Source organism: Agelaius tricolor, unplaced genomic scaffold, assembly GCF_023055355.1.
Source record: "Agelaius tricolor isolate 1412-34295 unplaced genomic scaffold, bAgeTri1.0.p SCAF_1, whole genome shotgun sequence".
Classification (NCBI taxonomy): domain Eukaryota; kingdom Metazoa; phylum Chordata; class Aves; order Passeriformes; family Icteridae; genus Agelaius; species Agelaius tricolor.
The window spans coordinates 71,540,466-71,828,823 of record NW_027269261.1 but is presented as its reverse complement, the minus strand read 5'-3'; the positions used below and the strand labels follow the sequence as shown (position 1 = coordinate 71,828,823).

The 288,358-nt window shown below is 40.6% G+C and overlaps 3 protein-coding genes across 5 annotated transcripts; 1 reads left to right on the top strand and 2 right to left on the bottom strand.

Moving 5' to 3' along the window:
• The first annotated feature begins 96,854 nt into the window (after positions 1-96,854).
• PTCHD4 (patched domain containing 4) lies at positions 96,855-201,552 on the top strand. Of its 2 annotated transcripts, none has more exons than XM_071439590.1 (3): positions 96,855-97,545; positions 121,839-122,319; positions 178,240-201,552. In XM_071439590.1, exons 1-3 carry the CDS (start codon positions 97,120-97,122, stop codon positions 179,871-179,873), a joined length of 2,541 nt encoding a protein of 846 aa, XP_071295691.1. In that variant the 5' UTR covers positions 96,855-97,119; the 3' UTR covers positions 179,874-201,552. The 2 variants fall into 2 exon arrangements, with proteins under 2 accessions (XP_071295691.1, XP_071295682.1); XM_071439581.1 differs by having other exon boundaries at positions 96,855-97,719.
• A 24,771-nt stretch (positions 201,553-226,323) lies between these two features.
• On the bottom strand, positions 226,324-243,842 carry OPN5 (opsin 5). Its single transcript, XM_071430273.1, is given in 7 exon segments — positions 226,324-226,705; positions 227,955-228,190; positions 230,339-230,673; positions 233,090-233,260; positions 237,284-237,403; positions 243,532-243,698; positions 243,700-243,842. Coding segments are annotated over 7 exon segments (1,236 nt in total). The 3' UTR covers positions 226,324-226,641.
• Positions 243,843-267,991: 24,149 nt separating this feature from the next.
• Positions 267,992-288,157, bottom strand: ADGRF4 (adhesion G protein-coupled receptor F4). 2 transcript variants are annotated; one of them, XM_071439568.1, is made up of 8 exons: positions 284,232-288,157; positions 283,816-283,852; positions 283,527-283,687; positions 282,292-282,549; positions 279,854-281,218; positions 278,938-278,979; positions 278,799-278,858; positions 267,992-276,610 (listed from the first exon to the last, which is right to left on the bottom strand). In XM_071439568.1, the coding sequence occupies exons 1-8, from the start codon at positions 284,307-284,309 to the stop codon at positions 276,605-276,607; spliced, it is 2,007 nt and encodes a 668-aa protein (XP_071295669.1). In that variant the 5' UTR covers positions 284,310-288,157; the 3' UTR covers positions 267,992-276,604. The 2 variants fall into 2 exon arrangements, with proteins under 2 accessions (XP_071295669.1, XP_071295660.1); XM_071439559.1 differs by having other exon boundaries at positions 267,992-278,858.
• Positions 288,158-288,358: the final 201 nt, after the last annotated feature.

Here is a 288,358-nt window from a genome sequence, read left to right as displayed (position 1 = left end):
CACATGGGAGACACTCTGGACTGTGAATTTTGGCTCCTTGTTTTCACTTCTGAGAGATAATGAGGAAGAAAAGATGCAACAAGGTTTTGTAACAAAAGGCAAGATGGCCTGATTCATATTTTCAATACAAGGCATGCATGCTGTTGCAGAACTCCTGATTAAGTACATGTTTTCATCTAACTAGTAACAAAAGCTTCATGCTGGGGTGAAAAATAGGATGAAAAATCTCATTGGTAAAACCGTGGACAAATACAGCACTTGAAGTTAAAGTCAAATCTGCATTCCATCAAGCCCAGAGAAAGAAAAAATAACCTTTGAAGAAAACTCTTAAAGACTTTAGTAGGCCTAAGTCTTTCCACCCTCTGTTAATGTTGCCCTCTGCCTAATTATGCCCTAGAAGTGTTATAATGCTTAGAAACTTCTTCGGACTTCAAAATGAGCCTGCCCATATTGAATTCTGCTTTTTCTATTTCTTTCTCAGATATAATTCTTAATCAAGGCATAAAAGCTGCAGCCACAGATTCTTCTGGAGGATTTTACAGAACATTGTGAAAGAACACTTGGTTTTGTCTTTATTGCACCACACATGAGTGCCTCCATCTCGTTAATGCAGGAAATGTGTTATCTGAGGGAGACGAGCTCGGAAGCTTGGAACATCAGTGCTGTGCTTTAGAGCCCCCTTTTTTTTTCATTTTATCTATTAGATGGCAAGGCAAATTAAATGTCTCATCATGATGAAATAACAGATTCCCCAAATGTGTCCATTTGGCAAGAAAACAGTGTATTTTTGTCAGTGCACTAGCCTCAGTCCCACAAGGGGACCGACTGGCTTCCAAGCTGCAATAAAGGAAGTGACAAGCTGGGTTAGTTGCTGCTGGGCTCTTCTTTTTGTGCTGAAAGCATTTATTTGCTTGCTTTTGCAGGAGATCTTTCCCTGAAAACTTTTTCATCTAGAAGCCTGCTCCATCCACAGCAATGTTAGCTGCGGAAGGAGGCAAAGGAGCATCTGTGCTTTTTCCTGCCCCTTCTGCAAAACTGCTCTTATTTGAGTCACTGCTTTTCCCTCCCCATGGCCTTGTTCTGTTTGCAGACTCCCTCACAGCTGAGCATTTTGCAACATCTAATCAGTGATTTTCCAACACTGCTACTAATTGCTTGTGCCCATGCCAATACTTTAGTGCCTGGTAAACTCTTGAATCTGAAAACTTGTGAAATCCCAGAGCAAGCTCCTAATTCCACATCCACACACTCCCTTCTTCCCTTTCTTTCCTCTGAGATCACATTTTCCACTCCTGTGTTTTAGGTTGCCTCTTAAAGCAGAAGTACCAAGCCTGCTAGAATTCAAGATGACACTCTCAGGCACATGTGGGGACTCTTGGGGCTGTGAAGAGACAGGAGCTGGAATTTGATTATCCTAATGGGTCCCTTCCAACTCAGGATATTCTATGTTTCTGTGTTTCAATGTTTCTATATTTACAAGGCCCATCAACTGAAGAAATGGGATGTGAAACTGCTACAAGGTTCCTGGTGAGTTTTTCTTCCAGTTGGTGACATCTATTTTTCTGAGAGTTCTAAGCTGAGGGACTGACATAAAATGCATTATTTTGTCCTTTACTCTCTCTTCCACATTCTAGACATTATTTTTTAACAGCAGCCATGTCATGTCTTGGCTGGAAAAGAGCATCAGCCTGTGCCTCAAGGCCTGTGGCCCCACTAAACCCCATCTCCACCAGGATCCTGCAGCACCAGTGAGTACAACCAGGGGTTCAACAGACTGATTTCAACCAGCTGCTGTGTCCTGCAGGGACTGGAGTATCACATCTGAACATCCTGCTCTTTATCACTGAGGTAATTAGGGCAGCCCTGCCCCATGGGTGTGCAGAAACCTGAGCAGCTCTGCAGATGGAAATGCTGTGTACTGGCTGAATGCTCTTTAACAGCTTTGGCACCTCTGCACCTTGTTCCAAAGCATGGTGTACCTCAGCCCTTAACGAGAGGGAGGAAACATATTTGAAGGACTAAAGAGGGATCTTAACAAAGTTTTTAAACCCTGCTTCTCTGACACAGGGTCTCCATGGTATCTGGAAGTTCTCAAGAATAAATATCACACTGTGGACATCAGAAGGACCATGTGCAGTTAGCTCTGACTGGGCTAAGAGAGAGATGCCGGTTTGTTTTGAAGTTCAAAAAAGCAAAATATACCTGTTCTGGAACAAGGACACAGGCTCCCATTTCCCCCACCCTGGGAGAGGACAGCAGTGCATTCAGGCTCTCTGTGATCAGACCTGTCACAGGAGAATGGAAATCTCTAATTGTAGAGACAGCCATGGGCTTGAACAAGGCACCACTCACAAAGGCACCATGAAAAGTCTGGGAGATGAGGTCAAGGTGAGGTTTGAGCTTTGGTTAAAAAGAAAATATTCTATTGTGCCCCTTTTCTTCTCCAAGTGTACTTTTCTCTCTCTTAAGTGCATCTGAAGATTATGCAGTAGAAAAACAGATCCTGGAATAACTGACATCCTTATCCTTAGCACCCTTGTACTATGTCAAATTCATCTGCACATTTTTTTTTTTTCCTGTGGAATGTAATAAATTATTTAAATCTAAAATGTTAAAAAAGCTGGAGGGGTTTTCCACCTTTAGGAAGAACCCAGAAAATCTGCAAAGAACAATGAGCAGTTTTATTTTTTTCCATTGGACTTTTTATGTTCTCTTGGGTAGAGCCACCCCTGGCTTCCCTCAAAAACTTCAATACAGTCTCACAATCATGTTTTAAAATGAAAACATTTTTTGTACATTTATTTTCAATTCCAGTGTGCCTCATTATATAGAAGGTAACAAAGAAATAGAGGGGAGAAGGATGGGTGATGGCGATAGGTTCAAAGTATCATTTGGTGAAAACTTAGCTGCATCCAGAGATACTTAGATAGGCAATGATATACCTAGAAAAGGTATTTATATACTGACTCCTTTTTGCATTATAAAGTGCTGAATTCTGCTTTCTGGCTAATCAATTTACAATCAATATGTTGGATGGATATAATTTAGAGCATAGATTAGACTGCTCCTGCTATTTATATGAAATACACATTGTGTCTCTGTCCTGAAAACTGAAGTTATTAGACCTGATTTCACTTGGATTAACTTATTAAAGCAACTTTGTTGTTCACTTTTCCTTAGATAACATCCAGTTTCATTTGATATGTATCTAATTAATGTCTATAGAGTTAGCTGAGTTCTGTTCTTTAAAAGATTTTAATTTAGATTAATTTGTTTCAATAGAATTGCTAATTAATAGCTTGTGTGGAAGATGGTACTTTGTTTTGTCCATAGGCAAGGAGAATTTCCATCTCATGGAAATTCTTTTAAGAAATATGAAAAAAACTCACTGTAAAACATTTAGAATATGGTATTTCACTAAGAAATATTACTAAGTGTTTGGCTACTTAAACCAGGCCATCCCTGTTTAATATAACCCATTAGATTCTATAATGTCTTTATTAGATCAGTCTTATGATATTTATACAAAATCTCGTTTTTTAGAAAAGGACATAAACCTTCAGAGGCTGCAGAAACTTGCTGAAGGGACTTCAATTTCATTTGATTAAAGCAACTTGAATGTTTAAGTCCTTGCTTTTCTGTCCTCTAAAAGGGTAGTAAAGTGGTTGGGAGCATTGGTGCATGTGAAATTTTTACTAGTTTATAATGTACTTCTTTATTTATTGTGATGCCAACTTTTTAATTTTGGGAGAACTATCATCTTTTATGATCCTATTGACCATCATTTTTTCAAAACTTGGCCTTATAAATCCTGGTGAAGCTTTTATATAAATCTATTTAGAAATTTTAATGACATATAAAGCTTCAATGATGAAAAGAGCATTCCCTGCATTTAATATTCCAGAACACAAGGGTGCAACCATTAATCCATTCTCTTGAGCTGTCTTCTGCAATGCTTTTTTGAAAGAGGGGGAATAAAGTTATTTCTTTAACAAGATACTGTTGACAGCCAGAATAAATCACAGTTACAGTCATGTATGATGACTCCAGAACCCTCCTCTTCCTCCCAATGTTTTTGTCTTCCAGTTTACCTTGACTCACAGGCCATTTGCCATGGGCTTATCTGCATTTTAGGGTTAAATAACATAAATCAATTTAAAAACAATCCAAACCTGGGTTATGGAGGTGGCAGTACTAAAGCTCCAATTGTGCAATTGTGTGTCTATATATATATATCTAATATATCTGAACTTCATTCTTTCCCATCTGTACAGGGCACTGACTTTACTCAAATGTTGGCCCAATGGAGTATTAAACACTCTAATTGTTATGACTTCAGCTTGTTAAGGTTCTTAATTACTGACAACTATTTTTACTCATAAAGAAGTGAAATACTTTTTGTTATGACATTGACTCAAACTGGAAAAAAAGTGTTTAAAAATATTTAGTTAGTTAAAAAGGGGATATTTTAGAATGATATAAAAATAATATTTTGAGAAGATGAGGGTGGGTTTTGGTTGTATTTGGGGGGAGGAGGCAGCTTTTTTCATTTGGTTGGGGGATTTTTGTTTTGTTTTGTTTTGTTTTTTTTTAAAGAGAAAACAATGGCAAAGCAATGGCTCCCTTGGTCACTACTTTTCTCATTCCAAGAGCCAAGCATGTACTCTCCATCTGCAGAATTTTCATTCCATACTCAACACCATAAGATAAATTGGAATAAAACATAAAATCAGTTTATTCCCCATGGACAAGATTCTGATCCTTTACTTCTGCAGAGTCCTCCATCATATTCTACTCAAAACTACTGAATTTTCATTGCCACACAATTTTATTGTTCAAAAGTATGTTTATAAACACACAGAGAAGATGTTAGATACCAGTGAATGTAGCATTTTTCTTACAGAGATTTTTTTTTTTTAATGTATCTAAGAAATTTGGAATTGCAAGTCTCAGTTGTCATTGTTAGAACTTGTTTTTCCTGTTCATGGAGGCTGGTTCCCCCCTGTGTAGCTTTACAAGAGATTTCCATAAGTCTAAGTATACTTCAGGAAATGACAGATCCAGCATAAAGTATCCTGTGATGACAGGGGAAATTTAATTTTGCTGCACCAGTGATGTCAAGTGATCTTGTTTCTTAATTTCTTCTATAGATAAAGTGACTTGGAATTTAACAATAGCTACAAGGAAAGGCAGTGGAGGGAACATTTTGGAGAGGTGAGGTAGGAGGATGAGTGAGGTCTGCGTCATGTGGAGGAGATAAGATGGAAGAGAAAGACTGTGTCTTTCTCTTGTCTAGATTTCTGATGGTGGCTAAACCTTATAGTTCAGGAGTCATTCAGCAAGATTTTTTGTGCTAAAGGAACCATAGTCCAACTAAGTGGGTACTTTTTTCTTGAGCATCATTCCAGCACAGATCATTGTGAGCTCTAATTAATTAGTAAACAGTATGCTCCTCCTATTCCCCCCAGCTTATGGCAAAAGGAGCACAGCAGAAGACATTTCTCCTAATCTAAAACTTATGTTGCCATGTTAACTATGTTTAAGCATTGAAATATTGATTGAAGAGAGTTTGGAGTTAAGAACAAGAAGTATGTAATGGTGTGTTTAAAGAAAAGGCAGGTTTCATAAGCACTTTTCAAGTCTGACTTTCTACTGTGAAAACGTTGCAAAGTATTTAAATAATGAAACTGGAGCAAGAATTGCAAGTTTATTTTCTCACATTCTCCCCATATCCCAAGGCAATGCAGATGACACATCTTCACTGCTTCCCTGCTCCCTAAAAATTACATCAGCATTAAAAGGCAAATGTCTACTTAATATTTATACAAAGAAAGACACTGATGGGTAACATTTCATCTGAAATGCTTTCTCGTTAGAGAAATTGCATTAGGAGCGTAACGCCTTGCAAGTCTATCTAGGCCAGAAGTCTGATCAAATTAACACCACTTCAGTGCTAATGACTGGTAGTCATTCACCTTAATTAGCCATTCTGAATAAATATATTTTTAGCAACATGCCATTTAGGTAGCTCAGCTCTACGATCCTGTCCAACTTCTCGTGACCTCAGTGGAGTTACAGAGGCAGAAGGAGCATCAGCTGAGAAGTAGTTTTGATGGCCCCCTTTCACTCCTGACAAAAACCAGGTCATGTCCTTAGTGAGTGTGTTCCCAATATTAAATGCAGATGATCACAGTTATAAGCTGCTATATTTGAAGCACTGAATGGGACTTGCAGATTGGGGTCTGCACATTCCCAGTGGGATCTGGAGCTGCTGGGAGCTGCAAATCCAATTGTACAACAGCAAGAGAGATGAGAGAGATAGCTGGGGACTGTGCGCAGGGATTGACTCACCTGCCAGTCTCTTACTCATTTTGAATTTTCCTTTGGAAATGGGATGTTTGCTGTATGCCATAAAACTGTAAATGGACACCTTCTATAAAAATAAATATTGTACATATACATGTGGGTATTTGTTTTACAGCAAGCATGCCCCAGGGGGCTCCAGACCATGGTTGTTATGAAAATGTTTGAAATTTCATAGTATTTTAATTTTTGTGGCATTTAGCTTTTGTTTTATTATATTAATTATATTCAGATTTTTTCCCTCACAGATTCACAGAGTGGTTTGGGTTGAAAGGGACCTCAAAGACCATCTAGTTCCAACCACTCTGCCATGGGCAGGGAAGCTTCCAGTAGAAGACAAGACATACTACCAGTTCTTTTTGAATAAAGCACAAACCATGCAGGTTCATTGCAATCAATTACAGGAGCATTTCAGTTTACTTAACAACTGTGAGGCCCATTTTAGCTGCAGAATTCAATCCATACAATTAAGATGAAATGAGGTGTTCAGTACTTGCTCAGATTCAAATTCAAATAAATCCCTTTAGCTTTACTAAGAACTTGACAGGCATTACATGGAGAAAATAGGCTTGGAACAGTTGGGGAAAGGTTTGTTTCACTTCCACGTTTTTCTTGATCTGCTCACAATTTCTGAGACAGGAAGAAGACAGGCTGGGGATCTTCCTGTTTACATGTTCCAGAGGGAAACCCTTTCAAGCTGTCATTTAAAGCAAATGCTCTGCTGAATATGGATTTTTATTTTCAGATAGGGATTTGGCATTATTATGAATTAATGTCACAAACCCAGTCTCTCATTCCTGCTTTATTAATTCTTTTGGAAGAAAAATCTTTGAGCATTTGTAACTCAAATTATGATTCTATAAATCCTTTTTCACTGTCCTGTATGTATTCTGTTCAGATGCAGTGATAATCCTTAATGCATGCATATCTTCAGATATATGGACAAGATTTGCTAAAATAAAAGAAAAAATATCATTATTTAATGATCTGGGTTCAGAAAAGGAGAAAACTCCTTTATAAATTTTCTCTGGCAGTAAAGCAAATTATGGTTTTCCTTACCGCAAACAAATCTTCCCATGGCAGTCTTTGGCAGCGATTGCAAGATATATGGATTCAGATTGCAGGTCCAACATGAATTTAGACACTAAAAATGACTCTTAAGGAAAAAGAAATGCCTGAGGAATGGGATAGAGATGGTAGAGGTGCTGCCATTCCTGTGCAGAACCTCAGAGATTTTGACAATAATATCTTTGTTCTTTCCTCCCCCAGTGATGAAGCAGCAGAGCAAATGGAGGAAACTCTCCTGTCAGACTGGCTTTCAAATTCAGAAGAGAAGGAAATCAGTGTTTCATGACATTGAACTGGGTGCTGGTGACTGCTCAGGCAATTGTCCTGATTTGTCCCTACTCTGATGCTGACTCATTCTTGCCCCTTGAGTCCATCATTGCAGATATCTCAAGATTATTCAATTCCTTCAGACACCTCCATGACTGAAATTTGGCCAAAGTTTGCAGATAACTCACTGTCAGAGGTTTTTATGATGGTCCAGAAAATAAGTAGTTTTAAGCAATATCTTGTGCCTCTAAAAATTGGCATCCTCAGGTATCTTATTGCATTTGTCCCATGGCTTTTGTTCCCACACATTTGGGAATTGTCACACCAAAACCTGCCTGGCCTCCACTATGTGTAAGTGCAAAAACTTAGAAGATGCCAGGTAAAATGCATATCTTTATCCACAAATAATTTTCTGTGTCATTCCTAACATGCTGTATGATTTATTTATCTTTGCAATTATATTATTTTGAGGAGGAAAGGAAGGTTAATATATATATTTTAGTTCCTACAAAGAGCACAAAGCTGAGAATCAGACAATATCTGATCAAAAAGACTGGAGGTTTTTTATATAGCTGTAGTTTTTGGGTAAAAAGTGAGTCAAAACTTGCAGAGAAAGGAAATACCATTTCTTAGACATTCTTATTGGCAGCTAGAAAAATAGACAAGCTTTTGCTTTCACTGGGACTTTGGTTCTAAAGCAGAACCAGAGAGCCTCAAGCTAAGCAGAGTTTGGAAACTGCTCTGGATATAACTTCATTATGTTAGCTGATTAGACAATTTCAAAGAAAAAACGGCAGTTGGTATCTGAGCAGAGCAGGGTACTTAATCAGAACAGAAGTAATAACATTTGTAGCCCCTGTGGTTAGTAGAGATAGAAAGGCAGGTAATTATAGCACAAAAGCTGGTGACTAGCTGGAATGAGATTTGAGGGAAATTACTACATGTCAGATCACTGTGTCTCTATTGATACAATTATTTTTGACATCCAGTAGAGTTATGATTGTGTTTCCAGGCTTAGTTTTGAAGATCATTTCTAAATCTTTTATAAACAGAATGGAGAAATTATACACATAGAAAATACCTGGAGGTAACATGGTGTTCTTCACTGGATCATTTGCCTTGATCAATTCCATGATGGTGCACAGGCCCAGCTTGGATTGACCCTTGTCATCTCCATGAGTACCATGATGCCATGAATTATTTATTTCTCATTTGGGAATAATCACTGCTTGGTCATATGTGGTATTCAAGGCTTTACTTCATTGTCTCAATGCCCCAACCAACCTAGTCAATTCAGTGATTCTGGGATAAACAGTTTTTATTGCATTGCTTTTTTAGAAACCAGTTCTCCAGGAAATGTGTCCACATTTGTCACAAGCAACAAAAACATTTGATAGATAAAAAAAATCCTTCCAGCTGGGAGTTCATAGCACAGCCACTTTAAAATAGAACTTTCCTGTCATTTTAGTGTGTTCTGATTATATCTATATTTTTATATATATAAATAAATATTACATATATATAAAATTTTTATATTATATATTATATATATAAATATCTATAAAATATATAATTGTTATATATTATGATATATTTTATATATTCCCTATACTTATGGATAGCACAGACAGAATCTGCAATTTTACAAGCTTTCTGTGACTAGCAAAACTTATGAAGCCTAATTTCCTAAAATTTTGTGCATTGAGCAACTCTGCTGTTTAATAAGATTCAAGCATGTCCTCAGTCTTTACCACTGTCCAAGGTCTTTGCATCTAAACTGCATGAAAAATTTGTCTTGTACTCTAATCTTCCATATGAAGGGACACTGACAGAGTCATTCCCTTAGTGTTTTTTTTCATGAGAATTCCAGAAGATTGATGTACCTGAAGCTTTTGCTCCTCTGTCAAATTTGTGTGAAACTGGTCCTGAAGATTGATTAAGGTAAAAAGGATGGGAGAAGCAGCCACACAAACACTGACAGCAAGGCTGCCTTTACTTCTTCCCTCTAAGAAAGCAAACAATCAAACTGCAAGATTTTATCTCTGCTTCATATCCAACTACAGGGGAGAATGGGACCTTAGCTGGCAGTGAAGGCAACTGAAGGAAAACTTGCTCCAGTTGCCACTGAAACAGCATGATGGATTGTAAAACAGGGATGTCAACGACGTAAAATGCTTGCATGGATTTGCTTTAGAACCTGCTGAGTGGCAGAACATGGATCTTAATTGAGTGCTCCTTGAGCAAAGGCGCAGAAATTGTTGGGACAGGGCAATGATGCCCTCCAAGTTTGAAGGGCAGGTGAGTGGTTTAACTTGCACAAGGGAAGGTTTAGATTTGATATCAGGAAAAACACATTCACCAAAACATTGGAACAGTCTTCCCAGGGAAGTGATGGAGTCACCATCCCTGGAGGGTTGTAAAAGATGTGTAGATGTGGCACGGTTTAGTGTTGGCCTTGGCAGTGCTGGGTTAACAGTTGGAATTTATTATTTTCCAGCCTTACTGATTCTACTCTATAGAAAGGCTGGGTCCTAGAAGTGATAAAAGAAACCAAACTCTTGGTATTTCACGAGTCTGTGTAATTCAGAAGTCTGTGCAATTCAGGAAGTGGAAGGCTCATCAGTGCTTCCAGGGACTGATTGAAGCTGAGGATGCAAAGAGAAAGGACTGTTATGAGCTCCCTGGAAAGAGGAACCAGCTTCACCCTGAAGCACCAAACTAAAATCTCAGATCAATCAGGACCAAGCTGTGTTTGGTAGAGCAGAACTAGAAAACAACACTGAGAACATTCTAGTTATGCTCCTAGTTATGCATCTGCTTTTGCAGAGGTAGAAAATAGAATTCAGCCAAGCACCGGGTATTTTTTACACTGCTCTATCACAAAGGAGCCCCGTTTGGTGCCTTTCATTGTGCTGTGTTATAACATGCTGGAAAAAAACACACAGAAATCCCCTTTTCTTACCCAGAGAATTTGCAGATGAAGAAGAAGGTGGCCAATAGCTCAGGCACAGATATCTGGGGAAGGTAGATATAAGAGTATCAGTCTGCAGACAGAAATAAAGTATACAGAGATATGGGTGTCTGGATGTGGGAAATTTTATGGGTCTTATGGTGAAAGAAATTAAAGAGATCAATGAAGCAAAGTGAATACTTACAGATAAATCCCTCTGAAAGGTACTATCATGACCTAGGACATAAGAATTCCCAAAGATATTTTTTAAAATGTATGGCACAGCTTTATTTTGCTCCCTATCAGAGAACAGTTAGGTGGAATGTGTTAGTTATAGAGATATTAAGTTCTTTGTTTATAATTTGTTTATAAGACAAGCTCCAGGGAGTCTGACAGATACTCAGATTTATGTATTTATATAGATACAAAAATACAGCAACATGATTTAGAAATCCTACAGAAAAACAAGCACAAAGAGCAAAACCACCAACAGATGTAGAAAGAGCACCAAAAAATGCATTGTCTCATACTGTTTAAATTCTTCTTGGCACTCTGCGTGCCACTAAAATCTCTTCTCAAATTTTTCAGACATTGACACTCTTCAGGCAGAGAAACAACTCACATTTCATAGGAGGAGGTAATTTCCTTTAAGTTATTTTCCAGAAAAACTGGATAATGCATGGATATGTACAGCATTCTGCAGGGTTTTCCTCATAGCCCAAGCAGCTTCCTGCTCCTTTAGTACAAAAAGTGAAGGATTCAAAATACTGCAGGAAGGAGAAGAGGCTGCAAGGAACACACAGACCATGTCAGAATTTGGCAAAGACCTTTTCTATAAGGTTGCTTCCAATCTAACACTTTTGTGAAAGGGAAGGCAGCATATACTTCAAAGAATTGCTCTTTCATGGCTACCATTATCAGAAAACTTTGAGCAGCCACCCAAAAAATTCCTGTGAGGATTATGAGTTAGTTCTTCCACTGAGCAGCAAAGCTATTCTGTGATGGGATAAGGAACCAAGAGCATATTATTTAGACTGAAAGTTTGAAACAGCAGTTGCATCAGCCAATTTTCAAGTGGTCCCTGGGGGTGAAGAATGTTGTCAAAGGCAGTCACAGAATAACAAAATATGAAAATCAGTCTTCATAAGTTATGAAGAAGAAAAGGACCCAGTTCATTAAGGGGTTTAATGGCAATGACCTGCTCACCCCTGCTCCTTCATGAGCTGCTCACTCAATAACTGCAGTTCTGCAGAGATGGGTCATGAAGGGAGGGGGTCACCAGGGGAAGCACCTTTGCACTCTGCACACCTCTCTCAATCCAAACCCCATTACTCCTGTCCTGTTTCATCAACTGCTGGCTCTTGTGTGATGTCAGAGCCCTGAGTACATCCCTTCCCCTCTGGGGATCTGGGTGCTCAGGGCCCTGAGGTCACAGGAGGGATGTGGAGATCCCCTTCAGAGAACTTTGTTGGGGGACACCACCAGGGCTAAGCCCAGCTGGGGGTTTCTGCTGGTTTTCTTCAGTAAGGTTCCACCTTACTGAACTTGGTTTCTGGTGGGCAGGATAAGAGGGAAGGGATTTGCCCCTTTTTGGGAGCAGCTAAAACCTAATCAGAGCATTCAGCATTTACAGAAGGAGGAATGCAAAAGCCATTCCACAAAAATCATCTACCTGTAGTAGTGCCTGCAGGCACATCAATTTAAAATCCTCCTGCCTCAGATGGAAGCCCAGCACAGCCACTGCTTTAGACTAACTTCAGCATTTCTGAAATTGGTTGGCTATAAAATAATTGTATTTCATGGTACAGAGCAAAGTTGTGATTAAACCACCTTTGGGACTGCAGCATCTTGGAAAGCTCACCTGTCATCCTGCAGTGTGAGATAGTGGTCTCATTTTGAATTCCCTCTGCAAAATCATCTTTGCACATGTATGGAATGGAGTCGGAGGGGGAGAATATGTTGTGAATTTGTGACTGACCTGACAGCTGCCCAGTCAGTTGTGACAAGCAGCTACAGGGGCAGTTATTGCAACAGGCAATGCCAATATTCACTTTGGAAAAACAGTAGAAAAAGAAAACCCAAAGAGATAATTACTTCAGTAGGTAAAATCAAATTATTAAGTAGAGACAAGGGACAGAAGCTGGATTTAAATGTAAAAAAACAGTGAACTTCTTTGGGGCTTGAGTCTCACAGCTGAATCAATTGCTATCTTCATATGCTACGCAATATTAAAGTTACTTGAAAGACAAGATAGATTAAAAACCCCCCAAAAACACAACCAACCCCAAATCACCAATTTGATCCTGTGTGGGGAAAAAAGAGCATAACTAATTAATTCATCATGAGTCACATAGCCTGTATTTCCTCTCTAGAATCTCTAGGTGCTGTTTCACCACTGGCAGAAAGGTTTGCAATAAACTCTGAGCAGCCCAACACCCACAGCAGGCACAGGTACAGGGCAGCCCATTTATCTCAGTGTGTGACCTGATGGGTTCTCATCCTTTTCTCAGTTTTTGGGAAAGATCTGGGGGAAAAACTCTAATTAGAGCAATCCAAGTATCTAATTGAAGTGTATAGAGGCATAAGAGTTAAAGAAGTGGATTCTGCCTGTCCTGGTATTTTGAGCAGGGCAAGGGCAAGGGCAAAGGCTCCACAGCTCACTGGGGCATGAAGTGGTCAGAGCAGCCCATGCCAGTGTCCTCACTGAACAAACCAGAATTAGTTTAGGCAATTCCCAGACAGTTCCTGAGACTTAGGCTCCTTCCAGAAAGACCACTGATGTTTTGGATGTTAACAAAAAGTTTAGCTCTATGGATGAGGCCAGGGCATATCAGATAGGATCAGAGGATATTCCCAACATTGTTTATTTTAAAAGTGCACCTTATGTGGGTTTGGAAACAATGATTTTCTAGTTCCATTCTGCCAACCACACTGGCATAAGGCAGCTTTTTGGCCAAGCTTCCCAGCTCCTCCTTGCATGTATGGAATGTACTGAATTTGTATGGAGTATTTTTTAAAATATGCAAAGACATTATATTAATATATAATTATATAGAATATTAATATATACTATATGGACTATTATATTATAGTCTATCTTAATGACTATCAATATTCATTGACCTCAGTGGTAATATCACCTGAGGAAAAGCCAAGGCCATTATTTATTTAGTAGCACAATCACTCTTCATATTTTTGGATGGGAGTGAGTCAGTGAATCCTGTGTCATCTACACTTGCTCAGCTAATCCAACCAATCACACAGGTTGCTAGTAAAATTTTAATTCTTGAATTAGTTCTTGAAAAGAAATATTACATTAGTGGCCCGAGGGGTAGCAAGGATGTGAAAACTTGGAGGTGAAATAACACTTATTCACCAAACTAAAATCAGGATATGCTTATTTGCCTATGTGCCTCCCTGATTACCAGATTTCAAAACACCAGTTTTGCTGATTTCCAGGAACAGAAACCCACTGGGTAAAAAACCAGGCTTAATTTAAAGCATAAATTAAGTATATATAAATTTTATCTCTATGTATGAATTTGTGTGCTGAATTTTATAATGCACTCTTATGCTGTAAAGAATTAGTTTGAAGTTGCAGGGAAAGAGCCAAGGAGGTGGGCTGAAATGGGATGGGTTTGAGGTCTACTTCTAGCCAGGCAATGTTTATCTGTATATCTTTTCATGAATGTCTTCATTTTCTCTTTTCTTCTATCATTGCCCATCATGTCTGACTGGTAAGTTAATTTGGGATTCATCTCACCTATCTTGCTGCCTATAATGCTGACATTTATATCTGATCTAACCCCTCAGGCTTCCTCTTTAATCAATGGAGAAAGATGGGTTCTTCTAGTCTGCATTTCATTTGAGCTATTTTAGACATCAGCAAAAGCTGATGAGATATATTCCCTCCTAAATATGCCTATTTCTCTCATTTGAATATGAAGGAATCCTGGCGTAACTGCTGTGGGTGGAAGTGTCCACATTTAATAGAATAAAATGAATGCCTTTGGAGCCAGCACTGTGCAGTAGCAGCATGTAGAAAAGGATGATGGAGCACCTTCCCTATAAAGAAAAGCTCAGAGAGTTGGGATTGTTCAGCCTGGAGAAGAGATTGCTCCAGGGAGAACTTAGGGCACCTTCCAGTGCCTGATGGGAGACTACAAGACAAGAGAGAGACTTTATAAAGGCCTGAAGTGACAGGGCAAGGGGTAATGGATCCAAAGAGTGAAATTCTGTTTCTTTGTGTTTATTTTTTAAGTCAGTCACTGATGAGAGGCCACCCTCAGCAAGACATTGGATGTGATGCCCACCAGTCCCTGCCTAAAGAGGCAGCTATAGAGGGAGATTGCTCTGAGCACAAGCATCTGAAACCTGCTGGAAAACCCCTCCCCTTAGCAGTGGTTTGGAGCACAGGTTCTGTGTTCTGCCATCAGCCTCAGCCCCAGGGGTCTCCTTTCTGAGGCAGTGTTTCTAGAGATGCTGGGGATGAGGGAACAACTGAGTGTGAGTGGCATAAATTTGAACAGTTGTATTTTTCAGTAGTGACTTCCCAAAAAGCTGTGCACCGCAGCCCATGAAATGGAGGAAAGGACTGGACCACGAGGTGCTGCAGGCTGTGTGGCTCAGCCTGGGCTTCAGCTCTCCTCCCCCACGTCCCTTGCTTCCTCCCAAGCACACTTTAGAGGGTGGATGGATGGCACAGATACCTGTGGGATTTGATTCCAGACACATGAAAGGCTTTAGGTGTCTGAATGTGGTGATAGAGTCTGTGTCTGCAGGCTACATGTTCCACCTGTGCTCTACAAGCAGAAAGAAGCATTTGTTCATAAACTCAGGATTTTAATGCACTAATTTCCCTGCTGGGATTTGTAATAATGCATTGTTCTGATTTTGGCTTGTCCAGTAACCAGAAAGGCTTTGGAAAAGAGGTGAGAGAAAGGCTGAAGATGGATTCCTTTTATTTATGTGAGAGGCTTCCTTTTGTTTGTGGGGAGTACTGCACTTGCATGGTGTTTGTTATGAGGAAAAGGAAGATGTTTCTGTTGTACCGAAGAAGGAAGGGGAGATATAATTTTAGAAATACGAGGTAAAAAAATCATATTATAAGTAATATTGAAGATAGATGCAATCTATTAAAATACAAGGTTTGGGAGACTCCAAAGCTCTATTTCTAATTTCTCTATTAGCTAGTAATAAGCAACTATACTTTCATTGCTCTAGTTTTCTCATTTTAAAATTAATATTATGAAACTTTCTTCATGGAGGCTGCTTAATTAATTGACATTTGTTGAGCATTTTCAGATCTTTGGAGAAAAAGGTCTGGAGAAGAACTAAGCCTTATGGTAACAAATAGCTTGTAAAACTCAGGATTGTTCCCAAAAAACTCTATGCTAATGGAATTTAAAAAAAAGGCCACAGTAAATTTGTGTGATCATTGCAACACATTCTCCTCCTGTCCTTTAGCACTACCTATGGTAAAATAGAGAAACAATGCAAACAAAACTGGGTAGGCTGTGGAGTCTTGGGTGAGGGAGAGAACAAAAAAGCTCTTTTTGCAAGGGACTAGGTTCATAAGAAGGAAAAAAAAATCAATTAATGAAGGCAGAAGAGGAAATGAAGAGGTTGTGAACTGAATTCAAGGTGACCTTGCAGTGGGCCTGTGCTTCCTTGTCTTCACCAAAGAGCCAATGAATGCTACCAGCCAAAGTATTGATTCCTAATCATGGGGAACAGAACAGGGGCAGGGAGGCTCAGACTGACTCACTATTTCCCCAGGATCATGTGCCTTTCTATTTTATCACAAGGGGAAGCTTCTGAAAAGAGGGAGATGAAAACAAATTGAGCTGTTACTCCCGATTTGTAAATCATTGCTTCACTCTTTCACATAACAGGGATGTTTCAGATGTTTTAGGTAACAGCAAGAGGAAGAGGCTGCAGTGATGATGAAGATGGAGAATGTGCCATGTTGATAGTGTCTGGTTTGCTTGGCTTGATGAGCCAGATGTTCTCTCTTTGACTGAGCTGCAACAGCACAGTTTCTTTTTTACCAAATGAGCTGTGATGCCAGATGCAGCTGGTCAGCATGACATGAAATTTGCTAAATGACTGATTTGATGGGTAATCAAGGAAGCTGCTGGATTGTGCTGGAGAGCAGGTGGGAGATGGTTTTCTGTAGTACCACATGTAGTGGGCTCAAATTCTGGAAAACTCTCTCACCATTCATGAGTTGCTAAAACTCATCCCAGAGCAGTAAAGAATAGCGCTCTGCTACTAACAGGGCAATAGGAGCCCCTTTCCTTCCTAGACCTTGAGGAAGTCTGCACTGCCAGTGGACAAGATGTTTTTTCCTGGAGCTTTTGGATTTACATCACACAGTCCGTGACATGATGGCATTCAGAAAATTAAGTGTGGACACCCTTCCATCCTCCAAATCTGTTCATCTGATGAACTGCTATTTTTTAAAAGCTTTATCCAACCCTGTTGTGGGGAAAAATAGGCAGAACTGGACTAGAAGAAACTTTGAAATTTGCTGGGAAGATGTGAACCATGGCTTCCTCCTGCTGCAGGGACAGCTGTTGTTGCCCAGTGCTGCAGAGTAATCCTTTTCCTCCCACTCTCCAGGAAGGCAGGATCAGGAACAGTGAACACACTTTGCATCTCTGCCAGGGATGAGGAAACAAAGGGGAATAACAATAAATCCCTCCAGCACTGCAGCTTCTTGTCTCTGTTTATCATTGCTGTGGTATCAGATGAGATGTCACTTACCTGCCTTTGAGAATAAATGCAATCTTGGGGACACACATTCCTTGTCCCTCTAAGCTTCAGCTGCCCCACTGCTTTAAGGGTTAATAATGCAACTCTTTCTGGGCTCCATGGCATTACAGACTATTTTGATATACTTTTCATAGCTCCCAACACTATTTTCCCCTGCAGCTGTGAAATCCAGAACCCTTGATGCCAGTCTCTCAGAGTTTCTTTGTATTTTGGTATTCCATCTTCTCTCCATTGCCATCTTTAAGCTCAGGTTGTTCTTCTGGCAGAACTCCAGCTGTTTTCTGTTTTCAGAACACAAAATCACAGAATATGCTGAGTTGGAAGGGACCCACAAGGATCATTGAGTCCAACTCCTGGCCCTGCACAGGACCATCCCCAGGGTCAGGTCACACCCTGTGCCTGAGAGAGATGTCCAAACACTTCTTGAACTCTGTCAGGCTGGTGCTGTGAACACTTCCCTGGGGAGCTGTTCCAGTGCCCAGCCATCCTCTAGGGGCAGAACCTTTTCCTAACAGCCAACAGAAACCTGTCCTGGCACATCAATCCATTCTTTTGGGTCTCATCACTGTCACCACAGAGCAGAGAACAGTGCCTGCCCCTCTGCTTCTCCTCAACAGGATTCTGTAACTGCAGTGAGGTCTTCCCTCAGCCTCCTCTTCTCCAGGCTCAGCAGACCAAATGACCTCAGCTGCTCCTCACATGGCTTCCCCTCAAGGTCCTTCACCATCTCCATTGCCCTCCTTTGGACACTCTCTAATAGCTCAATATCTATTTTGTATTGTGGTGCCCATATTATGGCATTGATTTGTTTGTGCTGCTGTTGTTCCTGTTCCCATCTTTCTGTTTCTTTCTATATTACTTAGATCAGAAGTTCCTTGCAGTAAGGAGTTTCTTTTCATCTGTGCTTAGCTTGGCAGGCATGGATCTCCTTTCATCTCTTCTCACTTTTGTAGTAAAACTCCTTCATGTTTAGGTGAGAAGTTTGGGCAAGGCAGGATTGGAGTCTGCAGTAGCAAGAACTGTCTTCTTGCAAACGTGGGTGCTTTCAGGTCCAGCTCCCAGAGTCAGAGCAAAATTTTGTTTCTTTAAATTGCCTTCACCTAGTTTAAATGCAGCACATTCACATGACACTCTTCATTCCAAATGCATTTATAGCATTTCTTCAGAGGCCTGTCTGTTATGCCAGTATATCTCTGAAATTGTCCTACTAATATCAGCTGAGCTAAAATTCAACAAAAGTAGATCAGGGACAGTACATGCAAAAATAGTTTGCCACAACTTTGCAGTTGGATATTTACAGTTCTCTGGAAACCTCATCCTAATTCTTGGCAGCAGTCAAAAAAGCAAATAAAATGTTAGGATGCATTAGAAAAGTAATGAAGAAAGAATCAGAACAGATCATTATGTCAGTGTATAAATCTATGCCTTGCCCACATCCAGAATAGCAATGAGCCCATCCTGAAAAGGAGCTGTTTAGACCTGGAAATAGTAGAAGGATGGGGCATGAAGATGCCTAGAAACAAACAAAAAATGTTATGCAAGGAGAATGAAAAAGAGTGAAAATGTATGAACAAGAAATGGCTGAAAGGAAAATATGATGGAGGAATCTGCAATAATGAGTGCTGTGAAAAAGCTGAATTGAAGAAGAAAAACCAAATTAGTTTTATTTCAGAACAGTTATAAAAAACTTAATAAAGTAACAGTGTTTTTTCACCTAATGCCTAAAAAACCCATGGGCCTTACTGTTGGAAAATAATTGGGATGCCAAAAAATGGCCTTACACAGGTTAAAAATGATTGGGTGAGGAGGAAAATCTAGCAAGGAGAAAGGGCCACTAAAAACTATTAAATGTGATAATAGGAGTGCTGTTACTACTTCAGAAATTCCCTAAATTAATCAGAGTTTGTAGCAGGATTAACTAATATGCCTATTCCATTTCACATGTTCACTAAGCATCTGTTATTGAGCATTATGAGAAACACTGGATTGTTCTAGAGGCAGTTTACTGTTGCCTGCTATTGCTGTGCTTATGTTACTACAGCCTCATTCTGCAGGTATGAAGAGAAAGCTGTGTTCCAAGAAGCAAAACCAGAGACTGACAGTTTCCCAGCCAAAGTAGAGGTAAAATTAAGACAATTAGTTTCAGCTGAAAAAATAGGTCCCAAGACTAGACTTTCACTTTATTAAAATTTCAAGCTACAGCCAAGTAAATGTGTTTATGGGGGAGTACAGCTAAGGTACACACTATTTCATTATTAATGCAAAATTTTTTCATGCTAGGAGGAAAGAAGCCCAGAATACTTCTGAAATTTTTAATACATAATGGATGTGGATCTTACATATTCATCTTCCTATACATCCATGCATAGGTAGATTTATCTTGTCTTTCTCCTCCTCCTCCATTCCCCAGCCTGAAAGGATCCTCTTGAAAGGCTCAGTCAGGTGTTACCCTCAAACTCCTCTATGTGAAGAGGCAGAGAATCCCCTTGAGCTGAGCAGCAGGGAAGGATTAAATTACTCTGTGGATGAATGCAAGCAGAGTGGGTTTGATTGCAGTGGAACATATTTTGTTTCAGCACTAAAGCTCTTCCAGAGCCACTGGAAATCTCATCCAACCCTCAGCACTGTCCATGTCTGAGGGATTTCCAGCAGCTCATTGAGACCAGCATCTGTCTCATGAGGTTTGCTCCCTCAGGCATCCTCCATCAGGCTTTTTCTTGTGAGTGCCATGTTGTGTTTTGTTAGGCAGAAATTGTCTTGGGGCTAGTGTAGATGGTATTTTCTCAGGTGACCTTCCATGGCACCTAAGATGAAGTCAGGCATTTATGATGTCATATGTATTCAAAAGAGCAAGGAACAACCCAGACCTTCTACTCATCTGTGCTGTCAGATTCAGCATCAAATAGATAAAGATCTTTTGGAACCTTTCAAATCCTTCCTTCATCCCCCCCTTAGTTCCCTCTGGGAATCCAATACATATTTAGGAGGAATAGTTGAAAAAACAATGCAAATCTCTATGCAAAGAGAGATTGCAAATCTCTATGCAAAGCACTTGAATCAAAGAGGGGAGCCAGGTGCCACATCCTGGCCCTGCACAGAGATGAGCTTAAGGTGCTCAGTTTAGGCCTTATATCTCACTTCAGGATGTAATATGCAGGTGGTAATGGGAAAATCCCTCTCCTCTAATCAGGAAATAGAGAAGCTTGGAGCCAAGGGGAAGGGAGATTAGTGGGAGTTCTGACACAGATGTAGTAAAGGGAGTGGGTGGTGTTTGATTTTCTGTTCTTAGAGTCTTTCTTTTTGAGATAAGACTAGCTAAGACACTAAAATTAAATTCTGAGGGGGACTCTGTGTTTCAGCATCTTCATTAGTTCATTGCTGTGGATCTAAAACAGGCTGTGGGTGTGGGTGTTTCTTTTCTATTTTAAGTTAGCAAATTCCTCAGGGCCTTCCCTGTTTTGTTTTAAAAATAGCTGATTATTTCTTAGCCGTGCAAAACCCCCTGGAATTTACCAACTTCAGAGCCTTGCAGACCCCCAGGAAGTTTTGGGTGTTATCTTTGGTCTGGGGCTGCTGTGTGGTAAAGGCCATGTTTGTGATGATGCTCTTTGGGACACACTGAACCTGCTGGTAGCAGCTGTCAGTAGGAGACCTGTGATTTCTTGTGCCCACTGACAGCAGAGTCAGAAAGGGACTCTGGATAGCACTGTCTGAACCAGGGTCTTGAAGCAGAACATCCTAACACCCTGATGGACAAAGGTTTAACAGTTCCAGGTGGGGTGAGAATGGACTTAGCCAGGGTCAGGTCAATATATATAAGAGCCTTTGTGATTAATTTTGGTGTCTGGGCTGGTACTTAAGTGGGAAAATGAGCATTAGCCCATGACTCTGTTTTTTCTGTAGTGCCCAACAGCTCATGCTTTCCCAGTGCAGAGAAGGTGGGATGCTCCTAGAGGGAGCCTGATGGTGCTGTCTGCTTTCCCTGCAGCATCTGTCTCTGAATTACTTGAGTAGCCACACACAGAGTGTGTGAGACAAGAGATTTTTTTTTATGCACACTGGGTAGTGAAGGGGAAATGAGACTGGTCAGCCTGCTTGGTTTCACTGATGAAAACAAGTCCTGGAGTCTCTTCTCTGAAATAAACAACATGGTACAGTGACACTGGCCATACTTCTGTTCCCATTCTTTGAGGAGCTGCCTCACCCCAAAGCATGGCTGAGAAATTATCATTACAGCAGCATATGCAAATCTGGGCACAGATGATCAGATGCCTTCTGATTTCTCTCTTCCAAGGAGAATGACTTTTATTATCAATCCATTAAAATAGGACAGGCACATAGAGGGCTCTTGCTGGAGCATGTTGCTGGAATCCTGCATGGTTTATGGATCACTAACAGGACCATCTATTGTGGAGACAGAGCTGCTGTTTGTGCTCATTAAGTCCATAGACTGAGCACCTTCATGAATGAATAGGAGCAGCTATTGTTCCCATGCTGTGGTCTCTATACAGAAGCGAATGGCTCAATTAGGTTACATCTTTTATTTCTCTGATCAAAAGCAATGGTCCTCAAAACACAATAATGGCCTTAAGCCTTTCAGCTTGAAAATTTATCCACATTTGAATAATAGGAGTGAGAAAACAATATTTTTTTTTAACTTTTGTTTTATATTCAGTGGCTGAAAAATTAAAGAAATTCTCACACACCTGCAGCTGAGCTGGGTGCCTTGTGATATTAGTCTAGCATTTGGGAAGATGGATGCACCACAGGATCTGCACCTACTCTGGCATTAGCCCTTGGAGTCTTTTGAGATGAACAACTTGAGCACTTTGCCAGGTGCTCTGATACCTGAATGCTGGAGGAAGCTTGTGCACACAAATTCATTTTTGCTTCTGGTCCTGCAAGCCCAGCCTGCCATCTGGTTTCAGTGTAGTTGTTTGCTGCATAACTAGTCAGAGAACGCTGCTACTCAAACAATTACCATGTGAAAGCAAACACAGCCTTGGCTTTGTTTCACAATCCACAGATACAGGATATGCAGATCTACAGTGCACAAAGCCCTCCCTCTTTAAGGGGGAACACTGCTCCCCTCACATAGCTTTGGTCTTTTCCCAGCTGTTAATATGAGTTCCTGCTCTTTTGATCCTACTGCTGTCACCCAAGTGATGACAGGACCACTCTCTGCACTCAGAAATTCCCTGAATTTCTAAGTGCACTGCACTGTAGGGTTTTGCCCCTCCTTGGACCCTATTGTGGCGGGGGGATGCCTTTTCTCTGACTGCCCTTGCCGTGTTAATTTTTCCCTTTCCATGACCCTGACCTGTTTTTAGGATGGGTTGTAGCTATCTCCGTTTGAGAAAACCTCTCAGGACTGACATGCTTTGAGAGCAGAGCCCTTCTAATTACATTCCTCACAGGATAACCATCCTGGAGGAGTTGCATAATCCTCCCTTGCACTGTCCTGATGATGAGCTGCAAATTGACACTATGTAAAAATAGAGGAAGCTTGGCCTCTTTTTCGTCTTTTGAAACTGTTTTAGAGAGCTTCTCTCTCTTCAGAGCATCACTTACAGATTTGGTTATTTGCATGTGGTGTGATTTCCTTTAAATTCTGGTTTATTCATATCTCTCTTTTTCCTTTGCATGCCTGTAGTGTTTTGTCTGGGGTTGGCTGTTTTTAATGTAGAGAAAAACCTGTCTGGCTGCAAGTAAAAGATTCTTCATTTGTGTAAGATTCCTTCATTCAAAATCAGCTCCTATTTACTGCAGTTTTATGTTATCAATAAAAAACTAAGAGCCTTGTAGATGACCAGGTCAGGAAAGGAGGACTTGGCTTAATCACATCCTTAAATGTATGTGCAAGATTGTGATGAAGTCAAAGCACAAGGACTGTTTTCCTCTCTGGAATCTTAGCCTAAATTAAAGTCTGTGATCCTCAGTGCACTAAAGAGGAAGAAAAAAGCTAAATAGCAGGGCTAAAATTTTGAGAAAGAGTTGAAGGAGCAGAGATAGTATTTGACTGATACCATGATGAAAATCTTTTCTCTGGGCCAGACTTCTTGGAGTGAGTGTTCAGAATGAAGACTGAAAATACTATGCAAAGTGATGAGTTTCTGTCTAGAAATCCGACTGGTTATGACTGATAATAATGAAAATGTGAATCACTTTATAATTTCATATCACAGATTTCATTCATAGAGTCTGAGTAAGCTGAATCTGTCTTTTTTTCATTCCTTTTGCATGCTCACACTTTATAGAATAACAAAGACCATAGAAGTGTCTGGATAAGTAGACACTAAGCTAATTAAATCTGTGAATGAGATCAGAAATGCATTTGTGAAATATTTAGTGTAAGCATAGAAGATGAAAACGTTTTTGCCCTGACATGAAATCAACCTCCAATTAAATGGATAAGATAAAGCAATAAGTGGAGAAGAGGTAAATTGTAACTTTCACTTCTCACAAATTATGAATTAGAAGATTTATCTGAATGACTCAGATAAACAGTTGAGTCAGATTAGTTTAATAAATCCCCTTACATCAACTGAGTCTCAGTAATTTATTCTTCTGCTCATTAAAGACAATACTAAGCAGGCAGGTTTGCCATTGTTTTGCCTTGTGCATGGGGACACACTTAATGCACCTCAACAAAAATGTCCTGATACCACCTGGGAGCAATGCTGGGATCATGCCTGGTGACCATGATCAGAAGGGAATGAACAAAAGCTGATCAACTGAAACAAGTAAAGAAAAGAATGAGAATATCCTTGTCTTTTTTTTTTTTCTTAGAGGACTTACTGTGACATTGAGATCAGGTGAACGAAACAGAAATGGAAAAGCTCTTTATTTCCTGAGATACCAGAATGGACTATGGTACCCTGAGGCTTGTGTTATTCTGGGAGACATTCTTGCTGGACAGAATGAGGAAGAATGATCTGCTTTCTATCACATCTCCCAAGCCTGAGAGACATCACAGTCCTTGCTTGCAATGTGAAACTTGTTTTCTTCTTTTCCTATTAGCTCTTATTTGCCTTTTCCCTCTCTTCCTTTATTATTTAATAATTTTGTTTATTTATTATTTTGTTTTTCTTTCCCATTACTGACTGAGTTTTGTAGAAAACCACATCCCAAAAGCAAGCAATGTGCAATGACATACCCAAACAAGTATGATTCTGAATTTGATTATTCACAAAGATAATCAGATATAACCTCATGGTCAATGCTGAGCTGAAATAATCACTAAAATGTGAGATTCTCTTTATGCCATGGAGATGATGTGGTGTGGTTGTTCTCTGCAGTGGAGTAGTATGGAAACAAAATATTGCATCCTCTTCTTACTTCTTTTTTTATTCTCTGTGACTATGTCATATCATGCTTTCAGGAAACTAGGGTGACTGACCTCCAGTAAACATGAAAGCCCCAGTCTGTCTTAACAAACTTTTTTTTTGTTTCTCCCCAAAGGGCATCTTGAGTGCTGTTGTGTCAGAGGGGGAAAACAGCATTTGTTTAAGAAGAATTTTTAATGATTACATTTCTGCTTCTGTGTCAGTAAATGATGAGTAGTTTTTAATGGTAATTTTTGATGTTATTTATTGATGGACTCAAAAGCTTCTATGACTAGAACTCCAGGGTAATTATTTGATCAAGTTTCATGTAGCAAGAATGGAAACTCTAATTTTGGAGGGATGTTTTAATAGTGCACATTTTCAGATTCCTTCCACTGCCATTTTGTGCTTCTGTTGAGTATATGGGAATACAAAAACACTGATGTATTTGAGTTAATGCTCATTTTCATGGGTCATAATCTATGTTTCATACACTTCTGAAGCACTGTATATGTAGATAAGGGCATACTGTCCATGCAGAAGTAACATCCATGTCTGCTGGTGTTTGTCTTTAATTTTAACCTTCCTGAAGATTGCATTTAATATTTAAATTTTCACCCATCTTTTCTGTATCATGCAGGGGGAGGCATTTCTTCTCTAATCAACCATATGATCCTTCAAGTTGTTTCTTTGATGTTGAGAATAGAAACTGAGGGATTCATTTCTTTACTAAAGTGAAATTTTGAGTTCTGTGTCTCTCTATGCTCCTGAAAGGAGAAGCCACAGGCGTGTAAAGCACACCCATCCTCTGTCTTCTGTGATGATCTGAAGAATAGGGGAGGTTTATTGATGGGAAAGCAGTTTGGAGGCAGAGATAGGATAAAATTGATCAGATATGAATGATGCTGCAGGAGCTTTAGCAAATGAGCAGGAACAGAAAGAATACAGAAATGAAAGAGAGAGCGAACTTCTTAAAGATCATATTTCACAGTTCTTTATAGCTGGCTGTTCCCTGTTCTATATGTATTGGGGAAGGAAAAATATAAAAACTGCAAGTACAGCGATAAATACTTCTCTGTGCTGCAAATGACTTCATAAATACTGAACTTGCACTTGTGTTTTATCATCCTTTCACCAGGCACCCATGGTGTGCTATTTATAGCTGTGTAATTCACAGTAGACTGTCAATTATCCTATAGGGAATTTCCTGACTGTTGGTTGGAGGGCAGTGGAATTCCCAGCTGAATGGCAGCATTTGCTGTAACATTATGGCACGCTAGAAAATGTGATTTCATTGCATGCTGCCTACGGCTGGGATGGAAATGTTCAGATAAGAGGGCACCAACAGCTTTTTAGCTTTCCTCCTTGGTGCCAAAACACAGCTATAATGAGTGCAGGAAAAAATCTCCATTCTTCAGCAACATTTGCTTCAGTCACATTTTTGCTGTCCCTTATTGCTGGAAGTACGAAAATGTGAGACACAGACAAGGAACAATGCTGAGGAAATATGAAGTTTTTCAGCTTGCAGAAAATTACTGGCTCTGTTCTAGCCAGTTCAGAATATAAATAGATGAAGGCAAGATTTCTTCTGCCCCTCTCAGTCTACATATATCATTTTTAAGACCACAGAATAATAGAAGAGCTTGGGTTGGAAGGGACCTTACAGATAATCTAATTCCAACCCCTCTGCCTAAATCAGGTTGCTCAGGGCCCCATCCTGCCTGGCCTTGAACACTTCCAGGGCATCCACAACTTCTCTGGGCAACTAGTGATAGTCCCTTACCATCCTCACAGTAATGAATTTCTTCCTAATGTCAAATCCAACATGTTCTCTATCACTTTAAAGCCAGACCCCCATGTCCTGTCCCTCCATGCCCTTGTCAAAAGTCCCACCAGCTCTCCTGTAGCACCTTTAGGTACTGGAAGGTTTCAACCTTCAGGGCTGAGCAACCCCAGCTCTCTCAGCCTGTGTCCACAGGAGAGATGCTCCAGCAAGTGCACATTGATGGGTCCTGCTGAGCCTCTCATCAGCCAGCACCCCCAAATCCTTCCCCTCAGGACTGCTTCAATCCACTTCCACCCAGCCTTTATTTGTGCTCAGGACTGCCCTGACAAAGATGTGTCTTTTTAAAATCTGCCAGCATAATGATTACAAACTGCCCATGACATCCATGCAACAAGATCTCTCCTTTACCTGGTTCAATGTCTCTAGTTGGCCATTGATTTTTATTCTGCCCGTGTTGAGCTTCAAATATAATCTTAATTTTACTTTTTGCTGCACAGAACGTTGAAGAAAGATATTTCTTCATCTGGAGAGATGGAATCTGGAATTCCACCATCAGCTGAGAGCACAGTCCCTGGCTAAATACTCATTGCTGAATATTCACATCTGTTGTTTTTTTTTCCTGCTTGTCTTCTGGTATTGTATCAGATAGCTTTCTCACATATTTTGGAAGCCACAGTATAGTTTGTATCCACAGTACATGAATTCCCATCAACACATTCCTCTGCATTTCACTGTTCCTTATAAAATGTGAAAATCAAAACTATACAGTACCATTCTGGTCTCAGTTTTGTCAAGGACATATGAACAATTAACTTTTCCTTCCCAGCTTTCCTTTTTGCTCCATGAACACCCATTCAGAACTCCTAAATGTTTTTGTGGCTCCACAGAACCTGGTCTGTATACCTGCATTGCAGCCCTTGCTCGTGGAGATAGATTGTGACAGTTCAAAAAAAAAAAAAAGGAAATGTTAAAAAATAGTAATCAAGGTTTTTGCCTGCTCTGCAATGGAGATTTACAAATTTGCCTATTCTTATTGAATTTACTAGCAGATATTTTTACTGGCTCAATGAATGTGTCATCCCAATCTCATAAAAAAGGACAGCTAATCTCTCCATTTAATGATTTCACATTAGCAGCTACTTTTTGAGATTGGGTTGTTGTCTAATCTGTTTAAACTGAAATTTATTATTGATGTAATATTCTAATATTTTCATCAGATTGTTCTGTGCTCAGTCAAATATATTGTAAAAATCTAAGCACATTATATCTCTACTGTCTCCTTTATCAACTGAACTTGTAGTGTCCTGAAGGATGTAATCAGGATTATGTGGTGTGATTTCTTTTTCAAAAGACACTGTTGAGAGGCAGTACTTATATCCATGTTCCTTACTACTCTCTTAGATAAATGAATGCTCAATCATGTGTTCCATTAATTTCTTGGGGGTTATTTTTTTTTTATTTGGGTTATCCCTGCTCACTTTCTTAAAATTAGGATGTTTTAGTTTCTCCATAATTTCAGAATGTGCCTGTACCAGGTATACTGAAAATAGACAGCAGGTCTGCACAATGCTCTGAGACAACCTTTTTTTTTTTTTTTACCTCAAGTGCAAGATATTTTGTTTTGCTAGAGAATTTTCTTTCTTATAGTCATGGTATAATACACTCCTGAGTAACTTATGGACTGGATAATACTTTGTCATGCTAAAGTGATAAGTATTCTGCTTCTTTCAAAATACAGACTAGAATAGAATAAGTTTTTGAATACATTTGACTTCTCTGCATCACTGCATATCTGACTGCTTACCTACATTTTTTAGTGGGTTTTTTTTTCTTCCTGATACATTTGAGTATTTTTAGCCCTGCAAGCCATTCTTTCAACCCAAATACAACCTTTTTTCAATTTTCAGCATTTGAGAAACAACACAAATTAAGTATTGCCCTTTCCTTTATACGTGTACATGTCAAGTAGACAGATTGTAGCACCAGTACTTCTATTTCTGTCTCTATTTCCATCTAACTCACTTGCAGGAATAAATATAACAAGCTCCCTTTGTTGTGCTCTAAAATCAGTGTTGGCCAAAGGTATTTTTCAGAATTGTAGCATCAATCTTTTTGGCCTTTTTGTCACCTATTTGCAGTGCTTTTTTCCTGACTTTCATGCTAATTTTCTTCTAAAACATGTACATTCCAGCTGGTAACAGTATTCCTTATTTTCTAGTCGTGATTTGAGGAAGGCTCCTAGTTGTGTTACTGGTTTCTTGCTGCTTTTTGTCCATCTGGAATGCTGATTTTTCAAACCTCAGGTCTATGGCAGCATGAGGGAAACTGAATTTGCATAAACTTCTATCAAATGTGATGCTCCTTCTCAGACCCAGAATCCTGGCTCTGGAAAGGAATACTGCTGAAATTTTTCCTTAACAGCCTTTGATGCTTTTTGTTCCATTCACTTCTGAATGGGGTCTGGCTGTTTAAAATCTTTTTCTCTAACTGGCTGCTGCCTCCCTGTGTGCTCCAAGCAATGGTCTGTGACTGTGTTCACAGGGGTTCTTGGGTGAGGGAAGAGACGAGAATGTGGACTCCATGTTCAGAAGGCTTGATTTATTATTTTATGATATATATATATTACATTATAACTATACTAAAAAGAAAAAGAAGGACAGGTTTCCTCAGAAGCTAGCTAGGCTAAGAATAGAAAAGAAAAGAATGAATAACAAAGGCAGCTGTCTCAGAGACAGCTGAGTGAGACTTAGCTCTGCCATGACTGGTCACTGCATTTAAACATCCACAGGAGACCAATCACAGATGAGCCTGTTGCATTCTACAGCAGCAGATAACCATTGTTTACATTTTGTTGCTGAAACTTCTCAGCTTCAGCAGGAAAAATCTTAAAGAAAAGATTTTTCACAAAAGATGTCTGTGACAACGGTCAGCCAACCATCAGCCCTTCCTGCTCTGACATTGTCATTCTTGGTTGTCCCTCCCACTTTTTGTGCACGTGATAAAGCATTTCACAGAAATAATGCCTTGCCATGTATTAAAGTTCAGTGCTATGCCTACAGTATTTCCACCTGTCATTAGTTTTCAAAAGAAGGAAAGTTTCAAAGCCGTCATGTGAATTTTCCCTGCTCCATGACAAGGTCCTAGAAGTCTTCTGTAACCCTGGAGTTCCCCAAGATGCTATGACCCTATTTTGCATGAGTTCCAGCTTTTCCCCTCCACCTTAAAATTCAATGTCTCAGTTGAGTCAAATAAAAGCTTATACAGAATATTTTAGATATTATCTAATATATAATGCATGCATCAAATTATATGATTTAGATGTTATTATTGGACACTTGGAACTGTCCACTTCCCATCTTTAACACACTTGGCCGTACATCTCAAAGGAATATATTCACTGTTGGCTGCTATGAGGCTTTGCTACTCCAAAGTTAAATGTATAAAAAGGCAACTAGAAGTAATTGCCAGTAACTATAACCGGTGGTCAAGAAGTAAATTAAAAAAAAAAAAAAAAAGAAAGAAAAAAAGAAAGAAAAAAACCCAAACAACTAAGAAACAAAGAGAGAAATTCACTTCAAACAGGAAAAAAACCAGCAGCAAATATATGTCCAGGACACAGTAGAAATGTGGCTGTTGGTCTATTCACTAATTTCACTTTAAAATTTGTATTTGTGGATAAATTATCCACTTCCAATTTTTTTTTCTGCTTCTTCCTGGTTTCATTTTTATTTATTTCTGTCTTGTTCACAACTTTTTTTTTTTCCCTGTAAAACTTTACCTTAGTAAATTTCTTCAGCTCCCAAGCAGGCAAGTTTTATTAGTTCTTCTTGGTGTTCACTGTTCGGGCACGTTAGCATCCCAAATTCTCCATTATTTTGTCGCATTTAGTCTTTCAGGATTGCCTCCATATCTGGTTGTATACAGCACACAGAGCACTGCAAATATTTTCCAGACGGAGGACAGTAGATACTACAACTTCTTTAAGTTAAAAAACTCTCAGTCAGGCTGTAGACAGAGTTTAGTTTCCATATCCACACCTTGGGGGCAGATATTTACCTTCTCTGGGTTTCCATGCCAAGATTTCTGTATAAATGAAAGAACGCTGATTATATTTTTAATTATTACAACAACCTTAGTGGCAAGGTGGTTCTGGAAGTAGGCTGTGAAAGCTTTTTTCTGTCACTAAAAGAAACTCCCTCTAAAAAGGGAAGAATTAAATACAAATTTATTATAATGAAGAAAATTTTCACTCACAAAATGCAGGAAGCACCAATCCAATCACCTGAAAAGTAGAAAACAGTTTGTAAAGTGTAGTCAATTAAAAATTCTCTTAGGTTTCAGTGTGATAAATATCTGATATTGTCCTTAAATGTGAAGCTTGGTATTTGCAGGGAAGATTTCCTATGACCACTATGTTTAAAATTATTCATAAGGATATGCTGAATCTTTAGGATTTGATTAAGATCACAATCAAATATTGGTTTCAGAATTTCATTATTTCACTCTGTGATGCCTGAGCTGTCTTTTATCCACTTCTTTTCTGATTCAGCTGAAATACACAGATCTGGTGTCATTCTGTCTTCCTTTGAGCTTCATAAATATAGCTAGAGGTGCCCCTTTTACTCTGAGGACACGTGTCCTATGAATTTAAATCACAAACACGATGGGCAGATTGTCCAAAGGCACATTCACCTTGGACCACTCCCATCCCACAGAGGACTGGGCAACTGCTGTGGCTGAAATTGGATGGAAGTGATCCAGAACTTGAGGTTACCCAACCCAAAGATGTAGAGAATTAGAGAGAAATTTCTGTTCCTCTTGTTGCATCGATGTGTTCCAAGGCAATTCCAGCAGAGGAATCTCATGGTGGGACCTTTCTGGCTTTGCACTGCCCTGGAATTTGGTTTGATGGTGGTGGCTATCCAGCTCCTTAAGCTTTATGAGTGTTTGTTTGGAGAGGTTGCCTCAGCTCTCCTTCATGGCAAGGCAAGACTTTTCATATTTACACAGCAGTCAAGCAGGTCTGATTGCTGAAGCAACAATAAATCTATCTATGAAAAACCTGCAGAGGAAGGGATTTGCTCTGCTAATGAACATATCAATTATTTTCTGTCCAGCACAATAGAACCCCTGATGCAACCAGAGTTGAAATCTCCCTGTAAAAACCCATTCTATGGACATGCGGAGAAACGTGGTCATGGTATTTTAGGGGTCCCCCATCATGGGGAGGAAAGATGAATCTGAAGTACTTAGAAGGCTAATTTTTTACTTTATGATGCTATATTAAAGAATGCTATACTAAAACGATACTAAAGAATATGGAAAGGATACAGACAGAAGGCTACAAAGAATGATAATAAAAACTCGTGACTCCTTCCAGAGCCTCAACCTAGCTGGACCGTGATTGGTCATTAAGTTAAAACAATTCACATGAAACCAATAAAACAATGACCAGTTGGTAAACAATGTCCAAACCACATTCCAAAGCAGCAAAACACAGGAGAAGTGAATCAGATAATTATTGTTTTCATTTTTCTCTGAGGCTTCTCAATTTCCCAGGAGAAGAAATCCTGGCAAAGGGATTTTCAGAAAATATGACGGTGACACATGGTCTGTGTTCTGAGGGATGGAGGGCATGGAAGGCACATGCACATGTGGGGAGGAGGGAGAGTGGAAGGGGGATTGGAAAGAACAGATGCAAAACATGGGAAAAGCACTCTGGAAGTAACTGAGCACCTGATGTTTGTCCTTGGCTTGCATTTTGAGGTCAGCAGTGAGAGAAGGGTATCTGAGGGGCCAGCTAAGGCAAGTGAAGGAGCCAGTGAAGAGGCACAGATGATAAGAGGAAATGCAGATAAAAGAGAGCATTTTGGTGATGTTATGCAAGCAACTGAGTGGCAAGAGGAAGGCTCACCACATACGTGCTCTGGAGAAGTTTGTGCAGTGAAGCTATTTGTGAGGAGAGAGTAGAATCTAATTTGTTTGAACTCTACCATCTGTGGTGTAATTGCCTTATTACCAGTGGGATTTATATGAGTAAATGAACACTAGAAGGATGAAGAATACTAATAGTAGGGTTTAATTTTATATAGGACTGTCTCTGTTCATCTGTGTAAGGAATATGAAAATAAGTCAATTCAGAACTAATTTATATAGGGTTATCTCATTCAGCTATGAGAATTATATAGAAAATAGGTCAATTACTACAAAACTTCTACTAAGGAGGAATAAACACACTATCATAAAAGGAATCTGATTGCTCTTTAATTGCAAAGAATAAAAAATCATGTCAGTTCTAAGATACATCTTCAAGAGAACAAAAATATAATTGGAAGCTGACATCTTTCTTCTACAAATAGTTTCCTGAAAACTGCTGGTTTGACAAGCTTCCAAACTGACATCTTCTATTTATACATAAACCCATTGCAAGATTTTTTCCCCAGCTGATATTTGGTAACAAGGCACTTAGCAGATGGTATGCCAAATTGGATCACTTCTTTTGTGATACTAAAGTGTGATTTTAAAGCCCCTTTCCCATTGAAACTGGTCTATGCAGCTACCATTGTGGTTACAGGGACATTCTTTCACCTTCACAAACCATGCCACCCAATATGTCAGGCAGATGTTGATGAAAGGCAAAGAGAGTTTCATGTTGTACAGAGAATTTGACCATTTCACATAAATTGGGGCACTTGGAATGTGTGTGCATAAGGTCAGACTGGTTCTCCTTTGAGGACAGACTGATATCCTGGCATGCTTCACCCAAAAAAAGGCCTAACAGTGTTGTCCCAAAGCTGGCCTTCAGCAAAGCAAAGCAGCAGACAGTGAAGAAATTACAGGTCACATTTTTATAACAATCCTGCTGCTGTGATTAGGACTGATAAAAGGAGATCAAGGGGTTAGAACAGAAAAACTTTATCAACTGGACTTGTGTATTAGACAGTGTCCTACTCCTCCAGCTTCAGCCACTGTGTGCATTTGATCTGGGCACTGGACTGAGCTGAGGTGGGTGTGCTGTCACCATGGTACACTGAGAAACTTAGGGGGGATGTGGAGTTGGCTCAAGGTCAGATGAGTTTCCTGCTGGAGGTTGTGATGTAGTGGAAGTGAGGGTTGGGAAGGGTTTGTGCCCTCCTAAGTGGTCATGGAGACTGAGCAATGTGGCTTAGGCAGGCTTGTATACTGAAAAATTGCCAATCTGCTGTCATTACCTTAAATAGTTCATGATTAACATCCATTTGAATGTTACATTTCGACAGAACATTCCACAGGTTCTGTGTTTTGTTTTGTTTCAGGCTCCTGAGGAGACACAGGAGCTACATGTCTGTGGTTGAGACAGACAACAAAAAAGGAAAAGCAGAGACACAATGATGGGCTGCCTGTGAAAACCACAGGATAAAAACTCTTCTTCAATTTACTCCTGCTGTCCAATTTATTTCACGAGGAAGTAAATGTTACAGTGTTTGCCCACAGGACTGGTAAATAAAAAAGGCTTGATCCACTTGCTTTCATGTAGGAGTCTTTAGCTGGTCACAAAGAGCCAGCAGAACCTGTGAGAAACAAGCACTCCCATGGAGCAGATGTGGGAGACCGGGAACATCCTGGGGCAGCTCAAATGTCTTTAAATTCTTCCTTACATCTGTGGTGTCAGTGCAGTTTCTTACATATTGTTTCTTAATGTACTAATATTATTGTGATCAAATCAAATTTTTTAGAGTTTCATTCCTGCAATATCCAAGTACTGGCATAATAGATGATGATTTTAAAGCCAAACACACTGCCATTAAGTCAAATTATAAATTGAGATCCTAACTGACTCAAGTTCCTCCAAGAAAGGTTAATTCAAACTGACTGGCAATCATTAATATTCAGTTCTTACTGTTACATTAGCAGAACCTGGTCATAAATCTATCTTAATCAGAGTCTTCCTGGAAAATGGACAATGGGCTCTGATGACTAATACCCTGGCTGAAATTTCATGGGGGACTTTGGTAAGTATTTAGGGAATTAAGTTTTTTCATAGTCCTGCACTGAATGCTCATCTACACGTGTTGCCATTAATAAAAAAAAAAAAGAGAGAAAAAAAATCTAGTGAAATGATGGCTTCATTACATCATGCTTGGAGCAAAATATTATTTCTGAGGTTTTTTATGTGGCTACAACTTCTATGATGAAGGAAGGTTTGTTCTGAAAACTGACTATGCCCAGTGCAAACATCAAGTTTGGGGGAAAGCCAGTGAGTATAAGAAAAGTGACAATTCCCACTGATATTTATCGTCTGTCTTGCAGCAGATAAATACAGTAGGACACTCTGACATGGGAATAGTCTGGCATATTGTTCAGCCTACATGTACAAGTATAAAGAGCTGGTCTCGACAATCCCTCATTTTCTGGTTTCTGCTAAATGCTGTCTTTGTGGAAAAAAAATAACACTTACTTCCTAGTCCTAATTCTGGTGCTTAGCCCTGATGCAAATAAATACAGAAAGCCTTTTGTTACAATGAATGTTGACTCATTTGTGTAGAAATTTCTTAACACAATTAAAGTAATTACTCTTAGTCAGTATGAATGTTAAACAGACTTCAGAAGGAACCTTGTGGTGGGATACAATTGCCTCTTTCTGCCCAGATACCTCTCACATCAGGACAACTCCCATTCATGTGTGTTCCCACGATGTGAGGTCATTGAGTCAGAACTAGAATAATCTTCTGCGTCATTCACAATAAAAGTATAAAAAAAATTCAGCTGCTAAATGCACTAGACAGGAATTCATCTTTCATTTACATATTTGCAAATAACAGGAGGGACTGAATGTTAGACTCTATATATAAAGAAACACTCCATCATATGAGGATTTTAAGACTAGCTTTAAGACTAGAAAGAAAAAGAACATCTAAAATGTAGACATATACCTTTTCACACAATCTTAGCAATTTGGGGGAACATGGATTTTTTTACTGATAAACTGGTTCAAAATCTATTTGAAGAGGCTGGAATTTCTGTATAATTATCACCAGTGTTTCCACTGAAATTCCTGGACTGTGAATCTGCGTGCATTTGTTCAACTGAAACATTCTCCTGCTGGGAACTGTGAAGCTTCATTTCCTTTAAAATTTTCCGGGGACAGGATGTCAGCCTAGGCAGAATGCCCTAAGGATATCCAGAGGAACTCCAAACAATGCATTTTAAAAGGCTTGTCATTATAACTACAGTTTTACAAATCTTACAAATAACATTTATTGGGGAAACTTCCTTTTTGTAAATGTGATTGATACTTTGACTTTTTTTATTCTTTCAGGATGAGAAAAAATACCAAAACATTTATAGTCAAGGGATTCTTTTTTTTTTTTTTTCATTAAATACCTCACTATCAGTATAATAAAAAGGTCCAGTTCTTGTTTATATGCTACAGATTGGATTTCAGGAGAAAAATACTATTTTTGCTCACAGTAGATGTTTATATCTCAGTGTTAAAGACTGCTGTTGGCTGTTTTGTCACAAATTTCAGAGAGAAATGGTGCCTATATGATCTGAAATGGCTGACAAGCATGAGATGTGATGTATTTCTATTTGCTACAGAGAAGTTTTCTGCTTATCGCAGGATCAAAAATCCTCTTCTATGGTGGACATGTCAATCAGGATTCTTGAAAACCTTGTTTAATCACTCACCTATCCCAAGCAGAGACAACTGGAGCAAATTATTTATGTGGGAATATACCCCCACCTCATTTTAGCATGATCTGAGGTGCCTGTGATGGAAGATATTGATATTGATATTCTGTGTCATCCCTGTAGGCAACAGTGAGAGACAAAGAGGATTCAGGAGGAACCTGAACCCAGCTAAAATCTGATTTTGGGATGTTCCTGTTCCTCTCTGCTGCTCCCTCTGCTCTCTATTTTAAAAGAGCAAATCTAGCCCTTTATATGTTGATTTTCCACATGCAGAAGTAAAGCATTTCCATTCTGTTGTGTGTTCTGGTATTATAGGCTGTTTCCCCAAGTCTTTGAAAGTCAACACTTCTGCGTCTGAATTTAGGCAGCAATTTGCCTTTTGGTAATACCTGAAAACAAGAAAAAGGGATGTTCATGTGAGCAACATTAACCTCTATGTCATGCCACTAGAATTATTAAGAGAAGCCTCAAAAATATTCAGTTGGAACCAATGGCTGCCTAGGGCAAATCTAACAGTCCTCACTCTTTTTAGTCTGGAAAGCCAACCCTTTGCATTTATTTACACATCCATGTTAAACTGATTGCCCTTCCTCTGTGCAGCTCAGGAATTATATTAATCATCTGAGCCTGATGGTAGATCTGCCAGCAATGACATTGGTTACTTCAGTGCTTCTATTAATGATAAATTTAGCCAGCTAAAAGGATGAGGTATGTGCCTTCAGGTTGATGCTAAATTGAAATTACCACTTAGCCTGCGATGAATTGCCTACGTTTTTATTAATAGGCTAAATTCCAGATCTGACCTTTCCAAAATTGCTGAATTACTAAATCCTGGGACAGACACCAGAGTTCCTCTTACAAGGAGAAGTGTATTATGCAAACATGTAAGGTCACCTAGAGAAGAGCCCAGCTCTGGGTACCAGGTAACCTGTGCACACAGGTGTTAGCCAAGGTGCTCTGTTCATCCATAGCTGTGGTTTATAGCTGCAGGATAATGCTCCTCCACTTCCCCACCCTTCTGGGAGTGTAACATGTGCTCCTGCATTGTCTTTTCTAGATTAATCACCTAAATTAGCACTGCTTGCTATTTCTAGAACCCCCCACTGCACTGTTACACTCAGAACACAGAATAGCCATCCTGGCTGGTCTCTGCTAAAGGCTGCTGTGCTATGATGTATCCTCATTCAGGTCAGAGGTCTTTGCTTGCTGCTTCCAGCCCCCAGAAAACAAATTAAAGCACTTATTCTATCCATTGTTTACATATTGTGCAGAATTCACAGAATCACAAAATTATTGAGGTGGGCAGACACCTCTGGAGGTCACCTGGTCCAGCCCCTGCTCGGTGCATGGTCAGCTCCAAGCACTGCTTGGGGCTGTGTTCAGTGGGGTTTTGGGTCTCTCCGAGGATGGAGACTCCACAGGCTCTCTGGGTGACCTTGATTATCCTCACAGTAAAAGCTTTCTCCTTACATTTCAGTGAAAAATGGCTGAATTTTAATATTTCTATGTAAGAGAAAGCACTCTAAGCACAGCTTCCCATGCTGAGGCTTCCCTGCAGAGATGTTGTTTTGAAGGGCTGAATGTTTTCCTACACAATAAATAAAAGACAAAGAATAAGAAATGGGCAATGAATTATTGGATTATTAACTAGTGAGGCTGATATGCCCAGTAGGAGTGCTGAATGCTTTGGTTCTGAAGTGCTGTGGAATTAAGGTGGTGCAAATGACAAAACAACATACTGGGTGAATTCTCTGATGAAAATAAACACCCATATCCCACATGGCACCTTGCACTCATCCAGTTTCAGCCCCAAGTGGAGAAGTCTGGAGATAAACAAATATTAGATGACTACTTGCAATATTTGCTAAGTCTTAAGGAAGCTGCAATGTGTTCAAAATGAAACTGGAAATGCAGGTGAAGGTAAATGCTTGTAATCCTGCTGATGTGGACTCAAAGAAGAAATTGTTTCCCAAAGAGGAGAGAAAGTCCCAAGAAAAATAAAAACCTCATCATGATTGGCACAGAGAAAAGGATTGCATAAAAACAACCAATAGACAAGGCTCAATTTTCTTTTTTTTTTTTTTTACTTTACCAAAAATGGAGAAATTTATGATAAAGAAATTAGAAATTTGCATTATGAATTGGAATTACAAATAAGTCTGTAATAAATGAGGAAAGCCCTGGGTCCCCAGCTGTAGCTTAACACATTGGGGTAAGTTGGCTGCATGATGTAGAGGAATCACTTCAGGCCTTGTTATGTGAAAATTTTCAGTAAAATACATTAAGATTATCTGAGAAGTTTTTGCTGGGGAAAAAGTAGAGTTGCATTTCAGAGTGGTGTGGTGTTGGCTTCAGAATGCAAGGTGCCAGGCAAAAGGAAGAAAAGACGAGCCAGAAAAAGTGTCAGGTGAAGGAGGGAGGTGGGTGAGGAAGGAGTGGAGAGCTGCAGCATCACACTCTAAGGCAGGTACAGCACCAAGGATGCTGCTTATCCCAGTGTGAGACAGACCAGGCACCTGAGAGCATCCAGGGTCAGCAGAGTCCTGGGATTTCTGGGTTGAGAAATCTCCAGCTGCCTTCACAGTTTCTCCATTGGAAAACGAGGAGAGAAATGTGCTATTATATTGTTGTATGGAAAGGAAAGGCTAGCTGGTTAGTTTGTAAATTTTATTTCCTTCTCTTCATTTTATCTCTTCCCTCAGGATGATACTCTACTTTTAAGAGTCTGAAGGGAGGAAATGTCTGTGCAGAGACTTTAGGTTTTCCACATTTTTAAGTGCAGCCTCAGGATAGTGTTTATTATCCACCCCTAGAAACTGATGCTGGCCTCAGGGCTTGGCAGAGTGGCTACATCCCACCAAACAGATGATTCCTTATCAATCAGTCTTCAAAATTTGTGTGTCAATCAGGGATAGAGCTGGAAGACCCAGTTTACCTGTAAAGTGGCTTTTTTTTTTCTTGTTTCCAGAACACATGAAGTGAGACTGACCAACACATGAAATCATCTGCAATCCAAAATAAAGTTTTAAAAAAAGGAAAATTTTTACCAAATATCTAAATTTTCATTTCAACATTTCCAGGAGTCTTTAGAAAAGTGAAAACAGGAATAAAAAAGCAAAAGCAAAAGTTTTGCTTTGGATAACTTGATGCCAAGTCAGTGCTTCAGCAAGCAAGGCAGGATAAGATCGATTATTTCCATTTCACTGCACTCGGCTGACATCACTGGGGGTGCAATGCCAAACAATCCCAAGCTACATTTTCATCAGCAATTCACTTTGATCCATTGGTTGATGCCTTTAGACACTGTGTTTTGTTCCTCAGATTTATTTTAGAAAAGATGATGCTAATTCTGGCTGGATAAAGACTCTCTGAATAAAGCTGGGCTTTGCCATAACCTGTGGCCACGATTCTGGATGTGCTTTCTATACGTGAATCCAGCTCATGGTGAGTGTCCAGGAAAGTGCTGCTGAGCTCAGTCTGCAAGCAGGATGGAAATAGACTGAACAAACTGGGACCATCCTGGGGTTTTTGCAGCCTCATCTTCCCAGGCTTAGATTTATAAAAGCTAAAATCAGTTGAGAATTTACATGATTTCTCTGAGTTCTGTATTTTCTGTCCAAGGTGCTCCCCCCAAATGTCCAACATGCTGCAGACCCATCTCTGTAAGCAGTTGATTTCCCTAAGTTCTGCATGTCCCATATCAACATCTCCTCTCCTCCCAACAGCTCCCAGATTCATTTTGGTGTCTGTCATGGCTGCAGCTTTAGATAGTGTTGAGATGCTCAGAGACCTCCAGCCCTACACTCTTTTCCTGTTGTTTTTCCTTGGGAGTCTCCCTTGCAGACATATCCCCACATTGCCCTGCTCATGAAATCTCCTTTTGGCAATAGCTGAGACCCCAGAGCTCCCCCTGCCTCATCCCTGTCCTGACACTCCTGGGTTATGCCCTCCATGGCCAGGCAGTGCAGACCAACAGAAGCAGATCCATGAGTGACACAGCTGGTGCTGAGGATGCAAAAACCTCCACGTTTCAGAGGGTTTTGCTTTGATCCAGGTCCAGCCTGGTCCAAGGCACTGCAAGTGTTTGGAGTATGTTAACAGTGTCTTGGAAATGTATTTTTTTGTTCAGTTTCAGACATAAAACATCCCATTTGGGCTCTCTCATTCCTCTTTTCAGTGCAGAAGATGCTGGGGTAGATACTTGCCCAGAGCTTTCCCAATACTCCTTCCTGAGAGAGGAATCAAGACTGAAACAAAGCCTGTTCCTCTGTGCAAACACTGCAGTGTCTGTGCTATTTTTTAACTAGAGGGGAGCAAAATTTGTCAGTTTATTCCTCAGTAAGGAGAGACCTGAGTGTGCTGTACAGAAGCTATATTTGCTATTGAAAGCCCTGTATTTGTCATAAGGCTCTTATTCTCATTAAGGTAGGAACTGCAGCTTATTGGAAAGGCTCTTGATACAAACACTCCAGACAGGGCTGTCCCCAGATCAAATGATATTTGTCATGAGGACAGTTGTGCAAAGATTCACAGTGAGGAAAAAAATGCATCAGAAGATAGATTACAAGGTCACCCTTCAAGGGTAAATAATTAGGCAGAATTGTGCTGTTTGGCTTTATGTAAGAATCATTCTCTAGTCTCTATTCTTTTTACAAACCAGAGCTCTTTGCAGGGGAAAGGGAATTTAATAAGCAGTTTCTGCAGCTCCTGCCACAGGAAGGAAACTTTGGCATAGGAAAGCACGTACTGTTCCTTACATATTTTCATATCACATGCAAATTTTACTGAGTGGTCCTGTGCTGAGTGAGAAATAGATACCCCTAGATGGGTTCAGAAATTCTAACATTTAATTTCTGACATGAGATGCTGTATTAGGAGAAAGAAGAACACCTCAGGCAGACAGACAGGCAGGACAAAGCTGCTCATCAATAAGCCAGTGAACCACAAGAAAGTGGGGTGGTGTTCTTGAAGCCCAATTTGGTGAGCTGTGCTCCTCGTCCTGACAATGGCCCCTGAACTGAAAGCCTTCTCACAACCCATGAGAAAAGGAAAGAAACTGTGCAAAGAATTTGAACAGGCTGTTGTTATCAGTGGTAGGGGCACCTCAAGATGTGGTTTATCTTATCCAAAGAGCCAAGGGGCTCATCCCAGATGCAGCAGTTTTGCACTACAGGCCCCAGGAGAAGGGTGAATGTCCCATTTGGAGCAGCTGCCCCACATTCGGAGGGGTGAGGTTAGGACAGACTCCCCCCACTTCCAGAGGCGAGGGGGATGTAGACACTGCACAAAACCACAGGAATCATCCAGCACTTGTCTTTGGTACTAATTTGTGAAGCCTCTTTCTCTGTTTGTTTGTTTGATGAGGCTCATTAGAGGCTAGTTGAAGGCTGCCAGCTCAGACTGCTGAGCAGGCTCTCAGCTGTGCTGAAGAGGCTCCATTCCAGCCAGCTCCACACACACACTCAGGCCGGATGTTTGCTTCCTTTCATGATGCTTTTCTTTGTCTACTTGATTGTGGACTTGATTTCTACAAGTGCTATAAAAAAACCCCAACATTCTTAGTCTCAGCTGGATTCTTGCAGCTGTGGGGAAAGGAGGAGGCAGGGAAGCAAAGACTCCATGTTTTCAAGAGCCAAAATTCCTACTCCATAATTTGTGCTGATTGCTGTCTGATACTTAAGGAAGGAGTTAATTAGAGTTCCAACTCCATTCTCTTCCTTCTACAGTACTGAACAGCTATTTTTACTTGTGGTCTACCTGTTTAGTGTCCCATTTGTGCTTGCAATAAGAACTCACCTAATTGTCTTTCCCAATAGGAAGCCAAGGACTCTTTCTTTTGGTACTCCAAAACAAAGAGGTTTAGCTTTAGGGCTATAAAGTCAAGTGCTTGAAGAACAAGGAACATATGGAGCCCAGTTATCCAGTCCCCTTTAGAGGCAGTAGGTGCATCCACATACAGTGTTACAAAGCAGAAGGAAAATTTACATGGACATGTGTATTCAGGTGCTTTCCCTCCTCACAGCAGTTTCCTGGGAAGCAAAAGGATGCCAAAGTTTGGCACCAGCTTTGAATTATAGGGGGACATAATTTCCCTGGTGAGAAATTATAACCTTTTCTCTTCAGCCTCTCCTTCATTTTCTCCTGCACCCTCTCCACCATCTTTTGTAGACTTTCTCACTTACAGCTTATTTTCCAAAACTTTTTCTATTTCTGTTCATCCTCCTTCTTCCAGGCCTTCACTTGCCCTTCTGTCCCACCCTTTACTTTGCTGTTACTTTGGATCTCAGTCCCAGTTGCCATTCTCCCCATTCCTGTGGTCCAGGCTGCCTTCTCCACTCTCCTCTGTCAGGCTGCCAGCTGCAGAGAGCACTAAAAGCTCAGCAGAGGAAGCTTCATCATCTCAGTGCTGGAGCTCGTCACATGCAGAGCCCCTAAAGGAGCAACAACCACAGGTGAAAGTCATGCTTTGCTCTGAGATACTCTGCACAGAGTAGGTAAAAGCAGCAGATAGGCACAACCCCTGCAGTAGGCCCAAACATCCTTTACAACAACAACAAAAAAAACAGCTTTAAATCAACTGTAATGAAGATCATCCTAATAAGAACTGGAAGTTTAAACCATGGCTGATTTGCCTTGGGTTTTCATAGCAAGGATAAAAAGTATGCTGACAGTGTTAGATAGGATCCCTCCCAAAATCACATGCACACACCAAATTTTGAATCCTGCAAGAATTCTCTGTGCAACTGTTGTCACATTTGGTTTGGATTATTTTTTTTTTTCTTTTTTTGGTAGGAAAAATCCTGTATTACTCTCTTTTTACTTTGGAAACACTTGAATTATTTTTACTGAGCCTTCTGTAGAAAAATCAGCTTGACAGTTACACTTTTTCAGACAGGGGTAAATATCAGCAGAAACCAGCAATTCTGGCAATCCCTTTAACACTGGAAAAGCAGGTCCTTTTTTCAGCAGGCAGTAGCTGTGGTTCCCTGTAGGCCTTGCCACAAGGTAGAATGAAATCCTGATTTCCCTGAAAGAACATAACTCCTCACATATAAACAACTTTTGCCTAAAAATTAAATTGGTATCTGTATCTTGCCCATATAGGAAAATGAGGAAAGCCCAGCTCAAAGAAGATGGGCCCAAACCTTCTGAACCCCTTTGGAGTAGACAGATACTGGCCCCACCTGACTTGGAGGAGGAAAAAGAAACTGTAACTTCTCTGATATTTGGATTTCATTATGTGGCAGCTGGTAAAGTCCTCTGAAATGAGTTTTTCCTAGAAATATAATAAAGTAAAACTGGAACATAAATAGAAACCATGAAAAAATATAAATCGGAAGGCACTGAAAATGCCAATACATTAAATTTTCAATTTAATCAAAGTCATGGGTCATTTAATGCAATATGAAGAAAAAATATGGAGAAATGAAATCATGGCAGTTTCTTATGCTGCAGTTTGTCTAAAAGACTCAAATTGTATTGATTTTCTGTAGATCTCAAGTTGTTTTAAACAAACTGACCCACCCAATCTAAGGCATGTGGGATTGTTTGGTCACTGTGAAAAAAAACCCAACAGAAAAAAACCCCAAGAGTTAATAGGGATGTTTGCCTGTTCTTACAGTGTGTGTGGGTTCCAAGGAAGTGCATGACTCCCAGGAATAAACTTCTTTTGGCATGGCTGAAATCTAAACCCCATTAAACTCAATATATTTCTGCTGATTTTGGTATCTGTAGTATTGGCTACAAGTGAATTAAGCTCTGAGCACTGCAACAGCAAATGCTTGACCCCAAGGCTAAGGCATGGGATTCTTGTGAGCACTCACGAAATGCTTGGGATCAGGAATGGGTTTCACTCCTCTGATTCCCCCCACTTCATCCTTTTTTGGCAGGTTTTCTGTGCAAAAGTGCTCAAAAACTTGAAATCATATTTTGATGCTGTGGTAGGAAATAGGAGAAAGTATAAACTTTCTGCGAGATCTAACAACTAGTCATGGGAAAAAAGAAGGAGAATAAAGTTGACTGTTCCTGTGAGTTTAGACTGCTAAACCAGAACACAAATACATCTGGATTTTAAATGGGAAGGATGTAAAAAAGATTACTCCTGCCCCATATGATATTCTTTATGGTCATTAAAAAACCAAAATCATAGAATAGTTTGTGTTGGAAGGGACATTAAAGAACATTTAGTTCCAATCCCCTGCCATAGGCAGGGACGACTTCCACTAGACTGGGTTGCTCCAAGCCCCATCCAACCTGACCTTAAACACCTCCAGGAACGGGGCATTCACAAGTTTTGCTTTTTGTTTGTTTCCCCCCAACAACAGCGTTCAAACCAGCTCCCTGCAGTGCTTGTTCCATGTCTGCCTGAGGCAAGCCACACCTGCACCCTGCACAGAATTCTGTGTGGAGGCAGCTGCTGCAGCAGCCTTTGCTCCAGCTTACTCTGGGCTTTGTTTTCCACTGGAATGGGAAAGCCTTGTATCTGCTTACTTCATCTAAAGCCAAGCTCAGAGTGCATTTGATTCTGCTGCTATCAGGGTAACTGCTGTGACTCTGAGGCTGTCACATCAGAAATCACCCATCCACACTGCTGATCCTTTACACTGATGGAAGGTAATGCACACTCCTTTCCCATGTGTTCAACTTAACCATGGGTTTGCTCTTCCTGAGCAATCAATGAAACACTTGATAGATAACTCTTTTCTGTCTCATTATTTTCCAGGTTTATCTCTCCAAGCCCGGCTGCACACTGTAAATGGCAAACACAGCTACAGTACTAGTCAGCAGTGGAATGAGATGGTTCTGTCCTAACACCATCTAATTTAAAACCTGATTTCAGCCCTGGCAAATCTCTCAATTAAAATCCCAATCACAGCTTTTCTTGGCTTCTGGGTATCATAGGCCCAAGGGGAGAAACATAGTTTTCTACGAAAAAAATCAGGTGATGCTTCATCTCTGCCCAATATATTAGTCATGAAGGGAAAAAAATGCATTAAAAGAAACTCAGGCTTCTTAGAATGAGGAAATTTAGAGCTTGCAAAGATCCACTCTGTATTTTCAGCTCAACAGGATAAAGGAACTGGACATGTAATAATGCTTTTTTTGCAAATTGTACCAAGATCATTTTAAACAGCTAAATAATTACAATTGCAATTACAAAGGCATTCTTTTCAGGCCTTTAAGGAAAAAACAAGGTTATGTAAGAATGAGGTGCAACAGACATACTAGTTCTTTCATATTTTTGAACACTTGGATGTGATTTGTCATTGTGTTTACACTTAAATGCTTTGTGGATCAAGGCATGCTGGAGGAATTAGGTTTCATTTACATGAGACTTCAGATAAGTCACTAATTTTGTTCTTTAGCCACTTTTAAGCTTGGGTTTTAACATTCTACATTTTCAGCCACACTGAGACAGGGGTTAGGTGAACATCTGCCAGTAGTGCCACAACCAGTATTGGTGATTTTGAGTAGTGGCTGGAATTGGAAGATTTGCTGAAAATTGTGAGGTTAAATAACAACAAAAAACCAAAACATAACAAAAAGAGTTATTTTCATCTGTCCTATTTTCTTAGGCATTCACATTTGCAAACTTTTCCATGCATCAGTAAGAGCTGGAAAAGAACTTTCTCATGCATTAAAAAAGAGAAGCTGAGTTTCCCATGTTCCAGGAGCTGGAACTGCAGAAAGGACAACAGAATAAATTCTGGGAGTTGCAAAGTTCTGTAACAGAAATAGTTGGTGGGAGTTGAAATAGCATCACGTTCCTTTGACTGCATAACTTTGATATTTAAATTAGCTTGCTGCATTTTCTTAGTCTGAAAACTGAACCTTATGTAATTGAGAAACAATAATCTAATATCATAATAGAGTTTTATCATGGCCATTAGCCAGCATCTCCAGTGGAAATAAATGCCTATTATTAGTTCAATCTATCACAAGATCTTGCAGCATTTAGGACATTCCCTTGGGTCATCATTGCACACACCTCCTATAGTAAATCTTAAATTGTGACAAATAATGTCTTTTTCCTATGGATACCCCCTCTCTTCTATAGCTATTTGTCTTGCAAAACATAGCAGATTTTTTTATGCAGCAGGGAAAATGGTGGCTAATGAATGATAGAAAAAAACTCATTTATCCAAATCTTTGTTTCCTGTATCAATGTGGTTTAGACATGCAGAGACGGCATAATAAATATTTTATGTGCAGGATCCAGCAAACACAGAGTGATAGGATGCTGCCATGATTAAAAGAGGTGTTTAAACTTAGAGATAGATTCTGAGTCCAGCTGCCATGAAGCAATGCTTACTAACACTGGAAGAGGATTTCCAGAAACCCTGGATAGCCCTGGCTGTGCACTCTTCTCCTCTCCTCCACCCTCCACCCTGACAATGTGTCTCAGATGCCCTTCTGTTCCTCCTTAAAGGTCAGCTGGCCAGCAGCACAAGCTCCTGCACATGCCCTCTCTGCCTCAGCTGCAGCCCCAGTCTGCAACCTGCCAACAGCAAAAGGACATTTGCCAGAAAGTTCTGTGCAAGTTGTTCCCACCAGAAAAATCCCCTACAACACCAGCTGCATCCAATTCCTCACAGTTAGAGCAGAAATTTAACATCCCTCCTACCCTGCTTCCTTCAAGATCTTCCCACCAGGTCCAGCAAAGACATTATGACACCTGGCACAGGGAAAGGCTGGCTGCATCCTCCCTGCCCAGCAGGACCCTCCTGCCAGCCACCCTTGAGAGAATTACTGCTAATTGCAGCAAAGAGCTTCCTGCTCAGACTCCTGCCACTGAACAGACCTCCCTGAGCACTGCAATCCTGTCACCTGGCAGTAAACTCACCTCTCCCTCCTGGCATCACCAGCTGACTAAAAGGAATAAGGACACATAAGGCAGGCTGTGCATTTGAAACAGTCTTTGCAAAAGCAGATCCCTTCCCTGATGAAGATGTGGTGGGAACAGAATTGTGGTACTGGTGAGTAGGAGGATAATTGTTTTGGAGAACATGGTGGCCACTCCAATATCAGGATATTAGGAAGAAATTTTTCACTCTGAGCATGGTAAGACACTGAAGCAGGTTTTCCAGAGAAGTTGTGGATTTCCCATCCCTGGAAGTATTCAAGACAGGGTTGGATGGAGCTCTGAGCAACCTGCCATAGTGGAAGGTGACTGTGCCCACAGCAGTGAGATTGGAACTGGATGATCTTTAAGGTCCCTTCCAACCTAAAGCCATTCTATGTTTCTATGATTTTATGCATAAAAATTTCTCCAGGCCAAACAAAACCAACTCCATGCCAAGTCAAACAACAGGATAACTAACTCTCAGTTACTGAGAAATATGGACTGAAAAACACTGGACCAGTAGGTGAAGATGGTGCATTCCCTTACCTTCAGTGTATTACTGTGTGACTGCTCTGTGGGTTGAGCATGGTGGATTAAAAGGAAACTCACGTGTTCCCTCACAGAGCAAGAAGTAATTCTTAATGCTCATTATGCAAGAGTGAAGGCAAGTGGCAAACTAGTGGAAGTAAAATCCATTTTGTTATGACTCAGTTGGTGGGAGCAGCCTGGAAGTCAGCCAGAGGTTAAGGATGGATTTTCCTCTTTAATCTGTTCAGCCTCAGTGATGGGGCTGGATCAGGAGCGGTTCACTTCATGCTCTGCAGTGCCTGCCCTACTGCAGCCTCTCTCCTCCTTCTCCTCCTCCTCCTCTTGCTCCCCATGCTCTCCTGACCCACCCAGCACCATCCCCTGAGCCCGTTCAGTGGCTCCTAAGGAAAATGCAGTCTCATTTTCCTTTTCCTGCTGGTTTTGCCATTTATTTGATGTTCAGCACTGAGGAGAAGGCCAGGGGATGAACTCCTTCCTTGCTGCTGGCTCAGAGGCCTTTAGGGAAGCCCAGCAATAACAGAGCAAATCCCATGGGTGCAGCAGAAACCCCATCTGGGCATGGCTGTGTCCCTGCCCTGTGTGCCTCGGGTGTACCCAGGTGTGCTCCTGCACAGCTCTCCAAGGCTCCCAGACAAACCCCAGGCACAGAGACTGAATACAACATTGAACTGCTGATTAAGCTGATTCTGCTGAGCAGCCTCCCTGTTCCTCCCCTTTCCATGCTGGCTCCAAAAGCCCCAACTGCAGAGGGCGAATATAGAAAAATGTAAACAATTATGTGAGCAATTTTGATATTGCCATAAGTGCTGAAAGTGTCATTGACTGATCCAATGCTCTTGGATAGTAATTTTTTGTCTTAGAAAAAGGCTGTTCTTACACTTTCTTTTTCCACAACATTTATATGTCTCGATTTTCTGCAACAGCACCTTAATTCAGCCAATTTAAACATTAACTTCTAGACAGGGTGGAATTATTTGCAGATGAAATAACACATAAATTGCATTAATTTTTTAGAAGACAGTGCAGATCCCAAATGATACTTTTGTTCTAACAAGAAAGTCAATGTTCACTAAAAAAGTGAGTAGCCAGTAATAAAACAGAAAAATCTTAGGAGAACACTGCTACTTGTTTTTAATTGTTTTCTCTAGTAAATAAAGTGCCCCCCTATGATGTCAGATGCCTGATATGCTCTACCCTAAGGAAAGACACAAGGACAATTAGTGGTACAGTGGTTCATATCATGTGTCAAAACAATAAATTATGATTTAAAGTAATTCTTTAATAGAATCTCAGACATCCAGATACTCTCAGAGCAAAAAAAGGCAGAAATAGGGAGTGGAAATAAAAGCAAATAGAAAAAAAATAGAAAGGGATATTTATATACTTTGAGGGAGGGGAAAAAAGGCCAGGAAATTGCAAAGCAAGCCGAGGATTTTGTGTCAGCTCTACATGGCTCATATTTGGTAACTGAAAGCTTATTCTCAATTATCACTCTGTAGTCCAGTGAAAGGCTAGATTCTCACTTCAAGCAATTAAATTAATCCTCTTTTTTTTTTTTTTTTGCACTCGTTCTTTGTTTCCTTAAGTGCACAATGTCATTAATTGGTATCAACCCAAATTGCTTGTATCAGCTCATTCATCTCTAAAGGCCACCAGCTTTCAATCCAATTCCTTTTCATTCACTGTCCTGGTGTAGTTATCTTTCAAGAATACACATTAATTTGTGCTCAGCTAATGTTTGGTTTTTGAAATATGTTTGGATGTGTGTGCAGTGTCAATATTTGATGAATTTAATCAGGAAATGCAAAGGTGGATTTATTGCCTGAATCATTAGACTTAGGGATTTTTTATTCATTAGGCATTTGTACCCACACCACCTTTTAAAAAATACTTGGTCACCACACAGAGGTGATATAACATTGCTGGCAGGACCATTTTATTTATTTCAACACTTAAGCTAAGCCTGGTGCTTCCAGCATCAGCTAAATTCCTTGATCCAAAGCCATCAGGCCCATGAAAATTATAATCAGTTATCCCTACCCTCTCTAACCTCCTTATTTCCCAAATACATTGTTTGCAGCTAAAGCTTTTTTATTCTTTAAAACAAGATGCTATAAAAAATGATCTTTTTTTTTTTTTTTAATTTGTCTTCCATTAGGGTACAGCTCAGCCAGGCAAAGATAATGCTCAAACTACTTAAAATCTTGGAAGTGGTTTTGTTTAAATTCTTAGAGCCTCTTCTATAGCTCAGCCTGCTTTAACTGTTTAGAGTGATTTAAACCTCCTATAGGCTCATGACTGAAACAGGCACATGTGTGCATTACTCATGGCATTTGTTCAAGATCATTGGAAAAATTCACTCATTATTTGTTTCCACATCACTTGGCTCAAGTCTCTTGTCAAACAATAACCCCAAAGTAAAGTGATTAGAAGAACATGATTAGAAACATGGTGAATACTGCTTAAAAGTCTTGAATCCATTAGTGTCTCACTTGAAAGAGCTCTATCTTGTAGGTATAATAAAAGAAGTCTGAGATCAGTAGAAGAACTGTGTCACATAAATCTCTGCATCTGGTGGAAGAGGTCCCTGCCCATAGTAGAGAGGTGGTTGGAACTAAATGATCTCTAACGTCCCTTCCAATCCAAATCATTCTGTAATTTTGTAATTCTGTAATCCTAGGACCTGAAAATCCTTCATGCGTTAAAGAAAAAAAAAAGTATTAGGTAATAGCTTTCAAATTTGAAACTACTCTTTTCAAAAAATATAGTTTTGAGCTCAAATTTTCCTGTCATATCTTGTAGGAAAACCTGTAGGGAAACTACCAGAACTTTGCCAGAACACTAGCATGACCCTCCTTGAGCAGGGAGAGTGGAACACACCCACTGTGTTCCCTCCCAGCCATACCCATTCTGTGATTCTGTGATACAGTGAAATTGTAGTCAGAATCTAAATTCTCAGGATTCCTTTCAGCTGTTTTATTCCTTTAAGAAAACCTTGGCCTTCGAGTTAAAATCCAGCATGGGGAATTTGAATCTGAATAGAAATTGCTGAAGGATGACAGAAACAACAGGAATTCTGAAACAGTAGGGTTTAATGAGAGGGTTTGCTGGGAGACTCCAAATCCTGCAGATGATTGGTGAGTAACAGAGGGCATGTTCAGAAATTATGCTTTCATGTAATTTTACCATTTGTTCTGGTTATCTAAACAATGTAGCTAATCTTAGCAGCCAATATGAGCTCTATGAATTTGTATCTTGCACCTTCAAAATATCAAAAAGCCATTAGATTTGAAGCCAAAGAGCAAATGTAAATATATCAGATGTAAATATTTCAGATGTAAATGTTGCAGTCCATAACAATTTCAGGGCATTCCATGCCATGGGCTCAGAGCATTTGTGAGTGGAGGTCAAATCTAATGGCAGCCGCACTCTCCTTGCAAGATATCCCCCTGGTTCCAGCTTTCAGTCTGGGGTGGGAATGACCTTGTTCTTGTTTTGAAGAATGTATGCTGGCTGGCTGCTGCTATGCAGATGATGGCTGAATGAAGGAGGAGGAATAAATAGGAAAAAGAACAGAGTATGGAAAAATAGAAATGTGCTGTTCCTTCCTTTCCTCCTACCTGCAAAGAGCAGCAGGGGAGCAGTAAAAAAACATCTTTGTCTTCTTGCAGAAATAGCACCAAAAGCTGTGCAGCTGCTCCTGAGCTAAGTCCAGTCTCTGAATAAATCTTGATAAATCAAGGAATTATTTCTTCAAAGTTACATGCACAACACTTTTTAATTTCAGTTTTAATTTCATCTCTGAAGCCTTGGGATGCTGACTTCTTTTTTGGCTGTTTTTCTTGGCGATCTCTTTTATTCTTCCTACAGAGTGTCTGCCACCATGAGGGATCTGAGTGCATCCCTCCAGCTGAGCAGAACTCACCCACCAGACCCCTCTGCATTGGTGAGCCCTGGGGCAGGCCAGCATTGACAGCTGAGGTGGTGCTTGGGCCTTGGCAATATTTCATTTATTAATGCAGGCAGAACTGAGAGTGCAAGAGCTGCAGGCAGCAGCTCACCCTGGCTGGGGACACCCCTGGCCCCTGTGCAAGGCGTGGGGCACCCACCTGTGCCATTACCTGTGATCCCTGGTGGCCCTCGTGCACCCAGCCCTCAAACCTCTCTGCCAGCAGCAGGAGCCCTCCTGGACTCACTCCTATGAGCTTGCCAACTCCCACAAGCAGAAAGCTGTTTTATAAACTGCAAATCAGCAGTGGAGAATGCAGTCACAGTTTATCTGCGCTGCCTCAAATGTGTCACTCGCTGGGCTGTAGCGAGGGAAGAGCTCACATGGCTGAGTGGAAGTCAGCCAAACTTTCTCTGGTGGTGTTTTAGGGCTGGATGGGTTCTGGGCACACTGGGATACTGGGAGGTGTCCCTGCCCTTGGCAGGGGAGTTGGAACTGGATGGTCTTAAGGTCCTTCCAACCCAAACCATTCCATGACTGTACAAAACCTGCCTGTTTCATACCAATAAAGGTGGGAGAAGCTCTTCTTCTCCTCTCTTACTCCCTCTCCTTGGAACTCTTGAAAAATATTTTAAATGTTATTTAAGTGTAAAATAACTTAAATGCCTCAGAGAAGCAACTCCTTGCCTCTTGTGATGTCTCAGAGCCAAACTGCTGCACTTCCCAAGGGGGTGCTTCCACCTGGGGAAGGGTCTCCTGACAGGATGGGACATCTCCATGGCAAAAGGCAGGCTCTGATCTGCCCCTCCAGAGCCTCAGCAGAGACACTCAAACCAGGGAGCCAGCCAGGCTTTGGAGAGTTTGCTTGTCATTTTTCTTCTGTTAGGGTGACAGGAGCAAAGAACAATTACAGCATTTTTAGTCCAGCTGACAAATTACATGTTAGCTCAATTTAGCCTAAGCACAATTTCCCAATCAAAGTCAAACCAAAACAGCCAAACAGGCTTATGTTTCCTAAAATTCATTAATCCTCTTTGTCTTTTGCATCTCTATAGATTACTATTATTATACCATGTCCTCAACCAAAGAAAAGTACATGAGTTTTAGGTTTGTTTTCTGGTTGTATAGAGTTTTATTTTCCTCTTCAAAGGTGTCTACATTGCAAGGTTACAAATATTTAATTAGCGAATGGAAATTCCAGGGACTGACCAAATGCAATTAAGCTATCCAGCTCATTTAAAAACTGGATGTGAATTTAAATAAGGCTCAGCTTTGTGGAAGCTGCCTCCCTCTGATGGACATTTTGGTTTGGATCAAAACAAAAAGAGACTAATTTCTTGCTAATTTCTTGCTAATTTCTTATTAATTTCTTATTAATTTCTTTCACTCATCTCTGCTATTAATACAGATATCCAGTCACTGTCATTGACAAATAGCAGGGATGTTGGGTTTTTTCTAAGGCTAAAGAATGCCAAAAAATGTCACAGAGAATAAAGGAAGAAGAGTAGGATCTTAGACATATTTTGCTCAAAATCTGGTGTTGATTCCTCAGGGAGCAAGATCCAGAATAACCATCTGTGTGAGTGGGGAGATGCCTCAAGCTAATCATTATGTGATACCACACGGAGAAGTGGCTTTGAACTCCCAGATTGTTCCAGTTTTTAGAAGCTTGAGGCAGAAAAACAGGTCCATGGGATCCCACACCTTTAGCTCTCTGCTGGAGGTAAAAATTGTATCCATAATTTAAAAGAATTAATCTCAAAGAAAACTTCAAGTTTTCTCTACAAAGAAATATGCAACAAAGACTATTTTAGTTATAATAATTCTGTGTAGGCAATTCCTATTATTTTACTATACAGATGAGGTGAAAAATTGCCCTAGATTTCAACGCCCAGAATTATTTCTGACTTTTATTTTATTAATGTATTATTTTTACATATTTTTAATGTAGTGACTTATTTTTTTCCTTTGAAACACTTCAAGGATTTAGAACTCCCCTTTTCCCACCTGGTAGAAAATTCTGTCTCATAGATTTTGAGTTCTTCTACCCTCTTTTCTGAAGTTATGGGCCTCCTGAAACCTGTTCAATGGGAGAAATGAAGACAGGACAAGCTTGCATCTAAGTTTTCCACTTCTGTAGGAAGTCCTTATTTAGTTTTCAGGTAGAAGATAGAAGAGGTAGAATTAAAAAAAAATATACAAAGAATCACCACTTGACTTTTGTGAACATCTTAACAGTAGAGCTGTAAGTAGACTTGTTCATTTTCACGTTTTGTTGACCAGCATACAGCAATGTCAAATTCTTGATGCTCACTGAGCTTAATCAAACCAGTTGTCGGAGGGCAGGAACTGGATCCATTTTGTCTTAGAAAGATAACCTAGTGAACCTGCCTGGCAAACAGGGTAATTTCTTCTAAGTCCAAGTGTCTCTCTTGGTAAATTTTCCTGGAATTTCAGAATGGTTTGGGTTGGAAAGGACCTTAAAGGCATCTTTTTCCAAACCCCCCACCATGAGCAGGAACCTTCCACTTGATCGGTTTGCTCAAGGAAATCCCCATCCAGCCTGGCCATGAACACTTCCCGGGATGGGATTTTGAACTTAAGTACCTGCCTCCATCAATATATTATGAAATTATACCTGCATCTTCCTAAACTCCTTGATTGACTCTAAATTTTATTTTGAAAACCCCTAAGATACTGGAGAGCACCTGGGTGTCCACCTGTGCCTCACCTTTTCCTTCTGTCAGCCCAGCTCCTCACAGGTAACACTTGCAGACAGTGGAAGCACTAACTAAATCACAGGGGCTGCCAGGTTTTCCCAGATCTCAGAGAAGATAAATGATGCTGGGTAGTTCTTGTAGCTCATAATGCTTCTCATCCGCAAAGCATGCAGCTAATATTCATTCAAAACCAGAGAGATTTATGCAATAAAATTCTGCTTATAGACTCTTCCCAAATCACAATAGAAAAGATTGTTAGACAAAAGCCAATGAGGCAATGGCTCAGCCATTACACACATTGTAGATGTTTCCTAAATGCATAACTGCTGGATTGTTGAGGAAATTGGAGTTCCAACAGTCAAGAGATCATATATTTTAGGGCATAGTTAATTTTGCACTTGCCCTTGGAGATATTAACTTTAGAAATGCAGTGTCTGTGCGCCTGCATTTAAAACCAGACACTTTCAATGTATCTGCAATGTCTCTGACATCCTTTAGACATTCATTTTAGGATGAAATGAACCCATCTAAAAAGGCCAGACTTCTCTTCACTGAGAGACAGAGGTGGGCTAGTCAAAGGTAAGCATTGGAGACAACAAGTGTTGTCAGATAAATGCTCCTAGAAGTACAGTTGCTAAAGCCTAGTACTGTGCTGGAAGTAATTGTCCACACATTGTCCACAATAAATACATATTTTTCCTTTTGTATTTTTTAGGTTGTTTTTTTAATCTTTAAATATTTTGTTGGGTTGGGGTTTTTTTTTCTGTAGTTAAGAGATCTGGAAGACTTTGCCTATATAAGTGAATAAACTGGGACTGGGACTTGGGATCAAGTCCTGCCTATGAGTGCCCATGCTGCTTAGTCCAACGTCCATGCCAAGCATGGCCCATGGCAAACAAAACTCTCCCAGACATTGAACAGGCCTGGAGCAGGGAACAGCATCAGCCAGGGACTGTTCCCAGTAAGCAATTTGAACTGGGGATGTGGAGATGGGAGATGATTCACCCTCTTTGACCTCAGTGCTAGAAAAAGATCCTTGGCTAATTTTATTGGATAGTATAAACGTGGGTATTTCATCCCAAAATGTCGGAAAGTGTTGCTGAATACTTCAGAAGAAAAGAGCCTAAATGGCTTTGACATAATATGGGAATTTTCTCAAGTTAAGGTGTGGGAGCAGTGGCACAGGATTATGATGTGCCACAAGGCCATAGTTTTACTTCTGGCCTGGACAAAGTTCTTTCTTTTCCACTCTCTTGCATAATGCAAAGATATGGCTTGTATGCTTTGGGAGAATCATCTGGCAAATATTCCTGAGGAGGAAATATTGATTTTGCTTCTGAGGCATGATGAAATGAGAAGATTGGAGGTGGGCTGGATGGTGTGATGCAATGTCACTCACAATTCCTTCACCTGACACCCAGTGTCACAGAAAACACAAAATGCATGTTCACCTTTATTAGTAAATACAGGTTGGAAAATCTATAGGAATAAATATGAGTTGCTATGGGCTCTTCACTCATTTAGTATCTTCCATGTTTTTGAGATCATCACCTCACAAATTTATGAGAAATGAGAAAGCTGTAAGATTCAGATTCTAAACTTTCTTTTCACATGTTGTTTTTGACAGCTCTGATGACCTGATTTCCTGCCACTTCCCTGTGATTTCAATTCAAACCTGAGCACTTAGAAAAAAAAAAAATTCACTTGGATGAGTCCGCAAATAGCTTTGCACACTTCTCTATGTTTTTCCATATTCGCATGATTCCACTAATTTCAGTGAGTGCTCGAACAGCTTTGCAAACTTAGGCACAAATTAATTAGGACCAGAGCTCAGCTCATGAAGTGCTCCAAGTGACTTATGAAAGTCGATGACACTGTGATGCAGTTTCATAGAGCAAGATGAGAAAACTCAGGAGGCCTCATGGACACCTGGGCCAGTAGCACCCAGTGATTTAATTCAGCACCCAAACTTGTCTGCTTAAAGACAGCTCAGTTAACAACAGCCTGCTCTGTGTTTCTGGTGAAAGAGGAACAGCAGCATATTGTAGCATCAGCAAGATTCAACTAGTATGAGAAACAAGCAATGGGACTTTGCTTGAATTGTTAATGAATTATGGAAATTCTGATGTTACAGAAGGAGCAGAGATAAAGTGGATCGTTCTCACAACCAAAGAGAGGAGAAAAAGCTGAAGACTGCATTTATCAGAAGAGTTGATTCTGCTGCTGAGAACATTTTGCCAATGAAAAAATTAAATGCCACGAATTATGTAAATTGTTTAATGTATGTGACTGCTCTGAATAGAAGAAGGTACAAAGGCATGTCAAAAGAGTGGGAAAATTAGCAGCTGAATTTGGCAGCTAGAGAGGAAAGAAGGCCATGTGAGAGTCATCATGACAGAATAAACCAGTAAACAGCCAGGGAGGGCTGAGACGTGGTTTGATGCAGGAAGAGAAGACAGGATATGTGTGTGTGGTGAAAAAGCCTCTCAGAAGAATGAACAGAGAAATTGGGCTCTGAAGAGGCTGGGAGGTGTGGGAGAGGTCTATCAGAAAGCTGCAGGTCAACAAAAAAAAAATGTGGCTAGAACAGACCTCATTGGGCATGGCTGAAATGAAAAGATTTTAATTATTTGGGGTATTGTTCTTACAATGGTTTTGATGCAAGAACACTACCTTGTTTTATACTTTCCATAAAAAATAAGTTTTAGCACAAATTCTAATACCACCAGATGTTTGCCTCAAAGTTAAGTCTTCTGTGTGAGAAATAATGTTATGCTTCCTCACAGAAGTAATAATGTGACTGATTTAAATCCTTCTCTCCTTTGTAGCTAGAACTTTTGTTGAAGCTTCATCCCCATGACCTACCACAATGTTCCTTCTTGCACAAGCTATACCCCCAAGGAATTGTAAGCCAGCCATGTAGCTGAGCTTGGGAAGAGGGACAGGAGGCTACTGACCCAATATTCCCATGGGACACTATAAAAGTAAAATCACTGAGTTCCAGGGCATTTGGGTTTTCAACTTTGCAGACTTATCTTTAAAAAAAAAACCTTTTATGGGAAAAATAGCTTTCATCGGCAATCCAGTCTTGGTGGAAAAAAATATCAGCATAAATTCCACAGATATTTCTGGAAAAGAGATCTGACAAGGTAAGAAATATCAAGACCCAGGTGCTTTGAAATGGGAAGAGGCTGGAGTCACTACCAGTGGCCAGGTGTTATGGTTGATCAATGAGATGGAATATGATGAAACCAGTGGCAGTGGGTAAGCAGGGCTGGGGAGGAGAAGAATGAAGAGGAGGAGGAGGAGGAGAAGAAGGGGAAGGGAAAAAGTTAAGCATTTCATGTAGTGGACTGGGTTCGGAAGAGAGGGTACAGGGAAAAGAGCTGTGAGGAAACCACTCTAACTTGAACATGGTACAAAGTGCAAAAGATTTTTGCTTCCTTCTCTTTGCTTTCAGAAGCCAGGTGACCCCACATCTCCAAGGCACCTGATCAGAGTTAAAAGCAAGACAATGGGGAAAAAAGAAAAAAATAAAACCCCATAAATTCCATTCATGGATAAACAAAGCTATATCCTCCTGTGTCCACACATCTATTAGTGTAAGTATTTAATCTGAATTAATGCTTTGGTCATAACTTCTCAGTGTGGCATGAAAGTAATTCAAATGAAGGAGTCTGCAGAGACATCAAATTCTATTCTCCCAGCTGTGTTATGAAGCTTAAAGATGGTTACATCCATAGACCAAGCACAGAAGTTTGCTAGACATTTATTCCTTATCTGTACTTTAGAAAAATGTGCCTTTTTCTTACCCTCACAGAAAAAGATCTTTGTGTCTAAGTCTTTCAGTGGGATTCCTTTGAACCTAAACCCTTATTTTATAGAACCATTTTTATTCATAATTGTAGCTATGAATTGTAGCTATGAATCTATTTTCACACTAGAAAATGCAGTCGATTTCAATCCAGCCAGTTGTGGTCAGACTTCTGTAAATGAGATTAGAATTGAGCCTATGTCAAACACAGTAGAGCCAGAAAAAGATTTATTTCTCTCATTGAACTCTTCGGGTGAGGATTTGTCCAATTAAAATATATTATCTATTATACTTTGGACAGCATGACCAAACTAAACTAACACTTAAAATTGGATGTTTGGAAGAGACAGGTTTCTGTTTTTCTTTTTCAACATAAGATCATCTGAGAGTTTTTGTTGATCTGGGAACTTTTTTAAGAGCCAAAGACACAAATTTTAGGGCAGGAAGACCTGCCCTAACACCTTTGGCAAAAGGCCTGAGCTGTTTTCTGAAGAAATGAGTGGGTGTTGTTCTGCAGGGTGCTCTGAATTTGAGGCTTCACACCCTTTTGTAGTCATTGGTGCATTGGCTCAAAAATTTATTTCATTCTCATGCCTTCAGGAGATCCGTGTTTGTGCAGTGAGCAGGGGCTGGTTTTTACTTCAGGTTTGGGCAACTGATCTGCCAAAACTTGGCCTAATCCCTGTTGAACAGTAATCAAATAAACACCCTGCTCTAGCACTTATGAGCCAAGAGCTGCAGTCAAAAAAACCAGCCTCACCCACAGGAGTGCATCTCCCCATCTTACCAAACACCTAAAACTTACCACAGTAACTCTTGCAAACTTCCAGTGTCACCCCCAAAATGTCCTTGGGTGAAACCATGTCAGGCATGGTTTTCAATAACTGTGTCTATGTCTGCCAGCAATTTCCACAGAGGATTCCCTGTAGCCTCTGTGCTCTGCTCCCACTGCCAGGCCCATTTATGAATTTTCTTGTTTGACCTTGAAGATTTCTATTCCATCTCTGAGGGAGGTGGCTGCTTGGCTGCTGTGCATCCCACCATTTAAGGGATAGTAATGCCTGGACAGCCACAGTTAGGGTCTGAAGTATTAAGTGTCAATAGGTGCCTAAGTGCCCAGGGAAATCCAGGAGACATAATTAGTTTCAAGATATTCTAGACATCCAAATATCTTTGAGAGTTCAAGAGAGGTTTTTCATTATTCGTTTAGTTTATGTTGACCTTTGTTACTTTCCCTTGGCTTGTCCTCCGTTCCTTCCATTTCTTGAGGTCTCTGTGATGCTCCAAACCTTTGGCTCTGTCTCTCAAGAGACACAAAAATGCTGATCCTATGGTGCTCCCTGTCTTTTGCAGATCTGTTCTGCTTCCGCTGAAGTCTTAAAATAAAATTCCTTTTCATTACACTTTGGCATCAAATTTTGGATATGATATTAGGATAGTGGCAGTATTTACCAAAACTATAAAAAGAACATGAAAAAATGATGTGATGAAGGAAGAAGATAAACAGGAACACAATACTCCTTAAACTAGACCCTTTTAAACTTAGATATTGCATTCTAAAGGTGCCAGCAGTGCAGATAAAAAGGAATCACATCAAGAAATGTGAACCACAACTCCATTCAAAGGACTTCTCTGTAATTAGGTTTTTTTCCTCTTGGCAGACTCACTGAATAACTGTTGAAAGAACCACTGATGGCATTGGAAGCATGGATCCAGAGCCCCTGCCACCACAGCACCACGGTCATCCTGAGACCCTTCTGCAGGGTCCTCAGGTCACATCAATGCACTGATACCCACTCTGAAAGGCAGATTTTGGTGTGAAATCTGTCATTCTTTTGTGGATCTAAGAATAGTTAAAGAGGTCACTGAACCCCAAGCTCTCTGCTACCTATTCTAGCTGAGAAATGATAAGTGATCATTAAAGCAGTCCTAAATCCATGCCAGTGCAAAGTAAAAGAGGTTTCATAAAGAAAACCTCTCTGTCTTTTCAGTCCATGTCTCACTCAAGTCAATTAAGAACCATTTTTCAGCACAGGGTAGGAAACAGCTCTTGAGGCTGAAGGGGGTGAGTGATGACAGTCACCTCATTTACTGCTCACACAGAGCCATCTGAGAGATGTACCTCAGGAAATGACAATTACTGCTGCCAGCTGCCCCTTACAGGGCAATTTCATCACAGTTAGCACTTGCATAGGCAAATATTAATTATTTATATTTACTGCAGCTTCAATAAAATTAGTGGAGCTTTTTAGGCTGTGCACGGTGACTTCCAGATATGAGCTAGAAATGAAGGGAGCCAGGAAATATTGTTGGTGAGAAATACAAATGGACATTACCTGTGTTTAAATAGGACACCCTACAGTATAAGTAGGCATTCATTATTAGTCATATGGCATACTTTAGGCAGTATTCACAGGGACAATTAGTTTTAGACAGTTTACATTCACAATTCCATGTTTACCTGAGCAGGCAGTTAATGCACTGGGAAAAAATCTTAGCTAGTGTACCTGTGTTCAGAGGTGAATTTTGGGAGCTTTCAGGATACCTGGGAATAGGTTGCCTCAGCCTAATCACAAGCTCAGTATCAGGGAATGGCAACCCAGCATAGAAACCTTCTATTATTAGAGTGTCACCTAGTACACAGTCTTCTGTACAAGTACTTCTCTGTACAAGTTTCAGGTGATTTTTGTATTAAATAATTTTAATTCATATCAAGTAAGTAACTGCAGACATTGGTTTTCTAAACAGTTTAAGCAAGTGCATCTCGTTCAAGCTGACTTTCTTATCAGTGTGGGAAAGGACCCAACCCTTTACTTATTTTTTAATATTCTTCCCACATTTTCTCATGCTCTTTATTTCTTAATAAGTAGCAGCTCTTCCTTGACATTTTATCAAGAAGTTTTCATACTGTTTTATTAGATGTTATGCAGCTCAAATATTGAATTATACTAAACAAAAATGTTTAAATGATAGGCTTGATACAGTGCAGATGCATCACAGAATTTACTTATAGAATGTAGTTAAGTGCATTTAAAAAACAGAGAGCTGAAGCACAAAACTAATCAGCTCTTCACTGTCAGTGAGAAACAGGGTTTCAAAAATACTTTATGTAGGGGCCTGGTTGATGGAGGACCACATGGTCCTCCCTGGGCTGAATATGCATCCTGCTTTCATTGCTTGGGGGATGAACAATGTAGATCTCTATTAATCATAATAAGGATTGCAATAAATCATAACAAGGATTCTGTCCCAACCAAGGAATGAAGCAAATTCTGAATCTGGGGCTGAATGCAGAGACAAGTTAATTCATCAGAGAATGGTCAACAAAGAATGTGCCTTAATCTTAATTACTGGTAGACCACCATGTTAGAGCCCTGAAACATATCTAAGTGCTAATACAAAGAGCAAACAAGGTGTCAGCATGGAGTGAAGTGCTAATCTCCCATCCTGAGGTGATGCTGGATGCAAACAACAATTCTGCCTAAATTTGCAGGCACCTCAGAGCTGTCAAGCTCTCCTTGATTTGCTTGCCCCAGATGTAAAACATAGGAGGCAACAGCTTGAAGTTGTTGGGATCTTCCATACTGGAAGCTTTGGGGTCTCAGGATCCCATGGACATGGTATATTTAAATTTGCCTTTGTGCACGAGGGTGAGAACATTCAGTTTCTTGCACTTAGATAAGGTAATCCATACAATCTTGTGGTCAGGCCCCTTGAGGGATATTAAGACAAGTATAGCTGACAATCATCAAATAGTGATGATTTTAATATGTGGCAGAGCTGTCCAAATTCCCTCTATAATAATGGATAAAGGATTAGATTCTTTTAAGCTGAAATGCATTTTAAGACAGATGTTACATAATTAATTTCTTTAAAGTCCAGAGGAGGTCCCAAAGATGATCAGGGGGCTGAACCATCTCTCCTACAAAGACAGGCTGAGCTTTGGCTAATTGAGCCAGAAGAGAAAGCTCTGGGGATATCTCATTGCAGCCTTCCAGTTCTTAAAGAGAGCATGTGAAAAAGAGTGAGAGAAATTTTCTATACAGGTAGATAGGGATAGGACAAGGGGCAATGGCATTAAACTAAAGGTGGAATAATTTAGATTAGATATAAGGAATAAATTATTTACTCAGAGTGTGGTGAGACCGTGGTCCAGGTTGTCCAGAGAAGCTGTGGCTGCCCCATCCCTGGAAGTGTTCCAGGCCAGGTTGGATGGGGTTCTGAGTGACCTGGTCGAGTGGAAGGTGTCCCTGCCCATGGCAGGGGGTGGAATGAGATGATCTATAAGACCTCCTCTACCTCAAAGCATTCCTTGAGTCTATGACAGGTTTTGTTCCAGTGAGAGTCTCCTTGACCTGTGATGCTGAGTAAAGTTTTGCAAGCTATCCCGAGATGAAAAATCCATGAATTTGAGCATGTTAAGTGCCTGACCTGTCCCAGACACCAGCTAGTACTAGTTTCTGGGCACATTTAAAAATGTTTATTTAAGAAAAAGTATGAAGTAATCAGTCAAAAACATTCTGTGCTTTCTTGCCAAGATCTTTACCTCTAAGTGCCATTCTCAGCAGTGCATTGTCAATGTCATTTATTTCTTTGTCTAATTCCTATGCCAGAAACTTCTCTATCACTTCAGATCTTCATCTTCAAACATATACAAGCAATCTGTCTTTTCCTATCAATTTCTGCCATCGTTATTTCCCTCTTTTGGCTATTAAAGCCTGGAAGATCATGCAAAGCAATTATTGCTCTTTTTCTAACTTGGCAGCTTTTGTCTGTAGTTCACAGTGTTTTCCTTTCAAACTTGTTTCCTCCCAAACTTTTTTCCTTCTTACTGCACTTCTTATTTTATTTTTGGTGCCTGTGAGCTTTTCCTTCCTAAGGTGACCTACAAAGGATTTTTTTTTTTTAATTGGACTTATACTTTGTCTCTTTCTGGAATACAAAGATATTCTTTCTTTTTGTTTGTTTATTCATAGCAATTATTTTTTCTTGGCTATTTCAGGAATGTCAGTGCTGGCCTTTTCTGATTTTTCTGGATGCTACTTTGAATCTTCCCAAGGACATTTATTATTAGCTCTTACATTGCAGCTGACTGGATATGGGTGTTGAAAGTTTAATCTGTTATCTCCATAAAATATAATTACTTGTACCCACCAACCTTGAAACAAGCCCATATTTATATAAAAAACCCTAACTATTTCTCAGTGAAAGCAAAATTTACTAGCTACCTCATGCCTTCCAGAAATATTCCCCCAAACTGCTTGCTTCGTTAGATATATATCATCATCTTTCCTTAATCTCAGTTAGGCTTTCATATCTACGTACATGTGCCTAATATTAATAAAAGTAAAATCATACAACCTCCCACTCCCTGTCCCAGGAAGAAACATGTTGTACCTGATTTCCTTCAAAACTTCCTGAAGATTTCACTGACACTGTGTAGTTCTCTGGTTTTTAGTTTCTTTTCCCAATATTAGTGCCTGAAACAGGTTCAGGTGGATCAAACCTGGAATGCCTGTTTCTCTTCATTGAGTGTAAAGACCAGAAACTCTTGCAACAATAGAAATTGCATCTTGAACACAAATAGAATTGTTAGGCTCGAGGCCTTGTTTCCATTCTCTGTTTTCCCTTCCCCTTCCCCTTTCCCTCTCATCCTTCCTGGGCAAGAATTTGTGGTTTGCACCAGACCACACCCCATGACAGGTACATCATGGATCTCTGTGCTCTCAGGAGCAGCAGTCAACTTTGTGTGACCTTGAAAACTGCACACATAGTTTATGCCTGGACCTACAGGGACCACAAGCAATTTTTGACACTGGAACTCCATAAAACATGTGGCCAAGCAGTGACTTCTGCCAGCCCTAAGGGGATGAAGCTTGAGCTGGAGGGTACCCCTGCCACCACAACAAAGCACCACCCAAAAGAAAACCTCCTCAAGTCCCTGTCATTTACCTTTTCCACAGCTGATTTTAGAGCATATTTTTGTGACTATCAGGGCCTTTATATTTAGTAGCTCTTCTTGTTTCTCAGGTTTATTGTTTCACTGCTGGATCCTCTGTCTCTCTTTTTGCAGTTTGTTTTATTACACTGTGTAGACCAAGATCATTTACTCCTCTCTTAAGAGCAAAACCTTTTTCCTTGTAGACCTGAGTAATTTCTCTTCCTTGGTGAGGAACAGTCAGGAGAATATTAGATATGAGTCTTTTACAGGGCCTTTTTGCAGGGCCATTAATAAGAAATCTCTCTAAATGGATACTAATACTTAACAGATAGGAAACTGCACATCAGGAAATTCACAGAACTATTTCACCCTGTGAAATATCTCTCCTCAAATTTTGCTATTATGGCTTTCATCATAAAACCATTTGGGTTAAAAAAGACCCATAAGATCATTGGGTCCAACCACTGAGTCTTACCGTTGCCATTTGTTGGAATAAACAATAATCCTGTGTTAAAATAAAGGGATCTGTGGTTTGAACACCAAAGAGAAGTAGCTGTTGAATCGTGTCCTCTCCTGCTGTGGCCAACAAGCTCAATGACAGAGATAAATGGGTGCTGGCAGCGTTACTGGATCCATATTTTAAGCAAAAATTGAAGCCTCACTTCTACAAAATGCTGACAAGGCTATCTAGAAAGATGAACCATTAAGTGCAGGATCCATCCTCCCTCCCTTATCTGCTGTGCTGAGTGCTCTGCAAGTTGGTATTTCACATATCAGTGGAAAGATCCATCTGATGAAGTTAGGAAAGTCTTCTGAGTGGAAAAAAATACCCTAAAATGAATCTCAGTCCTGTGCCAGTGTTTTAGGTGTTCTGTTGCATCTCATATACCACCAGGCACTTATTTACTGAAAATGAGCTGATCCCCTAACGCACTGAGCCCCTAAATGTGAACTGTTGGATGTATTTGTCTTTAGCTCAAGCTGAAACCCACCTTCACATTTGTTCAGCTGAATCCCCCCCATATCTCTGACCTGAAGGTGTGGAAGCAGGACAGGAAATTAAGACCTCTGTGGTGGCCCCTTGGAGGACATAAACACAGTCCCTGAGACCAAAATATTGCCATTTATTATTTCTTGATTACTTGGTCCTAACTGAAAGGAACATGCCATTTGTTTCAATATAGCTCAGCAAATATTTGTGAACAAGACTCTGGTTACTTTAATCTTGTCCATTCTAAGAACAGGTTGATGAGAAAATCACTTATTTTGTACAATAATTAATCTCTGTTTTGCCTTAGAGATTCATCCATCCACCAGGAGCAATTTCCAGGTTTGTCCTACATTTCCAGAAAATCCTGTCTGACTTGAAGTAAGTGGTTGACTGCTAAGTGTTGGCCACTTGTAGATGTCAGCACCTTCAGTCACATTTCTGAGTGATCAGCTGTTTTAAAAATCAGGCACATTTTGTCTGAAGGAGTAATTCTGGCTTCCCGTGCATGAAATGCAGTATCAGGATAGTCCTTGCAGTCCATGTTTCCTGTTTTTATCCCTGCATCCACCATTTTCATGGAGGAATTGGCCACATTTCATATGTGCTAGCTGTTCAATTGCTTATACTGGTAATGCTGGTATTAAATTATTTGGAAAAGGCAAAATTATTTCACTGTTTAATACCACATTTAGGAAAGCCCACAAGAAAAAAGTCTGGGGATTAATCTAAAGAAATATCTTGATTAAACCTTTGTATTGAATTAGAGTGGATTCAAGCTGTAGGGCTGATACAGCCATGATTTTCCAACATTTCCCAAAGCCAGTGTTCTTTTGTGCTGCCTGCTGGGTGATTGTTCAGGATTATGTATTACCTTCAGCTCTATTTAATTTGTTCCCATACGAGGGGTGTCTGACAACGACAAAAAAGTGCTCTTAAAAGTGGAGCCATTATAGTATCTTCTTTTATTGTCTGGTGGCTACACTGTGTTCTATTACATTACCTGAAAAATAGAGTGTCTCTTCTCTGATTAGATAGAGGGGAAAGATGGGCACTGTATTTTGTCAGAATTTACAGCAAGTGATAGGGGTAAATGAATAAAATATTCTAAGTCAGTGTTTACCTTGTGTCCTCCTTTGCTGGCTATTGAGATCTCTTCAAATTCTTCCCTTTTATATAACAATCTTAGCCAGAAGCACATTTTTCTTTTTTTTTTCCTGATCTTCATCATTTTTTTAGTGGATGCTGGAACTTATGACAGTGATTCCAGGTCTTGCAGCAGATGGCAATTTTCTGAGAGGGCTGGCAGGAGGATTTCTCTTGCACTCCCTAAAATGAGGCATTTAAATAAAAGGGTGGCTAAAGTTGACCCCGAAAATCTTCTAAAATCAACACTAAGAATTGTTCACTCTTTTGCTCTGCTCATGTGTGAAGAAGTTCTGTGATGGAAAAATCTAAATCAAAAACCAGAATTGCAGATTTCTCTCTCCAGAAGTTTAGCCTTTAATGCATGTATTTGTCTCCTTTTTCCCAGCAGGGTGTGGAGATCTTTCACATGAAAGGTGCCATAGGAAAACAAACCTATGAGTGAATAATTCCCATCTATTACTTAATATCTATTACTAGTTCTACAAAAAGCTATCCCAGTGGAAGAATGTAATGGTCTACATCTCTAAAGGAGGCTGGTAGTTTTGAGGGCCTAGTTTTCAAAGTAATTAAGTTACCAAAAATGAAGGAAAATCCCCTTAGAGCCATTCTTGACAATTCACAGTCAAGTCATGTATCTTCTTTTTCTCATGATAGGTTGGTTTGTTGTTTTGTGGGTTTTTTTGCAAGCCTGAAAATCAGAGGCAACTTTGGAAGTTTGTGGCATTTAGGAGAGAAGGAATTCCATTCATGCAAAGCAAAGAAAAATGAAACAGTTCTCTATAAACGAGCTCTAATCCATCTCCCATGCCCAATTAAGATGTCAATACATGTCTTGCCTGACTTATGTCTCCGTTCAAACTTGACATTGGTAAAACAGCATTCCCAATCTCCACCCCTTCCCTGAAGTTGCATTCTTCTCTCCATTTCAGTCATTCTGAAAAATAACACTATCACACTCATCAGTCAAGCTTATCATTTGGGCATGATATTCACACAGATGGATTTCTCTCCACTGTGTCAAGCTGTTCCTAAATCTCACTGACACTTCCTGACAAAAAGCTGCAAGTATTCTAATCCGTGTAAGGAGTTAAATTGTATCCAGGCTCTTACCACCTGATGTCTCAAGCTTCCATAAGCATAGTTCTTCCAATTTCCTTTTTTCATCTCTTCTGCAATGTCTATAAAAACTAGATAACATTCAGATCAGGTGGGTTTTGCAAACTACTCCCTGTAACATCCTCATTTTCTTTACAACTGCTATTTTACTTATCTATGAGAAACTACCTGCTTAAAGAGTTTTGAAGGAATCACTTTTTCTTTCATGTATGTACAGTAGCTGTAGAAACTTCAGTAAGGTTAAAAAATAGATGGCTATTACCTTTAAATGAAATTATTGAAACCATTTCTAAAAGTGAATGGCTTTTAAAAAATACATTGAAACAGCTAGCTCAATTCTGGCCAAATATCTGAGTAATCTTGTGAGAGTCATCCCCATATTTATTGAAAATAATGACCTGAAATAAAGGTAAATCTGAAAACATTTGGAGCTATCCTTCTCTATAAGACTCCAAGGCACACATTTAAATAGGAGTAGTGTTTACCTCTCATCTTTACTGAAATGATAATTTACTTTATTCCAGCTTGGTTACTCTACAAAATGAAGCTAATGCCTTCTAATAATGGCTGGCACAGAATACTGTGCTATTTGGACATGTTTACATGAATTTTACATAAATGAATAAGTAAAGTAATGGCGCCTGTCACTGCAATATTTATCATTACTTACTGAATTGCAAGTACACAGTTTAAAGGCCACAGCTTGCTAGCAGTGAGAATCTGCACAGGTTGCTCAAGCAAATGCAATTTTTTCTGTGATTTTAGTTTCAGCTGCAGCCTAGTGGCCAGCTGTATTATCTGTGATTCAGCTGTCAGCAGAACAGAGCTGTGTCAGTGTAAAGCACCTGCAGCCTCACTGCTCTCCTGGGCTGTGTTACTGGGATCCTGTCCAGTCCTATTCACACAGGTACAACTGACTGGGGACTTCTGGGGAGCTCCTGGAGGGAGGTGCAGGAAGGCACAGGTGTCCCACAGGATCTCTGGGCCAGGAGGGAATTTCAGGTGTTTTGGTGCATCTCTAAAGGATTAAAATCTGGTGTGAGAGTTGTGATGAGTCCCTGGGTCATGTATAAACCTTCCTGTAGATGCCTGCCTTAGCTGTGAATCGAGACTAAAATACCATTCAAGGTGTCTGTGTAGCAGACAGACTGACAGACAGACAGAGGGGAGAGGGACATTCCCTGAAAGTCAATCAGCTCAGCTTAAGACACAGAGAATTAAATCATCCCTGAATATGCCCTGAAGATTATTTCATCCAATTGGCCAGGCTCAAAAAATGTCATAACATTAGACTTATAAAGTGTGTGGAAATTATTCCAGTCCCAAAATGAAAAAAAAGGAAATTACAAGGAATTGGAGCTCAGGATTTTTACTTAATGTAAATCTGTCTGCTGACAGAGAACATGGATTAAGAGGGTGGTTCATCAGCACTGAAAGCACATGACCCTGTCACACAAGTTGCAGAAATAGCTCCTAAGGGTTGGTACACATCAATCTGAATAGTCTGAGGTTGTGTTTTAGAAACATCTCTGCATGTGTCAACCCTCACCATAGTATTCCTGTATTTAATTCTCATTGTTACCATGTACTTGCAGATAGTCCCTCAGAACTGGGGCTGAGGTTGAAAATAAATCAGAATCACCTCACAACCCAGTCCTGACAGACTGAAAAGGTGGAAAATCAACCTTAAGTAGTTTATTTCTGAATTTACATGTGCAGAAGTCGAGGATGAGCGAAATACCGGAATGAGCCCAGCAAGAGGTGGCAGGAATTGGCAGCTGAACCAAACCCAAGCTCCAGGAAGGCAGTTAAACTCACTCCAGAGGAAAATGTTCTTACTAAGGATAGCCAACTCTCTCCAGATTTTTGTTTCTTTATTTTCAGTTTGCCTGCTTGCTGCTTTGTAGCCAGTGTAAGAGAGGCGGCACATCCCCCACATCCCAGAGTGCTTCCAGGACATGGTTCATAGGAATATGGATAGATTCAAAGGAATAAGATTTCCTTTGGCATATTTCCAGGCTGGTATGGTGTAGGATTCCAGCCTTATGAGGGGAAGAAAGTCCTTTTTGTTGGTTACCTTTCACATTCCCAACATCCAGTGCAACACCCCTACATCTGCATTCAGCCTTATTGCTCAGGTTTAAATTGGCTTAATTAGTAGCATTGATTGAAGTGAGGATCATGGGAGTGGGGGAACTTACATAATAACTTTTCATAATAATTTTTTTTGCTAATTTGATTCTGAGTTGTCAAACATTGGAAGAATTGTCAAGGGTAGTCAGCCATGGAGTGGACATTGTATTGGAGCTTGGGCCAAGTTGTACCCTACCCCAAGCTACTTCTAATATTAACTGAGGTAGCTAGGAGAGCAGAGAAGAGCAAAATTTGAGGAGAGACAGTAGGAGAAGAAATGTTTTAAACCAGAGGAGCAGCTTGTTGTGACTCATGCCCGAGAGCAATTCCTCATGGCTGCCTGATCTGGAGCCACCCTGGATGCAGGTCATTGCCATGGTGGATGCTGAGCGGGACTCAGCTGGCCACGGGGAGGATATTTGCAGCCATTCAGAGCTTACATCATCCTAAGATTTTGACTTGGTGAGGTTTTAGCAGATGATTCCCTCATGTCTATAGATTTCACAGTGTCACTTCTTACTTATGGACAAAATCACCATGACTGTGAGTTTTTTAAGCTCTAGCTTCAGCTCACACATGAAATGTGCCTGGGGCAGGGTCTAGGTTGGCCACAAGGCTCAAAGAGAGGAGGAGATAAAAAGAACTAACCCATCAACAGACTCTCTTTAATTTGCCTTGCATTTAAAATATCTGTTCCAAGTTATTTTAGCTGAGAGATCACATTCAACACGCAGAGCTGAGATTTCATTACACAGTTTATCACACCCCTGAGTTTAAATCAGGAGTAACACTCCCTAGTGCTTATCATGGCCACTGTGCTGCATATAAAACCTACCAAGCCCCTCCTCCATGAAATGAAGGGGATCCACACAAACATCAGCAATCAAGGTGGCAGACCCTCCTGTGCCTCAGTGCCCAGGTTATATATATAATTACAGCTGTAATTTAGTTATAATTATATAAATATAACATTACATATCAATTAAATGCACTATAGTGTATAATTATAGATGTATAATATAGCTGTATTACATGTATGATTTTATCTGTGCAAGAAAGAGTATAAATATAAATGTATATAAATGAAAATCATACCTTATGCTCTTTCATGCATAGGTAAGTACTAAATCAGGTCTTGCTGTGTATCTAATGAAATGCAAATAATGTCTCCACCAGCTTTTTTATCAACTTACCTACACACTTCCTGTGTGCTCTGTTCCTGGAGGGACAACCATGTGGGCGTGGGTGTAATCTTCACAAGGTGTATGGCCTGCACTGCAGTGTGCAGCCGTTCCCTTCCCCAGGGTTTGCATTTTGGTTATGATTTTCTCTCTGGATAACACAGGAAACATCCTATTTGAGATTCTCAGATACTGCTTCCACAAGGAGCAGGATTGCAATGTCCCTATTTCTCCCAGTGATCCCTCAGGCAGCTGCATTCCCTTCAACACCTGGATGTTCCACATTATGCAGACTGCTCTCTGTAAAGGGCTGGGATAAATGATGAGATTCAACTGCTGGGGGAGTAACCTAATCAACATACAAGGTCACATTCAAAAGCTTGAATGTTGCTTCCCAATTAGAGCTATGTATCAGATGGAAGGCAAGGGATTAATTATTGATGATTTTCTTCACTGGGTTAGTGATTTTTTTCAGGGAAGCAGTTGCAGTTTCTCAGCCTTTATCCATGTGCCAGATGCATACTTGCACTAGGGGTTTGTTTTGTTTTTTTTTTTTCATTAAGTCAGAAGAATAAATCTGAAATAAAATTTGAAAAAATACCCTGCAGTGAAGACAAACTCAGAAGTGTTTTGTTCTGTTTTTTCCCCCCATTATTCTTTCACATTCTGGATAGAAATGGCAATGGCAATTAGCCACATTCCATTTCCAATTACCCCAGTTTCCTAATCCAAATTCTGCTCTACTGATATCATTAGGGATTGCATAGACACTGCAGAGCAGATTCAAGTTCACACATGTTCAAGGCAGTGGGTACTTCCAGGTGATGAGCAGGGTCTTTGACAGGAGATGTTTCTGGATGAGATCCAGAGGGAGCCTTGGTGCACTGAAACACCTGACTCTGACCACTGTGAGAGATGTTCAGGACAAGGGACTTGGATCACTGGCACTGAATAGGTCTTCCCTCTTCTGCTTCTAAAAAGTGACATGGCAAAATATTTGAGTGACCAGAAGAGATTTCCAGCTGCATCTTTCACAATGGCAGTTTCAGGGCTGTAGCTGTCACCACACTGTGCAGCCAGAGCCCTGTGTGCACCATTTCCCTATTTAGTGAGTCACACAGAGGTCTGGGTTGGAAGGGACCTTTAAAGGTGCTCTGGTCATGAGCAGGGACATCTTCAGCTACATCAGGTTGCTCAGTGCCCGGTCCAACCTGAACTTAATTGTTCCTTACCCTTTTTACCAATGATTCATTGCCTTCTCAGCATCACACATTTGTGCTGTGGAAGAGCTGGGTGCAATTTTTCACTGATTTGTAGACTCATTGCATGAAGGCTCCAGAGCAGTTTGAAAGTTGGAGAATAGCTTCTGACTACAAATATTGGCATTTATTCAAAAGTGTTTCTTTTCAAACTGAAATATTCACTCCCTCCCCCAATAAAAAAATGGTCCCACATCACCTGGTCTTATCATAGAATTACAGAATAGTTTCTGTTGGAAGAGTCCCTTAGAGGTTATCCAGCTCCACCCCCCTGCAATGAGCAGGGTCATCCTCAACTGAACCAGTCTGGACAGTGCTCAGACCGCCTTGAATGTTCCAGGGATGGGACATCCACCACCTCTCTGGGCACCTGTGCCAATGTTTTACCACCCTCATTGTCTAAAAATCCTATTTTATGCCTAATCTAAATCAAATATCTTTCAGCTTAAAACCACTACCCCTTGTTCTATTGCAACAGACCCTGATAAAATCTTTCTTCTAGGCCCCCTAAAAGCCAAAAAGCCCATGGTAAAGTTTCTCTGGAACCTTCTGCTCTCCAGGCTGAACAAATCCTTATAAAATGATCTGAAAGCAATGAAAGGGGAAAAAAACCCCAAACTAACACTTTCATGTCAAGGCCATGAAGTCCATCCTGGCCTGAAAATACTTTGTTTGCCATCTCCCTTTGCTGAGACTCTTAACCTTTCTTGATCACTGGATATTTTTGCTGTAATAACTGCCTCATTGTATAATTAATTTCACTGGAGAATTCATTCGTACAGTCATTGCTTTGCATTTTTCAATAATTAATTCCTTGCAAGCAGGTTCATATTTTTTGTATATTCCCTGTAATATTCCTGACTTGTCTTTAAGGTTACTGAACCAATCTTCTCCCCAGACATTCTCTCTGTCCTTTTCTTGTCTCCCTTCCTCTGCCCCTGCCCCTGAGTCCTGCAGCACCCTCCAGTCCTCACACAGCAACGACAATCTTTGTTCCTTTCTTTGAGGGCAAATGAACCCAGTTTCAGGATACACACAAAAATTAAAATAAAATAAATTGTGGATGGATGAGGCAGTTACAAGGCTTTTTGGAGAACAATTCAAACTAATGCCTAACTCTGATCTTGGCAGTGGTAGGGTAGTCCCAGGGCCAGCAGGGTGGGCTGGAAGTGGCCAGTAAGGGTTTGTGAGGTCTGATGTTGAGGACTTAGAGGACTTTAGAGGACTTTATGAGGTTCCAAAGACTTGGAGTGAGTAAAAGGACCTGAGAGGAGATTTCAAGGTGCCTAGTGGGAGAAACATGTGATGAGGCCATTTAAGGGTGTTTTGGAGGGCTTTTGGTAAAAGGAGGTTGTTTCTCTCTTTTCATGGGGAATAATAAATAGAGCAAGTTTGGCAACTCTTGGGAGTTTCAGGAAATATTCTGTGTATTTCTGGATCATATTGCTCAAGTCTTACTCATTTTTGCTTTGTTTCAAATGTTGTCATTCACAAAGGTTCTGTTTCTTCCCAGGATGGTTGTTTGTCAAACACAACCTTGATCTCAATACCTGTTTCATAATTTCACAGAAGGTGATTTTTTATCAGTTGGTGTCCCCACATTTGAGTTTTCTGATCAAACAAATCAATGTTAGTGCAACAGTGCTTTGGGTTTTGTTTTTTTTTCTGTATGATACATGATATTGATCACTGTTAATAAGTAAATGGCTTCTTGGTACAACTTGTTTTTGCAAAACTGATTCTGACTCCAGACTTTTTAATCTTATACTGGAGTTATGCCACTGTTACACAGAATGGACTTGTTATACCCCTTAGGTAGCTACAGTCGGCGAGATGGATCCTCCACACACTCTTAGAAGAATTTCTTAAGTGAATTTTTGTGCTTCCAGGTTTTTAAATTTGGAAATATGTAAATTATTGGAAATATTTTCTATTTCCTTCTTTTTTTTTTTTTTTCTTCCAAGTAAAATTCCTGCCTCAAACCTTAACTACTCTCTAAAGGACGTGAAAAAAGAAAACTCAAAAAAATTAAATCAATGTATTATCTGGCTCCTTTGCTCAGTCCAGAGAATACAATCCAAACTTTCCTGATGACTTTGCTTGCTTTTGGATTAAGTTCTGACCACAAAGTTTGGGTTTCAGGCACGTTTCTGAAGCACAAAGTACTGTTCAAATCACCAGCCCCAAAGGGATCTGTGCTTCAGGGGAAAGCAGGCAGAGGACAATTAAATGATGATATCTGGATTTGACAGGCTTATCGAGACTTTTTGTATCAGAGCAGAATTCACATCTTAATATGTCAGGGCTCATCTACCTTAAATAGTCCATGATATTCCAAATATTAGGTTCTAAGCTGCATCTGAAATATTATCAGTAACCATTGTTAGAAAAGTGATACACTCTTTAGGGATTAATCCAAATATCACCGGAGTTGTTAGGAGCTTTACTTTAATACATTGGATTGGAGATACACCTGATTAATCCACTTTTAATCTGCTGATTTCATGGCCTTTTGCAACCTGGTATGAGTTCACTCAACCCACAATCTGCAATGGCTAGAAGCTATTAATAATGGCAGCATGACACTGACTTTGAATTATGAAACCCTTTTCCCCTGTGCAGCATCAGAGCTGGCTTTTCACCAGTCATGACTCTGCAGCTTCTCCTCATCTTGGCGTGTGGACACTGGAGGGGCTCAGGTGTGCACACAGACCTGGGACTGGCTCAGCTGGCCACAGCCTGGTGCTAAAAACACCAAAGCTGTAGCTTTAATCCCTATATGGACCATTTACTTCAGAGTTGGACATGGTGATCCTTGTGTGTCCCTTCCTATTCAGAATATTCCATGAATTTGTGAATAGATCAGATCCCTGCTGGATCAGATCCCTACTTGGCCCTACTGGAAGCAGAAAACCTTTTCTGTTGGAGCTCCTTATGCAGGCACAGCACATCAGGATTAGCACATTAGATGGACTCAAGATGCTCAGGAACTGTGCCCTTGCTTATCCCTCATTAAAACAAGATTTAATATGAACTTTATTTGAATACATTAGCATACATATATTATCATTATTTCTTAATATTTCATTGTTAAAACATATTAAGATGGCTCTATATGGGAAATTAGTCTCTGCTGGATGACATTTGCCTGCATAATGCATTCACACAGGATTCAAGCTTTCCCTCATGTCTGCCAGAAGAAGGTATTGTTAATAACATTAAAATAAAATTTTAAAACTGTGAAGACAGAGGTGTACATGGTTCACTGCCATGGAAAAGGAAATGAAATTTACAGATCAGAGAAGTTAAATTAAAAAAAAAATTAGGTTTAACATTGCACTATGAAATGACAATTCCAAATTGAAAAAGTTATGAGTTATGTGATATATTTGTTGAAATTTTAATTCTAGTTTAGAACTGAAATATTTTGGAAATTTTTTTTCCAACTGTGCAAATCTCAGTGTTTCCCTCAGGACCAAATCTCTCATTTGCTATTCCACAAATATCATGTACAAATTCTGGCAAAGACTATGTCTTCCATTGGAGAAAAGAGAAAATATTCTCACTTGGCTCAAGGTCTTTCCACACTCAGTGAATGCCTGAAACAGATCTCCAGCTCCCCAGCATTTCTTGCTTATTCCTGCAATAACCTGTGTCCATGATCCATGTGCCCTGTAACCCTGACAAGAGTTTCTCCCATGAAACCCATTCTCCCATTACTTTGTGAACCAATAATGGTATTAACTCTGATCATTAAAATCAAACCTTGGAATGCATCCTAATCATGAAGAGTAAATATGTGCAACTATGCTTTTCTTGTCATCTCAAGGAGATTTTTCAATGAGATTTAAACTCTAAATTAATGCTCTTGACAAACCCGTATCAGCTTTAGTCTGAGAGGACTGCAGAGGGTTTATGCTCAGCCATCTCTCTCATCAGTTGCTGCTGTAGAATTTACAGGCTCCATAGGTTCTATCTTTCTTATACAGAGATAAGTGTAGACTCTGTAAAGATGATAAACTTTGGATGAAGTTTTCTCCTATAGAGGAAACTTGTGGTTTCTTCAGCAATTTTGAAGCCCTGTTATTTTCAATAAAGATTTCTTTTCTTCAAAGAAATGGATTCCTGGGAAAATCTGCATTAAGACTAATTCAATTTGATCATATGTTATTTTTACAAAGGCGCATATTCCAAAGAAAATCCATCTTACTTTTAATTTCTGTACAGCTTTCATGTGCAATTGTTCATTCTTCCTACCACTCAATCACACTGAGTCTAGGAAGAGCAGCTGTGACCTCCAAGAATATCAACACATGTTGTAGTTTATTTATTAAAATATCCCGAACAAGCACCTGCCCCCCAGAAAACCCCACAGCTATTTACTTCTTGCTTTAGTTCCCTTTCCTTTTAGTGGTAGCTTAATAAGATAATTTCTTAGAGATGTAATGAAAAATTACATTTTACACTCTCTAAGCCATTCTCCAACATTTATTTCAAGCAGTCATATTCCCTTTCCTCAGTTTTCTTTCTGTCTTACACCTTTCTGCTCTTCACTTGCTGTCACAAGACAAACTCATGGGATTTGTTACAGTTATGCTCAGCACCAAGTTATGAGAATATATCATGTTTACATTTTTGGCTAAAATACCCACAAAATTTTACATCTGATGTTTTTTGATATGTACTGATCTGTGAAACTTGGTGTTAATGCAGTCATGCCAAAAAAACTTAAAAGAAAACAGAGACTGAAAGCTAAATTGTTTTCTTCTACGACCTCCTCCATCAGATATATCTTGTATTATGTATTGGGTTTTTTTTTAATGCACATACTCTTTAATGTTACTGGAAAGTTTGGGAGGAAGAAAAGGGAATGTGTTTCAATGATGGATTCCAGCCAGACTTTCTTTGGCAGGTCTGAGTGAAAAAAGAAACAGCAAAGTTTTCAGAAACCTCCTTTAAAGAGAGATCTTTACCAGAAAAAAAGGAAAAAAAAATTAAATTGCCTTAGCATATTAAAAAAGCACTAAAAATTTTAGGAGTGAAATCCTGACTTCATTGAAATCCCTGGCAAAATTCCAACTTGTTTCAATGAGACAAAAGTATTTGTTGTAAACTCTGTGATCTTGGAAGATTTTGGCTGGTGGAAGTAATTGCAGATGACCTAATTTGGAAAAGGAACAATCAATTAAATTATGAAGGATGTCACAATATTCAGCAGCCCACTGAAGAAAACAATCTTATCCTGAAAGATTGCAAATATCAAGTCAGGCAGGGTTTACTGTAAAGAACAAAACTAGACTTACCCAACGTTTGTTCTCCTAACTCAGGCCTCTTCTCTGAGCTTGTCAAGGCTGAGCTCCAGTTTCAGACATCTCCATGCTGGCAGAACTAGGTGGATTCCTGAAAGTGTTTAAATTGCTAATAGGATCAGAGGGAAGCTGGTCAAGCAACCTGCAAAGCAACTTGACTCATGCTACACTCAGTGTCATGAGTCTGTTCCCAATCACTCTGGGAGGAAAGCTGCTCCTCTGGAGGGAAATTTATCCCACTGATTTTCAGACAAGATGGACTGTGCTCCCCTACAGGCCATTTGACTCCTCATTGACCACAGAGGGAGCCCAGAAAATGAAAATAATTGAGCTTAGACCTCCAAATTGTCTTTCAAATAAAAGAATCTTGTCACAGAAGGGCTTTTGCAAATGTTTGTGGCAGGCTGGCATGTCAGTCAAATTGATCCCTAATTATTACAGACATCTACTTTACTCCAGGAGCTTCTTGGCAGACAGAGGATGGTGATGGGATAATAGCCCAGGGAAAAATTTCTGGCTAGGAAAAAAAAAGTCAGAAAATAAGTGGCAATGAAACTTTGAGATCAATAAGGTGCTTGAAATTTCTGTGGAGGAAAAACATGTGAATGTTTATACCAGCCTTGAGCAGCACCATCATCATGTAACATCATAACTTCTGCATAAAAATATGTTTATTTTTAAATTAAAATAAAGGGAAGCATTTAAATAAAAATAAGGGGCAGAATTTACCCTCCTTGGCATGAGGCTTTTTTTCGACATCCTACTTAGGCATGAATCCTTAGTGTGCTTCAGAAGGGAAGGTGGCTGAAAATAGAATCATTGCTGTTTTAAAAATAGGAAAGCTATTAAAAATAGGATGCTACAGCTTGAAAAAATAGTATTTTTATAAGTAAAGGCTACTGTGAGAAAGGAAATTCCAGGAGTCTAGCATTCACAAACTAGAAAATGACAGGGATGTAGTGTAAAAAAGCTATGCATTTAGAACTGGAGATAAGGAAAAAATGTAAATTAGATAAATGCTTACCTTGCCATTGGAAAACAGAACAGATATTTATGTCCCTTTTGGTGGCTCATAAGTGTTATCTGATATCTATCAGGAGCTGTGCACACTTGCCAGAGTCAGGCAGGACCACAATGCCCTTCATGCCAAACTTTCCCCCTCTGAAGGTACAGTTAAGCAATTTGGAAGTTGTCAAATATCCTGAGGGACTGGAAAGTAGAAATTATGGAGTCAACATGGCAAGATCAGCATCTTTGCAAGCAGGAGCAGCATGAAACCCTAAAGAGAAGAGACTGTGAAGCTGCCGAATTAATATCCACAGCCTCCTTACCAGGGCTGCACATCTCACACTAGAAATTCAGTCCCTCAGTGGGAAGTCTTCTTGTTAAAACTAAAAATATTGCCTCTGCTTCTAATGAACACCAAAATCCTAAGAGTAGAGCTTATGTTCTTTGGGTGGAGGTTCACAGGAAGCCTCTGTGAGGGGTAACAGGAGCAGGAAATTTAGACTGAAGGCAAAACGTAAATGCAAGTTGTCAAACTGGAGAAGGAGCAGCTTTGCAAAGGTTGATGAAGGAGGAAGGAATTTCTGTATAGACACTACCATGCATTTTATTAATGAAATTGAACTAGATGGTCAAAATTCTGCTACAGACTCAGCATCCAAAAATTTATGAGCTTTCTACCCTGGGAATTGAGTCTGTGAATGTTATTAATTGACTACAAATGGCTATGGTCTCTGCTTTTCATGGATTCCTGTTTATTACAACAGGAGAAAGCATCGCTAAGGCTAACAAGAGGGATGGTCTTCAGGGGTCTCTGGACAGAGAAATTATCAATTCTTCTAAAACTGTACACCCTTGAAATACTGGAAAATCTTGTAGTTTCTTCCAGGGAGCACATATTTCTTGAGTAATTAGCAAACTAGAGACAGTGACTTTTCACTAGATCCACAATTTAAGAAATGCTTGCTAAAGAGTTTAATTTTTTTTTTTTTTTTTTTTTTTTTTTTTTTTTTTTTTTTTGGAAACACTACAAATCATTATGGCAAGAATGAGCATAATTTGCCTGTTGCACTGGGTTGGTTTTGTCAGGAACCATATCTGGCCAATCTCAGAATCTTGTATCTTCATGCAGAAGTAAATTGATGCAAATTAACAACGTGTTCTGTTTACATTCTATTTTAAAATTTCATTACTGGGCATGTGGTTAGGGTGATAATTCCCCATAAGATACCTGGTGCTACCAGGTTGCTCTCTTATTTGTTCCCAGGCACAGCAGATGAATTATTAGCATCCACAGAGAGGCTGTAATTCTGCAGTGACATCTTGCTCCATGCCCTTCATGCATGTAGCTCCAGAGCAAAGAAGGAAATAGGTCCCCTGTCCATCCAGCTGCCTGGACTTTCCCCACTTCTTTACCCACTCTGATCCATCCATGAGCATTGATTCAGCCCCATCACCTGTGTGCTCGAAGACCTGCCCTACTTTGCTCAGAGCCTTCATTGGTGTGAAGCTGGGAATACCCACAGAACTGTAAATTCAGTACCAAAATTTGCCTAAGGGATAATGTCAGTGCAATACAGTGCTGTGACAGGATAATGGTCTCCTGGCACAATAAAACTGCCAAAAAGAAGCCAAGTAGTTTATGGATAATAAATGTCAAACGGAGGTAGATGTTTATTTTCAGAACATCACAAGCCTATTATCCTGTCAGACCCTCCTGTTTCAATTTCTTTATTTCTGTTACAGTAAATGAATAAAGAAAAGTAAAGAATGAGGTGTCCTGCAGGCCAATCACAAGCTGGTTCAGCCTGAAGCCTCCAGTAAGGCATTAGTTTGCTTCAGCTTACATTTTTTTGAGCAGCTGCCTTGCTCTTGTTCACTGTCACATGAGCTTCAGTTGGACAGGAATGCCCCCATCTCTCCCAGGGGTGCTTGTGTTCCAGTCTTCTATCTCTCAATGCTGTTAAAACTTTCAGTCCTGTTAATTTTCATTCTGAAGGCGAGTACATGTGGCATTCACATTTTCTGGAAAAATCCCTTCTCCCAGGATTTTTCTCCTGGGAAGCTGAGACACCTCAAAGGAAAATGAAAACAATAATTACCTCCTTTTCTTCTCCTCTGTTTTGCTCATGTGGAATGTGTTTGCAGATTGTTTATCCAACAGGTGATTGTTTCATTGGTTTCTGGTGTGAGTTGTTTTTATTCTTTGGCCAAACAGTGCCAAGCTGTGTCGAGACTCTGGAAAGAGTCACGAGTACTCATTATTATCTTTTTAGCCTTCTGTAAGTATCTTTTCTGTATTCTTTAGTACAGTATAGTTTAGTATCCTTTAATATAATATAGTATCATAAAATAATAAATTATCCTTCTGAGAACATGGAGTCAGATTCATCATTCCTTCCTCCGTCTGGGGGAAATGTAGATACAATAGGCACATAGAGGGGAAAAAAGGAGAAAACATTTGTCCCTGTGTCACACTGCTGGCATCTGAATCAGCTTGGCAGAGATGAGCATTAAATGGTCTTTAGAGGGGGGTAGATGAGGGTTGTGGGCAGAGTCAAACTGGATGTGTTGATGTGGGTATGATCCCCCTGAGCTTCTAGAAGTGGGTGATGAGTATCTCCATTTATGTCCACATTGCAAATAGATGTGTGTTGAGTAAACCCAAAGTCATCTTTTATTGTAGAATCACAGAAATCACAGAATGGTGTGAGTTGGAAGAGACCTTAAAGTTCCCAATCCCCTGGAGGCAGGGACACCTTCCACTGGACCGGGTTGCTCCAAGACCCATCCAACCTGGCCTTGGACACTTCCAGGGAAGGGGCACCCACAACTCTGGGAAACCTGTGCCAGTCCTTCACCACGCTCATTGTAAAGATTTTTTTTTTACATATGTTCCTTCAGATGAGCATTTTGCACTGTTTACTCCTTTTTTGTTGTTGTTTTCATTGCTGGTGATGGTATTTATTAATTCTTAATTATCTATATATTCATATTTTATGTTGGTGTTTACCAATTAAATAATCACTACGTTACTATTAATTTTTATTTGTATTAATCGATAAGTATGGTACTGGTAAAAACAATCTGTGCCCCAAAAGATGGCACAGTCTGTTGCTGAACAGAAAAGGAAGTAGAAGAGGAGATGGTTGTGCTTTTATTTGCTGCTGCATATAATAAAACTCAGAGCTGCTGTAGTGGGCAGGGTGTCATGAACAAGCCATGGCAGGCTGGGTCTGGAGAGCAGATATAAAGGCAAGCAAGCAGGAGTACCTGAAATGGGGTGAAAAGGGTGTTTCCACTGGAAAATACACTGAAGTAAAGACCATCATGCGGGGAGAATGCTGTGGTGACATTTGATCTCACAAACATTATTTTTTTTTTGTATGCAGCTTTCCATTCACCATCTAAGTAAAGTCAAAAGGCCTCCAGAAAAAAAACAGCATGACTAAGGGAACTCTTGGCAGTTTTCCTGTGCAGAGAATGCCAAGGGCACAATATTAACCTTCAGACTTCACTCTGGTCCCTTTCTCTTCCTTCACTGGTTTTCCTGAGATTGCTCCACCTTCTCTTGAGGGAAGGGCACTGCATTAAAATTTTTTTACTCTCCTTTCTTTATGGCTGAAAGAAAAACATCCAAGACAAAACCCCTCCACAGAGGAGTGATCTGGACCTAAGCCCTAATATTCCATGGATAGCGGTCTGGACTTCAGCACATATAGTGCCTAGGAATGACTGAACATCCAAGGATCAGCATTTGAAAACAGCATTTCCAGGGAGAAGATGGATCTGGGCACCAAGGGAAAGGCAGGAGGGTCATGATAAGGCTGCTTCAGGATTATCTCATAGTAGATGGATGCAGTTCTTTGTGCTTGCTGTGACTCTTAATTGCATATGTCCACAGAGCCTTGTTAATTAACATTGATGCAGAAAGGGAACAGATTTACTGAAACATTCCACAAATTCCGCCCATAGGGATCCTTCCATGCCCTTTCTGACTGGGCTTTTCTTCCCAGTTGCAGGGAGTGATGTCTTTGGTAAACAGCCTGGATGAATGATGGTACCTGGCAGCACAAGTGACACACTCTCTAAGAGTGAGGTCATCTCACCTGATTCAACCACCTTTACACAGGCAGGGAGTTACAGGGCAAGAGGGAACAGCTTTCAAGTAAGAGGCCAGGTTTAGATTAGATTTTAGAAAAAAACTTTTACTGTAGAGGACGGCAAGGCCCTCACACAGGCTGCCCAGAGAAGCTATGGCTGCCCCTGGATCCCTGGAAGTGTCCAAGGCCAGGTTGGATGGGGCTTGGAGCAACCTGGGATAGTGGAAGGTGTCCCTGCCCATGGCAGGGGTTGGAATGAGATGAGCTCTAAGGTCCTTTCCAGCCCAAACCACTCTGTGATTCTCTGATCTGCAGGCCAGGGATCTGGTCTGAACAAACCACCAAGCAGCCATCAATAGTACCTGGGGGCATACAGTCACATCCAAAGGCTGCTTCACCCCCATCTAAAAAGAGTTAAAACTCTAAGATGAATCCTCTGGTGTGTCACATTCATATTTTCTGAAAAATCCCTTCACCCAGGATTTTTCTCCTGAGAAGCTGAGAAGCCTCAGAGAAAAAAGAAAACACTTCTTATCTCATTTGATTCTCCTGTGTTTTGCTTGTCTGGAATGTGTTTGTTTACCAACAAGTGATTTTCATTGGTTTCTGATGTGAGTTGTTTTCACTCTTTGGCCAATCAGGGGCAAGCTGTATCAGGACTCTGGAGAGAGTCACAAGTTTTCATTATTATCTTTTTAGCATTCTGTAAGTATCCTTTCTGTATTCTTTAGTATAGTAAAGTTTAGTGTTCTTTTAATATAATATAGTATCATAAAATAATAAATTAGCCTTCTGAGAGCATGAAGTCAGATGCATCTTTCCTTCCTTCGTCTGGGGGGAACACAAATACAATACTGGTGAAGATGTCTTTTTGCTGATTATTAAGGGACCTACCTAAACTGATAAGACTAGGCACATATTTTAACAGCCAAAGTTATGTGAGCTGTAGTCCATCCCATAAATGAATTTCTTTACTTCCTATTGTGTATTATTTCAATAGTGCAGTACAAAATACGCTCTGCAAACTGAAATCAGAGGAAAAATGAATAGTTGATAAAATTATGAAAGTTAATTATATCAGATGAAATGATGGGCTTTTCAATTATGTTTTTATTTCAATATTAACAGTCCTTAATATTTAATTTTAAATTCTGACACCTCTGTTAATCTACTTAAAATAAGTTGGGACTGAGATATTCCTTCCACTTATATAAATAATTTAAACTAATTTCAATAAGTTTAGGGTTCTTACCAAAGTTATAAAATGTGAAATCATCTAAACTGTGAAAAGCACTGAGCAAGTAGCAGGAAGTTGGAATTTAGGAATCAAAAAGGTGGGAAATTCTTTATTTCTGTCTGGAAGGATGACATTTGCTATGGCAATGCTGTGATAAAATCTTATGGAGTTCTAAAATTATCTGTTCAATTTATTTGTACATATTAAAGTTTAGCTTCATCACAGATGCAAATCATGTCATTAAAAGCTCTCCAACCCTGCTTATGCATCTAGGACATATAAGATAATTTTATTTACCTGATAAAAATGATTTTTAAAACCTTGGTTTCTGTACTTTAATTAAATTCTTGGATCCATGCGTAAGTCATTTGGCACCTATTATGTAAGGGGAGGGGAAGTTAATTACATCTTTAGAAAATAAGAAATTTATCATTCACACTTTTTTTAGCAAAACAGACACAGAAACCCCTAGAGAACTCAAAACAGGATATTCTGTGTTATTCTGTATATTTTTTATTTAAATGCATACAGATAAAAAAAAATACAATATTTGCAAAAGTATGTCCCAGATTCTGCCAACCACTGAAGGTGAACATAAGAATAGATAGATAGATAGATAGATAGATAGATAGATAGATAGATAGATATGTTAAAAGTATTTATTCCTTTCTCTTTGTGCTTTAGGGAAAAAACCCTCACCATCCATGTTTTCCCTTTTTTTCATCTCTGAGGAGGGTAAGGTTGGAGAAGTATGATCTGCTCAAAGTTGATGAGTTTTGCATCCACAGTTCAAGACAAGGAATATTAGGAAAGTCATAGCAGGCTCCTAAAACCTTCTGATGACAGAGGTTGGGCCCCTTCTCCACGTGGTTGGTGTCAGCATTTGGCTGTTCTGTGTTAGAAGGTCTTAGTGCAACAACCTGCTTAAAGAAGTTTCATGTTATCCCAGCCACCAAGGTCATGCAAAACACACTAATTCTTTCTTCCTTTATATCTGCTTTCCATAAATTTGAAAAAGACCATTGTGTCCCCTTTGTTCTTTGCTTTTGCATACACATTCTGCAAGGAATATCCTTAGAGGGACCAAGAAGATAGAAAATGGGTAAAGCATGAAGAACTGAAAAGTTTGCAGAGGGGAGATGGTTTTGGATTAGGGACAAGTCTCATAAACACTTGGGAAGGGGAAAGAGTGTGATATTGGTGGTGAGACACTGCACAGGCTGCCCAGGGAAGCTGGGGATGCCCCATCCCTGGGAGTGTTCAAGGGAAGCTGAACAGGGCTTGAAGCAGCCTGGGATAGTGGAAGGTATCCGTGCCCACGGCAGGAAGGTGGAACTGCATGATCTTTAAGGTCACTTCCAACCTAAACTTTTCATGGTTCTGTGATAATTCTGTGATTCTCAGAGTATCACATCATATTCAATAACTTGGTCCTAATATTCAAAGTGCTTCATGATCTTGGCATGGCATTCCTCAAAGACAAATTAATTCATCTCCTCTTGGCAAGACAGAGCCATTCACAAAAAAGACAGGGCAATCAGGTTGACTTATAGCAGAGCTCTGTGCAATTAGTTTACTGAAATTCTACTTCATAATCCCTCCCCATGGGAGAGTGTGTGACTGAAATCAGCTCAGCAAAGATAAAAGAGGTTCTTCATGGGTTTCATAACCAATACAGCAGGGCAACTTAACTTTGTGGGAGATAGAAACAGAAATATTTGAACAGAGGTAAATTTGCTTTTGAAAAGTTTTGTTTATCTTTTATTGCAATTTAATTAAAAGCCATTGATAGCAAGTCATGAGGTTTCTGCTGCAACAAGTTGCTCAGGCAATTGTTTTCATGCTGATGATAAAGAAATATTGAAGTCAAGTCCAATAATTAAACTTAGCAAAGAACATCAGAGGAAAATTATTTACTGAGGCATCAGTTCATGGTTTGTTGAGGTATGACATCTCATGACAGAACCTGCTTGTTGTGAAGTCTGTCTGATGCATTTTGAGGCTGTTTCTTGGATAAATGGCATGAGGGAAGTAGGCATTGATTCCTGAAACTTGCTGTCATGCAGATATGATTTTGCAAGGGAGACAGAAAGAGGACTGCAATGACAGAGATCTCTACAACTCAGGGAAAATGCAGGGGCTGTGATGATTTATGCCCCCTTTGGGATGGGAGTAGAAGATGACAGCCACATTATACCAACCCTGACTTATCTTGTCTCCTTATGGCTTCTCATGAAGAAGCAATGGAAATGATGCTTCAGCAAATGAAGCAGAGGTGACCTTTTCAGTACAAAATTAGAAATCAAAGTTTAGAGTACACTATAACACAGCATTGAGGTAGGATCTTTCAAACAGCAACTTATCCTTGAGCTGTTCGCTCAGAATTAAAATTTCAACTCTGGACCACACTTGCCCAAATCAAGTCTGTTTCTGGTTCATCTCTTTATAACTTCCAGCAGCACTGATGTTAAACCAAATCATGCCTTAAGGTGTAAGCAGCAGGATTAAGTGACATGACTTGGAGGCACATTCCATATGAGGTTGGACTGTTTCGGAAAATACCCTGGGTTTTTTTGAAACATGCTCAGGTTGTGATGAAGTGAAAACTCATTCTCCCTATTTGATCATAATCATAATTCAAACTACTTGGTGATACTAGACCAAAGAAAGAGTCTTGACTAATCTACCACAGTACATCCATTTGGAAAATGAACCCATACATGATAATTACTTTCAGACAGTCATTTTCTAACCAGTTTTCCATCCATCTTACTTTAGAATTAGCATGACCCTCTTTCTCCAGTTTGTTATTTGTGATAAAATGACATTAGACAATATTAGCAGACACCCTACAGTATAATAGTTAGCAACTGCTTTTAGCTATACTGAAGCCTGCTGCAGAAGCAGCTGACACTTTTTTTCTTTACAAAACCACACTTATGCTCATTTCCTTCTGTGAGCTTTCAGATAGTTATTGTTTCATTACCTCTGGTTGACTGGTCAGTGGCCTTTGGCTTACTATTCCTCCTTTTTCTTTTTAAAAACCTCTACTTTATTTGCTTTATCCTATCTTATGGGACCTACCTGACATCTTGGAGTTCACAGACATCAGACAAAAATTCCAAGATATTTTTGATTTGTTATCTGGGAATCCAATTTAAATTCATCAAAGTGTTCTCAGAACCTCTTCTACTTTTGTTCTGCTTTAATTTGCATTCCTCTGCTTCTGGCATCACTTTTTTAGCCATGTGATTTGATCACACCTCAACCTCTTGTTGAAAATAGAAGCAAAAATGTTATCAAATATTTATAATACCCTGATGAAGAGTCAAGAGGATCCAGTCTAAAAAAATGTTAATTAATGTGGTGTACCACAGTGTTCATTCCCTCATGGAATGATTTAACCATCACACACCTCAGGTCTTTGGTGGGGGTTAGGATCCGTCAAAGGCAGAGGAAATTGCTTAAAGGAGAGAGTTTTAGAGAACCACTAAATGCAAATGGAGAAGGAGGGGGGAAAGCAGAGGGGGATGCATTTGTGTAATGGGGGAGGCTGTAGTGACAGTGTCAAACTTTCAAGGAATAAATGAGGTTTGTGTGAGGTCAGAATTGCCTGTTGATCTCCCTGTTCTGTACTAATTCTGACATTTCAAGATTAACAGGTTCATTTGGAACTGGGCCTTTTTTATTCTGCAGTTGCTATCTCTCTCCTTTCCTCTGTATTCCTCCTATTCCTCCCATCAAAGTTGTCTGAAATTACACCTCTGACACAGTTACTGAACACAATCACAAAAAAAGAGAGGCTTTGTAAAACATGGGAAAATTTACATACAAGCCAGAGTATCTTGAGTGCCCAAGAGATTCTAGAGGAATGTTTTCCAGAAAAAACAGAATCCAGGGGATGTTCCAAAGGGTGGGAAGCCTTGTCAATAATATATATGTCAATAATAAACAACAAATGATATCTCCTGGGAAAGCCACAGCAGCATCAATAACTGAACTGATTGGGGGGGGGGGGGGCAGGGGGGAAGGCAAAATTAATGAAGTCTAAATAAGTAAGTAGGAATGTAATTAATTAATACTAGTCACCAATATTTTACAGAAAACATCCCATAAAACAAATGCAATTTAAATTTTTGATGATTTTCCAAGGGTAGCTAATTAAGGTAATAACAAAGCTATAATCTATTTAGAGTTCAGTCTGATGTTTGACTTTTTGCTGCATAACATTTAGATTAAAAAATTGGCTCCACATCATATTTATAAAGCAAATCATAGGAAGGAGATTAAGAAGGTAATGCAGAAACCTGCAAGAGGATTTTTCAAGATGGGAAACTTACTAGGGTTCTGCACAGGCTGTTGCTTGGTCTGGTGCTATCCTGCGTTTCTGGAAGGCTGGTTGCAATTGCCATTGGTTGGACTCACTGATCTTAGTGTTTTTTTCAGTCTTAATGATTCTCTGATTGTTCTTACATATCTTTTCCTTAGGAGGGATCCAGTTTTCCCAGGTTGTCCCTCTAACCAATAGCTGTATTTTTGGCTCCTATCAGAGCAGTCCTACAGTAAGCACCCAAGTTCCCAGGCAAGAAGTGATGACAGGTGACTTGAAACCCTTGTAACAATCCACTTTATCTAATTTAGGTGATTGAATTTAGGCAGGCAAGATTTCTCCTTGGAGGCCTGCAGAGCATCCTGTCTATCTCCATTGACCCTGTCGGGAATTTCAGCTCTTCTTTTGGGAGGAGCTTGACACTGAGTCAGATAAACTGGATCACATCCCCTTGGATCACTTGGCCTATATAAATTTACAGTCCCAACTGATAGGGAAGTCTGTATCATTCACTCAGCCTTTCTTGCTTTTAAATTCATTAAATTAGTCCAGAGCAACAAAAACCTGATACCATGCATAGGAATCACCTTTACTCTCTGTCGTGCATGTGCTGTGTCAAGAGTTAAGAGCATCCAGAGTTTTCATTAAGGACAAAATATGACCTGAATTAAATTCTTGCTTTGCCAGGAATTTAGGGCATGAAAATTGAATTTCAAGCTGGTGTAAGTGGAGACAAAATCACCGAGTTCCTGGTTTTATGAAGAAATAACAGTCTTTCCTTTTTCTAACACTCTGTTTTTCTTTTCTCTCTGCCTACGTCTTAGCTCCAGTCATTCATAATCTGCTCTTCTGTTTTTCTATTTTATAGCCATCCCACAGGAATAATGTGAAATATAACCAATCAGTATTTGTAAAGCACTTTGAGGCTATCAGGTGGAAGGAAGTGTATAAATGCAAATTGTTACTATTGCTCTTACATTGCTGCCAAGGGACCTGCAAACAGAATCAGGTCCCCATATATTCAGATATGCACAGGCTTAGTCACATCTGTGAAAGCCTCAGAAGATACAAGCTGAGGAAGCATAAGAGGATAGAAGTTTAATAAAATATGGGAAAAGGTCGTTCAGGGATTGTTTATGAGTTCAAGACTGAATCACTCTTCTGTCACAGATTTTTGCTCCATTTTGCTCCTAGCATTGTCCTCAATACCTGCTTTTGGAATATTATTACTGTGTTGTATATACTGGTGTAATCTCATGCAGCTTTTATGAAGCAATCCTCGTGACTGTGGTTAGACATTCACTTAGTGACAAGTAGATTTCATATGATGAGACAAATTATGGCCAAGTGCTTCTTGTCACTGACTGTACATTGTCTGGGGCAGACCCAGACTACTGTCCCAGATGTTGGCATCTACATTTGATTACACAAATACCATCCTATAATTACCTCTGTCAGTAGATTAAACACTGCCAGGGAACATTCCCAAGCACTGGAATGAAATCATGTAAATTCTTCAGTTTTAGAATGGTGCCTGGAATTATTCTGGCCTGAAACAACCAACACTTTCCCAATGCATTCCTGAGAGTGGCTCAGGAGCCAGCACCAGCCAGGGGCCATTCCAAGTGGTTGGTTTGGATGCAGTTACCCTATTCCAGAGACAGGGATATTTCGTGGCTATAGACACTGACAGGATGTGCCAGCTGGACCCAGAGTTAGAAACTGGACCCTGTCACTGCTTGGTTTACCAGGGGAGTCGTGCCCAGAGCTTGACACCCATCACAACTGTGACTGGGAACATTCAGTGGTTCACAAAAATGTGTCCTGATGTCCAAAGCTGACAGAACATTTAGTGCCCTAATGGATCAGAGCCTTTTCAGTACCACTCCATGGGAACAATGTGGCAAAGGCAGGAACAAGACCATATTCCCTGCAGGCAGCTTTCAAACGCTTCATGGTCCTGCAACCACAGTCATGCTGGGTTTGGTTTTTGATTTTTTTTTCCTGTTTGTTTTCCTGGGGTTTTGTTTGTTGTTATTGTTGCTTTCAGATTGTTTATTTGTTTGTTTTTGCTAGTTTCGGTGTGGTTTTGTATTTTTTGTTTTGGTATGGGTTTGTTGATCTGGGCTTTTTCCAAATGTTGCATTACTCTGTAAAAGACAGAAAGAAAGAAGCTGTGCTGATACATTTTGCATGGACTCATGACCACGTAGGTTTGCTATTCATGAAACAATTCTCTAGCTCCCTGTTATAAATATCTTAAAGCAATGCAGCTTTTAGGAGTGAAAAGTACTTTAACTTCAGCCTCCTTTCCTAGGTAATAAATTTATTAGTTTTTATATTCTTTTTTACCTCTTATTGAAACCACCATGCCCTCATGATGTCTAATAGCCAACAATATCCCAAGGAGAGTTATTGCATATCTCTTCATGTCAGTCTAAAGGAGTAAAGTCCTGGATCTGGCTGCTCTTTGCTCCTCCCCATCAGTTTCTCTCACCACACTCATCTCTGTCCTCACAGGATTCACAGCAAAGGCCACCTCAGGCCACCTCCAAAACAGCAGACTAAGGAGGACAGAATTAGCAGAGGCAACTGCAATAAAGGAGAAGTAAGAAGCCCCTTAGGAGGATGTTTTATGAAGGTGATCTCTTCTACAAGATCTATGGTATTGTCTTTCAATCCTGAACCCACTGTTGTAAACAGAAAATAACACTGCTGTGATCAGGGCATCACCCTCTGATCTGGGCTAAGGACAACACTGCCTTCCATCCTCCATCAGGAGGTGAAATAGCACAAGGCAAGCATCCAAGATGTTGTCAGACCAAGAATTAAATCCATCTATTTTCTTACTGGGACTCCTGTGCTTAGGAGAGGATTTCCACCTTCCTCTGGAGCTGGAACATTAAAAATACATTGCAGTACTTTCCCCAGCCAGTTTGACAACTCACAGCACAGATTTGGTGTCTGTGTAAAGCCCTCACAGAGGACGTGGGGAGCGGGAGTAATTGACAGTGCCACAGATCTCCATCTAGGGATGGGTTGTAGCAGACACCTTTGTCTTCATAGTACTTTTCCAAATAGGCAGAGACATGAGAATCAAGTCATATGGTGACAGAAGAAATGAATATTCATTGTTTGCCTTTTATGATAGTAGGAAGCACAGCAGCAAGAGCTGAAGAGATGGGGTTTAATTGTTGCAGAAGTGATAAGGAACACACATGGGAATGCATTCATTTGATTTTTTTTCACTCCTATGAGGGATCTTCCTCAGTCATTTCCATTTTCTCCAGATGAATCAATATTTTCTCTCTAACAAAAGAAAACAAAGCCACAACTTAACCTCCCACCCACACAGAACATATTACTTAACTGCCTGCTGCTCCCAGCTATCTTCACAAGCTGTGTTCCTGCAGCATTTTAATTTTTCAGTCCTCTCAAGAAATATCAGAACATTAACATTTTGCATTTTATGATGCTCTTACTTGTTACAGATCTTGCAGTTCTTTTCTAACACTGGGAGCTTTTATCAGGTTACAGGGCGAATTAGCTGTAAAACTTTAGAAAATGGCAAGGATGGATTTGCAACTAAAAAAAATCTAAACAGCAGAAAAAACTGTCTGTATCTTCCTAAAAAATTTTCAAGAGATCTTCTAATTTGTCATTAAAACCCTCAAATTTAATAAGATTTTCAGAATTAATCAGGAGGGAAAAATTACCCAAAGCATTCTCCCAAAAGCTGGACTGACAAGCTTTTCATTTCAAAACTAAATTTGTAGGAGGGACAAAACAATCCTCTCAATGTACAATAAAGCACTGTGTTTGCACACAATACTTTTCAAAATATGTTTTTCATATGTGAAAGAATTGGCCACGTTTATTCAACAAATATTAACCCTTTGAAAACCTGTCTTGGCATTCTTTACTTATGTGAGCAGTATTTTAGCAACTTCCCCAATCACTCTGCAGCTCCTTAAGGAAATAAAACCCAACTGCAGGAGTAAAACTTCCACAATAAATCTAAATACTTGAAAATATATCAATACATAATCCAATACTTGTTTCCTCCCATACCAGAGATTCAAAGGCTCTTTAGCTTTTGCTCTTACCTATTACCACTACAGCCTCCTGTGCCTCTTCTGATAGCCTGGCTGTCCAGACTTTTCAGCAGTGTCTGTGTTTCTGTATAACATCTCCAGTGCCAATGGGTGCAGGTTTCTGCTTCTGCAGGGCCTGACATTCTCCCTAAAAGGCACCTCAGTGTTTCATTCTCTCCCCTTCTTCAGCTGGAAGGGTTTTCTCAGCTATTTTCAAGACAACTACATAGCACAGAAACAAAACAGCCAATTCAACCACAGGTTTTGCTTTGGATTATTTTCCCTGAAGGGTCACCCCTGTTCTTTTTCCTTTCTCCCCTGCTCTCACCTCCCAGAAGGATAAACAAACCTCCTCTGTCTCCCCCTTTCCATCCCTGCTCTCCCTGAGCAGCGCTGGCCCTGCTGTTCAAGGAAGTTCAGAACTGAAACAAGGATTCTTAAGGGATTTTTTTTTATAATCCATATTTCTAAAACTAAACTGTATAGCACATAAGAGTTTTTCTTTCCCAGTTTGAGGCAGAAAATCATAAAAGTGTATGAACATGAACTATTTGGTCGGAAGTTGTTTTACTTATCTAATGTTCACAGCCTCTGTTGCTATTCTGAATTATCCCTCTGCATTATTTTTTCACTATTTAATGTCTTTTTATACCATTAAGTTTTACTATATCCACCCAGCTATTAAACCATAACAACTTAAAATCACTATGTCAATAGGACCTTTTGTGCCTTTACTTGTTTTTGAATCTCCATATGGCAATCTGGCTCCTGGGCACCCAATATACCTTTTCTTAGTACCTAATCAGTGCACTTATGCCAACCCCTCAAGCCTGTTCATAATTCTTATTTAAACTATTGTGTCCCAGTAGCTCTTTGATCTGAACACAGTTCAGCAGTGCAGCCCCATCAGAGAATCAGAGGGACTGTTCCAGTCCTCCTTGCTTTAGGTTACCCTGCAAGTAAATTTGGTTTGCTTTGACTTTCTGCTCTTTTCCAAAGCTTTTTCCAAAACCATGTCTGCTTTGCCTTGTGCTGTAATCCCATTATTTTCTTTTGTTGAAATGCTGAATCATTTGTTTCTAAAGTTGTCTCCTTTCTGGGAATAGGCAACTTCAATAATTTTCCTCAGACAGACCTGCACTTTTTCCAAGCTGAATAGTCTCAAATATTTTGGAGTGTTTTTAGTTTCTCTCTGTGATTTGCTATTTCTCTGAGCTCCAGGCTCTGTGAACCATCACTCAGCTCCCCCAGCTAACATCCCTGACATGTCTGTTATTCCACTTTAAACAGGATTCATTGGATGACACCAGGGAGGATATAAATATCAGCATATCCCAGTACTGTTCTCAGAAAAGGTGCTGATGCCCTGCTTGTTTCTGAGACGTACTTCAAGCTGACTTTTTAGATCCTCCATGGATTTTGCCATTTGGGATGACCAATATAATGCACTGTTCACTTTATCATCCACGTTACCTGCAGGGTAACACTTGCAGGCACCTTCAGATCGGCAGTATCTGGGCTTAAAATCAGCCTGAATTTGAAAGGTACAATGTGTTTGCAGCACCCATTCAAGTATCTAAAAATTAGGCCAGTTTTACTGACACTAATGTTGGATTACACGTTGTTACTGTGTACTCCCAGGGACAGGCAGGACCAGCTGGCAGAGCCCTTTATTCTTTACCTTCCTGCTCAGGAAGGAAGCAGCACAGTCCCAGCTGTCACTGCACAGCTTTCTTTGCCCCCTCTCTGTCTGCTCTGTGTTTCAGCCATGCCATGCTGGATTGCTCCACTGCAGCATCCTGGCCATTATTGTCCTGGTGTGGTCCAAGACCTCGAGAAACTGCAGTAAAAAATCATCCTTTGCCATATCTTAATCAGGCACAAGAGGGACATGCTTCTCCCAGGGTGGTCCAGTTCAATTTGTGCTGTATTCCTGAACTGCTCCTGTGGTCACTGCCTGTAATGAATCATCTCAACTACTGTCTGCAACCTAACAGGTCAATGGGGAATGGCTTTAAGCTTAAAAAGGTGCAGGTTTAGATTAGATATTAGGAAGGAATTCTTTACTGTGGGGTGATGAGTCACTGGATCAAGTTGTTCAGAGACATTGTGGATCCCCATCTCTGGGAGTTCAAGGCCAGGTTGGATGGGACTTTGAGCAACCTGATCTAGAGGAAAGTGTCCCTGCCCATGGCAAGGGGCTGGAACTGGATGTTCTTTAAGGTCCTTTAGAACCCAAACCATTCTGTCATTTTATGATCTGGCCAAGATCCTGAGCTCCCAAGCTCCTCAGCTCTGTGAAGGACCCACTGGACAAGGCCACAGCAACCAAGAGAAGTGATTCCAGGTTTCTCCCTGCCGGACCAGCTCCCAACACCATCTCAGTCACAGGAGCAACAAGTGCCAAGGATCCAAAGGCTCCAGGCCCACAGCAGCCAGGTATCTCTGCCACCCACAGCTTAGACATGGTCACAATCCTTTGTCAAGGGCTGTTACAAGCCTGCACGTGCAAAAATTAGGAAACAGGCTCTGGCTTCCCACTCAAGGTCTCCCTTCTGATTTTAAGTACAAAGGCTCAGTAAAGCCTTTGCATTTAGACTTTATCCTCTGGGACCACTTAACCACTGGCATAAGTACGTCATAAAATAGACAAAGAGCTGTAATATGTACCAATGGAGCTTAGCATTTCCTGGGGTTATGGAGGAAGGCAGTACCTTAAGATGTGCAGATAGATGGCTGACAGGGTCTTTTCTGCAGAACTTTCTGCCTTAGACCTCTCCTTGTTGCCTGTAAGAACTCCAATCCACATTTTCAGATCAACTATATCTAGGCCACTAAATAAAAACAGCCTGAATTTGAAAGCCATGATGTGCTTGCAGCACCCAATCAAATACCTAAACATTAAGCCAGCTTTACCAATGCAGTTGTTTCCACACTTCTGAAAGGCTTCTGGGTCCCAAACTGAATCACTGCCTCTGCAACCTAACACAGGCCCTCCAAAGCCATCTCAGTTTGGCTCCTTCTCCACCAGTCCTGTTCATCCACACAGAGCCATGGAGCCATAGCATGATTAAGTTGGAAAAGACCTCAAAGGTTATCAAGTCCAACTGCTAGTAGCAGTAGAAGCATGTGTAGAAGGGGTGTGAAAGGGATTGCTGAATATGCTGTTTCTTCTCCAAAATACTGATAAGTACTTCAAACTGAGTGCAGCCTGCTTTTTGTCTAGTACTGAATGAGACAGAGGCTGCTAACTGACATTTTTTGAGCTCCCCAGTTTCCACTCACCCTCCTGTTTCTGTGGGGGTTTATTATGGAAGAGCCTTGTTCTCTCAGACTTTGCAGTGTCCTTGGTCCCATCCCAAGATAAATAATTTCTGCTGGACAAAACTCACTAAAAGGTAGCAGAAATTTGGTGGAAGGGGAGACACCAAGCTGTGGGTTTTGGGTTTTGCTTTTTAATTACACGTCTGTGATTTAGAATTACAAGTTAAGTACAAAGCTCCTGCAAAGCCAGCCTGCCTTTCCTCCTGCCTTTCCTGCAAGGGGCTGTCAGCTCTGCTGGGGCTGGACCTGCTGTCCCAGCCAGTCCTGGCTTAGGCTCCCAGAGGAGCAGAGATTCTGTCTGGAGAGTTGGCGGGCAGCTCGCCTGCTGCAAATGCATTTCTCTGCTGCTCTCCTTTGGTCCGAAGGAGCTGCAGAATTCTCCTCCTCTTATGTAATGGCCTGCTGGTGTCTTTGCTTGGAAAACCTCTTTTTCAGCTGGAGGGTGTCAGGAGCTGTGTCCTACCTCTCTTGGGTCACTGCTGAGAGAGCATCTGGCCAAGGGAGATGTGCCAGGGTGTGGGGCAGCAGAAAGGAGCAGCTCCTCTCCCCTTCCTCCCCTTGTGTCCAGCATTTCCTGGGGTCTCCCTGTTCCTCTCAGGAGCATGGGGCATCTCCATCTGGGCGACCCCGGGCAGCAAATGGGGGAAAGGGGAAATTTGGGCTGGGAGCTTTGCCTGGAGCAGTGTGTACCGTGTGTACCCACGCCCCCAAGAGCCACAGCACGGATGGGGCAGAGCCGAGTGCGGGGGGGACGCGGTGGGACAGGGGGATGAGAGCGGGGCGCGGTGGGGCGATGCAGTGGGACAGGGGGATGAGAGCAGGGCGCGGTGGGGCGATGCAGTGGGACAGGGGGATGAGAGCAGGGCGCGGTGGGGCGATGCAGTGGGACAGGGGGATGAGAGCAGGGCGCGGTGGGGCGATGCAGTGGGACAGGGGGATGAGAGCAGGGCGCGGTGGGGCGATGCAGTGGGACAGGGGGATGAGAGCAGGGCGCGGTGGGGCGATGCAGTGGGACAGGGGGATGAGAGCAGGGCGCGGCCAGGAGATGCAGTGGGATAGCGGGATGAGAGCGGAGCGCGGCCAGGAGATGCAGCTGCCTCGGGACCGGGGGATGGAGAGAGGAGTGCGGCGCGGGGATGCTGCAGCCGCGGGACCGCGGGACGAGAGTGGGACGCGGCGGCTGCTGCTGCTGCTGCTGCTGCCGCTGCTGCTGCTGCTGCTGCTGTGGAAGCGGATCGCCAAGTCTCCGGGCGAAGCTCTCCCTCCTCCGGCAACCGGCGGGGATGGGGAGGGGGAGCGAGGGAGGGGCACGGAGGGGTCAGGGGACGTTAAAATGCAGCATCATCCTCCGGCCCCGGCGAATTCTGTGTGTGTGTGTGTGTGTGTGTGTGTGTGTGAAGGGGCGGAGGGGTGAGCGGCAGCGCTGCCCGCAGCTCCCGGAGCAGCGGGGCCGGGCGCGGGGCTGCGCGGGGCGCGGAGCGGAGCGGGCACTGCGGAGCCGGCAGCGCTCCCGGTGCAGCGCCCGAGCCTCGCCGGAGAAAGGGGGGCACCGGGCGGGAGGGGAGGGACGGGAAGGGGGGCGGCGATGCTGCCTGGCTTGGGGGAGGGAGGAGAGCGGGGGGGCAAAAAAAGGAGAGAAAGAGGGAAAAAAAGGCAAGGAACCCCCACCCCCCCTTTCCTCCCTCCCCTGCCCGGTCCCTTCCATCTCCGGCACACACACACACACACCCGCACGCACACACACACCCCATTGATCAATATTTGGCTGTCTTGCTGCAACTTGCTGCAGTCTTTTAAAGGAGTAGTAGAGAGAGAGGGAGAGAGAAAGGGAAACTGGCAGGAAGGGGTAAGGAGCTACACATGTCACATGTGCTTTCTAAGACGGCCAGGAGCATCTGCAGGCTGGATCTGGTGGAGGATGCTGCGGCAGGTGATACACAGAGGGCTCCAGTCGTTTTTCTACAAGCTGGGCTTATTCGTGAGCAGGCATCCGGTGTTTTTCCTCACTGTGCCCGCAGTCCTGACCATCATCTTCGGCTTCAGCCTGCTCAACCGCTTCCAGCCTGACACTGACCTGGAGAGCCTGGTAGCCCCCAGCCACAGCCTGGCCAAGATCGAGAGGAGCTTAGCCAGCAGCCTTTTCTCCCTCGATCAATCCAAAAGCCAGCTGTATTCGGACTTGCACACCCCGGGGAGGTATGGCAGGGTGATTCTCCTCTCCAAACCCGGAGGCAATATTTTGCATCAGGCTGATGTGATCCTGCAGATCCACCGAGCCGTGCTGGAAATGAAGGTGAACTACAAAGGCTATAATTATACTTTTTCCCATCTGTGTGTGTTGAGAAATCAGGATAAGAAATGCGTGCTGGATGATATTATTTCAGTGCTAGAGGATCTGAGGCAGGCTGCCCTCTCCAATAAGACAACAGCCAGGGTGCAAGTGAGCTATCCCAACACTAAATTAAAGGTATGCTCTTACTGCATGCTTTTGCCAATTAAAGAGGCAGCACTTCATTTCTTGTCCTAAGCAGCAAAGAGAAATATAATCATATCTCTCTCTCTCTCTATGGAAATGTGTGTGATCTGGGCTTTCCTCGTGAAGCAGCTGAATCTGGTGCCTTGCTTTGCTCTGGGTGAGGAGGGAGGGTGGGGAACCGGACGCTGCTGCCAGAGCAGGAGAAGAAGGGAGCGGAGAAGAGCCTGAGCACCGGCAGACCTTGCAATGCCTTGAAGGTTCAATTCACGGGGGGAAAGGGACAGGAGGTCGGTGGGGGGTGGAGAGCTGGTTTGCACTATCACCTTTTCCAGCCTCACTGCTGTGGTGGGATAATTTGTCTTTAATGTGGCCAAGAAAAGCTTTCCTCAAAGGCACAGTGAGGTCCTGTGTCTCCCTGCCCCTGCCAGTGCTGTAAGAGCAGCAGAAGGTTGGGCCAGAAGCAATTTCAGGTGTCCTGCCTTCTTTACCTGCATGCAAAGAAGGTGAAGGGAAGTGGGATTTTTTTTTTTTCTCTCTCAGTGTAAAAATTGTTAACTCTGTCGCTGATGGATGGGCTGGAGTTTTGGGATGGATCCCACCAGCTAGAGGCTTCCAGCAAAGTTGAAACAAGGTGAAAGGTGAAAGAAGTTTCAGTCCTCCCAATTAAAAGAATAAGCAATTTGGCACAAATTATCTCAGGACTATTTCCCTGGCACACAAGCACCCATCTGCTTTCCCTCCCATCTGGGCAATTCCACTTACCAGGACTAACCTGCTGTGAGTAAATAAGGTACAAAGTTTGCAGTTAGCTCATAAAAGAAGTTTTTGTGGATTACAGTCCATCGGCATGCTCCCCTGGGCATTGCACCAGAGGCAGGATTTATTTAACAGAGTGTAACAAACTCCCTAGGACACTATTTACTCGTGGCTCAGGTCACAGGGGAGAGGACATGCTCCTCTTTGTAAACCAGAGATCTCTGGGGTTACCTCTCCCCCTTTTTCAAAGAGTTCCTTGGGGGTAAGGGACATGCTCTTGCAAGTACCAGCACTAAGATCCTGAAGTTATCCTAAGTTATCCTGTACACTAAGATCCTGTACATTTACCAGAAAAAGATCCCATAAAGTCAGTGCCTGTTCCGAAATCTGAAGCAGAGACATAGATTGATTTTATTTGATTGTCTTTTTCCTTCAATAAAAGTGCCAGGTGGAACAGCTTGGATTTGGTCCCGTGGCTGTAGATGTTACAGTAATTGCTTTGTACAGAGTTGTGGCTGCCTGAGTGGAGTGTGTGGAAATGAAAAGGTGTCCTTGCTACTGCTAGAAAGTCCTGAGTGCAAAGAGTGCTCAGAAAAACAAGTTATTCTGGATTAAATATCCCTGAACAAATTTTATCTTCATGCTGTTACTGCAGAATTAAAGCAAATCCTTTACATTTTGCTTATTTTTAGAATTAAAATTAAGGTAGTTCAGTGGAGAACACTGATAATCTAGACTAACAGTCTATTTCTGTATAAAGCAGCTTTATACAGAAATAGTCATCCTATCCTCTAAATCCAGATTAATTTTCTTCTCTAGACAAACCCTAACTGATCTTATCAAAACTAGGATGCAGTCACTTGCACTGTGTTTTTTCATTAGAAGATTGCCTACAGCTCCTCCTTTTTTTAAAGATAAAAGCAAAGGAAAAGATTATGTGGTCTGGATTAGCTACATATTGGATTGCCAGATAATTCACATACAGAGAAAGGTTTTCCCAAAACATAGAAGTTTAACTCTGAGCACTTCCAAACACCATCCCAGCACCTTCAATCTCCCAAGGAGTTGTGTTTCATCTTCTGGGTGAGGGAATAAATACCCTTAAGGAACTCAGTTTAAAGCTGTACAGAGCAGGGTGGGGAGCTTTTTGTCCTCTTGCCAGTGAAAGAAGGTAAAGCCACCAAAGCCTGTGACTGCACTTCAGATAAAAGCCAGCAATTACAACTCATTTCTGTAGGTCCTGCTTTTACTGAGAAAGAGAAATGCACTTTGCCACTATTTTCCTTCTTCTTATATATTAAGGACTCTATTATGGACCTGTGGTCATCCCTGAACCTGGGCTGGTCTTCAACAATGGTGTGTCTGCAGAGACTCACCTTCTCTGGTCTCTTTGGCTCCAGCTGCTGGGATTAAATTACTGTTTCGTATAAAATAATTCACTAGTTTATGTCTGTCATCTTTGCTGTCCCATCTACCAAGGGTTAGGAAGTTGTGGGCAACATCTTGTGAACTCCTTCAAACCATGGGCAAGATCTTGGTTTAATCCTGGCTCTCAGGCTGTATATTGACCTCCCTCTATTTGCACCTCTGAGCAAAGGCTGTGGAAACTCAGGCCTGTATTTCTTGTTTTGAGGTGTCTCATTGTGTTTAAACAGAAACATCTCAGATGCTGCACGCATTTGGGTTGATGAGTTTCTGGATGTCCAGCAAAGGCACAGAACCCCTGTGGCTGTATCTGTGAGGTTTTGTATTTCTTCTCACTTGAACTGTGAAATTAAGGAAAAGTTGTGGTTAAACCTCATGGGACTGCAAACAAGAGACCCAAATCTGCCTGCTCTTATTCAATGTGGGCCAGTGTTCATCGCATTCACTGGTCCATGCCCTTGGGATTCTTCTCAGCTAAACTTTCCTGCACCATTAGGACCCTGTAGGATCTTCTAGGTTGCCTTACTTTCTCAAAGGTCATGTTGCTTGGTTAATACTGGTAGGTTTTGCTCTTTTAATAATGGCCTCAAATTAAACAAAATTCTTCTGAAAACAATATGGGGATTTACAAACCATGAAGGTGCCCCATATGTGTTTAGTTTACAGCACAGTTTAGTTTACTTGACATGGGTCAAGTGTAAAACTGTGCTGGTCTGGGACACAATGACAGTGTTGAGCTCTTTCCCTCCTGCTCCATCTGGGAGCAGCAAAAACATCTTGTAGTTTTTTATTTCCCTCAAGCCTCATGAGAAGCTTTCACTTTGTCTCTCTTCTCATCTCCTGATGGAGGCCAAATCAGTTCAAACCTCTCAGGTGAGGCTGGCTGAAGGCTGACAGGGGGTGAGTTCTTGGCAGGTTTGCCACAGGACTTTCTGGGAACCACTCAAGCAGGTTTGGGCAAACTGCTCCAGTTTTGAAGCAGCTGTTATCGGGCTGCAAAATCTGATGAAACTGCTTGGCTTTTCCTGAGGAAATCTGGATGTGAAGGACAACTGTTTAACCATTACTTGCTGTAGTGTCGGAAGAACTTACAGCCCTAAATACTTCTACTTTACCTATCCCTCTGTAAGGCAGGAACTTGGTCTCTCCACTCACCAGACAAGGAGCAGAGACACAGCATTCACATTCAGAGCACAGACTGCAGGGCGGTTTCAAACACCTGAGATGGGTTTAAAATCCACTCTGGCTACTTAGGGGTCATTGTAGGCAAGTGCAGGTGAACCAGGCTGAAGGAAAATGCCAGCTCTCGTTGCTTTGGGGACACAGTAGCCTGCTCACTGCAGTCTGCAGCCCAGCCAGAGAGTGACTTGCCCAAGGTCATGCAGATAGACTGTGGCAGAGCAGGAAAACAAAGCTGGATATATGAAGTCTCGATGAAGATTTTTGAGACACTTCCTAGAGAACATTGCTCATGCTTTCCTCAGTTCAGGACATAAAAAAGATGCTCCTGTGCTTGGAGTCTGGACTGTGCCCTAACTTGCACAGACTGAGCACTCAGCATCAGTCATCAAACTGTTAAATCTCAAGTTTTGGCAAATATCAGCTTTGTTTTTGTTAGTTGAGACTTCCAGAACAGTGACTGGGCATGACTTGGGAGACAGCATGGAAAAGAGTCCACTCTGGCTTGGTAAACGCGCTTCATCCTGCTGATAACAGTGTGTGGTGTTCTTAGAAGTGAGCACATTGTGCCCCTGCCTCCAGGGCCAGAATGTGGTCTGAGGCACAGTTTATTTGTTGGTATAAACAGAATTATTGATTACCTGAGGATTACTTCTTGTGTACCATGAAATATAAGGGAAGAGATTGCTTTTTGACCCTGATTAGCCTATAACCATAGAAAATTTGCTGTCCTATTCCAGAAAAAGCCAAAAAAAAAAAAAACCCAAACAAAAATAATGAAATTTATTTCTTAACACAGTTTTTATATGGAAGGGAAAAAAAGAAAAGCATAAAAACATTTTTCAGGTATTTCATCTTTATTGTTTCTTTGTTGCTTTTCATGTTTATTTGCTACTTTGTCTGAGAAAAGATAATAACTGAGAACTTGCCTGTCTGAGATCACAATAAATATGACAACTGCTGGTTTAAAGAAACCTTTGTCAGCAGATTGGTTCCTGTAACATTGCCTTCAATTAATTAAGTATCAGTCATTTATGAACACTAGGCAAAATAGCAGCCAATAATCCAGAAATCTCTATTACCACATTTGTGATAAACACATCAGCTGGATATTGAGTCTGCTCTTGCTTAAGCTGAAGCATTACTTGCATTCATTTAACATCTTGAAACTTCTAATTGCAGTTTTGCTACTGGCCAGATTCTCAATTTTTCTCACATTAACAGCTGTACTTTTAAATGAGTCTTGCTCCATTTGCATTTGTGGAGTCTTTCTGACTGATCTAAGATTAATCTCTCCTTATATGTCCCTGAGGGGGACACCTCTATGGGACAGAGAAGATATGAAACCAGAGCCAACCTCCATCAGAGTAGGCATCTATGCATCAATAATATCCCACTGATTATCCCTTCAGTAAAAGCACTTGGAGTGTAAGATTGCCCTAACTCCAATGAGCAGATGCTTCTCAGAAGCAGTGTGGCTCTGCACCCATTTGTGATACCACCTGTCCCAGTCCAAGCATGTGGTTCAGGATTTTGTGAAGTGTTCTGTGGCTGGAAAAAGCTACCAAGGGAAGCAAAAAAATAAAACATGTGCAGGGAGAGGATCAGAAGAGGGAGGCTGGAGGCTGCAGATAGTTTTCATCTCAGCCTTGCAGATGAAGACAGGATGGGGCAGGCTGAGCTCAGAATAACTGCTCAGTAGTATGAAAGCAAGTGGAAAATGTTTGAAGCCTAGGAGCATCTTCTGGCTCACAGATTGGGAAACTACTTTAGGGAAAAAAAGACACTTTTACCCTTCCAACTGTGTTTCCATACTGTCCAGCAGCACTGGGGAGGGTTCCTGACCCTCCTCACCTGGATGGGCTGGTGGAGCTGTGCCTTTGCTGGGAAATAGCTCTGGAGATATCAGCTTTTGAGGATGTGATCAGGCATCCTGTCTGCTCAGTCTGGGCAAGAAAATAAGTGTTTCCTTGCATTTTAGGAGAATTCTCCACTCCTCCCTTTGCTTAGTACATTAGGAAAGGTCTCTGCCTCAGCTCCGATAGACCAAGCATTAAGATAACACTCTCCTCCTGTAAAGCAAAGCCAGACTATGAGCCCTGACTACACTGGGAACATGAAACTGGGTTAACATGTACCAGGATAAGCCACTCCAATGTAAACAAACAGCAGAAAGGCAGCAGAAAGGCAGCAGAGACCAAGCCAAGCAAGAACGAGTGTTTGGGTGTTCTTTTTCAATTGTTGTTCTTCAGTTCAGAACTTAGTTCCTTGTCAGTCTCTGAGGGACATTCCACCTTCAGCTGATGAGGGGTGTAGAAACCAAGTTCCTTGGGTGTGGGGCTCATTCCTTCCCACCCAATAGCTGAGAGTTCTGGCCATGTAGAAGACTGCAAGGAAAGTATTCTCCATTGACCTTTTGGATGACCTTGGTTGTCTGCTTCCTGCCTTTCCCGCCCAGCTATTCCACTTTTACTTTTGTCAGCACTTGCAGGGGGACATGGCCTTTTGTGCAGTGCCAGGCCTTGATGTGAATAATAATAAAGAAGCAATTGGAAGGTTGTTTAGGAGGAGAGAAGAGCAAGATGCAATTATAAACCCCTTCTGCTAGTGATAATGGCTCATCTCTGGGGATCTGGGATGAATGTCATCTGCTTGCCAAAGGGAGAAAGCCCAGCAGAACTTTGCCATTTTTCTAAAAAGACAGTCCTCTGTGGACATAAAAAAAACATTTATTTCCTTTACTTAATATTTTGTTAAGGCTTGCCAATGTTTCTACACTGACGCGGTGTCTTCCTATAACAGTCATCTCTGTGTTTTCCCAAAAGGTCTTTGTAGCCCCCTACTGTACTGGCTGTGTGAGCTCTTGGAGGGGTCTGAACTTCTGTCTTCAGTTTTACAACAGATGGGTATTCTTGGTATCTGTAACAAGAATTAAAACAAAAATTAAAAAAAAAAATCAGGTACCACCCAGCGAGGCAGGAGAATAAAATTTATTAGCATTAGTAAAGAAGGCATGACATATTCCAAGAGGAGAGGAGAGGAGAGGAGAGGAGAGGAGAGGAGAGGAGAGGAGAGGAGACCCTCATATAAGGTAGAAGTGAGAGGAACCTTGTAAGGATGAAATTAGACTGATAAATATAGCCAAAAAGAAGTTCTTACATTATTTAGCATCCATGTGGATATGCATTTACAGGCATATCTTAGTGGGCAAAAAATGAGGCTGGGATATGTGTTTGTAAAACAGTAATCTAAAAGCAAAACCCATATTAAATCTCTTCAGACATTGAGATAAAAAACCTCTATGCAGTGGTTATTACAAAAGAACCCACCTACTGGTTTTCCAAGAGACGTGAATTGAGTCGGGGACACCATGATCTCGCATTTTAATTTATGCAGGCCCCACATCCACTGCCCCTTCACAGTGCAAACAGTGAGACATGGCTGGGACTTGAGCTGTGAAACAGCTTTAAACACAAATGAGAATCTTCAACAGTGCAGGAAAGCAGACACTCTGAGTGATGGAAAGGAGAGGGGAAGGAAATGAGATGCTGAAGGAGCAAGCTATGAAGTCTTTTATACCTCTTTTTCTCACTGTATTTGTCCTGTTCTCCGTTGTCCTACCTGCCAAGGGGTGAGGTGCTCATGTGGGGAATAGGCAGTAAAGGAAGTTCTTGGAAGTGAGGCTGTGAAGTATCCTACAAAGGGAGAGAGCAGTGACCGAGCTCCTGAGCATTGCAGAGATGATCCCATGCAGTGGTACATGTCACTGCCCTAGCCCTGGACTCACTGGGTGTGAATTGGCCTCACTTTCACACTGGTCAGGCCACTCGAGAGCAGGAGCTTCAGGTGAAGTGCTGGGGATCTCTGATGACACTGGCAAGGGTGAGCTGGTGGCAGCAGGAAGATTTCCATCTAAAAAGATTTACGTGGAATCAGCTCAAGGGCAAACTGGCAATCATTTTTTTGGTGGCAGCCCTGGTATGAAATTTTGCTGAAGTTCTTTTTCTTCTCCTTAGCACCACTCATACATTGGTGGGCAATTCCTACACAACAACATTCCTGCATGCCAGCAGCAGCTCTGCAAGACACCAGACAGCCTTCACAGCTGTGAGCTGGCCAGATCAGCTTTTCTCCCTGGTTTTATGTTTTGCCATCAAACACTCCCTCCTCCAGTCCACTCTTGCCAGCAAACTGGCATCACAGACAGGGAACTGCTGGGTGAGCATGAGTTGTGAGACTGGCATGTCACTAGCTGGAGAATTTGCAGAAAGTTTTGGTCTGATAATGATCTATAGCTAAAAAATTAGTTGGCACTACATCTGTGTAACATTTCCTGAGTACGTATGATGGCAAGTATTTTGGTGTCTTGCAGACCAATTTTTTTTTAAAAATTATACAAATCCTAAAGCCTGCTTATCTGTGCTAAGGGCATCTGGGAAGATAAAGGGCAGTCCTGCCTTCCTGCCCCACACCTTTGAAGGCAACAGACACCACTGAGACTCCTAGTGCAATGCAGTGTAAGCAAAGAGGATTAAAGATCCATCTCCAGCCTGCCACAGTTATTTCCTTGCTAATGATGGGAAGCCTCGGAGACCCCAGTTAATACTTCCACAGGGAAGCCCAAACACCCCCCCCCCCAAACACACCCCTGACATGTATCTCTTACAACATGTAAGGATAAACACCACATGCAGGGCTGGTTCTGGGGCACTGAGCCGTCATGCCCAAGTTTGGCACTGAAACAAGAAAGAAAAGCTTCCCTTACACTTTGTGTAATTGTTTCCACCAGTGTCACACGAGTGTTGTCAGCCTGATGGGCAGGTGTTATTCTTGCCACATGCATGGTGCATTTTTACATACGAGTCAACATCTTCCTAAAGGGTGCTATGATTCAGCAGTGGCCATGGAGGGTTTTGGTGCTTCTGTCCTAAATGTTGAATTACTTGGACTAAATTTTGCATAACCCCATTTTTTGGGATAGCCCAAAAATCTTCAGCTGCATCTTTTTCTATCTGAAGTTACAGTACTCTTGAAACCAAAAGCATTTTTGAAACAATGTCCATCCTGCACCTAATTTCATTTTGAAGGATGGAAGGATAAGGACAGGTTCTCACAGTTTCATTTTGACATGCCCCTAACAAAATGTTCCTGGTTTTTTGTATTAAAAGGGGTCATTCTAGGTAGTCTTTCAAAATTATTCCAAAACTCACATTATACTTTAGATTAGAAAATAAAGGAGGAAAAAAAACAATGTCACTTTAAGAGGGAATTTTTGTCTTATATTCAAACTTTAGGGAAGGAAAATCACAGCAAAATAAAGTCACCCAGCTGGCTGAGGACACAGCCCAGTGCCCCTGCACATGAATTTACCCACCAGGAGGGTGCTCTGGCTCTTGTTAATGCAGTTTTACACTGAAGACCAAGGCACTGTATTGATGGGACAAATGATTCTGGCTTCCAGTTTTCCAAGCCCGTCTAGTTTGTAAAAAATTGTGTGGTTCATTAAGAAGAAAGATGTTGTTAGCAGTATTTCATTATGCAATTCCATCTCTTTGGCAGAATCTGTGACTTCAATATAAATCAACTTTTTCATAATCATTTTCCAGGATGATTTCTTAGTGCAGATTTTAATACATTAAACAAATACATTAATAAATTCAGTGCCAAGTAGAGGCAACATGGAAATATTCATGTGCATTTTTCCCCTAAAATTTACAGTTCGGTTTGTTCATGTTCTTGACTCTTTGAGTGAGGTTTTATTCACAGATAAGCACAAAACATCCCTCAAAAGAGATTTCACCATGTAGACTTTTGCATCTACATGACAAACCCACTTCTCTTCAGGAATGCCTGGAATATGTGGTAATAAATATTCTTACAGTGGTGTTTCTTTGTTAACTAACCTTAATTTTCCTGTCCATAACTAATTTCCCAACTGCATGTAGAAAACACTGGTCACCCAGTTGGTGCACAACAGATTTGTCATTGTAAATGGCATAGAAATTTGGGACACCCACAGAGAAATGCGAACATTTCTGAAGATTTACAAATGTCTCTCCACTCTTTTCTATCCCCAGGCTTCAAGATTGGCACAAGCATTAGGCTTTAGGTATATACCCTAAAATAAATTTCACAAGCTTGACAAGCTTAAGAGCTCCCCTGGTCTCATAAAGCGTTTCACTTTTGGTTTTGAGAATTCAATTTTAAAGAAAAGGGTGGCTTTTTTTTTTTTTATACTCCTAAAAGAATAAAGCCTGTATCCTTACAACTTTTACCATCTTCTTGCCTTAATTATCGGATTTTGGAAGTGGGAGAAGGAGGACATCCTTGAAGGGAAATTTGTCTCATATAAATGTCAAATGCTGTAATTGCATATGATCCATGGTTTTTTCATCACAACATTCACCTCAAAAGGCAAGTTAAAACAGATCATTTGTCACTGCTTAACAGATATGAACAAAGCTCCTTTAGGAGCTATTCTGATACTTCCGTTGTGGAAAACCCGATTACATTTTAAAATAGTAAAAATAACAGAAAAATAAGGCAGAATGGGATGTGTTTTCATTTCCTTTAGAGCAGCTAAAGAAAAGATAACCAGGATAGGGAATAGCCCAGGATGAAACTCAAAATCTCAGGTTCACACCTAAACAATTTGAATTGCCTTTTCCTGCTTCCATGAGGATACAGCAAACACAAAGAACAACATTCCAGATGTTTGGTAAAGGAGCAGTTTGGGATGTTGGATGGTGGTTTTGGTGCAGGGCTATGCATTCAAGAATTCATATTCTGCTGTGACTTCTCCTTTACATTGATTTTTCCCATCATAAAGGAGGGCTGTGGTGCTGCTTGAGAAATTTAGAGCTGTTGGAGTTTTATGAGACTCTTCCATGTAACATCGAGAGGTCAAACACATAAAAGGTTTATAAGGTCAGTCTAACCCATTCCATGGCCTGTGCAGGATTATGAGGAAACCCTAATAGAGAAATTAATTCATATTGGCTTGGATGGGAAATCAGTCATGTGGGTTGGAAACTGGCTGAAAGATAGTAAACGAGGAATCATGATAAATGATAATGTAACAAGTTTATGGAAGGTATCTTGCAGGGTATCTGGAGAATTTGTGTTAGGTCTGGTCTCATCTAACATCTCTATTAATTATCAGGAAATGGAATTGAATTGCACAGAAGTGAAGTTCACAGATAATATTAAGCAAGAAGGACATGTCAGCAGCAGCTGAGTCACAGAATTTACACAGACAGATCCAGAGCAGTTAGAAAACTGAGCAGAAAATAATACAATTTTCTGAAGAGCTCTGTTTGCATTCTGGTGCCTAAAGGGCAACACAGACTCCTCCCTTGGAACTGATTCATGTTAGCTGAGTTCTGCCAATCTCAAAGTGAAGGTGCAGCACTTAAATGACATGACCAAGGTCAAAGACAAAGTTGAAGTTGAAGTTGGAGTTTTGCAACCCCCAGAGAAAAGGCACTTACTTTTACCTCTGACTCTGACACTGCTTTGCAAGTAGGGACATTTCAGTACTCGATGTTCTCCTTCCTCCTTCACCTTCTTGCAGATTAAGCTCAGCAGGACACACACAGCTCCCTGTATAGAGCTTGAACAGTGCTTTGGAGGCTGCAGAGGATGTGTGAAATTGTCAGGGAAGCCTTGATGGAATTTTGCTTCTCTTTGTTCCTTTTGTTCTGTTCCTTTCTAGAATGAAACAAGTCCTCTTCTGGAGTTTTGTGCTGACTGTGGATTTTTGATGGGTGATTTGATTTGGATTTGGATGATTTGTAAAAGTCCTTTTGCCATGTTGTGCATTGTTTGATTGTTCCCTAGCACTTCAAATTTGAAAATCCTCATACCCCTAATGTCATAAAATTGGTCCATTTTGTCCCTGTTGAATTTTGTCATTTCTTAATTGTATTCTGGTTGTGCCAGGGGAAAATTATGGTAGCAGACAGTCCTAAAACTTAGTTGAACAGGATACTTATGAAATATTCAGCTGGATCATATCCTATTTCTTGTCCAACTTGAGCATGATTGCAGAACGATTGTCCAGGAAATGGCTGGTGATGTTTGTGAAAATAATTGTGGGGTCAGGCCATTTCTTCTCCTCTTTTTGTCCACAACATCAGGGCCTTTGCTGCAGTGGATGGGACCTGGTCTGGTCTTCAGAGTCAGGCTGGGACCCTTCCAATGAGGGTCTGTGGTGGAGCAATTTGTGGGTGCTCATGCAGAGAGTCACGATAACAACACATCTCTTTCCTCTAATATGAGCCCTTTCCTATTCAGCATCTAATCTAAAGTGGGCCCAGTGTGCAAACAGAGGATAGAAGGGTGAATCTGCAGGAGTAATTAATTGCAGTTTTTCTAAACATCTACATTAGGACAGGAGAAACTCACCATTCAAAGACATTATGGACCAGAGAAATAATATTCATATTATGCATTAACCTTTCAGATGGTGAAAATTAGGTGATGTGAATGAATGCCACTATACTTTTATTTCAAATCACCCAAAAAAAAAAAATTCCATGAAATTTCTGTAAGTATGAGGATATGCTAAATCTTCTAGAGATCTTAACAGAAGAGACTCATGTCAGATGAAGATTTTCCAAAAATCCTAGGGAATAATCAGTGTTTGCACTGACATGAGAAAAAAACCTACTAGAATAATTTCACAGGGAAAATCCAGGCTGCTTCTCAAGTCCATTGCAACTTTTTCTCACCCCAAATCTCTGGCAGGGCTTTGAAAAACTCTTTTTGGAAATTATTATTAGACAGTTGCAAAAGAACTAAAATACATTAATCTGAATAAGGAATTAGCTCCCACTGAAGGAACTGGAATTAAATGCCATCCTCATCCAAAATAGATTGCCAGATATTGGCAGTTTATTGCAGCAGGGAGACAGAGATTTTGCAGAGTGCTCAGAAGACAAATGCTGAAATTCCATCATCTGGAAGTGCTTTACCATCTGATTACTCTTTGGCTTACACTATCAGAATTTTTCCCTAAATATTTGCTTGAAATCCAAAGGTGGCTAGATACCACAAGGTCCCACCATCTGCAACATTTTTGTTTTATAATTAAAAGTCCAATCTTTCCTGTTCTGCCAGAACCAAAACTTTCCAAATAGACTATACTAATATAAAATTGAAAAATCACTTTGTACAGCAGGTGATTTTGAAAAACCTTTTTTGTTTTTTAACACCTATGGCATTACAGTAATTGTAAAATATATATTTGGGGAGAAAAGCTTTGATGTATTGTAAGGAAACATCTGAAATAAGTTGAAAAGATGGTTGTTAATACTAATATTATTTACAGAGAATTTCTGCATTTCTCCAGAAGTGCTTATACACAGTAATTAAATATTAATCTCACTTTGTATCTTGTGCTCATTCTTCAGCAGCACTACATTAACTTATACATCTAGGAACAGACATAACATAACTTCAAGCATTTTATGAAGGTACATAAACTTGGCTTTGGGGTATTGTAGGCTTTAGGAGGACTAAAATCCCTAAGAATGAAAATCAGTCCATTTAAGATAAAAATTGCCCTCCAGAGGTGCCCTGTTTTCCTGTAGCAGCCAGTGAAGTAGTCCTGACATTTTCACAGTAGTCCTGACATTCCCAACCTGGTGCCTTGGTTAGACAGCCTGGATCAGGATCTCAGAGCCTCAATTGGGGCTTCTCATGCTTTGTTCTGGCTGAAGAGGCACATCCAAATCAGAAACTCTCCTTGAAGATGATCGAGATTGTGTATCCCGAGTAAGGACAAATACTCAGCTGTGAAATACAGCCACCTTCAGGTATGGCACAGCTGATATCACCACCAGACCGGGGGGTCTGAGCAGAGAAAATTAAAGAAACCTTTTGTCAGATGGCAGTAAGGAGGGAATGAGGGGATTAAATATTTGTTTTTTCATTTTTTATTTGTTTGGTTTTTTTTCTTTTTCCCTTCCTGTTCAGTTTGCATAAGCCTGGATTATTTCCCCAATCCATTTCACCACACACCACATGGGCAGCTGTTCCCATGCTTGGCAGGGAAGAGATGCAAGCTTAGGACAGAGAGGAAAGGGACCAGCATCACCAGCTCTCACTGAGAAATACAGCTACTAAAGAAAGTCCAGCACCAGAATGGGAGGATTTGTGGAGCATGGGCAGCTTCTCCAGCTGTGTTTGCACAGCAGGGTCCTGGGCCCTGCCGAACCTCACTGGTGACCAATGATTATGGTCTGAACTGAGACCTCAGCATATGCTGGACTTTCTCTGTGTCATCCCAGTCCTCCACAGCACAGAGGCTGCATTGAGATAATTTTCTAGGCATGCAGACCTTGCTCAGTGGCACCCCCTGCAATCTCTAGGTGAAGGGTTTGGGATGATGTAAAATTTCCTGATTGTCTCACGCTGTTGTGTAACACTGGTATACCACTGCAATGTGCCCTGTGCTGAGACAGTGCAAGACACCCTCTCCCACAGAGTATGACTGAGAAAATACAGAAATCCAACCCTCCTAGTGTTGGTGAACTTCCAGTGTAAGAGCTCTGCAGTGATGAGAGCCAATGGGAAGCCCAAAGTGGAGAATCATAGAATTATTTAGGTTGGAAAGAACATCAGGTCCAACAACTAACCCAACACTGCCAAGTCCACCATTACATGTCCCCAGACACCACATCTACATGTTTTTGAACAATTTCACATTGATGCCATGGCATGATGTGGTATTACCTGCCATGATGCCACGGACTTTCCTTTTTTAAATGGGATAAAATTAAAGAAGACCTGTTAGAGGATTGCACATGACAACACCTTCATCTCTATGGGCTACTAAGAACACAAGATTTTACCAAGAAGGGAACACATTCCAAGGTGATCTTGAGCTAGAATTTAAAAATATAAAAGCTACCTGCTGATGTTCAAATGTGGGTGTCAAAAACCTCTATGAATGTACTGAATTCAAAAGTACCCTGGGTGGGAGTTAGCAGAACCCCAGCTTTAGTTAGATTTTAATGCATAAACACAGACCTATTTAAATGCCTCATTCCCACTTCCCCTTCCCAGATCCTTGTCCAGCACCATGAAAAAAAAAGAATGAAAAAGAATAAAAAAGGAAAGCATCTGAAAGTAGACATTTTTTTGGCTCTTGCCAGCTAACAAATGGCCAAACTCATTAAAACCCAGTGTGTGCTGGAGAGAAGGGAGGGATGCTTCATGGTAGAGAAATTGCTGCACAATGCCAAATTTGAGAATAATAAAAAAAGAGGGGAAACTGATTAATTATCTCTTAGAAAAGAGGAATTTTCAGCTAGAAGTGTTAAGTGTCCTCAACTGTATCTGCTTTGTGCAGTGCCTTGTTATATCTTACTGAGCATTGTGAGAGTAGAAGTCCCTGCTAGGACTTGGATAAGAGCACAGCAGCATCTTGTATTCAAAGGCTGGGCTTAACTAATCCAGTTACCTGTAAATTAACCTCAAAAATATTCTAGCCTCAAAATCTTGCCACATCACACTTGGCTCTGTCTGATTCTCAGTTACTTCTTTTCTTCCTGCCTTTGATAGAACATTTTTGCAGTGTTTCAGTACTTTGGCTGCTAGTCCCTGGAGAAAAGAGGATGAGCAGAGACAGATAAAATTAAAGAGATGTTTGCCAACATAAAACATAATTTAAAAAGAAAAAAAGCACCCTTTTCTGTGTCATTATTGAAACTTCAGATTGTAAAAGCTTAAATGATTCCTGTGGATCTGCTTTACTGCTCACTTTTTATTCTCTGCTGTTTGTTTTTTAACATTTCCTTTAAATGAAGTAATAAAACCAGGCAAATCCAATCCCTTTCACTTTCTGGCAGATTTTCTTCCTATTTCTTCTGCGTATTGGACTGCAAGTGGTGTAAGGAAAGCAATTAGAAGAGGCACACAGTGGAATGCTCTCAAAGCAAGAGGGCCCACAAATCTGTCAGTGAAAATCTGTATCCTCTCTTTAGAATCTCCTGTCAGGGACAGTCACTGGATCCCATTCTCATCCCCCCAAATCTCTTTAGCTTGGGTTTATGGAGTATGGGATGAAGTTTTTCAAGCAGTTTTTGTCTTTTTTTTTTTTTTTTGCTGATATGGAAAGAAGACAAGAAAGAAGGTTTTCTATATTTCTGGTGTATTCTGCTGTCTTTTTATTTAGTAATTAGGGTCTTGTTTAACCTGTATCTCCATGGACCTCAAGAAATCTTAAGATTAAATATTCCCAAGAGATAGAAATAATTTGGGTTGTCCTGTTTACTCCATTTGGAGAAATGCAAGACCCTCTTGAGATAACAAAACTGTTGAATTTCACTGGGGTACAAAGATAGCTTCAATTCATTAATTCATTTGCTTTTGTTGCTAACATAATTCAAATCACTGCATTTATGAGAAGAATTCATCTATTTAAAAAATAGAACAGTTCTATTCTTCCTCCTCCTTCCAAGCAGGTAATTTCATTTCCTTTTTTGTTGAAAAGCTGGAAAATCAACAATACTCTGAGACTCCCAAATGCATCTTCCATCTGTATTGTGGAAGACACTGTCTTGGTGCATCATAGTTTAGAAATGGACAGAGAGTGAAAATTGGGCTAGATGGACCACTGGTCTGCACTGAAAAAACACTTCTTATTTTTTTAACACTCGTAATTTTCTTCCTTTCCTTTGAACATTTTTAATATTGCACTTAAGCTGTGGAGGAAATTTGAATTCATATAGAGTATTTATTGATTAAAAGTACACATGATATAGATTCATAGAGACTGCCAAACATGAGAGACAGTAAATGCATTCTCACTGACATTCTTGCATATGTCAGTGAGAGTGTTTATATACAGCGTTAACTGTGTATATCCAAATATTGGTGCTTTATGCAATTCCCTCGAGGCATTGCTGTCAATGATTCATTCCTGTGTTTGCACAAGCAAAATCTTTTGAGATGAAGAGTAGCTGTGGGCAAGACCACAGAAACCAGCACCTTTTTCTTTTTTTAATTGTATCTGGGCAGTTTTCATGCCTTAACAACTGGCAGAGGTTTGAATGTTTTCTCAGTTTGCATAGGTGGACAGTCACAGCTCTACCAAGCAATGCAGGAGCTTGGATTTCCCCCACTTGGCATCTCCTTGAAAAAGTTCTGATCTGCACTGGCTACTTTCATCATCATACTTCATCCTGAAGGATTTAGGGGCCAGATGCAGCCTTACCTTTGCCCTGGTAAAGAACAGGCTGTGAAAAGCAGAGGCTGGTCCCCAGGTTCTGCCTTGAGGGCTTGTGATCCTGGGCAGGGCAGAGCAGAAACTCCAAGGTCAGTAAATGGTGAGGGGGGAGCAGGAGCTCTGTGCCTGCTGGAAACAAGAGGACAGTCATGTTTTAATACCTGACCTGGTAGATTTACACACCCAGGGTAACCTGCAACTTCAGAGGTCCTGCTGACACTGATCTCCTGTGAAAGGTGAACTTGTGTCACCTACAAACCTTTCTGAGTCACCCACCTTCCTCCTGAGTGAGCCATCCCAGTGTCCCCAGGTTGCTGGGCATCCAAAGAAAGCTGTGCCCTTCACCCCTGCACCCATCTCATGGGGCTGGGATGCTGACACCAGCTCACCTGCCTGAACACTCCGTGCCAAAGCTGTTTCACTGCTGTGCCTGTGTCCTGCTCCTGATGGAGGGCAGAGAAGAAAAAGGCAGAGAGACCAGATGTAGCCCAAAATTATCCCCCAGTGCTTGCAGTTCTCTTTGTGCTGTTGGTGACACCCCCATCTTCCAGCACCCTTCCCACCTAGGGAGATGAAAGATCACAGCCCACGTGGGTATTGCTCATCAGCTTCAAGGACACCACTGTGTCCTTGGGTGCACAGGTGCTGTTCAGGACAGCTGGGGACTAAGCTCTGCTGGGCACTTAATCTCTTCCTCTTTTCCAAAAGGAGCTGGGATGGGATATGAGATGGACTGAATGGGAATCTGACCTTGTGGGTGAAGGGATCAGCTGGGCAACAAAGAGCTTGAAGACAGACAAAGAATGAAGGGGGTTTGGAAAGGATGTAAGAATGAAATATAGTCTAGGAGGGAAGTGGAGTGAAACTGGTATAGGAGGGAGAGAGCTTATCTTGTATTTTCTTTTCAGAGGGATGTGCAAGGGAAGCAGAAGGTGAAGTTAGAACCTTTTTTCCTTCCCTTCTGTCCTTCCCCTGCCTTGACAGCCATTGAGGCTGATGGGACACAGGGACAGCTTGGCCAAAGAGATGGTGGATGCCCCATCCCTGGAAACATTCATGTCCGGGTTGGATGTGGCTGAGCAACCTGGTCTAGATGAAGATGTTCCTGCTCATTGCAGGGGGTTGGACCAGGTGACCTTCAAAGGTCCCTTCCAAACCTGACCACACTATGATTCTCAAAAAACCTGACAGGGTAACACTGAAGGAGCAAAGTGAGGAGCACCACTCAGAAACAGCCTGTACACTGCCAGAAGCTCCTCCAAAGAGAAAAGCTCTCTAACAGCAGTCACACTTTGCTATTGCACCCTTATGAATTCTTCCACAATTTGATTTACTTGTAGGGCCATTCTCTTATTCTCTGTTATTAACACTACAATATATGTCTCTTGAAACACTTTTCATCTGTTCTTGCTTCTTTTATCAAAAACTAGAAACCGAAAGCTGTTAAGGGTAGGGGTACAGGCCCAGAGTCATTAGAAAGAGGTGTCAAATGTTTCTGGCTCCCTTTTGGGTGCTCTGTGTACTTCTCTTTTTCACTTAAAAATCACCCTGGAAGCCCGTGATTTCCCTGGGAAGGGGCTGAAGGGCTGTGGGTTTGTTAACCAGCAGTACACGTCTGTGAAGGGGCCAGCGTGAGCCAGGAATGACAAGGCAGGTCAGGGATTTTTTAGCATAATAAAATCTGGGGTCAAGTCTCAAGAAATCTTATGCCTCTGCTTTAAGGGGAGAGAGACAGGCAACTGCAGAGAACAAATCTGCTTCTGACCTGTACCTCAGGATGGAGTAGATCATCCTTTAGATGTGCCTGACTCTTCACAATGACTATAAACCAAATTTTCTTGGCCACCTGGTGAGCTGAGCTTCATCATTGCTGAGTAGCCAGAAATAAATGAATTCTTCTTTATTGCAGCAGAGAGTTAGACAATTATTTCCTGGATAACTTCTCATGCCACTTTCATACAATTCATTTTTGGTGTGTGAACAGATCCCTAGGCCATGCTCTGTCCCTGTTCCCAGCAAGACAAGGTGCAGCTCTACCTCAAATGTGCTGCCCTCAGTGTTCACCTGCTCTGGATGCTCCCTCCATCCTTCATCACTACAGAACAGCTGCACAGCAAACAGTGAAGGAGCACCTACACAGCTGCAAGGGCAGGAAAAGTCCTACATAAAACATGTGGGAAAATGCTGACATGAATCAGCATTATGTGCTCTGCTCTGGAAAGGAATGCTGCAAGAATTTTTGGTAATGGGTGGCTGCGCAACAGGGATCAACTGGTACAAGGTCTCCACACATAACTGTACTAGGGACAGGGACAGAAAAATCAGTCTGATTGAAGAGAAAAAAAAAATCTTCCTCCAAATTTTACAGTGAGGCCGAAAGGGACATGAGCAGCCCAATATGTTAAACCCTAAATGAAAGGGGATTTAAATCTTTTATTACTTTTTTTACCTTGAAAACTGGCAGCTGGCTGAAAAGCAACTTGCTTCATCCCAGCTTCTGTGGTTTTTAGCATAATACTTTCTGTGACCTACAGTAGAGTAGGAATGTCCTTATCAGAGGGAGAAACAACTGCATTGATTTCATTAGGATGTTTATCACACAATGTATTTCAGCAGACATTCCTGGTTGCCCTCTGTCAAACACTTTCAGCTTTTAAGATAAAATAGCATGCAAGTAGGATGGCATGCTTTATCCTAACATTTCTATAATGTAGCTTGATAATGATCTATCACTGATGAAAGGAAGCAGTTAAAGAAAAATAAAAATAGAGATAAGTTTGCTGGCTAAGGTCCTGTAGGTGTACTTGAATGAGAGTGATCAAGCAGTGATCAGGGAACAAGGGCTCCTTTCCTTGTTGCCAGGGGTCTGAAAAGAGTTTTAAAACCCTCACCAGCCCAACCTCTGCTGAGCAAGGTGCTAAGGAGGTAGAAGCCACATCCTCTCAAAAATAGCTCAAACCCTCCCTTTTTCCTGTGAGAGGAAAGCCAGAGGAGGCTGATGCCATTCGGAGCAGAGATGAATGATGGAATAATTTATATTCAAAAAGACCTCTAAGATCACCAAGTCCAGCAATTGAGTTGCCACTGCCAGGCCCAGCACTAAACCCCATCCCTCAGTGCCAACACCCACAGCTGGCCCTCCCTGCCATTCTCTGCACTGACTACAGCCCCTTTCTTCCTGACTTAGAGTGATTTTGGACAAAGAAAACCCCCCAGCAGAGGGCAAGGCCCTGCCGAGGGCTGGTGCTGCAGTGACCACAAGGCCCCCCCAGTGGGAGCTGGGCCTGCAGCAGCTGCACTGAAAATATAATGGAAACAACAAGAAAAAAAAGGCCACAGGTAATTTTAGTAGTGAGAGAGTATTTCTAGTGTCCCTCTGGGCTGCGTGCTGAGAGGATCTGTGCCTACTACTATTATCACTAGCAGAAGACATTTAGCTCAGTAGGAGCAGCTGGTTTCCTTTAACCTGAGAGGCCCTCAGCTCTGGAGCAAGCCAAACTTCCCATGCCACTTACATATCTTCTTAGGAAATTAAGGGTTCAAGCATCATTTAAAGATAAGTTTCCATCCTGAAACATAGCAGGGGTTTATTCTGTACCCATTCATTCACAATTAGTGAATCTTGCTGCTGAAAAAACAAGGAGTTTGGATTTTCAACCACAAGCAAGGTCAGGTCTGCATTGACACAGGTGGCAAAGTCCATCATGCTGGGGGGAAAGGAAGGTGAAGCTGTTTATGCCTGTCATCTTGGTTCTCATTCTCCTCCCTTTCAGAGCCTAAATACATCAAATGCCTTTGAGGCAACTAGAAAAAGAGGAGGAAGAACACAAAAACCAATTTAATAATGTCCATTGAAGCAAAGAATTTTGCTTGGCCCCTGTTTTAGATGAAATATCACATGCCCCAGCAGGTGATCTATATTTCATTGCATCTTTAAAAATGCTCAGGTCTGGAGAGAATTACCTGCCATGAGAATCTGGAAGAACAGACACTGTTAAGACTTCATTAGATATTTTTAAAAAATTGAAAAAGAGAAGGACACATGCTCAGCTTGGGAATTTGAAACAAGATTCCAACCATGCAAGTGACCTTGCTAAAGTCAATTAGCATCTTCTGTTGTAGATACATGGGTATAAAATCATCTAGGAGCAATAATTATTATTATTACTTATTTTGGGGGTTTGTTTTTCTGTATATAGTATCAAAGAATAGCAACAGATGTAGGTAAAAGTATGAGGGGTTTGTAGTCTGGAACATCAAAATATGTTATGAAATTAAAAATACCAGCATGCAGGCATATGCCAGGAAGGACGTACTAATTAGCAGAAAGCACCTTTTTAATGAAGAACTATGTGGATTCTTATTCAAAACCTGCCTGGCTCTTCAGGTATCACTTACACAAGTCATTTTGGGCACATTTTGTTTCCCAGACCTTAGGCTTAGTTCAGGAATTTAGCCCTTCATGCCTTGTTCTTTCACTCAGTTGGTCCTGGAGGACAACAGAGGATTTGGGGCAGTGAATAATTCCTCTGAAGCTCCCATGAGATTCCAAGAACAGGTAGGTCCCTGTCTTGGACTCTGGGAGGTGCTGAAATTCACGTTAGCAGCACTGGATCTCTATTTTCCTACACATCAGTTGTCATCCATAAAATGGGATGAACAAAAGACTGCTGTCCCCCATATTTCTTCTGCTTTCCTCACTAAGATTGTAACCACTGCAGAGAAGCTGTGGCTGCCCCAACCCTGGACCTGCTCAAGGACAGATTGGACAGGGTCTGTAGCAATCTGGACTAGTGGAAGGTGTCCCTGCCCATGGCAGGGGGCTTGGAAAGATGATTTTTAAGGTCCCTTCCAATCCAAGCTGTTCTTTGATTTTGTTATTCTCCAAGAGCTGTGTCAGAGAAAAGCCCCATTTTCCCAAGTGCTGTGGTGCCACATTCATGTTTAACTGCAGCAAAGGCAAAACCCTTGCTTGGATAGGAAACAATTTGCCTCCAGAAAGAAGGGAACAGACAAAATGTCCTCACAGCAATCCGGTGCCTGTGATTTCCCCGATTCCATCTGAAAGCTTACTCTCTGTTTTGCTGACATATGAGCTGGGTGCCCTATTGTACATCAGTGTAAAAAATAGCTGTTATCTGCTGTTTCACAGGAGATACAGCAGAACATGACTTATTTGTGCCTGCTCTGCTGCCTCCTTTGAAATGTGGCTGTCGCTCGCTGCACCCTTCGCAGGGGAAGGCAGATGGTCATCACAAAGTTTCCCATAACCTTGCCATGCCTGCTGCATAGTGAATCAATGAAACCTGAATTACAGTGCTCTGCCTGGGCTGGGAGCTGTGCTGCTACAGAATCCTGCAGCTCCTGCAAGCCTCTGAATGTCAGCTCTGCCCAGACACTGAGGAAATGGGAAATTTCTCTCCAAAATTTCAAAGCGGTGCCAAGTGGGGATTTTTAGCTGTAAAGTTGCATCCAATGTGAGCCAGGACTGCATTGCTCAAGCCTTAATTACCAGCTTGGAAATGCACTTTTTGTGAATGTTTGAGTGTTAGGTGTGACCTCTCCTTAGAGAGAGTAGTAATAAAAAATCCAAACAGGATTCAAGCATTAAATGCTGAGGATGAGGATTTTTTGGAGTCTGAACAGCAGCAGCTGCCCCTCTGTGATAGCTGTCTCTGCTTATGTGACATTTGCAATGAGGCTCCAGGTGATTTGGGAAGCTGGCACTAGACTGCAGTTCACCTTTTGTGTCAGCTCGTGCCAGGATACCCTTGCCAGAAGCCACTATTTTGGTGGGAATAACAACTGGGAATAGGGAAAAAAATGAACTTCTGAAAAGCACTTTGTCATGTTCCCTGGGCTCTGGCAGGCAAAGCTGGGAACAGTGTGAGCTCCTGCCATGAAAGTAGGCATAGGGAGACATTTCTCAGTGGGAGGATTACCTCCTTTACATACCTGATTGAAGTCAAGGTGAGTACATAAAACATTTTAAACAGTCTCCCAATTTCTGATATTTATTTGCTCTATGAGTCAACATGCTGGAAGACATCTAAATTTTATAAAGCCTCATTTCGCTGATTTTTCCTTAGGCTGGGGGTCATTGCTATGAGCAGGTCTGGTAATTTCAGATGATGACCTGCATGCAGCACAGGTGCTTCTAGAAATGGGTAATGCTGGATGCAATACATGTTAAAGCGTCTCCCCCAAATGGTTCTGGCCTTTTGCAGATGACTGCTTCCATGTGTGCATGTGGAGGGCAGAGCCTCTCCCAAATTCAAGCTTTCAGCTCATTCCAGTATGTGCCTAGGCAAAAGATGTTATCTCATATAAGATAACACTGCTGTAAGATAGTTTAGACAACAATGTCTTGATAATTTTATGTTTTTATTAAATACAAGAGGAATAAATCTGAAAACTTATAATTTATGTTGGGGAGAAAGCAAAATATTTGGTGTGCAAAAGACAATCCCTGGATTTAGAATTTTTGATAAAAGAGATTAGTTGTGCTGGGAAAATTTTATCATTGAGTCTTATTCCTCAGTTTACAACTGAATTTGATCTTCTGAACCAACACACGCTTCCCCTGTCTTGGAAGGGGCACATACAATTTTCCTACAACCAGTGGCTACAGAGAGAGGACCTTTCTCACAGGACTTTTCTTATTAAATCCTTCCAACAATAAAAGAAAAAAAAAACCCAAACCAAATATTTAAATGGAGCCAGATAACTTTACAGAAAAAAAATGCCTGATCTGGTTAACAGGCAGAGGTTGAGTGGACTTGATATGTCCTTTACTGATTGTCATGGAGTTTTATATGTCCTAGCATTTACTGAAATAGGTGAGACCAAAGTAAGGTTTATACTCTTGAAATTAATTAAAAAACCAAATCCTGGTTAAATTTAGGTTTAAGGTTGATTATTTTCTCTGTGCCACTGATATAAATCCATGAAATCTCAAATTAACAATTCAAAAAGTCTAATTTTAATTATATTTTTTTGGAGACAGAATAGCTATTAAACTTTGTGGATGTCTGTATCCTGAGGAATCAGGATTCATTTTCTGTACATTTTCAACTTTTAAAAATAATTTCTGAAGTGTCAAGAAATCAAAAATCATTCAGAAATTATTCTTCATCTCAAACTTTTTGTAGTAATTGGAGATTTGTCATTGTCCAGCAGTTAAATGTGAAGCTCATCCTCTCCCATGGGGTGAGGAGCTTGCATGCAACATTTTGGTCCTGGGTATCTGGGAATCCCTGAGACTGCAATGAATATCTGAGCAGTCACTGAACTGCAGCACAGAAATGCAAATGAGCCTGTAATGAGTAAGACAGAGTTGTGGCAGGGAGCAGGGACAGATCCCAAAGCCCACTGAGATGAATGGCAAGGCTCCCATTGAGTGCAGTGGTGTCTGAGCAGAGCTCTTGGCATGTCTGTGAGAGGAGACTGAGTTTATCTCTGCATCACATCACAAGCACGATAACCACACGCTCATCTTTTCTGCTTTCTCTCCCAGGATGGAAGGAGCAGTTTCATTGGCCACCAGCTTGGAGGGGTAATGGAAGTGCCAAACAGCAAGGACCAGAGAGTCAAATCAGCCAGAGCCATCCAAATCACTTACTACCTCCAAACGTATGGCTCTGTCACCCAGGACCTCATTGGGGAGAAGTGGGAGAGTGAATTCTGTAAACTGATGCACAAGATGCAGCTGGATCACCAGGATCTGCAGCTCTACTCACTAGCATCCTTTAGCCTCTGGAAGGACTTCCACCAGACCAGTCTCTTGGCCAGGGGCAAGATTTTGGTGAGCCTGATGCTGATTCTCCTGACTGCTACCCTCTCGAGCTCCATGAAGGACTGCCTGCGTAGCAAACCTTTCCTGGGACTCCTGGGAGTGCTCACTATCTGTATTTCCAGTGTCACTGCGGCAGGGATATTTTTCATTACTGATGGAAAATATAATTCTACTCTGTTGGGAATCCCTTTCTTCGCTATGGGTAATTATTTATCTTCATAATAATAGGATTAACAGAGTTTAATGACAGAATTGTAAATTACATCCTGGGTTATAAAGTGCAGATTTTACTTTGAGTGAAAGTCTAAGTCATTTTCATCTTTCTAAATTGATCTGTGCCTTGCCAAAAAGAAAAAAAAAAAAAAAAAAAAAAAAAAAGAAAGAAAAATGGAAACAAAACAAAACAGTAGCAACAATAAAAAGCAAATTACTTTCCTGGAATCTCAGCCAACATGAGAGAGGGGCAGTTCTATTGATCTCTGTTACAGAATGAAGGAGAAATTGTTATTGAAAACTAGTCAGCTCAGCAGACAAAATGGATATGTGTTGACCCAACTTTGATGGGAGGCCAGCCAAAAGAGTAAGTTAAACAGGAGGGTACCAAGGAAGGGCAGATTTTAACATCCCTCCCAAGAAGGGCTTTTCTTCGAGCTCTACCTGAAGGGCAGAGTGGGAGAGGTTGGTGTAAGAATAAGATTGATGGACTTTATCTCAGAGAGGAGATTATAGTTGTGGTGTTTGCCAGGCTGTGAGCGCAGAGGCCTGTCAGGATCTGTGGCACATAATCCCTTGGTTTGTGAAATCCCAGATCAGCTGCACAGATTTCCTCTGCATGGCACCCTGACAGGGGAAGGTGTGGAACAAGAACAAATGTAATACCCAGCTCTTTAGGCAGAAGAATTGCTTTCAATCAATTACTTTCTGGTACTGTTTGGTTCCAAGCACTTCCAGTGCATCCATGTGGTTGATGAGCTTGCTGGGAAGTTGCATTGGAAAGGCAGAGGGAAGGTGCCCAGCTCAGCTATGGAGGCAGCGTTGTTTGGTGCCCTCACATCCAAGTTTGTCAGAGTTTTGCCATACCGTGAATCTGAACCCCAGTGATGACTCTGGGCAAAACCTCAGTGGTGGCAGCCCATAACTAAACATTTACATGCTCAATTTCAGATGGCAGAGAATCTTCCCTGTGGCCAGAGCTCTGCATTCTTACAGCTAATTTCTTAAGTGCTGTTCATGCTTCTAGTCCTCAAACCAAGTACTGTGTTATGTAAGAGTCAACTAAATATGCAAAGTCACAAGCCAGAGTCAAGGTTTGAAAAAGGGTCTTATACTTTCCTTAAAACCTCAACCTCCCAAAAGACCATATTTTCTTATCTTCCCCTAAGAAAACTCACATGGGTGAGTTGATTGGCATCCCCAATCCCAACCTCCTATTTAATCTAGCCCCTAATAATACATCTGTGTCACTAAACAAAAGGGCAGAGCTGTGGCCTCATCAGTCCTGCTCTCAGAATCTTTGGAGCAGCTACTTGAGGTGGGAAGGAGTGGAATGGAGGGACTGGTCAAGATTCCAGAAGGGAAAGAGAGGAGTGAGGCAAAAGACCCCAAGGAATTGCAGGTTTTGTTCAGCTTCATTAATAGTGATAAACAAGGCTGTGCCAAACCCTCTAATTCAGTCATCTGCACTGTGGCAGTGGCCCCTGACATGGACTGCCCTGCCTGTGCCAGCTCTTCAGATGTTGTGCTTGGCTCTGTGGTGCCAGAGGAGTTGATGGAAAGAAAGTGCTGAGATGGGGAAATGGAAGAAAGCCAGCAGAGAATGTGCCAGGTTGTGACGGATGGATCCTGACCTGTGCCAGGGGGTGGGTTTAGGAAACAAAGAATGGAGAAAGGGATGAAGTGAAGGGGGGGTCATGCCTGTTATCAGATTTGGGCAACATTTTCCTTGTGTGTCAGGAAGTGCATACCAAAGGAGGAACCAAAAGACACTGCCTTGCTTGTGCAGCAAGTTGAAGTAAAGGTGAAAAAACCCTGAAGTGATGAAAAGCACCTTCCCTAAATTGTGTATTTCTCTGTCGGTGTCTCTTTTTATATGGTTGGAGAGATGGGTAGCACATTCTCTTTGCTTGACAGGTTCCAGACTTGTCACTCCCAAAGGAGCTCCTCAATTTAAACCCTCTCTGCAGCCCCAGGGTGAGACACAGGTCAGAGTGTCTGAAAGCAGAGCACCTCAGTTTCCCACCTTGGTAGTCCATGACTTTGTTTGCTGTCTTAGGAAAAGTAACATTTATAACTTTCTGTTGTGTTTTGCTCTGTCATTCTTGTCACAGCCACTGCCAAGAGCAAAAGGAAAAGAAAAAACAACCTCTCTTGAAGTGAGATGTTTGCAAGGATTGTTTCTATAATATTATATTGAATGCAATTCAGGTTGAAAAAGAAAGCATTTATGTAACTTCTTCAGAAATTTCATTCAGGAGTCTCAGACTGAATTGAAAATATCATTACAGAACAGCTTGCAATGCTTGAGAACTGCTGGTTATAAATATTAGGCAACACTTTTACAGTTTAGTGGAGGAAAAGACAGGCAGAATGTCATACCAAAGTCTAACTGGGTTGTAATCTGCAAAGTACCATGTGCCTTTAGTCCCTTAAGGGACACTGCCACCTAATGAGACCTTGCTCTGCCCAGAATACATCCAGGACCTCACTCACCTGGGCCCTTACTGGGCTGGGTTTTCTGCTGTACTGGCTGTCATGGACTGATCTGAAGACCCCAAGACTGTTGATTCTGTGGGTCAATAACTCACCCTGGCCCACGCTGTACCAGCGTCCCTTGCTGCTGGCACTGCAGAAAGCAAACAGCACATCAAATGGTAATTGAGTGAATATAGAACAAAAGGTGTGCAAGGTGGGGTTTCCCTGAACTGCAAATGCCAGATTTGCAAGTCAAACTTTCAAAGTCAAGTTACTTAGATTAAAAAAAAAAAAAAGCCAGGCAATAACAGTGACAAAGACCCTGCAAGTACAATGCAGAGTACACAGGCAGCATTAATTCTGGCAGCTCCCAACTTTGGAACACTTCAACCTGACATTTGCAAACCATCCATTTGAAGCACATTTGTTTGGTCAAAAATATGCAGTTTCTTCTAGCATTCACTTTTCAAAGGATTAATTTTAATGGAATTTTGTGATATTCTGGGCTTGTCCTTTTCCCTGCAAGGGTGGCAGGATGCTGCCATCTGAATAAGCCTGGATGTTTAGATCCACAATTCCTCTTGCAGTGCAGAGTTTCTGTAGGTTTCAGTAGGTGACAGAAGCCTATTGAAAAGTGGAATGTTTAATATTTTCCTAAATTTAGACTGAGTGACCTCCACCATAAGTATTTATTGTAGTCCTGCTGTGAGGGAATGGTCTGCTGGGATAAAGCACATCTCTGCTCTACTAGGGGAAGAGTGTTAGCTCAGATTGGCTTTTCTTTATCCTTGAAGGTGAAAAATTTCAGTCTTAAGTTAGACATGAGGACAGTGGTGGAAAATCCTGTTTTCCCTGACTCCCTCTTCCCAACCACAGTTTCCTCAGACAGCCTTGGAAGTTTTCTCAGTACAGTGTCTTTCATTGTATTTGTGCAGTCATTCAGGAGAAAATCTTTGGGAAGTTCTCCTGAAAATAATTCTCTGGCTGCCAGGATCGCCTGCAAACAGGAGCAAGGGAGACTGATTTTTAGCTGTTCATACCCCAGGTAAATGGATAAATGTTGTGAGTTAATGCAAAGGTGCTTCTTTAGATTCAGAGCTTCCTTGTTTATTAACTGAATTGGGCCTAAATGTTTTATTTCTCTTTTTTTAGTCAGAATTTAATAAGCTGCATGTGAAATCAGAATATGAGAATGTTCTACTTTGTATTTCTTTTCTGGGACAGATAAAACTTGCAGTTTCTTCTACAACTTTAACATCAGCAGAGCTGTCATGAATGGCTGTGTTTCAGACACAGATAGAGGGTCATATAATTAAGTTTCAGATTTGTTCTAGCCCTGGTTAGATGTTCACATCTGCCTTTTGTGTTTAGATTCATATGCAATTTCAAAGGGGTGTTATGTACGTGACATAATTATGGTTTCCCATGCCTAATCATCACTAATTAATATAACCAGAAGGTTAACTACATAATTGAGATATTATTGCTCCCATGATCTGCTTTTTAATGCACAGGAACCAGACTGATATCATCAGGGAGATAATTATTTAAGTCAGCTGAGGTCCTGACTGTATATTTTTAAATGCAGGTGTACCAGTTACATCATTTTACATTGCAATTATTTTTGGCCAGTCCATGAAGTACTTCATTATATAGATTAGTGGAAATCTTATGATAAAAAACCACCTACAATATAATTATAGTGTAATTATGCTTTTTGTACTGTAAAGTGTGTGTGTTTCTAGAAGTCTGGGTTCACAGTGGATGTGAGAAATATTCCCTGTCATTTGTAAAGCCAGACAATGGAGTCCATGAGATATTTGTGGGAACAGCTGATTGTGGCTGACACTTTAGAGAGCATTAATCTCCCTGAATGCCCTACCACACATTGCAGTATTGCTGCCACTCCTGCCAGTAACCACAGTGCTGGTAGAGAAGTAGCAAAGAGATACACAAGCTTTAAGAACCAATAGGCTGCCTGTGTCCAGCAGTAGCCCCATGCCTGTTTTATGAGCTCAAGATGGATGGCAGTGATTGTACTTTCAGTGCAGAATTCTCTTAAAATTTCCCATTATTCATTCCCCAGAGTTGTTAAAATGGAAGGAGGAATCAAGGCAATAGCAGACAAGACTCCAGGCGGTTATTAGCATTTCAGATAGAAGCCATCTAACCTCTTTCAGATGGCAGTTGTTGAAATAATGACTGGTGATCATCTTTCAGTAAATTTGAGATGTCACAGTATTATATTAGCAGCAGAGTCATGGAAAATTGCGAAAAAAAGTCCTAGTTCAGATGACAAATTTTTTTTTCAAACCTCAGATGACAAATGTGAGAGCCAAAGTACAGGCTGTCACTAGTTTACCTGAACATGAGGTATTACAGTATTCTAACCTTTGCTTCAAGCAATGGACTTTCTGATTACAAATGTGACAGAAACATTTCAAGAGTGACTCAGACTATGGGTTTGTCATTTTGATGCAGCAGTAAAGTAAATCCCATACGAATCTCATGTTGCACCATCGCCTCCTCTCTGGATGAGGAGCAAAAGAACAATCCTTTAGAGAAAAGAGACCTCCTGACATAAATCCCCACCCCTCCATTCCTTAGAAATTCAGTGAATCTGCTGTTTAGATGTAACAGCAGTTCATGTCTCCACTCATTCACCAGATCTTTAAGGGCTTGGAAGTACCTTGTCCTTAATTATAAAATTTCTGGTTCTGACTTTTACAGAGAAAAATGGGAATAACAAAAAAAAAAAAAAAAATAAAATAGGAATAACAAAAAAAAACCCAACCAAAAAAAAAGAGAAAAAAAACCCAAAACCAAACAAAAACAAAAAACCACAGTCAAAATAAATTGCAAGATTTAAAAATGTTTAAGATTACTTATTTGGACGAGCATCTAGCACAAATAATTCATATGAATGGGTTTAAAAATTTGCCATATATGCATATTTGTAAAGTTGATTTCCCTGTAAAATGGTATATTTCCTGTTGCAGCAGGTGGGATTTTTTCATTTCTATGGGAAAGAAATTTCATCCAAGAACAATCTTTCCTGCAATTTGAGTAGAAGAATAAAGCCTTTCTGGGATAATTTGCTGGACTTTCACCATGCCTTGTCCTGCAACTATGTCCTGAAGTGGTGATGGTTAGGGAGAGGCAACTGGACTGGGACTGTCCTTTCCTCAAACACATGAGGGGAGATTATCTCTGAGCCAGTCCTTTGGGCCTTCTCACAGCCAGCAGAAAGGATGCACAAAGCAGCTCATCCAGCCTCAGTCCCAGCAGAAGAGTTTGCAACACCCAATCCAGGTGTCCCAAATGTTCCCCCCTTAATCTCAATTTCCTTTGCAGGCAATAAAGAGAAATAGGAAAGCCCGGAGCTATTTGGAAAATTGCTTAGTAGATGTTTGGGATGAGCTGTGTTAATCTCTGGAAAGTTTTATCCATCTCTGAAAAAGGGTGACTTCTTGGGCTTCAGCACTTCAGGTTTTGTGGTTTTGGGGTGGTAAAATAGGCTCATTCCTAGACTGGGTTATTTAAAGTTCTTCATTGCATGCACTTTTTCTGTGTGTTGATCTCATTTAGGTTGGACATTTGGTTTGGACACGAGAACAAATTTCTTCACAGAAAGGGTGATGAAACACCCTTGGAACAAGCTGGACAAGGAGCTGGTAGAGTCACCATCCTGGGGGTGTTTAAGGAATAACTGGATGAGCCACTCAGGTCTACTCAACATGGTGGTGTTGAGTCACAGGATGGACCAAATAATCTCATATATCAAATAATCTCTTAGGTCTTTTCCAGCCCAATTGATTCTGTGATTCTGTGATATACATAAGTTCTAACACAAAGACATGTGGATGCGTATACAGCAGATATGCACAGACTGCCTTGAATCCCTTAGAGATGGAATTCTAGCCCTTTTTTTTCCTGTAGAGACTCTTCAAAAGGTCTCTTATCAACCCAAATGTCATCCTCCAGGGATGCTGGCACTGCAGGGCTGCAGGTCAGTGCTTCTGAGGCTCAGCACAGGTTGAAGCATTCATCTGTGGACCACAGCCCAAGCACAGACCATCACTGCCAGATCTGTAATGACAGAGCAAATGAAAAATACATTTTCTGTGTTTGTTGCTTGAGAAAAGGCAGGTAAAGTCTGGCTTCTTCTGTCTCTAGCTGGAACTCAAGAGAAGTCTCAAAAAAAGTTGTCTGTTATTGTTGTTAATATTATTAAAACATCTTCCTCCACTCTCCACCTGCAGCTAACAGGCTGGTAGCTGTCATTTGAACTGCTTCTAATTTTCTGCAAGCATTTCTAAAATCCTTTGTAAAAAGTCAATTGATAAAAGAAGAGACCATGATTTAAGCTAAAAAAGTCAATGGCTGAAAAGAGTCATTTGCTTTTGCACTTCAAATATATGATTACCTACTCAATCAATACACCAGTTCTGATAGAAAAATATATTTCCTCTTCAGATGCTTTGCACATTTGTCTGAACAGTTCTTGCTTTCTTTTTTCTACTTTTTCATGGCAATGCTCATTCTTGTGACTGGGTTATTGCAGTTTCTTTAGATGCACATTTTCTGTGTGTTGATCTCATTAAAGCAGGAGTTTCATTCCTTGTGCTTATTATGTATCAATGCACATCACATTTACCTTTGGCTAATTTGGGCTGGAAAGGAGCTGCTCATGGCAAAAACTATTTAGCTCCATGTATATCATCCTTAATAGAGCACTGACAAATCCAGCTTCAAATAGCACCAATAGCAATTCTACAGCCTGCCTCAACAGCTTGTTCCAGGGCTCAAAAAGCCATACATTTATAAAGGTATTTCTTAAGATTCCCACTGCTGCAGTTTGCACCTATAAACTCCAGGGTCTGTCTTGCTCAGCTGTGGAGTGTAATTTTTCACAGTAACTATGTATATGCAAATACCTTTATGATATTTTATATGTAGAGGGCTGTGCTTATTTCAATTTGGATATAATTTCCTGCCAGGTCCTTTTCTCACAGATATTTTACTATTAGTTCACACCTTCCTGTGAGCTCCATACACACAGGAAGATTGATGATGGCTTCTGGTCTCTGCAGGAGAACGGTGGATTTGCAGGAAGGAACAGATGTGGGGTAGGCTCAGGATGTGTCCTGTGTTCTTTGGTGTGTTGTGGAAATATTCAGCCTTGCCCTGCTGCCTCTTTTGATCTGGGAAGGAAGGGTGGGCTCTGTTACTCAAGGCAGCACAGAGTGAATATTCTAGGCTCGATCAAGCAGGCTGTCTGCTTGCCTTAGATACCGTGATCCTCTGTAGGGAAATCCAAAATTGTGCTTCTGGGTTTTGAGCAAAAACTAAAGCCAGCAAATGTATTTGTTTTTCTCCTGTAACACATTTAGTGTGCAAATTATCCCTGGAATTCACTGTTGTGAGATATGGTTGTAGCTCAAAATTCAGCATGAATTGAAGGTTGGAATGAAGGTTGGATTTTTTACACAGCTAGCTAAAACATCTTCATTATTTTGAATAATATTGCAACATTAAACCATAACCATAAGGAAGACACATAAAAATTAATGACCATGCTAAAAACATGGTCCAAAAATTGGTATAAAGAAATTTCACTTGTGAATAAATCTTCCCATAGCTGCCTTCTTTTAGCCTGATGATTTTCCCTTGAAGAGTTCGAAAAAGGATATTCAGCAGACCACTTGCCAAATGTTCTAAATCAATATTTATCTGCTATATCTGCAATGTTAAAAACTTTGCATAGAATCAAAGGCTTAAGGAGTCTATTGCAAATACCAAACGAACTAAAAAGACTTTACTCAGTATTGTATCATTTATATGTCCTTTGTGCAGCCAGTAGCTAGTTGAGCTTTTAATAATTCAGTTTTATCTTTCCATTCCTGATTCTTTTTCACTCCACTTCCTTCCCATGAAGTGACTTCTCCTCTCTGGTGGGATAACTGCCTGCAGTCACATCCAGCATGCAGGACCTACACTGGCTCAGAGCTCACTGCTCCATGAGCTGCAACAAATGAAGCAGCATCCCATGTTACTCATGCCACCATCATGTACCTGTGTTCCTGGCCTTCAGGGAAAGGTATTCCCAGGTGTAACAGCTGACTTTCCATGTGTTAGTCCTGCTGGATATGTACAAACAGGTCATGTTCCATCCACAGTCATGTGATGGTGAGATGAGGAAGGAGATGTTATTTTGGATGCCCAACATGGCAGGGAGAGCTGCAGCAGCTGAAGATGCAGGCACAGGTCTGAACAGGGTGAAAACCTCAGGCCTTTGCAGCTGTGGATCACTAAAAATGCTCTTCAGTTTTTGTTCTGCAACAGTGAGCACACTGTCCTCACTGTCTTGGCTGGTTTTCAGTGAGGATAATTGCATTTGTCTCTTCCTCTGATCCCTGCTGATGTGCAGGTCAGATGCAGAGCTGGTGAGCCCTGCCTGGCTCCAAGCACTGTGCAGGTGCTGCTCTGGGAAGCAGATGCTGGTTTTTACCCAGACGTGGCTGAATTTCACTGGTGAATGCAATGGCCACATTACGTGGCTCAGCAGTCTCTAAAAATCATTCTGAGTTCCCTGAGAACACGTAACTGTGCCTCAGCATGTTGTCATTGCATTTTCCTGCAGTCAACCCTGGCATTTCAGCACTTTGCTCATACTCTATATTTCTAAAGTCCAAGGAAGAAAAGCATTCCTCTACAGCCTGATATGAAACTTAGACCTGTCCTACACACTTATCCCAATCTATATTCAAATGCAAATTTGCCCTGGAAATGTTAAATATCATAGCTTTTCCTGGTGTTCTGAACTCCATTGCTGTTGATATCTTGCTTTTAAAGAAAACTCTTGTGCTAGCATTGTGCTAGCCATGAAACCATTCAGTATTACGGCATTTTCCAAACTTTGCAGACACTCCGAAACCATAGGCACAACCTACTAGAGGGAGCACTTGCACTGTTTTTTAAAGGAGGACCTAGTGGCAGATTAATGCACCTGGTGATGACCTAGAGGGTGAAAAATTCTGTATTTCCTTAAGTTTCTAGCTGATATTTTTGCTGTCACTCTTGAGAAATTATTATCCTGCAGGGAAGACATAGCATTGCAAGAAGCTGAGGGTGGGGAGGTGCTCTGCATACTGAGTGCAGGGCAATGGAACCTTCTCTCCTTCTACCATAACTGGAAACTGTTTAACACAAAGCTCTCTGCTAATGCAATTTAAACCTTCTAAAACTAGGCTGGGAGACTTGGGAACAAAAACTTGTTTGTGCTTAGAGTAGATATCCCTGGAAAAGGAAACTGCAAAGAGCAAAACCCAAACCCATCTAAAGCACGATCTTCTTATGGGAGCAGCTGAAAGAGGAGGCTTCAAAGGAGAGATGCTGGCTGCTCTGTTGAAAGCATTACCAGAAAGTGCCATGTTGGACCTGTATAAAAGAGGAGTATTTTGGAAAACAACCCACCAGTGCAAATATCCCTCTTTGACTCTTCCAGTCAATTTCAAGATGCCATTTTTTGGAGGGGTAACCTCATCTTCTACTGAATAAGTAGAATCATAGAATCACAGAATGGCTTGGATTGGAAGGAATCTTAAGCATTATCCAGTTCAAATTCCTCTGCCATGGACAGGGACACCTTCCACTAGACCAGGCTGCTTCAAGCCCTGTCCAACCCACCCTTAACACTCGCAGGGATGGGGCATCCCCAGCTTCTCTGGGCAACCTGTTCCAGGCCCTCACCACCCTCACAGGGAAGAATTGCTTTCTACCATCTAGGCTAACCCCACCCTGTTCCTGTTTAAAGCCATTCCCCCTTGTCCTGCCACTACATGCCCTTGTCAAAGTCCCTCTCTGGGCAGCTCAGTGCCTTTTGTATTCCTTTACTTGGACTTTCAATGCCTCTCCCATCAGAGCTGAGAAACAGCAAGAACTTTATCGTGCAGTTTAAATGAATAACCTTGGTAGGACATTGAAGCAGGGCAGGCTTTAATAATCATAGATGGAGATGTTCTAACGCTTTCTTAGGTTATTGGGAGTCAGACAACACAGTTAATGGAGCAAGTTTCAAAAGATCTCTCTTACGTGGATTTTGACTTTAATATACTGATTCTTTCTGTGAAGGGAAAGTAATAGAATCCCTTTACGGACTATTTAAAAAAAGAAAAAAAAAGTAGAAATTTATGATGATTTTAAAATTGGTCAGAAGGTGTTAAAGTAATTGGTGGTCAAGGATAGACAAACAAGAACAAATGCATAAACTGAGCAAAACAAGGCAAAAATGCTAATCAATTTATTTAATATTTTTTAAAGTAAAAAACTGTATATGTGGTTCAGCTTTATAGCAATGAAATTGATAACCACTTGGGAGTTTTGTTCACAAGCTGAAAAAGACAATTGTCAGCTCTTAAATTTCTAGAACATTGTCAGTGATCCAGGAGACCTTTTCTTGTCTTTTGAGACCTCCTCTACCTGACCCTGTCTACTTTGCATTCCACTTCCTAGGACCTGTCACTGTATTGCCAAATGCACAGCAAATAATTCATTCCTTAGGAAATCTTATATTTTAGCTATTGAGAAAGTCTCTATGGACTTCACTCAAAGTTTATTTGAAAAGACAAACATACTTTTAATTTCTTCAATCAGTGACACAAATATCAATTTCATTGTCTTTTCCTGGAGCACATTGCAAGGTTTTTAATTAAGAGGGGATTGTTTTACCTGACATGAGTAAGGAAAAGTGAAAGCATTATGGAAATTGTTGAAAAATAGACACTGATTTTAACCTGTAGATCAGATTCTTTCACTTTTGCCTCCACAGTGAACTGTTCCCCTATTAGCTTAAACAGGCAAATGGAATACACTGCTCTTATTGGCAACTCCTCAGCCCCAGGTACTCCTCAAAAAAGGTCCCTTCCATCTTTTCCATGAGCTTTTTCCACCATCTCCTCTGAATTAATTCAGGTACCTTAAAGTTTTCAATTCAAATATCACCAAGTTCCAGCAAAATTAGACAGTTATTTCACACAAATTCAATTGGAAAGAAATGGTCAAGGATTATGTCAGTAGTTCATGAGCAGGAAGCCTTTTATTTTCTGAGGAAAAAAGCTATAACTTTCTAGTTTTCATAATTTTCAAATTATTTCTTTTCCAATCTAAAACCTCATTTGTCCTTAGAGTAGATTCCTTTTTTTCCTCTGAGGAAAAAAAAAAAAAAAAAACAGAAAAAATGGCAAAAAAAAATCAGGCTGCCAGGAAATAAATAAAGGGAAACATCCAGTAATTCCTTTCACTTTTTAAATTGTAAAAACAAAGAAAAAAACCCCACATTTTGTTAGATAAAAGATTTAAGAACAAAAATTCCAACAACTTTATTTTCAAAAAACCTAATGTAAAATATGTTGGTAACAGATGTTTTAACACCATAAATCAAGCATCTATCAAAAAAAATCAGTGCATTTTATGCCATAAAATGATTTTTAAATGTGCATGATATTATGGAAAATACATCCTGTTAGATAAACCAGATTTTTAAAAATTAATCTCCATGCTTACAGGAGAAAAGAAACCATGCTGGTGTAGTCTATTTAAATAATGGCAATTTGACTCACTCTTGCACAACATTTTGATACATGCACGTATTTGTACTACATTAAATCATAGTAGCTTATATTAAATATAATAATGAAATATTCAATTGTAAATGCATACTCTTCCTGCTGGAAAGACATAAATAACTGGGGAAAAAATTCTATGGTATTCAACATCTTTCCTCATGTTCTGGAATGAAAAAGAAATCAATAGTAGTAAACTTCTTGGATAATGCAAGGTTTGGCAGATAAAAAATAATGAAAACGCAGCCCAAGCACATCGTTAAGCAGCTCATTTTGTCAACATGTGCTCCATCACAGTTAAGTGCTGGATTATGCATCTACAAACAAAGACTGTACTCACATTTGCAAGATGAGCAACTGCATCCCCAGAACAAAAAACAACGAGATCACAGTAGATAATGCAATGAATATGAATTCCCAGTGTGCTGCTGCTGTTAACACGGGAGGAAGAAATGGGAAAAGTCTGTTAGGAAAGAATGGGAAGGTGACATCAGTGAGCAGAATGACTTCAGGAAGATGTTGGTTTGCCTACTGGGGGGACTCACCCAATAAAATGCAGATGTCTATCATGTATGCAGCATCTCTGTGGCACTGCTGAGCTGTTCCTAGTGCACATTTCAAACCAGACTGGAAAACTGGAGTCCTCTGGGAGGAATGGGATGTTCATGTAGCACTCAACAACTGTGCAGGGCAGGTGGAGATGGCATTGCAGGACCCTCCATATATGGAATCTGCAGGAAAACCACTTCATATGACATTAAAGACAGAATTCTTTCACATGGAAAGCATTTCATCACTGGGCCAGTTCTTCAGGGCTTGATGGACCCTATGATTAAAAAGAATTAAGACTAAGACTTCATTTTGTAGTGTACAAGTCAGACCTCAGGACTGTGATTTTGATGCAGACATGAATTGTTGCAGTGATTTGGCATGTGATGGAAACAGTTTCCCCTAGGCTCAAAATGCATGAAGTTTCTGTTACAGAAGAACATAAATTTTGTCTTCTGTCTTTGTAACAAATCAGATTTGCTAATGCTCAACCTAAATTTTCAGCTTCTCAACTTTATCACACTATTCCCATTTTATGCCTGCCTTTAGGGAACTTTGGATAATTGTCTTTAGTCACCAGACTCCTACAAATATTCTTTCAGAATAATCTTATGCTCATATCTCTGTTGCATATGCATTATTCTGCAAAACTGATAATAAAAACCACTCTGCTATTTAATGGTATTTTGTAAGACTGTTACATTACAACCAAAATCCAAAATAACTTCCAAAACCTTTCTTCTTAGAAAGTTTTGATATGTGTACAAGGTCATCTGGCCACTTGATATACAAAAATGTTTGGTGTTTTGCTTCATTTGTTCTCCAAAATTTCTAGCTTTTAGGCTCTTCAGAGCAGCTGTGACTCACACAACAAACTCTTCCAGGCCTACATATTTTCTGCTCATAGGAATTCAACATGTGCAGAAATTACTGGAAAGCTGTTATTGCTCATATGCTCTCTGGCTTTTGATCACATTTTACCTGAACTCATACAACAGTAGGACTTCATGAGAGGCTGTATCACAAGGATTTTCTCTAATGAAGGCATACTCCATCTCTTCCATTGGTTTCTGTTTTCATGCTACACACTGATCTTAAACCTTTGCTCTTCCATAAACCCTTCCAGTGTTTCTACCTTGTGGCTGTCCCAACAGAGATCTGGTGAGTGCTCGTGTGTCTAATAAACCATGTGTTGCCTCTCAACACAGAGATTAATTTCAGCTACTTCCCTTAACTGGTACCTTGCTAATGATATTGCTCTTTAATACCACAATATTTGCATTTTCCTAGACATGAAAGCTGGTTTTTGTGGTTGGTAATTGCTGCACTTTATCTCTTAGGGTCAGCAGCAGGATTAGCTCTTCACATCTTCAGTTCTTTGACATCCTTTTTATGTCTTTCCAGTACAAACTGGCAGTGATTCAGTGAAGCTGGTCACAACATTCCCTTCACACTGGTATGGTACCTGAGAAGGCTGAGTATTTTGGATTTATGAAACACAGCAAAGGAATAAGTCTCAGTAAGAGTTCAAACTCAAACTCTTTTTCATGGGAATTGTGGCACTTGCTTCTTAACACACTTGCTGGTTTTATGATCATCACAACCTGGATTTCACAACAGATTTGAGCCTGTATACAGAGGCTCAGATTCTAACACAGGGCAGGAATAGGCTGCTGAAAGTTTTCTCTCATCACAGGTCTCCCTTTATGGCTTTCTTTTGGTAGCTTCCATTCCTCAGATCAGTGCTGGGTACTGGATTTACAGGATAACAGATTAAGTCAATATCCAAACCATTTGGGAACCTAGTACTTTCTGGAAATCAGAAACTGCTTCATAGTGCAGTCTATCTTTAGAACTACTAGCAGGGAGCAATTTTAAAGGGAAATAGAAATAAAGCAGTGATAGTGCCTTTTTTTTTTTTTTTTTTTTTACTTTTTATCCCTGTTATGGCAATTTTACTTGCTGCTGATCACCTCCTAGATAGAGTCACATTATTTTCCTCCTTCCACAGATTCCTCTAGTCATACCTTTTTTCCACTCTTTATTTTTGCCTTCTGTCCTCCAGGGTTCCCCTGATCAATGTAGTTCATCAAATATTCTTCTTTTATCCTTTCTTCCCACAACCTTAAATGCCCTTGGCTCTTCAGAATGAAACTGTGGTCTTTCTTTTTTCTCTGTTTTCAGTTACAGCATTTGATTCCTATCTGCATCAAGTGTATGGCATGTGGCCACGAGCCTCCTCAAACTATTCTGCAAATCTCTTCTTTGGTTCCTAAGGAATTCAGGATAACAGTGTTCTCCCACTTGTTCTTACAGGCAGCATCCCTGTAAATCCCTCTGTGCCAGATGCCTGCTGCCTGCATTGGTAATCCCCCCACGAGGTGACATTGTCAAACCATAATCCACAGTCTCCTTGTTGCCTCTTCCTATTTGCAAACACTGTTCTTTTAATAGTCAAACACAATAATCTTCCAAGTGACAACTAAGGCCTCAGCTTATCTGCGTGGAGCAGCAGAGGATCCCAGCAGTCAGTAAGGCTGGAAGGAGAATTCGCTTCTAGCCCTATCCCAGCAATCCTGGCACATGTGCTGCTTGCTCACCCAGGGGCTGGTTTGTGGTGTCTGCCCACACCAGCTCCCAGGGTCTGGGAAAACTCAGTTTCATGGGAGAAGTGGGAGTAGGACCATTGAGGAGCACTGAAGGATCTGACTGGCCAGAAGGTGCTTGGCTCTCAACTTCCTGACTCTCTTTCTTACATCTTTTGAAATTTCCTCATTGCTCTTGAGATGATCTAGTTGGTCAAATGAGCCTGGCTGTGCCTTTCATCTGCACTTTCATTTTTGGGCCTTGAGGGGTGAAAACCTGCCATGGGCTGCAGTAGTTGTGTTCCTGTTTGCCCAAGTGGAGTCTGTTCCTGCTCCTTCAGGCAAAGTCCAGCTAGAAGGTTTTAACTGTCTTTCAGACCCCCATCTCCTCTGATCACAGGTAAATAAATGTCTAAAGGAAGGCACTCTGCTGGCTCTGAAGAACTCCACAATGGCTGTGTCAGAAAAGACTTGCTAGTTTGTTCCTGTAAGAGCAGAGAAATGGGAACATCATGAAATAGGAAAGCTCCTTGTACAAGCGACTTCAAAATACTTGATTAAAATGTATCTGTATTTTTTGTGTTAGAAAAAAATATATATTGCTGGCTTTGTAGTCAGGCAAAATATGCATATGGTGTACCTGAGACGGGGCTCCTCTACTTCACCCTTCATCGATCTTCCACCTTCCCAAAACTCTTCTCAATAAATCAGTGTGGAAATGGCAGAAATCATGCCATTTTTGCTCTGGCTTCTCATTGTTATGGTTGAGTTCATAGGGTAAGTCCATCAAAGTCAGTGGAATTGCCTCAGAAATTAATTTGTCTGGGATATCTTGCAACAGATGTGCTGTTAGCTTCTGCTGTTATAAATGTTGTGCTTGTAGCACAGCCCTATTGTGTGAGATCCTTTCCAGGCTCTGAGGACCCTGCAACATAAAATCATTCCAGAGACTGAGAGAAAGGAAAACAGAAAGATTTCATCAATGCCACAGAGGAGACCAGGCTTTAGAAATTTAATGTGTCCCTTGTGGCTCCCTTGCATGGTCTGGATTGGGACCACACCACCCAAGTGTTGCAGAGCCCAGGTGGGAGCAGCCATGGAGGAGGCCAGATGCCTGCTTGGGAGGGTGCCCAGGGCCTGCCACCACTGCATAAAACGAGAGAAGAAGCCACTGAAACTACTTCCTAATTTGATTTACTTGTGAGTTGAAATACTTTCTCTCACTACACAGTGTTTGTTTGTATGTAATAGATGCAGCTGAATTAGGCTGTAATGAGGCCATGGGTTACTTGGCTGATGAAGGTATTGCTGCAGAGGTGGAGGTGCATTGCACCACTGAGGTAGAGCTGTTTCCTTCATGCCTGGCTGTGAGCCACCACCAAAACTCTGTCAGGAGGACTGAGACAGCTGCTCTAATGCTATATATGTCTATACTATGCACTCTGGGACCTCCATTCAAGGGCAGATTAACATTTAAAGAGGATAACGAAGGGTAGCAGCTGGCTCATCTGCTCATCTACACCCAGACACACTCACCCAAAGAGCTACAAGCAAGAAAGAATAACCATATTCACTTTGGAGAGCCATAATGATATTGGGAGGGTCAGTCCTGCTGGAAATACCTCAGACACACTAAACATTGGCTGATAAAGGGGAGTAGATAAAAATTCTTTTACTCAAGGAAAAAATACAAATGAGCAGGAGATAGCCCTGGTGCCAGCAGAACTGCTAGAGGGACCAGCTTCACCAGAAAAGCATCAACAGCAACTGCAAATAGTTTAAAAATCCTTGGCTGATATCAGCATCCTTCTGCTCAAGTCTCTAACTGAAGTCAAAGAATAATTGACCTTGGCTGGGTTATAAGATCAGCAATGTCCTGAAGAGACTTGCACTGAAGGAATATTTACTGTCATATATGTGGGCAGGAAAATCACATCAATTTCTTACTAGAAAGTTGACATTTGGCATTTCACAGATAAACGAGCATTTATAGGAATGGAATATGCTCAAGGTGAGATAAAAGGGCTGAGCCTTTGTAAGAGAACTCTCTTTTTCATCTCAGGGATAGGTGCAAAGTGCATCCAGAGTCACCAGTGGAATGAGGTCCCCAAGGGAGTAGCATACTATGGAACTTTGTCTATCCAGGTACCAGAGATTTGTTGTATTTTATCTTAAAATACACAGTTCCACCGCCATGTGCCTTCACACCAGGCAAGGCACTGCTCCCCCAGGAAACACCAGCAGGCAGTTTTGCACAGCTGTTCCTGTCTCATGGAGTGATTTTATGAAGAGACTCTCATTTTTTGGCTTAGTGGCTGCCAGCACATCTGGGACAGACAAACAGCAGCCATCATTGCAAGACTATTGATAAGGCTTTATCCTGTTTCATCCTCCAGCATTGCAATGTGTTTAAGTAAGAAAAACCTCCAAAGTTACCACTTCAATATGGATTAAATCCAGATTTGATCCTTTAAGCATGTTTTTTTGAGTAGATAAGGAGGTTAAAACTTCTGGGTTTTTTGATCTGAGAACTGAGCCTGAGACACAGGACAAGAAACTATAAGGTTCTTTATGCTCCTCTGCCAGTAAAACCTCCTTGTATGAAAATGAAGCATCTACCTAATTGGGAGAAATTGTGGTGAAAAATAGTTTAGTTGAAATTGTGTCCTTGAATGGGTGAAGATACTCAAGATGAAGCTCAGGATACGAAAAAAAAAAAGAAAAAGAACAACAAATCATCCCAAAAGATACAACTTGAAACTTTTATCTATTCTGATTAAGTTTTAATGTCTTAAATTTCTTCTTTGTGTTAGCTGAAATATTTTAAATATCTTTCTATAGAAATAAATTCCTATCTGACAGAAGAAAAGGCAAAAGTGATATATTCTCAGAAGCAGCTTCTATGATGACACTGTAGTTATGATGAGACAATAACATTGCAGTTAACTTTAAGACAATTTTCATGTCCATTTTTCACATAACTGGCAGTTCACCTACACGATGGAGTTATCATATTTTTATTATTTATTTCTTGCTTAATAAGCTCAGTTTGTGGCATAGAAGAAGTAATAAAAGCATTTTAGTCTAAAATAGAAGTATATGGAAACAGCTTAAAAATTACAACATAATTGAAATGCTATTACCCTCTACAAGCAGTTTTATATAATGAAGTGTACAACCATGAATGTGTATTTGGAAACTTTTGAAGTTATCATGGTTATGAAGTGGTCACACAGACTGGCAGATCTGGTGGGAAACCAAAGCTATATATCTTAAGTATTAGTGGGTCTTCCTTCAGAAGGAATTTCAGCTCCATGGCCTGTGCTCAAAAGCTGCAATTCATTAATTCTTATTTATTCTAAATAAAATATTCAAAAATATAGATTATTTTATGGCATCTTGCTGCTTTGCGCATCTGAGGGTTTATTATCATTTCAGCTTTAGCTTTCTGTCCTTCCAACATGCCCTTAACTCCAGTATAAAAAGGAACAAGCTGAAAGTAGGAATCTTTGACTTATGATTTAAAATGTGAGTCTGATAATTAATGAATTACAATAGAAACATTGCTGTCTGTTTTAAGCCAAATTAAATAAAGAGGCTAGGGGCATCCTTTAATAACAAGAAACATGGAACTCTAATTTCTTTTTATGCTCTATGATCTCATACAAAAGATCTAATATAAATAATTGCATTAGATGTCCTATTTTAGGAAAAATGCATAGCTAGTATTTAGGAAGAGTCTTATTGCTCTGATTTATCTATTAATGAAGCAAAACCCAGTTAATTACCTAATTTGCATGATATTTTGTATCCACATATATGCTGGGATGAGCACTGGGGAGAGGTTTTGCATCAACCCATTTTTAATAAGCTAATGAAGTTAGCTGGGCTGACACTGCAGATCCAATCACTGGATGGTTTCCTTTTGCTGGACTGAGAATTTGTGATCAAGGTACACATCAAATGAGCTTGTGAGCTGAGAAAGAGAGACCTTTCCTCCTCCAGGTCACAGATCCTGTTACTGCACTGGATCTGTAAATCTCAGGAGCCTGTTTGATGTCCCACATTCTTGTCCCATGGCCTTGAGTGAGGAGAATATTGCAGCTTGTAGATTCCTGTCCCTCACCTTCTTCCCTGCCTGCCCCTCTGCCCCATTGCTCTGAGGCAGGGCAGGACCCTGAAACTGCCAGCCAGAGTCACTCAAATCAAGGTAGAAAGTGGCAGGTCTGCTGTTGCTTTTGTACCCTTTTTACATCCCACCTTCATGCTCTGGGGTGTCTCTCCCCACTCTTTGTCTGTCCCTACTCTTTTTCAACCTGTCTGTCCCACCACGATCATGCGCTTGCTGTTGCTGCATCCCATGTGCCTGTCAGGAACTGCTGCCTCCAGGAAAAAGAGACTTACACAATTTTCCCTGAGGCCTTCCCAAGCCCTGTGCAGCAGAGGGTCTGATTTGCCATGTAAAGCAGATTTGTACAAGAATGCATCCTCTCTGACATTAACTATCTAAAAGCAGAGCATTTGGTTCTAAACCAGCTGGTTGGCCAGGCTGAGCCTGGCATGGCCAGGCAGAGCAGTACCCCCAGGGAGTGGGAGCTTCTTCCCACACCCAGGTGAGAGTTGGAAATAGTTTTGAGTCCCCATTGATGTTCTCTTGTCTGTGTTTTGGACAAGAGAGGGAGTTAAGGACAACAAGTTTTGTGCACAAACTAAACTCTGCATGGCTAAAGTTGAGAGAGAATAATTTCATCCTCAGGGCTTCTGAAATACTCTCCCATGCTCTGTGAGATGAAGTGCTCATTCTGGAGACTCAGCTATGGCATAAAAGTTACAACCAGCTAAAAAAAATATTGTCCTAATTACACTGGGTCATATATCAAAATATGGTAATTTGAGTGATGAGTCACTTAGACTGCTGAGGAAAAAGAAGTTTTTACTATTAAAAAAAAACTGGTGAAGTCTGCGTTTTCTGGTTTTAAAGCCATCATTGGGAATAAGATAAAACTACATTGGCCTTTGATTGAATCAATGCAATTTTGCTTGATTTTAATCCATAATTTAAAAAAATACTTTTGGAGTTTTATTCAAATTTTTTTACCTTTGTGTCTAAGATGAATTTTAACAACTAACATGAGGATTGAAGCTCAAAGAGCAATTTGAGCTCCTTATTATTCAGGACAGAAAGAATGTAGATCAGTGGAGACTGGTAAATGTCTTCATAAAAGTTCATCTTAGCTATTCAAAACTTAGTTTTATAGACCAATTAATTGTCTTAACCCTTTTTATAATTGCTAGTGACAATCAGTTGCCCTAGAAAGTGATAAATCTTATGTATTTTACCTACCTAGTGTTATGGTGAGGTGCCTGTCTCTCAACTGACTGTAGTTAGACTGTGCAGACTGCTCTAGACCAGATGCACAACTTTTAGATCTCCAAAATCAGTGAAATTATTCCTACCTAGACTGATGGAGTAGATGCATTTCCACATGCTCCTAATTTTAAAACTGCCTTGTATTTAGAGCTGGCAAAGAATATATTTTCACTCCAATATTCTAAAGAACTCAATCCAAAGCTGAGGGGGGAAAGGGAAGGGTGATTTGTTTGAAATATTGTAGAGGAAGAATTATGAAATCACAGGTTGGCAAGACATTGACATTTCTAGCTTGTTGATATTAAACACAAATGTCATTTAAAGATAACACCTGCTTGAAAAATCTTGCAAATGGTGTTGTTTAATACCAGTGGAAGCAAGCAGAAAACCTATTAACTTCAATTAGTATTTACATCAGGACACCCATAGTTCAGTGAAATGCCTCCCTTAATGAAAGTCTTTAATACTCATGTTAAATATGACAAAAGTCTCCTGAAGAAGAATGGGCTCAGCACACATTTAATGGTTGTGCTGAATTAAGGTGTTTTGGACAACACTAGAGAACAGGAGAACAATGAAATAACTATTTTCAGCAAGAGCTCATTTAACAGACCAAGCATATGCCTGAAATGCCTCCATGGAGACTTGCTTTTACAGTCAGTGGGGAGAAGGACACAGTTACAAAGGTCAGTCATCCCTTTATGGCCTCCAGAGGATACAGAGCATCTGCTGCTCCTTTGCTGCAAAGATCAAGGCTGTCCTCAGCTTGGACATCTCACCCAGGAGTTCCTGAGAGGACAGAGTGCCGCCTCCACCAGCAAATGTCTGTGCCAACATCCCTATCATAAACATCTGGCCTCACTTTCCTGTTTGGATGGAGAGATCCTCCCTCAATATTTTTACCTGAGCATTTTTCTGGGTTTTACCTCCAGCAGTGTGTGGCCTGAATAACCTGGTTTGTACCAGATTGTTGTTCTGCAACTTCTCTGAGAATAATGTGAGGTCTGTGAAGCTTTCATGCTCATGATACCATCCTCTCATACCATGCCATGTAAACATTTTAAGAGATAAAGATACTTCCAAATACAGGCTTTAAATAGATCTTGGCTGCATTGAAAAATGTTCTGCCAGCCTTGGTCTCCCTTGCACTTTGCAAGGGAGGACAATGCCAGCTGACAACAAAGAAAGAATACAAGATGATAAAAGTCTCAACTCAATTCTAAGAGTAATTGCAAACTTTCTCTATTTTCTAAATGCCTTCCTGAGCTTAGTCCAATTATTGCCTGTGGGCACTTTTGATATTTTGATCCAAATTTCCTAGTTGCCAGACAGACAATGAAGAAGGGTTAGATCATGACAAAAAGGAAAATGTAATCCAAAGGATTTCACTATCAGCTTAACTACTATTATAATAACATAGAATGAATAACACAACATAGAGACATAAAATTCTGCAGCAATGCTTCCCTACTGTCCTTCTTATTTTAAATTCCAGTGGTCTTGAGGAGCAACACAAAAATTTTCATTTCTATTAGGCTGGAATTTTCAGCTCAAATTAGCACAGAAGCAGGGTGGAGGGGGGAGGGGAGTTAACATCAATCACTCTTGGTTTGATGAAGCTTACCATGAATTCATCTCTGCTGTGATGAATTTTTACCCAAATATTTTTCCCTGAGCATTATTTTCAGCCCTGGGTGATGCTCTGATGGAGCCCATGGCCTCACAAAGCACAGGCTAATGGATCTGATCACATACATCAGCACTGTGTCCATATATGCACTGGGACAGCAGCACTACCAAGTATGGTGGGCTCAGTTTTCTAACCACAATGCTGGAAAATTACACTGAAAAAAACAGGTCATAGAGAAACTGTTCTAGAATTTAATAAGGAATCAGCTGGTGATTTAAGAAACTTTCAGGAAACAGATAAATAAGAACAGAAATTAATCCCTTTAACCTCTCCTCTCCTCTCCCCATATTTTTTTCCCAAACATCTTTCTCTGTATCTTAGAAATCACTGTAAAAATCACCTCTAGGAATAACAGCCCAGGCATTCCAGAGCTTAAGCTCTGATCAAGAGCCAAACAATGGGATTCATCTTTAATTGCCATGGGCAGCACCCTTAGTGGAACTAGATGTCAAAATTTTAAATTCCCTACTCAGACTGGAATTTAGTTACTTAATCCAATGAGATGGAAAATACGGTCTTAAAATAGAACTAACTATCCAAATACATGTTTATATTTCTGAGGATAGAATTAAGGAGTTTTGTTTCATTTGTGAGAGCTTTGCATTTTTTTTTCTGCAGCTGAATCTGAGCTGTGACAAAGTAGGAACCTGCTCTCTGTGCTGATTAAATCCATCTAATTTCACAGCATTGGCAGAGTGGGGCTGAAGGTCTCCTGATGCAGTAATGGTGCTTACTCCACTCCCAAGAGGTGGAAGAGTATTATTTCAGGTTTGCTGGAGGCTGGGTCTTTTTGTGAAGGTTTTTAATGCCACATTGAATTGTTGTGTGCTGAGAGATCCTTCCTCCATGAGAAAAAGCAGCTGACAGTGGCAATTTTCAGGCAAAACTCTTTGTAGGGCAGAATACCAAAAGCACCATTGTGTTTTTCTGATGTGACCTCCCTACAAGGACAGAAAAATTCTTGCATTTCTGGACCCAAGTGAATAAAGCAGGAAATAATGAAACACAAAATTTTCTCATCTTCCTTGTGCCATTTCTTGCCTTAGCTCCATTGAATTTGGTGTGAACCCTCAATTCACAGCCCTTTCCAAAAGCACAGACAAAGATTTTTTTCAAGATGGTACCAAAAATAAGTGAAAACATTTGAAAATGTAGACTGCAATCATATTATTCCCCAAGGACACTGCATTGGGTCCAAGAGAAGGAAAACAGTAAACAGGCAGAGAGTGGAGGAAGGAATGTGACCATGAGGAATAAACGCACTCATGAGGAGGGGATGGGAGCAAGGAGAAGCCTGGCAGCAGGTAGAGTTCCTGGGAGTTTGTCAGAAATGACACTCCAAAGGAAACTTGCCTCTTGCAAAGAGGGGGAAAAAAAAAACCAAAGCAAAACAAAATAGAGAAGGAACTTGCATAAAGAGGAGAAGCACTAAGCCAAAGGGAAAAGAAGAGTTTATTTAAGAGCAGGCTATGATACTTGAAGAGATAGAGGTGGAGGTGATGACAATGAGGAAAACACATTCCAGGCTTCTCACCACCTTGGAGCCTGTACCACTGACAATCAGCAGACACATCCTGAAAACCTGAATCCCACTGTTGTCATCACTGCTTGGATGCTTCTCCACTTCCAGCACCTGTTGGTACAACCAACCCCCCTGCAGACCTGCAGGGCATGGCTGAGGCTGCAGGACATCCCTGTCATTGCTGGGAAAAGCATTTCTTCTTTCTGCTCTGAGATCATTTCTCATTCACTCCTACTTGCACAGCATTATCCCCCATTCCTCTAATGATTGCACAGTCCTTACTCAAACAGAAATACAACTCTTAGGTACTCCATCCCTGCACATGGAAAAAAAAAAAAAGATAAAGTTGGTGTGACCAAGTACTGTTCCTTCCTTGATGCACATACTCTTCTGATATTTGATATTGCATTACCTTTGCCTCATTTTTTATTTTCCTCAGAGCATGATACAGAAACTTCCACCTTCACTGGGTTGTGAAGACAGAAACTCAGCTGGAACAGCCTCCAAGTCAGGCCCCTTTTCAGCTCATGGCTGGTTTCCATGAGATGGAAATGGATCATATGTATTCAACACCTTCCTCTGGTGCACCCTTGAGGCTCCACCTGTTCTCTCCTACTTTCACACTCTCATCTGAGATTTCTGCTTGCCCAAGGCTCCCTAAAGCCAAAAGCAAAGAGGGATCCCCAGCAGGTGTTTCTGATCTCAGTAACCACTAATCCCAGTGATTACAAGGAAGAACCAGTGCAAAAAAATACTAATATAAGTGCCTCTTAATTGCCTAAAATGGTGTGGGGAGTGAAGCCAGGAAGCAGCCCGTAAACTGAATGCAGAGGATGTAGAGATATTGCCCTCTCCACATCTCTGGGCTGGTGCTAAACTGGATGAGCCTTTCTTTGAAACCATGGAACACAAAAATCACCTGTTAGATCTGGTCTCTTTCAGCATTAACCACCCCTTGTTACTCCATCACTAGTCAAACAAGTGTCTGGATCTTGTCTTCTTTTTTGCTATTGGATTGCTATTTTCATAACGATTTCCACTGTGACTTCCTTTTTCAATGAAAATAATTCTGTTGAGTTTTGCTGGTGGCATTTTTCAGAGACAGTCAGCTCAGGCTAGGAGAAAATAGGCAGAAAAGAGATGATCTTCACAGTGAGACAGAGCCCCTACCACTCCTGGCAAACTGAAGGTGGTTTCTTATTCTTTAGTCTCTCTAAAATGGTTTTTCCTCTACTTTTGAATTAATGAATTGTGTACAACTCTGAGCAATGAAGCTGGAACCCACAAGACTAAAATATGAGAGAAAAGTCTCATCTAAGCTTTTCTGTAGAATTCTGTGATAATTGCACTCAGCATCATTCACCACTACCCGGGAATATTCCAAAATTTATCACTTTAATCTATTTATTTGTTGACAGTTTTTGCCAAAAGGAAAAAAAAAATCTGTGGATTATTTATTTGACTGGCTTAAATAGGAATACTTTAGTTAACTCTGTAGGGTTCAGTTCTCAAACACCATGTGAGGGATTTGGGGCTCTTTATCTCTCATGGAATAATGTGTAAATACAATGGACTAAAAAATATCTCAGGACACCTGTGGTCTTGCAAAACAACTGTTTTTTGACTGCCATGTAGTCAAATAACAATATTAGCACAATATTAGTACAATCCTTTATGTAGTTGGTAATATCTATATCCTTTTTTTTCTTTTTTTCTTTTTATTTATTTATGCCATACTTTGAGGGACCAGGCAAAAATTTTACTTTTGTTGAGCTGAAAATTGCGATGGGAGTAATCACATAACCTCAGCTGGCCTCACAAGGGAAATTATCTTCTCTCTATTTAGTGCAAGTGAGAACTTGCCTCATTTGATTGTATTGTGCTAATTGAGGAAACCTAATTTAAGAAAGCTGGTCTGTAAAATCCTGCTATTTTCTTTTAACTTCAAGGTGTTGATGTTTCTCCTAAGAATGAAGCAGGCACATAAATTTATGCTGTTGTAATTTTATAACGGATGTCTCTGGCAGGTGGCACATTTTAACAAGGTTGAAAAATCCCCATGGGCTCAAAAGAAGAACTGAGAACACAACAAACATTTCATAAGGAAGATAAATTCAATATACTTAAAAACAGAGGAGAACTTTTTCTGGTAGCCAACCTATATATTAAATGCTCTTATTCTCTGAGGTTTTTAAAACAAAACAAATCCCAACCATTTTAAATGTGCTTGAAAATCTTTTTTGTTCTCCTTCTATGTTGTTTTTCATCAATGTTTTTACCTCTGGTTTCCACCATAGTCAAAGAGTTCTGTACAGGTTACTAAAAATGGCAGAGTATTTATATTGCCTAAGGGATGTGACAGAAGAAAATCACCCCTTCCTTAATTCCCATCAGGACACACTCATCCTTCATACAGCTTCTTCTATGACTGGAGACCAACTTTGAATAAAATGAAGCTGAACCAATGGAGGTCTTTTGCACAGGAGCGAATCCAAAGTAATTTAAGAAATTGTAGCAGATGTACTTGGGTTTAAGACAGTATAATTGAAACGACAATTCAGAAAAGTATTTAAGCACAGACATAACTCCATCTCTGTTCATGCTTAGCTTTAAACATGCATTAAAATCCAATCACTTAAACACATGCTTAAATATTTCCCTACAGGATTCTTTCTTGAATCCCGTCCTAGACTCTGAAGCACAGTTTATGATGTGCAGTATATTTAAGTAATATCACACTTCAGAGGCATTTAGAATGGGAAACTTAAAATGGTTAGTGATATCTTAAAACAGCTTTTTTGTTTATTATGCAGACTTGACTTGTGTCTCCGTGATTAAGATCATTTTAACTTTTCTACTAAAAATATAATTCATATTCATTATTTTCTCTCAGACAGCTTCAATTACTTCAGCATTGGGTAATTGGTTTTGAACTCTTAGATCTGAACAGCACCATGAAAGATGGTGAGGAAACTCAGGGACTATAAAAAAGATGGGGGCAGATATTTTATGATTGGACAAGGAGTAATGGTTTTGAACAGAAAGAGGGCAGATTTAGATTAGATATAATTAGGATGTTTTTTACACTGAGGGTGGTGAAACACTAGAACTGGTTGCACAGAGAGGTGGTGGATGCTCCATTCCTGCAAACATTCAAGGTCAGGTTGGACAGGGCTCTGAACAGCTTGATGGAGTTGAAGATGTCCCTGCTCATGGCAGGGAGGTGGATCAGACAACTCATAAAGATCCCATCCAACCCAAATGATGCTGCATGGCAAACAATGTACATGGAATTTCAAAGCTCTGTTGGAATTCCATTTCTAGTTCCTAAGTGTTACCTCTTTAGGCTAGCTACTTTCGTTCCACATCCAAACATTTACAAAGGTCTCTCTTGAAACGCACACTATGTCAATTTATTTATTCTCAGACTCTGAACCATAAGACTTGTGATACTTTTAGATTTCAGATCTTGCCTACATATCAGTCTCCACAAAAGCTCTTTTAAGAGATTAAGCTCTTTAAGATTGTCCATTACAGGGAAGACAATGTGGAAAAATAATCTATACCCTGTGTACTGTCTAGCATGATTAAGGCTTTGGATATTATTTTGAAGTAACAAAGCCATAATAATCGAAAAATCACTTCCTAATATTTCTCAATAAAAAGATGTCTTTATATCCACAATTTGGAGGGTCTCCTTTTTTCCCCAGTGCCCAAAGGGAGAGCAGAGGTGATCGTTTGGAACTCGATTTCCTCTTTTCTTGACTGAAGATAGGGAAGATGACCCAAAACCCCTGATGTCACCTTTGCTATAGACTGATCCATTACTGCAGTAAAGGCATCTCCATTTCCAGCTGAGAAAGTGTGACATGAAGTCAGGCTTCATTATAGCACTTATGCAAGGCAGTTTGGGGGATTTGCATTTATGTTCCCTCACTTTTTTAGTTCAAAAGCCTCACTGGTCAGAAAATAATTTGTTCAAGACATTCCAAGCTAAAGAATTTCTATATGACAGCACAGGCTTTTCCCCCCAAGAGTAATGCTTGTTTGACAAAAACTAAAGAAAACAATCTCCTTTGCTTTTCAGCAAACACTTTATTTTAGACAAACAAAAAAACAAACAAAAACCCCATTTTGATTGCTATACATCTGAAATCTTAACCAATCTGAGATTAGATAAAAGTTCCAGCTACCTGAAACTGGAAACCATAAAAGAATTAAGGTTTCCCTTGAAAAGCTTAAACCAAAATACGAATTTTCTGATGGAAAATAACCTTTTTTTCCCCACTGACTCTGATAGTCAGAGCTGGTATTTTTAAGCACAGCTTCTCGAAATACTGTGCAGTTTTATTCTGAATGAGATTTGCTGTGGGTGTGCAGCTGATTTTGTGGAAACACATCTACTGTGTTCACCTACATGAGTTCAGAGATAAGTTGCGTAAGAAAAGAAAGTGGGATGATATTTCTTCATGCTTCAGGCTCTTCTACACCCTCACATTTCTAAACTGGTGGCACTGCTGGTGCCACTACCACAACACTGCAGCTGAATACTCCTGGCTAGTTTTGCAAATTAGATTTTTGTTTAGCTTAACATCAGAGAAGAGAATCTCCTCAATCCCCCGCATTTGATTCTCTTCAGAAAACACATATTATAGTCTTTGAGCTATAAAGAACCTATGCTAATGTATCTCTAATCCTGACAGATGTCTTGGGACAATATTTCAGTAAAATATATTTACTGCTAAATGGCTTTTCAAAGGTAATGGTCCGTTGTTAAAAATGGTATTTCATGGTAATTTGAGTTCTTTCTGAATTTAGGACATTTCACAATGCAAGAATATAACCTCATCAGAAAGAAAAATGAATTGCTGTGAGTGGTATCCTGCTTTAGTTTCCATTTTCCATCTTCTCGCCCAATACAGCTTGATCTGGTTTGCAGTAGAATCATACAGTGAAACAAATGTTGATTAAATCTGAGTGTTTCCCAAACCCATTTTTATTAAAACTTGCAATGTGTTTTACTAGCATTATATCTGAAAGAGAAAAGCTTTGGGATTCCTCTGTCTCCTCTTTTAAAAACAAATATTGGCAATCTGATCCAAGAGAGTGGGAAAAGGGAAAAGCACAAGAGAGGCCCCAAAGGTTTTCTTGCCTCATGAGACACCAGGCATATAGGATTTGTACCTTGGTATTGGCAGGATGTCCTTTGTCACCTCTGCTTCTCTCAGATGCCAACCCCTCAGGTAAATGTACAGCCTTTTATGATTTGAACTCATCTTAAGCACACAACCACTCTAAGATGCTGTAAATTTGTCTCCAAGATGAAATTCAGGTTTAGACCAAAGTAAAGACTTGCAGAAAATATGAAAAATAATGTTCCTCCACATCTCTGCCTCATCTTTGGAGAGATTGAAAGGAGATAAAAAAAAAAAAAACATTCTTTGATCTCTTCTTTTCCACAGCTACAAATCAAGCAAAGTCTGAGTTTTCTGAATTAAACTTTTCAGTTTATATTTACTTTTTTTGTTCTTCCTGATATATACAACATTCTGCCAATGTTTGCTGACCTGACAGAAATGCTTTGCTGAATACTGATTGAAAACTTGACTTCCAGACGCTTTAGTTAAGATGGAGTCTTCTTTTATTATAAGGCATACACTACTTTAGAAAAAAAATTCACCTTGGGACAGTGGCACCTTGAACCAAGAACTTTCTATTGTGATGACAGCTTGCTCTTCCTAAGAATGTGTTGGAAGTAAGGACATTAATTAGGTGTCGCAGACATCTTTTCACTAAAAATCCTTTCTCTAAGATTTTTCCTTCTGAGAAGCTAAGAGGCCTCAAAGACAAAATGTAAACAATGGTTATCTGCTGCTGTAGAATGCAACAGATCCACCTGTGATTAACCCATCTTAAATGTTTATAATTAGTAGCCAATCAAAGACCAGGCTATTTCGGACAGAGTCCGAGAGAGCTGCCTTTGTTATCAATCTTTTCTTTTCTTTTCTATTCTTAGCTTAACAAGCTTCTGAGAAAACCTGTCCTTCTTTTTCTTTTTAGTATAGTTATAATGTAATATATATATATATCATAAAATAATAAATCAAGCCTTCTGAACATAAAATCAACATTCTCATCTCTTCCCTCATCCAAGAACCCCTGTGAACACAGTCACAGTTAGGCAATGTGATGTGCAAGATGCAGGAGGAAAAAGATGGAGAATCTTCTTGCCTTTTGAGGAAACAAGCTGAATGTGTTCATTTTCTCTGAACTGCAATAGTGGAGAGAGGCAGGCAGCAGAGGGGAATATCACCCATAAGTGAATAGGCTAAAGAAACATCACTTCTGGTACCTGGTGACTTCTAATACTGCTAAGAGTGATTTCCAAACATGTTCACATAGTCCCACAAACCAGTGGCCCTTTGGATATTCCAGACACCTGGAACAGAAGATCCAGTTCTTGCCTCCACAAATTTTTAATGTTGTATAAAAAAAATCATGACACAACGGGAAACCCAACCACACTTGTATTTCCTACTTGACAACTGCTGCTGCCAATGTTAATTTCTTATCTACTTTATCTGCTTCTGCTCCTGCTTTCCCTAGTCATTGTCAAATATTCATTTTGCATATTTTCCTCTTCCTAAGTAGTAAATCTACACATGGAGAGCACCTGAGTCCCTCTCCTATGGCAAGTCTGTCATGGTGGCCCTGACAAGGAAGCTCAAACTCCAAGCTGGCTCTTCCAAGAAGAAAGCTTTTATTTCTGTGAATGGTTTCCAATGGTTGAACAATTCAAACAGTTCATCAATTTGAAACTATTCAGCCTGGTGCCAGGCCTGTGAATGAAAACATTCCAGGACTCTTAACGCCAAGCTGATTGTTGGAATGCATAAGTGTAAGTTGGAAATTTCACCTGGCAGGGAGAGAACTTCATATGGGGCTTCTGCTCCAGAAGAATACCTTATGATGGGGAACTGATAGGAGCTATGGGGTTGTCTGGCACCACATGCAAGAGTTGCACAGGACATCATTGCCAGACCATGATATCTGTATGAAACAATTGACAGAGCCCATTTGCAATCAAGGAAAGGGAATCATGACCGACAAGGGAGGAGGAAAAGGTGAGAAAATCAGATTAATGAACAAGAAGAGAGAAAGTGCGGTATTAAATGAGATTTGCATCTCTCCCCTCTATTTTAAAGGATAACAGGCAACTGCACCCACTGCAGGATATTGCAGCCTCAATAAAGAAGAGTTCATTTTGTCTTTTTTTTAAATTCTGCAAAGGGGTAGTGTATTAGCAAAGATGTTTACGGTTTGCCCATCCAGCGACATGAAAGCAAAACCCACAAATAAAACAAACATCTTCTCTAGACCTTCAAGCCAGAGAGGAAATGATTCTCAGCCCAGGAAAGGTCATCGGACGTAACAAAAACATGTCCGATGTCAAGATATTAAAAACCTCAAATGTATTTGGATATCTTAACCCACTGATAGGTGAGGGTTAAGTTTCTCTGTACCTTAGAAGATTCAGGAAAAAATTGGAGCGTTTTTTATTCATAAGACATCTCTACCAATCAGTTACAGGGAGGAAAAAGCACAGGACCACTGAACTTCATTAATTATTTATTCTGACAGTCTGAACAGGCAATTGAATTGAGATAGCTTGGGTGTCTCTGTTGACTAATAGGGGAGAAATATTCCAGAGTTTAAAAGCAAAGAGTGAATTGAGAGTGAGTGTTTATTAATACATGGTTGAATTTACTACTCCAAGGAGAAGTTTATGTTACAGCTATTTGGTTCTTATCTACAGAAAAGAATAATTTGAGAAGGCCTTAGAATTGTTGCGCAGGCTCTGAAACATGAAAACATTACGATAGTAAAAACTTAGTGGGAAGCTCCCGAGCGCTAATAGATAAGATGTACATTGATCACAATTCCTATAAAAAGTACAAACTAGAAAAAAACAGAAAAGAAATAATGTAACTGGATAAATGAACTTTTTTTAATGAAGACTAAAAAATAATGACACAGCATAATTTATTATCACAGAAAACCTGAAAGACAGCAGATTTATACTGACCTTGTTTTATTCTGTTTTTGTCTCTTAGTTTCAGTATTATGATGCCAACTAATTCTTGTGGAGCAGCAAAAGCTTTCTATAAAAAAACTAGAAGGCAAATTTGAAATTCTGAAATTCACAAAAGCCTGAAGAAATAAAGGATGAGCTGTACACAGTACAGCAGTCTGAGGTAGTTCCCTCAGCAGGTCATTGTAGGTTCTCTCTGTAGTCAATGGGATGAAATATGTACTGTTGAGTCATAATTCATCTGTCCTGATTTAGAAGCCTTACTGCACTGAAATAAAAGCATTCCTCTTTTGTGGATAAAAAGCGTCTAAACAGTTCACAGTTCATCTGTGTTTAGATCACCTCACTCCACATGTTTTGTGAATGCATGAAATACCGGGGAAGAAAATTGAGTCAATTCAATCCTAAGTAGAACCTATATGTAGCAAGGAAGCAAAAAAAAAATTAACAATAATTTGTAGCTTGGATTCCCATTCTCTTAGTTTTATTTATCTTCTATCTCTGGAAGCAATGGCTGCATCCATAGCTGTTAGCAAGACTGTGCCACTGTTTATTCTTTATCCTGGAGGCCAGCTGGCATTATCTGACAACATCCATATGTTTCAATTCTCCTAGCCTTCAGAAGAGAGGGGCCATATCCAAATTTCCTATTGGGAACAGTTCCTGGCCTGTAATACATCCTCAACTGTGCCTGGGAACAATTTATGAGAATGTTACTTGGCCCAGCTAAAACCTCTCTGCCAATCAGAAATATGGCAAATAGTTTTGGGGCGTCCATTCCAGGGCATTTTTTAATGCAATGATATAAAGGTACCCTCTGAAAATGACTGCATAGCACAGCTTTGGAAACCCAGGCTACAATGACCTGCAACACATTTCAATAGAGACAGTGGCAAAAAAATACCTCAGTGCATGTTGGATTCAGCTCTGTGCTATCTTGTCTCCATTTTCAATAAAATATAAGAAGATAGTTGGGAGCTACAAGGAAGCTGATAATATAGTGAGAATGACTGACAGCTAGTGCTGATAAAGGGGAATATGTGCTGGATAACCCAAGTATATATGAATATAGGAGATACAATCAATGGGAAATGGGCATTAAAGTGATCACTGTCAAAAAACTGAAATCAAAGCAGGCTGGAAGAACAGAAAATGACTATATGATTTATTTCTGATCTCTTTATATAAGACATGAATCAATCACAACACAGAGCTATACTTATAGTTTCTTTTTTATGTCAAGAAGAGGATAAATCTGGAGTTCTACAGTATTGCACATTGGCAGATGAGTAGTGAGGGGTCCAGTCTAGCAATGGGTGTGTCCTGACAACTCAGGGCCAGCCTCACTGGAAATAGGTTGAATAAGAATGTCATCAACCATAACATGAACTAAATATCTTGATGAATCTGGAAAAATAGACTTCAAGAAGAGTGCCAAGGAGATTAAAATCCAGATTGGGGAAAAATGGACAAGACCTGGATTGTTATCACCCATCTTTCCCTAACATCATCAAGATTTTTAATCATACAGTAGGATTATTGCAAAATATAAGCTTTCTTTATAGAGGAATAGCATTAGAGTAGAAATTAGATTTGAAAATGAAAAAAAAAGGAAAAATTAGTTTTACTCTGGAACTCTAGATGTGTATATCTCTTATGTGACAGAATTTGATTCAGCTTCTTAAACAACTTGATTCAAGGTAAGGCTTTCTTGGTTCCCATTGTATCAACAAATGTCAAAGCTGGGATTCAGCTGCTTATTGCATATATCTTGTGCAGTTTAAGAAGCCCTGGGATATATTCTGTCTGGCCTTCAGCTACCAAAAGAAAAGGACATGAAGAAACATAAATCAAAATATTTAAAGTATTAGTGACCATCTGCATTTCCACCACTGGATTTCATCACTAAACAAACAAACACAGCCAAATGCAGCTTTTCAGTTGATCAAATGTATTTCTCTTTTCCACAAATGCATTCCACTTCCATGACTCAGGACAATTTTCCATGAGTATGAATTTTCTAAGAGTATGAATCTAAGTCATGTTTGGGTACCTCAAATACTCCAGTCCTGGACACCTATCGTTGGGCATGTGAATGGAGTCCCTACTGATTTTGTGTAAACCATATGTTGCCAAGCAAGAAAATGTCTCCAACAGCAGAGCTTGCTGAAAATTAATTTCCAAAGGTTTGAGAGACTACCCCAAATAATCTTGTAAACATTAGCAATTATTCCCTTAGAACTTGTGGAGGCAGGCCCCAGAGGATGGGACTAAGAAAATATAATACTTACCTTTAAATAGCAGCATAATCAGAAGGATCCAGAAACTTGTAGACTGGCCGGCCTAATTGTGAAAGCCACAAAGACAGTGAGGAAGGTTGTTGAACAATCAGTTTGCAACCCCTGGCTAGATAATACAGTCATAAGAGAGCGTTAACATGAATTTGTCAAGAACAGGTCACATGCAATAAATTTGATATCCTTCTCTGATGAAGAATGTGATATCACATCATATATTTTCGTTTTCCCATAAAAAAGAATGCCAGATCATTAGTCCATCTTCATGTGGTTTTTTTATGTCTTGCATGTGTCAAGTGCCGCTGTTTAATGTGTGGCAAATTTCCCAGGAAAATGTCATATTTTTAATTGACACCCTGCAGTAATTGCCATACCTTGGCAAGAACAAAACAAGACAATCAGATCAGAACTTGTGATGGAAGTATTGCCACCATAAGAAATTGCTCACATCCTTGAGGCATTCCCCCTTTTTGAATGACAGTTCTACACCTGTGTCTATCATGGGTAATATTTCCCAAGTAATAAAAAACTGCTGCAGTCAATCATTGATGTTATCAGCCAGATTTCCCCAATACCTAGACTGGTATTCAGAATGCTGTGATCATTAAACTACACTGATATCAAAGAGGTACAGAGGAAAAAACAAAAATTCTTGATTTACAGAAAAAAACCCCACAACATTCAAAAGCCCCATTTAGAGCAAAAAGAACTATTCAGTAAAATGACTCATGAAGAACCAAAATCCTGAGGATTTAATATGAAAGTTATTGACTAGAGTTTGTGAAAGCCCAAAGCCTCACTCTTAGTGCTTTTCTGTTAAATGTACTATAAGATAAATGTCTACAATGTTCAGTGGTTTTTCCCACCTTAGAATTAGAAGTCCACCATGGTGGACTTCTCAGTATGGCCTTCTAATCTTATTCTGTTACATGAAACCTGCAGCAAATTATAGGTTGGCTTGCAGTGAATTTTTAAGCAGATAAAAAGATACTTAAATATTAAATTAGCTTGATGCATTCATCTTTCTCTGCATATAGCCTGTCAGTGCTTCTTCAGCAGTTTTAGTTTAAAGAAATTCTCAAGAAAATTGTTAAGGTGACATTTGTGAAGTTGAGTCTAATAAATTTTCAAAAGTTTCTGATGGAAAATAGTCAAATGTCAATATGTCTACACATGCATACATAGTGGAATTTTCAAAATTGTCTTTGAGGTAGACGGAGAAATTACTTAGATGTCTATCCGTCGGTTCAGATGTCTACATACATTTTTAATTACCTCTTTAATGTTAAGAGTGACTAAAATGTCATCTCACCTAGAGTAATCAGCCTGAAAATTAAACTTCTAGACTCCCTCAACAGTTGGTGATGTGAAGTGGGTGTCCCCAGAGAATTCATCCCACCTATTTTAAGATCCAATTAATCATTTTTTTGTCTAAAGAGGAAGCTCAGGTGCCTATCCTTGTCTCAGTGCCTTTGAAGACCAAACAACAAATATCAGGACATAACATGTTCATCCTTGCAGACAAATCAGCTGGGGGTCGAAGCTGAGGGACCATTGAGCTGGGTGCTTCCTGTTTTACTTAATTATGGACTGAAAAATGAAAGTGAACAAGCTGAGCATGTCAGATGTTGGAGTGGGAGTGTGTGTAGTAAAGTACCTAAAATTCATTTGGAAGGGTTTACTAAGGCTGTTTTCTTACAAAGAAATGTCTAGGTTCTTCTCACAACTCTCAATATTTCTTTGAAAAGTCTACCAACTTACATTTAATCACCCAGGGATTTTCTATAGAAGTTCTTCATGCATTTGTAAAATTCAGGCTCAAGTTGGAGCATCTCAGTTGGAGCATCTCAACTTTGAAAAACTTGCATCCAACTCTCCATCCCTTTCTTGCCAGAAAAAGACAAGAAAAAAAAAAAAAAAAATTTCTTTGACATAAAATGTTCAATTTGGCCTGAATCCCTTTCTTACAGTCTTGGGGAAAAAACAGCAAAGGAAATGAAAGAAAGCTCTACAATAACAAATGATGAAAAGTATCTCCTTCCTGTCAGTAGATCAATGGAAGGAGCACCTACACTTGCTTAGATCCAGTTCCAGCATTAATTCTCTGTCTATCTGAGAGAATTAGTGCCCACTTGGTTCACAGTCCAGCACAGTCTCTTCATCACCATGCAGCAGAAGCATTCTGGGAGAGGCTGTGCCTATCCAGGCAGTTTTATTCTGTCCTGGAAATATTACTTAAATCAGCAATTGATTTGAGATGTCACTGGATTTAGTCCCAGATGAGTGACATAGTCCTCAAATGAGGCATTCTCTGCTCTCTTACTTTGTCTCATCTGCCTTGATTTAAACATTTAAAGGCACTTTTAAAGCCAACTCCTAAGAACATGAAAGGGAAGAGTTATGTCTTTCTACAAAAAAATATTTGGACTCTGTAAATTTACTGCAAACCAAACTTTATGGAGCAATACAGTAACTTGTACTAGCAATGGCATGGCCAGCATGACCAGGGCAGTGACTGTCTCCTGTGCTGGGCACTGGTGAGGCCACACCTCAAATCCTGTGTTCAGTTTTGGGCTCCTCATGACAAGAAAGACACTGAGGGGCTGGAGTGCATCCAGGGAAGGGAAGGGAGCTGGGGAAGGCTCTGGAGCACAGGTCTGAGCAGGAGCAGCTGAGGGAGCTGGGAAAGGGGCTCAGCCTGGGGAAAAGGAGGCTCAGGGGGGACCTTCTCACCCTCTACAACTCCCAGACAAGAGGGTAGAGCCAGGTGGGAGTTGGCAATAAGGCAAGAGAAAACAGCTTCAAGTTTCACCAGAGGAATTTTAGATTGGATATTAAGAAAAATTTCTTCACTGAAAGGATGGTCAGGCATTGGAACAGGCTGCCAAGGGAAATGATGGGGTCATGTTCCCCAGAAGTGTACAGAAATGTGTGGATACAGTGTTAGAGACATGGTTTAATGGTAGACATTGCAGTGCTTATTTAATGGTTGGACAATCTGCAAAGTCTTTCCCTACCCCAACAATTCTGTTATTCTAGAGTCAGATATAAAGGCAAAAATTCAGTCCTGAAAGAACAAAGATAAAAGAAAATCCCACCAAGATTTTTCATTGTTCTATATCAACTCTCAAATAAGACTAAGACACTCTTTTTAATGCTGAATAATTACCAACAAGGCTAAAGAAATTCTTTAATTTTAATACAAAAGAGAGGTAGGTGGGAAGGAGACATGAAGATCAGCAATACAAATTGATGCATATAGCTACAATAAAAAGGTTTGCAGTTATATAATTTTGATTATCTGTTCTTTCTAGTCAATATCCAAGTCAAATTGTACCTGTGCAGGTTAGAGTCTCTCCAAAGTCCATTTCCAAGAGATAGCGTTTGTGGTGTGAAAGTGTAAGCAAGGACCCTGGCTAAGTAACCTGAGAGAATAGGCTACCTTGACTTAAGTATCTTCTATACCCTCATTTTTTAGTTTAGATTCTTCATTCTTGTGTTCCAAGAACTTAAAAGTGCTGCTTTCTTTGAATGAAAACTCGTGATTTCCATCAGAAGTTTGCCTTCTGTTTAAGGCAAGCTCTGGGCTAACTGATCAGCATTAATTATTTTGCTCTTGGAGACAAATAGGGGTGACAGAAGTGAGGTCATTCACAGCAAGGCTGGATTAAGTTTCCTAACAAGCTGCAAGAACCAGGGGAAGTCACCAAGTGCTAGGGCATACCCTTCAACTATGGATTGGACCCTGGAGAAGAAGAAAATTACACCTGAACAAACAAATCTGCAAAAAGAAATTGAGAAAGGTCTGTCAACCAACTATGCTAAAAGAAAAAAAAAAAAAAGAGAGAAAAAAAGTCAATATAGGAGAATGAGCATTTTGGGTCTTGTTCTACTTAGTTCATACCTGAGAGCTCAGAAACAGAGGAGATATATGAACCCATCCTGCCTACATCTGGGCTGCTGACAAGTCTGCCTGGACACATCACCTCCCAGTTTGCTGTTCCAGAAGTAATAAAATCTGCCATCATCGTTGTTCTGTTAGTGATAAAGGCAAAGGAGAATTTTCTGCAGAATTGTTTGTGAGAAAATTAATTGACAGCAGGCTTCTTGGCAGTTTGCAACCATAACATTTGTATGATCTGCTGATGCCACAGTTTTATTCCCTGCTAATCAGATATTGCTCTCTTTACTGTGCAAGGGCATCTCTTGTAGCTGTTGTTGGCATGCAGAAGGCAGACCTCGTAACAGCAATAATTCCACAACATCTTTCTGTCTATACGGGCACATATTGTCTCAGAACACTCCATGGAGACAACCCCAACACACCACAGCCAAAATGTGACCATCTGCTTGATCACTTCATGATGTGGAAATTCAGCTTTGCCAACCATTTTCTTGGATCCAGTACAAATCCCTACCTCACCAAAGGAGCCAGTTCCTCAGAGATAATTGTGGACTTTATTTACATGCACCTGGATTGATCCCGCTTGGCATAAATGACTTGTCAACATCTGAAGCTCCATCTCCTTGAGATTCCTCTGGGTCAATGGAAGGAGACAGACACCTGTCTGTGACAAGCTATCCAAGGCTGACAAGCTATCCAAGGTTGTCCTAGATTTGAAGGGCAAGAGGGATAATATGTACCCTGCACATGAAAAACTGTGAGATGGTAGACCAGGATTAGAGGGATTCAGTGCTATCCAGGACCCTCAGCTTGTTGCTCTGAGAAAAGCTGGGTACACTGGAGACCACTTACAGAAAATCTGAAATTATACAGAAACAAGCCAGAGTCTCCTGAGGTAACAGAAGCAAAATGGAGAATATCACGGAAATATCTCTAAGGTATTAAGAGGTGTTCCTTCAGGAAGCCCAGCTGAAGTGCCTCTACATGAATGCCCTTACATTCAGCAAAAATAACAAAATGGAGAAAATGGAAGCCACCATGCTGTAAGAAAGCTGTGACCTAGAAGCCATTCCTGAAACTTGGTGGGATGAATCCCATGACCAGAACATGGCTATCAGTGGCTAAAGGCAGTTCAGAAGACACAGGGGTGGAAGCAAACATGGAAGAGACAAGATAAGCCCCTGAAGTTTAAGCAAATAAACTTCCATCTCTTCAATAAGCTTGTCCATACAACCCCACAGGAAACTGTCCTTAGGGAGCAGAACAGAGCTAGAGGATCTTTAAGGATTTCTTCCACAGAGCGCAAGACCTGGCAATTCCCAGGAGCAAGAAATTAGGAAAGGAAGGCAAGAGACCAGACCCCAACTGAGTGGGGTCAAACTAAAGGCAAGAAGAAAATGTATGGGCAGTGGGACAGTGGGAGTAGAGCCAGGTTTCCTGGAAAGATTACAGGACACACTCAGTTGTGTAAGGCTGGGGGGAGGAAGACCAAGAGACACCTGGAGCTGAACTTGGCTAGTGACACAAAGACTAACAGGAAGGGCTTCCACAGACATGTTGGCCAGAAAAAGGTCAAATAAGGCATAATCCCTTGGCAAAAAATGCTGGCAAACTGGTAACACCAGGCCAGGAGAAGGCTGAGGAACTCAGCAGCATTTCTGCCTGAGAAAACAGCACAGGACTGCAGTGATCTGGTGCTAGAACAGCAGAACTCCATGTCCATGGCTATGTGAAGCTTTCATCTTCCTATTTAAAATGAAAAGATACTTATCATTAGCATTTCACATGAAATAACAACTTTAAATCTAAAATGATGTTGCAAACATGCAGATTGTGCAGCAATTTTTTCAGTGGGAACATTTTATGGGAACATTTTCTGTTTTCATTACTGCTTTTCTTGAAAAAATACATTTCAAAATCATAGAAACAGAGAATGGTTTGGGTTGGAAGGGACCTTAAAGATCAGCTAGTTCCAACCCCCTGCCATGGCCAGGGGCACCTTCCACTTTCCACACAGGGGATATTTTACAGACCACAGCTAAAACTGTTTTAAGAAAAATAATTTTAATATTCCTTACTGAAACATTTTAGTATTTTGCCAGAGTATTCTGGTTTGTATTTAGCAATCTTTTAAGCCTGTACTGTGCAGTTGGAGCCTTATGAATGAAAACACCATTATAAGAACCATTTATCAGCTTGAGAGATATAGACTGAAACGGTACAAATTTCTGGCTCAGTCTTATAATGATAACTCATGACAATATCTAAAATCATTTTTAGTTCTTTAAAACTGAAGGGAAAGAACAATTTGCTATGTCATCGCTGCGATAAATGGGCAACATTCTCAGAAGCAATCAACTAAAATAAACTGATATATAGGTTCCTGTAGGAGGCAAGCAATCTTAAAATCTCTTTCTAAAACAAAGCATAACTTTCCATTCTGTCCCACACTTAAATTGCAGTGATTTACAAATATAGTTCATTTTATATTTATTGTTATTTGCCTTTCTGAGTAAATTCAGGGTAGTGAGAGCACATAGTGAAGTGCTTCTCACAACACTTTGCTGACATAAAATTAATAAAACTAAGCATTCCATAAGATCAGTGATTTATTGGGAACAGCCAGCACCTTGCTCCTGGCATAGATTATAATTTTCTTTCTTCTGAGCTTTGCAAGCAAAACCTTCTTTTGGTAGCAGACTTATGAGGCTGCTTCTTTCCAGATTTTTTACATCTCTCAGTTACATGTACCAAACTATTAAATGGGATTTGTGGTCTGGGTTTGGGGTTTCTCTGCCTTACTCCCATTGCAATGGCTGACAATACAATGTTTTAAAATGTATCAAAAGCACTAAAAAGTAATGGTTTGAAGTAGTTTGATCCAGCAGTTTCCTCATTCCCCCTCTGTCTTTCACAGTGTTGAGCTTCCTTTAAGGGGTAATCAGACTTTTTAGAGAGGAAGGACAGCTGGAGCAGTGTATCAGATGGAAAGAGAGGCAGAGATCATCTCCCCAGTTCCTGTTGCTATGATACTTTTAATGGTCTGAGAAATTAATGAATGCACACAGTAAAGGCAAGTGGGAGTGATGGGCTCAAAGCAGCAGAGGGTTTGGTCCTAAAGCAGAAGGGACACCCTGTTGTGTCAGTCACCCTATAAAGTAAAGCAGCCCCTGGCCCTACCACCAGCTAAGGGTGCTTTCAACCACTGAAGCCAGTGCTGTAAAAATCTGATAAACTGAATTACCACACTGTGTTTCTGCAATGTCCATGGCTATGTGAAACTTTCATTTTCCCATTTAAAATGAAAATATACTTATCATTACCATTTCATATGAAATAACAACGTTAAATCTAAAATTTAAATTTATAGACACCCCCCCCCCCAAGTTTATAGATATAAACATGGTACCTCACCAGAACTCAGAAATTCAACATCAATGTGATTTTTTGCACTTGTAGTGGCAGAACAGCATCACCCTTTGGCCACAGCCTTTACTAGAAAACAGAACAGAGCCAGGGCTGGGACTTTCTATACAATATTAAATTTTTTGCATGCTCCCTGGCATGCTTTTACTCTGTCCATGGCACTTTCCCAAATAATTCCCAGGTGCAAATTAAGGTTTGTGCATGGCCACTCTGTTCTAAAGGCTAAAGGAGTCACATACCATAGTTTACATTCTTAGATTGCACCAGCTGGCCTCTGTGACAGAAAATTAACCCTAGAAATAATTAATTCATTAGAATGGATGCAGATTAGGAATCTCCAATGACCTCCATAGGGATGTAAGTGCAACAAAAGATTCATCAATGAAAGCACTACTTCTTCAGACTCCTTGATGTGCTAGGGGAACACATGTTCAAACTATTCTCATGTTCAATTTTTTTCTCATCTGAAAATATGGATATTCAAAATAATAATGGGAAAAGGGAGGGCAGCCAGCTGACTCACTGCTCCTAGTATTCCAAGCAAAAACTCTCCCCAAAACTGAAAGGTGTCTCATATATTGTTCCAGGACTAAAGTTTAGCATTAAATTCTCAGAGTTTAGCCAGAATAATAATTAAGTGAAAAGCTTAATGATCATCCCGCTGGGATGGACTGCTAAAGGTCAGGTTTCAGATACATTAATGAGCTGCTAAATGCTGCTAACTGGAAGAGGCTTTTTTTTAAGTCCTGCACTAGCCAACCCACTCATGTTTTTGATGGCAACACTGAGCATATCAGATGGCTATGGGAGTTTTGCCATGAAATGAAAGCTCCTCTTGTGCTTTATTTACAACCATTTCAGCAGAGTTTATGAGAAGCGGCTTGAAGGTGAGGCCATGCCCTACAAAACTGAGAAAGAGCTTTTTGGTCTAATTCCATCTCGTCATGGAGTCCTCTAGTCAGTGATTTGGGGAATGAATCAGAGCCATGTAGAGTAGGAGTCCTTCACTGGTGACAGCCCTGACTCTTGGAAAGGCTAAAAAACAACATGGGAAGGAGTCAAGGGCTCACAGGAAAAGCAGCAGTCATGTGCTATCTTAAAAATTGGGAAAGCAACATATTTTAATAAATGTCTATGAGTTTGCATGGTTTACTTCTTCTCTGTCTTGGTCCAATACCCAAGGTATGAATTTCCAAAGTAAGATATATACATGTATTGATTGGTTGATTGATTGATTGATTGATTGATTGATATCAGGTTTTAAGCATATAAATAGCAATAAAAATCCTGTGCTACATGAGAACAGTAAGGCTGAGCAATGCCGTGGGCTTGCTGTTGGATCCTTCTGATGGTTCAAAACTAGACAGTTTAAAGCTAGATAGATTAAAACCAGATTTCCTTTTGCCTCAAGTTCCCTGACATAAAATTGGTGTAATACCCACAACAATCTCACAGAGGTCATGGTATTCATTCATATATATAGTGCATGAGAGAATCAATGCATGCACTGCTATATCATCCTACAGCAAAATAATCAATTTTTAATCACTGCTGTGCACAGGTGGCAAGGGTAAATGGGACTTGAGACCAGGCATTGAAAGAGGCAGGTATTTGTATCAATTCAAAGCTAGGTTTCTAAACGGTATTGCTACAATACTAAAATTAGTAAAGTAAACAACTTAAACACCAGATCTAAGGGCCTGATGAGCTGTACAACTTTAAGTCATGCTTCTCATGCATTTGGATTTTAATGCAGTCAGCCCCATGAATACAAAAGAACATAAAATCATTCAGACTGACTCGGGCCAAAGGGTTTATCTAGCTCAGCATCCTATTTCTGATAGCAACCAATGGGAAGTGCTTTAAAAATGGGGATTTCAACAGATCAAGCGTCAAGTCACTCTCCCAAAACACTCCCCAAGGCTCCTGCTGCTTCTTGGCTCATTGACTTGTGTGTCCAAATAAGTTATCTCTGACTTTAATGACCCTTTCTGGGCAATTTTCCTCCATGAATGTGTGCAAGTTCTTTTAACTTGCTGAATGGTCCATATTAGTGTTACAGGGGTTTGAACCAATTTGATACAAGAGTAGCTGCAAGCTGTGGAGCAGCAGGCAGAGCATCAATGTGTGCTGCAGTTTTCATTTTTCAATAAAACTGCATAAAGAAATTTAAGGAGAATTATTTTATTCCAGTCATCAGATAAGTCATTTCTTCTCTCTTTGGTTCATTTTGCTTTTAACCTCTTGTCTAATGAGAGGAAATCCTTAGGTCCAAGGAAAGGGTTTTGGCTGTGAAGAGGAATGCTGAGCACCTTTATAACCATTTGGTAGCTTGTCTGAATGAATTCCTGCATCTACAGCATTGCCTGTCACTGCTGTCTGATAAATAGTATATATGTAACTTACACATCCTGTATTGGCAACCTGGCTGAATTTATAGGGACACACTGGGAATGTGGGAGAGGGCTGCTGCTCCCCCAGAGCATTGCTGTGTGAGCAGCTCAGTTTGTGTTTCACAGAGCAGGGCAGCAGCCACGGTGCTGCATCAGCTGCTTGGCAGCTGCCTGTGATCTGGAGCAGCCAGATGTGAGGATGTGATGATGTGAGGATGTGGGGATGTGAGGATGTGAGGATGTGAGGATGCTTCCCAGCCTGAGCAGTCCCACTGGTGGGAGACCCTAAGCCAGAGCCCTGGTGCTGCAGTGATCCCAATGCTGTCCCAGGCTTGGCAAGGGCACTGGAGCAACCTTTTCCCATGCTCCTGTGCAGTGCAGGAATGGGGCTTTTTGGGAAGGGAAAGAGACATTTAATACCTATTTTTCAAGTTGCCGAGTCAGTCCCTGTATTTCCTTCACTCCCAGCAAACAGAAGCAAAAGGCCCATGTCACCTCCCCCTCTGCCTTCCCATCCCTTTTCTGAAGTAAACAAATGTCAGCAAATCCTGCACTAACAACACTGTTAAAAATATCACCCTGTCAGCAGACAGGTTCATTCCCTTTGTCTGAAGCTCTCTTCATTGCAGTAAAGGTGTGCTGTTACATCAAGATAAGCAGTCTAGGTGGAAATCTCAGTGTCCAGGGGAGGAACAGAGACGTGCTCTGTGCCACAATGTCACCAGCTGGAGTAATTTCCAAGTAGGAATCATTAGTGTAGGAATTTGACAGGATTTGACCTGGTAACTATCAAGGTAGAGGCTAGCCCTGCTTTACTCAGCTGGAACTTGTCCCTGGGGTAGCAACTGAAAATGAGCTACTTCAGCCAAGATGCAGCACTCACTCTCTTTACTGAGTTTCAAACCAAGTTAACCTCAGCACCAGCTCCACACTCAGTGAAAAGATGGTGCCCCATTAGATTTTGAGGATGTATGGAAAATATTCATGATCAGAGTGACTATATCCCTTTCAAAGGGAGATAAATCTCCAGAAAGCTTTTCCCAGGTGATTTTCCATCTGTTTCAGGAAGGGGATGTTGGTTGTTACAATGAATAATTTCACTGGAGAGAGTTGAAGAATGAACTTTTTCTGCTCATTGTTTGTTATGTCAGGAATCTTGCAATTCAGAGACTTCAGATTGTGCAGACAAATGGATCTTGTCTCTGAAAGGTAAAAGTTTCCTCCCTTCACAACTGGGTCCCACGACTAATAACATTATACACTTGCCTCATGGATAAAACTCCAGGAATTTGTCCCACTCTTTCAAGCAGTGCTTCACTCTCTTCATTTGCTCAAACTTACAAAGGCACAGGTTATTTTTTGGACATATCTTTTTTCGCATCTATTTACTTCTCCAGTTATTTTACCATCTTTCTTTGAAGAAGCTATTATTCCTCCATCTTTGCCAGAAAGCAGAAAATGGCCAAACATTGTTTCTATAATAATTCAAGTACAGATTATTTTCTGGATTCTGGATTCTGGATTCTGGATTCCAGAATCTATGCTTGATTGAAACATTTTCCTTTCTTGAGTCTCACTGATACTTTATTCTTTTGGATGTTACTGGATTATGAAATCCAGGTGATAAAATATTCTGATCAGTGCCACAAATTCATCCTATGCTTTTAGCCTAAATAAGTGTACAATAAATTCATTTAAGATTGATCTAAATTCATTACCTTGTCTTCTACATGTCACTTAAACGCTCATCAATAAATAGCAGTTTCCATATGTGCAGTTCTTGCTTACAGTGTTCATTAAAAGGCTTAAATGAGAAACAGCAAAAGCATTTTAATTCATTGCTAAGCACAGCAGAAAACTAAGCAGGATTCCAACTTTATGTACAATTTGCAAGCCATATACATTAGCTCAAACGTAAATCTCCCTTAATGAGGTGTGCAGACCAACTATTAATCACATCCATTGAAACATTCCCCATGTTCAGCTCTATTTCAGTGCAGGGGGGTGCTATTTAATATTTCTGTTCCTCAAAAAAGAAGAAGAGTCCAGGCATGAAAAATTGTAAAATTCTACCTTAAAATGAACTGTAGCAACCTTGAATACAAAGAAGTGTCATTATAGTTTACTTAGAAACATGTTTGTGTCTGGACTAGCAGCTCTTTGGCTTATCTCCAGGGCTCATCCTGGGCTTCTACCCAGGGATGCTTATGGAGAAGCTCTGGAAATGTCTTTTGAATAAGAAAGATCCAAAACTGGATAAGATTCAAAATCAGAGATGCCAAATTCTTGTTAGCATTAATTATTCTTAATTTAAATCAAGATCAAGGTCCCTCTATGGTGGTCTCTGTGTAAACAAGAATAACAGTGTTTGCCTCCAAAATGAGAGACAGAAACTGATGAAAGATCAAGGATGTGCCAGAGGGATGTGATGTGTAAGTAAATGATCTCCATGTGATTTAGCTCAGTTCCCATAGTTGCTTACTTATGTTTGAGCTTCTGTGTGTAGTCCAGGACATTTATTTTAAGTTGGATTGGAAAGGGTAGAATGAGGGGGCTGTCAAGGTCTGTGGAATGAATTACCTGAAGAGGGAACGTATCAGAAAGGAGACTAAAAGAACATGAACCACCACTTGTAATCTGTGTTTCCAACAGAATGGTGTTAATCTAATTTATATCTTGGTGTTTCTTAGGAGGTTGGAAGGCAAGGGAGGAACTACAGCTGTGACTGCTACATCCTTACACCTTTTCCTTCCTGTACAGGTGTCTACAGCTGGGCTGTGGTTGAGAAGTTGGCAGAATTTCATGGGAGCAGTGTTAGGCTGATGCTGATCGTTTCTGAAATGCAATTATACAGCCAACAGCCTTCAGCTTCTCAGGAAGAAAAAATCTTAAGGAAAGATTTTTAATGAAAAGATGTCTGCGACATGTCACCTTTTCTTATTTAGTTAAATTAAAAAGAAAACTGTTTGTAATTTCATCTGCTGTACCCATGCAGAGGAAAGAACAAACACTTGACAGGTTATCTGTTGCCAATCAAATCCTCAATCAAGTGCTGGTGTGGAATGAACAGGGAAATTCTTCACCTGTTGAACATATAATTCTATCATATCACTAAAACAATCTTACAATATAAGAAAATGCAAAAACAATGCAAAGAAATTTCAAGTCCAAACAGCTGAGTTTCAGGAAAAGTCCATGGACCGAAGATGTTCCTCTTTGACATCTCTGAAAGTCCCTTTTGGTCCTGAAACAGGCTTGCAGAATCCTGAAACAACAAATTGCTAAAGAAAAATCCATCAATAGTTATCAAAAATCCATTGACAGTCATCAAACAATTTTGAGAACATTTCTGGAATATCTTGACCACAGCCCCATATTGGACCACTTGGGCTGAGGCTAAGTTTTGCTCTTCAATGCTTTCAAGCTGCTGCCAGCTCTTTCAACCCTTTTTATTTAATTTTTTTTTCTTTATTTTTTTTTTCGGAAAGAGCAGCAGCAGACAGCCTGAGAGACCCTGGGGGGCCCTGTCCCTCTTGGAAGGATCAGGAACCCCAGACCTGGCCCACAAAACGGTGGCCCAGGACCTGAAGGGGAAAGCGAAGCCCCGAAGCCCAACCCCAGGCAGCCGGGTGGTGGCCCTGGCCCAGGGATCCGAGCCAAACAGCCCAAGCCCAGCCCATGAGGCAGGCCCTGTGTTGCCATGAACCAGCACCCTGCTGCCAGTGCAATGGCAGCACGCGTGACCAAACGCTTCCTCCTCCCCTGACTCCCAGTACAGACCAGCGCCTGGGGAAGAGAAGCTTTCCCGAGAATTGTCATCTCGGATCTGGGGATGGTTCGTCCCCACAGCAAGTGAGCAATGGTCACCTTCCGCTGTTTCCTCTGCCTCTGCCATGCAAATGCAAAAGATGTTCCTGCCTCCTGCCCCACTGCACCACGCCAACCCTCTCTGGGCCGGGGAATGGAGGCAGAACCCCTGTGAGCCATCTCCTCCTTGCCGCCGAGGCGCACGAGGGATGGCAGGGATTGCAACCCCCAAGGGGGATCCACTGACCAAACACCCCCCAACCCACCAAGAACGCTGAGTTTAAAAGCAGGCAGTGGGGCTGTGCCCACACTCAGCTGTCGGGCCGTGCCTCCTCCACATGTGCAGCCACAATCTGCGAAGGGCAGCATCGTCAGGAAGGGAAAAGATAACAGTACCTTGTGACAGTGTCCACCACTCTCTGGCCGGCTTCTTGATGCTGCTGAGCTTTCCGGACATCTTCTCTAGAGGCTTTTCAAAAGGTTCTCTGTGTGGTCAGCCTTGGCTGTGAACTCTGTCCAAATCAGGATCTTCAGTTCTTCAGCTCCTGGCTAGAATCCACTTCTGTGGTCACTTGTGAGGTGACCATCAATGCCACACACTCAGGATTTACCCAGTGTAGCAGTGCTCCTCTGGGGGTCTCATCAAGTGAGGAATCTTCTCCACTTGGGGGTCACCATCTGTGATGCTGTTCACAGGGGTCTTCAGTTGAGGGAAGTGATGAGAATGTTGACTCCATGTTCAGATGGCTTGATTTATTATTTTATGATATATATATTACATTAAAACTATACTAAAAAGAATAGAAGGAAAAGTTTCATCTCAGAAGGCTAGCTAAGCTAAGAATAGAATATAAAAGAATGATAACAAAGGCAGCTGCCTCAGACTCTCTGTCTGAGTCAGCTCTGCTGTGATTGGCCATTAATTACAAACAAGCAGATGAGTCCAATCACAGACGGACCTGTTGCATTCCACAGCAGCAGATAACCATTGTTTACATTTTGTTCCTGAAGCCTCTCAGATTCTCAGGAAGAAAAAAATCTTAAGAAAAGATTTTTAATGAAAAGATGTCTGCGACAAACTGCAGACAGAATCAAATGTTTGCCTCTCTCCTCACTGCTCCTCAGCCTCAAACAATCATGGGGCTGCTGTCTGCCAGGCTTCCCCAAAATACCTGTCAAGAGACCAAAGCTTTTATGTTTTGGTCTCATTGGAAAGTCTCAGAATTATTTAAAAGGCTTTCAGAAGTGCTCATGCAAGCAGAAATAAATACAATTACTCAGAGTACACATGAAGGAATAGTCTGTATATTTAACAGGAGTGTCCCATGATGCACTCCTACTTTTTAAATGAGGTTCATACTGTAATGGAGATACATCAAATTTTGGAAGCTGGAAGAATTGACAAGTTCAGGTGTATGGCAAAGTGGCCATAGTCTGGCAGAAATATTTTTAAGAAAATCAAAGTATCTATTATATAAAACTGACTTTGCTGCTGATATTTGTGGTGGATTTAAGTGTATTTTCTGTGTTTATCAGAAGTGCTAAAATCTAGCAATAATGAAATCTCTTGTGCAGCACTGGAGATTTCCCTGAGGTCCCTGTCACTAAAGATGAGGGCTCAGCTGGCTGAGGTTTTATTGCACTTGGTTAAATATTCTTTCTATAAAACCAGCTTTAAAATTAGACAATTTATTATGATAGACATCTGCTACTTAAAAGAAGAATTCTACCCAGAATACTTTTCAAGACAGAAAGGCACAGCAGGGTGTAAAACCCCTCTGTCAGCATTTCTACACAATCTGGTTAGAGAAGAAATCGTGCATGTAGTGACCTCACAGGAGAATGGACCTAGAAAGCATTTAATTTCTCTGTTTAATGTTTTTAAATATCATGAAATGCCACATACCAAATGAAATAAAGAAGTATAGGTTTAGTGAAAACAAAATTTCTGCAGGAGCTTCAGCAGGAGATCTTGACTGGACTTCATTTTTTGCTGCAGTTGCTGTAAGCTCTGTGATATTCAGAAGATGTAAATACTGAAAATTCCTATCGTTCAAGGAGACTCCTCCCTTTGGACAATGCTACTCATCAGTGCATCACTGCCACAGTTAGACCCTCTATCCACAAAGTCTGAACCATTCCAGGTTCAGGTTTACTGGCAGGATGAGGTCTGACTTCGCCTCTAGTGGGAGATTCTGGAGAAAGGGTAAACCAGTAATCACCATGAGAGTGGTTAATTCCTCAGCTGCCTCATCAGACCCTCCCAGTTACCACTAAAGCACCACAACAGCCAAGGCAAAACTAAGTAAAGAAGAAATTGTCAACAATCCAAGTGTGTGAATAACTCAATTACCATCACTTTACAAGTACCTAGAGAGATGTAAGATTAAAACCATTTTTTCCTACCTATATTTTAGATTAGTTTGAAAACATATTCTCTATCTTTTCCTTCTCTTTAATCAAGCTGGGAATTTACTCAGTGTTGTGGTTAGGGTCTACTTCTTAGATGGATGCATTGTTCTGAGATTTACCTTTATGGAATGGGATCTAGATTAAGATACACATTTCCTACTGCTACCTAAAGTATGACCAAGCTTCAAATTTTCTCTGCCTTCTACATCAAAATCCCTAAGGATTTACTGACTCTTCATAAAGAAGTGGTTTAATAATTTTTTTTCTATTGCTTCTTCCCTCCCTGAGAACCAGAGAGTCCTTGGTGACTGTGATTAATTTTTTTAATCTCTGTGCTTCAGTTTTTAAATGTAAGTGGGGATACCAATATTAATGATACACTATTAGTGATTTAGCAGAACAACAAATGCATCCTACACTGCAGTGTGTTGAGATGCAAAGTTGTTCCTCCATAAAAAAAGTGATGATGTGAACCTAAACTCTCTAAAATGGGGTGTATTTTCTAATCAATAAACCTGGATAAGAGTCCAAAGAGCCAACAGCCTGGTCTAGTAGGAGGTGTCCCTGTCCATGGCATAGAGTTGGAATTAAATGGTCTTTAATGTCCTTTTCAACCCAAGCCATTTAAAGATTCAATTCTTCTGCACTTCAATATGCTCCTAAAGATCTAATGATCATGGTCCCTGCTATTATGGGGCATTGATTAGATAAAACTAGACAAGTTTTTCTAGGACATTAATTGCCTATCCCCAGTGGAAAAGAAAGAAAAAAAAAGGTGTTTTCCCCCTAGGTAAAATAATGTAAAGTTTATTTCCATTGGATCACAGCAAAAAATTATAATGTAAAAATATATTTCCTGCCCACTACTATGATTTAAAAGAAAGCTGCCTCCTCATCATTTGTATACATTACAAGTTACATGTGTGGCTGTTAATGAAAACTGAGTATAATACTTGGATTTCTCAATGCAGAAATGCTGAGTAATCTGTGCTATGGGACTTCTAAGACTTTTTTGTTTGTTTGAAATATAATGTACAGGCCAAGGTTATCACCACATTGACTGCTGTCACCTATAGCAGCAAATAATCTTCTTTATGCCTTGATTCAAAAAAAAGTGCAGAGTCATCCTGATCTCCCTTCCTAGAAAGTTTACAAAAGCTGGCAGCAGCCAGCAGCTCTCCTTCCAGCAGAGCCTCATGGCCTCAGACTGGGGCACCAGTGGCTGTCATGAGGAGTGATAAATGCAGATCAAACTCCTGTCCAAAGAAGCTGACTGATTGTGGCAGAAGCAACAGCTAAATGCTGAATGGGCATTATTTGGTTAAGGACACACTGAAGACAGATTGTTTTTCATGCTTAAAAAATCCTAAGCATTCTAAGCAGAGATAGGTATGATGGTACTAAAGAAAGAGACCTCAGGAATGTGAACAGAATCTGCCTCCCAGCACAGACAGGATGTACCCAGCACCTACATTAACATTTATTAATCTGACCTTTAGACTTGCAGTGAAGAAGACTTTATCACCTCCTAGATTGTGTGTTCCAGAGTTTAATGAAGCTTAAAGGAAACAAGAAAGCTTTGTTTTTTCTGATATCTAATTTAATGGTTTTGGGGGATTTTTTTTCCAAATGAAACCAGTGACTTCTTCTCCTTCTCAAGTAGAATTGAGAAAGATTTGATTGTTGTCCATATTATACTTTTTTTTATGTTGAATATTGTTGAGTCCTTACTGGCATTCCAGTCTATGAGGGGAAAAAAATCCAACTCAATCAGTTTCTCTTTGATTTTCATGTACGAATAACAGGGTATTGTTTGCTGGTTTTATTCTCCAGGACATTCAGCCTATTTTGCACCACTTTTTTTAAATGTCATCCACAACAGAGGTCTAGAGCTAGGTGATTTTAAAGGTCCTTTCCAAAACAAATCTTTCTATGATTCAGTAAAAAAAAATCATGCCCCATTTCAAAACAGTGCTCCAGTCCTCCTTTTTGAAGATGGATACTTTGCTTCTTCTTTCCATTCTTCTTGGACCATCCCATCTACATTTATCCCCTGAAATAATTTCTAATTGTTCAGAGATTGCTTTGGCTTAACTTTTAATTGATTCATTTCTCCAGGTTGATTGAATTTAACTCAACCAAGTTGTCTTTAATCTCTCATTTCACTCTTTTTGTTTCTGTCCCTATTCTCGTCCAACTTATCTGCTCATAATTAATATTTTGCTCTTAAATTGAGGCAGAAAAATGCATTATTTATTTTTGTCTTCTCTGTGGCTTCCCTTTCTTGTTCTCCTACCCTCACAAATAATGGACTAAAAATTTCTTGTCTCCTTTCCTTTAAAGGAGTCATAGGCCATTGCCTGTCCAGCAAATAAAAAATTGCTGTACTTCATTCATGTCATGTTAGTACCAGAAAAACTCGGCAGTTTTGACCCAGAGCCAAAGACCCTCTGAACCTTCCTAGAACTGCTCAGTGAACTCAACTCCACTGTCAGTGTTGTTGTGGCATTAGGAATGAGGCTGAAGGAACAGAATTTTATAGAGTGACTATGTTGTCTGAATCTTGAGAACTGTCAGAAGACATTCAGGAAAAATGGATTTGTATCCTTGTTGGGAGAAGGGAATAGAGCTGCTTATCTGGGGAGAGCAACAGAGGCTGACTGGAAAACTTGGTATCAGACTAATGACATGGGCAAACCAGTCAGGCAAAGATTTCCTTTTGGGTCAGCAAGGGAATTACTGTTCTGTATTCCCCAATACCTGTGTTTGTGTGATAGAAATGAAGATACTTGTAAAAGAGGAATAAATGGAAATTTAACTTCTGTATAATAAGAATCATAAGAAAATCATTGCCAATTTTGATACTCAAAAAAGCTACAAATATCAATACTTTTTTCCCTTAAGATAATATTTCTTCTACTTGCAAAAAACCCCTAGAGTTTAATTAGAGTGTTTTAATTTTAAACATTATCACAAGTTTGAGTACACACATTAGTGCATACTCTTGCATAGCTCTTCACACATATGTTTGACAATAAAGCCCCTCTCTATTATTTATTGTGTAGTTACCCCAAGGTTAAATGCACCCAGGTACTCATCACTGAGAGTGTGATATGTTAACACTTATAAATTGATAACAATAAAAACATGGGAAAAATGCAACTGTGAACACAAACTTGCAGGAGGGCAGATAAATGAGATTTTGGAATAAGGAGAGAAAAGTCCATATTGTTGTTAATTGCTGATAGAGCCGGTAGAACATTGCTTCACCCATTCCAGTGCTGGAGTTCATCCAGGGAAGGGAACGGAGCTGGGGAAGGCTCTGGAGCACAGGTCTGAGGAGGAGGAGCTGAAGGAACTGGGAAAGGGGCTCAGCCTGGAGAAAAGGAGGCTCAGGGGGAACCTTCTGGCTCTGCACAGCTCCCTGACAGGAGGGGACAGCCAGGTGGGGGGTTTGTCTCTTCTCTCAGGTGATAAGCAATAGAACCAGGGGAAATGGCCTAGAATTGCTCCAGGGGAGGTTTAGGTTGAATATTGGGAAAATTTTCTTCACTGAAACTGTTGTCAAGCATTGGAACAGACTGCCCAGGGAAGTAGTGGAATCACGGTCGCTGAAGGCATTTAGAAGATGTGCAGAGGTGTCACTGAGGGCCATGGTTTAGTGCAGGGCTTGGCAGTGCTGGGTTAATGGTTGCACTCGATGATCTTTAAAGGTCACTTCCAACCTAAATGGGTCTGTGGTTTCTGTACCATTAAATTAAGCCATGCCAGGACACGGGCCCTTGAAGTGGTGACCAACCTGGTCCACAACCTGCAGGAGACTTAAACACTTGCTACAGTCATATAAACATTGCATTCAAGTCACTTGATTCTGCAGATTTATTCCGCTGAAGGAGACAATCCTTTCTGCTTGATGGCCCAAAAATGACAGTGTGCAAGGCAGCTGTGCCTTGAGAATTTAAACAACTCACCCTAAACTTACCAGGGAATTCAAGGTCCCTCCTGAGCTGAGATGCTGGCTCTTAAGAGAGCAGCATTTCCACACAGGCTTTTTGCTAGCTGCAAGACTTCTGTACCAATGCATGTTTATCTTTCACTGGGGATACTGATCTGCAGTAGAGCAGGTAACATTCACAGAACCTGACAGTTTATGCTGTTATTTTCCCTGCCTAGAATGACTGTCAGGAGTCTGCTTTGGGCAACATAAGCAGCTGTATGAATCCAAACAATTTAAATCTAAAGACAAACTCAACAGACCTTTCATTGCACACACTTGGCTATTTGCAAATCTCCTGTTGTCATATTTCTGGGTCTGATCTGAGAAAATTTGCTTTGTGTCTGCTTTGTTTCATGCAATTCTTCTACTACAGTGAGTGAAGGCCCACAAACAGAGGCAGAAACCTCTGCAATCTACTCCTTTTTCTGCTCATAGTGTGTCTCCTTACATTGGCCAGAATTTTCTCAGGGCTAGATCCAAAGTGAAGAGAACTTTTCACTTCTAATCAAAATTCAAATTTCTGGTTTTAATTGTTTAAAATTTTTAAATTGTTTTAATTATTATTTGAAAGCCAAATTTAATTGTTATTTGAAAGCCAAACCATTTTGAATGGGTTTTTTGAATGTTGACTTTTCTCTTTTCCCTCAAGTTGAAATTCTCTAATGGTTAAAAAAAAAGAATGTGTATGTGTGTATACATTCTTTTCAACATACACATTATATGAAAATGTATACATGATACATAACTTATTTGTTAAACTTTTCCAGTAAGATCAGCTTCAGCTTTATCATTCTGTCACAAAATATATTAGCTGTAGACTTCCTAGACTGTGACTGTGACAAGTAAAATTAAAGTAAGTCTGTATTAAATTTTAATTTATTAAAATATCATACCCCTAAAACACTTAGGAATGGAATACAAAGTCAGAACCTGTCATGGAATACTGACCACATCTGACTTTTCTGAATGTCCTCTCACATGAGCTAAGAGAACTCCTCACCACCAGGAGGAGCTCTGGATAGCAGAAAGAGACACAGATCTAATCGCAGAAAATAAACCCATACATTTTCTAGACAAAGAATGTGGACCAATGGCTTAGCCAGTACACTACTCTCCATCATCACCACCAGCATGCCAATTTTCATAGTGTACAAACTGTGTGCTATCATTGAGAGTTCCAATTTCACTCAGTAGGCAGAGAATCATGATACAAATTACTCTGGTTATTGTATTTACAGCATAATTTTTCCTTTATCATTTACAAAGAAACAAGGTGTCCCATTCTTGGTCACAACCACTCATTTCTCAAATAATCCCTTTAATTTATACTCTTTGGAAGAAAATGTTACTTGTATTTTAAGTTTTTCAAGTTGAATCCCTTAAACCTTGAAAAATGTAATAGGATGAAAAAAAGAATTTTTAGAATGAACCCCAGACTTGAAACCAAACTTCACATTCTCCTGTATTTTCAGTCCATTTGGGAAGTAATTAAATGTCCACTAAAATCAATTAATATCTTCATTTTTTTTCTGAGCATGGAGAGTCTTAGAATGTCAGGGCTGTTAATTTAAGCACCTGCAGGTGAACGTGGTATTTAGCTTTAGACAGACACTTAAGAGTTTTTTCCATTTGTTTAACCGGTGACAAAAACATAACAAAATTTAGCTGACAAATTTTTTTTACTGCTGGAGGATGAAACACCTGGGGGATGATTGGACCCTCTATATTTATGCAAGAATTCAAACTTTGTTTTCTCATTTCAGGTCACGGAACCAAAGGAGTGTTTGAACTTCTTTCAGGATGGCGTCGGACCAGGGAAAATCTGCCCTTCAAGGACCGAGTAGCAGACGCCTACTCAGATGTCATGGTCTCCTACACCATGACCAGCTCCTTGTACTTCATAGCCTTTGGCATGGGGGCAAGCCCCTTCACCAACATCGAAGCTGTAAAAGTCTTCTGCCAGAACATGTGTGTCTCCATCCTGTTGAACTACTTCTACATCTTCTCTTTCTTTGGCTCCTGCCTGGTCTTTGCTGGCCAGCTGGAGCAGAACCGGTACCACAGCATCTTCTGCTGTAAAATCCCCTCGGCAGAATACCTGGACCGGAAACCGGTGTGGTTCCAGACCATGATGAATGATGGCCATCAGCACACTTCCCACCACGAGACCAACCCGTACCAGCACCACTTTATCCAGCATTTCCTCCGAGAGCACTACAACGAGTGGATTACCAACATCTACGTCAAGCCATTTGTGGTGATACTGTATCTCATCTATGCCTCTTTCTCCTTTATGGGGTGCTTACAGATTAATGATGGAGCCAACATCATCAACCTTCTTGCCAGTGAGTCCCCGAGCGTCTCCTATGCCCTCATACAGCAAAAGTATTTCAGCAACTACAGCCCCGTGATAGGCTTCTACATCTATGAACCTCTGGAGTACTGGAATGGTACTGTGCAAGAAGACCTAAAAACTCTCAGCCAGGGGTTCAACACCGTGTCCTGGATTGAACAGTATTACCAATACCTTCGAGTGGGTAACATCAGTGCAACCAACAAAAGTGACTTTATCAGCATCCTCCAGAGCTCCTTTTTAAAAAAGCCAGAATTCCAGCACTTCAAAAATGACATCATTTTCTCCAAAGCTGGAGATGAGAACAATATAATTGCTTCTCGTCTGTACCTTGTGGCCAGGACTAGTGAAAACACACAGAGGGAAGCGGTGGAACTGCTGGAGAAGCTGAGGCCACTTTCTCTTATACAGAGCATCAAGTTCATTGTGTTCAACCCTACTTTTGTTTTCATGGACCACTATGGTTTATCAGTAACTATGCCTGTCCTGATTTCTGGTTTTGGCATCCTGCTGGTGTTAATACTGACCTTTTTCCTGGTTATCCACCCTCTGGGAAATTTCTGGTTAATCCTCAGCGTCACCTCAATAGAGCTGGGTGTCCTTGGCTTGATGACCTTATGGAATGTAGACATGGATTGCATTTCTATACTGTGCCTTATCTACACTTTGAATTTTGCCATAGATCACTGTGCACCCCTGCTTTATACATTTGTATTAGCTACTGAGCACACCCGAACTCAGTGTATAAAGAACTCCCTCCAAGAGCATGGGACAGCCATTTTGCAGAACGTTTCTTCCTTTCTTATCGGGTTGGTCCCCCTTCTCTTTGTGCCTTCAAACTTGACCTTCACACTGTTCAAATGCTTGCTGCTTGCCGGCAGTTGCACACTTCTGCACTGTTTTGTTATTTTGCCCGTCTTTCTAACCTTTTTCCCACCTTCCAAAAAGCACCACAAGAAAAAGAAACGGGCCAAAAGGAAGGAACGAGAAGAGATCGAATGCATAGAGATTCAGGAGAATCCTGATCATGTTACAGCAGTCTGAAAGGCTTAGAAAAATATAATAGTATATTCTCTTTTTAAAAAAGCGTTGCACAGAGATGCAGGGAAAATAGAGCAAAGATCTCAGCTGCTTGTGCTGGCCAGGTCTGACAAGGCAAAGGAAGATCAAGAAGGGGTATTCATGACACCTCAAGGTGCAAACTTTTTTTAACAAAAATAATGAAAGCGAAATAATCTCAAATGTTTCCTTTGAATCCTCATTCTCCACCAGGGAAGAGTCTGTTGGCCATTAAGTGTTCCTGAGTCTCAAACTGTAGCTCTAATGGGAATTGCTTAATATGTCATATGTAGGACTAAAGCTAAGGTGAAAAAAAGAGTTGCCATTAAGTAAACACTAGGGGAAAAGGCAGATTTGCTTGAAAAAATTGTCCATGGAAGAGAATTAAACAATATTTCAAATAAGAAAAGGTTACAAGACCAAGAGAGATTGAAAATGCCATGGTAATTTTTTATTTTCTTGAGCAAGTTAGTTAAGATGAAACCTATGCACTTGGGAAGTAAATGTTTAAAACTATCTAAGCCAAAGTACTTCCCAAATCCAGTATACTTTGTATATCTGTAACACCACAATTAGAGCATTATTGCAAATATGGATGGCAAAAGGACAGAAGTACTATTTATACAGGAGAAGAAACAATCATAGCCATTTGGAAATCTAACATGCAGTTCCTTTAAATGTGACATATCACTGTTATCCCAAGAGGTCATAGCTGGTAGTTAATGCCATACACCTATTCTGGTAATTATGAATTTCCCCTTGAATTAACAGATCTCACAAAACTAATCCAGGCCATCATTACTGCAGCACTGTTTGCAGTTCCTGCAGTGTAACACTTCTGAATCCTAATTTGTTGGTGTTGACATTAAATACTGAATATTAATCAAGCAGGAGCTACAAACGCAACGATGGATTGCATTTCACAGGCACAATGTGACCGTGTAGCAGCTGAGTCAGCTCTGGAGCACCTGCACAGTCTTAGCATCATATATTTGGTCCAAGGGATGAAGGGATATGTTTGCTGGTCCCTGCAATATGCTGCAGGAAGTGGGATTTTCCCCTTCTTTAAGCAAAATATTATACAAAAAACTTGCCACACATTTAAAAAAAAAAAACACCTTGTAAATGTTTGCATGGGGTCAGATCAACCCCTAGTTGTAAGAAGACAGACTGGTCCCCTGTGGGAAGGGGAGGGGAGGGTAAAATGTCTTTTTTACTGTTGCTATTATTATTATTCCTAAATATTTGAGTGTTGATCATCTGCAACATAAAGCTTTGTTATGGCAGTTAAAATTTCACAGGAGAGTGCAGTAAATCCTCAGTTACTATGTGGCACTAGAAATTGTACTGTAAAGGACTATGAAAGACTTTCTCTGCTTTGTAAACTATTCAGCTTGGTAGCCCAAGGGAAGGGATGAAAACAGACCTAGCCATTTCAGTTTGCTCTTGGCCCAGTTTTGCACTGGAGCTTGCCATGTCAATCTCTCCTTTCAGTATTTTAAAAGGGCTTGCTTTCTACTTTCTGGAATATGGTATAGCATCTCCTCCATGAGCAATGTCTTCCTGAACCTATAGTATCCATGAGGACACTATGTAAAGATATCACTATATGAAGTGTCTATGTCTACTTTGTATTACTTGTGGGTACCTTTAAAAGATAATCTGGAAGCTGTTTGCCTTCCAAAATGTGTATACATGTCTATTTGTGGCTGATAACTCAGTCTCAAACCTGCAGAGTTTGCTGACGAGGAAGTGTACATATGTCTTACTAAAAAGCTCCCTGCAAGATGTTAATTCTTAGCTATGTGACATGTCTCACCTCTTCCTACTGTTTTATGGTTAGGAAGAGACAGAAAAAAATCACCTGCAGTACAAAAAAAAAAAAAAAAGCCATTTGAATGCCAGTTCTAATGCTCATGAGCTGCTTCTGCTTCCAAGGAATGAAATTTCACCTCTTCTCTATATTTTCTGTACTTTGCCATTATCATTTGCCAAAAATGACCTCTGTGTTGTAGGAGTGGTCAAAGCTCTTGATTGTTGGAGAAAACTTTTGAGTGCAACATGTCTTAGAGAGAGAGAAACTTTCTAGACAGGCAAAGCTTCCAAAGTTTGACTCTAGATCGAAAATTCAGGGGTAGCTAGATCAAGGTTACTGGTTTGACCCAAAATATTCAAGGGCCAGACACGGAACTGAGATATAAATCGTTCAGTAAGGTTTAGAAGCAGTGGACATTTTAGTGTTGGGTTATGGGTCAGATGTGCCTCTAGTTGGGAAGTTTTTATTGACCTTGATTTGTATCTTGATGACATTGTGCAATATCCATCCTATTTTGAACAATCCATTGTGAATGTCAAGCTTCCCAATCTTTTTAGATTTCCTCCACTGCCCACACAAAACCTGGATTGTTGCAGCACTGTGACCCTTGGTTATCACTTCTGGAGGTGTGACCTGGGAAGTTCCTGGTCTTCTCTTGCACTGCCCAGATGTATCCCAGGGATGTCTGTCATGCATTGTGTTGAGGGAAATAGCACTTTCCAAAGCCATCAAAGCCAGGATTCATCTCATCTAACTTCAGATATTAGCAATGTAGATATTTATATCCGAACTTCCTTTATGGCCATAAGAGAGTGACAGACATTTCTGATCCATTTTACAGCTGTATATTAGGAGTAAATGAATCACATTTTTTAAAATTCAGATTTCTGTCCACCAGTGATCAAGGAAGCTCAGCAACTGGTTCAAACACAGACATCAGGAATGCTGACTCATCCACTCTTGGGAAGATTAACCCTACTTAAAATAACAAAATATCAAGAGGAAGAGAAAAGATTATAAACATGCCTCCCAAGATTCAATTTTAGGCATAAATTCCAGGAAGAACTCAGCCCAAATGTTATGTTTTGCTTATGAAGTATTATGCACAACAAATTGTTTAAAAAAGTGGAATTCCCATAGCAGAGTATAGTAAGCCAAGACACCGGAAAATGCCAATATTAAAGGTGGGCTCACACAAATGAGCAAGAATTTGATGAGGTGTCAAACCAACTCCTCTCAGTGTCATGCATGTGCAGTAGCACTTCTATAACAGGTACCAAATATATAGATCACACACTGGGACTAGAAGGTTTTTATTTCTCTGTTGATGCAGGAGTGAAGCAGAAAACAAATCACATCTTTCATGGATGTAATTTTGTTATTTTTTTCAACCAATTTCCACATCCACCAAAAAAGAACCAGTGCAGCCTTTACTTCTGCAAATAGATCAGTTTCTGTGGAACAAGGAAAACTGGAATAATTTTGGGACGCAGAGTCCATATTTTTTTAATTCTTTCTACTTGTTTTTGTTTACTTTTCTTGCATTTTTTTTTTCAGTACTCTATATCTTTTTCTACAGCATCTTTTCAGCCTAACTGGAGCTGCAGAGCACCTGTGAAGAAAGCACATAGCTCATGCCAAGCAATTTGACACTCTGATAACATGCTGCATACTGGATCTTCATTACACACATTTTTCTCCAGTTACCATAAATCTCCTGCAATACTGTGCATATTCCTTTAATGTCTGATTTTATATATGGTCTAGATAATCTCCCAAGAACCTTGTATGCATCTCCTGCTTGGTTTGGTTTCATTCCCTCAAAGTATATTGCTTTGAATTTATTGTTGAGATAACTCTGTTGAAGTCAACAGATTTATTGCCATGATATATTTGACTTTGCATGTCTTCTACCTGGTAAGAAGTGATACCATGACAAATGAGCCTCTTACATTGTTGGTGTGCTTGTTAAACAATATATCTGTCTATACTCTATAGCCATAGTTGCATGCTGCACTTGGGGGGCTGCAGTGAAGATTTATTTTTTTACACTTTGTTCTGTGGGCTATTTTAATCTAAATCTAATATTCTGTCTTTTTTTCCCCTCTTTTTAATTAGAGTTAAGTCTTCATCTTTGTAGTCCAGTACTTGATGTAGGTTTAAATTAGATTTCAGGAAGAAATTCATTACTGTGAGGGTAGGGAGGCCCTGGCACAGTTTGCCCAGAGAAGCTGTGGCTGCCCCACTCCTGGCTGCGTCCCAGGCCAAGATGGACAGGTCTTGGAGCAGTGCAAAGTGTACTGCCCATTGCAGGTGGTTGGAACTAGATGGTATTTAAGGTCCCTTCCAACTTAAACCATTCTATGTTTCATAAATTTATTGCCTAACAAAGCAAAGCACTATTTAAGGTCAAGGTAGATATGGATGCATGACACCTTGCATGCATAATTTAAAGAGATTATCTTCAGGGTTATCACCCTCAACTTTTTACTTCAAACAATTCCTATTTAGATGTAACCTGCCACAAGTTAATGTCTATTCAAGTTCCTTGAACAACTCTAGTTTTGAAATTTTCTCTGATGGGAAGGAAAAGAACCAGGGGGAAGGAAGAATATGCAGTTAAGTGGTTGTGTAATCAGCGTTCTTTTTTCCCCAAAGGCTTTCACTGCTCTACTCCTAATTAAGTCACACTGAGTAGCAACTCTAGCATAATTAAGATTTATTTCAACGTAGTTATTCCATATTTCACTATGACAAGAGCTTGGCTTATTGTCTTTATGCAAGTACCATGCTAAGTCTCTGATTAATTTTTCAGTAATTATAAACTTTAATAAGTTATTTTTCATTGCCACACTAGGTTTTTGAGTACTTCAAGCTCCCATTTGATCTCCTAGGAAACACTGTGTAGAAGCAAAGTTAGGCAGTCAGTGAGCAAGAGACGTGTTGTAGTGTTGGGGAAATTGGATTCTTCACAAAGAGGCAGCGTCTCCTCCAACAGGCTTCAAACAAACAGTGATACTCAGGATATCTGAGAAAATTAAGGTGAAGTGGAAACCAAGTGAAACATTGTTTGGAGTGTAACCAAATTATTATAGACAGATAAAGCTTTGATTCTTCTTTCATAACTTCTTACACAGGCAAAAGGCATTTGGAAAGGATAGGAAACTGGATATGGAAAGCCCCTCATCCATCACCTAAAATGATTCTTTTCACTGTAGTCTTGCATAAACAATCTCACACATCAGGTTAGTACTGGTTGTTCCACCTCAGCATGGGCCTCCCCGTGGCCTGTTTTCCATGGAAACAAAGGAAGGGATTCCATGTTTGCTTTCACAAACCCCCAGGGATGAGATTGAGAACTGCTTCCTTGCCTGACAGAACTGTGTGTGGATGAGAGCTGAGAGATGCAAGTACAGGTTATTTCATGCCCCACTTCCTCTCTCTCTGCCTCCTCAAGAGCAGCAATACCCTCAACCCCTGGTACCAATCCCAAGCTGAGTGCAGGAATTCATAACTTCCCCAGGCAGAACTTGGAATTTGTGACCACAGCAGCTCACAGGCTGACACAAGCTGATTCACCTCTGTCCAGGAAGAGTTTAAGGGCTTTTTTTAGAGATGTTCTTTGAGAGATTCCACTTGTCACTACAGAGCCCCACACAACACCTCACCTGCCCAACACTGGAGTGGTGTAAATCCTTTTTCTGATATGGCAGTCAAGTAAAAGAATTTTCTGGAAGCTTTTATTTTTGATCCTAAAGGCTTTTCCCAAATGCAATCTTTTCAATTTTTTTTTTCCCTCAACAATTTCTTCATCTCTTTCTACTTCCTTCATTGTTTAAAAGCAAAGGTCCCAATGTGAAATTTGGATGCTCGTCCTACCCATCACAAAACATCATTATCTACAAATTTGAGGTGGGTTATGGATGTTCAGGTCAAACACAGGGATCAGGATTTCTTGCCACACTGGCAGTCAAAACCCTACTGAAAACAAGTAAATGTGAAGTAGTTCATCTTTTCTAGCTCTCTTTGTTTCCTCTCTGACATACCAGTGTGTACACAAAACTATTCTCACTTTTATCCTGCTTCCTCATTAAAACAGAGTTTCTTTTTCTTGCTCCCTGAGGCTATCTTCTTTTTGCAGCTCAACTTATTTCACACTTTACTCTTCTCTGGGTGCTCTCAACCTCTTCAAAATTTCCCTATTTATTTTTGAAAATTCTGAGAGCATAACTCTGTTGAAATAAATAGAAGATGTTTCTATGCTTCAAAGTGCAGCCTGTGGTACAGACCTAACTAATTTATAACAAAGCCCAAATAGCAAAATGCTTTCTTCAGACAGAAAAGTGTCTGTAAGAAAACTCTGGAAAAAATTAAGCCTAAATTTCCATTTTTATGAGGTTTTTATCTCATAAACTTCTACTTTTGATTACTTTACTGTAGGCATTTATTTTTCAGCATACTTTTATCATAGAAATGCCTAGTTTTTCTCTGCTTTTCTGTCTCAGCAAGAAAAATAAGTGGACATTCCTTCATGACCTCGAAAAGAAATTATTGCCCCCGCATGGAACAATTTTTTCATCAAATTTCTGTCCAGAGCACATTTTCCAGCACATTAATTGTACAAATCACTGGAAACAAGTATTCTAGTGGAAATGCTGATACAGCCTTAACTACAGAAAAATGACTGGTACTTCAGTAGTGTCCTGCTTAATTCCAACCCCTCAGCATCAGCCTGCTGGATACTCCAGGCAGTATTCCTTACATGGGCTGATAATCATCTCCTTCACCATGTGGGCAACATCAGCACATCAGAGTCTGCCCTGCTTACACAGCAAAATCATGAACAGATAAGCTTAGCTTTTGCTGGAGAAGGGAAATATCCCAGAGTAAGGCAGAGTGGCAGCCCTCTACTCTGAGAGTGCTTCTCACTTTCCCGTCTGTGTGTTGGATTTTGCACTGAGCTGCTCTCTGAAGGACAAGCATCACTTTTCTTTCCATAAGCCATTTGAGAATAGGATGTGAAATATTTAAGATTTAGTCATGGATAGACATTTTTTACATGGGAATTTGAAAGGGATGTCAATCAAATAGAGTAAAAGTCCCCATGAAAAGAGAAATCTGAGTCCACAACATCTTGCAATTCTGACTTGATACTTCTCTGATCTTATTTTCTTTCATCAATAAGGACTGAACTTTTTTCGCACTTACCACATTGAAGATAATCCCTGACCTACAAAAACATCCTGTTTGCCAGAAGCAGACATTCTCTTGGAGGAAATCCCATTGGTTTCAGCTCCATGTCAAGGGAGATTTTGCAGGATTTGGACAGCAGTGGTTAGTATGTACCTCCCCAGGCATAAGCCCTCATTCCCAACATGCAGACCCAAACACTAAATATGTAGGATTAGTAGGATGGGTGATTTTGCCTCTACAGAAAAAGAAGGGGTCATTGCAAAATCTAGTTCTGAATTCACCATAGGTGGAAAAGCAAAGAGTGGTCAAGGAGTCAGCCTTGCTATTACTGTACCTGTGTGAGAATTTCAGAGAGGACTCATCCAGCTGTGAAAGCTTAAACAGGGACAGCATCAGGTCATGAACAATAATTTGTTCTTTGCTCTCTACCTGAGAGAGCCCCACTGCTCCTGAACAGCATCATGGAGCCTGTCCTAAGTCCTAGGTACGATAAAGTTAAGTACAGAACTTAGGGTGTAACTTCTTAACACCTGGTTTTGTAATGACACAGGTACTGGAATTTAATCCTCAAAGCCATTAAATATCTAGAGAAGTCCCTAGCACAGCTTTGCTCCAGAAAATCAGCTCTCTCCCCAGCAACCCTGGCACAGTCTGGGTGCTGACATGGTCCAGGGACAATTCCCACCAGACAATTTAGTTACAGTCACCCCATTTTTAGACTACAGGGCTGTTTTACAGTATGGACACTGACAGACCACATCAGCCTCCTTCAGGGCTGCAGAGAAATCCTGACATTGCTCGATTTATTCTCAAAGTGATAACTTTAGAAAGCAATGCAGCCTATGTTCATAGTGATGTTTTACATCTGAAGATCTTCATCTGGCAAAATACTCAAGTAAATGATTTAGTTTAATCAAATTCTAAAGTCTCATGGACTGGAACATCTTTAAATTTAAGCATGTATTTAAATACTGAGCTAAATAAAGATGCACTTATCTCTGTGCTTCGAGTTAAATAGAAATTTTGCAGAAATAGAAGTCTTAAAAAAAAAGGCCTTTATTCCCATAACATACTAAATTCTACAATTATAGTAGCAATTTCACAATATGTAGAAAAACTGTGCCAAGCACATATATTTTTCAGGGTTTCAATTTCCCTGATGTAAGACATTTCAGGGACATTTTAGTGATTTGTTACAGTCATACAACACTCAGGCAAGAACAAAGCCTTGCTGAGCACTTTTTCTGGGGAAAAAATAGCAAGATATTTGACTCAGAATGAGAATACTGTATCTTGTGATATTAAAGCTCATTTCTAAAAGAAAAAATGAAACTTTTCATTTAATTTAATTCATTATTTCTTTAAAGTGACTCACTAGAGAAGTTCTGGATATGTCTTTATTATGAATAAGACAGGAATTGCTCAAAGAAGTTAAATTCAGCTTTGCCAATAAAACTATAACAATACCCCACATTAAAAAAATAAAATAAAATAAATTTTTAAAGGCTTTGTGCCTAGTGTAAAATTTTTCATGTCATCATCTATTGCTTTTTAATTAAATTAAATATGAATGGTGGCATAAATAGGACAGAAGTGGAGAATCACATGTCCTGGGGCTGCATCTAGTAAGGAACATATATAGACTGAGAAGAGAAATCAAGTCCCCACTTGTGTAAAAACAAATGCAACTGCCAAGCCATAAACATGGTGAATAATCCAATTGGCTTCAGTGGAGCCATCAGGATGCATATGAAGATATGCACATAAGTCTTTGTCAGTCTGAGGACTGGGGTAAACTGATATTCTAATCTGAAAAGGAAACAGAATTTTTTAAGCCTGACATTTCCTCAAAATCCTCAGAAAGGTTCAGCGTATCTAATCTCTGTCTCTTCCAAGAGCAAAGCTTTTTGAAAAACTTTGCCTAAAAGCATAAACTCAGTAGGTACACAGGCTCCATATGCATTTAAGAGTGTAATGAAAACCATGGAGTAACTCCTCCCCTGGGATGCCTGGAGACAATACTTTGTGGAAGCATGGGTGGAAAGGGCCGAGCAAAATATTGGTGGTGTCCCCTCCCAGGCTACAGTCAAAGGAGAGAAACATGCACTGCAATTCCTGAGCTCAGATGGATCCTTTAGGAGGAGGGCCCTTGCACAAGTCTGGCAGCAGCTGCCAGAGCTGGGGAATAGTCTGGGATAAGCAGTTCATAAACCTGAGAGCACATGCATAAAATGGGGTCAGGCTGATGCCTCTGGGGCATCTCTGTTCAGTGTAACTGCAATGAAAACTCTGAGCAGTGGCTCTGGGGTGGTGAGCAGTGACCAGTTTGCCTGTTCTCTTTGGCTGGTGGGGGTTAGGGCAGCCCCATTACGGCTCCATGAGGGCAGCTCAGTGACTGGAGCAGCACAAACAAGGCAGCTGTGAGCAGCCAAGAGTTACTAAAACAGGGCCTGAATTAAGCAGGTTCTGTAAGGAAAATACAGGTAACTTTTTCCATTGTTTATTTCCATTTGCCCCTTCTTTCAACATAATGCTTGTTTTTAGGGTTTTTTTTTTAAGCTCATAATGGTCAGATTTTCTACCTCCCTTTAAGTTGCAGAATTTGCTTAACTCTTTTTTTTTTTTAATATGAATGTAGATTAGATTTTTAATTACTGAGATTTCTCAGGTGTAGGCAACTTTACTATGCTATGGATAAATAGCATAAGTAAATATTGATTTTCCTCCCTTGTAAAGCTCCCTTGTAAAGCTCCCTTGCTGCCGAAAACTGTTAACATTTTTCAAGATTCAACCATGACCATATTTGTATAAAAGCCTTTTACTGAGCTTGAAACTCTATACCAAATACTTATGTCTTTTAAAGACTGAAATCTTCAATAAAATATGTTACTCGTAAATATTAGAATTTCCCCTTTCTTCAATAGAAAGATATTCAGTATTAATCCATATTACAGTACCATTTTGTCAGCTGCCTGTTGCCTTACATTTAGATTTAGAGGAAATGAACAGGCTTTTTTTCAAGAGCAAACGTGGAGCTAAGATGCTGGGCAGCAGCAGGAGCTGGCACCTCCGTCCTCACAAGAGGTACAGGGCATTTCAGGACTTGGGAAGAGTGGGTCACAGCCAGGGAATTGGCAGCCCTGAGCTGGCATATGGTCCCTCACTGATTATCTGCAGATAGGCAATTTACAGGTGCCCTGAAGCTGTGTGAAATGCAACCAAATGTTTCAATTTCCCAGACAGAGTGGCTACACAATGGCCTCCACAGAACTCAAGCCAGTTCCATTCCTCACCAAACACTCCTGCCTGTGGATCCTTTCTCCCCAGGTTTCCTCCTGGTTTCTCATTCAGCCTTCTCCCTTCTTCTCACAGCCGCAGCAACTCTCAGCTCCTCTTCCCACACTTCAAGCCCTTCCAAATCAAAGGCATGGGGTAATCTTTCCCAGGACTTCTTGACCATCTCTGGGAAGAGCAAGGAGATCTGCCCACATTGCACCCAGTGCTGCCCCATGGCTCAGAGATCTGTCTCTGCCTCTGTGTCACCTCTTCTCTTGCTCGCAGTAGTGCAGATACCAGCATGAGCATCCCTCAGACCCTGCAGTTTACAGCGAGCTTCTAAGGACACATGAAATCATTCACACATTCACATTCCTCCATCCAGTGCAAATGGGAATATTTGCACTTTTCCTTCAAGTCTCTGTCTGCATCCTGAAGTCCTGGTCTGTGGCACCCTGTCTAGAGGCAACATACTGGACCCAGATTATATGCCTGGTTTCCTTTCAAATGAAAACAGGCAGAAAACACAGCACAGCAATTTTCACCTGAATGTGAGGAAGAACTTATTAGCTGTAAGGGTGATTGGGCACTGGAACAGATTGCCAAGAGAGATTTTGGAATATCTTTGTCTGGAGATACTCCAAAATCATCTGAACACGATCGTGAGTAATACACTTTCAGGGACCCTGATTGAGGGGGGTTGGACTAGATACCCTCCAGTTGTCCTTTCCAACCTGAACCACTTCTGTTTCATTTAACTAGGTGGGTAAAAAGTATAAAATCTCTATTTTTCTTCTAATAGATTGATTTCAAGGGGAAAAATAATTTTCCTCTATTACATCATAGCTACTAACACAGCTTTATTTGGGAGAAGGTGTTGACACCTGCCAAGGTGAATGAAGCAGAGAGCCAGTGATGCCTCAAGGCCAGGTTGGATGGGGCTTGAAGCAACCTGGTCTAGTGAAAGGTGTTCCTGCCCATGGCAGGGAGGGTGGAACTAGGTGATTTTTAAGATCTCTCCCACCCAAACCATTCCATGATTCAATAATTCCATTTCTCCTCACCTGAGTTAGGTCCTGCTGTTTCTGTTTGTGTTGATTCTGTGCTAGTTTCATTTTCATGAGGGAGGATGCAGATTTGACCCAAAGTTACAGAAGTACCCAAGAGAACAAAAAGAGTTTTTCACTGTATTCCAAGGAATACTTCAAAAACTCCCTAAACCTAAATTGTTGTGAATAAGAAAAGGTAGCTTAGAACTGTGGCATGAATTTTTCCTCTTCATTGCCAAGGACATAGAAAACATTGACCAAGTTTTCTGTGCATGTTGCAAATAAAACAATTAGAAACTCATTTCAACCAGCAAGGCCCTAAACCTGCTGAGCTCCTAGAAACAGGGTAATCTATGTCTGGCTGTAAGAGAGAGATCCCAAAGGGTTGGGACTGCATGCAGATTTGGTAGTAGCCATAATATGATAAGAGCTTTGGCAAATACATTTGCTATTAAAATTAGGGGTGAGGGGAAAACTTTAATATAAATTTTGCAAATACATTTCTCTTCCTCCCCAACCTGGATTTGGTCTGGGAAATTACAACAGTAAAGTAAAATTAATGACAACAAATCTGTCTTTCAGAGGCAAGTCAGACCTGCTGGCTGCAGCATCTCTTGTTTGCAGCTGGCCACTATAAAGAAGCAGCAATTGCTGTTCTGGCATATAAAGTAACAGCTGAAAATACTGGGGTTTTGTTATTTTAGCTTATATTGGTACTTATGCTGCCCTCCAGTGATAAAGACAGTTGTTCCAACCTGTATTCTAGACTTCTGTAGCATTTTATTTCTGGTCTGCTCAATTTGCACTGGAAACTGCAGTTCTCATTCCAGAATTTTAGCAAGTTCTTGTCTAAAAGTAATTATAGTGTAGTTCCAGTTAATTTTATTTGTAGCATTTTTTAAACCAAAAGAAAATTTAGATCAATTTAACGTGAGAAATAAAATAAATAGCATGGATTTAAATATGAAAAAAACACACAAATACATAACTTTGGACCTACTAAAGTATCACAGTTAATAAGAGTTTCAATTAAAGAATTTTTTATTCAGATTGATATTTTAGTTTTAGTTCTGAAAAAAAAAATCCATGTTCCTTGCTGTTATTATGCAAACAGTACTTTCAGTGCTGAATTTTGGTGGTGTTTTGATGGATGGATCTTAAATTAACTCTGTTTTGAGTTCCTGGTTCTCTCCCATGCACCTCTGAAATCCATGAATAGTGGGAAAGTCAGGTGGCACCTTCCTGGCAGCACACAGACAGACAAAGCATTGGTAGCATTGAAGTTTCTGTGAGCTCATGGTGCAACAAAAGAGATTTATATGTTCCTCAGCTCAAAGGATTGGCACAGCTTCTCACAGCAAACTGAGTGTTCCAGAGGTATTATTGGTGCTGTAAGAACCCATCACCTGCCAAGAACTGACCTGTATTTTGGCTGATTGCAGTACCTGTAGAAATATGAGAGAGTGGAAAAGTTTGAGCGTATTTTACTCTGCTGTTTCATTCATGACCACTTTTGGATTTCTAGCTGAAATTTACATTTCTCTTGGGAATGATGCAGTGGTGCTGGTTGCTTTTTCTGTTCCTCCTTTACTTAGTGCTTTTTCTCAGATATATGGCTGCAGCTCACACAGACGTTTCTGAGTTTTAGAGTATGAGACGCACACAAAATATTTATGAGAAGCTGAGTAAGTGCCTGAGTGAATGGCTTGTGTAGAAACCCCTGTTGCTCTCATTATCAGTGGTAACTTTTCTATTGCTCTTAAAACTAAATGAACCTTTGGCTCCCGCCCCCTTTGCAGCACCCTGGGTTCGCACAGTGGTCAGCAGGACAGGTCAGAACAAAATTCTGTTCTGGACCTGAAGGAGTTTGCATGATCTCCCCTTGACAGTTGAGAGTTTAAACACCATTGACAGTTTAAAAACCATTCAATTTTCCAGTGAGAAGCAGTCACAGAATTCTTTAGGAGTAGGATCAGTCCAGGCTGAGCAGTTTTTCAGCTACAATGAGCAGAGCCCCACTGTGAGGTGGTGTGTCCACAAGATTCTCCTATATAGAAAGAAATGATTTCTTGCCTTTTAGTAGTCTGGGGTAGTAATTTTACCTTTTTCCTTCTGGTCTAGACTTCCCCAAAATAGTATTGAACAAGAGCTTGAATGGGTGTGTGTAGCATCCAGGCAGAAAGCTTGCTGAGCAGATAATACTCCCTGAAAGAGTTAATAACCAAAAGGGTTTGCAGAGTATCCTCAGGGCTTGCTGGATGTAGGTCTGGTTTTCAGCAGCCAGCTCAAGAAACAATTTTATGTAAACAGATGATGTGCCTGAAGGTATCACTGCAGAACAGGCCCAGGGATGGAAAAATACAAGACCTCATACCACACCAGAAGTTTTTCATTCTTTACACAATTGGAGCTGCCCTCTTAATTATCTCAGTCTGGGCCAGGTTAATTGGAGCCTTCCCTGACGTGAGTCAGTCTCACACATTTTCTGCAACTTTGCTAATTAAGATAATTTTCACTTTTTATAGTTGCTTTAGTATTCAGAGCAGTTCGCCATAGGCTAATTATAATTATTGAGTGATGGCTTTAAAATTTCATGTTTGTGATGACATTTTATCACATTAAATTGGAATCCCATAATCCTTCTTGCTCTATGATAGACAAGGAGGTCATCTCTATTCTGGAAGTTATCCACTGTGTGATACTGTGCTGACATTGGCCATTTTCATTCAGAACCACTGCAATCTCTTCTACTCTTCAACTGAAGACATTCAGCATCCAGCTGATTCCAAAGGAATACAAAAATACTGAGTTCAGGATCCAGGGCACAAATTTGTTTGCTTTCATCCTATAGAGGCCCTTGCTCTGTGTGATTTGGGTGAACTGTATGGGCAAGAACTGAGGCACAGGAAGGAAGAAGCCAAGGCACCACATCATTGCTCCTCTGTGTGCAAATCCATGGCATTTTAAGAGCATAATCACTGATGTCTTCCCTTGAGATTTTCAAGGCTCCCCTGAGCTGGAGGAGCAAGGAGAAAAGCTCAGTCTCATCAAGCAGTCATTGCTGCTTGTAGGCAGTGCTGTATCACAGCCCACAGCAGCTTTTCCCCACCACTTTGTGATGGTGAAGGCTCAGGTGAAGGACAGCAGCTCTAATGCAGATGTTCTCAGGGGCTTTCCAGAACTGACACTTCCCTGGAGTAACTCTGAACAGTTCAAGGCTTGACAGCAAAGTTCCCAAAACATCCTCTTTGCTTCATGGCCATGGCTTTGCTCCTTATCACTCTAGCTGCAGTCCCTTGCCTTTTGGTTCAAGTTTGAAAATGCTGTAAATAGAAAAATCAGGGCATAAAGTAGAAGAAAATTCCTGATTGACATAAGCATAGTTTACTTGGATTCATCCTAGAGTGTGCAAGGGAGTTTACTTACTGAATTGCAAATCTGTGCCAACCTACAGCCTTGCAGAGGGATTTTCTACGCTGAGTGGTGCTGGTGAGGAGACAGAGCAGTTTGCAAGCAGAGGCAGAGCTGTGTCAGCACAGCCTCAGGCTGGAGCTCATCCCTCCTGTGCTGAAACAAGGCTGTCCTGTGAGTAACACACACCAGCACAACCACACCACTGTCAAAATCACACCAGTACCTTTGCTCAGGTCCTCTACAGCTAACCCTGCTATCCATAGCCTGGAGTAGTTTTACAAGCACAGATATTCCCATTTTCACCCAAAACTTCCAAGCACATGCTCCCATCCCACTGGTGCCTGTGGGAGAGAACATGTGCTTATGGGCTTTGTTCATTTTGTTCACACAGGATTTGAAGACTTTATTGAACTGTAAGTAGCTGGGTGTTTAATTCCTTCTAAGGCAGGAATAAAGACAAGTTCAAATGGGATTTTCTTGTTCTTGGTTGAGGAAAAGAAGCTACAAAACTAAAAATTAAATTTGGTGGTGCAGAGAAGCTGCCATAGCATAACCATGCTGTTACTTCTTGTTGGCTTCTTGTTAGAAGACTAAATGTTTCTGTTTGTTAAAGTGCCATCGTTTCAGCCATGTGATGCTGTTGCCTGTTTTACCAGAATTTCAAATAGACTTGAAAACTTGAATTTATGGTGGTTTTTTTGCTGAAGAAATAATGTAAGATATAATTAATGAGTCATGATGACTGCAAATTTGAAGCTTATGATTTTTGACTGATTATATAGACTTCAGATAAGGTAAATATGCCTCATATCTCTCTATTCTGTTGTGCTGTGCAGATCACAATCTCTTCTAAGTAGGCAACAAAATATAGTCCCTTGAATGTGCGTAGACCACTTCAAATTTTACCTGATTTCTTCAGTTCTTGGTCAAAGCACCATGAGATTTTGGAAAGGTAATGGTGTCAGCAGAGGTAAGCAGAAAAAGCTTTGAAACACAGCCCTGAAAAATACTGCTAAACATCTGGTTTTTTAGGACTGCCCAATAAACTGTGCACCTGTGGCAATACAGAATTCTATTCTAGAAAACCTCTTCAGGCTCCTGTGTCATCAGAATAGTTTCAGAGATATACAGAATTTTCGTTCAAAGATGCTTGCATATATTTCTTAACAAATGGTTGGAAGTTCACAGTCCTAATAATTTTCTCAGAGTACATCTTAAAAGAGAACATCTCTGAAGGAGTCCACAGCCCTTGGAGTATAAGTAAATCTGCAGCAGCAGAAGGCAAGGGAAAATTCACTCCCCTACTACATTTATAATGTCTAACACCAGTCAAAAAGAAAAAAAAGTTAATAGAAATTGAGATAGGAATAGATCTATTTTTAGAGCTTAATTTTTTTTCTTTCCCTTCCTGGCAAATATCCATATTTTGGAGGTTGCAGTCATTTCTGTTGGCAGGAGAAATCAATAAAGAATTCAGCTATTTCTTCAGTATCCTCCTCTTTCACCTACAAAGCATGTGAAAGGCACAGCCTCCAGGCAGGAGGGAGCAGCTTCTCTGGCTCAAAGTACCCTCTTCTTCCCAGATTCAAACTAAAAGTCTCCCACAGGAGTTTTCAGAACTAAATTCCCACTCTGGCTGTAGTGTGGATTTTTATATCTCCACTTTCCTGGTGTCTTTTACATCCTTCTTATGGGTTCTTCTGATTCAGAGGTTCAAGCACCCCAAACTTGTTGAGTCACCCGTTCCCACACAGACCCTCTGGATAACATCACAGGCTTGTGATGGATGGAGAGGTGAAGCTCCTGCCTCCAGGGGTGAGCTGCATATTCCATTTATCTCTCTTAGCCTTCTTTTTCCCTTTCTCCAAGGCATCTCCTGGAGTCACAGAATGGTTTGGGTTGAAAGGGACCTTAAAGATCATCCAGTTCTAGCCCCCTGCCATGGGCAGGGACACCTTCCACTATCCCAGGTTGCTCCAAGCCCCATCAAACCCAACCTTGAATATTCCAGGGATGGGGCAGCCACAGGGCACTCTGTGCCAGGGCACTCTGGGCACTCTGTGCCAGGGCCTCACCACCCTCCCTGCCAAGAATTTCTTCCTAATGCAAGTTCTGAAATATGGGGGTCACTAATGTCTAATGGTAGACAGCAGCTCTAATGCTGTCACCAGTGGTGCTCATGCCACACTGCCCTGGACTTCTAAATCAATGGACAGCAGGGTTTGACCTCTGAGAGCTCCAAATGAAGCTAAATTCACGTTTTTGGATTTGCAGGCAGTTCAAGTATTGTGCTACATTCACTGAGCAAAACAATTAGTCATTCACTGAAATAATTTTTCCTGCTATCAGCAATGGTTTGGTCTTTGCTGTAAATTAAAATTATAACTGTGATCATAAAAATGCAGCTACACTGGAACAAATTACCTATCCAAATTCAGCCACAGAGATGACAGACACCTTTCTAAATAGAAATGTATCCATTTCTGCACTGTAGCATTAAAACTCTTCCCCAAATGAATTAGTACTTGGATGGAATACAAATCAGGTTATCTCATCATCACTTTTTTTTGACATCCCTATAATGGAAAAGCCTAAGTTTAAAGAAATGTAGTTAGTAGCAACTGACAGCTTGGCAGCATATAAATTTTGTGTATTTCTGTATGTTATTATTCTCTCATTTTTCAAGTATTTAATTCAATCCCTGACATTCAAACAATGGAGTTTTTCCCTAAGACTTCGTTGTGACATTATAGAGCAAGTTCTCTAAATAGTTTTACCACATCATTTTGGCCATCCTGTTATAAATAGCTCCTCAGCATAAATTTGCACTTATGTTCTCAATCAGACAACTTTCTATTTTTAATTCTTCTGAGGAATTCCCAGAGGAATATCTCTTTTAAGACCACAGAACTGTAAGGGATCTCCTGCTCATAAAATCTAACAAGAAGTCCCTTGACAGCTGGTTCCTGAAAAATGTGATTCATGTGCTGACTTGCTAAAAATAGATGTGGCTGAACCAAAATAAAAGTTCCAATGTAACAGAAACCCCCTTGAAACACTGCCAAAAGTACAAGCAGCCTCCACAAAGCATTAATGACCCACGGTGGCCAATGTCTACAAAAGTCAGGAAACAAGGTAGAATTTTTAATACATTCCTAAAGCTGGTGCCTGGCTCCCATTGAGGCTCAGTGCTTAGGAGTTTTTTAAAATCTGGTAGAAATGTACTTTTATCATTGCAAAGGCTTTGAAAAGCCTGGCTGTACAGCAGCTTTGAGGTTGCCTTGTTAGTGGAGCTCCCCAGATGAAGAATTTTCAGAAGCCCATTTTTCTGAGCTTGTACTTTCATCACTTTCGTACCCAGTAAGGGCTATCTAATCAAGGACTCAAAAATCCTTAGATGTGATCAAATATCCTGGCCATCCTAATGTTAATGGGAGAACCCAAAAAATGTGAAATTGCCTAGAAATAAAACTGAAATAGAGCAAATAAATTTCACTGCTTTTGAAGAGTGTATTGCAGAAGGAAATGGGAACCAAAGCCAGTTAAAAATGCATTAATCTTTTAAAAAGTCATTCATTTTTAATAATGTAAGGTATAGGTTCCATTATTCATGCAGGTAAAGTCAACTTAAAGCAGCTTTTGCTAAAATCCTGACAGAATCCCTTTGATGTCTCAACCCTCAACTTTCATCAACAGGAAGGAAAAGCTCAATTCTGCTCCCTAGATCCAGACAGAGACTCAGTGAAATCAGTCACATTGCATAGAGCTGACCTACTTGCATCATCAGCTCCTCAAAAACAATAAGTCTGTGTTCTGGGAGATAAATCCAAGCAAAAATTAAATCCTGATTATGTCACAGTTAAAGTGCTCAAAAAGAAAACACTTTGGGAAAAGTGCTGGACACTTCTGTGGAAATTGAATGTAGGTGGAGCAGAGGTGAGACAATGCACAGCTCTAAATGAAGCAGAGAACCTTTACAGATGAGGTTTTTAACATTGAGGCAGCATATTGCCCTCCTCCCTTCTGTTCTGCAGGTGGCCAGCACTGTCCTGATGTGTCTCAGGTAATCTGGAATTGTTCCAGAGATCTCACTGCTGACTTGAGAGCATTCAGCATGAGCCACAATCTTTGGATTACACCTTGAAGTGACAGAGTTCCTTATCTGAGAAATTATTTGTACACATACTGCCATTTTAGGTCATTCCCCAGTGGACACAATCTGGACCTGGGAATTTGGTTTCACTCCCTACAGCATTTGGAATTTGATATAAAACCATGCCCTGATATGGTTTGTACTTCTGCCTTCTGTTTGGAGGTTTGGGAACAGCTGTACCTGACCGCTTTTAATCAGGAGCTGAAAAACCACATAAATAGGAGCAGAACAAAGATTGTCAAGTCACTGAGTTCTTTTTAGCTGAGTAAGCCAAGAAATGGAGCAAGTTTTTCACTGTGACCCAAAACTCAATAAACTTTAAGTAGAGCAAAGCAAAATGGGAACTTTTTAATTAGATAAAGCAGGCAGAAGAAACAATATATTTTTACAGCAAGGGCTACTGTCAAGAAGATGTTTTTACTGGTGTGTCTGGTATAATTAACATCCTAAATGAAAGCCTTTGAAAAATGAAGGGTCTGTGCAGACCACATGGAACAGAGAAACTTGATGCCACAATAAATACATCCCTGGTGTCATCAGGAATGGCAGGAGAAAACTTGCTATGTGGTGTATTTCTCTTGGAATATTATGTCCAGATGCCATTAATTTCTCTAAGATCAATAGGAACAAAAGATTTCAAAATTTCTAGAGTGTGTGAGGAGCCAGATCTGAGGCTTTAGACAACAGCATATCAGAAATTTCTTTTTATTCTTAGTAGCTGACAGACTGATATTCCTAGAAACATAATTCCTTGACAAGAGAGAGATAAAGTGTGAAATGCAAGATAACACTGTGGAGAGTGTATTGAGGGGGTGAAGGGAGATACAGTAGATAAGAACAGAATAAGAGGTCATTGTTAAGCATTAATCTGCATGAGCAGCTTCTTGAAGGCATTGTAAGGCATTGTGCTAAAGCACATGAAAATATTTTGTCCTGTCAGAGATTATGTCTCTGAAAGATATTCATGTGCTCCTCAGAGTGCACATCCCCCTGCTCTTACACCTTGCCCATGGTGTTACCTTTGTGTGAAAGCTTTTGCACGGCTGTAAGTACACGAATACTCTGCCTAACTCTGAAACAAGCTTCTCCTGGACAAAGAAGGTTTGCTTTGGCATCCATTGAAAATTCTTTTCCTGCACAGAAAGATGCAATTATTTACCTGCTGGCAGTGTGGACATCTCATGTCCTGAGAGGGGCAAGTAAATGTTTTGTGTGTGTATGTTTGCACATGGTCAAAGTCAATTCTTTGTGTAAAGAGGTGCTGAGAGCCTAGGTTTTTGTGTATGATAAGTTTATTATCATGTCCCTTCCAACCCAAGCTATTCTAGGATCCCATTGCACTCAGCAACAAAACCTATCAAGTTTTCTCTATGTAAATTTTGAAAAAAATTTCAAGCAACTGAGTCGCCAACGCTGGGAAAACTTGGTTGAGATGTTGTCAAGTTCTCAAGGCAGCAGTGGAGTTTCTGGCCTCCTTGAGGCTGTTAACCATGAGCTGGGAGGATTTCCTAAACTACCTGCCATAAACGGACTCTTCAGCATCAGCTCATTAAACCCCAGCTGCTGATGACTTCCAATACCCTGAGGAGCTGTTGTACTAAGTTCAATCTCTCCACCATGTGTTGGTCAGGCTCTACAGCCAAATAGCTCCTCCCGCGGGCTGCCAAGGTGGGAGAATCTATAAATCTCCCTAAGAAAGGGGCTGTGGGAGCACTGAATCCCATGGGAATTGTGTTGGCATTGAAAGAGAGGTAGCCCAGCTTTGAGCCATCCAGGATGCTGAAACTCTAATGCTTAAGAGGAGATAGTGAAGCAATGACAGGGAAATATAGTTTTATGTCCCAAGGACAAGGACTGAAGGAATTTTAGTTCAACAAACAAAACATAATAATTTCAGGAAAAATATTGAAATACTTGATTCCATTTCAAACACATGAAAATGAATAATTTATAAATCCATCTCTTTCAGGATTTAGGAATAAAATTAATAATAAATGATAATAATTACTAAATAGTCAAAACCAATAGTAAAACCAAACTGTTCATGCCATTTGTAAGAAAAGCAAGTGTTGATAAAACAGCACTTTCCAAGGACAAGGACAGGGCAGAACTCACAGGGCTCTGATATCTAGGATCTCTTGAAGCAAAAAATACTCAAAGATTGCACCAAGGCAGACAAAGCTGGGGGGGGGGAGGTGGGAAGAGACACACAAATGTAGGTCCAAAAACCAATGAGAAAGTCCTGATAATAGCTGCCTATGAAAATTCCTACACTATCTTATGTAATATTGCTCCACTATTGGTAAAATTTATCAGTTTTGGATTTAAGAGCAATGGATTTATTGTGCCAAAAATAAACAGGGATTCAGCCCTCACATCTTCCAATTACTTTCAGAATTATCTTAGATTTTCTCTTGTGACAGGTTAAATTAAATTATTCTCAACAAAAATAAAAAAAAGAACACCCAAAAAAGATAGCAAAAATAAAGGAGCAAGATGCCATTTCTTCTCTGCTTGAAAGCCTGGGCAAGGAGTACCATGTGTTTCCCCATCTGTGCAGAAGTTTTGCTTATTGCTCGGGATCCAAATTTAAGGGAGAAGGGACTCAAGGGATTTTAGTTCAGAACGAAATGCTGTACACTACAAGCAAGAAAAGTTTCAGTGAAATTTTGCATCCCCACTCTTGTTTTCCACTGCAGGGATAAATAATGGATGAGCAACCTCATGTTTTATTGCCAAATGTAAATAAATGATTAATTTATATATGTGTATATATGCATATTGTTTTAAGTTGTTTGTAATCAAATGATAAATTTTACTAGCTCATGACCCAGAGTTTAGTTCATGGTCTGTGAGGATGAAAATTTGCAGTATGAATCAGCAAAAGGTTCTGCTTTCTCAGCACATGCATTGCAAAGGGTGATGTCTTGTGTACATTTCAAACAGAAAATTCCTCATTTTCTGTTCCTGTGCCCCAGCATTTCCCAATATTAGTTACCACTGAACATTAAATTGTCCAGAATTTTAGTGAAATAATTTAGATTATGCTCTCCTAGGGGCAGTGTGTCTGGTGTTTGCTGAAGAGCTGTTTGAGACTCTCTTTGCAAGCTGTGTGCCATGGCCTTCACCTGAGTGGATGAGCACCAAATGTTTTGAGTCCTGCAAAAGCTTAAGAAAGGATTTGTTCCCTGGCAGCTTTTGAGACTTGAGTCTCAAAAAGGAGATAGAGGCTTTTAGAGACTCTTTTGGATAGAGGTTCCCACTTGGGCTCATCCTGTATTTCACTTCATTGCACTGAGGATTGTTCCACAGCCTCCTGGAGCTGTTGGCAATGCTCGCTTTGTCTTCTGCAGGGTTTTGCATCAGTTTTTAGGGTGACAAGAGAAGGCTGTGTCCAAAATTGTTGGTATAACTTGACTGAAACATAAGAGAATGCAGCCTTTTATAGAGAGGTCGATGGACTGGGCAGTAATACAAGAGCAGATGCTAAAATAACACCCAGGATAACATCAATCTTATATTTTTAGTCCAAATCTTTCCCAGGATCCATTCAGTTATTAATGATATTTTCAGGACAAAGAGGAGATAATGCCATGCTTTCTGAACTGTTTCATTTTGACCTTTCCTTGTTGTTTTTGAATTTCAGGACATAAATTAGGAAGGGAGACTGTGTTGCCCTTGTTACACAAAGTTACCTTCTGAACTTAATTTCATGTTCGAAATTGAGCACCAGATCAATGAAGTCCAAACTTCAGTCTCATTAACACCAGAAGTTTGAATATGTAATTTTTTTTAGATTTTTTTTTTAGTATACAGTACTTGCAGTTATGAAACCTTCAGCATTTTGAAACATGTGGAAGAGCTTGAAATGCATCCATGTGTTCAGCCAAACCACCTGCACATCATAATGATGTTTCTTTTGATGATGATTAGTGACAAAAAATAAAGATAACTCAATTCCATTTTATTGTTTTGATAGAAGCTCTGATCCAGCTGTGTTTTCTTAACTAAGACAAATTCATCCTCCAGCAAAACACATGGTTAGGAACCTCTGTGCAATTTCAAGGTGTCAGTTTCCTGTAAAGTTGTCAAAATCAGACTTTTCAGTATGGTTGAGATAAACAACCTCATGGCTTCTGCAGTTAAACTTTGTCTGACCTTGATCAGTGCTGACAAGTAAATAAGGACAGCTTTTAAAACTTCCAAGACAAGCATACAAGCAGGAGCCAAGACTCCAGCATGAGAGCCAGGATTTTCCTGGCCAAAATAGGGACATTTCTAGAGTCTATATTTGGCCCAAAGACAGAAGCAGGCATTTCCTGGGCACAATCCATTGTGTCATGACAAAGGTGAAAAAAAAACAGGAGAAATGAATTGTGCCCTGAAAGTGCCTGTTTCTTTCTGCTGAAGAGGAAGAAAGCTTGGGAACACTAGTTCATGCACAGATGAATAATCAGATGTTATGCACAGATGTAGAGGGGAGGTGAAGTGAGTGCAATTCTGAAAGGATTTCTTTTGGAGGAAGAAAATCAACCTCCTCTGATGGCAGCCACCAGTGGGAACAACAGGTACAGCCAAATATCAGCAAACTAATTCCAGGGAATAACAGGAAAACTACAAACACCAAGTAAGGCACATCCTGAGACCTGCCTGAAGCCTAGAAACAAGAGTATTTTTATGACCATTGGTGGGCTTTAGAATAAGCCTGCTGAGAGAACAGTCTGAGAACATGTTGACAAATGCATCTCAGAAGAGGTGTGGATACAGGGAAATCAGCAATGAGGTGTCTGCCAAGAAAAGCTGCATTATTGGTACGTTCATTGCTGATCCCAGCCTTGGGATGACAACAAATAATGATTTTCAGTGGGGCTTCCATTACAACCCAGACTTAAAACTGTATGTGTATTTGTAGCCTGGGGGGAGGGGGGTAAAATAATGGAAAATTATCTAGACAGTGTCTAAAAGTTGGTAATTTAGCAGTGACTATTTCAGACAGTGCAATATACTTGCTCAGTGTAGTAATAAATTATGTGCAGTTTGCCAAGTAATTTACCCAGTCCTCTTTTCATCATTTCAGCTTCAAAATGCTTTAAATAAACTGTGACATTATGTAAATGACTGTGTATTTATTTAACTGTTTCTCTTAGACTCTCTAACCATGCAAGTGAGAAAATACCGGGTATTAAATGGACTATGCAAAATAGATACAAAATCCCAGAATTTAGACTCTGTTCTATTAATTAGATATGAATGATAAACTGTTCATCATTTTAATGAGGAACATAAGGTGATGTAGATACTGTATATTCATTTTTCATATGAGATTTCATTCCACCGCTCGGATTCCTCTTTCCAGGGTAGCAGCTGCTTTGTAAACATGCTGTAAAGAATCTTTGGGCCATTTCCAAGTGCCCTTGCATGTCAGTGCATGGGTGAGCTCAGCAGTGGTCACATCATTTGATGCAGCTCTGTAAAAATGTCCAGGTCACAGTCCTGCACCTTTAGTCAAAGTCTCTTTGTGTCAGTCCCTTGTGAATTCACCTGGAGCATCCTGATCCATAGGCATGCCCACAGCTCCTGGGCAGCCCAGCACACCAGCACCACATAAGAAGCACCCAAATCAGGTGCCAAATCTGTAATATAAAACTGCAAGCTCGACTCTGTGATTGATTCAATGTTTTCATGCTAATTAGCGCTCGGAGTTTTCTTTTTAAAAAGACAATGTTGGCAATCATCGAGTTTGCCGTGTGCTCCCCTGCAGGTTGTCGTTTTGCTGAGTTTAGAACATTAAAATTCCATGTATGAGTTAAGATCCAAGCCTGCTGTGTTTCCACTCCTGCCATTTAGTCACAGGAAATGATTAATAAATCATCAAATATTAATATCATCCCTTCAAGTCATAAAAGGCTGCAATATACATCTATGGTTTTTAAATAAAAATTGATGACTATAAGTTTTTTTGTAATTGGGAACATAGTGGGAGGGGGGAGAGATAATCTGATGAATGCTGTTATTTATTTTAACTTTTATATTAGGTTCGTGAAAAAATATTCTCTCTATAACCTACCAAGATTTATCAGCCTGTGAAATTTTATAATAAAGAAAAGACTGATTTTCTAATTAAAGATTTGTCAAATAAAGAAAATAAGTGTGCATGTATTTTTTGACTTTGGGGGAAAGTCAAGTGAAATGAAATCGAGTTGCATTTGCAAAGTGCTGTGACAATGCATTTCCTTGCTCTGTGCACATCCATTCCCACTGCCCTGAACTGGTGGTCAGTGCATGTGGATAAAACGTAGAAAAGGGCCACCTCTCCAAATGATTAACCTGGCATTAATTTCAAATTTAGCCTACCCCTTTTTTGATGCATGTGCCTGATGCTCTGAAAGCAGCAGAGCTGTGCCAGGGGATTATGCCACTGTTACACTGGTGCATGGCAGATTATACCATCCTTATCTCCCTCCACCAACTGCCCAGAGAAACCAGAGATGAGGTTTGTGCTTCAAATTTTGCTCTATAAGAGATGGGATGAATCCAAGTTCAGGATTTCCATGAGTGAGGTGAAATTCCTTATCAAGTCCTACTGAAAACAGACGTGCCACATAAAATTTTTCCTGTGGGAAGGACTTGTAAATGCCATCAAGAAAGAGTGAATTCCCAGAAGGTACAAATTAAATGTCTGGAAGACAAGGTTAAAAACCCTTGACAAAGGCAAGGCATGTTTTGTTCTTATTTATTAGAATTTCTCTTGCCATTCTTGTTATCCTTGCAATAACTCACTCCCTCTTTGAAGGTCACTATGGTCCATATAGTACTGCTGAGAGCAGGAATTCCACAGACCATAAATCATCTGAAAAAAAAATCTTATTCCAGGGTGTGAAACTTCTCACTGCTTGATTTCAATGACAATCTTGTTGTCCTTGCGCTGTAGATTTCTCTTTTGCTACCCCGAAATCAGTCACTGACAACCCATGTCAGGAACGCAGCCTTCCAATGGGATCATGTTAATCAAAAAAAAAACCAAACCTCAAACTCCTATTCTTTTCTTTCTTTTCACAAGGACAGAAAATTCACTCCTGTGGCTCCTGAGACAGAAATATAATTTTCAGAAGGACCTGTTTATTTTGAGACTCCTGGACACATTGGCACTTTTGGCCTTCAGAGAAAGGTTAATCCTATTTTCTATTTTTTGTTTCACTTTTCCTACATCTCTCTGCTCTTGTTTACTTCATCTTTGAAACACACAGGATCAGCCTCACGTGTAAGGCATATCTTTGCAGACACAAATGTCCATTTACCCCACTTTGGAACACCTGCTATCTCTTATCTCTGTAAAAGCAGCACAGCTCCATAAACACCCAGGCAGGTGTCTAAAAGGAGATGATTTTCCCCACACAAAATTTGGTGTGACAAATTCCCAAAGATGGTCTCTAAATCAAGGGAATTGGTTCCCATCTGTGTAACGATGGGGGAAAGTACCCAAATAGAGTCATATCTGAATCATCTGAGGTTTTTTAGCTCAGTCACTTTGCACCATGGTAAGTGAGGAAGGATTTTGCAGTGGTTGCAACCCTGCATCTGTAATCTGCGTTGGACACAAGGCCAAGGGGACAAGCAGAGGGACACAGCCACTGCCCAGACTCCCCTGCCAGCTGAGACACTGATGGAAATGTATGTTCTTCAAAAATGGGATTCTCTTCTCATACAATGCTCTGCTGTCTGCATTTATTAGTGTCAGCATTAGTAAATGTAGGGAAAATTGATACAGAGAATTTGTTTTCAGCACACCAAATCACACTGCTTCCAGTAATAAGGGCTGCAAATGAAAAACTGGTTCAATGAGACTGCTCAGCACAGCTTTGGTGTGATGACTAAATTCTCTAGGATCTCCAAAGGACCCTAAAACCCACATTTTTCTGGTATGCATTATGTATAAATATGAATTTCTAATCAAGATATGCACTCTCCTCCTGGTATATATAGAATAGTCCTGAGTTAGTAAGAAATAACTTTCTGGTCTCTTAAAAAATGAGATTCTTCTCTAGTGGGTCTTTAAATCTTTGTTCCAGGAATTGATCATCCTGTTTTGACGTCAATGGCCCATACTGAGGTTATTGAGAACAGCATTTTATAGCCAGCTCCTCTCTTTTCCTTCATGTTTTACAATTAGCCAAAGTTTTAGCAGAAATATCAGCTGAGAAGAGAGCCTCTTGTAATTTCAGATTCATCAGCTGCAGAAGCCACCAAGGAAGGTCAAAACCAAAAGCAAACACGTGTCTTCATGTTTACATTTAAAGCAGGCAGCCCAAACAGCAGAGTGCTCTTTGCCTTTGTGAAGCACAAACAAAACCTTCTCAAGTAGTGAAGTGTGAAGGTGACTGGTAAATCAACCAACAATATTTTATCTTAAGTGTTTACAAAAAGAATAATTTAAGATGGAAAACACCACTACTCCCTGAGAGTATACTATCCTTTACTCTACCTTGAAAATAGCTCCACTTTAAGAAGAAGAAGGAATTATCTTACCATCACCATTTCTTTGCTTCTATTGTTTATCTAGCTGCCAATTTTTCCTCTTTGTTCCATATTTTTACCTCTGAAGATAAACCTTCTTTTCCAGATTGTTGCCTTTTTTTTTCACTAACACATTCCTTTCCTTCTGCCCCAATATATAGAGCTACACAGCTGATAAACCAGAGAAATGTTTACCTATTTACCCATTGTTTTATTTTTGTAACTTTTTTTTTTACCTATTGATTAATTTATTTACCTATTTCTTTTTCATAAAAAATCACCCCCAAGATAAATTTCTCAATTCTTCTGTTCACATGAAAAAATCATGTATACTTTTCATAGTCTGGGATTAAAATTGCTGGCATTCTGCAGTGGCCCAAACTCTGACTGAAAATATTTTCATATTTTTCTCTTTGTATTAGCAGAGCCCATTGCCTGAACCATTTGCACCACGAGAGTTTTCTGGCTGCACACAGCAATGGGTATAAGGTGGGCTCAGGCTTCCAGCACAGTAAGTGATAAAACTGTGATGCATTTGGTCTAAATTTTATTGTGTAACACAGAATCATATTCTAGTAAAATAAGATCATTGCCAAACTGGGGAGATTCCAGCTGAATGTCACTGAGATGTTCAGGGGACCAGGGATGCATTTGACATAGAGAGATAAACTGAGGGAGTGGGGTTTATTGAGATTATTATAAAGAAAACTACATGGCAGGTGTCACAGGAGACTTCCATAGCCTAATTTGGGTTAAGGAATTTAGATAAAGTCTGAATTTCCAGAGAAGTAAAATGAGAGCACAAGTGACACTGGGCAGAAAACACTACAAAGGAAACATTGATGAGACACAAGGTAAAAATGGTTTCACCATAAGGATAGTTAAATACAGAATCAGGTTGCTCGGGGAAGTCATGGAATTACCACCTCTGGAAACACTCAAGCTCAACTGGACATGGAACTGCCCTGTGAAACCCCACAGGCCTTGAAGACAACCCTATCTGAGGTTTGGATTACCTGACTTCCACCTTACTGCTCTCCACAGCTCCCTGGAAGGATTGTGTGGCCAGCTGGGGCTGGTCTCCTCTCCAAAGCAACAAGTGACAGAATGAGAGGACATGGCCTCAAGCTGTGCCAGGCGAGTGTCAGGATGGACATCAGGAGGAATTTCTTCATGTCAAGGGTGGTCTAGCATTGAAATAGACTGCCTAAGGAAGTGGCAGAGTCACCACCCTGGAGGTGTTCAAGAAATGACTGACTGGGTGTGGCACTAAGTTGACAGATGGTGATCAGACATGACCTTGAAGGTCTTTTCTGATTTAAAAGACTCTGTGATTCTGTGTGAGTCTGTGGTCTCCAAAGATGACTCAGTTGAAAATAAATAGCTACACACATAGATGCTGTGCATTAACCTACACTGACACATTATTGGATTTCTCTCCTCAGCTCTTGTGCTGTGAGGGAGAGAGCATCTCTGGGAGCGATTTGGAGCTCTCTTTCCTTTACCACCTTTCCTGCAAGGCAATGGATGCTCTGCAAGAGATCTCAGAGCACTCAAGTCCCGAAAAGCACTTTGGGTACAACACGGAAACAGAATATAGGAAAGCTCTGTTATAACTTGGAATGATTCTATGTTTATTATCATCGAGATATTATTTGTTGGATAGACCATAATTTATTGACACCAATTAGCTGACCTTGATTCAATTAAAACTGGAATGGCAGAAACATGGTAGAGTTTTCATTATGTTTTTTAAATGAAGAGTTGGTCACATACATTGAACATTCAAGAACATGATAGCGTGAGACTCTGTTTTTTTCATTCTTTTTAATTTTCCTAAAATAGAAAGCAGCACTTATGAAAGCCTTTGTGGTTTTTTCTTTTACCTTTTAATCGTGACCAAAAGTTTTCAGCAGGAAATAAAAATAGAAAGAGCCTTGCCTAATAATGTAAAAATCCCTTCCTGTCCCACACAAAGGCTTGTTGATGTAGATTTATAATTTATATAGTTCCATCTAAAAGGCATTGTGAAGTCACAGAAGACATGGAAGGAAAAAATAGTCTTCTGGCACCCATTGTCTAATTTTTTGAGCAGAAAATCTCCATCAAGGATTAAATAGTGTTAGGAACCATTTTCTACTGCAGAAGTCAGCTGGCACAGTCTGAACAGATCTATGATATTAAAACAAAGTATTAAAACATAATATTGATGTAGGATGGCTCCCAGCCAGGGAATAACAGGCAGTGACTGCAATGATTTCAGAAGGCTGTTCAATTGCTTTATTAAGCTATACTATGTTACACTGCATACTATACTATACTATGCCAAACTAAAGAAAAACCCATGACCCCTTAGAGACAGTCACTACACAGCTTTGACCTAATTGGTCAATCAATCAAAACAACCATCACCAGAGTCCAATTAACAAATCACTTTTGGTAAACAATCTCCATAACACATTCCACGTGTGCCAAACAACAGGAGCAGCAAATAGAGAAAATAATTGTTTTCTCTTCTTTCTCTGAGATTTCTCACTGCCTTCCCCAGGAGAAATCCTGGGAAGGTTGTGCCTGCTGCTGTCTGTGAAAAGAGCTGCAGCCACAACATAAAGGCAACACTACCTGACCACTTGTACTCCAGACCCTTCCCCAGCTCCATTGCCCCTCCCTGGACCCACTCCAGCCCCCCAGTGTTTTTCTTGAAGTGAGAGGCCAAGGACTGGTCACAGTACTCGAGGTGCTGCCTCTTCAGTTCTGAGTACAGATGGCCATGGTAAAGTGCTTGTCCTGACTCCCTTTTTGTTTTCCTCTTTGCTCTTATTGAGATCAATGTTAAATTCTCATTGGCTTTGCCAGGGGGAGCTGGATCTACCACAGCTGGATCTACCACAGCTGCATCATCTACCATGTTTACAACAGCTTCATTGCTTGAAGAATCTGTAAACTCTCTCATATGAAAAGACACACATCCAAGTGACCATTTAAGTCTTTTCCTGCCTGATTAAGACCTGAGGTAGTTAATATATACAATAACCTCTGTGCTGTGCCTCTATGCCCTAGGAACAATGACTGTGATTCATAAGGTCCATTATGTGCTACACCTGGCACATTGTCAACAGTGCTCCCTTTTCAAGAGCCAGGATAAAGGGTAATGGAATGGAAAATTTCCTTTTTTCCCATTGCTGGGTCAGTCTGGGTGTATCCCATGTATTAACTTGCAGCCAAGAGGCAGAGTGTATCTTCAAATCACATGCCCATTGGAAATTTCTGAAGGGAATACTCCTGACACAAAGGGAAAGGAAACAAAGTAATGTCCAGCAACTTGAAAGAATTCTTTTCTTTTCTTTCCTTTTTCTTTTCAGTTGGCCTTTCCAAGTTCTTACTAAAAGCATAATTCAGTCAGAGGCCGTCTTCCTTTTTAATGCTAAATACAGCATTATATTATGGTTGACAAGCACATGTTGTCTGGAATTTGGGGTTTATCATGAAAACCATTCACCTTCCTTGGACAATGCAATTAGTGCCTGGCAATAGAACTTGGGCAGATTTTAGAAAAGATTGTAAGAATTGTTTTTGAAAAATAGACCAAAACCAAAGAGCTTTTTTTATTCAAACCTTAATTTTCAGTCCATCCAAGCCAGTATTGCCATATCTCAGTTATTATCTATTTTTATCTCAGACCTGGCAAACCTCTTTCCCAAATTACCCTGTCTACCTTGTCACGCAAGGCAGTCCAACATCTGTGCCAGCTACAACATCACATCTGCAGGCTTGGGCTCCATGATCAGTTGTTGCTTTCCAGGATTCAGCTTAAGACAGAAAACTTAGAACATTTGAGAATGTTCTAAAAATAAGCATTTTCAGCAATTTAACATTTTATACAAACTGCACATTTGTCACTGCTGCATCCTTAAACATGGAGCTGAAGGGAGTATGGATACAGTGGTTGTTGAATAGTCACACCAACAGGTTAATTTCAAGAATTTTGCACAAAATAAACAGTGATGAACACTGATTATTTATTAAATTCTGTGGCAGAAAACAACTGGAAAAAAAATACCCCAACATTTTGAAGGGTCTCCCACTGTCAATACTTCTATTTAAGGAACCAGGTATTTCACATCAGAGAAAATGGCATCCAAGATCTTGCCCTTGTTTATTTTTCATTTTTGTTTTGTTGCATTTGCTACAGGCAGAAGCAACTTCACATTCAGTCCTTGAAAAATGCTGTTCCCTTGTCTTTTCTTAAGCTTTGTGGTAAATTCCCTGCTTCTCTGTCTTTCTAAAATAATGTGCACGGCCTTGGGAATGTCTTTATCTCATTCCTACTTCATGCTGGGCTATATTCTGTTCAGTTGGCCTGATCCATATGCATTTCTATTTTCCAGATAATTACATCGTTCTACTTGTATCATTAGTTTTATTGTTGCTTTTTCTAAGAAGCTTTTCCTATCTAACTGATTTTCAGTTAACTCTGAACTGAACTCCTCTATTCCTAATCATAATCCCCAGTCTCTGAAACTTTGAGGCTTTCTCATTACTACTTCTAACAAAAAGATTTAAAAGTCATTATTTCCCTTCTCGATGCTCTATAGCAAAAAGTGGCTTTCCCCATATAAAAATTCCAGGTTTGAACTAAGGTCCTCAAGGAATGGGGAATCCACCCCTTCCCACCCTAATTTGTTTCAACTCATAGTCAAGTGACTAAAGCAGTGACTATCCCATTTTTTATTATTTATTATAGTTATTATTTATGCTCTCTATTTGTATCTGCAAACTCAGTCTCCTCTGAAACATCTGCCAGACTCCATAACCGGACACAGTGACTTTCTGTTCTGGGGTGGAGGAAAAATGCTCACACCCAGCTGCTCCTGGAAAAGATGTTGTTGCCACCCTGTCCAAAGTTAGGAGCCAGCTGCCACTGCTTAACCTGCTGGTGTGTGCTGGTGTGTCCCCAGGCCAGAGCTCAGACTGGCTGAGGGTTGGTGTGCCCAGGACATGCCCACGGCCTCCTCTATCAGGGGTGGATCCAGTCCTAGAAGGAGCAGGATTGCAGCAAAACCTCCAAAAGCAGAAATAGCATTTTCATGGAGACTTGAGAACATCTTCTGGGGTCTGGTGTCACTTTAATCTGGTATTAGTCCAAATTTTTAGCTAGAATCCTAAAGGGGCTACTGTTGGTAATCACATGCACATTAAATATGGGTATTCCCATCTTTGGGAATGATCAAAGTTCAGCTGATCAAAGCTCAGCTTTGATCCCATCTAGTTGGCAGGATTTTAACTTCAATGCTTGAATGAACACAGTGTTCCCTGTGGTATTCCTCGAAGTTTATTGGTGCTTCCTTTGCTGCTGGCATACACATGCACCCCATTAATGGCAGAGGAGAAAGGAAACTTAGCTGTGACTAGCAAAGCGGTTTTTCTCTGGACAATGGCTTTCCATTCTTAAGCACTTCCATAGGCTTGGAAGTATAGATTTTTCCTTTGCAGAAAGACTGTTTTGCCACGTATCTTGCTTTTAATAATTCAAATCTATCAGAGGCGTCACACCATTCCTACCTTGAGCTGAACCTGACCTTGCAGGAACACAAGGCTCATTTGGGTATTTGGAGACAGAACAACACCCTGTCCTTCCCTAGTTGCCCCACAACTTCCTTTTCATCTGGTTGCCATCCTTTAATAAGCAAAGGAACTTCACATGAAGGCGAACAAATATAATAAACCAATATCTTTGAAGATTAACTGTGCCTTCTTTTTATTTTTTCTTCCTGTAAGTCTTCAAGACTGAAATTCTAATAAACAGCTCCTCATAAGATATCTCCTGTCACTTTTTATTTGTCTGGAACATTTTTTCCCATTGGTATATCTTTCAGCATTTATCCAAGCCAGAAAAATGCTACTTACTGACATTAACAGGCTTGCAATATTTAAGTAAAGCATATAAGCTATTTACAAAAACCAGGTTGACAGCAACATTTCAAAAATGAGACTATAATGTAATAAAAACATTATCCTGGCTTGTGTCTGATCAGGGAATAGGAAAATGAATGAAATATTGCCACAAATGAGAACTGGGAGAATTTATCAGAGAAGGGAAAAATAAAAGTGGAGCTAGAGAAAAGCAAGGCAAAATCTTCTGAAAAGGCCATGTTTGACTGCAAGAATTTATGGCTTCTCTTCTCATCTCAGTGCACCCTCTGTGAAAGCACTCCCCATAACAAACCTGAATGATTTGCCAGCTGCCCACTAAACCCTTTTACTTCAAAGGGCTTAACCACAGTTACATGTCCACTGTATTTCCACAGAATGTTGCACCCACGTTTCAAACAGCAGAGCTTAATACATCCCTGAAAGTGTCCCTGACATTGATGTTAACAGCAATAAATGTGGCAGACGAGGATATATTCCCAGCAGTGACAGTGCTTAATATAGGTCCCTATATGCCCACCTGTGTGGAAACAAATCTGTTGCTTGATGATGTCTCTTTCTATTCAGCCATTCAGGTGCAAACCTTCCTCTTGCTGTCATTCCTTGGTGAGATTTTCTGTAAATTGCACCACAGGCTGATTTCTTCCTTCTGTTTGTTCAAGTCCTTAAGCAAAATCTCTGGAAGCAGCAGGCTCTGGCACCAAAAGTGGGGAAAGTTTCTGATACTCAACATGACTTTTATTATGCTATGTCCCACCTTGGTGCCATGAAGCCCTTTCTGGCATCAATCCCAGCAGCATCCCTGGAGAGTTGTTTATCTTAACCCAATCTCTTTGTATGGATGGAAGAGAAACAAGAGATAGGAATTTGCACAGTTACCTAACAACATAGCCAATGGACTGCTCCCAGTCTAGTTGTACACACAAGTCAAATTGACACTGAAACTGAGAGGAACCTTTGGAATGAAGGCAGATCCCTGAGGAGATGGAGAAAATGGCAGCCAATAAGAAAAATGGGGGTGTTGGAGTACAGCTGGAATATTGGTGTGCTGCAGATATTTTTGCTTGCCTGTCTTTGAGAGTCACTGTGACCTTGGGAGAGTTTGCAATGGCAGGAAGCTGTCCCACCCTTCTATGCACAGGGCAAGAATAAACAGATGCTAAACCAGCTTGGTGTGCTTCTATTTCTGCTCATCAGAGTTCAGCCAAAGCATATCCAGGTTTCTCTGTGCAGTGCTCCAGTAGTGGGGCATCAGGGAAAAGAGGGGGGTGGTGAGTGTGCAGCTCCTGCACATGCACCCATGCCCCACTGGTAGACCATGAAAGATAGACCAGTAGATAAGGAATTTCATTTTGCTCTTTTAAGCCTCAAGTCTAGTTCAACTCACCATTGGATTGGACATCATCATTTTCTCACTGTTTTTTCCCATGAGACTGGGCTCACAGTCTGCTCAGAGATGACTGAGATTCATTAGAGCACTAATGCCTACCAATTTCTATGCAAAACTCCACATGACTAAAATCCAGTGCATATTTCACACCTCTGGAAGATTATGAATTGGATGAGAATGGAACAGGAATAGAAAACTTCAAAGCTACAAACTTCAAACTCTTTTATTTAAAGCTGGCGATTTTATCTCTGTCATTCATGGTGCCTTTAGCCTTTATTCCACTTCCTTCCAATAATCATCAAGACTTTAAATTTTTTTCCTGTTATCCCCAAATCTACCTTGCTGATATGTGGACAGAGCAGCAAATTGCTTGTAAGTAGAGTGTCATTTTCATCTTTTTTTTTCCTCTTAATTTTTTTTTTTTCTGCTGATTTTCTTCTTTATATAGTAGGTGGTTCATGTGGGTTCCTGAGATAGAAACAAAACTACATCCTGTGGCTATTGATTTATACAAAGCCCTAAACACCTTTCCAGGCACTCCACTAGGGGATTTCAAAACCCACACAGTTATTCCAGGAAAAATTCTAAGTATTGCAAGATTCATCTCTATTTAAATGAATTAATCCCTTGCTAAAAGGCTTTTTTTTCACCATGATAAGGAAGAAATGCTCTAGGAAATAATTCCAGCAAAGACCCATCTCATAGTTCAAGATACCAACCATCGAAGTGAATTTGGCAAAAACAGCATTCAGAGAAGTAGGAATTGAGCCTCACAACCATATGAAAAAAGTTTGCCTGTGGTTTTGGGGTAGTGATTTCAAATCTAGTTCCTTGGACAAGAACCCTCCTTGCAAAAGAATAGTTATTGTAAAGGCATGGATATGCATCTCAATTTCTCCTTCTCAGTCTCTTCAGGTAGGCAACTCACTTTGTCTAAGCAGTTAAATAGCAACTGGGCCAGAGAAAAATAGAGAAACTGATGGCACAGGCATGTGACCAAGAGTCTTTGAAATACAGTAAATCCTGATTAAAATCCCTTTTCCCAACAGGAGGAAACAGACACTTGGAGCTCCATCATCCCCTTCCTCTGTGTGCACCCTACACTGCTCAGCACTCTGGATCCTGAGTGAAGCTTTCAAAAGTGATAATAGAAAATGGGAGAAACTTCATTAATAAACTTGGTGTTTAGGTGAGGTATTTAGACTGAAGTCTGACATTTGACTCCCACTGGATGTGTGCAGCCTTGAAGTCCATCACAGCTTTCCTTCTGGCTGTCGTATTTTAAGAAGGAAAAATTTCTGAAAAGTTATTTTTAACCAGTATCACTGGAATCAAAAGTTGTCCCTATCCATCAGCACAAAATCAAAGTTAGAAAAGTCAAAATATGAAATATAATAATCCAGATTAGTGACTAACCAACTTCAAACTTTGTCCAATTGAGTCATTCCACTTTCTTGTTTCGTTTTTGTTCTTTTTGACTGTTAAAACTAAAGAGAAAGAATTGAGGGGAAAAAAACTAACACAAAACTTAATTGTTGTTGGTCACCCTGAAACATCCTAAAAGGGAATTACCTTCCCCAAGGTGAATATCCATCTACTTTAAATATTAGGTTCCTAGGAGAAAACTTGCATTACCACACCACCATCCTTTCTACAAGCTGAACACCTGGAAAAATAGCAGTAAAACTAAAGATGGGTTCACACAAACCTGTTTTCTTGTTACACAGCAATTTTATGAGCCTATTTCTGGCCCAGCCAGATTCCCACAAACCACAGCCCTGCACCATCAGGGAGTGCAGCTATAGCCAGGCTGGGCTCTTAAAATCTCAGGGGTAGCCAAACCACTGACCCTGTGAGACTTAGGGCTGCTCCAGCATCACATTATAGAAGCACTCATGATTCACAGTATTTTGTACCTGAAAATCAAAATCAGATAAAGAACAAATCTTAGTTTCATCCAACAGTGAAACCAGTAATTCATATTAAGATTCAAACCCCTGTTTCATTTCTGACTGCAAACCTTGACTCTTTTAACATCCACATGTAGGTGTTAGATGCACCAGAACCACTTCTTTTTTTTAAATCCTCATTTAATTCTTTTCTTTTCAGCTTCAACTGCAGAAAAAGCTTACCACAAGCAGAAAGCTCCTTGTTAATCTCCAAATCTCCATGGAGAGTGCATCTGTTATGGTGCTCCCTCTGATCTTATAGTTTTCCTACTGATCTAAAAATAAATATTTGCTCATAATTTATTTTTAAAAACCAGTTTCTTTTTCAGGATATCAGAGTAATGTCTATTAAAGAAATGGAAAAAATCTGTTCTTTTATTCTGGCTTTGAAGAAAGCTAATAGAAATAACACCTGATTCACTCAGAGAGCTATTTTAAAGCCATTTATAAGCACGACCTTTAAAGAAAGACAAAATTCCTTCTTCAGTGCCTGTCATTGGATCTAAACCTGCCTCAATGAAATCAAAGTGCTGTGTTTTGCTGGACCCATAGGATGTGGGCAGGACCATCCCTCCCTGGGGTCATTAAAACCAGTCTGTCTGAGCATCCTTGACTGCTTTTTCAGGTAACACTCTTTATGTCACCTCTGTGGGACAAGGCCCTGCCAGGAAGAACTCCTGTGGCTCCTGCAGAAAAGTCACTTTGTGCCTTTGTGTGGTCACAAAGTGCCTCTGCACAGTCAGCCAGCAGCCCAAATCCCACTGCTGGATGAATGCTCCCTCACCTCTTAATGATGTGCTGCCAGGACAAAGCACATCCTTCCCTTTGCCTCGTGCCTGATGTTTTACACTGGGATGTTTTATTTGGTGCCTTCCAACTCCTGCTTCATGAAAAAAAATCTGTAAATATGATCCTTTCATCTTCTCCATGCTAATTGTGGGCCCTACTTTATCCCATCAGATTCCCCCTCTTTCAAGGTGAGTCCATTTAACCTGCCATTGTACAGAAGCTGTTCCATGATTTTAACTTGGTTTTGCTGCCCTTAAGCAGTTCTTTCTCTCTTCTGCTATTTCCTGGGACAGTGTGCTGGAGCTGTGCATGACTGATGCAGGTGTGGTGTGCCAGGACTCCTGGCACTCTTTCCTAGCTCAATCCCAGTTCCTCCTACCAAGTTTTTTACTTTAGCTGAGCTCGCTGTGTGGGCAGAGTAAAATAGGATTGAAACCCTCCCAAGCCCAGTCAATACCACCCAGCACTCAGGTTTGCACTGATGGAATCTGCAGTCTCTGAGCTTTGGCTGGTCACATTTACAGACAGGTTACTGCTGAGGGAGGCAGGATGAGTCTGGAGGAAAAGCCTCCACCTGCCTGTACCTCTGCACCTGCTGCCAGCACTGCCTGGCAGGGTTCACTGTGCACCTGTTGTCAGATGAACAGAGAAAAGAGGATGATGAATCCTTCTCCCCAGCTTCCAACTCTCCTCAGGTGTCTCAGAGAATAAAGGACAAAGGAGAACATCTCACTTTGATGTCCTCTCAGGCAAGAGTGTGTTAAAAGCCTGTCCAGGTAGCAGCACTCCACTGGGTTAGGATGCCCAAACCATGGCAACTGCCAAACTTTTGATTTGTAGGATACCTTTGCCAGAGATGCCAACTGTCTTTTGGGGTTGGGGAGAAAATAGGTAGAGACAGTATTTTTTCCTTAATTTAGAGAATCATTTTAATAAGAGTATCTGCAAATAGCTTCTCAAGTGGAAGTTTTGCTTGTTTCTCATTAGACTGAAATAGTCCTCACACACATTTTGCAGCCACTCAAGACATAGAATCATAGAATGGCTTAGGTTGGAAGGGATCTTAGAGATCATCCAGTTCTAAGTCCCCTGCCCTGGGCAGGGACACCTTCCACTATCCCAGGTTGCTCCAAGCTCCATCCAACCTGGCCTTCAACACTTCCAGGGATGGGGCAGCCACAGCTTCTCTGGGCACCCTGTGCCAAGGCCTCACCACCCTCAGAGGGAAGGATTTTTTCCTATTCTCTGATCTAAACCTACCCGCAGTGAGAGCAAAAAATTTTACTACAGACAAGTGCAGGTTAAGGATTGCAGTTAAATGACACCAAAAGCAGCCGTGATGTAAAAACATACAATTTTGTGATCAAAACCCAAGACAAAACCACAGGTAACAGCATTGATCCATTCTCTTGCTTTATTTGAAAGCACATTCAGATAACAAAGTGCAGAAAATAAAGCCTGCCCATGATGTCATCCATCTGGTTGTGTGTTTAGGGGAATAAAAAAGGCAGAGAAAAATTAAAATCACCACTGTTATACCAACACAGTGACAGTAAAGTGTCCCCTGATGTTAAGTGCAGCCAATAAGTGAGGTTATTTACTGCTTCATAACACAGTGTTATATATTAATAACATATTAACTCAGCAACACCACTTGAGAACTTACACAGTTATTTACAGGCTCGCTCCATAAATTTTCTCTTACATTGATGATTGCAGTTCCAGGACATTGCACTGACACACAATGTGTTGGAAACATTGATGGACACAAACAATTGAATTTTATACCATGAGTTACAAAATCACAGTAGCTAATGAACTCTCCCACTGCTCTGACCTCTGAGGTTCATTAATCACCGTACTCACATCCTCCATTACACTTTGAGTTCCAGTGTGCTGAAAAAATTCAATAATAAATATTCTAGGAAGTTTTATATTAGTTTGATACAGCTTTGAATGTTGCTTACAACACCAGCATGCTATGACTGACACTTCAGCTGTGTTCTCCAGTGGGTCATTGGGAAGGTCGAGTGCCTCTCTTAAAGATTATAATGAAGCAGAGCATGAAGGAAGCCAAAATCACTCAAAGCCAGGTGCAAAGTGGCCTGCAGCCTTCCTCACCTTTGTGCTACCAGCCAAGTTAAATTTTTAGTGCAGACCTACTGGTCTCCTTAGCAAAAAGGACCATCTCAGCTCAAGGTCTTGTTGTTTGCAACAGAGCTGCAGAACCAGCTTCCAGAGAGTGGTCAGTACGTCTAGCATTGCTTGGGCCCCATAAAACTGAAAATATATTTTCTCCTTTAATTTCTATCACAATTTCAGGGAAGTACCCTGATTTTGGTGAGTTGCACCTGCTTTATCTCATCTTTAACTGAGAAAGAAGCACACATTTTCCCTACTTTGTCTTTTCCCTATGGATCAGACTCCCTGTTGTGGGTTTTGTTAACCAGGTGCAACTCCAAAAAGGCTGCTGAGGCTGCTGGGGTGGGAGATGAGCAAGGCAAAGGAAACACAAAATCTTTTATTTTTTACATTAAAAACTGGAAAGAGATGCAGACCATGGACTTCCAAGCAGGTGTGCCTGTATTTTCAGCAGGAAGGAGTCTGATCTCCTAAACATAACAGAAATCTAATATATGTCTGTGATTTCTTGCTCTACAATATTAAGCATAGACCAGTATCAGGACATTAAATGTGAATACAATCCTACTGCCCACAAACTGAAACAATAAATACAGCACACTTACACAAAAATTACACTTCAAATTATTTCTTAATTGGACATTTCAATATTTCAATAGCAGAAATATATTTCTATACAATTAATACACCTAAGCTTTGAGATAACAATCATATTGTAGTTATTTTTGGGTCAGTATCACTAAAAGTCTCTTGGTATCTTTGTAAATTTAACTCGATTAGAAATATAATTCCTAAGAATGAAAATGTAGATCACAAACCACTAATATATGTTTTGCTGAAGGTAATTTTCTCATGTAATTTCCCTGTGGTTGTTTGGTGTATTTTAATTTAATGACTCCGGGATTCCAGATTTATTATCATGTGCTCAAAAGCTAAATAGCACAGCTGAAAATATTTTATTCCAACAAATTGTCCATGGCAGTAATTACAGCACTTTATTTCAGCTTGAACTGCAAGTGTTGCAGAATGATACCTCTCTGAGAAGCTCATCTAATAACTGTGAAAGCAAAGCTTCTTCTTTCATAATAAAGTTTAACTCTGCATCTGCACATGACACTGCATTGCACCAACTTTGGATTTTGAAATCACTTCATCAGAAGTGAAGTTTCACGTTGTGAGGGATCTTTTGAAGCCAGATCCAGTGTAAACCATCCAGCTGTCTGTACAGCAAGGTCAGCAACTCATTGCTGCAGCAGCACAGACAGCTCCTAAGGTGAGCTCCTACTAGTGTTTAAATTGGGAAAATGCTCAGAAATTCAGATATCAGGACTAAAAATGACTGCTCAGAAATATTGCCAATTGTTAAAATTTTTTGTTAGTAGATTAAATAATCTATTCTTGAGTGTCTAGTTAATCATGTCCCAACTTCTCCCCTTCAGAACTCTTCCAAAGCCTGAATGTTCCTGTAGCTCAGAAAGTCCCATTCCAGCTTTGCCTGCCTTAGCTTCCAGCTTTGATTTCTCATTATATCATCTTCTGAGACTGCATATAACACCCTTCTTTCATTTACATTATTATTTCCTAGAAGTTATTTATAGACTGATATAATTTTCTCTGACTTTTCCTCTTTTAGACTACTTTGCTTAACCCTGTCACTCCCTCACCTCAGTTTCTGTTGCTTACACATTACCAATTTTCTCTCCTCCCTGTTACACTTTTTCTAAGCTTTCCTTAGCATTGGGGACCAGAACTGCAGACAGACAGGCAGGTTCTCCATCCAGTGATAAATCCCAGATAATGGTTTATAATTCAGGAATGAGGATCTTCAGGTGCTCCAGGGAAACACTTTTTGGTGTGGCAGACTGCCTCCATGAATGCAAAGCTCTCAGGAAAGACCCCTTCCTTGATGCATTTTGCAAAATTTGTGCAGAAAGAGCAAGACTTTCACACCAGCCTCTGATTTTAGGATGCTGAACCTCTATGTAGCCCCTTTAGCCCCTTTTAGAAACCAAAAATGTCTTCCCATCTCTATTTTTTAGATGTACCTATTTTCTACACATACCTATTTTCTAAATGTTTCATATTTTCACTAATGTAAGATTATGCTTGATGCAATGTAAACATCATTTATAATTTTAAATGTTGCATACCACACATGTATCCACCATCTATACCTGAAATAGTTCTTTGCAATGTCAGGTTTTGGCCAGTGCAATGTTCACTTGTTATTTCACAAATTTATTAGCTCTATTCCACAAAGATTAGGAGATCTACTCCCAAAAGTCTCTTCAAGTGCTGTCTTCAAAATACAGACCAATGACCACCTCACTGACTCATGGAAACCTTCATCACTTTGTATTTTGAAAGGTTTTGCTCTGGTTTACATGTCCAAGACTCTTTGCCCCAGCTGCAAATTGAAACAGGGGTAACTGGGGAAGTGAAAATCATTCCAGACAGTTACAAAAACAGCCCTCACCCTGTGCACCATGTTCCAAGTGAAGAAGAATATGAACCATCCTGAAAAGTAAAGCATGTAGATAAGAAAAATGTCATTATGGGATGCACAAGCACTCCAGAACACGTGTACACATGGTGATAATAATGGTGGTGCTCATCAGCAGCTCTCCAGAGAATCTAGTTCAAGATAAATGAATGTTCTAAATGTTCTTCCTTGGGCCCAGAGACCTGCAAAGGCCTGTGAAACTTGGGGAAATACAGATGTGGAGGGAACCAACCAAACCTTCCTTGAGAGGAGGGAAGAAGAGAAATTGGTGTTATGGTGAACGTCATTTGTCAAGAGCTTCTTACCCAGGGGGAGACTCATGTGGGGACATCCTGAGCTGGAAAATGTGACTAAAAAGATGCCAAAGCTGCTTTCCTGAGGGATACAGCTTGATGTGTCTGAAAGTTCCCTGGTGGGAAGAAGAGGTAGAAACACAAACATAACATGAATTATGTAGAACTACAGGGGAAATAAGTGCCTGGTCATTTAGCAGCTATTCAGGTTGATTCTCATGACCATGAACACCCTGTACAGGGGAGGTGGGACAAGCTCTAAAAGACATTGTCAGCCAAGAGAAAAGTTCCACCAAGGAATTCAATTCACTATCATTGTGCCTGTCATTCATTAATCATACTCTCTTTGTATGAGAACACATCAATTTTCTCTTTTGCTTTCGATGCCACAAAGCCAGAAATCTTCTGCTATCAGCAGTCTTGTGCTGTGGGTGATAAATATTTTTAACAAATCCCTTGTTGGGTTAGAGTCTTTTCATTTTTATTACAGGTCTAGAAATAAAATTTGCTACAGCTGCATTCACCTGCATGGACAAATGGTCTCTACTCTCTTCCAAAGTCCCACAACCATAACTTACATTTTTAGTACTTAATTTTTTTCAACTTCCATCATAAAACTTTGTTTAAATCTCCTATTTCAAGAGTCTCTTCAGGCATTTTAAATCTTGATATTTTTTCATTGTCAACAGACTTCCAAGTCTTCAGAAGAAGGTTTACTGTCATTCGTCATCTATGACTGAAAATGAAAAATAAAAAATTTCCATATCCACATGCTCTGCATAATTTAACTCTCCCTTCAAAATACAGTATTGCTCTCATTACTCTCTTACACTCAATCTTTCTGTCCAGGTCACCTCATTATCTAAGTGGAGTCTTAGCCTGTGTCAATTACTTCCTTCAAGTCATGGACAGTGAATTCAAATAGAATTTTGCCTCTTGGCAGCTTGGCCTGAATGCACACAGAGGTTACATAATAAAAGATCCTCATTTATAGCTATTATCCTTGATGGCACTATTTTCATTGAAAAACATTTAGCTTAATGTTTATACATAAAAAGAGGAAAATTCGTAATATAACTAGGAGGATGAAATATTGAAAATGCAATAAAGAAATCTTCCTTCAGAGTCTTATTCCTTACTCATTCATCATACCGTGTAGGTTTGATAATGTTAGTGCTTTGATAAAGCCCAGATCACAAAATGGCATAAGTTTGAAATTTGTAAAACATTTAGAAGTTTTCTAGAACAGGAGAGTGAGAGATTCATTGTCTTTTGATGACCTCAGACTGAGCTTACATATCTCAGTTTTATATAATAATCAATTATCAGCCTCAACACAGGAAGAGGAAGAAACTCTGTCCTGAGCATCTGTGGCAAAGTATTATCTTTAGAACCATCTGGCTGCAACCTTCAAATCAATTCAAAGCTGACCTTGAAAATTTGAATCCATAATAAGAGCCCTCATTCCTCTACCACTGTGATCCCAAACAGAGCAGAAATTGTGTGAGCTGCTTTATATACAGGTGAACAAAGAGACTGCTCCAGTTCCCTTTTGTCATTGAATCCAATGAGATCCATTTGCTCTTAGGTTCAGATTCTGCATTTAAATTAAGCACTGCATGCTGAAATGTGCATGTCCTGCTTGATTCAGGGGAACATCTTCCACTTGAACACAAGCTCAGCATAAACTTGTCTCTAACTCCTGCACAAGCTGGACTCCTGAAGTCTCTCCTGGAGCAAGATACTGTTCAGTCATGGCAAAACTGAGTTTTCAGACAAGAATAGTTACAGCATTAAATAAAATTTTAAAAATTAAATAATATGAAATAAATAGCTTTAAGTCATATGAAATGTTTGTCATTATTCTGGAAGTTCATATTTAGATTTATTAAACTTCTGAATTCTTTAGGTAGCACATGTATCTAGTCCATTTGCTATAGTGGAATCCAAAAATATCTTACACTCTTTAAAAATTTAAAATTCAGCCCTGCCACAAGTTTGGATCCACTTTTGGGATGACCCAGCAGCAATTCTGAGGTAAGTATATAATTTTAACAAATAAAGAAAAAAGCCCGCCCAATTTAAATTAGAGGAAGGGCTCATGCACAAACTGTGAGTTGATCTACCCCTAAATCTGTCCAGAGTATTGAGCAATTCCTACAATTTTACCAACAGTGCTGCTCCAGCTAATCTCATTTATAGGGCCACTGTAAGTGTGATTTACACTTCAGTTATGACAAACACCTATAGATACAAACAAAATCTTGTCTGGATGAAGAAAATAATAAAAGCTGCAGGATAATGCAGGCAAGGTTGTTAAAATCTTCATAACCAAGTCTGCAGATATTGTAAAAGATGCCTTCTGCTCTGGAACAATTTGTGGACTCAATTTGCAACCATAGTTAAGGAATGGGTTGGTCTTTTTGCTGAAAGATCTGTAGAAAGGAAAGAACTCAACTTCTGGGGAAAAATTTACACAAAACCATGGATAGGTAACATGGCAACTCTTTGTACTTCTGCAAGTTCTCTTTGTTTTTATTCAAACTTCTTTTGCTAAAGCATTGCAGAAGACGAAGCAATACTTTAGGAAAATCCAACAGAATTCTACTTCTGCTACGTGGTCTGAATATCATTTGGTAAAACAGCAACTGCAGAATGGGAGTGCTGGGACATGCCAACAAACATCAGATTAAACCTTTATGATATTATTGTATAAAGCAATATTAACATCACCATAGATCAGCTACAAAAGGAGTTCAGCTCAGGGTGGCAGGAAATGCATGTTAAACACAATTCTGAAATAACAGTAGAATAAATTAATGTTAAACAGAAAATATTAAACAGGAAAAGTAATTGAAACTCTTTCAAATGTTTTCTTTCCTTAAAGGAACAACTCAGAAGAAATCTTTGCCCTTGTAACTTTGGGGTTTTTTAACAGTCAGCATAAATCTGTGGGAGACTCTTTGATTTGCAATTAATTTACTTTTCATAGAATTATATCATTCTTGAAGAAATTACACATAAACATCAAAATCATCATTTTAACCATTAAAAATCTGCTTTTACTGAAATGCTAATTTTTGATCCACAGTGATACCTTCACCTTAAGATAAATCCAATGGAGAAAAAGGAGACACGAGGAATAATTATGTCTCCTATCCAACACAACTGTTTCAGCTGCCTTACTTTGCAGGTCATCTCAAGACACATTGGTTTTCCGTTGAATGCATTAGGAACTTGCAGAACTTTGTTCTCTCAAGTAGTCACTAATCCTCATTCTTCCAGGACTGAGTGTTTAAAAATTAATCTGCAGCTGCACTTTGGAAAGACTCCTCTGTTCCCAGTGCTGTAACAACTTCTCACAAACACACCAGTTTTGAATCTGGTTTCATGGTTGGGATTGAGGAACATTTTGCCATTTTATATCTCAGTAGCTGATCTGATAAAGAATTGTGATGAGTAAAATACACAGTGAGAAGTGTTTCTGCTTATTGCCATCATATTTCATTGTAATTTTGGCCAGAGAATTATAAAAATGTGTGAAATATTGGTTTGCTCAGTTTAGCTTGGGCTGACTTCATTTCAGTTCTGCTTTTTTATTACAAAGTTATTCATAACTCCTAAATGAATCTACAATTTGAGCAAGACACCTTTCTCCTCTCGTTTACAATTGAGTAAGGATTTGTTATTCTGTTTCTCATCAAGCGATCCTATGTATGAATGTGGCACCTCTGACTTTGCCACAACTAGAATCAAAATATTTCTGAATACTGAAGGACTGAAGTCAAAGTGGGTTTAACACAGCTTGTAGCCTCATGATTTGGGAAGATGCTCACCAGGGAAATCCAGTCAGCTAATGTTTCCCCACTGTGTAATTCAGAGCCCTGAGAAATGAAGCTCTGAGTCAGATTTTTCCTCTAAGGAATCCTTTCTCTCATGCTCCAGGTCTCCAGTGACTGCAGCAGGAATTGAGGGAGATTAGCTTTGGTAAACTGAAACTGGTCTTTATGAATACTTTCCTTCCCCTCAGGGAAAATATTGCCCAGACTATCACTTCTGTTAGTGCTAAGAACAAAAAAGGGCATTTTAAAGCATCTCAAGTGAAGGAAAATTTTTAATAAACACAAATTTTCTCTGTTTCTTCTTCCTTTCAGTACTTAGAATATTTGCCCAACTCTAATGCACTATTTTGGTCAGGATGAAAAGAACTGTACATTGTACATAGGAATAGGGAGTAAAATAAACCTGTCACCATGTTTTAATTCATTTACAGAAAGAGGAACTTGAGCCAGTAGGGTTGTTTGTCACCAGGTTTTCATTTGCTGTAGGTGAGATGAGCCCTCAAGCTTCCAGCTGGGTTTCATTCATGGCTGTGGAGTCCCTGTGTGCAGATATTGTGTAAGTCCTGTGGGCAGAGAGGGTACAATGGTCATTTTGTCACACCGAGGTGGAAATTGAGTTCTTACTTCTGGGAACTGATTCCTCCAGATCATTTTTTCACTGCAAAGAAGCCAGCTTGCATTCAGCTTGAGAGATTGGGTAAGACCTTCAGATATTAAACACAAATCCTGCTACCAAAAATCCACAGAAGGCTCTTTGAATATGCGTCCCATTTGACTAACATTGCAGAAGGGATTTTGGCAAACTATAAATTCAACACCTCAGACATTTACAACATATATAAACTCTGTATGTTCTGCAGATGAAATAAATCTCAGTGCAAGATTATGGAATGATCTGCTACAAGAAGCTGTGGAAGTTCAAGACTGACTGAGCTCACTGCACAACGCACCAAAAATGCTGGAATTGTTGGGGAATAATATGAATGGTAAAATTGTCCTTCATGTTTCTATCAAGGCACATATGTTTTAGACCATTGGAGTAAATTACTGGAATTCTATTGTTTCACAGTCACTTATGTGTGCTATGATGTTTGTGATAGTCTACACTGTCAGATTAACATCCATTGTTATCTCCTTGTTCAACCACAAAAGTAAGGCACTTGTCTGGCATAATACAGAACTATACTTTTCCCTAAGTGCATAATTAGTGTTTTCAGGAATTCCACAGGTGTGCAGCACAAACTTTGCCTGGGGGTTGTAAGTTAAAAAAATTGAGACTTTCTTATGAGATAAGTACACTTTGATTTGTCTGGTTTGTGGTGGGTTTTTTGGTATGAATGGTATCTGGAGGGTCACTGAAGAACTACTGTCTCTCCCTATTGATTCTGTGGCTGAAATGTATGGTATTAACAGGTTAATTGTGGAAGGAATTAACACAATTCTCTTCCATTTGCTTCATTGGCAATAGAGGTCATTAACACCTTCTGGAGGAAACTCATATGATGATGTGAAAGAAAAGGATTAGGAAGAGAGGGTTGATCCAAAACCCATTAAACCAACAGGACTTTTTTTCCAAACTATATCAATGGAGTTGCAGCTGGATCTAAAAGTAAGGACTATCTTCTTTCTTCTCCTTATACACCTACAGTCACTTTACAAATTCTCATGGCAAGAAAAATCCCAAATCAAAATGGTCATGATCAAACACAAGAAGTAAGATTCAATGAACTGTGATTCTTGTAGGATCTTATTTTGATACTTTTTGGAACGTGGTGTTCTCAAAGCTATCCCACTCACCAAAGAAGAAATTACCTTGATTTCTTCAAAGAGCTCTTGGCCTTCAGCCCTCCCGGCCGGCAGCAGGCAAACTTGCAATCAATGACCTGGTAAATGATGGGGTTGTACATGGCTGCTGACTTTGCCAGCAGTGTTGGGATCACTGAGAACTGGATGGGGACCGAGTCTGGCCGTCCAAAGGCCGACCAGACGGAGACCACGGCGTAAGGGATCCAGGCAATGAGGAACCCTGCGCAGATCAACATTGCCACCTTGTGAGAGCAGAAAAGAGACAGCAGGGTTTATCCAGAACAGTCAGACACTGGCAGAGCAGCACAGAGCTAGGCAGAGTGCAAGGGAGTTACATTCCACTCAATGGAAACGAAAATTGATAACTTGCTTTTTCAAATAAATTTACAATACAAACAAAATCTGCCTCTTTATCTCGTGCCTGTGTTTCTTTTGCCTGACACAGAGCAGTTAATGAGTCTGCTATCAGATATTTAAAAATGCAGTAAAGTCTAGCTAAATATGAGGAAACCAAATAAGATTTCAGAAAATAATAATAGTTTGGTATTGAATTCAAATTATTTAAAGAGGGGATTCTTTTCAAAACACAGAATCTCCTTTTTAGGAGATTAGCAGAGCGCGAAGGTTCTTGAAAAAAGATCTTTTGAAAATTGGGAATTTATCTGAGAGTGAGAAGGCTAGTAAAATGTCTAGATTTATTCCTCCTAACCCAAATCATGGATTTTCACTCCATTAGAATATGTAAGTATTTTAAAACACAAATTTTTGTTAAATACTTTAGTTCTGATAAATGGCAAATTAGTAAGTGACCTCCTTATAATGTAACAAAATGTTACCATAAGAAAGTTTAGTATAAATACCAAAGAAAAACTGTTTGGGGCCAAAATCTGTGATTTGTATACTTTACCTGAACCAGCCTGTCTGCACTCGGTCACAGCCTGATATCACTTCAAATGATGCCATGCCATCATACATCCTGAAAAACATCTGCCTTTATACTGCTGCCATTGACAGATTAGTGCTGCACCCACACTGGCAGCAGCACATCAGCACTCATTTGGAATAAGGCGATTAGCAGGATTAGAATATTAAAAAAAAAAAATCACCAGAAGGCACAAGGGGTTTGGACATTGCATAGCCTTTCCTGTAGCCTGTTCTTTTTGTTGTCCGTCACTGAAGGAACAGTGCAGGTGAGCCAAGGATCTCAAACACAGCCTGTTTGTTATGAATTGTGCTCTGGAGTCAAATGGCTTATAAGGGAAATGAATTTTCCATATTTATATTTACCCCAACAATATGTTCTCCAGTGTAGATCCAAGACAGGAGGGAAAATTACTGGTGTTGCAATTCAGATAACATTGAATTTTTACATGATCCTTCCAATATGCAAAAAAAAAAACCCCAAACCTGCAGCCTCAAATCAAAAGTTTCCATTGCTCTTCAAAGGAAATTTGCTGAATAACCACCAAAAAACATAACAATTTTAAGCATTCTTTTGAAAGGCAAGTGAAGTTGTACCAGTTGTACTGGCAGCACTGGCTGGGCAGGTACGTAGCTGAGATTTTCAGATATGTTTAGACATAATGTTCCTTATTGCTACATGTTATGTAATTCTCAGTTCAACTCAGAAAAAATGTAATAAAATTTGATCAGCCAAGCAAAACTTGCTGCTTGTCTCGCTCTTGGCATGTCTTACAGAGGCTGGTGAATATTTTACAGCTAAGGAATCTGATTTTCTTCAATACAAGCCTTTATTTTGAGAGATTTCCTGGCACAATAACCAGTAAGTATCATGGCTGTCACCACTGCCAAACAGAAAATAGATTCAATCAGAAAGGGAAAACAGGATATGGTCTGAGATGGAAAATTAATTTTAGTAATTCTGTGCATTTTTATCAGCAATTCATGGCTGAGTCTAACTGATAAATTATTTGCATAAAAACAATTGCAGTGTCACAGGACCAATTTTGGTTTATATCTTCATTAACAGAGGAAAGTAAACTGTCTGAAAGTTTTATTTCCCTGCTACAATAATCTGCTCTCTATCTGTTTTCTGTTATAGTTCCTATAATGCACATCAGTCACCTTAAATTACTGTTTACAACAGTTTCTGAAAGCAAAGGATGTTTTATGGTGGGGAGCAGGGCCACAGGGAGATTATATGACTTTCAAGGGCATAGGGGAAAGCTGTGGCAGAGCTTCAGAGTAGGTCATGGTCTCAGGGACTCAAGTGCCCTAATCACTGAATTATGTTCCCACAAGTTTTTTCCTCATCTTGACAGTAACAGAGGAGAAAGCTACAAAAAAACACCTTCAGAGCATTGTGGTTTCGTCTCCAAATCTGCTTCTATGACCCAACACAGCAAACTGAGGAAAATGTTCCTACCTACCTTGGTCAGCTTCATTTCAAGTATGTGGCTGTTCTGAATCCTGGTATCGTAGTGAGCAACTTCTTTGGTGGATGATTTGACTTTTAAAATTATTTTGACGTAGGAAAACACAATCACTGCAGTTGGGAACAGGAGGCAGAAGAAAAGGATGCTCAGAACAAAAACCTGTCCAGCCACTGAAGCCTGTGCCAGCCACCAGTCCAGAGTGCAGGAGGTCCCAAAGGGCTCGGGGGCGTAGTTCCCCACCCCAGCAAAAGGCACTGTAGCCCAGAACGTAGCATAGGCCCAGATTATTGCCAGGCAGATAAATGCATGGTGTCTCTTAAGCCAGGTACCTGGAGGAAAATTGAAGAGTTACAAGTTCATGTCCAGATGTGTTTGGCACCATGGGATTTTTTGTGTCATGTGGAAGGGTTCAAGGCCAGGCTGGATGAGGCTGTGAGCAATCTGCTCTCCTGGGAGATGTCCCTGTGGGGCCTTTGGAACTGGACGGCCTTTGAAGTCCCTTCCAACACAAACCATTCTATGACTCTGTGAAATATGAGGTTTTTTGATTGTTTGACAACAACTCTGTCATGTTCATCTTGGCTCTTTCCAGGTCCATAGTGACCTTGAGCTCACTTTGTGCCTCATGAAGACAAAGGCACACTCATATGGAAGGCTCCACCCACCCTTATTTCAGACCTTTGCTTTAATTTGTGATGGATTACAACTGAGAAGAGTCCAAACTAAAGAAATCCAAACAACCAGCTCAGTAACAGTCAGGGAAATCTTGTCCAGTAATTTCAATTCTTTAATGTAACTTAGGTTTTTTCCTGTTCTTTGTCTCCTATGTTACCTGACTAAAGCTCAAACTCTGTGACTGAAAAGCAAGGCTTTACAGTGGAAATAAGATATCTAAGATTTCATTTTACTTTCTCATTCTTTTCCAGTACAGAAAATCACCATGTGTATCCTGTCAGAAGTATCTGTAATATGTGTTTTCATGTGTCCTTGCCTTTTTAAATGCAAATAGAATTCCTGGAGATCAGAACCTTGTCTCTCTGCTCATCTTGCATACAGCTCTAATTCATCTAGAAAAAGTTTCAGTTTGCACAGTTTTCATCACCATCTACCTGTTCAACATGTAGGACTCAGATAGGACTAACAAATTTAAATCTTTCATTTTTGCAGAAACTTGCAATACGGTGTAACATAACATACAACATAACATCTCCTTCCATCTTGGAACCCCCAACTCGTTTGTAGTTTCTGACTCACAGGAGATTTTTCACTCACTTCACACTAATATTAAGGAGATTTCTTCAGGGTTTCAGAGTGATTTAAAATAAAACCAAAGCAAAGAAACACCTTTAATTTGGATGTGTCTCTTTCCAGCTGATTTTACATGTCAGGATCACTGGAAGGAAAATGAACATTGCCTGACAAATGATGTATTCATATATGATGGCTGAGAGACAGAAAGATGCTTTGTTGTGTTCAGGAGTAGAAAAACAAAGCAACAATAGCATAACTATTAAAAGAGAAACATTTTTTAAACCACCTAGACTGAGCATGATAAACATGTTTGTTTATTGCTCTCCATCATTTTGTATAGACCACTGTGATCAGAGCCCTTGAGAATAGGGCTTTTGAAGAGTTTTCTCTCCCATGAGCTAAGTTGACCACAGCTGGTGGCACAAATGCAGCCAGCCATGAAATATTCACTTCAGCTCTCCAAGTCCGTGAAAAATTGTCTGTGATTTGGGTTGCCACTGAATTATTTTGATAATAGAAAAAATAGAAATCCTTCAATAGAAAAAACTGAAATCCTGCTTAATATTATTGGTGTATCTAACACCCAGCTAAGGAGACCCCCCTGAACTCCCACTTAGGGTAAAAGTATGGACACACAGGGGTCTGTGATAGCACATCTTAGCACAGTACCACAGCTTTTATCTGCTTGCACAGACTGGCTTATTTACACTTCCTATCTGCCAACCTTCCTTACAGCTTAACATGATCGATATTTCATGTCATCATAAAGAAATCTGTGGTGTCCCTCAAGTCACATGGGCAAGGTGTTTATTACCTGCAAAGTCACCTTGAGCATTCCCTGTATTTGGATGTGAATTTAGTCCCTTACAATGCAAGAGGAACATCTTGTCTATACTGTGACAATATCATTTATCTGGAAAGAATTAAGCATATAATACATCATATTCCAGAGGTACAAGATACTGATGGATATGGTAGTAACACCTTACACTGCTAAATTAATTTCATCCTCTCAGGTTCCATTTTCATATTTGAGAGACTATTTCACATTATGACTTATTGCCTTTCCAAATCTCTTAGGTGCATTAAATAGCTTGCCACACACCACAGAGGAATTTAGGTATTTAATAAGGAATATTTTTATGTTTTGGTCCATAAGACCCTGCAATATGCACATTACTTGCATCTGTTAATGCAGATAGGCCTTGATAGACATAAAGTGATTTATCTATAAGGGATTACAAAAACTCATGGCTTAAGCAGACAGCAGAAGGACAACAGTGAGGGTGTTATGTCCAGCAAAATGAATTTAACTGGGATTTCTTGGATCATGCAAATATGTTTCTCTCCTCTGTGTACTCCCCTCTATATTTAAGAAAAGTATTATGAATAACCTAATTATTATTTCAGTGTAGTAAACTATGGCACTTAATACAGCTTTTCCACAGTCACAGATAATACAGACATCCACATAGAGATACATATTTGTCTTACCATAGGACAAGTGGCAGATTTTCAGGTACCTGTCCAGGCTGACAGCTGTCATGGTGATGAGGCTCCCACAGCCAAAGAAGAAACCAGCCCACCCATACCAGCGGCAGCCCATCCACCCAAACATCCAGCGGTGGGAAAAGAAGGAGATGATGCTGAAGGGTTTGCCTACAACTTCAAAAGGAGGAGAGAATGTCAGCCCACTGATAAACCACATCCCTGAGAAAATTTCCTTTTATCAGAAAGGCAAACCCTCTCCCTTGCAAAAACTAACACCCATAAAAGTGCTCTGCAATATGGAGAAAGGGCTTCAGGTAGAGTAGGTGATGACTTTAGGCTGGAGAGTAAATTTAGGTGGGATATTAGGAAGAAAATCTTTACTGTGAGGGTGGTGAGTCACTGTCATGGGTTGCCCAGAGAAGCTGTGTATGTTCCATCTCTGGAAGTTCAAGGCCAGGTGGGATGAGGCAACCTGGTGCACTGGAAGGTGTCCCTGCCCATGGCAGGGGTTGGAATGAGATGGTCTTTAAGGTCCCTTCCAACCCAAAGCATTCTGTGATTCCATGGCTTGTGAGCACTCCATGCACAGGACTGAGCCTCAGACAGCTGTTGCTGGATCCCATGGCACCAGGGATGAGGTAGGATGAGAGCCAAGCCTGCAGAAGGGCTGGAAAGAGGTGCTTTTGCTTTTCTATAAACCACAGGAACCAGAGGTAAACCAACACTCTGGAACCAATCATGGGCAGGCTCTTCTCATTATGAAACCTTCAGAGTATGTGTTAGGTCCACAGGCCAATACCTAAACAGGATAGGTTTGAGTCAGAGCTTGAAACAAGCACAGATCTACTTAGTCTACACCCCTGTAGCCAATTGGGTGTCTTCAAGCACAAGGTTAAGAAATTTGCCTTCAAAAGGGACTTTTTCAAACCTGTCAAGGCCCAGCAGTAGGATACACAGAGAGGTGAAGTGTTAGGTGGGAAGGAAAGACATGGACACTTGAGCTGCAGAAGTGGTTTCAGCTCCTCTGCACACCACACATTACTTCAAAGCCTCCCAGCAAGCCACAGCACACAGATATCAAAACATTCTGAGCTTCCCCAAAGAGATGGAAAATTAGTAACTATTTTTGAGGCTTTCTCTTAGTGGCACTTCATCTCATTCTTCCACAGGTAAAAGGTGAGTGCTGCATTGTGGAAGAAGTGAAGTTTGGTCAAATGATATTCCATTCTCACCTTAAAGCAAGTTTAAATTTTTCATATTCTTTGTAAGCATCGTGACAAAGAGAAAGTTTGAAAATTTTAATTATATAGTTGGAAATCTCCCTTTTTTTGTCCCAATTATTACCTTTTTCTTGGTCTTAATTAGGCAAAGAAAATAAATCAACTTTAATGGAACAGAAAACTCAAAAATTTATAATCTAGGGAAATCTGTTTTCAAACACTTTGGTTTTATATACCAGCCTGATCTTAAATGCTCCCAGGCCTGAACATTCCAACTGCAATATTCAAACAACATTAAATATTGAATCCACATCCCTGTGACTGCATTCCTTCCTGCATAGGAGCAGCCAGACCACCTCAAGGATTTGAAAACACCTCAGCTTTCATGGGCTGGTTTCCCTGGCTGAACCAGAGTCTGTAATGTCATAGAAGCTCAAAGAATTGGTTTATGGAGATGGCAAAAATGATCTTGCAAACTGTATTTCCCACAAGGTAACCTATTCATAGAAACCAAGACAAAAATCTCTATTTTGTTGATCTTTTTCCTAGAAACATTCCATTTCACATTGAACTGATGTAAAACCATGCATTCTCTTTTCATTCTTAACAGAAAATTAACACATTTCTTCCAAAACCAAATCTTGCAGAAAAGTACCTTTGCTCCATCTTCTATGCCAAAACCATCAGGATTGAAAACCCTTCAAAATCAGATGCATTTTTACAAAAGGTATTTTTGGATTAGCCTAAGCCTGTAAGGAAAGTTCTGCCTGGACCTGCAGGATGTGCTCAGTTCAATGCATGATGTTCTTTCCTCCAAGCAGAATAAATGCACTTTCAGTTTTTCAAGCAAAAGCTGATCTCAGTGATTAAGGTTTCAGGAAAAACATTAAATATGGCAAGGTCTGGGTTATGGGTTAACAATCAAGTCAGCAACTTTAGGCGTATAAGTGACTGACAGCTTTAAAGGCTGACACATTTCTTTGCACCAAATCAAATTTCTCTTCAGCAGCCCCGAGCACGGTGCCAGTGCAAAATCAGTCTGATGCAGCTTTGAACAAGGGGCTGGTGCCACCCTGTGGAAATCTGCAGGAAGCAGAACTCTTCAAAAAGTTGTGAAATACGAAGATTTCGTGGAAAAAAATTCCATCTTCAGTTTGTCCAGCAGACAGAACCCGTCACATTTCTCAACTTAGCACCTTCCATTAATAAATAAATAAATTAAAAAAAAAAAATAGAGAACGGAGAAAACCAAGCATGGCTCTGGGAATCACTATTTTTAATTCCAAAATGTAAACCCCAGATAGATTGAGATGAGATCCCCATGGAAGAAAGCAAGGTGACCAAGTGGTGCACTGGTGACAGGCCATAACAGAGACACCTCCAGCCCTCACACTAAGGGGGGTCCCAAACAAGCTGTAGTTTGAGTGGTTGGGACACAGTTTATGGTTAGGAGATACCTGTTAAAATGCATCTAATCATAGAATCACAGGGTATTTTGGGTTGGAAGAGATCTTGGAAGACCATCTCATTCCAACCCCTGCCATGGGCAGGGACACCTTCCATTTTCCCAGGTTGCTCCAAGCCCCATCCAACCTGGCCTTGGACACTTCCAGGGATGGGGCAAACACACATTCACTGGGCAACATTCAGAATATAAAGCTGTGGGAATTCTCTTGAAACACTCCTTCTCATTGGAGTGACTAATGAATCTTACAATACAGATTCTTAAAACACAAAGAAAATGGTAATATCACAGAGGGGGAAAAAGCCAGTCTGGGGTTTTTCCTTAACTTCTAAGGGTTGAGAGATGGAAGCAGTGTGTCAATGACAGAAATGCCAAAGAAATGATTGGAATTTCTCTGTGTGGTAGCAGTGATATTTATACTGACATCTTTCTTCTACTGAATTGATATTTCCTTCAAAATCCATGTTTACTGACCAAAACCACTGGAATCTGCAGGGATGAGCAGATCTTTGGTCTTGTGCTGTGAGAGTTCAAAAAAAGCATCAGGGGAGGCTTGGAGACATCATTTTATATTGTTTAGTGATACTTTTGGAGTTTAGATGAGGGCAAAAGCATCTGGCAGAGACAAGGGTAGGAAAAGGGTGTGCTGGAGCTGAGGGCAGAGGTCTCAGTTCATACAACACACAGGGGACAGATGACCCTGCAAGCATGGGAATATAATTCCATTTATATGGCACTGGGAAGATCCCATGGTCAGCTGAGTCCTGATACCCATTGGATTGTCTGCCATCCAAAATATCCTTTTCTAAAGGACATCCAGGCATTTCTCTGTGAGCAGCTGAATCAGTCTCATGTCAAGAGCCAAAACAAGCATCTCTGCAACTCTAGATAAACCTCTCCAAAGCTCCCTCCTCCAATGCCAGGACATCCTGACCTCCTCCAATGCCAGGACATCCAGACTGTGGGATTGAAATAAAAATCCTCCCAGTTGGCTCATACTCTAGAGATTGACACAAATGTTTGATCCAGAGACAAAGGAGGATGGCCACTAGAGAAAGAACTATTAGCTTTGATGGGCTGATGGCCACTGGCATTTTCCAATTATTTGGCTAAACTTGTATTTTTGAGGCATTTAGATCCATTCTATTCACCCTATGGCAAAAAACCATAATTTTCTGCACCTGTAATTCTGAGCTATTTTGTGGTTATTGTGCCAGGGTGCACATGGCAGCTGCCTTTGGAGACCTGCCCAGTGCTGGGATGAACAGGAGCTCTGCGTGTTTGATAAAATCAACCCTAATTTTTCCTCTGTACTCTTCATTTCTTCCCATCAAGTTGTTCAGGAATGTTGTTTTTCATCCTCCCCTATTATTTACATGCAAATAATAGAGCAGAATTATCTGTAGCAAAAGGCATTTGATGCTCCCATGACTTGCAGAGGAATGTCTCTTGCTGCTGCCAGGCAGAATGGTGAGATGGTAAAAACGAGGGAAAACAAAAACATGAAATTACCTGAAATGCCCAGATCACACACTGCTAAATTAACAGTCATTATCTCAGCAGGTCTCAGCTTCTTTTTTCTCTTTGAGGACATAAAAATAACATACCCATTTCCCAGAGTTGAAAGGATCCCTGTAATAACGGAAAATAGAATAACATTCAAATTAGAATCATCCTCAAAACCAGCCATACTCCATCTTCCTTGTGAAATTCCCTGACATTCTCAGCCTGAACCTGTGGTCCCTATGGCTGGGCATTTCACCCTGAAACGTGATCCCCCCATTGTCACTGTGCAGCTCACAGAGACCTGGACTGCAGACACATTTCCCCAAAAGCAAATGCTGTTTCCCCTCTGCAGGAGGGCATTGCTTTCACCAGCTGAGCCTGCCCAGACACAGACTGAATGCTCACAACAGAAACCCCAGAATCCCTCTGCCCTGACCAGCACAATTCTCTCTCAAAGGTTTATACAACCACAAGAATGAAATTCAGCTCTCTGTAATCACAGGAATCAGAATCTGACCAATCTCAACTTTATTAAATACACCAATCAGATGTTAAGGGATACATTTCCAGTTAATATATTAATATCAAATCTTAAATCTTACATTAAAATTTATTTCTATCATAAGAAAGAAAAATTATAAATCTGATTAATCTGATTTTAACTTCCAGGTGGAATTCAGTGCATGGTATCCTTCTCATATTGGCTGATATATTTTTCTCCATATCATCACCCAATGACTCACAGCTCTGCAAGTGTGCATCTGCCATGGAATTAATCACACCAGTACAGAAAATCGTAGGGTTTCCAGTTCCCTTAAAGAAAATGTGTCTTCACTAATTCATGTTTGAAAGAGTTTAAGGTCAGAGGGAGAGTTTTGCTGTGGAAACACAGGACAGCACAGAACATCCTTCTCATGGAACCAGAAGATGAAAATCCCAAAGGGACCATGGCCCACTGAGCCTCACACCAGATCAGGGGAGACATGTCAGAAGGAGGGAAGTGCAGAAGAAAAGAATGAAGAGGAAAGAATTCCTGTGCTGCCATTGCCTCAAAAAAGGGACCTACAACAGCACTGAGGGAAATGTTGGAGAGAAGTTCAGCCCAGGAAAGAGTGAGGAAGGGCATTTTCCATAAGTATTTTAGATTTAAAGGGTGAGGAAGGGTGATTGCCGTAAGTATTTTAGGTTTGACACCTTTGTTTCTCACTGCCTAAAACAGTAAATAAACATTAAGCCTTGGGGGTTGGAACCATGTGATGAAAGTTGGAATGAGATGATATTTAAGGTCCATCCAACCCAAACCATTTTGTGATTCCATGATTCTGAATTTATTCCCCTCAAGGAGCCTGTTTGCCCACTGCATAACTGGGAATGCATCTTCCTGTCTTTATCCCCACCTGTCTTCATCTCCACTGATTTTTCTCTGCCTGTTTCCTCCCTGTCCCACTCTGAGGCTTGTCCTGAGTGCTTGGCTACCTGCTGAGGCCAACTCCTCACACTGCTCCAAAAAAAGTCATGAACAAAAAAGTCATCAACGAACAAAAAAGTCATCAGCAAACAAAAGTCAACGGCAAAAGTCATCAACAGCTTTCTTCTGTTGATGAGGCATCGAAGTCACCCTTTGTGCTGCCTTGTACAAGGGGCTCTGCTGGGGCAATCTCTGTTTCCAGAGGGCCCCAGCACCCTCCAGCCCCCCAGCACTGCTGCCCTCTCCAAATGTTGTACCTTTGAATACCACATCATTTTCACCTGAGTCTTCTGGCAGGCCAGACCTCAGCAAATTAAGTTCAGTAATTAAATGGGTATTTAATCATTTAGTGATTAATTTGGCAATTCAGTAACAAATAATCCAGTATTTAAATGGGTATTTTGTTATTTACTCTGGTCCATCAATGGCACAATCCCCTTGCAAGGGTGCCTTGTCCCCACAAAATCAACAAACCCAGCCTGGGAGCATCCATGAGGCAGAGAGAGAAATGGTTCCCAGATGCTAAAACCAAATTACTTATCAAGAAATATGAGTGATTGAGGAACCAAAAGTTTACCAAACTCAGGAGAAAAATACTTTGATTTTGAATTTTTTTGTATTAAATGCGACACATTGCAAACTTTTTATTTTTATATTGACAGCATTGTTTTCTGTATTATTTTACAAAATAAACAGAAGAACAGAAGCTGGCTTATTATTGATCTTAGGTTTTCTCATCAGATTTTATTTACCCTGGGTGAATCAAATTCTAAGAACAACCTACTCTTATGGCTCTGCAAATTTAATATGAATTATAAGCAGATAGAGGTATTCATATGAGTCATTTTCTTCCTCACAGCTGAGTGAATGAATCTCAATGCTGTGAGCATTTTTCATATATTTTAATCCTTTTCTCTCTTAATGCCATTTTTCTCTCCAGTGATATTTAGGATAACTAGAGTGCCAGCATCTAGTTTGAAATACCTTTTGAAAGCATTTGACATTTTCCTGAATCTTTTTCAACTGACTGGCAGTCTAGAGAGACATCTCTATCAGCCAAGTAGCTCTGAAGTTGCCAAGCTGCTCTGAAACCACTGCTCATTATTAATATCAATGTTTCACAGAGCCCAACCCACCAACCTCCTAATCCCATGGCTGGAAGGGGTCCATTGATCGTTTGTTGCCTTTTGTCTATGCCTGCATCTGAAAATTGCTTATCTGAACCTTTTTTTATCTCCTTGATCAAAATTCTATAATCTCCATAGGTGAGGCATCTAATGCTCCATTTCTCCTGCTATGAAATGACTTTCCAGCAGTCAGCTGAAGCCCTTGCTGGAGCAGACTCCCAGCTCTGGTAGGTTGGAAACAGGGAAAAAAGACTTCTCAGATATTAAAAATAGGCTCTTTTCCAGGAGAACTGTCCATGGCAACATGGCACCATTACATATATACAAACCAAGAGCCAAGGATGTGATAACTAAAAAAGTGACACCTGCAGAGACAGAGCCAGGCTGAGACACACAACCCGCAGCGAGAGGGGAAAGTGTTTACAAGCAGCCAGCTGGAGAAATAAACTTCCACTTCTCCAACCTGACAGTGGCACTAAACCATTAGAGAAAATAAAATTTAAAAAAGAAAAAAAAAAAAGGTTCAGGATTTTGTTTTCAATTAAGCTGTTTCATAACAGAGGAAGTGTGCACACCAGTTTGTAAATCAATAGTGACTTGCCAAGGGGTTTCAGAGGAGCTGGCAGCCAGCTCCTGTTCACTGACTGTACAGTGAATCAATCAAGGCAGTGATGAAAAAGCTGGTGGGAGAAGTGACAAAGAGAAAAGAATTGGATTCTCATAACCATGTGCATAGTCTGATTTTTCTTTTTTCTTGACAATTAGAAAGCTACACATGGAAATTACTACTCAGGACAAAGGATCATGCACTCACATAGAATTTCTCAGACTATTCAAGACTCCTGATTTTCTTCAAAGACAAAAAACCAATTATTTTTCTATTTCAAACTGGAATACTTCAGCTGTACACCCAGTCTGACCCTAAAACCTCTGCAGGATAAGATCCAGCCTTGTTCACACACTATTCAGCTTCTTCTCCTTTTTTAAACTCACTTGCACCTTACACTGCTCAAGTGCAAAAAGATGCACAAAAACAGTCCTGGCTTCCCACCTCCTGCTTCCCTGTCCCTGCTGTCAGGATGTCCCCACAGGCCATCCTCAGGAGGGGCCACAATTTCTTGCAAAGGAGTAGGGAATGCAGTTCAGTGGAAAACCGTGACAAGTTTAGCCTGAATCACAAGTCATAATAAAAAAACACAGACGTGGAATCATAAAATCATTTAGGTTGGAAAAGACTTTCAAGATGATCAAGTCCAACTTTTGACTGAACACCACCATGCCCACCAAACCATACCACAAAGTGACACCTCCACTCATTTTCTGAACATTTCCAGGGCTAAAGATTTCACCATTCCCTGGGCTGCCCATTCCTCTGCTCAACCATTCTTCCAGGGAAGAATTCTTTTCCTTATATCTGTATTCTATAGATCCAAGGAATATGCAAATACAGCATTTCTATGGATATGGGAAGACCATAATTAGCTCTAATAAAGCCACTAGTGAACCATGTTATGCACACAAGGGCAAAGCAATTAACCAAGTAAAATGCATTTCAAAACACACACTTCAAAAATTAAGTTAGTTTAGAGCTAAATGTGGGATATTATGTGTACAGAAACATACAGGAACAGCAGAGCTACCCTGACCCAGGCCACTGGATACGAGTTCACAAGTCCAACATCAAAATGACTATGAGACCTTTTAAAATTATAATTTCAGTTTCCTCACATTGCTCAGAAAATTGCTCTGAGCCTTTATGGTTGGCTTTTGGCTTTTCACTGGAACTTTTTGATTCTTGTTCCTTGCCTTAATTTGATTATGCCTGTGTTTTTCAAGATGTTTCACACCTGACAGGGGTAATTTTTGGAACAGGATAAATCTACACTAAATACAGTGAATATAACAAGGCAACAGAGTGTATATTAGGAAGATTCATCCATCAGACATATTTCTTGGGATTAAAGCTAAGTTTACTTAACCAAGTGAAAAATAACACAAAAGGGGGGTTGTTTTCTACAGTTCAGTGAAAACTTTTGTCTGCAGAGCAATAGAAAAAAATATATGTGTGAAAAGTGAGAATACCTACAAACCAGTGCATGAACACCAAGAACAGCACCGAGATACAGCTTCACCTGTCACCTCTGCTGCTCTGAATTCTTTCTTCAATAAAGACATAAGCAGAAGAGAAATGAGAAATAAACAGAAACATAAATAGAAGAAAAATAATAATAAAAACTCTGCTACCTCCACTATGGAAAACATTACATTAATTAGATCAGTCAGAAGAAAAGCAGTAAGACAGAGTAGAAGGAGGGGTTGTAAAGCAGTGAATGAGAAACACAAAGGTAGGACTGACTGACAGATCTTGGTATTTTGTGCACAACACATTGAACAAGACAATGAATCAAAACTGAAATAAATGTCAAGTAATCACTGTACATCCTGTGTTCAGCCTTGTCTTCAGGCATCTGACACCTGGAGTCCAGGTTTTTAGTAGAACAGTTCTGTCCTCAGATCAGTTTTAGTGAAAAAATTGCTGTTGAACTGTGAGAAACTGCATGAAGTAAGACCATAAAGCATAAAGGAACTTAAAATATACAAAGAAGAATGGAATAGAATAGAATAGAATAGAATAGAATAGAATAGAATAGAATAGAATAGAATAGAATAGAATAGAATATGGAATAGCCCAAGTTGAACAGGACCCACATGGATCATCACAGTCCAGCTCCTGACCTTGCAGAGGACAATTCCAAGAATCCCACCCTGTGCCTGAGAGCTTTGCCCAAACATTTCTTGAGTTCTGTCAGGCTTGGTGCTGTGACCACTGCCCTGAGGAGCTGTTCTAGCACCCAACCACCCTTTGGGTGAAGAACCTTTCCCTGATATCCAACCTAAACCTCCCTTACTCAGCTTCATGCCATTCCCTCAGGTGTTGAGGCAAATGTGGATACAAAAAGACATAATTCTGCCCTCCTCCACAAAGTAAAGAAGGCAAATTATCAAGAATAATGTCCAGTTTATCCCTAGAAGAAATAGAAACCAGCATTTTCCTAGCTGAATGATAACTCCTTGGTATATGAATACTTTAAAATCAGCTATCACGAGTGTGCACTAACCAACAGATAACTGTATTTATTCTGCTTGCAAGGTCACTTTGAACCTTGTAAAGGACTCCAACACAAAAGGATGGGGAGGGTGCTAGGCAGAAAATATTGCTCAATGTGATGTGTAACAGAGGACAGATGATGCCAGGAGCTGAGCAAGGGTCACATGAACATAGCTGAGGGTGTTCAGGCTGTGAAAACAAGCCATAAAACCCACATGGCATAATGAGGGAAACCCTATTCTGCCCAAGGACAAATTAAACTGCTGAGTAGTAACCTATCAGTTATTAAAAACAATAAGTATTTCTTCACTTTTTGCTGAAACATCTACTGCTAGTCACTTTTGACTACCTGCAGCAGCATTATATGTTGATATTAACTGCTGACACCATATTTCTAACACATTATCCCTCCTCCCTCCTAGATTTTTCTTTCTAGTATGAAAAAATGTGTAATTAACATCTAATGAACAGCAGTTTCTGCCTCTTTTCTGAGAGCTGCAAGGATGCAGCAGCACAGTCATATTTCAAAGACCAAATATAAAACTATTACCAATTATTGTCAAATAAAAGCCAGCTATGATGTCAGCTTCTCTAGAGAGCTTTGATGCAAAGGGGTCTTCCTTTTGGAGATTGTGTGGGATGTATTCTTCCTGGGAAGAATTGTTGGGATCTGATGCCATCCCACTCATGTCCAGTGAAGTGCCTGAAAAACAAAAGAACAGAGTTTGCAACAGATCACACCTGCTGTTAGAAAATATGAAGATATTTTTGTTCATACACAGGATCCATCTTCCCATTTTCAACTCTGCCCTGACACTTCTCAGGGCATTTCAGGATACCATTCAAACTTGCATAAAGCATTGTGCCATGATTTGGGTCATGACTTACTTTATCCAAGATCATAATAATTTACATGGGATCACAACAGGAAAAAGGCATTGAGCTCTTGGAGAGTGTCCAGAGGAGGCCACGAGGATGGTGAAGGGTCTGGAGTGTTGGAACCAAGGACATTCCTCTGACTGCCCTGGAGGACTTGAGACCCTGGCAGGGGGCTCAGAGACCCTGGCACAGAGTCAAAGACACCTGTGCCTTCAATCTTAGCCCATGGAAAAAATTACCAACTTTGTGTGAAGATTTACAAACCACAAGGGTTTGAATAGAATGATAGTGAATTTAGCACAGGGTGAAAAAGTGGAATTTTGGGTATTTAGAATGGGGGTTCAAAAGGCAAGATGGAGGGATCTGGGCATGTTCTGTTCTTCTTCTTCTTCTTGTCCTCCATCTTCTGCTGTGATGGTGACACTTTTGGATTGGTTTAGAGTAGAGACAGACTGTCTAACATAGGTGATAGGTATTGGAAAATTATTGTAAATAAAGTACACGTAGTTTTTAGTATAAAAAGATAACACTGCCCATGGGGCAGTCAGTGTGCCTCAACCCGACCTGCTGGACAGATCTCCAAAGGTCAGAAAAAGAATGTATTAGATAAGAGAGAATAAACAACCTTGAAAACCAGAGCTGAGGAATCCCAACTTCTTCTTTGGTTGTGGGGCTGGGAAAAAAGACTCTTTAATACCTCAGGAGCCATTCCAGCAGTCTCCTGAGGTATTAAAGACTCCTCCAGAGTCTGGAGGAGAAGCCTCACTGGGGACTTTAACATCCTCATGAAGGGAAGAGGAGGGGCAGGGGCTGATCTGCTCCTTCTCACGAGCAGAGACAGGACTGGAGGAAAGCTGGGGCTGTGCTACTTATCTTTGTCTCTACACCTGCTCCTCACAATGCCAAGAGACTGGGAATTATCTGCAAGACAGTCCCAGCAGTTTCTTTGTATCCTGAGGGGCACTATGTCTGCAGATGGCAGCTCTGCAAATTTTACAGCTAAGTGAAAAATTACATCCATAAATTCTCCTCAGAGTTCCTTAGGTGTTGTGTTCCAATGCAAATAACTTTTCATGGCCACGGTTATAAACAAGAATTGGCCATTGGAATTGTGAAGCAGCAGGAGCATTAAATAGTAGAGTCATCTAGGAAGGCTTGTTGGCTTTTCTTTCTATTTTCTTTTGTGTGGAAATGGGTTATTGAGGTCAAAAAAGTTCATATAAAAAGGGAACCCTTGATTTAATAAAGGGGAAAAGCCTTTATTTAAATCAAGGGGAAAACGGGAATCTGGCAAACATCTATGAAAGTCATCCCTCAGGACAATGGAAGGGATGTAAAGTGAGGAACTCCTGCATAAGACAAAAACATTTCTGCCATGTTTGAAACCACCCAGCCAGGAGCTGTTCAGGGCATTCAGAAACCCCAATTCCTCTTGCTGGTGCTGGCTGGGGCAGGAATGGCCCTCATGAACTAAACACTTGACTCAGGGCTTCCATAACTTCTGCTGTGGGACCTGGGAAAAGCTGTGAAGTTCTAAATTTTTCCCCTCGAAAGTCCTCCTTGGAGGGAGACTAAATGAGAAACAAAACTTGTTTCTTTATTTTACCCATTTGCTCTCTCTTCTGCATCTTGAAGGCAGGCAGTCTTGTCAATAACAGACCTGTGTGGCCAGGTACACCCATGTACACCTGAAGCACTCACAACTCTCTCCCTATTGTCCTTCTAGCTTTGGAAAAAAGAAAAAAGAAAGATTTTACTGAAGGGGATTGAGCCATGAAGGCACACTTTGTTCTCTACTCTAGAGCAGAGAACAAAAATCATCCAGGCATACGGCTCCATGCATTGTTAAGTATTCTAAGTTCAGCAGCCTCATTGTCTTTTGGGGTTTTTTTAATTAAAAAAAAAAAAAAGGCTGATTAATTTAAAAATAATTTTTTAAACAAAAATTCACTGTTCCAGACAGCAGAGCAACCATTTAGATTTGGATCAGGTACTCTGGTACAACAGCCTGGACAGTCTAAAAAGACCTTGTCTTGTACAAAAGGATGGACTAAAGCATGAATCTGGGGAATAATCAGGATCATCCTGTCCATCCTATCAAAGCCACAGGTCTTGATCCAGGTTCCACCTGGCCTTTAAAAGGATCCTGATGCTTTTCTGTCCCCCAGCTGGCAGGGTCCCTCTGCGGCTGGAGCGTTTGAATCATGTGGGTGGCTGAAGTGATGCAAATGGAAAAGCACATCTGGGACCTGTCAGCACAATTTGGGTTTGATGCAAATACCAGAGTGTTTAAGGGCATGTTCCTCCTTTGAGCCACAGCAGAATCTCCCACTCCAGTCAGTATCAGGTGGCTCACAAGGACAATATTTTGCTACGTCCAAGCGGACAAACAAAATAGCTTTAAATAGGAAATTTCAACTTCTGTGTATGCTAAACCCAGCCAGAAGTGCAGACACTGGGTTTTTTAATCTGCCTTAAAGCAAAGTGCAGGTTTGCCAGACAAATCACAGCCTTGGGACAGGAGAAAGCCCTCTGTGGTCCACCTAGACATGGAAAATTTTGCTGCTTCACTTGATATAAGTTGTTTACCTGCTTGCAAATGTTAATGTTGTGAAAAACTATCCTCTCCCGTTCCTGAAAAATAAATACTTTCTCTCAGCTTTAAGCAGAGAAAACACATTATTTATTGAAAATTTTCAACAAAAATAAAGGGCAATTAATGTCTAACTTCCAAGTATGTGCACAAACTTTTCTTATTATTTTAAATCATTTCTGGTGAATTAAGAATAAGTTTCAGATATAAGAAGATAAAAAACAACTCAACTTGATTGATACAAAAATTGTAGTGACATATAATTCAGGGAGTTAATACTTGATTGTGGCTTTGAAAGATGTCAATCATCCTGATTAGACAGGAATTAACAGTGCCCCCAAAATAAAGCTTTATTCCAGAATCAATCTCACTTTTAGAGTGCATAAGACATAAAGCTGTGCAATTAACAGGGCTGATCATTAGTCCTCATATTTCCAGGTCAAGAAAAGCCACAATCCTAATCAGCATCTAGTGTCTAAATGTTGAGTAAAAAAATGTGGAGAGGGATGACTTTCATGCTGGTAGGCAAAGCCTAGCAAATGTAGGGGATGTGCATTTTCACAAATGCATTATTTCAGGAACCAAGATTTGAACTGCCAACTCTGTTGGTTTTATTTATACTTGTGTTTTATAAGGTATCACAGTATTAAATACCCAATAAAGGTCATAAATCCTCTGATATACAGCTCCTAAAAGTTAATGAGTCAGCAATAGGGACTATAAAATATTATTTTAATAGAAACACAAATGATCCATGCTTGTACCAATCCTCATTGCTTGTAAGTTCCTGGGAACCCCTAAAACATTTTGGGAAGCTACAAACGGGAGGTGTAGCAACCCAGGTTCAAATTATTGTGTCTTCTTACATGGGGTTTAGACAAATATGGGTACATAGTAGCAAAATCTGAAGTCCTTAAGTTAGTAAGAAATCTTAATTAGTAATTAATCTAAATTAATTTAAAAAAGCAATCACTGCACCTATGTTTGCCAGCCAAAAGTGGATGTACCAAATTTTTGTATGACAGCCAAACTGGTATGAAGTGGGGAAAGCATTTTTGTAAATTTGCAGGCAAATGAAGGAAATATTAATGCCAACCATTAAAAAAAAAATCTGAAAAAACTAAAAGCATGTTGTAGCTCAATGACAAAAGTTATTTAGGGAAACAGCAGTGTGTAGGGAGTGCCATAGGAATCCCAGGAACTGAACTGTTCTCAGAGGCTGTCAAAATCCTCTGTGGAAGTTACCGCGGCAGGGATGCTTTAATTTACTTGACAAGAGAGCACAAGAAGTCAAATATTATTTCCAAAGTGATGGCCCACAGACAAGTGTAGCAATTATCTGTAAAAGCAGATTAATGGCAGAGATAAATGGCTAAGTGAAAGAAAAGATGTCCATGGACCCAGAGTCACCTCATAGAAAGAGTCAGGAGGGCTCATTTGAAATATTAATACAGCTAAAGTGATAACACTATCAATTGTGTTAATTAAGAAAATAATTTTCTGCTCTCTTATGTTAAAAACAATAAAACTATTAATAATTTTATCTGAGTCACTAAAAGATAAAAGCGAAAAGGATAAATTAATGCCAGCATATATTATCTTTTTAAGAGGAAAAAAGGTAATTATCTCCTAATTTGTCCAATTACATCGTCAGTATCTCCACAGCAAAGTTATTCTGCTCTCAGTGCCTGCTGGATCCCAGCTCACACTGCCAAGTGTCCTGTTTATCCTAAACTTCCCCTGGGTGTTTTGAGGAGCTCCTTTCTCAGACTGGGGCTGTGGAAGCACAGGCAGAGGTCCCAGTGGTCATTGCCTCGTCCTGTCCCACCATCCTGGCTGGGGCACTGCTGACACAGCCTGGTGACTCAAAACTCACATCTGGTGCACACATCCTCAGCCAAACGCTTCCCAATAGTCCAACCAGACCCTCTATTTAGGGACATAAATAACAAGGATCAGAAATCTTATCTCAAAGCAGCTACAGCACCACCCTTTTTCTTGGTTTTGGTTTTTTTTGTTTTTTTTTTTAATCTCCTATTGTAGTAAAAGAGATTCTTTTAAGAAAAATGGGCTTTGTTTCATGTCACTTCAGGACTAAATCCTGAAGATTCAAGCTATGGACTGGAAATCTGTCTTTTGTCTTCAGCAGCCTCGTTCAGCCACCAGGCTTCTGGTTATTTTACAGTGGATTCCCTCCCACCTGTTGAAGAAGAATCATCACTTTGAATGCACTAAATTAAAAGATTAACATTTTCTACATTTCAGGTGTGCACTGTGCTCCATCACATCACATCCCACTGCTGCATTTCTGTTCATAATTATTTAAAACAGTAAATTTGGTATGTCTCTTGTTTCTCACTCAACAGAAAAAGAGAGAGATTTTGAAACAACAGCTTTTGGTCTGTTGATACCAGGAAAATGCTTCATGCCTACCTGTCACAGAAGATCTGCCCAAACAACCTCATGCAACATCCCACAGGAGCACTGCAAGGGCAGGGGTGAGAGAAAAGCTACACTCAGGTCACAGAATCACAGAATGGTTTGGGTGAGAAGGGACCTTCAAAGATTATTCCATTCCAACCCCCCTTCCACGGGCAGGGACACTTTCCACCATTCCAGGTCACTCCAAGCTCTGTCCAGCCTGGCCTTGAACACTTCCAAGGATGGGGCAGCCACAGCTTCTCTGGCAGCCACTGTCCTCACTGCCCTCTGTGGATGTGGTCCCCATCTCAGGCTAAGCAACACTCAGCTATTTTAAATAAAGCCCTGGTTAGGAACTTCTATTTCTTTTCTGTTTCAAGACTATGCAGTAAGACTTATTACTGGGCTTTGAAAAACATGCAATAATTTCTAAAAATAATAATTTAGTGTCTGCAGCTTCTTTCACTTTCCTAGGCAGGGCAGACCCACAGCAGTGGATCTGCAGAGCAAATCTCTCTCTGTCCTCCTGTTGAGGACCTTCATTTTACCAAGGCTGTACACTTTTCAAGCCTAAAAAGAAAATAGAAAAACAAAAAGAAAAAAGAAAATTGTAACCCTGTTTATAACTGATTCCTTGATTCTGGTTAATAACCATAGATGAAAACCCAGGCTCCCAAAAGGTATTTTGTGACATTAGTGCTTCATGCAGTGGGGTAGGAGCACTTGGACAAGCACTGGGAAATAATGCAGTTATCAAGGACTGGTTTGTTTTTGGCTTTGCTGCCTCAGAAGACCAAAAGATTCCACACTGGTGTGTTTCTGCTGTCCAAAGCTGGGGGCAGAGAGCACAGCCCCACAGGCTGCCATCCAGCCCAGCTGCTGACCCCTTTCCAGCACAATCTGTGCTGGAAGGACCTCAGTGCCTGTGAAAACAGATTTAAAACCACAACAAAAGAAACCAACTCACTCTGATTATTAGAAATGGGTTCAGGCTTATATCAGTGCCACAGACACTCATCTTTAATTAATACACAAACAATTCCACTTTTAAATAATATATTCTTTAAAATGGAACAGTTCCACTACAGCAAGCCTCAAGAGATACAAACTCCTGACTCAGACACCATAAAATTCCAATATCAAGCCTCAAAACTTCTGAGATTAAAGGAAAAAAAGTGATTTGAGATTTCTTGTTTGGCCTAATCAATGCAGCTTTGCCAGCCCTACATCAGTTTTGTTCCCTGCTCTCTCCTCATCTCTCATCGGGGGTGGTTCAACGTGTCCTTCATGGCTTGGCCAGGCTGTTCTCACCCTGACAAAGACCAGGACACCCCATCCCCACCTCCTTCAGGACAGAAGTCACCACACAACAATGATTACCTTCCTGACCTCTTCCTCCTGTAGGGAGGGCACAGAAGGAATGTTGGGAAAAAATCTTGGTTGTTGCTACAAAACACCTGATATCTTTCCTAAGGTTTAGGCAAATCTAGGGAATTTTCAGACACAGTTGCCAAAAGCATGATGTTTTGCAGGAGATGAGTGACAGCAACCAAAAGGACCTGAGTGTTGCCTGTCATTTATCACAGAATCACAGAATAGAGGGGTTTGGGTTGGAAGGGAGCTTAGAGAGCAGCTTGGGGTGTCCCATGGGGCAGGGACACCTTCCACTAGCTCAGGTTGCTCAGAGATGCATCCAACCCAGATTGGGACATTTCCAGGGATGGGACAGCCACAGCTTCTCTGGGCAGCCTGTGTCAGGGCCTCCCCATCCTCACATTAAAGAATTCCTTGCTGATATCCAATCCAACCCTGCCCCAGTTGGTTTATTTCCATTATTTATCTGGCACTGACGTTTGGTTTCGGGGTTTTGCAGACCCCTCAGTGGCTGGATCACAGCAGGCCCAGCACCAGATTTTCCATGCCCCAAATAAACTCCAGCCTGTGAGGCCTTTAGGTTCTATGTATCTCTACAGCATCACCTAGAGAAGGTGGGAGCTTCAAGGTAACTGCTGCCTCAGCACCTCTAAAGCACTGACACAGCCTCTCCTGGCTGGGGTTTTGTCCATTTATATTTATTTATATTGTCCAAGGCTTTTCCACTGCCCACATTTCCATCCTGTTTTCCCATCTTCTGAAGGAAATTTGCACAATCCCCTAATTTTCTGAGGGAGCAGAAAGATCTGGAGGACCGAGAACAGAGCAACCTCCTGGGTCCTGCCAAGTCTCTTCCCTTCTTCTGCTTGATGTGGAATTTACAGCAAATTGCTGAACTTCTTCCCCCCCAAAGAAGATCAGAGGGAATTTGCATCCATAGGGGAAGGTGGACCAATGGATTGATGTGTTCTGGTGCAATGGCTCCCAAGTCAGTGATCCAAGCAAGAATAATGTGTTCTGCTGGTTTGGAAAATTATTATGAACCACAAAGTGTCCTAAGGGATGGGGAGGTACAATGAAGTACAAATGAAGTTCTTAGCTCTGACAGACTAAGATTTTTCAGATGTACTCTGAGATCTGAAGTTGTGGGCTTTTTTTCCCCAGGGCAGCATCTTCAGAAGAAAACTGATTTATTTACGATAAAGAGATCAAAACTGAAATTTTAGATTAGTCTCAGCAGCCTGATATGTTTTTAATGTTTGATGTGAAAAACAAAAAGCATTGTTGTTTTCACAGTTTATACAGTTAGTTCTCAGTATCCAGAGGACACCTAGCAACATCCACAAGCCTGAAGTCATCCAAATTATTCCATTTATTTGTAGGTTTGTTTTCCCATAGCTCAATAAAACAACAAATAATGCTCTCTGGCCTGCAATTATCCCTGAAAATGGCCATATATATGTATTTCTGTCCGGGAAGAGAATCTGAAGTTGCTGGGGCATGCAAATTATGGAATACTTCTTTCAACCTTTATCTGATTTCACAGCAGGTTAAATCCGGGTTTTACTGTTACAGATGAGTGTCCAGTCTGTTCCTAATAATGGAAATTTCACAGCCTCCCGAGGTAAATTTTTCCTAATTTAGGAATCAAAATTTTCAAAGAAAGAAACTTGAGATCACACACTTCTCAAACAACTTACTTCATTCGGTCAGAGAGACTAATTTTCCTCCCAAATCCTTAATAGAAGTAGGTCCTTTTGAGGAAGAATCATGTTAGGGATTCATGTCAGTATTTTAGGGGTATAATTATTGCAGATCAAATAATCTGCTGAATTCAGCCTTGATAAAAGCCTTGTTAATGCAAAGCGGATTATGAACATGGCTGTGTGCAACAAAGGGAAATTCAAGTGCCTTGAACAGGTAACACACATGCAGAAGGGTAGGAGAATATTGACTTGGCAATGGGGCATCAAAAGTGCTTTTAATGACTTCAGAAAAAAATTCAATTCGCCATGATAATATACCACAAAATATGCATGAATTGCAAGAGGTCTAAGTACAGGAAGGTGAGTGGAAAGCAGTAAGATAAATTCACAGGAACCTGAATTCGAGCCCATTCAAATTCCAAAACATTATTTTTTCTGGTGAATAGAAGCACTGAAAACAACTCAATCTGGGATATTAAAATTAAGAACCATGTAAAGGTAAAAGTTTGGTAAACAACAATAGAGATTTCCTGCTGCTTGGGCTTTAGGCCATAAACCCAACCTAACTGCAAAGCATCTTAGACAACAACCCTGCAACAAGATCTGATCCCTCTTTGCAAAGTTCCTCAGTGATGACAGCCTGCCTATTAGGAGGAGGAGATCTGTGTTCCCACTGCATTCCCAGGGATCCCTCTGACACAGCAGAATTTCCTTACATCTCTGTTTGAGCTCACCTTGATCATGAATTTCATGGCACCCCCACCTCTGCTCTTGTCTGGGGCAGAAAGGGCCAGATTTTCTTGCAATATTTTTCCTGAGAGTCCTGGGAGTGACCAGATATACGCTGCGACCCTGCTACAGCAAAGTAACGTGACAAATATGTGACAAATATCTGCCTCTACCCCCTCCTCATCTTGCAGAGGGAACCTGGCTGTCTCTGTAGACCTGAGCCAAAAGAAAGCTTAAGAAAACAGAAGCAGACATTTCACAGCATCTGGAGAGGCTGTAAAGCTTTTATTGAATCTTTCTATGGTAGCGACAGCACAGCATTTCACACTCCTGCTTCCCTGAGGCTGACTTGTGAAAAAAGCATGTGCCACTCAAATGTGGGAGCTACATAATCAGCAGAAGAAAATGGAAAGCAGTCACAGCCGAGCATCATTTAGAGAGGAACAAAAAATGGTCTCAGTAACCCAGCAAGTGGTGCTTTAACCAAGAGAAAATTGTACCCCAATTGTAGCACCACTGGAGAACAAACAACAAGGAAAATCCATGAAAACAAGACCAGATGAAGAACAGAAAGGCAGTGCTAGATCACAAGATAGAGTACCTGAAATTTTGGTTTAGGCTCCTGGAGCACTTTTCCATAGAATTTTCCTATTGCAGAGGAAATCCTGTCACTCTGCTTTGCAATCACTGCCCATTTGTCCACTACACAAACGTCCTGGAGGCACACAAACACCTGGCTCTGTCCCAGGGACAAACAAGTGGCTTCCTGGCAGACCAGCACATGAAATCTCATCTGATCCTTTCTCATGTAAAACATAAGGCTTGGAGTAACCAAATGCACAACTATTTTCCAGCTCATAAACTTAATTAGAGCGGCTTAGTCATCATGTGCAGTCATGTAACAAGTCAGGGGCTGGGAATGCAGCCTTCTCTCTGTGGTGGATCTCTCTTTTCTTTTTACAGGCTGACCCTGATATTAAAATTGTCCTTTTGTTGCCTGTTTACTATTGAGGAAGTTCAGCACTGCAAATTGGGGTGCATGCAGACACACAGAGCAGGTATCTGCATCCAGCTCAGCAAAGAAACATGCTCCAAATGCAAGTGAATACAAGGATTTGCTGATGCCTGATTCTCAGGTGACTACTTCAATGCTATTTTATTATTAAAGGAAGCTTAGAGTTCTGCTAAATACAAAGAACTTCTTTTTCTTTGGTGCAAAATGCCATCACAACCCTGTGCTGACTTACACTTGCACAACTCCAGGCAGTTCCCTTCTGTCTGAGAGCAAAGTTTCTGCAAATACGTTCTCCCTTGTTGTAAGGGAATGTTTTGGGATGCTAATTTTAATTTACTGCTTTGAAATTAACCAATGATCAGCATAAAATGAATACCAATAATATAATCAGTATCAAATCTATCAATGTTTTGGGCTCCTGGTATTGCCCAAAGACACAAATGATCAGTTCTCTTCCAAATTCATTCTGTGATAAAGACAGTGCCAGATTTGGGCAGAATTTCAGAAAGACTACTAGAAACACCAGTCCACAAAGGATGATATTTATCAGAATTGCATTAGACTGGCCAGTCCTGTTACATCAAGAAATCATCCCTGGTTATATCACACATGCCTGGAGACTCCAATGCCTTCAGAAGGGGTGGAGGAGAGAAAAGGATTAATGACACCCTGCAATATCAAAACTTTCAGGATTTTTTTTCTGAATTTCTTAGGTACATTTCAGAAGGCTGCACCCTGACAGCTTCATTCCTACAATGAAATATTTTATTCTACAGAAAGGAGAAGAAAAATAGAATAGCAATCAAAAGAATTCTCTGAGAAACTAAGAATGGGCAAATATAATACGAAAATGGCCCTAAATTAAGAATACAGTGAAAATAGGTAAGGTAAGCACCCTGGTGTTTATCTGTTTGCCACTTTGCACCTGCATGTAAATACCCACACTTTCAGCACCTTACCAGAACAGGAGGAGAAAAAGGACTTACCTTTTTAATGAACTCTGTATAGAGCATCCCCCCTAGAGCTCCGCAGCTGCTTTTATTTCAAAGTCTGGACCACAGTGATCTGTAAAAGCATAAATCCACAGGGCTCTTGCTGTTTCAAGTTTTAGAGTTCAAGAGGGAGAGGGGAAGATCATTCTGTTCCTCAGTAGGAGCCAATCTCCCTCCTGCTCCCCCTTCCCATCCCGGCCTCCCTGACTGTGGATACTGCGCTGTTCCTCCCCCTCTCTCCCTCTCCCCGGCGCTGCTGCTGTCCATCATCCATCTCACCCCGTGAAATTCCCTCTCTGGAGCACCCTGCCCCTCTGCCCGTGCCAGGCAGCTTCCCAAAGGGCAGGGGCTCCTCGGGGGAGTGCAGCAGGCAGAGGAGGGGGCTCAGCCAGAGCCAGGCAAGTGTCACAGCACATGTCACGCTGCTGGGTCCCTCCTGCCTGCACTGCTGGAATCCTGTGCATCACCCCCCCACGGAACGGGGGATGCTTTTAAACTTGAAGGTGCTTTTTCTCATCAAGTTATTCTTACTTTTCTGGTAAGAGAGGAAAAAGATCTGCAGTACTACAAGTTGCTTTAACAGAGGTAATAAAAGCTTCTTTCAGTATTGCATTTCACTTTTCTTCACCAGCACCACCAGGCACTTAGGAGACTGGGCTGGATGGTAAAAAGGTGTGTGTGTGAATCATCATCACTACCCCTCAAAAACTCAGAAAATTTTTACATTAAGTGGAGCTCTTTCAATCTACATTGTAGCAAAATAAAATCTGAAGCCTGCAAAAGAAATTTGCAAAGATGAAATAGAGGGATTGATCCTCGATTTTCTTCACTGAGGCAGATTTTTGAGTCTGAACAGCTGAACCTCAGAGTCAGTTCTCTTTCATCAGCTGTGGTCAAGAATCACTTTTGTAGGTGACACAGCCAACTGAATCCAGTCCTGAATACAGAAAGAATATTGCAGCAAACATTTTTAGATGCTTTGTAACTCAACACTTACCCCTATCACCTTTCTGGCAGGGGCTAGGAATTAAGAGGCTGCAGAAGTCACTGAAAGATTTTAATAAGTGATTTCACTTGACATTTTAGTATTAAAGATAAATAGAGATGATGACAATCTTTTGGTTTAATTTTAAAAAATATTGTCATGATTTCATGGGTGTCTTTCTATGCTTACCAAAGGTGGAAGGATTGTGTTCTAGCAGTAAAAGACAAAAAAAAAAAAAAAAAAGGATTCTCTCCTAAAATGGTAAAAGAAGATAAACAGCAAATGATTTCCAGAAATATTGAGATTCCTCTGAGCCAGGGCAGTCTCACAGTAAGGCTGGATACCACTCTCTGATGGTTACATAAAAAAGAAAAGTAACTTGTTTACTTATTTTCTTATGAAAGAACTGGGAGTAGCCCAATTTTTGTGTACAGGCTGGCTCCAGTCAGTTCACCCTTCCTTGGCACACTCAGGTCCGTCAGCCCAAAAGCACTGCGTGTAAGGAGAGGAATCATGAAACTCCAGAAAGGCACTTTCTAACTGACCCAAAATCCAGGGTGCACCATCAGAGACCCTGTGTGGCAAGTGACTTGAGGCCAGTTCACTGCAGGATTAAGGAGCACAGAGCTTTATGCTCAGCTGGTTGGAGGCTGCTCTGCAGAACACACTCATTGTTAATGCCATGTTTTATTCAGGGGGTGAAGAACCCTGGCAGAGAAAGGTGAAAAGTACATGATTTTCCGAAGAGAAAATTCACTCTAGGTCAGAACTTCAGTCTTCCAAACTGTCAGTGTGTGCCAAAACAGCTGCAGACACCAGGAAAGCTCTCGGGATGTGGAGCTTTGAGCCCCCCCAAAACCACCCCTGTGCTGCTGCCCACAAGCCTGGGGAAGAGCCCAAGGTAGCTGCCTGCTTTGTGGTGTAAGTCCTGAGGGCAGGGGACACCTGGTGTCCCTTTCACCTCCAGTCCTTCACATCAGCATGGAGCAGAGCAAAAAAACATCAGTATTTAGTGAGGGCTAAAGGCAGCAGCATAACCCAGGATGGGCTGTACTTGGAAAAGGCACAGGTGGAGAAGAAGGAAAAGGTGAGTGTAATTTAGAGCACCATCCCGAGCCCTTGGCACCAGGAGAGAGCAGGAACATGGTTCTTCTCCAAACAGTAGTTGCTTTAAAGAGGACTTTGATTGTTGCTACAGAGTCAAAAACCAGTAAATGTGAAATATAAATCAAAATCCTTCTGGGGCATGTCACTTATCTCCAGGAAAGAGTTTGCAGAAATCTTGGCTAGCAGCTCATGAAAGATGGCAGTGGGAGGAAATTGAGTTTATTCCCCAGTAGTTTATTGCAGGTGGTGACATTGTCATTGTTAGTAACAGATCAATGACGTTGTCCTCATCTTAGCTCCCATCTTAACTGGTCTTACTGACTGGTCCTGACTTGCTTTCCTTGCTCAAGCAGCAAAGTAGTCAGGGCACTAAAATCTTAACAGCAAAATAAGAAAAGTGGTGAGAGGGTTATTTTTTTAATCACAGTCCTTGTCCAGTAACTTTAAACCCTGGACTTTCTCATATTTGGTAAGATTCAGTCTTACTACATATGGCAAAATCCCAGCAAAAAACCATGTGAGTGAAAATCTTGGCACAGTAAGAGTTCATAGATGGCTGGAAAAGAAGAAAAGAAGTTCACTAACAAAAATAGTACAAAAATATCCCCGGACAAACCACAAAACTGAGGAATTTTAGAAGATTTTGGTTGGGCCAGGCCAGACTGAGGATGTAGTTGAACATTGTGAACTGTCTTATGAGCTGGTTCAGGGTTAGTGAAGAGGTGAGACTCAAGGATTCAAGTTGTTGAACAATTTTTTCAGGAATCTCAGAGGAAAAAACCCCACAGTTTGAAAAATGTTTCACTGATTGAAGAAAACTAAGAAACTGCTGGTGTCCCCGAGCTTGAATGAACATAAGTGGCATGTACTATGAGAAACAGAGAAATACAAACCAATATTGAACATGCTAGCAAGGACAGAAAACTGAATACCTTATTGATTTTTTAGAAGAAAAATATATACAGGAAAAAAGAAAGGTACAGAGAAAAATATCCTTCAGCCTACCAGTTCATTCATTCAATTATTCTATTTTTAAAGCGGCTTTTTCAAAAAAATATTGATTTAATGCAACAGGGAAAAAAGAATAATTTAGAATGGCAGCATTTCCATTACTGATACACCACAGCCCTGCAAGGTGTCTTTTCAACACACTCCATGAAGCACAGCCAAGCTCCATGCTCACTGCCCAGCACTGTGGGGAAATCCTGGTGCAGCACAAAGAACACCAGGGCAGGGCAAACGTGGTCATGTGCCAAGGGCAGCGTGTCTGAAATGCTCAGTGCATTTACTCACATGGTTACTAAAAAAATAATAATTGTGGCTTGATGCTTAATGTCACACTGGTCAGCTGAGATAAAAATTAACTCCCTGCTCTGCTTACACAATTTCATCCTCAGCTACAAGAACTGGAATGAAAGAAGGATTTGAGTGCAAGGCTTCATCCATCTGGACATGTCCAATGAAACTATTCCTGCTATTGTCTCATTGAGAAATGGATGCCAGGGCTCATTAGAGGGCCAGGCTGTGCCAACCCCCCTGTCATACACTGCAGCATGTGACACAGTCAATTAACACCACTGCCAGTGCAAAGCCTGAGGCACAGAAGAGCTGGGTGAGGTGGGTGCCATCCTCCCCTGGGGGCTCATCTGTCTGCCAGAACGTGTTAACTGAGCCTTGGACTCTGCTGGGTCTACTCACTCCATTCTGAATGATATTTTAAATATCCCTGCTGGGACAGGATTTGCCAAGTGGAGCAGTGGTGGTCATGCCCAGGTCTTCCCTGTTGGCATGACACTGGAGGAGCTCTACTGCCCTCACCCTTGAGACCTTCTCCACAGTGCTCCACAGCCTCTGGAAGGGACATAGCTTGATCAGCAAGTGTGTAGAGTAATAACCAAAATAAAATCTCGAAACACTTTTCCCCCACCCCTCCCTTTTTCCAGGGCTCAGCTTCACCCTGGATTTTCTGGCCCTCCTGCCCTCAGCAGGGGCACAGGGAAGGGGCCTGTGGTCAGTTCATCACATGCTGTTTCTGCTGCTCCTTCCTCCTCAGAGGGAGGACTCCTCATGCTTTTCCCTTGCTCCAGTGTGGGCTTCCTCTCCCAGGAGACAGATCCAGATCCCAGGATGAGCTGCTCCAGTGTAAGCCCTTCCCACAGGCTGGAGTTCTGCTCCAGGGTGCATCCCTCCCACAGGTTGCAGTCCCTCAGGAATGGGCTGCTCCAGTGGGGTCTCCTGCAGGTTCACAAATCCTGCTCTGGCCTGGGCTCCTCTCTTCTCTCCATGGGGCTCCATGTCCTGCCAGGACCCTGCTCCAGCATAGGCTCCCTGCAGGGCCACAGCCTCCTTTGGGCACCCCCTGCTCTGTTGTGGGCTCCTCCCTGGCTGCAGGTGGATCTCTGCTCCCCAGGGACCCCCATGGGAGGGCCCTGCAGGGGCACAGCTGCCTCTCCATGCTCCTCACCAGGGGCTGCAGCTCCTGCCTCTCCTTCTGAGCTGACCTTGGTGTCTGCAGAGCTGCTCCTCTCACACATTCTCACCCCAACAGGGAGGGTTTTTTTCCTTCCTTCTTAAATATGTAATCACAGAGGCCATTTCATCTCACTAAGAATGAAGAGCTGAGAGTAGTGAAGTGAATTGCCTTCTAAAATGCCAAGTTTTCTAGAACTGGAGAACTAGGTCTAAAATTAGTCCTAACTCTAACTTTTCCTCACATATCCCTCCAAAACACTTTGCACCAGCCTCCACTGCAAACGTAGGCAATCTCTCCTTCAGCAAGCCTGCATGGAGCACTGCATTTCTCTTACTAAGGCATATAAAATCTGTGTGATCAATCAAGCCACTAATTTTGTCCTCTGGGTGTGCAAAACTTGCCAAAGACAACTTCAAACTAGGACACCTGCTGACAGCTCTCTCAGGCCATCTGGGTACATATCACTTCAAAAAAGGCCTTTCTCCAGCAGAGAGGACACCTTGGGATGCTCTGCTTTCAGCCACTGGTCCCCAGCCTCCCCAGAGGAGGGACAGGGATGGCACAGAGCAAAGAAACAGCCAGTGAAGTGCAGGTGAGCAGAATTCCAGAGGTTATACTATGCCATATGAAGATAATTTATGTGCGAGCTAAAATCCATCCCACCTAATGGGAGCTCGTGAAATGTGAAACATCAAAATTTAAATATCTGTCAGCTTTTTATCTTTAGGCATGAGGAAAAAAGAAAAAAGAAAAAAACAAAAAACAAAAACAAACAAAAAAAAACAAAAAAAAAAAAAAACAAAAAAAAAAACAAAAAAAAACCCCAACAACAACAAAAAACCCAGAAATACTTGAAATACTTTTATCATAGAATCATTCAGAAGAGAAAATTGGTTAAAGAGAAATGGGAAAATGTATTTTGATTAAAAAATTGAAATTAAAATTTCTGAGGTTAGATACTTTCTAAAACTAATTTTTAATTTCTTCATCCCTGAAAATACAAATTAATTCTGAAAACTGAATGAAAGTTAAGCAGTTTACTTGCTTCTCAGTTTCTTAGGGGAATGAGGACCACACAATTGCACTGCCCACAGTTTCTCCAATAACTTTTGAACTTGTTGATTCCCTCAAAAACAGAAACTAGTGGAAATCTCTAATTTTATGTCTTTTAATGCTTTGAAAAAACAGCAAAAACATACATAGAGGAGATGCAGAACCATAGGCAATGCAAGGGGAACCACCAAATTCACTTTTTGGAGCAGCAAATCCCTTCTTTGATAGCAAACCCCTTCCCTTGTCCATCTTTACCTGAAGAGATGTGCTTGGGTTGTACCTGCCATTCTTTCAGCTGCAAACCTCCCTGCTATTTGTGTAAGTTTGGTTAAACTAATCCAAGTTATGCCAGTTGGCTTAGCAAGTAGTTATAAGTGATAAGATTCCATCTAAACCATTTCTCCTAATTGGGAGAATAAGATTCCACTTATGGAGTCACCACTGCTCCAACACAATCCTTTAGAGATAATAATGATTTTAACTTTGTGTCCTCATTTCAGCTCCTGTTTATTCAGTTTCTGGACATACTGGCAGCCTGGTCTGACTGTACCCTTTTGAGTCAGCAGCAGAGAGAATTGAGACTGTCTTGGTATCACATCCCAAAAAAATACAAACCATTTGCAGAACTTGGCAGAAGGCATGAAATTAATCAGAGTTTTGTTTTGATGAATGTGATATGAAAAATTTTTTTGCCAAAAGGATTGTCAAGCACCAGAACAGGTTTCCCAGGGAAGTGATGGAATTACCATTCCTGGAGGTATTTAAGAGACTGTAGATGTGGCATTGAGGGACATGGTTTAGTGGTAGGTTGCAGTTCTGGGTTAATGGTTGGACCTGATGATATTCACCTTCCAACCCAGTCTTTTCCAACCTAAATGATTCTGTGATTCCATGAAAAGTTGAATTTTTTTATCGACTCCATATCCTTGAAGTGGACTTTTATGGACTCCATATCCTGGTTCTATCTTTTCCTATGACTCCAGGCTTTTTTCAGCTCCTTCCTCCTGTGAGAAAGAGGGGAAAGAAACAGATGGAATTTTTTTTTTATCTACCTCTGTTGATTCATGCTCTATATACATGTTCATTTAAAACCAAAATTTGGTAATACCTGATTCCCAGGATGTCACATGAGTCTCCCCTGGAGTCACTGGTTTATTCACCACAATGAGAAGGTTTGATTGCTGCCTGCATGACCTCCAACAAGGAGCAGAGATCAAGGAGTTGCAGCAGCCATGTCAGGCAGTTTAACACAAGGATGACTCAGCTGAGGCCACCAGCTGAGATGTCCAGTGGCAACTACATGTGTAAATTGTATTTTCAAGTAATTCTTTACTCTGGGTACACTTTAGGCACAGCAAACAAGAGAAAAGAGGGGAGGGGAGGAGAAGGAATATAAATGAAGAATATGCAGCAACAGCAGTAGAAGGTAGGGGGAAAAAATAAATGTCTTTAACCTGGTAAAAGCAAGAGAGAAAAGTCTTGAAGTAAAATGGGTTGGAAGATGAAAGAGGCTCAAAGGAATAAAAGAAAAAAGGAGAGTTTCTGAAAATACATTCTCATTCATTTAAACTGCATCTTCTATGATGCAATGATCCCCAAAATCCCATTTGGAGTTTCAGGGTAGGGACATCTCCTTTTTTCAGCTCCCTATGCAATTCCACACCTCAGCCTTGCCTATCACTTCCCTTTTCCCCTCTCTCCCTGCTCCCTTCCTAGGCACTTCTGCTTCCCTGTGTATGTTTCACATTTTAGTCCTTGGACCAGGCTGGAGTTTATTTACTGTGCTCCATTTCCTTGGAAGGAAAACCAAGGAGCTGTGAGGTGTTTTGGAGACTGTTGTGCCTGTTCTGGGTTATGCCCACAGTTCATTGCAAACACAGATTGTCCCAGCTGGGTAAGAGCAGGTGTGGGGACAGGCAAGTCTCTGCAGTGGCAAGAAGGCTCTAGCATCAAATTAACAATTTTACCACCAAAAAACCCAGTCCTGAACTGGATGACCTTCAATGCCACAAAGAGAAATTGTAAGTTTCTCAAGTCACCTAGAAGGCATTGGAGATGTGCTTGGAGATGTGAAATATCAGCTTCTGGAGCTTTCATTGTTGATCCATTTCTAGTGGATTAATTAAAAAATAGAGGTGTAGTTAGTAAAAAAAATATATATACATATATATATATATATATATATAAAATCACAGCAGAAGATTATTGCCTTAAAAATAATTATTTGTTCTGGAAAATAGTAAAAAGGAAATGTTCCTATTTCTCCACTTGAATATGATTGTAATATGTGTGAGATACTACACCCAGGGTTTATATTTTTTTATTTTATATATTTTATTTTTATTTATAGCCCATACCTGAGTGATTCATTTTCTCTGTGTTTTTGAAAGATTTCTGTGATAAAACATAGGAGACCATACAGCTTTTTGACATCAGTGGAATGAGGGTTGTGTGGAGACCATGATGGGAAGAGGCTTTCATGTCAATATAAGCTGAGCCCAGGAAAAAACATAAGAGCATTTCCTCACATTATTTCCTAAGCACCTCCCTTGTCCTTGCACATTATCTACCTCACCCCATTTCCACTTATTTCAGACTTCAGGGTGACTCAGATTTCATTGACCCCATCACTGCTGGGAAATCCTTCCCTGGAACTCAATCTGTCACCTGCACTTAAGGTGAATTTTTCACCACACTGTTGGCCAAGACAAACCAGCACCCAACCCAGAAATCCCAACTCTGGGCCAGGAAATGTTGCCAAAAGAGGGCTTAGATGTGGCTACATCATTTTGGAGACCAGTGATTCTTCACAGAATGGAAATCCTGGCTGGCACCAGGGCCAAAGAGCTGCTGTGACCCTGATAATGCTCCTACTGCCAACTCACCCTGCCTGTGCTGGTTTAATCTCCTCCTGATGGGCACCAGGGACAGGTGCAGACCTGGTGTATTCCTGGCAGCTTAAATCAGTCAAAAGCAATATTTGCCTTTGGACTAAGGATGGTTTTTTGTCTCTGTGACAGTTAGATATGACTACATGGAACTACAAATGTACAAGTACCCCAGTTTCTGAGAAAATATTGACATTTTAATTTCCCGGTCTGTGGGGTTTATGAGCACTTTGGCCTTTTAAATATTAAAGTCAAAAATAGACTGAATTCTTTTTTAAAGTTCTTTGTTAAGACAGCAATTAAAATAATGTCCTCCAATTATCCTGAGAGGCATTTTTGTGTCATCCCATAGCAATATTACACAGGTGCTAAAGGAAGCAAAAGCAAGTCCTGCAAATAAAGTCTCCTTTTTTGACTAGTCATTGTGTTTGGTTGATGGTTGGCCTTGATAATTTTAAAGGTCTTTTCCAATTTTAATGATTCTATGATTCTCTCAATGCATTTCTAATAAAAGAGCTACTTCTTCGCTTCCTAGTAAGGGAAGCAGAACCAAGAATCTTTGCAGTATTAAAAAAAAAAGGCAGTCTAAGTGTTCTGAATAAGGACAAATTGGGTTTTAAGGGCTTTTTGATCATTAATATGAGAGGAAACAAAAGTACCTCTGCTTCTATACAAAATATGTCCTGATAACAACAAAAAAAAGTTGCCTAATTCTTGAAACAGGCATTGTATGATTTGTACTTTTCTCCACAAGCAAACTAATCACCTCTTAAAGACTAATTCTTGTTCACACTACACCAAGTGTTGCAAAGCTAATGCTGTTATTGCCCTCAAATTGTGAGCTATCATTAAATCCAGAAAGCTTTTATATAAATCAAACTATGGCTCAAGGTGGGGTTTTCATTGTTTCAACATGCAACAAAGCAGGGAATCTATTTTCTGATTATATATCTCAGATATTAAGTATATGTTTAACGTAAGTAAATTTAGCATGTGTTTAAATCATTTACTATGACAGTATATTTTTAACAAGATGGTTGATATTCTGAGACCAAAGTAGATTAATTGGGAGATGATAAAATTAGTAGATAAGAATTAAAAGGTGAAAAAAACCAAATGAAGCAGTGAAATTACTTAAAACAGTCCTAACAGATTATACTCACTGAGAGACAGAGACCAAAGGAGAGGTGGAGCACTGAGTGACCCCAGCACAGAGAGGTGATGATGGAACTCATGGCCATGGTAAGCAGATGAGCCTGGCTCAGTCTTGGACAGGTCAATGAGAACAGACCAATTTTTTTTTTCTAAACCACTCTTTCTTAATGTTTTTATTGCAGTATAAATCATAACATCAGCCCCATGGAGAAAATGCTGTGTAAGAGCCCTCTGCACTCAGAGGATTAATTTTAGAGCCTTCACATTACAAGAGCCTAATGTCCCACATGTGGGACTGAATAAAGTCCCAGTCAAAAATGTGCAACCTGAAGTGTTACCCTCTAAAAACATTTTCTTCCTAAAGGAATAAGAGATTTGAAAACATGCAAACCCATGATGGTGGATGAGCCTTCACCTCAGCCATTCCAAATATTCAGGAGGGATCTATTTGTTTATTTTAAATCCCTTGCTGTTTGCAGTCTCTCCCTCTAAAATGTGATACACCAGTGGTAGGATCTCTGCTGGGATACTGGGAGCTCCCAGCCAGAGGCTGGACCTTATAACACAGACTGGAACTTGAGAAAAAGTCTATCCAAGAAGCAGAAAATTATTTAATAAATAACTACATTAGAAGTGCAAACACAGCATTTGAAAATAATGTCCCCTGGAAGGCTCAGAAGGAAGGATGGATAAAAGATAATTACTGGAATGAAAGCTGGAATTTTTAGAACTTTGAGAGAAATCCCTTCTGGACTGGTAAATGATGTTCAAAAAAAGACTCAGGCATAGCATGACAGGGAATTACACACTAACCAGCCACTGCTGAACATGCTTAGATTATCCAAGGGCATCCACATAAATTATATATAAGCTGCACATTTGCACACACATGTGCTGGTAGAAGCTGATGTATTGCCTATTTCCAAGGTCCCTGAGCTTTTCTCTAGGAAAGAGCTTAATTAATTTCTGCAGAGAAAAATAAAGGAGCCATGATTTAATTCATTATTTCAACCTGACCAAAACCAGGAAGCACAGATCAAACTGAAACAGCACACTGGCAATTTCTTTTACCATAAGAACAGAAAAGTTTTCTACTTCTATCCAGCAATTTTTTTTCTGAGTAATTGTAACAAAAGTGAAGTACAGTGCTACTTTGGAAACTAACTCTAGGGAAAAATGCAGGTGTGAGTGAAGGATTCAGCGCTTTTCCTTCATTCCCAAGAACTTTAAGGGAATTCAAACCATTATATAAGACAGTCATTCATAAAATAACGAATATTTATAGATACTTCACTAAATTCTGATCTTTGTTTTGATGAGGTCTCTTGTCTATCTATGCCATGAGAAGAAAACAGATTTACCTTTGCTTTGTCAAAGCCTAACACAGATCAGCCATTAAACCATTTCTGCAGGGATAATGTGTTTAACTCTGGAGCCTGGGAGCTCCACAGCAGCCCTGAGAGCCACAGCCTCCAGGGCATCTGTTGTAGGTTGGAAATGCAGGATGTGGCTGGGGGTGTGTATTCTATTGCCATCTGTTAGAGGTGGGGCACTTTGCCTCTGTTAATTGGGCCACCTGTTAAAGCCAAGTGGGGCAGTTTTCTTTATCTCTTCCACAAACCAATCCTCCCTCAGGGGAGATATCTTCTGTTCATGGGCCACTGAGTGTCAGTGCATGACTGATAAAATTACATCATCCCACGGGGAGATGCTCTGCCCAGGGGGAGGAGCCAAGCATTCCTACCTGGATATAATCTGAGATTTGGAACACCACAGCAGCCTTTGCCCACTGGATTCCCAGAGGAAGACCAGGCCCATCTACACCACCACTGCACACTCAGAGGAAAATTCCACACTTCTACAGGATCCCTGCTCCAACAGAACCACAGCTGGTGCCACAAGTGGGCTGCAGCCACCATTTAATGGGACTGCTGCCACTACCCTGACCCACAGGGTGTCAGGTTGTATTCTGACTCTGTCAGTGTTGTTTTGTGTTACTGCATTTTTATATTATTTTTATTTGTTTCCTTAATAAAAAAAAAACTGCTATTCCTACTCCTATATTATTGCCTGAGAGCCCCTTAATTTCAAAATTATAATAATTCCAAGGGAGGGGGTTTACATTTCCCATTTCAAGGGAAGCTCCTGCCTTCCTTAGCAGACACCTGGCTTTTGAAACCAAGACAGCATCCCTAGAAACACGTTCACCATGACCTGCCTTCGTGTGCACAGTTGAGAGATGTCTTACAATTTTACTTTGATGCATTACTGCATTATGGTCCTCTAAACTCCCAGTAAAATCAGGTTTGTTAAAGCTTGGAAAGGTTTTCTGGCTGAAATCTACAGTCTGCCAACTACATGAAGTTGAGATTGTACACTATTATTTTTTTCTGAACACTTTATGGTATTATAATCCTTGTTTCTTACTTCAGATTGCAAACCTGTAATGACTATTCCTAGGCAGAAATCTACAGGTAAATTTTTCTTTCTTGCTCCCACAGAATTTGATGAAAGGGTCCCAGATATTTCACAGCAATGTTTTCTCCTTACACCCCAAGTCAATTTTAAAATTAGTTAACTACTGATCTTCTGTATCTATTATACTATCCATTCAATCTTCTTGAGATTTTTGGAATCCTGAAATATAACTAAACTATTTCTAATATTATTGTTCACAAGTCATCGTAGGGAGCCCTAAAAGAAAGAGATTTTTGTCTATACCTTTATGATTGGCTTTTAACAGCTTTGCAAAGCATAATTTAGGGTTTTTCTTAATTAACAATTTGCCAGCAGAATTAGTGTGTGCCCAATTCACGCTAAAGTTCAAGATGATCAGCACATATGAGTGATTTTTCCTGAGAAAAGTTCACAGCCAGAAATTGCCTCAAGAATGTTAATTTAATCAGGTCACACTGACATTTTCCCCTAAAGAGAAATAACATAATAATAGGAAAAGTCACATCACCTCACATTTCTAATGAAAGCAAGTACCAACAGCATAAAATGTTCAGCTGCTGTAGCCATTGTACATGCAAAGATGAAATTGTGCTTTAACTTGCCAAGACAAAAAGATGTTTCCATTATTTTGCCTAAGGAATTCTTTCAGCCCTTATCTAGCTGTGATTACATCTTAGAATGCAACAGGCAGCTCCAATGACAAACTATTTTAGAAAATCCCAAATAGCACAGAAAAATCTAGAGAACTGATTAAGAAAAGAGGGTTTTCTGAGAGTACATTTAGTCACAGAGGCAAATCACTAGAACTGTATTTTAATATGAAGAAAAAGAGACAAATGTGTCAAGCATGGAGGAAGGGGGAGGGTTGTGAATTAATTCTAATGTGTGTCTTGGGCATTTTTTTAGATTTGACACACTTTGCCTAAATTTCAGTTAAACCTCTAGTAACTGGTATCAGTTACTCCATGTGGAAAGACTCTGGAACAAATACAAGGGTTGGGGAACAAAATGGAGTGAGAGAAGATGAACTGGCCTTGTAAAACATCTGCTCATGCTTGCCCATTACACAGGAAGCAGAACTGTTATTTGTGTTGTATTTAGAGTCTGTGGTACAACTATGCATGAGCCAAGTTCTGGTAGCAAGCAAATCTGGAAATGAAAGATTTTACAGGGAGAATGTTGGCTCACTGTTCCCATAAAGTGCTTAACCAAATGTTCATGAATTTGAAAGAACCCCAACTTTTTCCGTAAAATATGGGTGCAATGAAATTGAGAATAAAATTCCAGTTTTATCCACTCGTTGTTCAGTCATTTTTAGAAGTTTTATTCAGGACACAGAAAGATACAGATAGATGCAGAAAGAAGACTCATCCTGGACAACACTCACATCAAAAATTAACAAATCCACATGTACTGGCCATGTAGTTTCTTGTGCAGATGATCCAGGAGTTCCTTTCTCTTCCTCCTCCCTGCCCATCTCTGGTGCCACCCATGGCCCCAGCAGATCCTCACAGTGCCCACACCTGCAGTGATGCTCTGCAGCATTTCCTGCCTCACCCCCCCAGGGAGGAAAAGACAGACATGGACTTTTTCCAGGGAAATTTCATATTTCTTATGGAATGCTGCACAGTCTGTCTCAGAGCTGAGGGAGGGACAGAAGCTGAGGAAAGCATTCAGCTGCAAATGCCTCCATTTGCAAATAGCCCCATTTCATCAAAATTTCCCTGTGGGAAAAGGCAATAACCTGTTTGAGAGTCCCAGGGAGAGGATGGCAAGGTGCAGGTTGAAGGCTGGGTAAATTTTTTGCCTGAGTCACTAAAGGTCTTTGCGTCATCACCTTTGTTCTAAATAGTTAGGTCAATATTTACAGAAAATACAAAGCCAAATGCAGATATCTGAAATTTCTGAAAGTTCCCAGTAAAACATGGCTGAATTTACAACACTTTTCCTATCAACAGCATCATGGAATCATAGAAAGGGCTGGTGCATGCTGGCATTACTCCTGATATATTTGGGTAGTGAATGAGGTGCTTAGCAGTGAGCATGGATTATTTCCCTGCACACAGAGAGACAGAAAGTGATTATAAATTAGTGAAAATGGGCTGTATTTAACAATCTCATGCATGCTTTCTGCTACACTGAAAGAAAAACACTTCCCTGTGAGGAGCTGGGCTCAGGGAGATGGAGAATTGTTTTACACACTCCCTGTATTTTTCTTACTGACTTCTGTAAGAACCTCTTTAAGATCTGAGGGTATGCAGATCTCTAATTCATCTTCAAAATTGTTAATATCTGAAATAATTATTTAAGATTATGCCACAGTCTCAGAGGTGGAAAACCTGTTTTTTGGTTTTGGATTAGGTCAATAAAGAGAACAAGTTTGTGGGTATTATTCCTTTGAATACGTAATTTTGTGCTTTAAAAACCACTGCCTTTTGGATTTGCTTTGTGCAGCTGGCTCTGGTTAATAAATGAGGTTCTTCACAGGATGGAGAGCTCAGAGCTCACACTGCAAATTCCCCACAGGCCTGTGCTCACACTGATGAGAGGGTGAAAATCTATGACATTAAAATGACAGATTCCATTAGATTTGCACCTTCAGAGTCTGTCTTGTCGGGAGAAGGAAAGTGTGAATGTGCTGAGCAAGATGACTTTGACTTTTAAAAAGTGCTTTTATCCAGGTCACACAAGGAGCCCAAAGTTTTACCTGGGTGCTGCTCCCTGACCACTCAGCCTGCCTGGAGATGCTCAGCCTGTCCTGGGCTCCTCCCTGGCTTCACATGGGACTGCACAAGGCTGAAGAGCTCACAGTGTTTTCCATGTGACTGAGAGTCAGGCCACCCATTTCCAAAGGTGCTCAGCTCACACTGAGCAAAACAAAATGTGTTCCAGGGATGGTTTTCAGCTCAGCGCTGAGCACATTGAGTAAACAAGCTGAGAACTGAGGAGAACACAAAGACACAGCACATCTGAAAATCTACCACAGAGTTCCTGACAGAAAGCAGCAAACAAAAGGGTAAGAACAGCCAGTGTTGGGTCCACACTACAGCCAGGAAATATTGAACAAGGACTCAAAACCAGATTTTCATCTCAAATTCAACACTGTCAAAAGAAAAAAAAAATTGTTTTCACTGACTCTTCATCATGTGATTGGTTCCAATTCTTTTGATGGATCATTTTGAAGGGGACAAAGGATCCTTCCTTCTGCTCCTCCCAGAAAATTCCTTTTTTGCTGATAATAAAAGAGCAAATCTCTAAAACATTCCATTTTTTTAACCAAAAGTTATGACTTCTTTGTAAGCAAAAGGACTTTATTTTATTCTATTCCATATTGTTTTCATATTTCCATGTTGTCCACATAATTTCCATCTCTAAAATCCTTCAGTCTGCCTTTAGGGAAAAACTTTTTGCCTTTACTTCAGCCTCTCTGAAAAGTTACTGCCTCTATCTTTGAAGACACACAAGAAAAAAATAAATTTGTTTTTCCTCCTCTTCCTTAGATGAGTGCAGGCAACAAACAATTGCATTTCTCTGGGGCCCCAGCCACACAAGCTCTAACAGATACCACATCCTTGCTGCTGGCCACAAATTGGGAAATTTTAATCCTATCAAAGGTAGGATTTGCTTAATTGGTTCAGTGATTTATTTGAAATGGCTCTACATATCCAAAGCCATATAAAGACATTAGCAAAAATAAATTATTCCAGGCACAGCCTCCATTGAAACTGCATGAAGAGATGTATTTTTTACTGCACAAAGGTTGTGCAGTGTATTTTGATACATGTGCATACCTACACACACCTTTAAGCCTGGTGACAAAGCCAAAGAATGAATCTACTCCTTTCTACCTTTACAAGTCCTTACTAAAAAAAAAATAAAAACAAAAGTCAAGTTAATATACCGAGAAACATGTTGTTAGAGAAAACAAAATCATGAACTTCATCCAAAAGCTGCTATAGAGATGGCAACCTGATTCAGACTGACCCTCCCCAGGATACTTCAGAGACAAAACCTTCTTCAAAACCTAGAATTGATGTCTTTCCATCACCTTTCACCAGAAGGAACACAACCATAATGACACAAAATTATTAACTAACCATAATTCTGCAAGAAGAGAAAGTTGTGTGGGGACCTCTTTTTCAGGAACTGCAGTGTCAGGACAAGGAGTAATGGGTACAAACTGAAAGAGGGAAAAATTAGATTGGATATTAGAAATAAATTATTTATTGTGAGGGTACTGAGACGCTGGAGGAGATTGCCCAGAGAAACTGTGGCTGCCCCATCCCTGGAAGTGCTCCAGATCAGGTTGGACAGGGCTTGGAGCAACCTGGGATTGTGGAAGGTATCCCTGCCCATGGCAGGGGGTTGGAATTAAATGATCTTTAAGGTCCTTTCCAATCCAAACCATTCTGTGATTCTAATTTAAGATTTTAACCAGCAATACAGGAAGCATTCCTTTAGAAAAAAGGAAGCACATATTCATTAGGAGCATCACATTTTGCATGTTTATTCCTCATAAACACCTCACAGTGAAGCATCCTCCTCAGGGGCTGCCTTCTGCTGCTGCCAAACATGCTTAGATTAGAACTGTAGCACTCCAGATCACCTGGGAGAGCTCCTTTTTCCTTGCAGGTTTTCACACACATTCATTACAGGAAGAAGACCCAAGTTCCTATTACTTTAACACATCTTGTAACATGATGGGTGCATTTGTGTACTAAATTAATTGTTCTGTCTGCTACCAAAAATGGAAATCAATACAAATTCAATACAACTCCTCTTCTGAAAGGGAAACAAACGTCAGGTCAATCTATCAAAAGAAACTTGAAAGATGGTTTGATCACATGAGAGAAGAGAAGCCTCTGGTTAATCTCAGCAGTTACTTCTGGTTTAGAATATAAAAGCTTTAAAAAAGTATCAGTGAGCCTTTTCCCCAAAGCAGACATTTTTAAGACACTTAGAGCTTGGCAGTTCATTTTAAAGGAAATTTTAGTGCTAATCAGCACACTTCAAAGTCAGCCTTCAAGTCTTGTCTTCAATAGATCTTTTGACAGAGCCTGACACACATTACACTCCAGGAGCTTTACAGCTTATTGATAAAGGAGTTAAAATCCCCTGTTCCAGTGCCCCATCCCTGCTCCACGCTTGAGGCACAGCAGATAACCAGGGGATTTCTGCTGCACCTCTCCAGCTGCACAGATGAATCCCCCAGGCTCTCTGCAATGAGCAGGGATTAAGATAACATTTTGTAATAAGGCAGGAGAAATCCAGGCTGTCCCAGGGCTCCCTACCCAACCATCTCAGCAATGTGGGAGATTTTCAGCTGCAGCATGACAGAAACAAGGATTGAGTGAGTAACTGTCATTACCCAGGAAAAAATGGATAATTTGCTGTGGGAACAGCAACAGGCACAGAGCAGGGTGAGGGATCTGATGGGATTTAAACAGGCCAAGGGTACCCCAAGCCCAGTTCTGCTCCTTTGTAACACAAAAAGCCAGGATGAAATATTGACATCAGTGGGGCATTTCTGGAAGATAAGCACTCTGAGAGCAAGGATGTGGGCCAAAGGTACTGCAAATGGGCAGCAGGGTGTATTAAAAGGGTTGGCATCAGTGCAGGTATACTGATGTAAAGAAGTGCCCCAGCTTCCTTTTCCAGAGAGCTCTGCCTGGAGATGTCCACTGTAACCCCAGAAATTCCCATTTGGCTGCTGATATCAATACTGCAGTGGGAAGGACAGCCTGGGACAGGGATCAAGTGTTGAGGGCACCAGGGACCATTTCACAGGCTGGGGATCTGCCTTCACACCACTGCACAGAGCCCAGGAACTGGTGTTTACTGAAAGCTTGTTTAGCAGCACCAGGGTAAGGAAAACTCAGTCCTTCTCAAAACACTCACTCCTCTGTTAACTTACCCTTCTTAAAACAAGGATATTTAAAGCCAAACTCAAGCTAAATATAGCTCCATCTTCCAACAGCCCAGTAATTGCAACAGTCTGCCTGTTCCCTGCCCAGAGGTGCTGCAGCATGAATAGGAATTACATGATAAAACTCAACTTGCACTGCCCAAGGCTTGGAATGATCTTGCTAATCAATCCATTGTTCAACACTTAATCCTCAAACAGCCCAAAGAGATGATTTATTACTGGTCTCAACCTGTAACAAAAGTACCCAAAGGGTACACATACATCTTTTATGGGGGTTCCAGAGCTATAATTAAAGATTGATGCTTAAGTAAGCAAGAGAGCACAGCACCTTTAAAGTTTAGCACTGCTGAGCAAATAAAAGTGCCATTCCACTGACTGGCTGCAGTTAAGTAAATAAATAGACCTCTGATTATGTTTTCCAGTTGTGAAAAAGAATGGCCTTAGCACATGGCTGCAGTAATTAGTGGCAGATGAACTATTTTTGTCAGATCAGAAGGGACAGGCACCTTTTCCCAAAGCCTGAGGGTGTCACTGGAGCCAGGCTGGGTTTTGGATACAAGGGGAACTGAGGAGCCTGAAGGAACACCCAGTGTCCAAGCACATCTGATCTGAAACTCACATGGCATGTAAACATGTTCACAAGCTTTACACCATTGGAAAGGCTTCTCTGCTGTGTCCAGGTGGATGTTACTGAAGAAAAACATCTCCAACCACAGTGTTCAGAGAAAAAACATGGAAAGATTTCATTACATTAAAATCTAACAGGGAGGTTAAAATTCTAAACAACTGCAATGGCATTTTACAGAATCTCAGAATGGGTCAAGTTGGATGGGACCACATTGGAGTCATCTGATCCAAAATTCCTGCTCAAGCATCATCCCACAGGACATTGCACAGGATTGTGACCAGATGGTTGTGGAATATCTCCAGTGAAGGAGACTCCACATGCTGTCTGAACTTGAGGAAGAATTTTGCTCACTCACTGCACAGCAAAGTTCTTCCCCAAGTTCAGCTGGAACTTCTATCAAGTTCAGCTGATACAGATAGATAAACTACAGGTTACAGATACAGATGAGATACAGGTTCAGCTGGAACCAGTATCAATTTGATATTGATTGTGCCCCCCTTGAGAGAATGAAAACAAAAATAATCTGCTTCATAATACAGAATATGTTAGAAACTGTAAACTACATAACCAACATTCCCCTGCCTGCAGGATACAAATGGGACATCTGACCTGGGGAGCAGGGAAGGGGAATACAGGTGAATTTAGCATTTTGACCCTGGCACTCACAGATTTCTGTGCCAAAAATACATTCCCATCATGCTGTTGGCCTAAAAAAAACCACTGAAATGAGCCAGAGAAGGAGGCAGGGCTACCAAGGGGCCCTTTCCTGGGTGCACATCCACCTGGGATTTTAGGAGCATCCTCCCAGTGGGGCAGGAGGTGAAATAGTGCTGCATGTCCCATACTGTGCTTTCCCCCTGAAAGGAGACTTAACTTTGGAAAGATGTGGCCCTGCAGACCCTGTTTGTGTGACCAGATGCTCAGCCAGTGCTGTAAGCCATGGAGTGAAATGGGATGTGCAATGAATTGTGACACCCTGGCAGGGAGGGCACTGGGGGATTTCAGGGCTCACCACTTTGGCAGCCGGGTGGAACAGCTCCAACCAAGCTCCTGCACATCAAGGAGTCCAACTGTGCCACACAACACTGACCTTATTAAGCTGTTGCTACACAGATAATTTGTGAAACTGGCAGAATTCCAGCTCTGGTGGTTCCCTCTCCTCAACTGCAATTAAAGCTGGGCTGTCAGCCCATGGCATTCAGAAAAACACCAGTTTACAGCCCACGAAGGACAGCTACAGCTTTCACCCCTCAAATATATTTATTCATTAAATGCTCCTGCACAGTTTTAAAAATTAAAAATAGAGGCTCAGTGCTCCTCCTCATCCAGGACCATGAACTGGTTCTCTGTAAAGCTCCCCCACCCCTGTTATTTTTAAATACCTAAATGACCATAAAACACAGGGGAAAATACTGATATGTGCCAGGTGCTGAAAATAAGCATCATGCTTCAAACACCCCTTGATAAAGAGCAGATGAAACAGATTCCTTTCATGGTGCTTTTGCTGGGGCAAAATCCTGCTGAATTTCCTGGATTCTGGGAAGGGTCTGTATAATAAAGTAATCCTTACCCAAGACCATCTATAAATTCCACAGTTTAACAGAATGGTTTAACATGCACACATGTGAGAGGAGGGCAGGTGCTGGGCTATGTTAAGTTTGCTTAAATTTTCAGGTTCCAAAAAAAAAACTCCAATCATTTCATTAATAAAATGACACCAAGAAGCAGACCTTGGGGTAATGGTCTTTTTAAATTTGTTACAGCAGCAGACAGACCCAATTTTACCTCTATTTGAATAAAGCTCTCCAACATGCAGATGGGCTATGTGACAGGAGCAGGGATGGACTCCTGTAACAAGATCAGTCTAGGAGGAAAGAAGAGAGGAGAGGAAGCAGCAGAGTCCTGAGGATAAGAAATGCCCCATGGCCCAGGCACAGCTCTGCCCTCCAGACCCTCCTCAGCTTCTCCCACCAGAACATCTGGCTGTGGGTTTTCCATGCCAGGGCATTTTCGTCCCTCTTCAATAGAGGCTTGTTGATGACATTGAACTGTGTTATTTTGCCTAAATCTTCTATATTTCAAATGTATGGGAAGTCACGTGGGTTTAAGTGATTTTTGAGTTGAGGTAGTACTACAGGGCATTTATCTACATTTTTGGTAGAGAAGGGTAAGTACCACTTGTTAGAAACAATGACAAAATTTCAACTTTATTTTCATTTGAAACCATCAATTTATCCTGACAGGAGTCAATAATGCTTCTATCAAGGCCTTCCTTGGAAAAGGTTTCTCAGAACAAGGACAGATTTTCTGTCCAGACACCCCATCTCACATGCAGAAATAATCTCCTTTGTTAGGACATTGCACAGGAGATTTCCATCATTTGATTCAGCTCTTCTTGCTTTCCCACATCTAAAGGGGGAAACTGATTATTACCAGAGTCCTTTCTCTTGTTCATCTCTGTCATTGTCGTGCAGGACAGGAAAAAGAATGAAAATTCTGTCCTGACAGATCAGAAAAGGGCTTTGTACAATTCCTCTGACACAAAAGTACAAGTACTGAGATGGAGACAACAAATATTGGGAGGGAGAGAACAGTGTTTCTGCAATGCAGAAACAGAGTTGTCCATCACTCTGGGAGGACAAATGGAAATGATGAATACAGTAGCAACAAATAGAATCAGCTTTTCCCAAAAGACAACCAAAATCAGCTAGATAATCCTCAACATTTGTACATCACATGAAAAATTAAATAATTTTAGAACAGCTCCACATACTGTACAGATCCTTATTGCATTGCCAAAAAAAAAGAAAGAAAAGAAGAAAAGAAAAGAAAAGAAGAAAAGAAAAGAAAAGAAAAGAAAAGAAAAGAAAAGAAAAGAAAAGAAAAGAAAAGAAAAGAAAAGAAAAGAAAAGAAAAGAAAAGGAGAAAGAATTGAAGCACTGAAATGGCAAACAAGGACAATCTCTCCTCACAGCAGTTTTCACAAAGGTGAGAAACAAGCTTTGTGTTTCAGCCTGTTTCCTCCAAGGCCTGCAGCAACACTGATGGTTTCCTTCTCCTGACAGCAGGTTCAGGGCCTTTTCTCTTCTGGTTTTCATGATGCTTCCTGTGGTTGTGCTCCCAGACAGGCTGTCCATGCTCTGAGCTGGTCAGGCTCTTCAGCTGCCCTCAAACCAGCATCTCTGCAAGAAGTGCTCCTTTTCTTCTTGCTGCTCAAATCCACTGAAGACAAGAGCCCACTGCTAGGACTAGGAGGGAAAACAATCAGGTCAGATTACAAGTATCATCTGTGGAGGTGGAGGGTCCATTTCAAACAGGAGGTACCTCAGGATCCTGTGAGAAACATCACAAGATGGTCACCTTAAAATGTGACCCACAGGAAAGGCTCCTGCAGGTCTGGGGAAATTCAGAGACTTCACTGAAGGCGCAGTCTGCATCACCCTTCCAGTGTTTTACAGCGACCATTGAACCCCCAGATGCACAGTCCCACTTTGGGCCCCTCAGTGCAGGAAGGACATTGAGGGGCTGGAGCGTGTCCAGGGAAGGGAATGGAGCTGGGAAGGCTCTGGAGCACAGGTCTGATGAGGAGCAGCTGAGGGAGCTGGGAAAGGGGCTCAGCCTGGAGAAAAGGAGGCTCAGGGGGAACCTTCTGGCTCTGCACAGCTCCTGACAGGAGGGGACAGCCAGGTGGGGTTGGGCTCTTTTCTCATGTAAAAAGCAACAGGACAAAAAGAAATGGCCTCAACTTGTGCCAGGGGGATTTAGATTGGATACAATTAGGAACAATTCCCTCACCAACAGAGTTGTCAACCATTAGAACAGGCTGCCCATTGCAGTGGTGGAGTCACCATGAAGTCCCTGAAGGTATTTAAAAGTCACATAGATGTGACCCTTGGGGACATGGTTTAGTGGTGGGTTTGGCAGTGCTGGGTTCACAGTTGGACTCGATCTCAGAGATCTTTTTCAACCTAAACAATCCCATGATTCTGAAGCTCTCTGAAACCAGACTTTTTTTTTTTAAACAATCATCTCAGGTGTGACAAACTTCTTCAACTCTAATGAGTCAAACTCCATGTTTACACCCAAGTTTACAAAAGTGGATGACTCACACCTTTCCCCTCTGTTATGCCACAGTAAACACCTACACGTGGTTTCTTCCACCCAGGTGAGTGACAACATCAACCCAAATTCCCAGGCACACACAGCCATAGTTTCCACACCAAGTTTTGCCCTGTGAGATCACTCAATATTTTTATCAAATATTGCTGAGTCATGGGATTACTGAAATTTCCATCTGTTGTTTCCAGACTATTATATTGATGGTGTCTTGAGAGAATTTTAACTTTCAAACTTTCAATCCTGACCCAATGCTTGACAAGACGTGAAACATCTTTATTGGATGTATAAAAGAATTGTAATCTCAAAGTTGCACAGTCTCTCCTGCCCCAGATGACCCATTTCAGAGAGGAGGAATAGCTGCCTTAACCCCTCTATTTTCCCCTCATAAGCCATGTACATTTGAACACAGAGTCACTGGAAGACCCTCTGCAGCTTTCAGTACAAGGATCATAACTGAGTAATAGACTGGAAAAAAAGCAAAGAAATTATTTTTCCCATGTCCAAACTGTACTGACACAGTTTCTTTTGGCAGACAGCAAAACACTGCAAGTAATTCTTGAGACACTGTGTGAAACCACTAAGCCTTGGTACCAAAAGAAATCTAAGGACAACAGACAAAAGTTTTCTTGTAGAGGTAGGAAACACCAGCTCAGTGATGTCAACGCTTCAGTTCTGCCAAAGTTTTGTAGGAAGCTGCTAAAACGCAGTTTGTTTCTTTAAGGTTGAATTGCTTTAATGAATTGTTCTGATATCTGAAAGACCTTCAAGCTCTCAGGAGTGCACATCAATTAGCACCAAAGACATTGGCTGGGCTCTGAGTGGTTCCTATCCCTCAGATTAAAGCAGAACAATCCTCTGACATCCTAGGGCAGCCCTACTGGAATACAGATCCATATTTTTGTGAAGGCAGGAAACAGGCCATTCTATTGGGATTTATGATTCCTAATTCCATTCCTTCCTTATTCAATGACCTTAAAGTAAATCTAATATGAGGAAAAAAAGTTACTGGGACTATCTACCAAAGGGGCTTTGATATCTGCAGGTGAAGAGATTGATTAAACATACCCATTTTTACTTTGTAACCACAGCAGTAGGTTATGCAAGAATCACAAAAATCTATTAATTGCCACTTCTGATATTTAGAAGTTTAATATTCTGAGCAGACTTTTGAGATACCTGTATGTCCTTCAGCAAGAATTTACATTTGAAAAGTGTTACATGGTGTAAGATGTAGTGGATGGTTCCATTCTTCTAACATACCAATAAGGTTTGTAAATTGGTAAATTAGCCATCAACAGGAAAATAAATAACCTTTACCTTTTCTAGACCCCACTTTCGCCTTGATGAAAAGCAGTTCATCCTTAAGGCTTCTCTTGTCTGCAGATTTAAATAAATAATATTAAAGGGACCAGTTTCTCAAGGTGTAGAAAATGTTCATATAATCCAGAATAAGTACCTTTCTGTCCAGAAGTGTCCCAAACAACAGGATGAAGAATCCCTAAGAAATTGCAAAACCAGTTAACAAAACCAGCATAACCACATGATATTTCTTAAGTGTTTCTAGATCTAATCTCTCTAAGGAGAGATCTAATCACCTGTGATTCAGGTAACAGCAAAGCACAAAATGCGTTTATCTACCAAGGGCACGTGGGCTCTCTGGGAACAGCAGGAATGGATATAACCTGTGTTAATCCTGACTGTGAACTGGACTGATGGGTAACCAACCAGGACTTTCTCAGCCCACTCAGGGCAGCCTGATCCAAGAAGAGCTAAGGCAGACTGGGTGTGCAGCAGTGCATCAGGTAACACTGGGTGTTTATGCTGATGAGTTAATCAAAACCATGGAATCAGCTGTGGAATGGAATGGGTTGGAATTGACCTTAAAGGACATCCAACTCCAACCCTCCAACATGGGCAGGAACACCTTCCACTACACCAGGTAGCTCAGAGCCCCATCCAGCCTGGTCTTGAACATTCCCAGGGATGGGGCATCCACAGCTTTCTCTGGGAAACCTGGGCCAGTGTCATCTTCACTGGAAGGGAGAATTTTCTGTGTAATTGTTAATTGATAAGGATCAGACATCTTTGCAGTTATGGACATTAACTGGTGTATTTTACATCTAACATAAATTAATCATGGGATTATTCCTTCATTCACTTCCAATCAGACCAGTTTGTCCCCTGACCCATCTGCACCTAGAACACCAGCCCGGGATGCCTCGTGCATGTGCCATGGGAAAGCACCGGGTGGAAGGGAGAGCTGAGATCCTGCTTTTCACACACACCTGCTGCCAGCCCCTCTTTGATCTGATACCTTTATGCCAGGCTCAAGGTCTGAGCACCCACACTGCTCCCAGTGTCCCAGAGCTCACCTGGAAGGCGTTCAGCAACGCAAACACGACGTGGAAGGCCAGAGAGCGGCTGTCAATGATTGTGGCTAACCCAAAGCCCCAGGTGAGGCCCAGCAGAGGTGTCAGAAGGGCAACGTTTTTGCTGACTCGGATCATGCTGCTCAAATCTTGTGACTTGCAGCCATCTCCAAGGGAGGATCTCCCAGTCTTCACCACAACCACGACTACCACAATGAGATTCATGACAATGATGCTCAGGGCAGGTACAACAAAAGCCAAAAGGGCTTTTGTCTCATACCAATTGAGCCAGCAAGCTCCAGTCCTTAAATACCCATTTTTTGGTTCAGTAATAGCAACAGTGAGGACAGATATGACCAAGGGACATCCATATCCAATAGAGAATGCTGCAGCTAAGAATACAGATCTTGTTATCTTAAAAAAAATTAATAATAATCCATAGAGAATTAAGAGGCCCAAGGTAAACATCCAAAAAAACAGGGCAAGATAGAAAAAGTGAAGGAAAAAAGTGGCTGCCACACACAGCTGGTAGTTCAGGGCTGCATTGTGCACAATGGCTGCCAGGATGAACAGGACGTCAGCGACAAGAAGCGAGGCAGCAATGTTGACCAAGCAGAAGTGGCGCATGTAGGTGATTTCAGTTTTGGTGACATGCTGCCACACCACGGCCTCGACGACGAGGCAGAGGACCAGGCTGAGAATGGACAGCCCCAGGCCCACCCGTGTGATGTAGTCCAGCAGGGAGCTCCGTGGCACGGCCGGGGCCATCAGGATGGAGAAGGCTCCGTAGGTGCGGCGCCGGTGGGCGCAGGCACAAACCACGGCGCTGGCGTTGTGCGCGCGCACCTGGCACGCCCGCGGGTCCCAGCGCCGCTCGGCCGAGTGCCACCCCACGCATTGAGCCCCCACCTGCTCCAGCTTGTTCAGCTTCTCAAAGGTGAGCAAAACGTTCTGGAGCTCCTCTGGCAGCGACACCGACAGCACCATCCCGTTCACAACAGCGGGGTCCGGCCGGTTGGTCTCCAGGATGGCTCCAAGCGTTGGAAATGCAACGCTGATGGCTTTGGAAGCTCTGGGCAACCTCAGCAGCTCTTGCTCTGGAATCACCACGCGGCCAGAAATATTGCCTGTGCTGTTGAACTCCATGGAAAAGTCAAAGCTCTTTCCTGAAGTGTTTCTGTGTATGCTGTAGCCTTTGGTGGCGATGAAGGGCTCCTGGATACTTTCTGACCCATTTCTTAGAAGAAGTTTCCCAGCAAATAAATTCACCGAGTCCAGTAATATTGAACCAGCATTTCTGTTCTTCACAAAAGCCCAGTTGGAAATGATGGAGCTGTTGAGAATATGGTTTGCTATCCTGCTGTAACTCTGAAACAAACAAGCAAAATAGAATTTGTTTTGTGTTAGAAGAAACCAAATATTATTCTCCTGGCAGTGCCTCCAAAAAGGCTCATTTAATTCATGATTGATTTCCATAAAAGGAATAATCCTTTTGACAATGAATATATTCCCATGACCCATCCCAGTCAAAACCAAACATCTCATTACTAGAATTGTCCTATCCTCTTCATATCCTCCATCAAAAGGTGATTAGAGAAGTAAATATAAAGCAAAAAGGACAGCCTAGTTCTATTCCAGATGCTGACCCACAGTGGAGGTCTGATTTTTACTACCCTCTCTGTATTTCTTCCCCTGCTTTCTGATCTCTGAGTTCATCAGTCAAAGATCTCAGCTGTTGTTGTACAAGGCTGCCTTCCCTACAGTGTCATACTTTAGAAAGTAATTCTTCCTTGTACTGTTAGCCTGTGACAGTGTTCACAGGGGTTTTCAGGTGAGGGAAGAGACGAGAATGTTGACTCCATGTTCAGAAGGCTTGATTTGTTATTTTATGATATATATATTACGTTATAACTATACTAAAAAGAATAGAAGGAAAAGTTTCATCTCAGAAGGCTAGCTAAGCTAAGAATAGAAAGGAATGAATAATAAAGGACAGAGAGTCCAAGCTAACTGGGCTGGGATTGGCCATTAATTATAAACATCCAAGATGGGCCAATCACAGACGCACCTGTTGCATTCCACAGCAGCAGATAACCATTGTTTACATTTTGTTCCTGAAGCCTCTCAGCTTCTCAGGAAGAAAAATCCTAAGAAAGGATTTTTAATGAAAAGATGTCTGTGACATTAGCCCATGCCTATAACAGCAGATCCTGAAAACCTTTGCTTTTAAAGACATTTAACTCCACAATCTATTTTCATCACACATGAATAAGTCAAAAAGTTTCTCTGCTAACAAAATATCCCACTCTGGAAACTCTTTCCAGGTGATCTCCATGTGACCTGCAGCCAGCACTTCATTGGACAATGGCCATAAGGACAAAATACTTGTGGATGCTCCGTAAAGATCAGAAGCACCTCCCAAAGCCAATAAAAGTAAATACCTGCATTTTTCCTCTAGTCACATTCTCTGATAGCAGCAGGGAAATCTTCTTTAGCAATTCCACTATATCAGCAATGTTTCCTGGGATGGCTGGTGAAGACAGGATATCTGGGATGATGCATGAAAAATCAGCTTGGCAGCTATGATTCCCAGCACCAAAATGTTTTGCTCCATCTCCAGGCTTCCCAGGCCCTAGCTTTCCTCCTCCTACAAAAGGAAGATGTCCTCCAGAGCATGGGAGTTCACTTTGGGATATCCTCTGGAGAGAGGAAATAGATTTGAGAAAATTAATGAAAAGAATGAAAATGAAGCCACAGCTACAATTAGGCAAGAGATGCAGTGCTGGGTGTGCAGAGAAGGTGCCAGATGGACTGAAACCCAGGACCAAAGCTCACCTGAGAAGAACATCATGGTTATATTACACACATGAATGAAGAGGCAAGAACTAAATGCAGAGTGACTTGATTAAGTGACTTGATTAAGGATCTTGCAGCAGAGGAGAATTTGTCATCAATCATCTGATTATTACACACTTTGGTGTTGTTCTTTCCTCAGTTTCAACCTACTTGGTTCAGATCCACGTGAGGAACACCAGCCAAGTGAACAAGGCAACTTGATTTCTAAATTATGTTTCCACAGAAACAAAAGAATCCCCCCCAATTTATTTCATATCATCTGATTAAAGATTGTGAAAGAACTACAGCAAAGTCTGATGAGGAGTGACTGAGGGATCTGGGAATGTTCAGTCTGGAAAATAGGAGGCTCAAGGGGGGCCGTATCACTCTTTACAGCTACCTGAAACGTGGTAATAGTGAGGTGGGGGTCAGCCCTTCTCACAGGTAACAAGTGATAGGACAAGAGGCCATGGTCTCCAGTCACATCAAGGGAGGTTTAGATATTAGGAAAAATTTCTGAAAGGGTGGTCAGGCATTGGAACAGACTGCCCAGGAAAGTGGTGGAATCACAATTCCTGAACATGCTCAAAAAAGGTGTGGAGGTGGCACTTGAGGACGTGGTTCACGTGGTGCTGCTGGGATAATGGTTTCACTCAATGATCATAGAGGCCTTTTCAAACATAAACAGTTCTTTGATTCCATGAAGTCAGAGCCTGTTATCAAAGTATTCTGTGTTTCAGGATCCCATCTCCCTTTGCTCAAGACTGGAAGTGTATGGAAGGAGGGCCTGTCTTTGCAAGAAGTTACAAGCACAGGCCAAGGTGCACAACAGCATCCTCACCTGAAAAAGGGACTGAACATCCAGGCTTGCACAAGCATCTGACAGCATCTGCCACTTTCTGTCCTCACAGACAAAGCTTGTCTCCCCATGGAAGGAGGGAGAGCAAGGCTGAATACAAATTGCTCCATTATCTTGGCAGGGAATGAGATTTATACAGGCATCTGGAAAATAAACCAAGCAGACACTGTTACATGGTGAAAGACAGCATACCATGGTCTGTGATGCATCAGGGGTGTGAAGTATTGATAACTGATAAACATTTCACAAAGCATTACCCAGGGCACTGTACCTTGCTCATAACCAGTCTTTGATTCATTACCAAGAACCTGAAAAATAAGAAGTGGAACATAGAGTGAATGTTCACATAAATAAGTAAAAGATGACTCCTTGGTACAAACCAGAAAGGGTTTCAAGAGGAAAATAGTTCTTTTGAGGTCTAGAGTGCAGAGCTTGTGGCCCTTTGCTCACACAGACCAACTGAGAACTCTCTACTTAAAGTCTGCCTCTATATATGAAGCCTTCAGTTGGACCCTGCTACTGAAGTGACATTGAGCTCATGCACAGATCTCAGAGGAGGAAGTTGTTTATGATGAGGGTGGTGAGACACTGGAACAGGCTGTGCTGACAGGCTGTGGCTGCCTCATCCCTGGAAGTGTTCAAGGTCACTTGATGGGGATTTGAGCAGCCTGATCTAGTAAAACTTACCCTGGGAGTGGTGTGTGGCACGGCCAGGAAGAAGTGTGCAGCCCAAAAGAGCAGGCAGTAGATCACCCTCACATCCATCACCACTCATTTGCTGATTTCCTCCTGGAATAAAGATGTTAAAGTTTAGACATCTCTGTTTCCACTTTTTGAACACAGTTTGATTACTTACTAGTAAAAAAGCAGCTAAACCTGTGCCAGAGACTGTCCTTACTGGACTTGCAAGGTGTTTTTTCAGGCATTCATAATTCAGTTCCTTTACTGAATGACTTGTGAGCCCTTTCTTTAAAAAAAAAAAAAATCTGTTCAATGCTGTAAACTGCAAGCTGGAAAGCTTATTAAAGCCTCTCAGCCTGTGTGTCCCTTCTGAAGTTATTTAAGACAGTCTCATCTCCACTGGGTTTAATGCTCTGCTCCCTTGGTCAGTTCCTGCCATGTGAGTAGCAAACGTGGGCACACAGGGCCCAGAAATCAAACTGTGATAAACAAGGGCCAGAGTGAAGAGTTATTTCCTTTGCAAAAGGATTCAGACCTCTATTCCCTCCATGAAATTCCCCACAGTCCTTAATAAAAGTTAAACATCCTGGGATGCAACTTGTTACAGGCATATTTGTTAGAGAAAAATAATCCAGCAAAGGGAATGAAGGAAAAACAACATGATACATCAAATCTCATAATTAGATGCTAGACATGTCCAAGGCAAAAACAGCAGCTGCTGTGGGCTCAGAAGAATTGAGACACTGATCTTCTATCATCACAAGTATAAAAAGATTAATTTAATAAAAAGAAATCAAAAATAAAATGCATAAAAGTTAGTGAGCTAAACCACTAAAGCAAGAAGCAAATGCACAGTGACAAAACAGGATGACAGCTTGATCTCAAGAGAAGGCAACATGAAAAACCTCATCAAATTACCATGCCTTGAGAGGAACCCCTCAATTTCCCCCCTGACACATACTGATCAGCACAGATGATACTGATCAGAAGCAGAAGGGGTCCTGCACTGGGAGAGCAGAGATGTGTTTTCCCATCCAGAGGCTCCAGGCTCTCCCATCTGACAGCATCAAAGGCCTAGGCACACAGCTGGCTGCCCCTTTCATCTGTGATGTTTGTCCACCATGTTATGATTTCAGATTTGCAGGGTTTATTACCTAATCATGAAATTACCATAAAAGAGTTCAACTAATGCACTGAATTTCTTAGGTAGCTCTTAAGGAGAATCTCATGCCAGCCTCCGAATTCAGCTGTTAATATGAAAAGCATTTTCTGGGTTAAAAGCTAGCAGCCACTAGCTCTTCTAAGGAAATAAAATGGATCAGGTGAAACAAAGCAGTATATTGGGATCAATATTGCCAAAGAAGGGGAGGTGGCTGGGAAACACCTACAGGTTTGGGGTGAAAGGCTGCACTGAATTCCTTTCTGATTTCTGCAGTCATTAAATGCTTACTGCCAATTCCATTTCACAGCTCGGAATCCTTGAGCTCATCGTGCCTCACCACTAATTAATTCACATTCATTTTGTATTTAATCACGGGTGGAACCCCACCTAGGGCTGTTACCTCTGAGTGAGGCAGAAATCTGGGACATCTCCAAGAATGTCGGGCTCACCGAGACACCGGCCCCTGCCAGCAGTGGAACACGGAGCTCGCTCAGCTGCATTGTTTGACTCATCTTGGAAACCACCCAGTCCCAGCACTGCAGCAGCCTGCCAAGGCAAGCACTGTGCAGCTGGAGAAACTCAGGGCAAAACAAGCAAGACAGCAGCAAGTCACTGTTACTTCAGGAAAAAACATGGGTATAGTGGCACTGGGACACATGAAAGCATAAACAGAGAGAGGATGATTTGTCTCTTATCATAAACTATCAAGTGCCAATAATCCCTGCCTTTGTAAGAAGCTGTAAGCATGATACTCCTCTGTTCCAGAGGTTTCTGCTCCAACCATGTGCCAGGACACAGGTACATGAGCAGCTGAGGTGTCAATACCCTCTCATGTGAAAAGGACTTTCTAGTAAGGGGACACTTCCACAACCAGCTCAGGAGATTGTCACCAGCAATCCTCCTTCTCCAGTTCATTCCAAAGCCCTTCATAGAAGGGAAAGAGCAAGGAGAGACTGGATGGGCAGTGGCTACAAGAGAGTAAAGAGTCTCTTAAAACAGCAAAAAAAAAAAAAAAAATCATGAATTTAAAAAGTAATCCCTATGTTGGTTAATGCCCACAGCCTTATGTTCAAATCCCTTACTCTGACTCCTGTTGGGTAAAATTGAAGTATCTTGTAAAACTCCATAGAACTGTCTTCCTTTCCTCTACCCCAACCATATTAATGCAGATTTTAACTACTGGCAGGATGCACTGTACAGCAGTCTGGCCCCACATGGACACAGCAAACAGAGGGATCTGTCCAAACAATGACAACTGTGGAAGTTAAACCCCCCACAATGCTGGACCCAAAGTCTCTGTCCAAAGAGTCCTTCATCACCTGGAGTCACCTCTCTCCCCTGTCCACTGCTCCAGAAAACAAACTACAGCTAAGTCTATAGGGAAAGGTGTCCTGCACAAAAAAAATTACAAGCACATTTTTTACAAAATTAAGATTTATACTGACTTTGCAATAACTTGCTCGAGAAATATATTTTTCCAAACACTACAAACTCGTAACTACAACATTTATCAGAAGTATTAAACCCATTATTACAGAACCTAATCTATTGGTTTTAGGGCTTGAATGGCCACATGGGTTGCTTAAAACTCAATAAACCACCATAACATGATAACCTGCCATTGCTACCAAGCAAGTTAAGGCTGCAGCAGGAGGCTTTAGTGTTCACATGGTCATCCAAGGAAAAAAAGTAAAGCTCTTAATTCTTCAGAATGCTGTCAGTTGTATTTTTAAAGGAAACATAGTTGGAAAGTGTAGCTTTAAGTGAAGCAAGCTCTAAAAAATCTTTATATGTAGCCATAAGAAAACTCCACATTTTCTTAAAAGTGATAATACTGATTAGAGACCAATTACAAAACTACAAGAAAAAAAAAACACCAGAGGTTAATTAAAATATCTAATTATTTTCACAGATGTAAAAACAACATAAAACTAAGGAAAGAAGTGCACAGTAAAGACAGCCTTAGCAATTAAATACATTTTAGATTATGAATTAACCAATTTCACAGACCACTGACAGTTCTCCAGCAGCTCTAATAAGCAGCTCTTATTTTATGTGGAAATACTCACTGTTTTCAGAAGTCTGGGGAATACTGTGAGCAAAGTTAACCCAGCCAGGGATCCCCAAGGTCTCAGACGTGACTCTCTAACCACTCATCTGCTGCCATCCTGCCCCAGTCTCAGTCTCACCCAGCCCTGCCTGGGTCCCCCAACGCATTTGGAGTTTTCCGATGAAGAAATAATGTTGGGCAGCAGCTGCCTCTTTTCTTGCCTGACTGGATTAAGGCTGAGGAACCTGCAGATGAAGGTATTGCACTGCAAAATGACAAAACACCTTACAAACACACCCACCAATCTGCCAGATTGCCACCTCTGCCAGGAGTCCACAGGGATGAATCACACCTGTGGGGTTGGTGCCCTTCCTCTGGCTGCAGGCAGCAGCTTCTGCTCTCCTGTATTTCATAGAATCATTGAAAGGTTTGGATTGGAAGGGACCTTAAACACCAGCCCCCTGCCATGGGCAGGGACACCTTCCACTCTTCCAGGGTGCTTTAAGCCCCCTCCAACCTGTTCTTGAGCACTTCCAGAGATGGGACATCCCCAACTTCCCTGAACAACAATCTCTTAAAGACTTCAAAACACTAATGATCAAAATCTGGTCAAGTTAATGTACTATCATTCATAAATGCAAGAGCACATTACTGACAGCACCTGGTGCAGCTAAAAACCTCAATGGGCAAATAATAACCTTTTTTCAGGGCTACCCCATCATAAAGGGTGACAGTTATCAGCTGAACCTTGTGCCATGGTCACTGCTGGCTCTCTAAATATCATCTCACCTCCAAGAGCCAGATTTCCAATAGTCAGAAATGTACAGCAAGTAGTTTATCACTACAGAAGAGCAATTCCTAACACTCCTTCACACAGGGCTGACTTGGAAGATCTCTGGTCACTGATTTTTTTTTTCTACA

Coding starts and splice junctions, on each gene's coding strand:
- PTCHD4 (XM_071439581.1), top strand. CDS start 97,120: ATGTGCTTTCTAAGACGGCCAGGAGCATCTGCAGGCTGGATCTGGTGG. Junction 97,720..121,838: donor ATCCCAACACTAAATTAAAG/GTATGCTCTTAC, acceptor TTTCTCTCCCAG/GATGGAAGGAGCAGTTTCAT. Junction 122,320..178,239: donor AATCCCTTTCTTCGCTATGG/GTAATTATTTAT, acceptor TTCTCATTTCAG/GTCACGGAACCAAAGGAGTG.
- ADGRF4 (XM_071439559.1), bottom strand. CDS start 284,309: ATGGATGTGAGGGTGATCTACTGCCTGCTCTTTTGGGCTGCACACTTC. Junction 278,980..279,853: donor CGTTGCTGAACGCCTTCCAG/GTGAGCTCTGGG, acceptor GCAATTTCTTAG/GGATTCTTCATCCTGTTGTT. Junction 278,859..278,937: donor GGACACTTCTGGACAGAAAG/GTACTTATTCTG, acceptor TTAAATCTGCAG/ACAAGAGAAGCCTTAAGGAT.